This window comes from Alosa pseudoharengus, unplaced genomic scaffold, assembly GCF_046254945.1.
Source record: "Alosa pseudoharengus isolate Yale_2024_CS ecotype anadromous, Long Island Sound unplaced genomic scaffold, YU_APseudo_1.1 YU_APseudo_1.1_scf_16, whole genome shotgun sequence".
Taxonomy (NCBI): Eukaryota; Metazoa; Chordata; class Actinopteri; order Clupeiformes; family Clupeidae; genus Alosa; species Alosa pseudoharengus.
Window position 1 is genome coordinate 18,577,428 of NW_027468630.1, and position 202,784 is coordinate 18,780,211.

A 202,784-nucleotide genomic window follows, 5' to 3' on the forward strand; every position below is an offset into this window, starting at 1 on the left:
TCTCTCGCACAGACGCGCATTGAATGAATGCTCATACCACCACTTAATTGTAGGGCTCCATGTTTAATGACATCGATAGCAGAAACGTTTGTTTTCTTTTTTCGTCGGTCCGCGGTTTCTTGATCAACTGCGCAGCAAATTATCAGACTAAAAGGGGGAAAAAATAAATATTTGGGTCGGTTCTAAATTGACAGGGTCGGTCGGGTTACGGCAAATGAAAATATTTTTAAGGATGGCCTAATTGAGAGTGGTCTTAACTTCAACAGGCACGTACTGTAAAAGCCATCACTAAATCACAATCACCTCAAAACATTGCCAAACTTAGAGATATTATGTCACAGCATGACTTGGAAAAACTCATCCATGATTTTATTTCCAGCTTCAAGTCATACAGAACGCTGCTGCAAGGATCCGAGATATATGAACATCATACCCATATTAAAGTCCCTGCACTGGCTCCCTGTAACTTTTAGAATTGATTTTAAAGTATTGTTACTTGTTTTTAAATCACTTAATAGGGCGGTTCCAAAGTTCTTGTCAGACATGCTAGAACAATACATTCCCCCCCAGACCTCTTAGATCAAAAAAAAAAATTTGGTTATAAAACCCATTGTCAGAAAAAAACATGGTGAAGCAGCATTTGCCTACAGTTCACTTCAGGAACCAACTTCCAGAGGATATAAGAAACGCTCCAGCTGCTACCTGTTTTAAATTCAGACTCACTCTATTTTCCTTTACAGTATATATATATTTTTTTTTATTTATAAAATGTGTATGTGTCCCTTATGCTCCTACTCATATTTATATATTTGTAGGTCTTTTATATTTATATATATATACACACACAGGCCAAAAGTTTGCACACCTTCTCATTCAATGCGTTTCCTTTATTTTCATGACTATTTACATTGTATATTCATCAAAACTATTAATGAACACATGTGGAATTATGTACTTAAAAAAAGTGTGAAATAACTGAAAAAATGTCTTATATTCTAGTTTCTTCAAAACTATTGCTATTTTTTTAAATTGAATACCATATTCAGCAAGCCATAACTTGACAAATATTCATGTGGGCCAAATAACTTTGCATTCATTCATAGTTTTGATGCCTTCAGTGACAATCTACAATGTAAATAGTCATGAAAATAAAGAAAACGCATTGAAATTAGAAGGTGTGTCCAAACTTTTGGCCTGTACTGTATACATATATGCCGTCTCTGGTCTCAGATGATGTTAAGCACATTTACTTGCCTTGAGTATGAAGCTTTTTGTCTTTCCTTTGGCGAAAATTGTGCACAAATTCCAGTGTAAAAAACACTATTTTTAATTGGAGTTTTATACTGTCCTACAATTTATTCAGTCTCCTATCAATGCAAGCATGTTCATATTTAAAGATGAATTACAAATTAGTGATAAACAAAGACAGATCAAAATTAGTCAGAGACATTAATTGGGACTGGACATGGTTTAGGACAGTGGTATGAACCTGAAAACAGTGCCATAGTAATGGTGATAGAAGGGCATTGTTGTACAAAATGTAATGTAATAAGTAATATAAAATAAAAACTTTTTTGTAAATATAACAGATATCATTTATATTTTACTTCCAGTTAGCTGAATGACTGAGATGTTTGGCTCTTTAAAGCCACTGGTCTTCACATGATGAACATTATGTATGACATAATTTATTTAGGTAATAACACTGCATTGTAATTGTAGGTCTAAATGCATATAACATAATGTGTAATGTATACACAATGTATATTAACTTATGCCCGGTGCTTCACACGTCTGATCTAATTTCACTGTCAATGTGTCTCGTAGTGCTACATCTACTGGAGATCTTAATGTCTTACGATCGCGTTCCATTTAGAACATCTTATTTTGATCTTACAAACGGAGGCGTCAAGACACATTTGAGTTCTACATCTGAGAACTAAGATTTCCAGCATGTAGAACTCATATAGAGCGCTCATGCAATGTGTGTGTCCCTGCAGCAAGTGAAACTGTAACGTGGGCTAGAAGCAACAATAGTTTAAACAACAACGTGGCTTCCTGTAACTATTAATGGAAAAAGCATAGAAACTGCTAATAATAATCTTTAAGTTGACATTAATTAAGATGGCTATATGCAACACAATTTATTTATATTCCCTTTGCATATGTTTGGTTAGACTTCAAACGTTTTTGAATTTGAGCTTAGTTCTGTATTCTTTATTATTATATTTATTTAGGTATTAGTGATACCTCGAAATTAGGCTGCTGTCTGTTAGGGCAATTTATTGTAGCCTGCTAACCCATATGCACAAAACATAATTTCTGAAATGATTTCTTGATTTATAACATGAGATATGTCTCCATGTAGGGCAGTGTCAAATAGTGAAGTGATAGGTAGATCATGTAGGCCTACATGTCACATGAGCCACACATAGAGTATGAGGGGCGTTGCTTCTTCTGTCCCGCAAACTGCATTAAAATGGTGTGTTTTGCAATCAGAATTTCAATTTTTTTTCGGGGTAGAAACTGCCGGACACCAATATAGTCCGCACCCCTCTCAGAAAATACTTACAACGTCCCTGTAGGGAGTTATTTATAATTTGGCAAGATTGTTTCATTTTCCTATCCCACAACCCCCACACTTTTAAAAAGCTTGATACGCCCCTGCCATGATTGGTGACATATTGTGTGCCCTCTCTTAAGAACTGTGCCGCTCCATTTCTCCTAGAGATATCTATCAGTATCCAATTGTATTTTATGCATTGTTTAGTGTTATCTGTTGGGGGGAACTAAAATGGTGTAGGTGTTACACTCATTCATGTCTCCTCCTTTTTCTATTCTCCACTCCTATCTCATACTCCACCTCTACAAGAACACTCTTATCAGCTACCTGTGACTTGCTCACACACTCAATAGGTGGAAAGAATATTCAGATACAGGTTGATTGAACAGGTTAAAAGATACAACACATATAACAATGCAGTGGTACACAAAAGGACAAGTTAAGGTAATCACTAATCAGCAAGTTGATGCAATCAGAGAAATGTTTTTGATAAGTCTGCACACAGATATACACATTGCATAGACATTAGAAATTCAATGTGGAACGTGTTTATTTTGTATGTTTCTCTTCAATGGGTTTCATCATTTGTTCCTACCAAGTGTCATTGCCGCAACTTGTCCTTACCACAACAATTCATTCAATATTCCACCTACGTACAAACTGTTGCAAAAATTAAATTTTTGCTAATACTGCAGATAAATGGCATAACAAGGTCTGTTATGTTAGAGTTCAGAGAGTTCAGTTTTAAATATCTGGGAGTACACATATCTGAGGACCTGACCTGGGCTACTTACATCCAAGCTCTGGTTAAAAAGGCCAGACAACGAATGTACCACCTAAGACAACTCTGGAAATTCAGGTTCCCCCCAGTGCTTTTAAAAAACGTTCCACAGTGAGGTCATAGAGAGCATACTGACCCATGTATCACCGTGTGCTCAGAGAGTTCAGTTTCGAGGGACGCCAGGAGGAGTCCGTTGGGGGGGGTGGGGGTACTGTCAGGATCCTGCCTGGATGGATGACTGTGCCACCCTGGTGGCCATTTAGTGTAGTGTCCTGTGTGTGCTGTGTTTGCCTGTGTTTTGTGTTTACCTGCCTGTCACCTGCCTTTGTCTCCGCCCCATCTCCTTATTTAGTCTGTGCTTCCCGTCTCCATTTCTGCTTCCACACCTGTTACCCGTTATTCATTGTCTCATTGGTCTCGTCCAGTCCTCTGTCTCTCTGTTAATTGGTCTGTGTATTTCTACCCCCCTGTTTCTCTGTCCTTTGTCGGATCGTCTCTCTATTTTGTCTAGTCAAAAGTTATGTATGTGAGTAAGTCTGTAAATGTCAAGTTTATAGTTATAAATAAAGTGTGTTTGTCCGAAAGACGGCCTGTAAGAGTCTTGCGCGTGGGTGCAATCTTCAGTATCCTGACAAATTGATCGTCTAATATGCCTAATAGCACTCTCACTATAGGTATTACAGTTATTTTCAACTGCTTACACAATACATCTTAGCTTATCACACAATTTTCTAAACATGTCTTTCAAACACCACAACCCCACACCAAATCTGCAAAATTATACACTAATTCTCAGTGTTTGGCACAGTTTTCAATTTCCTAAAACACAATTTGCAAAACACCACACATGTCTACCTAACATACAAAAATCTAACAGAAAGTAACTTGATTTCGTTTTTCAAACACAACCTATCAAAATGCCACACTTATTCACCAGTGCTTGACTCTCTCTGCACACGTAAACACTCATGAATTTACTTAACACCATCCGATCATTGCCTTAGTATACACCTCTGAATAGATATACTCTCTATCAATCTGCTCCTATAGGATTCTCCCTTCTTCAGAAGAAATTTTGACCTCACAGAATACTAATTTCATAAGATTACTATTCCATGGATGTAAATATTATTTTATTATACTCTGTCAATGCTAACCATAAGCGATTATATTGTGCTGCACCCTTTCCTGAGGTAAAAACAGCTTTGATTTCTACACAGGACTAGTGTGTTATGGATAGTCATCTACTTGATGGTCTGTGTCAACGTAAATTACACAAAATTATAGCTAGTACCCTTTAAAGATGAACTGAACTGGAATTTGAAGTAAAGGTGATATAACAGATGTATTTCATTTCTTGTCATTGGTACAATGATTAAAATGGCTGAATTTATTAAAAGGGATAAAATTGTACGTTGAAAGTGGTGTTGTTGTTACACGGGCGCCGCCATGTTGGATTTCAACAATCGGCTGTCACTGGCATGGTAAGCTACTCTGCACTAGCACTAGCAGCCATAGCAGATAATGAGTCTGAGGCTAGCTGACATGGCTGAGGAAACTAACATTAGGCCTAGCTGAGTTACATACTGGCCATTAGTCATTTATCATAGGCTAGCCTACATCACAAAATCTCATACAAAATGAAACCAAACTAGTGAAACAAAGGCGAACACTTTAACAGAGGAAATTAATTGGGCATGAATCATACTGAACGCTATTTTGTCAATGAGCAGAAACACACGACATTCAGATGTGCACTATGGAAACTGGTCTGTAACTTTGGACGAATAAATGCCATTGACTTGCCATATCCTGACTTAAAAAACCCTTTTCTTGCTTACTTTATCGCAAACTCGGTGGGGCAGCTTGTAGTCTTTTTCAATTCATAGAAGGGCGAGCCTGCAGTCTATGTGCCATGGAGCCGAAGTTTCAACTTCGGCTTCGTTCACCCAATGCAGTCACTGGTCGCAATTACAAAGTCCGGGAAGGTTCGTTCAATCGTTTAAAGTGCAGTGCAGTAGCCTATCTGTCCCCTTTGGAATAATATCTCGAAGTAGCCTCAGATGAGGTCCAGTGTTAGGCAAGGCCGTAGTCATGATGTCAACATTGGGGGGGACCAAATCTGTGGTGGGGTCTGAGGGATCCCCAACCAGAATTTTAATACATTTCCTACCATGCAAAAATATTATTAAAAATCACAAACAAGTCGTTAGTTAGGTCAGTGAATTAGGTTATTCCAAACTTTTGACGGACATAGGCATGGCATGGATGGATTATGAACCCCTGGACACAGAGGCCCCCCCCCCCCCGCTGGTGAGTTTTGTGAAAAGAGAAGGGTGGAGACAGAGGCTTGGGCTTCAGGGCCCCCTGAGCTCTTGGACTCAGTAAGCCCATTCAGTAATCCATCCCTGGACCCGTGACTCCATTTGTGTTCAAAATGTATACTTTAAAAGAAATTACAAACTAGAGTATCTTATGATAACCTCTATATTACACAGAAGATTTTTTTAAACTAAGGCTTAGACTCATAGGTTTGGAGCCTAATACGATTTTGTCTTTTAATTTAGATTTTATTATGCTGGCGGCTAATCACACCATTTTAACGTAGTTTGAAAGGGACAGGATTCAGGAATAGGCTACTAAGACAGGCCCCTCTTCTGTCTGACTCACCTCATGTTACCCCTGTATGCATTATAGACTGGCTTCTGACAGAAATGACGTTTTGTGCCAACATGTAGAAACACTAGGCCTACTACAGCGTTTAATTGGTGAATGGAGGTGCAAATTCCTTTCTTTGGTTATTGTCCGCGATTCACATTAACTGTAGGCTATCACGTATTGTAAACGTTTTTTCCAACTTGTGTGCCGTCGCCACATTTGATCACGTTTTGCCTGCATGGTTGCGCGATTGAGTGCGCATCTAAATAATATGCAAGATGCAACAATCATTTCTAAGAGGCCTATACACGGTAATTTCTGGCACTACTACTAGCATATGAATGCATTGTTTATGTTGAAAGACGGGAAAGAAATGACACAGGCTTGCACAAATTCATCATTTAAAATAAAACGTTTCACTTTCGCTATCATTGCGTAAAAGTAAATGGAAGCTTTTGAATGCGCACACCACTAACGAAAAACGGAAAATCACCAGGACAAACCACTCAGGGGTGTAGGCTACTCTGGAACCAGAGGTCACTAATTTGTGCGTTATTTACGTTTGATTACATTTCAGATGCGTGTTGGTTTCCTGTAGGCCTAGTATAGCGCTTTATTCTTTCTTTATTTTTCTATGTCCGTATATTGGGGGGGACATTTTGGTCATATTTGAATATTGGGGGGGACACGTCCCCCTCAATGTCTATGGTGACTACGGCCCTGGTGTTAGGCTATACGATCCAACCTAGGAAAGGGCTAGCAGCTAGCTACCTTGGAAACACTCTTATGTCAAACTCCACAAGCTAGCACTCCGACCATAGAGAGTATAAACCATGACTCCGACGATATCACAGATCGATAATAATGCGTTTACTAGCTGGTAACTAAACCACAGCGGGTCTGTAAACAGAATCCAATGTCCCTTTCTACTCACCCTGAAGCCAGTTCACCGTCTCAGGGCAGATTGTTGATGCGAGGGAGTTTAACTCGCAGTGCTGCTATCCAAGAGACTCGTGCAATATCAACATCCACAAGGTAAAAATCTGCAAACTCTCCACTAACGTTAGCCTAAAATAAACGGCAAACTCGTGTATCCTCCGTGTATCTGGGGTCAAGTTGGGGTAACGAAGTTTTTAACAGTTTCAAGGGAGGGAGAGAGAGAGCCCGTGTGAGTTGCTCTTACGAGTAGTCCATACTGCGTTAGCCTACATTGCCGTGACTGCGTGTTATACTATAGATTATTTGTATATGCACCGTAGCCTCCGCATAGGCCTAATGTAGTGGTAGTGAGTGAGTATGCAGTTGTGTGGAGGATGTACAGTAGGCAATGTGCGTGTGTGAGGGATGGAGGCAGACAGAGACAGCGTGCGTGTTGCTGTCTCAGGCGCCCCTCGTCCAGTTTTCTACATGACCTGTAGGCTAGGTAGCCTATGTTGTGCCGCACAAAATGTATCTATGTTGTACATTGCACAAAATGTATACCCCCCGAAATAAACACATACATAAATAAACATATTTTCCCCGTCACTTTGGCTTCCTTGAACATTTTCCCTACGTTTCGCTACTGCTTTGTAACAGATAGATTCCAGTGTCCATGCTCCGGCAGCGCCCCTTTTCACCCAAATGATCCTACTGAAGGTTGAGCTGGAGCCTGAAACCCATCTAGTGGTAGTCAAGACACTACAGGCCTGTCCCTCACAGGCTCAAATTTGTAACCCATGCCATTAAAATTACTAATTTTCGTGTATACATAATATGCTGCAGCTGTTGCCTATTAGGGGTTTGCACGGCGTGTCATCAGATCTGGACATCGCCATATTGGAGATACTCGCCTCATTAGAAAGCGGCACTGAAGTAAATCCCTAACATCGTCAAGGAAAATGGTTAATTATTGCCGTGTTTTAGGTTGTACCAATAGGTTAGACTGAGAAAAACATCTGGTGTAGGTATCGACTTCCAAAAGTTATTAAAAAAAAACAGGGAGAAGGGACAATAATGCCAGAAGTTATCAGAGGAAGGGGGGCGCTTGTGGTTGAACTTGGTACTTCGTCTTGCTCACCCAACTCATGGATCTGCGCTGCCAATAATCCGTAATGTTTCGAAATATCGCACCTTTTCTTGTGGTCCAAGTCCTGCCCTATATGCCTTTGCATCTTAGACGCATTTTGAAGAGCTTTTCTGTTGTTTAGACACGGCTACAATCACGTAAGATATCCAAAGTGCATAATACTCCATTGTACTTCATTCACTGAGTACCGCCAATATGGCCGCGCGTGCTGGGTTACCATAGTTACCGGCCATAACGTGACGTCGGTGCAAACCCCAGGTCCTACCATGCCAGTGACGTCATTGAAACTGGCAGCGTTCTAATACTAACAAACGCAATTTTGGTGTTGCTTAAAAAAGGCTACGTATTGATTTTTTAATTAATTTTTTTAGTGTAATTATGACCGCCGCGCAGCGAAGCGGCGGTCATATAGGTTTAGTCAGAATTTTTTTTTTTTTCGCATGCCCAAATTTCCGTCACTGAGTCCCGGGACACTGAAAGACCGGGGTACACGAAACTTGGTGGGCATGTAAGCCCACATGGATAGCATGGAACCATCGTTTTTCGTTTTGATCTGTAGCCCCCCCCCCACCCCGCTTGACTGGACCCCCGAAAGGAGGGTAGGGCAGACACAGTTTTCTGTGAATATCTCGAAAACCGTAGGGTTTAGGAGGACCATTTTTTTTGTATGTTGATTAGGGCTGTAACGATATACGATTCGAACCGGAAATCGCGACATTCATATCCACGATACTGTGTCGCGGTGTGAAAAGGCAGAATCGCGACACACCTTTTCTAGTGTTTCACGCACTGCTTAGCTTTGCAGCTTACTCGGCCGCAAAAGCAACCCACATCTCCCGCTTTACTTATCGGTAGCCTACGTTGTCCAAAAACTAATAAATAAATAATAATGTCATACCTCTCCTTGCTTTCATTGTAGACTATGTGTGCAACTTTACCAAACAGTATAGAAGTAAACCCTCTCTCCTTGCCCCGCTCTCTCTCACTCTCCCTCCCTCTCCTGCTCAATGAAGACGCATGACTTAAAGGGGTGGTTCAGGATTTTGGACATAAGACCTCATTTCCAAGTAAGCAAGTGTGATATTTATCAGTGGAGACCGTTTTCAACACGTTTCATCCAGTCCTTCTAATTGCAGAGTTCGCAGGTGCTAGGCTAGCGCAAGTCAACGGTATGTGCTAGCCTGCCACTAAAGACAGTCTTACCCACTCTAAACTACACCTGTTTACAACCCATTTCATGTGCACACATGTGCACAAACAGATACACACACACACACATACATTCACAGTAATCATACGTATGACACATACTCACATAGTAGACATATGTACGCTTGCATGCACAGGCACATACGCAGGCACACACACAAGCACGCACACACACACTCACACACACACACACCCACACACATAACATAAACATAACACAAACAATCAAGAATTTCTCATAATTATGAACAGGCAAGATGGAGGTGGGGTTGTATAAAATGAATTTTACATGTGAAATCTATGAACTAATCATGTTTTGGTACTTGTTGTCTAGCAGATACCAGTGAGAATTGAGTGTGGATAATGCAATTTAGTGAGACAGTTAGAATCATATAGGCCTTTCAGCGTGATTTCTTTTTGTGGAAAAAATGTGCTGGACTGGGCGGCGGTCATATTTTGTACCGCTCTGCGGTACATCTAGTTTATTTTTAATTGTCATAATCAACACATTATCAATGTTGATTCTTTCAGTTCAGTTCATCTTTAATATTGTTACATTTCATATTGTATTTTTAGATTAGATTTTAGGAAGAATTAATAGCCTATATGATCACTTTAAGAAAATGAGAACAGGGGCTGTGGCAATCTAGGAAATGCAATGTGCTACAGTTGTCACCATTTGTGACAGTGAAGTTCAGGAAGTTAGGAAGGAATCTACCTTACAAAAATGTGAGCCATTCCTATGCAGAATCAAAGATCTCTGGATACCCCTTGTGCAATGAGTTGTTTTGTTTTGTAAAATGTACAGCTTTGGAAAAAAAATAAGAGACCACTGCACATTTTTCTGATGTCATCCTATGGTTGCTGAGTGACATTCGAATGACGGTCATATTCAATTTTGCAGTGGTCTCTTAACTTTGAATATGACCGTCAACTCATTCGAATGTCACTCAACTGTAAGATGACATCAGAAAAATGTGCAGTAGGTAGTCTTTTAATTTTTTCCAGAGCTGTTTGTGCTACTTGTAAAATGTTGTTGTTTGTTGAGAGCCTCCTTTTCCTTTATTTTTTTTCTCTTTTTGTGAAAAAATATTATTAATAACAATAATAATAATCATTAATTGTTAATATTATTATTAATAGTAATATTAATATTGATATTAAATTCCCCACTTTAGAGGTGGGGCATTTTCAAGCCCCACCTGACCCCACCACCCCAGCAAAATTGTTATGTCCCCTGGATCTGATGTTGTTTTCATTTATATGTAGGCCTGTTTTTGAAAAGGCAATCATAAAGATAGGCCCATTAGTGGGGCCAGGACCACATTGAGAACCATTGCTCTTTCTCTGTACATAACAGTATTAAAAGACAACAAGCAACTAGCAAGCTAAATATTTACCAGCTGGAATCTTTTGGAAAGTTTTGTGGCAGTATTCTCATCTGATTGACAAAATGAAGTCTTCCATGTGCATCTTAGCATTGAAGACTAATTAGACATTTGTGTTTAAATTAAAAATGGTGAGGATTTAAGAAACACTTTAGGTAAGATGGCTCGCCCCAGAGGTCTAAGGTACATTTTTATTACATGTGTCTTTACATAATATACAACTTAAACCACTAAAGCTGAAATCTAAATTCTAATTAAAGGGATACTTACAGTTCTTTGTTCATTTGTGTATGAAAACATTATGTAAGAAGTATGGGTGATTCAAAATCATGAATCAACTTTGGGAGTGAATGAACTGCTGTTCTATTCTGTCTCCACTCTTTGTCACTATTTTATCCAAATTATCATACTTTCCTTATGAGGATATGCAGGGCAGGTATGCAAGGCCCCTTATGTGAGTTATGACAAGTGAAATTCATAACCAGAGAACGTTGGGAAATCCCATTCAAGTCAATGGAGCGCTCTAGTAGCATTGTGAAGAGCCGTATAATGATCACCTTTATTACATAATTCTCAAAGACAAATGCCGTGGAAATTGTTATTGTGTCTACAAATAAAAAAGTCAATGAAACTGTAATTGACCTAAATGTGCTAATTAATTATTTAGAATGTCTCATTATCTGATCCCCGATCTATAAAATATAAGTTAATGTATTTAACTTGGAGGGGGCCCATAACCTACTGTAGCGCTTCGCCCGTGCCAAGAGTACCCAGACCTATCTGAACCTGAGATTGATAGCCAAGTAAGAAAGGCAGTACACAGGAAATGAATGTACTATGGTGTTGTATGCCCAAATCAGGGTAGAGTGTGGCGCTTCTTAAGTTTGGTTCATTGCCTTGGCAAATATTACACACGGACGCATTTGGGCGTCAGCTATTCAATATGTGTTCAACCCTCTCCTTTTCAAATATTTGGAGCGCATACTTGCAGCCACCAATTTAAACAGAAGGGCAACACAGAAAACAAAGCAGAACCTTCTGGTCGTTTCTTAACACTTCTAATTGAATTTGTTTTTTTGGCACTGTGATTAACAACAGCTAACTCACAGTCATTTACTATGGCATGTTCTGAAAGGCGAGACTTGTGCCTGTGAAATTATCAAAGTTGTCTAGACACTTTGAAGTCCATGTTAATGTGCATTTACTGTACTTCAGTTCATTTCTGGGTATGTGAACAATATGACGTTAGTGCAATTCCACACAAAACTACCACGTCCATTACGCCAACACAATACCATGGTATGGTATGATGTGAATGATGATTACTTGAAATTTGAGCATTCACTCTTCTTGGTTGTAGAACTTACATGAAAAACTTTTCACATCATCATTCGCATCATACAAATACCATGACATTTAGTTGCCATTATAGATGTGACTTTTTTGCATGGAATTGCCCGTTTAAGTTCATAAAGCAGGCTGGAAATAAACATACTGAACACAAGTGAAATTGTATGATTCACAATATAGGTCTCATAAGGTTACTCAAATTCAAATAAGGTTACTCAAATTCTTGTTGATGATATATGGTCCATTAGGACAGATAAACACACCTGGCTGACACTCTATAGAGGCTATGCAGACTATAGTGAAATGAAAATGTATGAAACACACACCATCTACTAAATTGTTAAGAGAGATGAATCAGCAGCAAGCTTTTATCAATGTTGCTGATGTTGTGTTTCTAGGAATACAGTGAGATGATGCATTGTAACTCCTTGACCGATAGCTCTAACTTGGCCTACTTTTTGTGATATCAGAAGGTGGGGTAAATGCTTTCTTATGTCTGTCTGATTTGTTTAATTGCTTCTTAATCAATCAGAATGACGATCAATGTTGTGTTTCACTAGGAGTCATAGCAACTCACTGGGCTATTGCTGAGACTGGAAAACAAGCGCGCATAGATTGAGTAAGAAATAAAACATCTGGAATGGATGTAAACTGATCGAAATTAAGCCTTAAAGGAGATTTTTCACAGATCTTTGTTTCTCAAGATCACTGTCGGTACGAAAACAATCGGTTCTACCTAGCTTGAATTGCTGCAGCCAACAGCTAGAGTAGCCAGGCAGCTACAGTGTTACACTCTGGAGGCATGTTCATGAGCCCCCATGATCATGCCCCCAGTGTAGCATTGTAGCAAGTTAACTTGAGAGAACAGATGGAACCATAAATGCTGTGTGCATTTGGTACAGTCATGATTCCTTAAAGGAGAAATCCGGCGAGTTCTCACATAGATCTCCGTTTCTCGAGGTCACCGAGTACTATCGGTAAGGAAAAACCCCGAAAACAATCGGCATTACCTAGCTCGAACTGCTAACGCAGCCAGGCAGCTACAGCGCTACACTCAGGAGGCATGTACATGGGAGCTCACAGACATGCCCCCAGACTGTAGTGCTGTAGCAGAAAAGACATTTTTCTAAATCATGTCCGGTTTCCTTATCAAGTTAACATTTAATGATCATAAACTTTATAATTTACTTTATGTTTTCTGTGGTTATGGATGTGGGAAAACACTCAAGATAATATCTGTTGAAGATATTTACTCACATGGAAGTGCTATGACACTGTTTTTCATCATCAGGTCACAAATGTGCCACCCTGCACCAAGTCATCTGTCGATACACTGCTAGTTGAAAAGGGGGACTGTACTTACTAGGCACACAAAGAGTAAAGAGTAAAGTAGAGAGATTTCACTCACAATGAATTAATCTGGTTATCTGCACAGTTTACAAGGAATGTTAAGTGTTGATATTCTCCTGATGGCCTTACAGTATTATAAACAAAACTATTATCTGCCATAGATTTAAGCTCGCTATAAGCCATTATATCCACCATACAGTATTCATTGATGCATCCAGTTGTACAAAAATAGGTGAAAATAGCTGGTTTGATTTTGTTTCCTGTTTCCTAGCTTTATCTCCTAAGAGTTTTTATCCACCTCTAGTCTTCTCTTTATTTTTTCCCTGACCTCAGGCAGATTGAAGTCCAAAATGCTACAGCATTCATAAACTGTGTATACTACATTTGCGGAGATATGAATCTGTACATAGAATTTCAGAACTTTTTGTGAGCATGGGGGATATTTTATTTCAGTTTAAACATGGGACAAAAACTGTTGCACTAAACATTTTAGTACAGTGTCATTACATCATGGAATTTGAGCCATGGACTGCGTCTAACATTTTCAAGTCTTGTTGTCTCAGAACCTTATATACTAGGTATACCTTACACTAAAGGGACACTGAAGATAACAAGACACTTGAAACATCTGTATCATGTTTGGAGCAATGCGAAGCAAACTAAAAAAAGCGTCCACTTGTTGTTCTTTCTGAATTGTAGGTTGCATCTTCAATCTTTTTTGAGTGTGCACCTCAACTGGAACACTAGACTACAGTAGATGGCATCAGCTAAATCAGGAAAGAAGAAAGTAAACATTCCCCTCAGGCACAGGTGTACATTTATCTGAGGATTCACTGCCAGGTCTATATTTGTCTGTGTCATTGTATTTGGTCTGATACCAAGATTTGCTGATTAAATAGTCAAATAGCCTTTATCGGGACATATCAAGAGTGCCCGATAATACACCCTTAAAGCCTTTGTGCCTTCCAGCAGGATTGTTTGGTAAACAGGAGGGGCAGATGCGAATATGGGAGAGGGAGTACCTGGGAGTACCGGGCGGTAACAGCAGGGTAGGGCAGTGAGTAAAGACTGGGAAAGGGACGTCACTCCAGGAAAAAAAAATATGATGGGGAATACGTCATATAGTAAAGGAAAACGCCGTAATGGACAATTAGGAATGAATATTGGAGATAAAAACCTTGTTGGTATCAAATAGGCGTAAATCAAGGTTTTGACAGGAAAACTAGAGTATAAATGCTGTTTTAAACCTCCCGCCTACCTAAAGTAAAACAGCATGCGATTTTTAGTTCTTGCATGAACATGTACATCACAGATTGTATCAGTGTTTGGAGTAGATTAGCACGCGTAGTTGAGTTTTTGTTTTAGAATAGAATAGAATAGAATAGAATAGAATAAATCTTTAATGTCCACCAAGGTGGATTTTTTTTCTTTGGCTCACCAGACATAAAAGACAATCAATTGTATCTCTGCATTTTTCAAACTTGATACTTCTCTTGTATTTGACATAAAACATCATCAATCTACTTTTTAAGTATATATGCTAAATAAATAATAAACCTGGAATAGATATACTATACAAAACATGTTAATCATTGTAATGCACCAAAGACATACAAATTGGGGTGAGGCGTAATCGCACCTATAGGCAGGGCTATTACTGGCCTCACCTTTACCCTAAGTCCAACGAGTGCTTAGTGGTGCTTGAGGCGGTGTCAAGGATTCAAGGATTTTAATTGTTATTCCAAAAACATGGGTATGAGTTGGGAACGAAACAGGTTATTGAGGTTCCAGTTAAGGCCAGCAATAACAGCCGTTCATAAAGAAATAAATAGCCCGCCCCCCATCCCTTCTCACTCACATACACACTTATGCACATCCCAGAATACACACACATCACAGCAGCATTAGTACTATACTTTTGAGCAAGTGCATATGCAAAAACTGTATAGACTGGATAAAGTGTCAAGTGCCCTGGTGGAAGGCGGGGCTGAGTCAGGCAAGGGGATTCCGTGCCAAAACAAGATAACTACTGACGTTATGCCACAGACTGCATTGCAATTCAGGTGTTGCCCATACGGTGATCCCATGTTCCTCTTAGTGGAGGACAACGCCCAGTTGTGGACTATATGATGTACTGCATGCAGCATTTTACAGGTTGTATAAATTTCACATTTGCGCAAAGCTCAATTTGCTTTACCAGTCACTTTGGATGGTCGCACAACAATCAGCTATCATTTTGTTTCATTATTTATTTTATTTCTACTTTTTTACCACTTCTCTTGAACTAGTTGTGTTATCTATTTAGGGTATTTCCTTAACCTCTGATAAAACATTTTATCTTATATTTATATTATTATCTTATATTTTCTATATCTTTTGTTTCTACTATTAATTTTACCATTGATATTTGTTCGTTTATGTTTGTTATATATAAAGGGTGTACAGTTTTCTCATAACCATACTTACTTATCCTAACTACTGTACTGGTCCCTCTATTTTTGTCATGTTTCCTTATATATTTTGTTTTTATGCTGTCTTTTGTTTGTTCTTGCTAAGCATCTTGCATAATGCCGGTGGTAGTGTAGCCTACTGGTAAAGGAGCTGGGCTAGCGTGCAGCAGCCTGAAAAGCTGTGGGTTAAATTCCCGGTTTCCACCGGGCACTTAACCCCAAGTTCCTCCAGGGACAATGTAATTCCTTGTGATATAGTTGACATATGTAAGTCACTTTGGATAACAGTGTCTGGTAAAGGAATAAATGTACATGTTCATATCTGCCGATATGTCGGTAATACAACTCTTCAGCTGTGCCCAATATGATATTGTTCATCCCTAACCAATATAATAATATAATATAATACAATATAATATACAAGTAGCCTAGACGTCAAAAATAATTAGCCAGATCATATATGTCACATGTAGGCCTAGGGAATGTCGAAACTCAGTATTTTCACTACAACATAAAAGCATATGCTATATGACCTTATTGGCCATAAAGCTCTTGGCTGTTTGGAGATGACTAGCCTGGCATCGCGCGCAAGGCAGCATGGGAACACCCAGGCTAGGAGATGACAGCTTTGGTGAATGCTTTGATATGTGAAAGGGAGATGGAGAAAGCCAAGATTTTAGTCTCTGGTCTCTTGGTGTCTACTAATGCTTACCACAAATGATGGCCTCCACCGGAAAATATCTAACTGTATGACCATTCTTATTGTACAGAACCGATTAATTTAATGAAGCTCTAAATTTCTTCGGCCTCAAAGTGGGCGGTCCACCACGACCCGCAAGGGGTCCGTAAAATAATTTGTTTTAAATTATGAAATGAAAAATTCATATACAGATGACGACCCTTCTCACTAATAAAATAAGGAAATTGTGTCTATTTGCCCCGACCCACATTAACATAGCATAACTTCACTCAGTCAGCTGCTACGAAAAAACATTCCTAACCTACTTGGCTTGGTTTTTTGCAAACTAGCAAGCAAGCTGATGAACGTGGACAAATGTTGAGTCTGTGCACGTCATTAAGTGACGCAAAATCCAAAGTTGACAAAATATCAAGTTACACACCTGCCATAAAACATGGGATAAAGAACTTTTCTTCCTCACATGGGGTCCTTGGAACCTAAAAAATTGAGAACCCAGGTCTAGCAACTACGCAAAATCCTAAATCTGGAAATAAGCAATCTAGGCCTATAACTATCCCAGAGCGGGATTACCTTGGCTGAACCTTGATTAAATGGTCCACCCCTGAATAGAATTACGACAATAGCCTACAACAAAACCTTTAAAATGTAATTATTAAAGTTTCACAGTGCCCACTCTTTCACTTACTTACAACATTAAATTGTCTTATGCTCGTCTTCTTGACAAGTAAAGTTTAGTCTGCAGGCTCAACATCTCGTAAACCAGCTAGATAACTTAGGAAATAATAGCCATAATATAATATTAGGCAAATAGGTTGGATACACCAGAGAAAATGTCTAATAAGACTTCCTCTGGATACACTTTCGTCTTTAAAAAATGCCGCCCAACACATGGGAATAGTTTGTTACCAACTTCCGTGGCTGTTGAGGTCACACACATGCTCGTTCTCGCCATGCTGTGTACCACTTTTTCACGCCCAAACAGATGTGCGCGTTCTCAGCACGTAGGAATTCGATTTTACTGACGCTGTAGGAACCGAAAGCTCCTCGAACGGTCACGAACTCCACGACCGTCCTCCTCCCAGGTTTCACCCTCATTTCAAACTAAGCAAGAAAATTGAAGAAAATATCATACTGATCACGCTTTGAACTAACGTTACGGTTTAATCGGCCCAAAAGCAACATGCCTGCTGTTTCCAAGGGTGATGGAATGCGTGGCCTTGCTGTTTTCATTTCTGATATAAGAAATTGTAAGTGAAAATCTTTCCTGCTTGTTTACTAGGAACGTGAACTGTTAGCTGACTAGCTAGCTGTGTCAAACTAGCCAGCTAACATTAGCCAGTAAGATCACAAGACAAACTTAGAAAGTAAGCTAATATATACTAGCACGTACGGTTAGCTAGCCGAGTCAACAACATGGGCTTGTTCCCCTCGGAGCACCTTTGGATCTGGCGGGACAAAAATGGATGAAAGACGCGAAATGTTTGGCATATTAGTTTTCTGGTGTTGCAAGCAGGGCATTAATACTGATTAGTTAGCTAACGTTAGCTGCTAGTTGGTTAACTTTTCACGTCTGCTAACATGGCTAATGTCAGGTAGCATTGTAGTTGGCTGACCTCAAATTGGGCAACTAACGTTAACCAGTTATCATAGCTAACTGGTATAACTTGTCCATATTATTATGGCATAGGCGGTGTGTCTCGTAATAGGTGTCAGGCTGCAGACAAACGTAGCGGCTTAATGTGTCGCTGTGTAGTTGTGGTACAGTTTAGGTTGATGTGTAGCGTTAGATAACATATCTTGTCTGACTCGGCTAATCAAGATGTGGGTGTGACGTGAGCCAGGAAGATGAGTAAAAGCTATCGGTAGTTAGCTACGAGCTACCTAGCTAATTTGAAATCTGATGGGTGACGTTGCCGATTCTTTTGAAGTGCTACAGAGATAATGCAACGTTAACAAAATGGTAAAGACCTGGCAGCGTTAGAAACACCTGGCGACGTTAGCAGCTATGTTTCCTCCGTGTTTGACAGTGAACCTGGAAGTCAGTTGTGCAGCAAGTTGATGACCTTAACTTAGCAAGAAGTTAAGTTAAGTAAACAAATGTCATTCAAAAGTGTCATACTAAGTTGTCGATGATCAGGGATCTTAACTGTTATGCTTTAACACCTCCACAGCCCACTGAGGTAGCTTTAACGTTAAAGTAATAGAGGCACGTCCTAGGCCAAGAGAGCAACATCTTTGAAGTATTCAGTGGGCGAAGGTTCGTTCCCGGAATCCAGACATTTCCTTGTAAAAATCCATGCTACAGATCTAGCCGACCTCAGACTGGTCAATAAGTTTTTCATGTCTGGTCTATGTCACTTGATGATGATATTATGGATACAGTCCAGTCGACTCGTGTGTTTGTATTTTAAGAGTAAGGCTTGTTGATGTTGTTTCCTTTGAACATAGGAAGTAGAATGCAGCCATTTTCAGTCTCACTACCTCTGTAATATCGTAGTAGGCTACTGCATACTGGATAGACTAGTGTTGATGTTTTAACACTGTCCGGTACATGTCAACAGCATTTTTGCACACAGCGAGCAGAACAAAGGAAGAGCTCTTGAATATTTGATGAACCCAGTAGTGCCCTAGATCAGCGGTCCCCAACCACCTGGCCGTAGCCTACGACAAGAGTTAAAAAAATGCATGCAAACTAAATAAACTCAATTTAATTCGCAATAATGTCACATTCGCAATAATACCCACTGACGATGGTGAGGCAGATACCTCAAAGAAAAAGAAGGGGTCATTCAATACGAAATATGACGAGTCATATTTAAAATATGGTTTCGCAGAGACCGGTGACTCGCATGCACCAAGTCCTTTATGTGTGGTATTTGGCGATAAGTTGTCAAACGAAGCAATGAAACCATCAAAGCTAATTCGACATCTAGAGTCCAAGCATCCTACATTTAAAGACAAACCCCTTGAGTTCTTTGAGCGTAAGAAACGCGAACAAGAAGGACAAAAAACTAGTGCGTAAAGCAACCACATCTGTGAACGTGGCTGCGCTAAAAGCCTCATAGTGGCTAGTCGGATTGCTAAATCTAAGAAGCCCTTTACTATTGGGGAAGAGTTAATTCTGCCTGCTGGTAAAGGCATGTGCAATGAACTCCTTGGGGAGGCTGCAGCTAAAAAAAAAATAGCTCAGGTACCGCTTTCTGCAAGCACTGTCCATAGGCGAATTGATGATATGTCAGAGGATATTGAGGCAGTTGTTAGAGAGGGTGAATGGGTCACCGTGGTACGCTATCCAAGTTGGTTGGTTGCAGGTCACTGGCCAGAGTGTTTGAGTTGCGAGAGCCGCTGCAGAGATTTCTTACAGAAAAAAAGTCACCGTTAGCTCCATATTTTAGTGATGAGGGCTGGGTGTCAAAACTCGCTTACCTGTGTGACATATTCGGGTTGCTTAATGACCTCAACCTGTCACTGCAGGGGAGAATGACGACTGTCTTTAAACTGGCAGATAAAGTCGCTGCATTTAAAGCCAAGCTTGATTTGTGGGTACGACGAGTGGATCGGGGTGTATTTGATGTGTTCCAAACAGTAGTGGGGGTTTTGGGAGAGACTGAGGCAGGGCCCTTTCTCTCGCAGCTGGTGCGCGATCACCTTGTTGCGCTTTCAAATGACTTTGAGCGTTCTTCCCATCCTCCAAAGATCCACGGCAAACCAATGAGTGGGTCCGCAACCCATTTGTCAATATCCCGAATAGTCCTAACTTGTCAGCGCAGGAGGAAGAGCAGTTGATCGAAATGGCAAATGACGGTGGTCTTAAGAGTGTGTAGGCCAGGGGTCTCCAACCTTTTTGGGAATGAGGGCTACCTGAAGACCCGAAATCATATGGAGGGCTACTCATTTGAAACAAACATACCCTTTTTTGCGAGGGTAGTCCTCCTAAATAATAGGCCTATGTGATTTTTGATTTTAAATTATCAATATTGTGTAGGCCTAAGTCTTTATATATTAAGCAGCTGTATTTTCAACTTTAATGTCAATAGCCTATGTAGGCTATGAGGAAACCTCTCTGGCGGGTTTTTGAATGAAAACCAAAGCAGAATATCGCGAGATAGCCGTTAAAGCGCTGAAAACGTTGCTACCATTTCCCACCACGTATCTATGCAAGGCCGGGTTTTCGGCAATGACTGCAACTAAGACCAAATTGCGCAATCGACTGGACATTTCAAACACACTGAGGGTGTCACTGTCTTCCATCACCCCCAGATGGAACCTTCTTGTTGCAGGGAAACAAGCACAGGGCTCCCACTGATTATATTCGTTGCCATATTTTGTTAAGCATGTTCACACATGATAGATGTAGCTTCAAGTTGTTCAATTTTCATAGTTTATATTGTTAAATTTTCACTTCTTCAAGTTCACGTTTTTCACATTTTTAAGAGTTTCGTTAACTTCACTGTTCATACATAACTGGTAGATGTGTATTGATGCCCTATGTGGTGAACTGGTAAACTAGTATGACTGACAGTTAGGCTCTGGTGAATTGTTTTCAGTTGTCATTATGAGAGAAAGCTATAAATCTGGCCTTCTCTTTAATGTTTGGTCAGTTCAGTTGTAAACATGTAGGCTATGATTGGTTCTTAGGGAGCTGTACTGGAGATTTGAGGTGATTCACTGAAAGTAATAACCTACATCTGCTTGGAGTACAGCCCCTGGGAAAGAACCACTCATGAACCAGTTTGCAATCAGTCACTTTTATATAACACTAATTGTGTTAACCTCAATCTGACCACTCAGACTAACCATTTTTCTTAGGAATTAGGATCTTATTTTGTTAAGATGGTTCCAGTTTGTTGGTTATTGACTACTTCCTCATTGAAAAGGAACAACATTTAATCTCACTTTCACAACATGAATTGAAGGAGAGGGGGTCACACATAGTAGTGTAGCCTTGTGTAGCATATGAAATGACACTCAAGTTTAAATTATTCAGTATCTTTCTTTAATTATTCAATTGTTAAAGCTTTAAATAATCATTGTCAAGTCATTGAGAAGCACTGCAAAATTTGCAGTAGAATTGCATTGCATACCAAGGATGACGGTTATGATATTATCATATTTCGCGCTTCTCCTGTTCATGTGTCTATTTAGGCTAAACTTGGCTGGCCCACATCTGTAGCCACCTTTCCCCCACAGTCCCCAGTGGCCCTTAGAACAGATGAGCTTCTATTTAGAGCCGTTATATCTCTGCCCTTGAAATGCTGCTGTCCAGCGTGGCTTCAGATGGCACAGGGTGGTGGTGTGGGTGGTGTGTTTCTTAGAGAAAAGAAACGCTTGGTGTGCTTGACAGTGTGACGGTAACACTGATGATTTGGCCTCTGCCCGTCAGTGTACGGCTTTTACAAAGAGTTTAATTTTATTGTGGTGTTTCAGGTCAAGAGGCCTGTGTTGTCTATATAGCATCCGTTCAATTTCATGGTGTTGTGTCAACATTTTCGTTTTCTGCTCTTTTTTTACATGAAATTAATATTAGCAGCATTATTTAGGCCTATCTGTATTTAACTAAATCAGTACCAGGAGACTATCTTGACATTGTTAGAAGGGGATTTTTGATTCTAGATGTGTGTGTGTGCTCATCATGTCCAAAGGAAAGCTATTGTCAAAACCCTATGTTCCTCTGATATCAATTTTTGTGACTGGTGTACCAACGAATAGAAGCACCTATGCACAGTATGAGTTTTGTCAGAATAGAAGCACCTATGCACAATATGAGTTTTGTCATAGAATAGAAGCACCTATGCACAATATGAGTTTGGTCATTGTAGTGTACAAACCTTGTAGTACAAACCATATTTTGTTAAATCAGCAGTTCTACTTAATGAATGTTTAGTTTAAAAATATCATGACATTGCTAATATATTAGCAATATTGCTATTCTGACATTAAGTTACCATTTGTTTTAACACTTAGCCCACATATTTAATTTCAAAAGAAACATTTAATTAGTTAAGTTAATTTAAAGTTTATATGCATTTGACATTTATATGTAAGCTATTTAACTGTTTTGTATAAAAAAAGGTGGCTTTATAAAATATAAAATAAAAAAAACATCTAGATGTAGGAGTTTCTGAAACTGTAAGTTTCAGAACACACTCCTCAATACATTGCCATCTCTTCACAGGTAAAAGCAAGGAAGCTGAGATCAAAAGGATAAACAAAGAGTTGGCCAATATACGCTCCAAGTTTAAAGGTAAGTTGACAAATCTCATAGAAGAATAGGCTAATATGAGATTTACATGAGAGATTAATTCCGGGTCCAGACAAATCCCGTGCTTTTAATGTGAAGTTGGGTGTTGATATCCTGCCATGGTCAGCAGTTTTCAAATAAATACTGAAAAGAAGCGTGTTTAAGGCCAACATGGGAATAGGTTAGAGCCAGGCTGGATGATTTGTTGAGTCATTAGCCCCAGCAGAGAACAAGGGTGCAGCTCGCCACGACTAGTCCTGAGAATCTCCCATGGAACAGCAAGCATGGACACAACACTAGCTACATTTGTAGAAAATACACACACACACACACACACAAAGACTGGGACTACCACCATATTCCTTCTTCCTTTTCCTGCCCTTTGAAAGTGGTCTAATCCTCGTCTCATTCCTTCACCTAATCCCAATCACGGGATGGTTCTGCCCCCCCCCCCCCACTCCACTCACTTTCCATTTTTTCTCTCAGCTTTGTGCTGCTTGCATAGGATGTTAATGTGTCCCCTTAAATTGCATAGTTTGGCCTCCTTTTACGTGAGCCCATAAATGCATAACCATCACCATTGTCTGCAGCAGATTTAGAGCCAAGACCAGGTTTTCCATGCACAGAAAGAAAGAAAAGAGCTGTTCCAGTTTTGGCCTTTTTTGAGTGTTGAAGCCATGTTTCGGTGTGGAGTGAGTGAATGAGCCGGGAGGACTGGGCTGCCACTTCCTCTCAGGGGAGAGAAAGTGCAACGGTCAGCTTCCTGTCCCATGCTGCTGACTCACCCCTCACTAGCCCTCCTCTGTCTCTCTCTCTCTCGGTCTCTCTCTCCCTCTCCCTCTCCCTCCCCACCTCACCATCAAACCACACTCCTTTCTCCCACTATCTTCGCTCCCTCTGCTTGTGTCCCTGGCTCACCCCCCCCCCCCCTTCCCCGGCAGAGCACAATCACTCCTGATGTTGCTATATCTGGTTGTTTTGAGCTTGACCTGTACATTCTCTGTGAACACGCTCATGTGTTTAGGAGTGTATTAGCCTTAGCAGACACTCAGTAACATGCAAGAGGCCCAAGACTTCTAATACTAGGCTACTTCGTGCAGCACTCGATGGTGGTAAAACGTACATGAAGTCTGTTTGCTCTGCAACAGTGCAGATTGTAAAGCATGGCTGAATGTGTTTTGCTCTTTAGCCGTAGCATCATTAACTTAAATTATTGGTTTGGTAAGGAGTTCAAACGTTTTCTTGGGAGCAAAAGGGAGTTTTGAGTTAGACCGTTGTTTGCATCAGCAACAAAATGACTTATAGGTTGTACTGTAGCAGCGGCCATACAGCCACGTCAATTTTCAAACCAATGAAGACCGTGTATTACCTTCCATCGTATTCCGGTAGCTTCAAAACGGGTGCGTTCGACTTCTTGCAGTGTTGTGCAGATCTGGCTGAACGTGACGCGTGTCTGTTGTAAACATGCATCACGTTCAGCCAGATATAGCCAGAAGTTAAACTCGCCCACTTATTTGAAGCTACCGGAATACAAAGGAAGGTAATACACTGACTTCATTAACAGTCCTTATTATAACCTCTCTGTACACTTTCAATGTGTTGATGTGATGTTCTCCACATTACCACTGAAGTATAAGGCTATTTTGAGCCTTGTCAGTGATTTGAAAATAGCTATTTATTTTGACATGACTCCACTGCTACCAAGCTATAAGCCATTGTGTTGCTAAGGCAAGCAAGAGCCTATCTCGAAACTGCTCAGATTAACATAATTTTGCTCACACATGAAAGTTGTGTCCACACCAAATCATTCCTTTAAATAAACCATTAACCTAATTGCTATTAGGCATGTTGGACATTTGAAGCATCAAACATTTCAACAATTGGACCTAATTTGTTCTGTGCATTAGGTGACAAGGCTCTGGATGGCTACAGCAAGAAGAAATATGTGTGCAAACTCCTTTTCATTTTCCTTCTGGGCCATGATATCGATTTTGGTCATATGGAGGCAGTTAACCTCCTGAGTTCCAACAAATACACAGAAAAACAAATCGTAAGTTTGTCCCTACAAATTAAGTTTGTCCATGTAATAAGAGCTTCTGGTCAATTTTTGTCCCTTCTGAATCCTAGTTGCTCTTAGCTTATCGCTTCTCATAGATGCATGTTTCTTCATGCTCAATGTGCGTGTCAGGTTGATCTAGTCTGTCCCTGTGTAGTATGCATGTTTGTAAGCCTCGCTCTTCTGTCCTTACAGGGCTACCTTTTCATCTCAGTGTTAGTCAACTCCAACAGCGATCTCATCAGGCTCATCAACAACGCCATTAAGAATGACTTGGCCAGCAGAAATCCCACCTTCATGAACCTGGCCCTCCACTGTATAGCCAATGTGGGAAGCAGAGAAATGGCAGAGGCGTTTGCAGCAGATGTGCCGCGCATCCTGGTAGCAGGGTGAGCTGGATTGTAGCGCTTCCAAGACGGAATGATGTCACCTGACATGAATATTGCTCTTGGAAATTCAGTGTGTGTGTGTGTGTGTGTGTGTGTGTGTGTGTGTGTGTGTGTGTGTGTGTGTGTGTGTGTGTGTGTGTGTGTGTGTGTGTGTGTGTGTGTGTGTGTGTGTGTGTGTGTGTGTGTGTGTGTGTGTGTGTGTGTGTTTATTGTATATTGTATAGGGACACGATGGACAGTGTGAAACAGAGTGCAGCTCTTTGCTTGCTGCGCCTCAACAGAACCTCACCAGACTTGGTCCCCATGGGTGAGTGGACTGCCCGCGTGGTCCACCTTCTCAATGACCAGCATTTGGTAAGTATGGGCATAGCCTCAACTCAAACAGAGTGGATGCACATTTGATCAAGTCAAGTGGGTTTTATTGTCATTTCAACCATATACACTGTATATAGTGAGACGAAATGTTTCACTATGGATCAAGTGGTGTTGACATTTAAATCATATAAAAAAATAATTTGAGACAGGCTACATTTAGTGCACACACATTCTACTGTAACATTCTACTGTAGATATACATAAAGTGCAGGTACTACTTAAAAGTAAGGGACAGGACAGACAACAGACAACAAAAGACAGGGCATAAGTAGACTTGTAACAGAGCACTGATTGTTATAAGTTAAGTTCACATTGAGGTGGGTAGAATATATAGAATTTAGCAGCAGAGAAAAGTGTAGGAGTGCATTTCAGTTCAGTCTAAAAATTTGCATCATGTTTTGTTGTTCAACAGGATTATAAAGGTTGTATTGATGTAGCGATAACCACATACTGACAGCCGGAGCTGCAGCGGGTGTGCAATTGAAGCGTTCCATTGGTATAGACCGGTCTACTTTTTTCAAATGTATGCGCCACCATCACGCTTGGCGTAGCCAGTTCCATTGATTATAGTGGAAGCTAAGTGTCACAGCATGCGCTCTACGAACGGAACACTTCAGTTACATGCCTGCTGTTGCCTGCCTGTGATTTTAAGGTTGCTTTTGTAATGGAATTAGTTGTCCTCTTGCACAGGGCGTAGTGACTGCTGCCACCAGCCTCATCACCACGCTGGCTCAGAAGAACCCAGACGACTTTAAGACCTCCGTTTCTCTGGCCGTGGCCCGACTCAGCAGGGTAAGATGGGCTCATGCTGTATCGAATTGCATTACATTGAATTGAATTTATTTATTGTCATTATACTGGTGTGGACAACAATTCAGGTGCACCATCTTGGTGGAGCTCCCATAATATAGGGAATACTGAGCCGTTGCACATATGCAAGGCGCTATCACCTGTAGAAGAAGTTATATGGCCTTTTAGAACATAGAGGCCTCAGGCCTGGCTAACAAGAAGTGTTGTTAGTTTCTCATGATTTGAGCAAGCATTTTCTGGTGTGAATTTGTCCTATATTGTGCCCCCTCAAGATTGTCACGTCAGCCTCCACAGATCTACAGGATTACACATACTACTTTGTCGCAGCACCCTGGCTGTCGGTGAAACTACTGCGACTCTTGCAATGTTACCCTCCACCAGGTATGTGCAGTGTGTCGGTTTTCTACATGACAGATGTAATTATGTACGATTTAAAAGGTGATTAGCTTGAACCCATCTCCGGTGTTTTCCTGCAGAGGATGCTGCTATCCGAGGGCGTCTGACCGAGTGTTTGGAAACCATCCTTAACAAGGCCCAGGAACCTCCCAAGTCCAAGAAGGTCCAGCACTCAAACGCTAAGAATGCTGTGCTGTTCGAGGCAATCAGCCTCATCATTCACCATGACAGGTCAGTGCTGGCCAGGGCAGACCTCACACCAGAGGCAGCAGAGTTGATGCAATCTCAAATGTTCTGTGTCTTAAAGTCACATACTGTAACTGTCTGAAACAGTTAGTTAGTTGGTTTGTTTGTTATTTAGTTTATTAGTCTGTTAATTAGTTAATTTAAATAGTTCATTCATTTGTTTATTGTCCCAGAGGGGGAAATGAGTTGAGTTAATAAAAAAGGTTTTTGGTGCATAACTGCAATGCTTCTGAATCCATACAGTGAGCCAACCCTGCTGGTGAGGGCATGCAACCAGCTGGGCCAGTTCCTACAGCACAGAGAAACCAACCTGCGCTATCTTGCCCTGGAAAGCATGTGCACGCTGGCCAGCTCCGAGTTCTCCCACGAGGCCGTCAAAACACACATTGAAACAGTCATCAATGCTCTCAAGGTAACCAGTGTGCAATCTACGCTGTGTACATTTTGTTCTACATTCTCTGTCTCAAGAGAAACATCTTGTTTTAATTTGAGAGCACAATAACATAATCTCTGTGTTTTGTGTTTGTTTGTCTGCCTCTGTCTCAATGCTGCAGACGGAGAGAGATGTGAGTGTGAGGCAGCGGGCTGTGGACCTCCTCTATGCCATGTGTGACCGGAGCAATGCCAAACAGATTGTAGCAGAGATGCTCAGTTACCTGGAGACAGCCGACTACTCCATTAGAGAGGAAATTGTATGTCCTGTTTCACAGCCATAATCTTTGCCTCAGAGTATGGTTGTAAGTAATATGGTAATATGTCGTAAACAGTCACCGCAAACTTTTTTGCATCTATGTGCACTATAGGTGCTGAAGGTGGCTATTTTGGCCGAGAAATATGCAGTGGACTACACTTGGTACGTGGACACCATCCTGAACCTCATCAGAATCGCAGGAGATTACGTCAGCGAGGAAGTTTGGTATCGGGTCATCCAGATTGTTATTAACAGAGACGATGTGCAAGGCTATGCTGCTAAGACTGTCTTTGAGGTACAGTGTCCGATGTTTCTGCTTTCAGTAACTTCCTGCTTCTGTGTTAATGTGGCATAGGAACTACTTTGACAATGGTGCAACTACTACATTAAGTTCTCATTTTAAGTTTGTTTTTAATGCACTTGGCATAACCAGTTCATATGCAATACATCATAGAAAGACATCTGCTTCTTACATATGATCTGCAGTTCTTCTTCTCATGTTTATTATCTGTGTGGAGTTTAAATAATCAGAAATAATGTAGTCATTAATTGACACCAATGAGTAGTAAGTATGTCTAACTGTCTGTGTTTAACTTGTCTGCTCACAACAGTCCTCTGTGCTCCCCCCGTCCCTCGTGCTCAGGGAAAGTCCGGCCACCCGCACGTCTGCTTGCCAGGGCTAGTGCACTTCACTTCTCTCACCATAGCAACTGCTCTCTCTCTCTCTCTCTTTCTCTCTCTCTCTTTCTCTCTCTCTCTTTCTCTCTCTCTCTCTCTCTCTCTCTCCTCTTTTCTCTCTCTTTCTTTCTCTCTCTCTCTCTCTCCTCTTTTCTCAATCTCTCTCTCTCTCTCTTTCTCTCTCTCTCTCTCCTCTTTTCTCTCTCCTCTTTTCTCTCTCTCTTTCTTTCTCTCTCTCTTTCTCTTTCTCTCTCTCTCTCTCTCTCTCTCTCTCTCTCTCTCTCTCTCTCTCTCTCTCTCTCTCTCTCTCTCTCTCTCTCCAGTCATGGCAGTGTAGGGGTGCCTCCTCTATGAAAGGGGCTTTTCACAAAAACCCATTTTGTTCTTGCTTCCCTCAGTCTCGGCTTGTGTCTGTCTCTACATAACTGTCTCACACTGGTAGGTCACTTCCAAGATCCAACAGCATTAATCCCCACCATACTGTCATAGGTTGTCTGGTCTCCGCAGCCGCTGTTTCATTCATGCTGGCATGAGGGATTAATTTTGCATCGGCTACTTTGCCCAGCCCTCCCTCCGTGGTCCTCAGTAAATAATGTAGATTTATGTGCCAGTCTGCATGAAGCACACGGGTGTAGTTGAAGCGCCCCCCCCCCCCCCCCCCCCTTTTCCCCCCACATCCTCATGCTCTGTGCTGTACCGACATGCATGAAAGTAATAATGATCGATATTATGAACAAAAGATGAATAGACATCAATTTCAGCTTTGTCTATGGTGGTTGAAATTGCAGTTATCATTTCTTTTGCCATTCTGTGACCAGGAACTGAAAGCAAATCATTTACTCAGATCTGCCTCGTCAGATTATCTTTGAGTTGTGAGGCTTCCTGTTCCTCTTTGCCACTGCACTTTCGAGCAACAAATCTCCCGCAAACACCAAGCTCCTCCCAGCCTTGTGTCGATTTGCCCACCTTATCTCTGTCTCTCTCTCCCCCTCTCCCCCTCTCTCTCTCCCCCAAAAATCTGAAAAAAAATCGGATTTTTGCCAACCCATTTTCTGTCTCCCTTTTAAACAACACTTGTCCTTTTTGAGCTTCACAGGAAATCCCTCCAATCTCACCAATCCCTCCTTATCCTCCTTCCGCAGGCTTTGCAAGCCCCAGCTTGCCATGAGAATCTAGTGAAGGTTGGAGGGTACATCCTGGGAGAATTTGGAAATCTTATTGCGGGGGATCCACGGTCTAGGTATGCTTTCACCAACGTACAGCATGATAGAGGTGCCTTTTTGGTGCGGTTTTAGTGGTTTAGTGGTAAAGCCTTCATGTAGCGAGTGTGAACCCACAGCATCATTATGACCGCTGCGCTAGCAAAGCGGCGGTCATATACAGTGTCTTGCAAAACATTGAAGGACACCAATTTTCTTTGTGAATGAATAATGTATTGTAAATAATTCATTAAAATACAGGGTGCATAAGTATTCACCCCGCTATGTTAAACCTACGTTAAATTCCCATAGAGGCAGGCAGATTTTCATTTTTAAAGGCCAGTTATTTCATGGATCCAGGATACTATGCATCCTGATAAAGTTTCCTTGGCCTTTGGAATTAAAATAGCCCCACATCATCACATAATAATAATGAAGAACATTATTATGCCTGCCTCTATGGGAATTTAACATAGGGGTGTCGAATCCTTATGACCCCTGTATTTTAAGGAAGAACATTTATTTATTTACGATACATTATTCATTCACAAAGAAAATTGGTGTCCTTAAAGTTTGGATTTTCCCTCAGTGTTTTTTTAATTAAGGGATTAAGATCAATTTCCAAAAGATTTTTTGGTAACACTTTATTTTAATGTGTCGCTGTTACAGTGTACCTACGTAATTAGGTACAGTGGTACAACCTGTGTAACAACATGTACTATCATTGTACTTGCATTATGTATTTGTGGGTACCTACATATAGTTGTTAAATTGTAATACTGAGTGCTTTTACAAAACTTTGCCAATTTGCCTACATTTTCATCAGAGGCAAAGAGCTGACCTGAGACCTGCTGGATGGGGTAAATCTGGTCATGATAGATTTGATATACAAACCATTCTTAGCTCCAGTCAAGGCCTCATTGTCTTCAGTGTACATGTAACAGCTGTGCTGCTACAACCTTGTTACTCTTTGATACAGTGGAATAAACCTATTAAGTGTACCAGTTAATTACTTACATGTACATATGACATGTATGTTGTGTCTTCGATGTCTTGAAACAGGTCTACTAATTCACTACATAGTACATATATCAACTGTGTTGGTACACACTTATTGCTCTTTGATACAGTGGCATAAACCCATTAAAATTAAGTGCACCAATTAAGTACTTACAATTACATATTACATGTATGTTGTGTCATTGGTGTCTTGGAACATGTCTGCCATTACCCTACATACTGTAGTACATGTATCAACTGTGTTGGTACACATGTATTACTCTTTTGATACAGTGGAATAAACCCATTAAAATAAAGTGTACCAGTTAAGTACTTACATGTACATATTATATACATCCTGTCAATGATGCCATGCATCCTGTAATTGATGTGTTGAAACGTGTCTGCTGTTACACCACACAGTACATGTGAATTATAGTAGACCTGTTCCAAGACATCGAAGACCCAACATACATATCATATGTACATGTAAGTAATTAACTGGTACACTTAATAGGTTTATTCCACTGTATCAAAGAGTAACAAGGGTGTAGCAGCACAGCTGTTACATGTACACTGAAGACAATGAGGCCTTGACTGGAGCTAAGAATGGTTTGTATATCAAATCTATCATGACCAGATTTACCCCATCCAGCAGGTCTCAGGTCAGCTCTTTGCCTCTGATGAAAATGTAGTCAAATTGGCAGTTTTGTAAAAGCACTTAGTATTACAATGTAACAACTATATGTAGGTACCCACAAATACATAATGCAAGTACAATGATAGTTATTTGTATTCCTCTTTTTAGTGAACTTTAGCATGGGGGTGAATACTTTGCAAGGCACTGTAGGTTTTAGTCAGAGTTTATTTTCTTCCGGATTTTGTGTCAACGATTCTCGGGACACTGAAAGACCGGGCTCCACAAAACTTGGTGGGCATGTAGCCCCACAAGGATGACCCGGAACCATTGTTTTTCATCGCCATCGCCCACCCACCGCACCGGGCCTCCCGAAAGGACGGTGGGCCGGACACAGTTTTATATTAATATCTTTTTTCTTATGTTTTTCGATTTCGTATGTGTTTTTGATTTGAAGTGTATCATTATAACACACCTTCCAAGTTTCGTGGAATTCTGTTCATGGGGGGGCCATACAATAAATTAACATATGAGTACATTTAGTGACTGTACACCAATCAGCCTGTAGATGGCCGGACACAGTTTTCTGCAATGTGGGGTTGTGGCGCCCTCTAGAGGCTGAATTCAGTGCCCTCTCTTGTGATGTTTTCTGAAAATATATTCACAATATAACTAGTTGACACATGGCCCATTATAATAACTTGGAGTAAGATTTTCCAGTTAATTTAACACATGCTGCTCGTGTCTAACTATTCAGTTCATTAGCTTTCTTATGTTTCTGTACTAGCAAAATCTACCATGTCTACAAGTTTTAGACAGACTGCATTGTCTTTCAATTAGGGCCAGATCTACTAGCATGCAATGAGCCATTTGGAAAGTGACTGTGTTTGGGGTTGTCTATGTTTTGTATTTGTCATCTTAAAAAAATATATAATCTATATATAATATAATGTAGGCCAATTTAAGACTTAGCTTAAAGGCTCCAAAGCTCTCAGGACCCCCGCCATTGTTCCATATATGTCCTATGCTCCAAAATGTGGATTTCATGTCATGCTGTGCTCGGCATAAGCCCCATTGAAACAGGCCCTCTTCCCCTCTGTCTCTGCAGCCCACTAGTTCAGTTCAACTTGCTGCACTCCAAGTTCCACCTGTGCTCGGTGCCCACCAGAGCTCTCCTGCTCTCGGCCTACATCAAGTTCATCAACCTGTTCCCCGAGGTGAAGGGCACCATCCAGGAAGTGCTGCGCTCTGACAGTCAGCTCCGCAACGCAGACGTGGAGCTGCAGCAGCGGGCGGTGGAGTACCTTCGCCTCAGCTGCGTCGCCAGCACAGACATACTGGTGAGGATTGGCTTCATGGACAATGAGTTGCAGAACTCTGTATATACCTTACGCGCGCGTGTGTGTGTGTGTGTGTGTGTGTGTGTGTGTGTGTGTGTGTGTGTGTGTGTGTGTGTGTGTGTGTGTGTGTGTGTGTGTGTGTGTGTGTGTGTGTGTGTGTGTGTGTGTGTGTGTGTGTGTGTGTGTGTGTGTGTGTGTGTGTGTGTGTGTGTGTGTGTGTGTGTGTGTGTGTGAAGAGTTAATAAGGTTAGGTGATGTATAAATATGTATCCTGTCTTGATCATTGCACTCTTCGGAGCTTATTGCCCAACCTCATTTAGGTCAAAAGAGGAAGTACAGCTGCTTTGTAATGTAATTATTTCCCCAGTGCATAGTTTGCAGGCCCATCTGTGAATGGAAAAATAGATTGTTTTTAAATAAATCAGGTACTTAGTCACGTTTGTGCTCTGTTTGCTGTCTTCGGCCATTTAGGCCACAGTATTGGAGGAGATGCCTCCTTTCCCAGAGCGCGAGTCGTCCATTTTGGCCAAGCTGAAGAGGAAGAAGGGGCCTGGAACAGTGCCAGATATTGAGGAGAACCGCAAGGAGCGCAATGCCAACGTCAACGGAGGCCCAAATCATACCAGTGCCACCTCAAATGCCAAGGTGAAAAGCTTTTTGAGATGTTTCACGCTTTGTTTATAAAGACGACTTTATCAACCCGCTGTGTTCGTTTGTCTGGATATGGCAGACAAAACAAACACTATTTTAGGGTGGTAAAAAGATATGAGTCTGCTAACTCTATGAAAGAAAATACATGAGGGAGAAGGTCGGCTTAGTGTAAAAAGCATGTTGGGACTTGCTGCTGTAAAAGAAATGTAGAAATTCTGGACAATGGCTGTCTCAAACCACCTACTTGCACACTTCAAATACTTAGTTTAAGTTTATAGTGCATATATTGGGACAATACTAACCATCGAAAAATGGGCACAACGCAAGTACCGATAAGCGCTCATGTGCACACTAGCAATGTCCTGACGGAAGTATGCGTTTTGAGAGACAACCATCGTCTTGTCAAGAGTTGCTGTATATCTACGGGTGCTTTTCCATATCAGTTCCCTGTTCCTCATATGACTTAATCCTCCCTCATTTCTCTTCTCTCCCTCTTTTTTATTTTGAAATCTCTTCACGCTTCTCTGCGCTCCACGCTCCACTCTACGGGCCTCTGCTCTTTCACTCCCCGGGGCTTCTCAGGCCTCCCCTCCATCCTTTGTTGGGGATCTGCTGGCTCCGGCCCCTCCCCCCACCAACCGGCCCCGCCCAGTGTCCTCCGCCTCCTTCCTGCAGAACCCCCTCACCCCTCTCCCCCCTCAGGCCTATGCTATCCCCTTAGCAGCCTCTGCTGGGACATTCTATCAGGTCTTCTGTGTGTGTGTGTGTGTGTCTGTGTCTGTGTCTGTGTGTGTGGAAGAGTGTGTGTTCTATGTGTGTGTGTGTGTGTGTGTGTGTGTGTGTGGAAGAGCATGTCCTTGAGTGCCTGCTTGTGTCACGCAGCATGCATTTGCAGTGCTTTCCTCCACACCTTCCTCACGCTCTCCATATTTTCTGGTAACCTAGTTCCGTTTGTCAAAAACAGTCAATTGAAACTGATGTAACGGGTCTAAAAATGTCCTGTGTTGCACTATCCTACTGATGATATTTGAACACATCTCACTAACATTTGAACACAGCAGAGTCCAGGTAAGTACTGGCAAAGTGCTATGCATTTGTGGATGGACTGGAGTAATCTGTTCATTGTATTGTAAGGTTGTTTGTTCGTTGCAAGTAAAAGATGTATTGCGCGTCATTGTAATGTATCATTTGCCCTAATCAATTGGTATATCAACAAGGCTGCATGCTAGTTCTTTTAGTTATTGAAATAGGAAACGGAATATGAGTGATGCCTGTTATGCTAATCATCATAGAGCTCCAGGAGCCTTCAAATACACCAGCGCTAACTGTTCTCTTCCTGTCTTCCTCACAGCAGGTAGCTGCCCCCGCCGCCGCCTCCTCCACAGATCTGCTGGGTCTGGGAAGCTCCACCTCCCTTAACTCCACCCCTCCTGCCGCTGCCCCTCCCACTGCAGCGAGCCTGCTTGTTGACGTGTTCTCAGAGAACAGCCCACCGGTGTCGGCGCCGGCGCACATCGCTGTCCCTGCCACTGCCGCCCCTGCAGCCGATGACAACTTCTCCAGGTGAGGAGGCGCGGATGTGAGACAGAGATGTCACAGAGACGAGGACATGCTTGTTTATTCGTGCTTGTCCGCGAGTCTGCAATTTTATATCGCTTTGTTATATTACAAAGAGATGTTATCTGTATTGTGTGTATTTAACATGGTCACACTGACAGTTAAAACTGCCGTACAAAAATGAGTGAGCCCAGTGGGGAGCTTGTATAGACAGGTTAGCCCATCATGTATATGAACTTTTCATATAGTATGAAACAAAAAGAACATCACCATGTGCATGTATTACATTTGGCTGCAGCATCACAACAAAGTCCTTCCATGTGGCTGATTCAATTCTGGCAGATGTACAGGAACCAACTGACAAGTAAGGTGCCTGAAGGAAGTGAACCCAAGTTTATAACACTGGGGTGTTGATTTTAGGGAATAGGGGACTTGAGAAGCACTTAATTGACTGAACTGAACTATTGTGGCTGCATGTGTTTTTCCCCTCCAATCAAAATGACAGGAAAGGTGGGAGAGGCTCTGGGGTTAATTCTTAATGTAGCCTATAACATTAACAACAAAATGACTCCATGTTGGCATATGTACTTCAAAGTGTTTTCTCTGAGGATGCCATCTTGTGGCATTGGATTAGAATCGCCTTTCTATTACACTACAGCTTACTACAAGCAACTCACAGGGCTGTCTGGGTCACAAAAGCAATCACCAAGGCTCTTACTGAAGATGCACAATGTTCTCTGCATAGGATGGCTGTTGTGTGATATGTGTACACATACAGGTGAATTAATTATCTGGGAAAGTTGTGCATCCTCTTACCGTCTCTTACCATCTCTTACTGTCTCTTGGTCAGGTTTGTCTGCAAGAACAATGGGGTGCTGTATGAGAACCAGCTGCTTCAGATTGGCTTGAAGTCAGAGTATCGACAGAACCTAGGTGAGTAGTACCCCCCAAAGCGTATTTCTGTAACCCTGTCTGTCATCCACAATTGAGACCACCAAAGCACCGGGTTAAAATGTCACCCAGGCTGCAAAACGCCTTTTGTTTTTCCCTTATAATCAGTACACTTAATGCTTCTCTTGTCACTTTGTAATTGTCATGTGGACATCGGCTTACTCCCACACTTTTGTTTCTCCTCCTGTAGGTCGGATGTATGTGTTTTTTGGGAACAAAACCTCAACACAATTCCTCAATTTTGCCTCCAATGTGGTCTGCCAGGAAACTCTTGCTTCTCATATTCTTCTCATATTTTTTAGCTCAAAATAGGAACTCACCAAGGAACTTGCCTATAAACAGTGTAGTATGTTTGCATACATGTACAGGATAATGCCGGTTTCCTACACATTGAAAGAACCAGAAAATTCCAAAATGTATAGGAATAAAATTCAAACAGTAGAAGTAGGTGTAATTCAGTAGAAGCTGTGGGAGTTGCTTGAGTTCTGATCCAGTTTGTGTGGAATATAAGGTATCACAGAATTGGCCAAATCTTTCTCTGTGGAGACCATCAGTAGATTAAAGACAGTGTAGATGTAATAGTTGTTCACAATACACCAGTGTTTTCCAGCCCCTTTGGCCCTGTCTGACTGAAACACAACAAAGGGGTTGTGTTTCAGTATGGACAAACAGTAATGTAAACTTCCGAGAATGACTGCTTCCGCCAGAGTCATGGTAACCATGCATTATTGTGTCAGAAATTCTCTATTTTTCCTTTAGTCAATCCCAATCCACATTTAGATGTGACCCTGACATTTGCAGATGTATGCACCTTGGAGAGCGTTTTTGAAAAGTATTGTTTTTTTGTGTGTCAGAATGCGCTGTTTTGGTATGGACAGATAGATGCAGAGAGATAACAATGCATTTTCAAATTCACATGGGTTGGTGTGGACAGGGCCTAATCTTGCCGATGAGTTGGCTACAACATACCAACAACACGCTAGCTAAAACGCAATGCTAATAGATGTAAAAGCTGTTCTGAGATTTTTGTAGTGCTTCCGACCCAGAGGTCAAGCTTACATGGTGAATAGCCAAGTCGCGGTCTCCTCACAACACCATCATCTGAGCTGTATAAGTAGATACTCTTAAAAGCAGACCTTAAAGAAATGCAAATGCAAAATGCTTATTTTCAGCAAAGAGATCAATTCTGTTAACACATAAACTAGTTAGTTGGCCCTGATGAATACAAGCTTACCAGGTGAACAGTCGGTCGGTTGGGTTGGGTTGGTGTGTTGTCTGTTGTAAACATTGAATAGTCTGTGAGGGCCTGTCTTTCCTCTATATCAGTCCATCCTTAACCAGCCTGCTCACAGCTCAACGTGCATCTGAAACCAGTTGATCCCACAGTGGATGGAGGAGCTCAGCTCCAACAGATCATCAATATTGAATGCGTGTCTGACTTTGTAGAAGCACCTGTTCTCAACATCCAGTTCAGGTACTGTGTTTTGTCTCTATTGTTTGACAGCATTTTGGTGCAGTCGAAATGTCTGTACACACACATATCTGAACAGACGCTTATATTTTTCACTTCGATGAAACAAGTGATGCCTAGACACAGAATGTTAGATACAACATAGTACACGTATTTGATGCTTGGAAACATTACAGGTATGGAGGCACTCTCCAGAACATCGCTGTTAAGCTGCCCATCACTTTGAACAAGTTTTTCCAGCCCACAGAGATGATGTCGCAAGACTTCTTCCAGCGATGGAAACAACTAAGCGCGTAGGACATTTTTGTTTGTTAAACTAAAATAGCTATATTAACTGATGTTTGCTTAGAAACATGTCAAATGTGTGTGTGTTGGTTCTTGTATTTAATGAAAACCTTTTAACTCCATGTTTCATTTATAATTGTGCATATCAGTCCACAGCAGGAGGTTCAGAAAATCTTCAAAGCCAAGCATTCCATGGACACTGAAGTCACCAAAGCAAAGGTAAGATTATCTAAATAGACCTCTGAAGTTCGCCTACAAAAAAAAACCAAAACGGGCATCTTTGCCCATATAAGGAGATCCGGTTGTTAATTGAAGCTAACTACCTATGGCAAGTAGCATTGCAAGTTAGCTCTGGGGTAGCAAAAATATAAGTGTGCCGCCTTTACGTACCGGAGATCACAGTATCCACTGGAAGGCAGAAGACAAAAGTGTGTTCAGGAAAACGTCTGCATATCAGACTTTTTCATCCCCGCGAGAGTTTAACAGGTGCGATAATTCAAAATCCCCATGTTATTTTCTCATAGGAAAAATCGCCAGCTTTTTTGTAGGCGAACTTCAGAGGTCTATGAGTAGTGACTGTCTCCTAATAGGTGGAATATGCATTTCAGTCGCTTATTGGACCATGGTAACCTTGACGGGGACAACAAGGAGGCGGACATCCCCCAGCCCCAGTTCGGTTGAATCTAATCTTATTGCTTGCTGCTGCTCAAGTTCTAGTGGCACGTGTTCTTTTCTCTAATGTTCTATCATTCATCTGCAATGTTCCTTCACAGATCATTGGTTTTGGAGTCGCTCTTTTGGATGGGGTCGACCCTAACCCCTCCAACTTTGTAGGCGCAGGAGTCATCCATACGAAAACCACTCAGGTGGGCTGCCTGCTTCGGCTGGAGCCAAACATGCAAGCACAGGTAGGCTGCCAACAGGTACTGCACCCACTGTGCTACAGCGTTCCCAAACACATACAATAAGACTATTCTGTCTGCATGACACTATGACTACTATTTTCTATACATAGATATTATGTATATTTATTTGTTTGTTTGTTTACAATGACATCAATAAACATTGCATTAACATTATGTAAATGGTCAGTTTATAGTAAAGTCATATAGCCTAATTAAAAAAAATGTACTTGTATATAGCACATTCCTAATGAAGGCTGAACATCGGCGAACCCTTTATGTTTTCCACAGCATGTTCATATATGAAATCTCCTTTGCTCTGTCTACTTTAGCAGTTAAAAAAAACAAGGCATTCTTTGTCTTTTTCTGCAGATGTATCGTCTAACTCTGAGAACGAGCCGGGATACTGTGTCTCAGAGGCTCTGTGATCTTCTGTCAGATCAGTTCTGAAGTGAACACTCTGTTCACTCAAGCCTGACAGATAGCCCATGCCATCTGATCCTAAAGCAGTCTTGAACATCATCCACCCCAACACACTTCATGTTTTGAGACCCACACAAGCTTGCCTCTCTGTATGGCACCCCCTCGAACCAACCAGTCGAGATTACCTAAATCAAAATGTGTTCGATGTACAGTGTAAATTCTCTTTTTATTTTTTACTTTACTAAAAAAAGTGTATATCTCTCACCACTTGGCTTTACTAACAACTCACGGCTAAAAGTCGCCTTGTCCTCTGATATGTCCATGTGCACACATATTAAAATCTTGCGCTTTTACAGTTGGGAGGTTAGTGTCTCAACCCTGATGCAGGGATTTGGGGTGGGTTTTTTTAACTGGAAGAATAGGAGTTTTTACAAGGCGATGGCTCCCCTCTTGCTGTGCAATGACTGCATCCAACTGTGCCTTCATTTTCGATTCTCCATAATCAAGAAACATTGTTAAATGGAAAGACTGTTTTTGTTGATGTTTGATGTTCACCTTTATAGAAAAGTACTTTGTCACCTGTAGATGCACTTATCATTGTAAGATTCACTCCACAAACGGTTTTATTCCCTCCAGTTACTGTGTTGCAAAATGTTGTGTCCTTTGGCGGCTTAACTCCAGTCCTCATATTATATAACGATTATCAGTATTGTGTACTGTCGCTGTTGCTGCTTGACCTGTAGCATTGTCTAGGCTGACTGTATTCTTAAATAGCATAGATTCTTTCAAATACATAAGAAACAGTGACAAACTCTTGCTGTTGAGAAGGCACTACTGATGAATCCTGTATTTAAATTCACCAAGGATTAAGTGCCTCATATTTGTATCTGCTCCAAAGCACACAAATGCTTCCCTTTGAAATAATTATTGTGAAGTTTCCTTGTTCCCATGTACCAATCAAGGACATTTACTTGAGTAAACCACTCAGGCAGTCTCAAAAGATAAAGGGATTTTTATTCCCAGTCTTCCCCCTTCTCTGCATCACTGTTATCACTCTACACATTGTTCTATAACTCCATTTTGGAAACTGGGAAACATGGCTCAACCAGAGACCGGAAACTCTTCAAAGAGATTGTGCATGAAAAGCTAACTACAGTATCCTCACCATCATGAAGGGTACGAAGCCCTCTTACCTGCGTTGTCACTGGCTAACTTTACCGTCTGGTCAGGTACCGGCTATGCCACTGCCTGTTCTCCCTGTGCCTTTAAGTTGTATGTTTTGGTTACTGATTTATTTTATCTTTGTGTTTTGTATGTGTGTATAAATGTGTATATACACCCAAACATTTGTTGTACTTCAAATCATATCACAGGTTTTCTCAATTAAACCAGTGTCTCACACAGTGGCCGTTTCTTGAAAACCACACCATTTTGAAAAATGGAGGCTCTGTTTTGGTGCTGCTCTATTGCGTATCGCCCAGGGTGCCTTGAATCTGTGCATCCTGGAGCTAAACATATAGCCCAGAGTCAGAGAACTCAGTCTCAGTTGCAGGTCATGGGTCCTCCGACAGGATAGTGACGCAAAACACAAAGCCAAAAGCACCCAAAATGGCTAGGAAGTTAGAACCCAACAGTGGACTATTCTGAAGTGTCATATGACTGCTGACAAGACACTGCATCTGCAGGCAATTGAGTTTCTATTGATCAAAAGAGGCTACTTTTATTTTATACCAAACAAGATTCATCATGTGCCACCCAGCAAAATTCATAAAACATGTTTGTTTCGTAAGAGAGCACCATTAAGATATCCATAAGTTTCCTGCAGACAACTATATGAATTTTCAGGGAAATTTCCTCTGAACACTGATGTAAATGTCATGGACAAAGACGTCCTTGTGTCATTCTCCCATTTGCACCCATTGGCAGGGTTGTCTGGTTGTTCCACTGAGAAAACATGATCAAAGTGACAATCATCATGTCATACTCTTAAGAGCATTCACACAACACCCTATTTTCTTCCCCTTTCTTTGAAGGGGAAGAAAAAACACCACAACCAGAAAAAACACCAAAATCAGATCAGCTGTGATGTGTGGTTTGCTTTGTAACATCTCGCTGTACTTTCTCATAAGGGTGACAAGCTCAACATAGTTGAATGTAGTCTCTCCCCCAAAAAGTGGTCGGTGATGGGTTAGAATGCCCCTGGAGCCAGTACCCTCCAAAATTATTTTTGGTGAAGTTGACTAAAAACAGGTATAAAACATAATATTTTGGTGATTTGTTGTAATCTCACAATGAGGACAAATCCCAATCTTCAAGGGAAGCAAATTTATTCTGCTAGGCATTGGCTAGGTTCACGGGCAGACGCATGCCCAACACAGTAAGCACAGGAGTGGTCAAGCCTGCTGACAAGGTAGCCGGGCATGTGTAAGTTCATGTTACGCTCACTCAAGAGTGTGGCAGGTTTAGCCAGGGGTCTTTTTTCCCTTTTTTTAATGATTCTTTTGGTACGTGACACAAGAGCCTATCCGAAGGCGGGCTTTGTTTTTATTCCCTTAGGGTCTTTGCCTCACCACAGTGCAATACCTCGTTCGTACACCAGACTAACACAGCCCCCCTCGGTTGACCAGAAGACAGGCACAGAGGTATACAGGGTGGAGCCTTTCCGACATTGTTGGATCTCTATGCAAACTACAGCGAAAACCCACTGAAACTGTTTTGATCGGAAACGTGTGGTCGACAGAAAGGATATCCCTGTCTTCTCTTTTAACTCTGCCTTTCCCACCCCAAATAAGGAAAAACTTTCTGAACGTCTCTGCAGCAGGTAGGATTGCTTTTCTTTCAACTCAGATAGGAATGTTACATTGTAACGTTAAGGCCAATAGTTACGTTAACAGGCCCTTGCGGTCGTTTGATAGGCAGTTTAGTCTAGTTTTTTTGGATTAATATAAATTAATTGTTCGCAATGTAAGTTAGTGTTCTGATACACGCGAACGTTATTTATCCGGGTCCCTCCATTCGATTCCACCGTAAATCTATCAACACTTCCTTTGTCTCGCGGCCGCTTAATCAACTCACCTTGCGGACCTGTGTAGCATAGCGTGCATGCCATTTGAGTTGATTGTTGATATTGAAATTACTGAAATGAATATTGCTATTGTTTGGATGGAATGTTACCCCATAACCGCCTAGGCTAGCGTATTCAATGTAGGAGTAAGACCCTACTGATCTGAGGGATATTGGTTTTGCAGTCTGGAACTGTTTTAGGCTACTTTGTTTAAACTTTAGGCTTGTATTTTTCTGTCATTTAGACTGCCATGCTAGACTGTTCTGTAGGCTAATGGTTTGGTTTGGGAAGGCCTGTCTGAGTTTTGTGAAGTGGCAGTGGGGTCATGTAACCTATAGGGAATTAAATTAACTATATTAAGGTAGGCTACATCCCGTTTGTGGTCACACATTTTGCTAAGAATTCAATATGGTTTTAGTTTTTTGCGTGTGTGTCAGCTGTTATGTGCCAAAGCTTATTCAGGTCAAGATCTTGACCTGACAGTGACTTTGTAAACACAAGTTTAATGAAGCATTCACACAATAAAACTGTTTGTTTTGAATTGACAGTCAAACAGCAGAGGAGGAGCATTTAACTAACACATAGGTGTGAGGCCTAGAGGCCAGATGGAAAAGACACTAAAAAGAGGTGAACAGCTTTAGAAAGGTCACTGAGTATAATCTGTACAGCCAAGAAAGCCTTTGCAGAATGTCTAGTTATTACCAAAAGCTCCGTATGGTTTATTATTGTGCCTCAGCTATGCTGTATGTAGGCTGTGGTTATGCTCATGCACCTGCATCTCCTACATGGACATATCTGAAGATACAATTACAAACATAATTGTTTATACAGTTAGAAAGGCATTGCTAAAAAACTGCTAATAAACGGCTAATAAATTGCATTTAATAAATGGAAGTGTAGGCATTTGAACTGCCACATCACTTATCATGTGTGACTATGACAGTGAGCTGAGGCCTAGTGATAAAATCTTAGAGAATGGCGCACGAGAGTTCAACCAGTATAGCTTTAATACCACCAATACTATAAAAATAAGGACATTAACAAATTAGTAGTCAGTTATAAAATAGCCTCTATGTCTAGGTTAAGGACCATACCAATCTTTCTGTTAGACAGTATCCACCTTGAAGGTACTACATTTGAATGAGCACCGATGTGAAAATGTGAACCCTGAAGGCTTTGTGGATCCACTGTCTGGCAACAGGGTGACTCATTCTGCCTGCCACTCCCCTGGTGCTCTGGGCATGAGTCAGGTAAATGGCAAACAGAGAAACCACACATGGACAAGTTCTTTATCTCATCTTAGAAAAGTAAACTGTCACTCACAAATTGAGTCAGGTCTAGACCATGGCTCTGATTTTTGTTAACGCGACACAATGGAAGAATTTATATCTATGCCCCAGTTAGTCAATAACTGACTAAAAATGTCATGATCTTACCCGATCAACAATAGTGCAACATTGAGCATTATGGGTGCATATTTTTCACATAGATCTCTGTTTCTCAAAGTCACCGAGTACTGTCTGTATGAAAAAAAATGAAAACAATTGGTTCTACCTAGCTTGAGTTGCTGCAGCTAACAGCTAGAGCAGCTAGACAGCTACAGTGTTACATTCTGGGGGCATGATTATGGCTGGAGTTCTCCTTTAATTTCCCATATTAAAAGTCAGTGTAGCATCAGAATGAGTTGCATTGATAATCTCAGATTTAGTTGCATTGTTGTATTCGTCAGGTTTCTAAAATTGATTTATTAGGAAGTTGCTTTCATCAAATTAAATTAATCTCTGGGTTTTATTTTGTCTTTTCTTTCAGCATGGGGGCTTATGATGAAAAGAAAGAAAAATGTGGCACAATCTGTCTAAAGTACTTGCTCTTCACCTTCAATTTCCTTTTTTGGGTGAGTGTGGTCACTTTATTTTCCAGTGAAGTTCTCAGCCCTTTGCATTCGCTCTACCTGAAAGCAAGGTTTTAGTATTCTAATCTTTGAATGAACTTCTGTGTTTGTGCCAGACTTCCAGTACATACAAGACATTTTTGTACAACATTCATGAAAAGATGGGAAATATGAGGCTTATTAAGACAGTATGTGAAATATGAGGCTTATTTAGACAGTACATGTGATGAATTTAGTTAATCTGATTTAACATTTATATTCAAATCTTTTACCATTAACTTGTGATATCTCTTTGAAATGGTAATTTATTTCATTCAGATGTATGATAAATCATGTTGTAAGAAAGTAATCCTTACGGTTATAGATAATATGCAGCTTTAGTTATGGGCAATGAGGATGTGATTTGTTGTCCACTACCAGCTGGCCGGGGGTGCGGTGATGGCAGTAGGGATATGGACAGTGGCAGAGAAGAGTGACTACATCAGCCTGCTCTCATCCAGGATCTATGCTGTCTCGGCCTACATTCTCATTGTGGCAGGGATCATTGTCATGATTACAGGCGTCCTGGGATGCTGTGCGACCTTCAAAGAACAGAAAGGGCTCCTGAGGATGGTGAGACAGACATACACACAGACACACACACACACACGTGTGCACGCTCGCATACACACACACACACACACACACACACACACACACATCCATATTATTGAATGACAGCTGGATGGGCTTGACCAATGATAAAGTTAGCTGATATTAAACTTAAATTCTGCAATGGAACTCAAGCACACAAGCTACCACAAGCACAACTTATGTAGTCATTCAGCACCTAGCCCTGATGATGACAGAATTTCTGATGACCCAGTTATTGTAAGACCACAATGTAACTTACATTCATTGTCCATCTACAGCTGAGAAGGTGGGTCAATGTTAGACCTTGTGTAACTGATAAATGCAGCTTTTTTGTGATCCAGATAACCTAACCAAGATGTCAGAGGGTAGTCTTTGACATGATGAATATATTGCTGACATCATAAATGTTGTTTGAAGTAATGTAGAATAATTAAAATACAGTGATAATGAATATACGCTGCTGTTGAGTTTGGAATCAGCAAAACACATTTTCCCAAAGAAGTCCTACAGTGTTTGCTTTCAATCCATCATCAAATGTGGTACAAAATAAATAGAAAATATTGTCAAGGCATTGGACAAACAAATATATGATTTCAGCATTAAATAAGTTTTTTTTTTTCATTTTGGAAGTCATGTGACTGTTTTGCCTCCATCAAAAGTGTTCATAATGCATTGATTAGTTATCACGTCTGTTCATTGTGATTTCTTGTTGGAATGTGTGAAGCACTTTTCAGCGTGCATTTGGACTGAGCATAGAGATTAGCTCCTTTAGGCATCCCTGATACTCCCTCTTGTCAGGGTCAGAGGGCAAATAAACTGGATCAGTCACTGACATTCTATCAGTCCTAGAATGTAAACTGATTAATGTGACTAAATTACTATGCCTAAATAATACATGTAATTACCAATATACAGCAATTCCACATGTTAACCATTCAGCAACCATTTCGAGACAACCCAAATCGAGGCTTTTGGTGATCTATGGAATGCATGTGGTAACGTGTGAATGGGACAGATATCTTGAATATCAAATTCCTTAGAGCTAAAACAATGGACTTGTGTGTGAATGTGTGAAAGAATGTGGAGAAAAATGCTGGAAGGCACCTCAGTGCTTGCGGAGAAAGTGAAAAATCCCAGAACAAACCACAGCTAGAATAATGACAAGCCCCTAAGAGAGAATCACTCAAATAAAGAGTGAAACATGAGATGATAGATCTGTTTAACTGTAGGCAGGCAATCAGTCTGTGCTGTCTTAGCTGCTGCCTGTAGTACATATTGTGGAAGGATTTGTTTAATTTCAATCTCCTTGAGAGGAGCTAGATTGTCCTAATCTTATCAGTCAACTGTGGTGTAGTCTTATGTCTGTGAAATTTGAACTGCTGTAGGCACAGTGGTAGGGAGGTCATGTAATCAAGGGCATGTCCATGCTCGTGGTGGTATGCGTCTGCAGTGTGTCTGAAGGCTTCCATTTTAATGCTGCTCAAACAGGTGTTGTGGCCGGCCAGAGTGAGAGCCCCGCTCAGATGTGATTTATTTGGGCTGGGCTGAGGCAGGGCCGTAATCCCATTAGAGGCACTGACTCATCTTTATGTTTCCTGTGCAGGATCTTGGCATGATGGCAACTGGCCAGTCTTGCATTAGCTCTGACTTGCTCAGTTATACTGAAGCAACATTGCTTTTTGATCAAAAAATCAGGATGTCTTATAGGAAGAGTCAAAGAATTGTTATTTTGTGCATTGTTTTATTTAAACATGGAGATGAGTGTTTTGAGTGTTTGTTCTAACATGATCATTCTTACTTCTTGTTGTCTTCCCAATTTAGTATTTTGTTTTGTTGCTGTTCATCTTCCTGCTGGAAGTCCTTGCTGGAGTTTTGGCATATGTCTACTACCAACAGGTATGTGCTTGTGTCTCGTGTACTATAATTAGTGAAACAAATCATTGTGCATTTTATGTCAGAAGGGAAGGGAGAATATAGAATTAGAGGCAAGCAGATAAATTCCTACATGCATCAGGATTAAACATACATCAGGCAAACTGGCATACCCTCAAATATGTAGCCTATATGGGATTGTGGACATTGGAGAGAGCCAGCTCTGTGTGTTAATAATGTTACTATTATAAGGATGAGCAGAACTATGAATCAGAAAATGGTATCAATGACAGATTCATTTACAGGCACATAATATGTATATGATGCATCATCAGCAGATTTTTTCTTTGAACTAATAAGTGAATATAATCATACTTTGCACTATTAAACAAAGCATTATGTTGCTACATTCATCCATTCACTTCCACCAGCAAACTATATTACTGAAGTGAATGGATTTCAGACAGATCAGTATTACTCAATCAAGACAAAACCATGATCACAGATATTAAAAATAAGTCAACTCTGTCCCTGCAGCCTGTCTCATGTATGTCAAGTATTTGAATGAATTGTAGAAAAACCCATTTAGACCTTGTCATGATGACACCCCCTGCTGGAGAAATACAGAAGTGCACTGTATTCTTGTGACACCCCTGTTCAACTGGTCTGTTGTGCATTTGCCTTGCCCACTAAAGCTGATGATGCGCAAGGCAACTTCTTCCATGCCATGTACTTCTGCAATGTTCTTGAGTGTTGTTGGGGCACATTCCCAAATTTTAATCATCAACATTAATCATCAGAAGGCAAATCTGAATCATCCAATCAGAGCACATGGAACCAATCATGTGGTTGCCCAGCAACATCGCTCAAAATGGTGCCCTACTGTCGATAGGTATTCAAAACCCAACTTATAATGTTAACGATAAAAGAAATCATATTGATGTCATGACAACTTGCTTTTGCTGTAATTCCATGGAGAACCACAAATTGCTTTACGGAAAATACATAAACCTTCTCAGTTGACATGGCTCTTTGGAGGTTGTCTTTGCTGGTTTGGAAACAAATCCACATGTACTGAGTCCAGGGTGAAGGGGGTGAGACATGAGTGGTATTTACGACAGTTTGTGTAAAATTCAAATTCTGCACAACTATAGGTGTACCCTGGAAATCCAGAGTTCTCGCAAGAGCTAAATTTGAATTTGCTCAGCGAGTAACTCTGGCGATGAGTAATGATGCTCATTAGCTATACCCATGAAACCGAGCTGCACCAATCACATTGGTGTATCTGATAGGCAGGCCAGAGGCGAGCTAAACAGATGATGACAGCGTTGCAGTGTCGAAGTCCGGAAACATTGGTTGTAGTATTATCCAATTGCGTGCAGTGATATTTTCAAATGCATGCTTGGTGCCGCCCCCTCGAGTTGGGCCATTTTTATTACTCGTAGCCAGACCCTTAATCTTTCTGATTGGGTCTGGTCCTCCAGGCTACTATAGGGGGAGCCAGTAGCCAAAAAAACTGCATTCAATACCTTTAAATCTGTGCAGTGAGTGAGTGAGTTGAAACTAGAGTGTGAATAAGTATCTGACTATAACCTCTAAACTTTTAACCTTTAACTATAACCTTTATTCCACAGTTGAATGCAGAGTTAAAGGAGAACCTGAGAGAGACCATGGTCCAGAAGTACCAACAAAAAAATGAGGAGCACATCACTAAAGCTGTGGATAAACTACAGCAGGAGGTGAGCAAGAGAGGGTAGCTAATGCAACTTTGAGAATTCTGTTAGCCAAGTAGAAATGGCATGACATTGGAGAAAATTTAATAAATGTCAGTGGATGCAGCATTATAGAATAAGGATGCGTAATGGCTGCTGTCACACAGGTGGGTGTGACACATTGGTGGTGGTTAGTGAGTTTCCCCCTTCACTGTAAAGCACTTTGGGTGCCATGAAAACATTATAGAAATGCATTTTGTTGTTGCTGTTGCTGTTGCATGGGTTGCATGAACACCCTCTCTGTGTGGTTACAGTTCAAATGCTGTGGCAGCAACAGTTCCTCAGACTGGAGTTCCAGTGCGTGGGTCCGCTCTGGTGAGGCAAATGGGCGATTGGTGCCTGACAGTTGCTGCAAAACCATGACCGTAGAGTGCGGGAAGAGAGACCATCCCTCAAATATTTATAAGGTCGAGGTAAGACTGAAATATGAAAGTCATTTGTGTGGGTTTAGTCTAGGCAAATCACTGAGACTGCAATAACACTGAGCACGGCATGGATAGAAACAGAAATAGTAATATAGTTGTTACACCAGTTCCATACTAAAAGACTGCCTGACATGCCATAGCATCTGCATTATCTGTCTGAAGGGCGGATGTATAACAAAGCTGGAGAACTTTATCCTGGACCACCTAAAGATCATAGGTGCTGTTGGAGTTGGCATCGCATGTGTACAAGTAAGTGTCACTGTGGTAGCCAGCAGTTCCCATGGAGATTACATCTCAAGTATAAAAAGCTTATGTTGTTATTACAGGGTTGGCTGACTATGAGTGTTTGCTTATTATTTATTATTCTTATTATGTTTGCTCAAATCATTGCAGCTATGTCTATTATAATTTAGTCTCTTGTCAGACATGACTATTGGCAATAACAGGTATAGGGCCCTGAGTTAAATGGTGGATAAAGTGCAAAGTTTAGAGTCTAACTAAAGCTAATTTAAAACGCCTAAATCTATTTCCTAGTTAAAAGGTTCTCTAAGCACGGTTGGGTAACATCACTTCTGTTAATGTTTCAAACAAAACAGAGAGCTAGCTCGCCCCTCCCTCCCCCTTCCTACCGTGCAATTGAAACTGACATGAACGTGCATCTCGTCAGCGATTGGCGGGAACAGTTATATATGTTATGTTTCACGGTCCAGGCTGTTTTTGTAGACGTTTTTGGAGCCTGGGTTGTCCACAGAGACCGGGTTTTTTTACAGTATTCAGGGGACAGGCAACTAGCAGATTGTGAGGAGATGTTTGCTGTATGAGACAGAAATATTTTATCTTAGAAACCATGTACCATGACTTAGCACCTTTAATATCATGAGCAAGATCCATCCTATGCACAAACATCAGCGGATCAGCTAAATGCTCCCACATGCCACAGCTTTATTTGATGCGCTAGACACTTTGCTCATTGAGTGACTTTGCACTTTGCTCATCATTTACATTAGGGCCCCAAGTGTTTAACATTGGATCACAAAGAGTTTTTTGAACATGTGCATTCTGGCTTACTCATTTCTTTCTTTTCTCTCTCTCTCTCTCTCTCTCTCTCTCTCTGACAGATAATAGGTATGATATTCACATGCTGTCTGTACCGAAGTCTGAAGGCAGAGCCATACTGAGGGTGATGAGGTACAGCATGTAGAGGGATATTTCACTGAGCAGCATTTCACATTAAATAATGTTAGCATTTTATTGACTACTATGCCTTATAGTTGGAGGTAAGGAAGAAGAATATTAACATGATATTGTTTTTAAAAGATTTTGTTATTGTAATTGTGATGCATATCCTATTAGAGCCCATTCTGCTAAATATTATGAGCTAAAAGCACTGCAGTTTATCATTTCACAGCATCCTAGGCCTATAGCAAACTGAAGATACTGCTTTGGAGCACTCTAACTTGTTAATGTACTGTATATGTTGTGTTGAGGTACTTGTGGCAACAAAACAGGTACTTGTTAGTTAATGTAGTGTAAAATCGCTCACAACTCACATATTCACAAACAATTCTGTGGTCAAATACAGCATGCTTTCACAGGACCTAAGCTGAACTGCCTTAAATTACTAGCTCCTTTAAACCATGACATGATCCAGACTATGCAAGCTTTTCAAACACTGATTTCAATGTTATTATTACTGGTGTTTTGGCACTGTTTGAACATTTCTGTAATCAAAATGAGCTTTTGTATATTCAGGATTTAACTGACTGAAGTGCCAACTCTGCTGTATTCTCACATTTTTTTAACGTTGTCAAGGGATACCTTCAAACCAAAGTTTTGAAAATGATTAAGCCTTTATCTGCCACCGTGGTCAATGTCAGTCTTTTTTCCTGTCCTCACTGTATATTTTATTTTTGTTATTTTATGTTACCATTTTAGCAGAAATGAAGTTTGATGTATGTATGTATTTATCATAATAATATGACCCAACATTAAACTTTCATAATACAAGGCTCATTCTCAATCACATGTCCCAGTCTTTTTATGTGTATAATGTATGGAACCAAAATAAATGTATTCTTTAAACTATTCAATTTGCACCAAGCGTGTTTGATATAACAAAGTACAGAGGACAATTTCACTCAGTTATTCCATATTATGTAATATAGGCCTACAAGAAATGTGGTAGCACAGTGGTTAGAGAAGTGAGCTCTGACCCCAAGGATCGTTGGTTCAAATCCAGGCTCAGCGCAACATTTCATATACAGTTCCAATTCTATGAGCCCACCTGAACAGCTGTTTTAACGTTGCCAGCTGTTGTTTTTTTTTTTTTTTACTCTGTAATGAACTGCAAGAACTGACAGTGTGAAAGGTTGCTAGGTAACTATAAACAAACTCAAAGATCATAATTCTTGATTTCGCTTGCAAACTGATGGTTTTATGCGTTTACTAAACAAAGATTATGGAAATTAAACACCACTTTTCCATCAAAAAGCTTGTTGTAAAAGGCATAACTTGTTAGATTTAAGAACTAGGTTCGCTAGCTCTGTGTGTTATGAGCAAAGAGTCTTTGGTTATGAGTCCCATAGAACAACACTGCCATCTACTGGATTAGAAAGTGTCAGCAGGCTACTTGTGGATCTGGGTGGCTTCTCTGCGCAAAGTTTGTCTCAAAAATATGTGATCCACAAATGCTGATCCACAAATGCAATCCGCCGAAAACGAAAACTGTGTGTGCTGGTGATCCACAAATGCAAAATTAGATTTCACAAAGGCAATTTTCAGTTTTACAAATGCCATTTCATTTACAAATATAGCTGCAAGCAGCAATGCGGGGGCCTAGCAGTGCGCTATAGCAGGAATGGCGTTGCCATGGCATGAGCAAGCACTCACAGCAAGAGGCTAAATTACACCAATGTCCTTGTGTGTTCTCACAATCAGCTACCATGTCCGTCTACCAAGTTTGGACTTCATACACCAAAGTGTTGCTGAGATGTGAGCTCACTTTCTTTATTACAGGACCCCTAGAGGCCAAATGAGACCACTTTTCTTTGCATGTCCTCACAATCAGCTATGTCCCTGTATCAAGTTTGGACTTCATACATCGAAGCGTTGCTGAGATATGAGCCCACTTCCTGTATTACAGCGCCCCCTATAGAGGCCAAATGATGCCAATTTCCTACTGTGTCCTCACAATCAGATACGAATTCCCTGTACCCAATTTGGACTTGATACATTAAAGCGTCTCCGAGATGTTAGCCCACTTCCTTTTTTGCGGCTTCATCGCCATATTTGATTGGCTGTCATGAGCCAAAAAAGTGGAATTTGAAAAATCTGACAAGTATCGTTTGTGCGGCTCAGTCTGAAGATCATCTCCGCCAAGTTCTGTGAAAATCAGATGAAATTTGTGACCACTGAAACTTTCTGTAGAGTTTGGACCAAATCCAATATGGCGGAAAGTGACGAGATAGGGGTCGATGAACTCGGGATGGTCCAAGGATTCAGACGCTACCTCAATTCTGAAAATCAGACAAAAGAGTCAAGGATCACGCGCATGAACGCATGTCCAGCATTGGACTGGTGGTGACGCTAGAGTGTTCAATGTATATGCATAAAAATTGCTGTGAGTGATTGGGACAGTGTCCTGACTAATGGTATCGAGTTTTGTTATGTTAACTCAAAGTGCCACGGAGATGTTAGTCCACTTCCTGTTTGGTGGCTTCATTGCCATATTTGATTGGCTGTCAAGGGCAAACAAAAATGAAATTGAAAAATCTGACAAGTATCTTTTGTGCGGCTCGGGCAGAAGATCATCTCCGCCAAGTTCCCTGAAAATCAGATGAAATTTGTGACCGCTGAAACTTTTTGTAGAGTTTGGACTAAATCCAATATGGCGGAGGTCCAATATGGCAAAAAGTGACGTAATAGGGGTCATTGAACTTAGGGCGGTCCAGGGATTCCAACGGTGCCTGATATGTGAAAATCGGACGCACCGTTCAATGGTCACATGCGTGAATGCAATCCAGGTTCGACCCATTGGTGGCGCTACAGTGTTGGGCATAGAGTTCTGTAAATTGGTGAGAGTGATCATGGGACAGTGCTAAATCAGTGTGCCAAATTTCATAACTTTAGACCCAGCGGTTCAATTTTCAGCCAGATTTTGACCTGTTGGTGGCGCTAGATGGCTGGGTTTAGAGGTCCGTAAATGAGTGTGAGCAGTCAGTGGAGTGTCCCGAAACTTTCTGCCAAAAAATCTGCACTTTTTAGCCAGGCGTTCTATGGGCTACCATAGACTCCAATGGCGGAAGTATAATAATAATAGGAAAAGCTAGTAACTCAATGGGTGCCTTCGCTGCTAGGCCCCCAAATACACATCTACAATTGTGAAAACCAATTTACAAGTTACAAATATGATTTTTTTAATTTGTGGATGTCAAAACACGAATGCAAGTCAAGAAATATTTGTGGATGTCGCCATCTACTGGATTGCGATTTCTGTGTGCCGGTGAATTGAAGTATTTACGTGTGGATTTGTGTGACTTTCATGTGAAGAACGTCTCAAAAACACGTAACTTTGGAAAGCGAAGAATGCATGTGCTGGTGATCCACAAATGCAGATTCACATTTCACAAATGAAATTTTCGGTTTTACAAATGGCATTTTATTTACAAATGCACATCTATATTTGTAAAAATCAATATACGAGTTACAAATATGATTTTTTTATTTGTACATATCAAAACACACATGCAAATAAAGAAATATTTGTGGATCCCCCTCTGCGCATATACAAATATTATTGAGACAAATTTAGCTCCATAGTTATTCATTCAAGAATTAGAGGTGTAAAGGTACACATTTTCACACACTGAACTATTTAGGTACAGGACATCAGGTTCAATACAGATGTGTACTGAATGCAGTCTTAAAAACAGTAATCAACAGTATAGGCTTTTTTGCGCGCAGACCATGTTTCAAATTCGAGTTCCCACACCTTTCGAGTTCCCACACCTTTAGTTAATTCATGCCAAAAAACATTTGGCATGAACACTACATGAACAACATTTTCAAAACACTATTTCTATATGTGCTGAGCATCAGTAATATTGTCAGTAAATGTTAGGCTAGGAGTACTTAGAGGATTACTGTACTGAAAATTAACTAAACCATGACTTCAACACAAGGTACGTACTTAATCGCGACTTTTGTGCACTGTTACACCCCTATCGTGATATACAGTCCTTGATCATAGTGAAAGGTTGTTGATATTTCAGTTCAAACAGCCAATCAAACACCAAGCTCCCCTTGCCCCTGAAGCAACATTGCTGGTTGCTGTTTGTTTCCTATTTACAGAGCAAGGACTATGAATGGGCAGTATTATTTTCTATATAATTACTTGATTTAAATACACACTGGATAAGTAAGAGAATAAGAGGTGTGAGTTCAGTAAGTGAATAAGTGAAGTGAGTCTGTTGTTTTGTCTGCAGGGGTGAATCTTGATTGCTCTTCTATCAGTGGAGAAGACACAGGAAGACCATGTGAAAGACCACTATGATCACTCCTGCAGCCAAGCTGGAAGTCCTTTTTGAAGCTGTGGCAGGAAAGAATCAGAGATACATGTGAGTGGCCAGTGTCAAATTATTGTCCCCTCTGTTCTGTATGGATGATGTCATAATAATGTATGGAACTCTGTTCTGTGCAGGACTTCACCTGAGGATGCTGTAGTGTTTGCTGCGGTTGTAGCAACAGTAGTAGTAGTAGGAGTAGTAGTGGGAGTAGTAGTGGTGGTGGTCAGTGGGGTGGTTGTTATAGGGACTGTGGTTGTTGCTGGTACTTCTCTATCCAGAAGGAGGACTGGCCCAGAGCGCACAGTATATTCACTGGACAGGATCGAGGTCACTAGAACATTCGGATCAACAGGATCACATGGCCCTGGGCACTTATCAGTAGCCTGCGTGGTTACGCAAAGGCTCACTGTACATTCGACATACATCTTTAGGAAGAGACACAAAAATATCAAGTCAACATCAGATATGCACAATGGTAGATTACAAAAACATAATCTGTACCAAGTATCTTTGACTATGCAGAGGTGTAAAAGTCCAGCTTCAGAAAGTAAAAGTCATGCTCCAACCATTCAACAAACCAGGTGATTCAAATTGGCACAACTCCTCAGCCAGGTAGATGACCTAATTAGTGAAATCACCTGTGTTAAGTGCACAGATAGAACCAATACATGGTAGGACTTTTACTTTCTGAAGCCGTACTTGACTGTGACTATGGGCCCTAGTTTAAAAGGCAGGCAAAGAACAGCTACTATACGATTTTATCCCTGAATCAATCAGAGCCGACAAACTTTTGACTCCGGCTGCATTCCTGTACGATATGTTATGAAGCAGGCTCAGGATGCCAGATTTCAGTAGAAGACATAATAATCAGCATTCCAGCTCCGATCTGATTGGATTTCTGGCATGTCAGATTTTTTTGTCAGATGTCTTGCAGAATGAGCAGTCGAATATACAGTTTGAACACCGCAAAAGCATCCATTTGAAGCATACTGTTTACCGTATGTGAGATCGCATTTTTCTACTTATGCATTACATATTTTAATACTCCATTCAGCTAAGGTGTGGTAAAGAAGGCTTTATTGGGTTACACTTTACTTGACAGTATCAACATAAGAGTGACATGACACTAAGTGAATTAAGTGACATTCGGTTTTTGTCATAAGTTAGGTTAGCAAAAATGACTGGCATTAATATAAAGAGATAATGTTGTTCACATACTTCAGTAAAAATGTTCTCTGTTTCAAAAAAATACTATGAAATCACCTGATAACAACCATACATCTACAGTATACTCCAGAATTAGCACCTTTCACCTCACTGTGTGTTCACTGTGTGCTGAGTGTGCTTCACTAATTCACGGATTGGGATAAATGCAAAGACCAAATTTCCCTCACAGGATCAAAAGGCTATATATACTTATACTTTGGTGAAGTTGACTAAAAACAGGCTAATAAGCACATGTTATTCTAAAGAGTTACGAAGAACTTTAATCTATCAGTACAGTAGGCAAATTTCCATGATCATCCAATCAGACAACATGGAACAAGTTATGCGGTTGCCCAGCAACATTGCTCAAAAAGTGCTCATCACCTTAATAGTACCTTGCTATGTACATGTAGACTTGTAGAATTTATCTTTATTATTTGTCTTTTGTGGTATTCATCCTCATAATCATTGACTGCTGTTAGTGTACTATAGCCGACTCTCCATAGGCTACCACAATGACATCACTATGGGAAGAGCTTTAGTCATGTTATCCCTAAGCTCTAGGATTCACTTCCATGCTACCTTGGTATCATGAAAGTTACTTTTTAAGTATTTTTTATCATTAGTTCTTCTTCTTCTTCTTCTTGTTCTTACTATTATTATCATTATAATATATACTGCTCAAAAAAACACTTACAGTTTTCCACAATTGTTAAAACACATTTTTTGAAACCTTCCACCCTTTTCTCCATTCTCAAACTACATTCACAGAATGTCTGACAGTTCTTGCAAAATAAAACACTCGCCTCAAAAGTTTTACTTGTGCTCAGAACCAAACAGTGTCAGAGTACCGATCCAGTGTTCCCTTCATTTTTTTGAGCAGTATATTATAGGCCTTTATTACACGGCTCTTCAGAGTGCTGCAGAAAGTTCCATTCACACGAATGGGCCTTCCCAATGTTCGGAGGTCTGTTAAGTAAGGGATATTGTCAAGATCGTCCACTGCACGTCGGGGTTCTGTTCTCCCTGTCGGGACTTATTTTCTGATAATTAGGGGAGACCGGAGCTGGTTGGAACACTTTCCACTCTCGGTTATATTTCTCCGTCTTACAATGCATTGAAATGGTCAAATTGTGATTAACTGAAAGCTTGGGATCTCAGCTACAAAATGTATACATTCAATGTCAACAAATGATCCCTTGTTTTGAGTTATTTATGATTAAAGTGGTGTTGTGCATGTGTGCCAACCTGCCCCATGCACGGGGTTGGTTGGCACATGTAGTCGGGGTTGGTTGGAACACCTATGTTATAGTCCTTTGCAGTACTCCTTTTGGTTTTGTTTGAAGTGCTCATCTATATCACTGCCTGTAGGGCTTTGCTGATGTCTTTCCTGTGTGTTTTTCTTCAGTAGGACCCACTGTCAAGACCAATTTGGTCCCTACCGATTTTTTTTAACTTCAAATGTTTAAAAATGTCTGAAATGCTTCCAAATGTAAAACTATGTTTAGTAATTACAATAACAATGTTAAAATAAAGATTGATGATGTTTTTATGCATAAAATACAAAGTTTATAGATTTGTCACAAAATGTGCCAACCAACCCCAAAATCAGTGTGCCAACCTGCCCCGCCAACATTAGGTCAAACTTTTTGGCACAAATGCTGTTAGCCTGGTAATATAAGTCACCTCAGGTTTTCAAACTTCATTTTAAATTATAGATGAGTCCCCTAGCAATCAATTATAATCCATCTTTTTTTATATCCCTAACTATTACCCTTCTAGGATGTATTTAGTAGGAGGTGCATATTCTAAGTTTTGACACTACAAAATTAAAAAGTTGTTCTCACCTAAAGGGTTAATAACCTGGAGACCAGTTACATACGTGAGTTTATGGCCGTCAGTTTAGTGTTGGAATTTTGTTGCAGCTCCCTCTAGTAGCCTGGATATTAACAGTGTTTCAACCTGTCCCTGTTCCAACCAGCCCCGGTCTCCCCCGGTGGACAATACAATCATTCCTTACATATTATATTATCTGACCTCCCTCAGAACATAATCAACTTCTTTGGAAGTTGCCATGTCAACTGCATGGAATGCAGCTATGCAACAGTAGCATAGCCAGGTATTGTCATTTGGGTGCGCCTATAAGGTATAAGGTGTGCAAAACAAATAGTTACCTGTTGATTAACCATAACAGCAAAGATTCTATAGTTAACTTTATCAACCGTCTCTGATAACAGCTTTGGCCCATTCCAGAATTGCGAATACATATCAAGTAAAGAAAAAATATATTTTCCCATTTGTTTCATTTAACTTTTTATTCTCATAGAACACTTTAAATGTAACACTTTCAGCATGTACTGTAAGCCACTAAGCTAGAGACTGTTTGTTTTGGAGTTATAAAACAAAGCTCACTCATTCCATCTGGATCACTTTTACTTAATGCTTCTTGAACAACTCTGTGCTAAGCATAAAGGTTCTGCTGGTATTGGGTATATCAATGCCCCATCAATAAATAAAATGAACCAAGGTTACTGATGGATGGTGGGTTTCTCCATGATCTAGCACAGGGGACAGATGTGTCCATATAGCAGGTGGAATTTTCTCTTTGCTGGGATGGTTGTGACGCACAAAGCTTGTCTGTCACCCATACACACACCCACAAGGATTCCTCTATGCAGAGTCACCTGCTGCTGAGAGGATACTCTCTGAACTGCTTGAATGTCTGCTGACAACTATTTGCATACATGCACAGCAAAATCAGTGTGAATCCAACACTCATGAGATGAATGCACACTCAAGTGCTGTCTAACAAGCTGACTCATACATGGGATTTAAATCAACAACCTAGAGAGGTGCAAGTGGTTGCAGCTTCCTTATCACATTTGGGTCCAAGTGCACATGAAGAGACCCTTGTTCGAATCTGACCCAGGGTCATTTCTGGATCCCAGCTCTCTCTCCCATTTGCTTCCTGCCACTCTTCACTTTCCTATCAATGAACTAAGGTGAAATGCCCAAAAATATACTGTAGAAAAAGAAATTAGCAGCCCAGCTTAGTGTCACTGACTAATCAAGTAGCCTAGTATGCACATTTCATTTTTGAGTGCTGAAGAGTGCTGAATCAGCACCTGTCAAATTATGAAAACAACACCTCCTGAAATAATTTTCGGCTAAGAAGTTGCATCCGTGGTTAATGGTTGTGCTGAGGTTCTATTGGACTACCCTTTCAGTTGTCCACTAAACAAATCTCTGCATCATAATCTGGTCGAGCTGATGGTCATTGCCTCTGCATTTGGCATGCATTCTCCATACTGATATGGAGACTCACTATAACTGATTAGTGGCTCCTATTTACATTAGATCTATAGATTAGAATAAGTTATATTGCCTTACGCCTATGTGATCCTTATGGACTGGCATATAGGCCAACATATTCAAAAGTGAGAAATTTACAATAAATACATCTCGCTACCTTAGAATAATAAGGTTCTATCTGACATTTTTGTCAAAATGGAGTTATTTACATATTTTTATTCTTTGAACGTTTCTTAAGTTCAGATGAAGTGTTTCTTAAAGTTCTGTACATATTTGGACTTTATATCAAAAAGAACTTGTTCAATTTACCATGTAACTCTATGGAATTCTAAAACTTTGAAGCTCAATATCTCAGAACTACTCAAAACACAGATAGAACCTTATTATTCTAGGGTAGCGATCTGTTAGCAAACAAAATAGAAGTTCATTAACCTACCGTGTTCCCCACAGTTTGGATTTGAGCCAGGTTAAGTCGGTAGACCTTAATCGTCGGAGTTTGTATGAGGATTTCGAGACTTTTGTTGTCACGTTTACACCTGAGAGAGAGAGAGATTTCTTAATTTGTGTCACAAACGTTTGTTTTTTTGGGGGGTGAAAGGGGATTGAAAAGCAGGATGAAAGCAGAGAAAACATGGAACCACCACAAGGCTACTGACCCATTCTCTACAATAGGAGAAGCATCAGCAAAGTCCTCCGTCTCAGATTTTTTGCATCCACCCATGAGAAGCTGGGCCTGTGTCTTTGAGCTGTTGGAGAACACGTACAAGTCCAGCTCCTCCAGTCTGTTGACCTTATTCATCGCCACTCTAGCCTCCCTTGGAAACCTCCTAAACTGACCGATGCGGGTTAAATTGCCCAATGGACCTTCCCCTGGACGATGGAACTCCAACCAGAAGGACACCTTCCCAAACACCTTCTCCTCTATGGGAATGATGACCTTGTAGTGGGGGCCCTGAGCTTCCCTCCCTGCGATCCGGCAGGCCAGGGGCAGAATCAGCATAGGCCGCCGGGTGATGGGAGACGACACACCAGTGCTCCTCAGTGTGTTTGTGTACACCAACTCTGAACCAGAGTGCTTGGGAAAAGAATGACATTACTCAGTAAGCAGACACTTTAAAGGTAGCCTACACCATTGGTTCTCAAAGTGGGGCCCGCAGCACATTGTCAGGGGGTCCCTGACCAAGTTACGTTTGCTACAAAATATGAAATTGTCTTATATGGTAAAAAATGCTACAGTATCAGTATTTGGCAGCGGACTGCCAAATCTCGCGAAAATCACAAATTGCTTTATGGCACAGCGTCACACACATCTACAAGAGTAACAGCAGGGAATGTCTAATAAGGGGAGAACCTCCACTCTCGGGAAACTTCCGGTTTCTGAACTGGTTGCAGTTCCTCTTCTGGTTCCACATGAGGGCGCTCACGAATAAGTGCAAAATGAATGGAGGTCTATGGAGCTGTACCCCTCAAATCCACTTTTCTCTGGATATAATTTTTTGCCCAGAAATTTAAATGTTGCATGCGAAAGAGGATGCAGAGAAAATACAGACCGCTGAGTATTATATTTTTTGAGTCACTTATTTGTTCTAAAAAGCCTTTCAAAAGTGTCAATGACGTCATTCATTAGCAGAAAGCTAGTGTGTTGTGGGCAACAACGACTAACCTGTAAGAAATCGAAAGGACGTAAGTACTCGTTCATTCAACTTTTGACCTATAATCCATATTGAGCTTGCAGAAACCACAATCCAATCTTCGATTTTTCAACGACAACCAGGTGAAAGAGACACATTTAGCCGTCTAGCTCCATAGACCCCCATTGTTTTTGCACTGAGGGCAGCCGTGGCCCACTGGTTAGCACTCTGGACTTGTAACCGGAGGGTTGCCGGTTCGAGCCCCGACCAGTGGGCCGCGGCTGAAGTGCCCTTGAGCAAGGCACCTAACCCCTCACTGCTCCCCGAGCGCCGCCGTTGAAGCAGGCAGCTCACTGCGCCGGGATTAGTGCTTCACCTCACTGTGTGTTCACTGTGTGCTGTTTGTGTTTCACTAATTCACCGATTGGGTTAAATGCAGAGACCAAATTTTGGATTACTTATACTTATTCGTGATCGCCCCTAGCGGAACTACAACAGATTGCAGGTACAATAATAGGGAGTGATCCGGCTCTCTGTAAACGGGCTCTGGTAACAGTCAAGGGGGTAATCGAACATCCGGAAAGCGTACCCCCTATGGACGGTTCTGAGGCTAATAAGCTATCACCAACTGCTAGCATTCCATTGACCCCCATTCATTTTAGCGTGACTTTGACAGCGAATAACTTTACATCTGAAGCGTTTAAAGACTCGATTTGTCCATTGTTTATTTCTAAAGAAACATAACAATGTATGTGGTCAGGAGAAGCTCACAGGTAATCGGGGGGAAGTATGTGGGTGGACATGGAGGCATACAATCAAGGGAGAAGCCCACAGAGTCCATAAAAGCATCAGAACACAATGGCCCCTATCTTGCACCTGGCGCAAGGTGGCGCAAAGCGCAACACAAAGCTTATTCTTATCTTACACCCAGTCAGTGGTGGATTTTTTTTTACCTTTATAAAACCTTGCACCCAGCGTTGTGGTAATAAGGTGTGGTCTGGCTGGCGCATGATCCAAAAATCACTATCTTACACCCTCTTAAAATCATTATGCCACTAACCAAGAAAAACCTGATCTATAGCAAAAGGCGCATATAAAGCACAGCTGAACATCCGGTAAGCGTAACCCCTATGGGAAGCTCTGAGGTTAATAAGCCATCACCTGCCGCTAGCATTCCATTGACCCCTATTCATTTTGGTGTCACTTTGACAGCAAATAACTTTACATCTGAAGCGTTTAAAGACTCTATTTGTCCATTGTTTATTTCTAAAGAACAATGTATGAAACACTCCATTACCTTGTATCTCACATTATGGCCCCGAAGCAGCCGTTTTTGTAAAAATAGGCTAACAAGGATGTCATGCATGCGACCTTCTGTCGCAGTAGAAAAATTATTTAGTCAGGAGAAGTTCGCAGAGAATCGGGGGAAGTATGTGGGGGATGTGGAGGCATACAGTCAAGGGAGAAGCCCATAAAGAGTCCATGAAAGCATCAGAACACAATACTTCAACGTTTTGATGGATTGGCAGTAGCCTACTACTGTAGTAGGGGTAACAAGGTACAACGGGGTCATCCCTATGTTCCCAGGATCCTATGTGTGGTAGATAATGGGAACATGAAAAAGGGTCCTATGTTTCCAGGGTCCTATGTTCCTAGGGCCCTGACTTTCTAATGGATTTGTGCTTATTTCGTCAGACAAATAAAGATGAACAAAACTCACGAGACTCACGAAAGATGACACATGACTCACAGGAGATATCACAGAATTTTGTCTGCATTGGATATTACTTACATTTCCTTCCTATTCATTAAAATGAACATGATGACTGATGTTTAATAAAACATTGTAGGCATACATTTACTAAGTCATCATTATATCACATCAATTAAGTGTTTTCTGTAGGTGTGACATTGGTTTACACTACAGTAAAAAAAATCAACAAGTTGGCAAGAGCTAAAAAGAAGCAAAGGTACCCCGGGTGGGAGTATTTAACAGTAAATACTACTATGCAGAGGAGACCTTACGTAACAATACTATCAGAGGATGGGAGTGCAGAAACATAAGTACTAATCAAGTCTATTGAAGGAGATGGTGGTAGAAGGAGAAGGAGGTGGAATTAGAAGGAATAAGGGAAGTGCATGGTAAGTGCATGTCAAGTGTTTTAGATTGTTAGAAGTGTTAGGAGAGGAAAGAAAGAAGAAACCAAGAATGAGTTTAACATCCAATATATACAGTATATACCGTATATATATATCAGGGTGCGATTTGTGTAAAAACCAGAGGGGGGGATGATTTTGAATAAGTTTGTAAACCCCCCCCAAAAAAAAAAAAATGAACGAACGATTCATAGCCTAGTTATGTCATGGCTAATAATACCCTATATTATTTTTGCCACCTTTGTAACATTTTAGTTTTAGTTTACCGTGGTGTATGACTTTAAACAGCGAGTGTGCTTGGTATGATGATCAGCTCCTCTAATGCAGGGTAGGACTACGTTTTGACAAGCATACAAATTCACCTTGTTCTTGCCCCATCTGAAATGACTTCTCTACTTTTGCTGCCTCCATCCTTTCTGTATTTGTTGTGTAAAAAAACGTTGTATATGATGGCACTGAAGTCTTAAGTTAGTGAATTGGCTTACAGTGTTAGTTGGTAACCAAATAGCCTACACATTGCGCTACACGCTGCGTAGGCTACGTGCATTCTCTCTCCTGCTGATTTGCGTTCAGTAGCCAAGTGCGTAATATTACAAAAGTTGAAAAAATAAATGTGTTTATTGTAGCCTACAGAAAATAAATAGCCTATCATACTGTCAGTTAATTGCCTAGAGTGCAGTGAAGAGTTTTGAGAGTAAAGTTATAGGGCAACTTGAAGTTTTATGAAAATAATTTACGAACCAGAACATAAAGACCATGAAGCTTCTATTTCTTGCAGCTGTTTAAACACCCGCTAGATAGTTTAAATACCCACCAACATTCGTTTTTGCAGTACAGATTATTTCTAAAAGTTATTTGTCTACTACTGGCTGATTTATCAAACGAGTGCTTTCTCGTTCGTCCTCCGCAAACTACAGGTGTTTCGGTAGAGAGCCATTGAATAAGCGATGTCAAGCAATTTCTGTAACACTTTTTCTGACATTCAGCAAATATCTCCTCATTTAATGTAAGTTCCTTCGGACAATTCACCATATTCACACGGCGGCCATCTTGTTTTGACGTCATGCTCAGGGTGGGAAGTTCGAGTTCTTTACGGTTGTGTGTGTTGTGGATTGTATCAGTTACGAATATGTCTGCTGTGTGTGCCTGGGTGTAATTCCTACTACAAAAGACGTGAAAAAGACAAAACACGTTCGTTCCACCGGTTCCTGACAGACACCAGATTGAAGAGACAGTGGATTTCAAAAATTAGAAGAGACATCGGTACATTTTTCCAGGTAAGTGCATAATTATCTAGCTAGCCAACCGGTTAGCTTAACCCCAGGTTAATGTTAGTTATAAAGATAGCAACTGTGTAACGTTATCATGCTACTTGTTAGATCAAATGCAAACATGATGTCGTTTTATTTAAGTATGGTAACGTTACGATGATGCCTTGATAGAAATGCCACGTCTCAAGCAGTAAGCTTGTCTTTTGCTGACTTCAGGGAAAGCCCTGGTCACTGTATGTAGGCTAACTGCAGCTAACGGGCAGGCTGTTTGTTGTTCGTGGAGATTAACGTTACGTCCAACACAAAATTTTGTGCCAAACATTTCACTGAGCAGTGTTTTGTGCACCATGATGAGGCTGGAAAAACGTGCCTCCTGCTAGGAAGTGTCCTGTTCGCTTGGACAAAAACGACTCATAAAAGACCAATGCGAAATAGAGGGAGAGAGGTCAGTTAGTGAAAATTGTTTCACACGTCTCCTAATGTCATGTTTAACCTAGGTCTGTCACAAAGAGTTGATTTATTCAGTTGTGCAAGAACTAATGTTTTATTATTACATACACAGCAATGAACCTGCTGGAGAGACAGAAGATGCCAGTGTAAGCTTAGACCTGGCTGGAGTTGACACTGGGTAAGACACTTATAAAGTATTTCCTATGTCCATCTTGCAAAATATCACACAGCTGCTGCATAAGACATAGGCTATGTGTAGCAGCAGGGTATAACATGTAATCTCCATTAATGAAACAAATTCACTGTAGTAGGTTACATGGTATACTATACAACTTACGTGATACACATGCAGTTGGAACTGAACGTTTTTGATTTGTTATTGTCTCCTATAGTGCAGACCAAGTTGTTAAGCCAGCACCCCACTCTGACCATGACTATGCTGAACTCTCGGTCACTGGAAGAGCAGCTAGAAGCAGCACGGAAGGAGATCGCCCGCCTTACGCAGGAGAATACCATCCTCAAGGCATCCCGTTTCAGCTTGAAGCAAAAATGATTCAAAGTTCTTGACATTCTACACTGGATTTCGGGTGAATAATTATCCAACATGAAGTCTTTTTCTACAGTGTTGTTACTATAGTACTTTCTACAGTATTAGCAATACTTTGGACACAAACTCATACAGTAATTTATTTTCCTTGTGCATTAACATTGTGCTGATCTCTGTATTGTACAGTAAAAAATAAAAGGCGTCGATTTTCTATTTTCTTCTATTCTATACTTATATATTTTTTATAGGACTATGAGACACAGATCATTGTTCTTGTCCCTTCAGCCAATGGCAGAGGGCATGTTTTTTGCATCTTTTAGGCATGGAGTTATGTCAGTCATGACATTTCACATTCTTAACTGGAAATTAAATAAACTGAATAGATTCTAAAGCAACACAATGTATTTATTTTACTCGTAATGCATTTAAACTTTGGCTTTAATGTTGATGCTACATTAGCTTACAACATGGACATCAATAAGGTGAACACAGTAGCTACAGATGAAGAAATACATTTTTAATGATAAAGTTTATGTACATAACAATGGGGCTGTGGCCACTTAAGACAGCATCAAAGTGCACTCTCTCCAGATAGTAATCCTCCTGGCACATTACAAAAAAAAATTAAACAATTTTGCTCCTGTAAGAGCCATCTGTCCCATGACTTGTGAGTGATATTCATGGTCATGCTTGAAGGAAAAGGTTCTATCCACTGTTCTTCTCAGGTATGAGCAGTTTGACTCTTGGTTTGGGCATTTGATTTCAAGTAGGCCATGGCCATAATCTTTTTTTACTTAAGTGTGACAACTGTAGGTCTTGTTGGATTTGACCTTGTTTATTTTTAAGAGTGACAGGTTTGGGCCCTAGGCCTAATTCTCAAGAAGGGATGTGCCAAGTTTGGGGTAAGGAGGTCTTACATTTGGTTAGGGGGACTGATTTGTATCCTAATTTAGAGTAATGAGCAAGAGTATACAGGAGGCAACAAGGTGTGAGCAGTGCCCGAGACGTGCTTCACAGGCACAGCTGGTTTGTTGAATCCGCTGATCAATTCAACCTGAAAAAAAAAAGAAAATATGTAAAACTAGTTCATGGCTAAGTATTTATGCAAAGCCTGTTGCTCAGACCACACACAAAGTGTTAAGTTCATCTTGGGAAAAAATATATAGTATGCTAATTTGACATCATTAGCCTGTACCCTGTAAGCTGGCTCATTTTTAAACATACTGGGGTATGCCTTCGCCCTGACCCTGACAATATTGGCATTAGTCCCACCCTCCTTAACCCTGACTGAAAGCAGAACATAACTTGCATTATTAGACAACTTTGCCTTTGTTAAATCTCCGCGAAAATAAGCCAATAAAATGAAAGGATAAGCAGGGAGATAAATAAGCTACGACGTGGGTTGCACACAAAAAAACAAACTATAGCCTAGTTTGGTTAGGAAGACAGCCTGACCGGCTAACAGAGTATTCTACTGTGATACAAGAAGTTTACATCTTGAATCTGTCGGCAGTTTAAGGCTAACGATAACACTAGAAGCTACGTTACCTAGAGCTCAAAATTCAATAGTAGGCTATACCCACGTGAAACGGTCTCATGGCTACTAAAATCAGGCTGGTTTAAATGCAAGCCTGAGTTGTTCTGAACAGAAATGATAGACAAGGCCGTGCCTTTATACAGGTTTATCGGTGCAACCCAGTTAATAAAGTGGTATTAAGTTAGCAGTTAGCCATATCGTCTTACCTTTAACATCGTGGATATAACGTTAAATCCAGTTGCTGTATCCTTTTTTCTTAATTCATTTAGAGGTGCTGACCTGTTCATCTGTCCATGTTTCGATTTCTTGGCATGTCAAGGCTGGTAGATAGGTTACGTTTTTGGACCATCTTGCCATACGTAATTGGGCTAATCACAAACACCGGACAGCTGACAGTTTTTGAGCTATTATGTTTGGACTTCCCCAGAGGATTCCCACCCTGAGCATGACGTCATAGAAAGATGGCCGCCGTGTGAATATGGTGAATAGGCCTATGTCCTACTCTACGTGCAGTTGTCCTCCATCTCAGTTGCATCAGTTTTCTAATTTTAAAGGTTCTAAAACATTATTATGCTTCACTGAATCCTTCTCGTTTTCTTTCATTCGTCCAGCTAACTTTTCCATTGAACCTAGCCATTTATGATGGATTACACACTCGACATTCTGAAATGTCCTGCACGATCAAGGCCAAATTAAGTTATCACGCAGCCACTGTGTCAGCAGCATGAGTGCTGACGGTGACGGTGCGTTTCTGATGTCAGATTATTATGTAGGCTAGCCTACTAGACTGTTCTCACGTTGTAGCGCTTTACTTATATGAAGTAGCATTAATCAATATGAGGGGCAGAGGGGGATAAATGTTGTCCCCCCCGACGATAAAAATAATTTAGCAGAAGTAGGGATAGGAAAACCAGAGGGGGGGAAATCCTCACCATCCCCCCCTACAAATCGCACCCTGTATATATATACAGTATGACCTTCAAGTATTTTCTAAGCTCCTTGTATAAACATTATATGCAGACATTTTTTTTACCACTGTCTTCGTGCCACAACTACTCAGTGAAAAGCTGGCAGTCACATGAGTAGTGTTGTGGAAGACGGCGCAGGAAGGATCGTTTAGCTGAAGGTCATCCAAGGGCAGATCAGACATGGTGGAGATGGGAAGCACCAGAGACATGGTGCTGTTGGTACAGTTAAGCTCTGGGATGGGCGACACAGAGGATGCAATTAGTGTCACTTTCTGTTTCAACATATTCAAGTCAAAGTTCATATCAATCAGACAATTGCGTCTGCAGCAATGATTTTCCCCCAACAGTCAGACCAAACTGACTGCAGACAGACAGATTTATAAGAGTATCAGAGTAGGATGACACAGAGCAATTGTGTGATATGTGTGATATGTTTGCATGCTACCATACCTGTGCCAGCGGGCAAGTCGCTCATAGGTCCTGAGAGGAATGGGAACAGATGGAGGAGTGGGAAGAGACTGTTAAAGCTGGGCTGCTTATTCACAGGGCACGTTATCAAATCTCAGTTTACAGAAAATGTTCCAAACTGAATTACAATGTGTATACCATATTGACTCTTTATTATATTGACTCGTTTATTATATTGCTGTAGCTGTAGTTCTGTTAAAATTCTTAAATGTTAATAGCTTAAATGTTATATTGCTGTAAATCACCTTGGATAAACGCGCCTGCCAAATTAATAAATACATGTAGCCTAACTGTAATGTAAATGTATACTATTCCAGAAGGGTCTTACTTTGCTGAAGCCAAATGCACCGAATCTCCGACTGCAAACTGCAAAGAAATCCATTAGTAAAAATGATTATTTTTTTCACCATAACTATGTTGTCTCAAGTGATGAGTTGAGAAATTACATTAATTTTATCAATGATATATATTCACTAATCAACTGACTAATGTGACAACTGACACACAAAATTACATTAATGATTACAGAGAAAACCTGTTTTAATGCATTTTAAGTTCAACAGATAATGTCAGCTAACACATATTTTGACTTAATTTTACGCAGTGATTCACCTGTCAGTATTTGCAGTGAAACAGATGGACAGCAAACGGCTGAGGTCATTAGGGCCTCTGACCCATGCCAGAGTGACTGATTTCTCAGATTCTTGTGTATTTTGAAGTGGGGATATGTACAGGCTGGGGGGACCAGCAATGGCCATCTCCAATACACTTTAAAAAGAAAAAGGAAGAAGATATTCAGGATGGTTTAAGATGGTTTAAGTAAACGTTTATGTAATTAGATGTTATGGAAAAAAATAGAACAGTTTCTCCATACTTTTCAGCCTCTGAACGAATGGTGACGTTGAATTTCACCTCCTCATATGGCAGGACAGAAATCATAGCATTCTCATCTGGGCTTTCATCAACAAATACAGGCAGCACAGAACAGTCCGATAATTTGTTCTCCACTAGAACAACAAAGCAGATTCACGTGACAGATATGTTTCCATCCAACCCATAATTAGCATCTGTATCTTTGTACATAACATGATTGGTGGGGGTAAATTGATTTAACTCCAATAACCAATAACAAAAATATTTTTTTCTATAGCTGTGTAATCAGATTAATGTCATGAAATCAATTCAGTTGTTTTTTAAGTAGTATCATCTAGTAACTGGACATATGACCCATACCACAAAACCATGTGCCTTAAGCATGAACACAAATCTCACCTGTGATGGAGAGGAAGATAGGATTTGAACTGAATGCCTTTTCTTCCATTTGGACAAAAGGTTTAGGAACGGGAAAATCCTCAACCATCAGCTTCACAGAGTATTGTCCCTCAGATGCTCCTCCTATGTACCTCAGAGTGCAAGACGCCTGTCGAAAAGGGAGAAAATATGGGAGTAGGCTATACATTGAGAGCAGCTTGTAAAAGTGAGGCAAAGCCACTTGCTGAGTGAGGTCTCCGATAAGCAGGTAGGACTGTCAGGCTTTTCAAACTCACCTCATCTAACAGAAAAAAAGCATGCTGCGGACAGTTCCCATAGCACTCTCCGAGATCATCACGGGCGTATCGACACCTAACTCTATCTCCATCGAGGTCGTACACACTCAGGGGGATGTCATGAGAGCAGTTTGTATTTACCCTAATTTGGGAGCATAAAGAAATGGCCGGTATGATGTTTTCTTTTGCACTCCTCAGTGTAATGTATAATAATAGACTCAAAGAGCTCAAGCTTTTACCTGATTGGAGGAATCAGAGCTGAGAATGGAGGCCGGTTCATCTTTCGTGTGTCCTTGCGGGTAGACAGGTCTGCTCTTGTGGAGAGCACAACACCATCGGACCTAAAGGGTAGTAGAGACATCTACTCCTTAGAAGTTTTGTAGTTTTGTCATCAACATAGTACAGCCACTAACACCATCATCATTAGTACTACTAGCCTACTACTACAACTACTACTAGTACTACTACTATTACTACCACTACTACTCAGGACCGGCTCTAGGCAGGGGCCAGGGTGGGCTAAGCCCTTGTCTATGTCTTGCCCACCCAAACAAAGTCAAACCCAGCTTGGATGTAGATGAGTTGGTGTTGAGTGTAATGGTAGCTAGCTGGTACATAGCTGTGCAGTGCTGCTGCTGCTACTACTACTACTACTAATACTACCACTACTAGGCTACTCTTACTACTGCTACTACTACTACCACTACTACTACTCATACTATCATACTACTGCTGCTACTGCAACTATTACTAAAACTACTACTAAATTATTTTCTTGACACAGGTTTAGATCACAAAACCATCCAGTGTTGAAATGTACTCACTTACCCCAGATTAATGTTGGAGGAATGCTGGCTGGGTACAGTGTTCTGCCATTGGCGGACACACCAACCAGGGGAAGGCTGACTTCCTTGCAGGGGGGAGGGAACAGTGTGTGCAATGCATGATGAATTGCCGTCATTGCACACACTGTCCAGGAGAGATGGACAAGGCAGAGGGGCGATCACACTAAAGTGGGCCCTCACCTGGACAGAGAGAAAAAGTGATCAATGTCCGCTGTTCTTCCAGGAAGGATGTTTATCACACTCCCATTTTCTTATTTTATATGTACGTCAATATATTGTATAGAATTTAATAGTTACATTTGAAAAACAATTCATGTAGTCCAAATAATTTACCGGTCCTTTTACAATGTCAAGAATATGAAGACACATAAAGCTAGTACCGTAATTTCCCGTTTATTAACTGAGAACTATTAACTGATTCATTGGGCTATTGGGCACTGTGGTTAATACAAGGGTGTCAATATATATATATTTTTTTTATTTATTTATTTGCATAAAACACCGTCCTGCAGTTTATAGCCTACATAATGCAGCTAATAAATGGAAAATTACTGTAGGCCTACTGCACTCTACCAATGAGTTCCAACAGGTAAACACCAAAATTAAAAAGAGAAATATTACCTCAGCACTGTTTCCATCCAAAGGTTCGGTGTTAATGATGGCCACTAAAAGGGAGGCTTTAAAGCGTGGTATCAATAAGAAAACACTCAGGATCAGTGCCTGCCTCCACCACAAAGTTTGGCTTGACATCGGGACCAGAAACAGTTCTGTACAAATAAAAAGACATTCTTTGAATTGCTTGTCTTTGATGGTGTTCTTCTAAATACAAATATATATATTATATATTAAAATATATTATCTAAATACAAAGTTATTTTTATTATAGTGTACTATTTGCTATTTTGTTTTTCATTTGTTGCATAGAATATTGCCACTTATGAAAAATACTGTATTTTCAGCAAAAGGCTGTTGTTTAATACTTGATACTTTTGGGCTACAATTGTTGTTACAGTAAAATAAAAGAACACTTGAGTGCGTTATGAAATATTACTGTAATTATGCAATGTAACACTGTTAGAGATAGCAAGTGTTTTGAAAAAAAACTACATCAACCATTATCAAGGGTTCAAAGGCATGTTTTCCTGATAAATCGAAGACAAACCCCTATCAAAGATCTTATCTTTCACTAATAGTGTTGCACAGTCTGTGAGATTAAGAGATATCAAATATCTTACTCTCTTTGTACAATTTAACTTCCTCAAAACATGACAGATGTTCATGAAGAAACAACTCAAAGTCACTTTTGGTACTCAAACAATAATTAAATGGACTATTATTTTAATTTCGGAAATTCAGAAATTAAGTGCCAAATTCACAAATCATAAATTGTAGAAATATTTTCAAGTGTCAAATACCAGGATTAAAAGATGATGGAGCATAAGTGTATGATCGCCAAAGTTCAACGTCAAATGTTCTGTGTAAAGCGCAATTTGCTTATGCTTGGAGTCATAAGAGCTGTTTGAAGTCATCTAAAGTGCAATTTTAGATTCAGAAAGATTTTTAGGCCTTAAAAGGTGTTACTAAGCCCTAAATAGAAATGTGAAATATCACAAATATGATCATATAAATAGCAATAAATTATGAGATTAATATGAAAAATCTGTCATTGAATGACGTAAAAATGAAAACTCCAAACAATGACAAGTCACTAAATCTAGATGTTAACTCAAGTGCATAGACTGCAACATAAGCAACCTATCAAGTACCAACCAATTTGGCCAAAATAAGAGTAAACTCTGATAAAGTGTGTTGTCAAATACCAGGATTAAAAGATGATGGAGCATAAGTGTATGATCACCAAAGTTGAACGTCACATGTTGTGCAAGTGTGAAGCGCAATTTGCTTATGCTTGCGAAGGGTCAGAATTTTTAACATTTTTCTGGTGTCAGAGCTGTTTGAACTCAGTCCAGCAGCACAGAGTTTCACAAATCCAAAGTGCAATTTTAGATTCAGAAAGATTTCTAGGCCTTAAAAGGTGTTACTAATCCCTAAATAGAAATGTGAAATATCACAAACATGATCATATAAAAAGCAATAAATTATGAGATTAATATGAAAAATCTGTCATTGAATGATGTAAAAATGAAAACTCCAAACAATGACAAGTCACTAAATCTAGATGTTAACTCGAGATCAAGTGGAAACATGTATGTTACAATTTAGCCTATGTTCGTATGCAATTTTATATAAAATCGAAGAAAAATGCTTTCATTTCATTTATCACTATCAGAAAACAATCAGATTAAAGTGCATAGACTGCAACATAAGCAACCTATCAAGTACCAACCAATTTGGCCAAAATAAGAGTAAACTCTGATAAAGTGTGTTGTCAAATACCAGGATTAAAAGATGATGGAGCATAAGTGTATGATCACCAAAGTTGAACGTCACATGTTGTGCAAGTGTGAAGCGCAATTTGCTTATGCTTGCGAAGGGTCAGAATTTTTTAACATTTTTCTGGTGTCAGAGCTGTTTGAACTCAGTCCAGCAGCACAGAGTTTCACAAATCCAAAGTGCAATTTTAGATTCAGAAAGATTTCTAGGCCTTAAAAGGTGTTACTAATCCCTAAATAGAAATGTGAAATATCACAAACATGATCATATAAAAAGCAATAAATTATGAGATTAATATGAAAAATCTGTCATTGAATGATGTAAAAATGAAAACTCCAAACAATGACAAGTCACTAAATCTAGATGTTAACTCGAGATCAAGTGGAAACATGTATGTTACAATTTAGCCTATGTTCGTATGCAATTTTATATAAAATCGAAGAAAAATGCTTTCATTTCATTTATCACTATCAGAAAACAATCAGATTAAAGTGCATAGACTGCAACATAAGCAACCTATCAAGTACCAACCAATTTGGCCAAAATAAGAGTAAACTCTGATAAAGTGTGTTGTCAAATACCAGGATTAAAAGATGATGGAGCATAAGTGTATGATCACCAAAGTTGAACGTCACATGTTGTGCAAGTGTGAAGCGCAATTTGCTTATGCTTGCGAAGGGTCAGAATTTTTAACATTTTTCTGGTGTCAGAGCTGTTTGAACTCAGTCCAGCACAGAGTTTCACAAATCCAAAGTGCAATTTTAGATTCAGAAAGATTTCTAGGCCTTAAAAGGTGTTACTAATCCCTAAATAGAAATGTGAAATATCACAAACATGATCATATAAAAAGCAATAAATTATGAGATTAATATGAAAAATCTGTCATTGAATGATGTAAAAATGAAAACTCCAAACAATGACAAGTCACTAAATCTAGATGTTAACTCGAGATCAAGTGGAAACATGTATGTTACAATTTAGCCTATGTTCGTATGCAATTTTATATAAAATCGAAGAAAAATGCTTTCATTTCATTTATCACTATCAGAAAACAATCAGATTAAAGTGCATAGACTGCAACATAAGCAACCTATCAAGTACCAACCAATTTGGCCAAAATAAGAGTAAACTCTGATAAAGTGTGTTGTCAAATACCAGGATTAAAAGATGATGGAGCATAAGTGTATGATCACCAAAGTTGAACGTCACATGTTGTGCAAGTGTGAAGCGCAATTTGCTTATGCTTGCGAAGGGTCAGAATTTTTAACATTTTTCTGGTGTCAGAGCTGTTTGAACTCAGTCCAGCAGCACAGAGTTTCACAAATCCAAAGTGCAATTTTAGATTCAGAAAGATTTCTAGGCCTTAAAAGGTGTTACTAATCCCTAAATAGAAATGTGAAATATCACAAACATGATCATATAAAAAGCAATAAATTATGAGATTAATATGAAAAATCTGTCATTGAATGATGTAAAAATGAAAACTCCAAACAATGACAAGTCACTAAATCTAGATGTTAACTCGAGATCAAGTGGAAACATGTATGTTACAATTTAGCCTATGTTCGTATGCAATTTTATATAAAATCGAAGAAAAATGCTTTCATTTCATTTATCACTATCAGAAAACAATCAGATTAAAGTGCATAGACTGCAACATAAGCAACCTATCAAGTACCAACCAATTTGGCCAAAATAAGAGTAAACTCTGATAAAGTGTGTTGTCAAATACCAGGATTAAAAGATGATGGAGCATAAGTGTATGATCACCAAAGTTGAACGTCACATGTTGTGCAAGTGTGAAGCGCAATTTGCTTATGCTTGCGAAGGGTCAGAATTTTTAACATTTTTCTGGTGTCAGAGCTGTTTGAACTCAGTCCAGCACAGAGTTTCACAAATCCAAAGTGCAATTTTAGATTCAGAAAGATTTCTAGGCCTTAAAAGGTGTTACTAATCCCTAAATAGAAATGTGAAATATCACAAACATGATCATATAAAAAGCAATAAATTATGAGATTAATATGAAAAATCTGTCATTGAATGATGTAAAAATGAAAACTCCAAACAATGACAAGTCACTAAATCTAGATGTTAACTCGAGATCAAGTGGAAACATGTATGTTACAATTTAGCCTATGTTCGTATGCAATTTTATATAAAATCGAAGAAAAATGCTTTCATTTCATTTATCACTATCAGAAAACAATCAGATTAAAGTGCATAGACTGCAACATAAGCAACCTATCAAGTACCAACCAATTTGGCCAAAATAAGAGTAAACTCTGATAAAGTGTGTTGTCAAATACCAGGATTAAAAGATGATGGAGCATAAGTGTATGATCACCAAAGTTGAACGTCACATGTTGTGCAAGTGTGAAGCGCAATTTGCTTATGCTTGCGAAGGGTCAGAATTTTTAACATTTTTCTGGTGTCAGAGCTGTTTGAACTCAGTCCAGCAGCACAGAGTTTCACAAATCCAAAGTGCAATTTTAGATTCAGAAAGATTTCTAGGCCTTAAAAGGTGTTACTAATCCCTAAATAGAAATGTGAAATATCACAAACATGATCATATAAAAAGCAATAAATTATGAGATTAATATGAAAAATCTGTCATTGAATGATGTAAAAATGAAAACTCCAAACAATGACAAGTCACTAAATCTAGATGTTAACTCGAGATCAAGTGGAAACATGTATGTTACAATTTAGCCTATGTTCGTATGCAATTTTATATAAAATCGAAGAAAAATGCTTTCATTTCATTTATCACTATCAGAAAACAATCAGATTAAAGTGCATAGACTGCAACATAAGCAACCTATCAAGTACCAACCAATTTGGCCAAAATAAGAGTAAACTCTGATAAAGTGTGTTGTCAAATACCAGGATTAAAAGATGATGGAGCATAAGTGTATGATCACCAAAGTTGAACGTCACATGTTGTGCAAGTGTGAAGCGCAATTTGCTTATGCTTGCGAAGGGTCAGAATTTTTAACATTTTTCTGGTGTCAGAGCTGTTTGAACTCAGTCCAGCAGCACAGAGTTTCACAAATCCAAAGTGCAATTTTAGATTCAGAAAGATTTCTAGGCCTTAAAAGGTGTTACTAATCCCTAAATAGAAATGTGAAATATCACAAACATGATCATATAAAAAGCAATAAATTATGAGATTAATATGAAAAATCTGTCATTGAATGATGTAAAAATGAAAACTCCAAACAATGACAAGTCACTAAATCTAGATGTTAACTCGAGATCAAGTGGAAACATGTATGTTACAATTTAGCCTATGTTCGTATGCAATTTTATATAAAATCGAAGAAAAATGCTTTCATTTCATTTATCACTATCAGAAAACAATCAGATTAAAGTGCATAGACTGCAACATAAGCAACCTATCAAGTACCAACCAATTTGGCCAAAATAAGAGTAAACTCTGATAAAGTGTGTTGTCAAATACCAGGATTAAAAGATGATGGAGCATAAGTGTATGATCACCAAAGTTGAACGTCACATGTTGTGCAAGTGTGAAGCGCAATTTGCTCATGCTTGCGAAGGGTCAGAATTTTTAACATTTTTCTGGTGTCAGAGCTGTTTGAACTCAGTCCAGCAGCACAGAGTTTCACAAATCCAAAGTGCAATTTTAGATTCAGAAAGATTTCTAGGCCTTAAAAGGTGTTACTAATCCCTAAATAGAAATGTGAAATATCACAAACATGATCATATAAAAAGCAATAAATTATGAGATTAATATGAAAAATCTGTCATTGAATGATGTAAAAATGAAAACTCCAAACAATGACAAGTCACTAAATCTAGATGTTAACTCGAGATCGATCAAGTGGAAACATGTATGTTACAATTTAGCCTATGTTCGTATGCAATTTTATATAAAATCGAAGAAAAATGCTTTCATTTCATTTATCACTATCAGAAAACAATCAGATTAAAGTGCATAGACTGCAACATAAGCAACCTATCAAGTACCAACCAATTTGGCCAAAATAAGAGAAACTCTGATAAAGTGTGTTGTCAAATACCAGGATTAAAAGATGATGGAGCATAAGTGTATGATCACCAAAGTTGAACGTCACATGTTGTGCAAGTGTGAAGCGCAATTTGCTTATGCTTGCGAAGGGTCAGAATTTTTAACATTTTTCTGGTGTCAGAGCTGTTTGAACTCAGTCCAGCAGCACAGAGTTTCACAAATCCAAAGTGCAATTTTAGATTCAGAAAGATTTCTAGGCCTTAAAAGGTGTTACTAATCCCTAAATAGAAATGTGAAATATCACAAACATGATCATATAAAAGCAATAAATTATGAGATTAATATGAAAAATCTGTCATTGAATGACGTAAAAATGAAAACTCCAAACAATGACAAGTCACTAAATCTAGATGTTAACTCGAGATCAAGTGGAAACATGTATGTTACAATTTAGCCTATGTTCGTATGCAATTTTATATAAAATCGAAGAAAAATGCTTTCATTTCATTTATCACTATCAGAAAACAATCAGATTAAAGTGCATAGACTGCAACATAAGCAACCTATCAAGTACCAACCAATTTGGCCAAAATAAGAGAAACTCTGATAAAGTGTGTTGTCAAATACCAGGATTAAAAGATGATGGAGCATAAGTGTATGATCACCAAAGTTGAACGTCACATGTTGTGCAAGTGTGAAGCGCAATTTGCTTATGCTTGCGAAGGGTCAGAATTTTTAACATTTTTCTGGTGTCAGAGCTGTTTGAACTCAGTCCAGCAGCACAGAGTTTCACAAATCCAAAGTGCAATTTTAGATTCAGAAAGATTTCTAGGCCTTAAAAGGTGTTACTTATCCCTAAATAGAAATGTGAAATATCACAAACATGATCATATAAAAAGCAATAAATTATGAGATTAATATGAAAAATCTGTCATTGAATGACGTAAAAATGAAAACTCCAAACAATGACAAGTCACTAAATCTAGATGTTAACTCGAGATCAAGTGGAAACATGTATGTTACAATTTAGCCTATGTTCGTATGCAATTTTATATAAAATCGAAGAAAAATGCTTTCATTTCATTTATCACTATCAGAAAACAATCAGATTAAAGTGCATAGACTGCAACATAAGCAACCTATCAAGTACCAACCAATTTGGCCAAAATAAGAGAAACTCTGATAAAGTGTGTTGTCAAATACCAGGATTAAAAGATGATGGAGCATAAGTGTATGATCACCAAAGTTGAACGTCACATGTTGTGCAAGTGTGAAGCGCAATTTGCTTATGCTTGCGAAGGGTCAGAATTTTTAACATTTTTCTGGTGTCAGAGCTGTTTGAACTCAGTCCAGCAGCACAGAGTTTCACAAATCCAAAGTGCAATTTTAGATTCAGAAAGATTTCTAGGCCTTAAAAGGTGTTACTAATCCCTAAATAGAAATGTGAAATATCACAAACATGATCATATAAAAAGCAATAAATTATGAGATTAATATGAAAAATCTGTCATTGAATGACGTAAAAATGAAAACTCCAAACAATGACAAGTCACTAAATCTAGATGTTAACTCGAGATCAAGTGGAAACATGTATGTTACAATTTAGCCTATGTTCGTATGCAATTTTATATAAAATCGAAGAAAAATGCTTTCATTTCATTTATCACTATCAGAAAACAATCAGATTAAAGTGCATAGACTGCAACATAAGCAACCTATCAAGTACCAACCAATTTGGCCAAAATAAGAGAAACTCTGATAAAGTGTGTTGTCAAATACCAGGATTAAAAGATGATGGAGCATAAGTGTATGATCACCAAAGTTGAACGTCACATGTTGTGCAAGTGTGAAGCGCAATTTGCTTATGCTTGCGAAGGGTCAGAATTTTTAACATTTTTCTGGTGTCAGAGCTGTTTGAACTCAGTCCAGCAGCACAGAGTTTCACAAATCCAAAGTGCAATTTTAGATTCAGAAAGATTTCTAGGCCTTAAAAGGTGTTACTAATCCCTAAATAGAAATGTGAAATATCACAAACATGATCATATAAAAAGCAATAAATTATGAGATTAATATGAAAAATCTGTCATTGAATGACGTAAAAATGAAAACTCCAAACAATGACAAGTCACTAAATCTAGATGTTAACTCGAGATCAAGTGGAAACATGTATGTTACAATTTAGCCTATGTTCGTATGCAATTTTATATAAAATCGAAGAAAAATGCTTTCATTTAATTTATCTCTATCAGAAAACAATCAGATTAAAGTGCATAGACTGCAGCATAAGCAACCTATCAAGTACCAACCAATTTGGCCAAAATAAGAGTAAACTCTGATAAAGTGTGTTGTCAAATACCAGGATTAAAAGATGATGGAGCATAAGTGTATGATCACCAAAGTTGAACGTCACATGTTGTGCAAGTGTGAAGCACAATTTGCTTATGCTTGCGAAGGGTCAGAATTTTTAACATTTTTCTGGTGTCAGAGCTGTTTGAACTCAGTCCAGCAGCACAGAGTTTCACAAATCCAAAGTGCAATTTTAGATTCAGAAAGATTTCTAGGCCTTAAAAGGTGTTACTAATCCATAAATAGAAATGTGAAATATCACAAACATGATCATATTAAAAGCAATAAATTATGAGATTAATATGAAAAATCTGTCATTGAATGACGTAAAAATGAAAACTCCAAACAATGACAAGTCACTAAATCTAGATGTTAACTCAAGTGCATAGACTGCAACATAAGCAACCTATCAAGTACCAACCAATTTGGCCAAAATAAGAGAAACTCTGATAAAGTGTGTTGTCAAATACCAGGATTAAAAGATGATGGAGCATAAGTGTATGATCACCAAAGTTGAACGTCACATGTTGTGCAAGTGTGAAGCGCAATTTGCTTATGCTTGCGAAGGGTCAGAATTTTTTAACATTTTTCTGGTGTCAGAGCTGTTTGAACTCAGTCCAGCAGCACAGAGTTTCACAAATCCAAAGTGCAATTTTAGATTCAGAAAGATTTCTAGGCCTTAAAAGGTGTTACTAATCCCTAAATAGAAATGTGAAATATCACAAACATGATCATATAAAAAGCAATAAATTATGAGATTAATATGAAAAATCTGTCATTGAATGACGTAAAAATGAAAACTCCAAACAATGACAAGTCACTAAATCTAGATGTTAACTCGAGATCAAGTGGAAACATGTATGTTACAATTTAGCCTATGTTCGTATGCAATTTTATATAAAATCGAAGAAAAATGCTTTCATTTCATTTATCACTATCAGAAAACAATCAGATTAAAGTGCATAGACTGCAACATAAGCAACCTATCAAGTACCAACCAATTTGGCCAAAATAAGAGAAACTCTGATAAAGTGTGTTGTCAAATACCAGGATTAAAAGATGATGGAGCATAAGTGTATGATCACCAAAGTTGAACGTCACATGTTGTGCAAGTGTGAAGCGCAATTTGCTTATGGTTGCGAAGGGTCAGAATTTTTAAAATTTTTCTGGTGTCAGAGCTGTTTGAACTCAGTCCAGCAGCACAGAGTTTCACAAATCCAAAGTGCAATTTTAGATTCAGAAAGATTTCTAGGCCTTAAAAGGTGTTACTAATCCATAAATAGAAATGTGAAATATCACAAACATGATCATATTAAAAGCAATAAATTATGAGATTAATATGAAAAATCTGTCATTGAATGACGTAAAAATGAAAACTCCAAACAATGACAAGTCACTAAATCTAGATGTTAACTCAAGTGCATAGACTGCAACATAAGCAACCTATCAAGTACCAACCAATTTGGCCAAAATAAGAGTAAACTCTGATAAAGTGTGTTGTCAAATACCAGGATTAAAAGATGATGGAGCATAAGTGTATGATCACCAAAGTTGAACGTCACATGTTGTGCAAGTGTGAAGCGCAATTTGCTTATGCTTGCGAAGGGTCAGAATTTTTAACATTTTTCTGGTGTCAGAGCTGTTTGAACTCAGTCCAGCAGCACAGAGTTTCACAAATCCAAAGTGCAATTTTAGATTCAGAAAGATTTCTAGGCCTTAAAAGGTGTTACTAATCCCTAAATAGAAATGTGAAATATCACAAACATGATCATATAAAAAGCAATAAATTATGAGATTAATATGAAAAATCTGTCATTGAATGATGTAAAAATGAAAACTCCAAACAATGACAAGTCACTAAATCTAGATGTTAACTCGAGATCAAGTGGAAACATGTATGTTACAATTTAGCCTATGTTCGTATGCAATTTTATATAAAATCGAAGAAAAATGCTTTCATTTCATTTATCACTATCAGAAAACAATCAGATTAAAGTGCATAGACTGCAACATAAGCAACCTATCAAGTACCAACCAATTTGGCCAAAATAAGAGTAAACTCTGATAAAGTGTGTTGTCAAATACCAGGATTAAAAGATGATGGAGCATAAGTGTATGATCACCAAAGTTGAACGTCACATGTTGTGCAAGTGTGAAGCGCAATTTGCTTATGCTTGCGAAGGGTCAGAATTTTTAACATTTTTCTGGTGTCAGAGCTGTTTGAACTCAGTCCAGCAGCACAGAGTTTCACAAATCCAAAGTGCAATTTTAGATTCAGAAAGATTTCTAGGCCTTAAAAGGTGTTACTAATCCCTAAATAGAAATGTGAAATATCACAAACATGATCATATAAAAAGCAATAAATTATGAGATTAATATGAAAAATCTGTCATTGAATGATGTAAAAATGAAAACTCCAAACAATGACAAGTCACTAAATCTAGATGTTAACTCGAGATCAAGTGGAAACATGTATGTTACAATTTAGCCTATGTTCGTATGCAATTTTATATAAAATCGAAGAAAAATGCTTTCATTTCATTTATCACTATCAGAAAACAATCAGATTAAAGTGCATAGACTGCAACATAAGCAACCTATCAAGTACCAACCAATTTGGCCAAAATAAGAGTAAACTCTGATAAAGTGTGTTGTCAAATACCAGGATTAAAAGATGATGGAGCATAAGTGTATGATCACCAAAGTTGAACGTCACATGTTGTGCAAGTGTGAAGCGCAATTTGCTTATGCTTGCGAAGGGTCAGAATTTTTAACATTTTTCTGGTGTCAGAGCTGTTTGAACTCAGTCCAGCAGCACAGAGTTTCACAAATCCAAAGTGCAATTTTAGATTCAGAAAGATTTCTAGGCCTTAAAAGGTGTTACTAATCCCTAAATAGAAATGTGAAATATCACAAACATGATCATATAAAAAGCAATAAATTATGAGATTAATATGAAAAATCTGTCATTGAATGATGTAAAAATGAAAACTCCAAACAATGACAAGTCACTAAATCTAGATGTTAACTCGAGATCAAGTGGAAACATGTATGTTACAATTTAGCCTATGTTCGTATGCAATTTTATATAAAATCGAAGAAAAATGCTTTCATTTCATTTATCACTATCAGAAAACAATCAGATTAAAGTGCATAGACTGCAACATAAGCAACCTATCAAGTACCAACCAATTTGGCCAAAATAAGAGAAACTCTGATAAAGTGTGTTGTCAAATACCAGGATTAAAAGATGATGGAGCATAAGTGTATGATCACCAAAGTTGAACGTCACATGTTGTGCAAGTGTGAAGCGCAATTTGCTTATGCTTGCGAAGGGTCAGAATTTTTAACATTTTTCTGGTGTCAGAGCTGTTTGAACTCAGTCCAGCAGCACAGAGTTTCACAAATCCAAAGTGCAATTTTAGATTCAGAAAGATTTCTAGGCCTTAAAAGGTGTTACTAATCCCTAAATAGAAATGTGAAATATCACAAACATGATCATATAAAAAGCAATAAATTATGAGATTAATATGAAAAATCTGTCATTGAATGACGTAAAAATGAAAACTCCAAACAATGACAAGTCACTAAATCTAGATGTTAACTCGAGATCAAGTGGAAACATGTATGTTACAATTTAGCCTATGTTCGTATGCAATTTTATATAAAATCGAAGAAAAATGCTTTCATTTCATTTATCACTATCAGAAAACAATCAGATTAAAGTGCATAGACTGCAACATAAGCAACCTATCAAGTACCAACCAATTTGGCCAAAATAAGAGAAACTCTGATAAAGTGTGTTGTCAAATACCAGGATTAAAAGATGATGGAGCATAAGTGTATGATCACCAAAGTTGAACGTCACATGTTGTGCAAGTGTGAAGCGCAATTTGCTTATGCTTGCGAAGGGTCAGAATTTTTAACATTTTTCTGGTGTCAGAGCTGTTTGAACTCAGTCCAGCAGCACAGAGTTTCACAAATCCAAAGTGCAATTTTAGATTCAGAAAGATTTCTAGGCCTTAAAAGGTGTTACTTATCCCTAAATAGAAATGTGAAATATCACAAACATGATCATATAAAAAGCAATAAATTATGAGATTAATATGAAAAATCTGTCATTGAATGACGTAAAAATGAAAACTCCAAACAATGACAAGTCACTAAATCTAGATGTTAACTCGAGATCAAGTGGAAACATGTATGTTACAATTTAGCCTATGTTCGTATGCAATTTTATATAAAATCGAAGAAAAATGCTTTCATTTCATTTATCACTATCAGAAAACAATCAGATTAAAGTGCATAGACTGCAACATAAGCAACCTATCAAGTACCAACCAATTTGGCCAAAATAAGAGAAACTCTGATAAAGTGTGTTGTCAAATACCAGGATTAAAAGATGATGGAGCATAAGTGTATGATCACCAAAGTTGAACGTCACATGTTGTGCAAGTGTGAAGCGCAATTTGCTTATGCTTGCGAAGGGTCAGAATTTTTAACATTTTTCTGGTGTCAGAGCTGTTTGAACTCAGTCCAGCAGCACAGAGTTTCACAAATCCAAAGTGCAATTTTAGATTCAGAAAGATTTCTAGGCCTTAAAAGGTGTTACTAATCCCTAAATAGAAATGTGAAATATCACAAACATGATCATATAAAAAGCAATAAATTATGAGATTAATATGAAAAATCTGTCATTGAATGACGTAAAAATGAAAACTCCAAACAATGACAAGTCACTAAATCTAGATGTTAACTCGAGATCAAGTGGAAACATGTATGTTACAATTTAGCCTATGTTCGTATGCAATTTTATATAAAATCGAAGAAAAATGCTTTCATTTCATTTATCACTATCAGAAAACAATCAGATTAAAGTGCATAGACTGCAACATAAGCAACCTATCAAGTACCAACCAATTTGGCCAAAATAAGAGAAACTCTGATAAAGTGTGTTGTCAAATACCAGGATTAAAAGATGATGGAGCATAAGTGTATGATCACCAAAGTTGAACGTCACATGTTGTGCAAGTGTGAAGCGCAATTTGCTTATGCTTGCGAAGGGTCAGAATTTTTAACATTTTTCTGGTGTCAGAGCTGTTTGAACTCAGTCCAGCAGCACAGAGTTTCACAAATCCAAAGTGCAATTTTAGATTCAGAAAGATTTCTAGGCCTTAAAAGGTGTTACTAATCCCTAAATAGAAATGTGAAATATCACAAACATGATCATATAAAAAGCAATAAATTATGAGATTAATATGAAAAATCTGTCATTGAATGACGTAAAAATGAAAACTCCAAACAATGACAAGTCACTAAATCTAGATGTTAACTCGAGATCAAGTGGAAACATGTATGTTACAATTTAGCCTATGTTCGTATGCAATTTTATATAAAATCGAAGAAAAATGCTTTCATTTAATTTATCTCTATCAGAAAACAATCAGATTAAAGTGCATAGACTGCAGCATAAGCAACCTATCAAGTACCAACCAATTTGGCCAAAATAAGAGTAAACTCTGATAAAGTGTGTTGTCAAATACCAGGATTAAAAGATGATGGAGCATAAGTGTATGATCACCAAAGTTGAACGTCACATGTTGTGCAAGTGTGAAGCACAATTTGCTTATGCTTGCGAAGGGTCAGAATTTTTAACATTTTTCTGGTGTCAGAGCTGTTTGAACTCAGTCCAGCAGCACAGAGTTTCACAAATCCAAAGTGCAATTTTAGATTCAGAAAGATTTCTAGGCCTTAAAAGGTGTTACTAATCCATAAATAGAAATGTGAAATATCACAAACATGATCATATTAAAAGCAATAAATTATGAGATTAATATGAAAAATCTGTCATTGAATGACGTAAAAATGAAAACTCCAAACAATGACAAGTCACTAAATCTAGATGTTAACTCAAGTGCATAGACTGCAACATAAGCAACCTATCAAGTACCAACCAATTTGGCCAAAATAAGAGAAACTCTGATAAAGTGTGTTGTCAAATACCAGGATTAAAAGATGATGGAGCATAAGTGTATGATCACCAAAGTTGAACGTCACATGTTGTGCAAGTGTGAAGCGCAATTTGCTTATGCTTGCGAAGGGTCAGAATTTTTTAAAATTTTTCTGGTGTCAGAGCTGTTTGAACTCAGTCCAGCAGCACAGAGTTTCACAAATCCAAAGTGCAATTTTAGATTCAGAAAGATTTCTAGGCCTTAAAAGGTGTTACTAATCCCTAAATAGAAATGTGAAATATCACAAACATGATCATATAAAAAGCAATAAATTATGAGATTAATATGAAAAATCTGTCATTGAATGACGTAAAAATGAAAACTCCAAACAATGACAAGTCACTAAATCTAGATGTTAACTCGAGATCAAGTGGAAACATGTATGTTACAATTTAGCCTATGTTCGTATGCAATTTTATATAAAATCGAAGAAAAATGCTTTCATTTCATTTATCACTATCAGAAAACAATCAGATTAAAGTGCATAGACTGCAACATAAGCAACCTATCAAGTACCAACCAATTTGGCCAAAATAAGAGAAACTCTGATAAAGTGTGTTGTCAAATACCAGGATTAAAAGATGATGGAGCATAAGTGTATGATCACCAAAGTTGAACGTCACATGTTGTGCAAGTGTGAAGCGCAATTTGCTTATGGTTGCGAAGGGTCAGAATTTTTAAAATTTTTCTGGTGTCAGAGCTGTTTGAACTCAGTCCAGCAGCACAGAGTTTCACAAATCCAAAGTGCAATTTTAGATTCAGAAAGATTTCTAGGCCTTAAAAGGTGTTACTAATCCATAAATAGAAATGTGAAATATCACAAACATGATCGATCATATAAAAAGCAATAAATTATGAGATTAATATGAAAAATCTGTCATTGAATGATGTAAAAATGAAAACTCCAAACAATGACAAGTCACTAAATCTAGATGTTAACTCGAGATCAAGTGGAAACATGTATGTTACAATTTAGCCTATGTTCGTATGCAATTTTATATAAAATCGAAGAAAAATGCTTTCATTTCATTTATCACTATCAGAAAACAATCAGATTAAAGTGCATAGACTGCAACATAAGCAACCTATCAAGTACCAACCAATTTGGCCAAAATAAGAGAAACTCTGATAAAGTGTGTTGTCAAATACCAGGATTAAAAGATGATGGAGCATAAGTGTATGATCACCAAAGTTGAACGTCACATGTTGTGCAAGTGTGAAGCGCAATTTGCTTATGCTTGCGAAGGGTCAGAATTTTTAACATTTTTCTGGTGTCAGAGCTGTTTGAACTCAGTCCAGCAGCACAGAGTTTCACAAATCCAAAGTGCAATTTTAGATTCAGAAAGATTTCTAGGCCTTAAAAGGTGTTACTAATCCCTAAATAGAAATGTGAAATATCACAAACATGATCATATAAAAAGCAATAAATTATGAGATTAATATGAAAAATCTGTCATTGAATGACGTAAAAATGAAAACTCCAAACAATGACAAGTCACTAAATCTAGATGTTAACTCGAGATCAAGTGGAAACATGTATGTTACAATTTAGCCTATGTTCGTATGCAATTTTATATAAAATCGAAGAAAAATGCTTTCATTTCATTTATCACTATCAGAAAACAATCAGATTAAAGTGCATAGACTGCAACATAAGCAACCTATCAAGTACCAACCAATTTGGCCAAAATAAGAGAAACTCTGATAAAGTGTGTTGTCAAATACCAGGATTAAAAGATGATGGAGCATAAGTGTATGATCACCAAAGTTGAACGTCACATGTTGTGCAAGTGTGAAGCGCAATTTGCTTATGCTTGCGAAGGGTCAGAATTTTTAACATTTTTCTGGTGTCAGAGCTGTTTGAACTCAGTCCAGCAGCACAGAGTTTCACAAATCCAAAGTGCAATTTTAGATTCAGAAAGATTTCTAGGCCTTAAAAGGTGTTACTTATCCCTAAATAGAAATGTGAAATATCACAAACATGATCATATAAAAAGCAATAAATTATGAGATTAATATGAAAAATCTGTCATTGAATGACGTAAAAATGAAAACTCCAAACAATGACAAGTCACTAAATCTAGATGTTAACTCGAGATCAAGTGGAAACATGTATGTTACAATTTAGCCTATGTTCGTATGCAATTTTATATAAAATCGAAGAAAAATGCTTTCATTTCATTTATCACTATCAGAAAACAATCAGATTAAAGTGCATAGACTGCAACATAAGCAACCTATCAAGTACCAACCAATTTGGCCAAAATAAGAGAAACTCTGATAAAGTGTGTTGTCAAATACCAGGATTAAAAGATGATGGAGCATAAGTGTATGATCACCAAAGTTGAACGTCACATGTTGTGCAAGTGTGAAGCGCAATTTGCTTATGCTTGCGAAGGGTCAGAATTTTTAACATTTTTCTGGTGTCAGAGCTGTTTGAACTCAGTCCAGCAGCACAGAGTTTCACAAATCCAAAGTGCAATTTTAGATTCAGAAAGATTTCTAGGCCTTAAAAGGTGTTACTAATCCCTAAATAGAAATGTGAAATATCACAAACATGATCATATAAAAAGCAATAAATTATGAGATTAATATGAAAAATCTGTCATTGAATGACGTAAAAATGAAAACTCCAAACAATGACAAGTCACTAAATCTAGATGTTAACTCGAGATCAAGTGGAAACATGTATGTTACAATTTAGCCTATGTTCGTATGCAATTTTATATAAAATCGAAGAAAAATGCTTTCATTTCATTTATCACTATCAGAAAACAATCAGATTAAAGTGCATAGACTGCAACATAAGCAACCTATCAAGTACCAACCAATTTGGCCAAAATAAGAGAAACTCTGATAAAGTGTGTTGTCAAATACCAGGATTAAAAGATGATGGAGCATAAGTGTATGATCACCAAAGTTGAACGTCACATGTTGTGCAAGTGTGAAGCGCAATTTGCTTATGCTTGCGAAGGGTCAGAATTTTTAACATTTTTCTGGTGTCAGAGCTGTTTGAACTCAGTCCAGCAGCACAGAGTTTCACAAATCCAAAGTGCAATTTTAGATTCAGAAAGATTTCTAGGCCTTAAAAGGTGTTACTAATCCCTAAATAGAAATGTGAAATATCACAAACATGATCATATAAAAAGCAATAAATTATGAGATTAATATGAAAAATCTGTCATTGAATGACGTAAAAATGAAAACTCCAAACAATGACAAGTCACTAAATCTAGATGTTAACTCGAGATCAAGTGGAAACATGTATGTTACAATTTAGCCTATGTTCGTATGCAATTTTATATAAAATCGAAGAAAAATGCTTTCATTTAATTTATCTCTATCAGAAAACAATCAGATTAAAGTGCATAGACTGCAGCATAAGCAACCTATCAAGTACCAACCAATTTGGCCAAAATAAGAGTAAACTCTGATAAAGTGTGTTGTCAAATACCAGGATTAAAAGATGATGGAGCATAAGTGTATGATCACCAAAGTTGAACGTCACATGTTGTGCAAGTGTGAAGCACAATTTGCTTATGCTTGCGAAGGGTCAGAATTTTTAACATTTTTCTGGTGTCAGAGCTGTTTGAACTCAGTCCAGCAGCACAGAGTTTCACAAATCCAAAGTGCAATTTTAGATTCAGAAAGATTTCTAGGCCTTAAAAGGTGTTACTAATCCATAAATAGAAATGTGAAATATCACAAACATGATCATATTAAAAGCAATAAATTATGAGATTAATATGAAAAATCTGTCATTGAATGACGTAAAAATGAAAACTCCAAACAATGACAAGTCACTAAATCTAGATGTTAACTCAAGTGCATAGACTGCAACATAAGCAACCTATCAAGTACCAACCAATTTGGCCAAAATAAGAGAAACTCTGATAAAGTGTGTTGTCAAATACCAGGATTAAAAGATGATGGAGCATAAGTGTATGATCACCAAAGTTGAACGTCACATGTTGTGCAAGTGTGAAGCGCAATTTGCTTATGCTTGCGAAGGGTCAGAATTTTTTAACATTTTTCTGGTGTCAGAGCTGTTTGAACTCAGTCCAGCAGCACAGAGTTTCACAAATCCAAAGTGCAATTTTAGATTCAGAAAGATTTCTAGGCCTTAAAAGGTGTTACTAATCCCTAAATAGAAATGTGAAATATCACAAACATGATCATATAAAAAGCAATAAATTATGAGATTAATATGAAAAATCTGTCATTGAATGACGTAAAAATGAAAACTCCAAACAATGACAAGTCACTAAATCTAGATGTTAACTCGAGATCGATCAAGTGGAAACATGTATGTTACAATTTAGCCTATGTTCGTATGCAATTTTATATAAAATCGAAGAAAAATGCTTTCATTTCATTTATCACTATCAGAAAACAATCAGATTAAAGTGCATAGACTGCAACATAAGCAACCTATCAAGTACCAACCAATTTGGCCAAAATAAGAGAAACTCTGATAAAGTGTGTTGTCAAATACCAGGATTAAAAGATGATGGAGCATAAGTGTATGATCACCAAAGTTGAACGTCACATGTTGTGCAAGTGTGAAGCGCAATTTGCTTATGGTTGCGAAGGGTCAGAATTTTTAAAATTTGTCTGGTGTCAGAGCTGTTTGAACTCAGTCCAGCAGCACAGAGTTTCACAAATCCAAAGTGCAATTTTAGATTCAGAAAGATTTCTAGGCCTTAAAAGGTGTTACTAATCCATAAATAGAAATGTGAAATATCACAAACATGATCATATAAAAAGCAATAAATTATGAGATTAATATGAAAAATCTGTCATTGAATGATGTAAAAATGAAAACTCCAAACAATGACAAGTCACTAAATCTAGATGTTAACTCGAGATCAAGTGGAAACATGTATGTTACAATTTAGCCTATGTTCGTATGCAATTTTATATAAAATCGAAGAAAAATGCTTTCATTTCATTTATCACTATCAGAAAACAATCAGATTAAAGTGCATAGACTGCAACATAAGCAACCTATCAAGTACCAACCAATTTGGCCAAAATAAGAGAAACTCTGATAAAGTGTGTTGTCAAATACCAGGATTAAAAGATGATGGAGCATAAGTGTATGATCACCAAAGTTGAACGTCACATGTTGTGCAAGTGTGAAGCGCAATTTGCTTATGCTTGCGAAGGGTCAGAATTTTTAACATTTTTCTGGTGTCAGAGCTGTTTGAACTCAGTCCAGCAGCACAGAGTTTCACAAATCCAAAGTGCAATTTTAGATTCAGAAAGATTTCTAGGCCTTAAAAGGTGTTACTTATCCCTAAATAGAAATGTGAAATATCACAAACATGATCATATAAAAAGCAATAAATTATGAGATTAATATGAAAAATCTGTCATTGAATGACGTAAAAATGAAAACTCCAAACAATGACAAGTCACTAAATCTAGATGTTAACTCGAGATCAAGTGGAAACATGTATGTTACAATTTAGCCTATGTTCGTATGCAATTTTATATAAAATCGAAGAAAAATGCTTTCATTTCATTTATCACTATCAGAAAACAATCAGATTAAAGTGCATAGACTGCAACATAAGCAACCTATCAAGTACCAACCAATTTGGCCAAAATAAGAGAAACTCTGATAAAGTGTGTTGTCAAATACCAGGATTAAAAGATGATGGAGCATAAGTGTATGATCACCAAAGTTGAACGTCACATGTTGTGCAAGTGTGAAGCGCAATTTGCTTATGCTTGCGAAGGGTCAGAATTTTTAACATTTTTCTGGTGTCAGAGCTGTTTGAACTCAGTCCAGCAGCACAGAGTTTCACAAATCCAAAGTGCAATTTTAGATTCAGAAAGATTTCTAGGCCTTAAAAGGTGTTACTAATCCCTAAATAGAAATGTGAAATATCACAAACATGATCATATAAAAAGCAATAAATTATGAGATTAATATGAAAAATCTGTCATTGAATGACGTAAAAATGAAAACTCCAAACAATGACAAGTCACTAAATCTAGATGTTAACTCGAGATCAAGTGGAAACATGTATGTTACAATTTAGCCTATGTTCGTATGCAATTTTATATAAAATCGAAGAAAAATGCTTTCATTTCATTTATCACTATCAGAAAACAATCAGATTAAAGTGCATAGACTGCAACATAAGCAACCTATCAAGTACCAACCAATTTGGCCAAAATAAGAGAAACTCTGATAAAGTGTGTTGTCAAATACCAGGATTAAAAGATGATGGAGCATAAGTGTATGATCACCAAAGTTGAACGTCACATGTTGTGCAAGTGTGAAGCGCAATTTGCTTATGCTTGCGAAGGGTCAGAATTTTTAACATTTTTCTGGTGTCAGAGCTGTTTGAACTCAGTCCAGCAGCACAGAGTTTCACAAATCCAAAGTGCAATTTTAGATTCAGAAAGATTTCTAGGCCTTAAAAGGTGTTACTAATCCCTAAATAGAAATGTGAAATATCACAAACATGATCATATAAAAAGCAATAAATTATGAGATTAATATGAAAAATCTGTCATTGAATGACGTAAAAATGAAAACTCCAAACAATGACAAGTCACTAAATCTAGATGTTAACTCGAGATCAAGTGGAAACATGTATGTTACAATTTAGCCTATGTTCGTATGCAATTTTATATAAAATCGAAGAAAAATGCTTTCATTTAATTTATCTCTATCAGAAAACAATCAGATTAAAGTGCATAGACTGCAGCATAAGCAACCTATCAAGTACCAACCAATTTGGCCAAAATAAGAGTAAACTCTGATAAAGTGTGTTGTCAAATACCAGGATTAAAAGATGATGGAGCATAAGTGTATGATCACCAAAGTTGAACGTCACATGTTGTGCAAGTGTGAAGCACAATTTGCTTATGCTTGCGAAGGGTCAGAATTTTTAACATTTTTCTGGTGTCAGAGCTGTTTGAACTCAGTCCAGCAGCACAGAGTTTCACAAATCCAAAGTGCAATTTTAGATTCAGAAAGATTTCTAGGCCTTAAAAGGTGTTACTAATCCATAAATAGAAATGTGAAATATCACAAACATGATCATATTAAAAGCAATAAATTATGAGATTAATATGAAAAATCTGTCATTGAATGACGTAAAAATGAAAACTCCAAACAATGACAAGTCACTAAATCTAGATGTTAACTCAAGTGCATAGACTGCAACATAAGCAACCTATCAAGTACCAACCAATTTGGCCAAAATAAGAGAAACTCTGATAAAGTGTGTTGTCAAATACCAGGATTAAAAGATGATGGAGCATAAGTGTATGATCACCAAAGTTGAACGTCACATGTTGTGCAAGTGTGAAGCGCAATTTGCTTATGCTTGCGAAGGGTCAGAATTTTTTAACATTTTTCTGGTGTCAGAGCTGTTTGAACTCAGTCCAGCAGCACAGAGTTTCACAAATCCAAAGTGCAATTTTAGATTCAGAAAGATTTCTAGGCCTTAAAAGGTGTTACTAATCCCTAAATAGAAATGTGAAATATCACAAACATGATCATATAAAAAGCAATAAATTATGAGATTAATATGAAAAATCTGTCATTGAATGACGTAAAAATGAAAACTCCAAACAATGACAAGTCACTAAATCTAGATGTTAACTCGAGATCAAGTGGAAACATGTATGTTACAATTTAGCCTATGTTCGTATGCAATTTTATATAAAATCGAAGAAAAATGCTTTCATTTCATTTATCACTATCAGAAAACAATCAGATTAAAGTGCATAGACTGCAACATAAGCAACCTATCAAGTACCAACCAATTTGGCCAAAATAAGAGAAACTCTGATAAAGTGTGTTGTCAAATACCAGGATTAAAAGATGATGGAGCATAAGTGTATGATCACCAAAGTTGAACGTCACATGTTGTGCAAGTGTGAAGCGCAATTTGCTTATGGTTGCGAAGGGTCAGAATTTTTAAAATTTTTCTGGTGTCAGAGCTGTTTGAACTCAGTCCAGCAGCACAGAGTTTCACAAATCCAAAGTGCAATTTTAGATTCAGAAAGATTTCTAGGCCTTAAAAGGTGTTACTAATCCATAAATAGAAATGTGAAATATCACAAACATGATCATATTAAAAGCAATAAATTATGAGATTAATATGAAAAATCTGTCATTGAATGACGTAAAAATGAAAACTCCAAACAATGACAAGTCACTAAATCTAGATGTTAACTCAAGTGCATAGACTGCAACATAAGCAACCTATCAAGTACCAACCAATTTGGCCAAAATAAGAGTAAACTCTGATAAAGTGTGTTGTCAAATACCAGGATTAAAAGATGATGGAGCATAAGTGTATGATCACCAAAGTTGAACGTCACATGTTGTGCAAGTGTGAAGCACAATTTGCTTATGCTTGCGAAGGGTCAGAATTTTTAAAATTTTTCTGGTGTCAGAGCTGTTTGAACTCAGTCCAGCAGCACAGAGTTTCACAAATCCAAAGTGCAATTTTAGATTCAGAAAGATTTGTAGGCCTTAAAAGGTGTTACTAATCCCTAAATAGAAATGTGAAATATCACAAACATGATCATATAAATAGCAATAAATAAATTGAAACATGTTACAATTTAGCCTATGTTCGTATGCAATGTTATATAAAATCTAAGAAAAATGCTTTAACACCCAGAGCTCATTTCATTTATCACTATCAGAAAACAATCAGATTAAAGTGCATAGATGGCAACACTAAGCAACCTATCAAGTACCAACCAATTTGGCCAAAATAAGAGTAAACTCTGATAACTCTGGTGAAAACAACTCAAATTCTAATCCCTCTGATTCTATGTCATTTTCAATAATAAACTAAAGTCACAAGGGTCACAATGTAAGTTAATCTTAATAAAACATATTGAATAACTTACTTGCTAGGGTGTTTAGGTTAGGTCCTTTACTCCTGAAAGTAAATCCAAAACTAGTGAAACTAACTTAGTGAGGAGGTGTGCAGTAAGGCTAGGATCTCCTGACTAAAACTATTGGTATGTACAGAAAGAAGGCAAACTGGTTTAACCAACACTCATAAAAGACCTGACATCTTACACTTTGATGTGGCCTATAAGGGTTCCAATCAGTGAGGATAAACTTATGGGTGGCCTTTATTCTGAGCCAATCTTGCAGCCAGAAAATGTATCAGAATCAAGATGCAACCCATGTATTAAAATCAATATAATATAGTAAAGGGAATATATCTTGGATGCAAATATTAATTCATTGTGGTTGACAACAGTGGTGGTAATAGTTCCAGGAAGGTCTATGGGTCCTCTACAATATTCCACAGTTCAGACTTTCTGACAAAATTTAGATTTCCAGTATACAAGGATACAAGGAAGTTTATTGTCACATACATATGGTTACTGGAAGTAAGAAATGCAGTGAAATTATGTCTGGTGTCAGCCTATTTGTGCATTTATGGGGGGGGGGGGGGAGTGCAGTAGAAGAGGGGTTTAGTAGATTGTGGCAAGGGCTGCATAAGAAAGGTGGGGGAGAATTGGGATTGGGGGGGGGGGCACCAACAAGGAGCACCCAAGAGCAACCCAAGAGCAACAGAGGCAAGGAAAAACTCCCTTACCAAGGAAGAAACCTTGGGCAGATCCACGGCTCAAGGGGCTAACCCAACTGCCAGGGGTCTTGGTGTGTGTGTTGGGGGGATGACAGGGGAGATGGGATAGTGTGCTGTGTATGTGGGGAGAGGGCAGTGTGCAATATGTGTGTTGGAGAAGCTTCCTTATGAGACAATGTGCTGTGTATTGGGGTGGGGGGCAGTGTGCTGTAAGTATGTTGGGGATGTGTGTTGGAGAAGCTTCCTGATGAAATAATGTGCTGTGTATGTAGGGGAGAGGGGGGGCAGTGTACTGCAAGTATGGTGAAGGGACTTACTATTGCAAGCAGAGTACTGTATGTATGATGTATGTGAGTGATGACGGTGAAGATGTGTGTGTGGGCGGGAGGGGAGAGGAGCAGTGACTGTGTGTGTGTGTGTGTAGGTGGGGGCAGTGTGCTGTAAGTATGTAGAGTATGTGTGCACCCCTGAATGATTGTGCTTATAGCTTGCTCCACCTGTTGAGCAACACGTCAGTGTTGACGACACTTTTGAGTGATAGGCCTGTAGCATTCAAGAGAATGACTGGAACCAGCTCTGCAAGACTTGGATAGCCTCTGGCCATCCTTGAAAGGTGTATGTCTGAATTAAGTGAATTTAGCACTAGGATGCCCAGATAATGTTTTTAATGGGTAGATTACATTAAGGCTGCATAAGGATTAGTGGGTGGCTAACTACATATTTTGCCCTAATCAACCTAAAATCAACAAGATAACATTTAGCATGTGGTTCCCCGTTGGGCTGGTTTTAAGAAATTAATGTTAGCCAAGAAAAAACCCAATATGGCCACCATTTCTAAAGATGGTTGCCAATTATCATCAGTCATACAGTCAGTTGTTATGGAGATTTGTAACATCTGTTTTTTGTACAGTAATCTGGGTCATGGATGACCTATTTTAAATGAAAAACAACTAATTCATCACCTTTAGTTAATTTGGAGTTATGCCTAGACTGCCTGACAACATCCTATGGAGCTAAGATCGCAAATTCATTCTTCTCATATCAGACTGCAAAAATGCAGAATAAAACTACATTAATCTTCCTGCCTTTTTTACTTCACGTTTGTCATAGACCAATAACTCTTGGATATCCCTTCTCATACTCACACTCTGGCCTTACAATCAGTCCCCCTTCAAACATATTGCCGAGTCATATGGTAGATACAATTCAATTGATGACTAATTCAAATCAAGCAAATAAAACCACACAAGACTACACAAAGCAGTGAGGGCAGGTTATTTTTAATGATAGGGCTACAAATTATTAACATGGTCATATATTTTTTCACAGGAATGGTCATAATTTTGATATATTCAAGAGTCAAAGATCCACTCAACCGTTGTAAGTATCAGTAGTACATCAGTCCTTATAAAGGGTCATCAGAGCCCAATTTCAAAGCAATTGGTCCACTATTTCAAATGTCACTGCTCAGCAGAGCTAGACCTTCAGTCCATCTTTGAGGTTTTTTTTTTTTTTGACCAGCTCGCCAGGAGGTGTCCATTTCTAGCGTGTCTTATTGGTGTCAAGTCTAAAGCTACAGAATTGCCTGCTTTGATAGAGACCAATCAGTTGTCAGAGTCAATCCCAACCAGTAGGTGGACGCCGCAGGTCTGGTAGGCAGTATGCTGAGGGAGTCGGGGGGAGTGGGGGATTGGTCCCGCAAGTGCTTGCCCCTGTCTTTGCCCGTTCACTGTCCATTCTTTACATTCTGGATCTTCTCCTACAAAAAAAAATATAAAGAAATCCATTTTTATTTCATGTTCAAAATTTTTGAGCTGATCAGAGGAAATTTAAATTTGAGAGGGAACTGAGGAATTCCCTGTGGGAAAGGGACTATAAATCATCATCGTCAATCATCCAATAAGAACACATGGAACTAGTTCTGTGGTTGCCCAGCAACATTGCTCAAAAGGTTGCCCCATGCATCATCACCTATACTACTTTTTGCTATGATAAAGAGAGATAAAAGACTTGCTGGTGCTAGGAGGTCAACAGGAGGACAACGAAAACACCTGTTTTAGTGGATGCAATTTTTTCATTGTCACATTCATATTGGATGCTGCACACAATTCTTCCACCATAAGGCAAAACATCAATTAATCATTGAGATTTCTTTTGAATTAAACAAACAAACAGACCACACATTTGTGCGTACCTTAATCATTGTCTCCAGCTTGATGGCATCTGCCGCAAACTTACGGATTCCGTCCGAAAGCTTCTCCACAGCCATGCGGTCCTCGTTGTGCTGCCAGCGGAAGTCCTTCTCATTCAGATGCACCTTCTCCAGGTCAGCAGCCTTGGCTGGAGGAACAGGGGCATATTAATGTATTTAAAATCAATCATAAAATCACTAGTAACATACTTATATAGTGTAAAGATAATTAGTAACATAGTTATATAGTATATAGTGTAGAGCCATTTTTACCCGTCTGTGGTGTGAGGCAGGGCGTCACCGTGTCGTGGTCCTGGCTAAGCTCTCCTAGCAGCCCTGGGGAGATGGTGAGCAGGTCACAGCCGGCCAGGGCCTTCACCTCGCCTGTGTTCCTGAAGGAGGCTCCCATCACCACTGTGCTGTAGCCATACTTCTTGTAGTAGTTGTAGATCTTTGTGACACTTACCACACCTGAAGTGAAAAGACTTTGCATTAAAGGATTTTGCGTTGGGACATAAAGTACACATAAGCAGGTGCAATTCAAAAGTCTCTGGGTCAGTGGGAGGTAAGCAATCTTTGGTACATCTTGGCATATGGAACTTAGTTCCCTATTAAGCAGGTGCTGTTTTCCTACACCGACTACTCAGCCAATTGGCCATCCCTTGTGAGTACCTGGGTCCTCGCTGGGCTCATAGCTCTTGCGGTCCGTGTTCTCCTTGTACCAGTCCAGGATGCGGCCCACGAAGGGCGAGATGAGGGTGACCTTGGCCTCAGCACAAGCCACCGCCTGGGCGAAGGAGAAGAGCAGCGTCATGTTGCAGTGGATCCCGTACTTGTCCTCCAACTCCCTGTGCAACACACACACAATGAAAACACTTATTTACACGCAACTCAAATGGAGGAAGCACTCGATTAATAAGACATAAATAAACAAACTAATAAATAAATATGCAAATAAAAAGTCAAGGACAAAAAGTACACCGTTTTTTGTGCATGTAAGGGATACAATCGGAAACAAGGTACATTTCCTGTGCAGGTATAAATGTGCACATATATATTTATTTGAGTGTAACAGGCAAGGTAAAATATACCAAATGGAAAAAAAAAACGTCATGCCTCACCGGCCAGCCTGAATCCCCTCCCAGGTCGAGGAGAGTTTGATCAGCACACGGTCCTTGCTTATACCAGCATCCTCATACAGGCCGATGAGCCGCCTTGCTCTCGCCACCATCTCATCTTGATCATAGGACAACCTGGCACAGAGGACCGGGCGGAGGCAGAATAAACGGCAAATTAGTAAACAACAACAACAAACTACTGGGCAATGGTCTTCATCCACCACAGCACACCAAGGTGGCAGTTTCTGCTCGTGGCTATATACTGTATGATCAGGTACAACCAAAGTGCATGGCAAGTGAATTACACTCTGAACACTACATTCTCGTCTCAAATAGAAAGTGTCCGACACGGTCATCTCATTGTGTTGGTGCCCTGACAATCTGCAACTTCAATTGAAGTGAAGTGAAAACATATTGAATATTGAATGAAGTGAAATTCAAATTCAATACTCATACCTGGCATCTACCTCAGTAGAGACTCGGCCTGGAATCTTCTTCAGGATCTCCACTCCGAAGCTGACAAAAAGCTTATCCATGATGTTGGTAACTTGCTCCTCCTCACTCCTGTTAAACATCATGTAAATATAATATAAAAATAAATGACTGCCGTGATTAAAACTGTACATTTAATTTTGCATGTATGGGTTCAGCATGTTATGTCTGAATTAGGGCTGCATGATTTGGGGAAAATATTTAATTGCCATATTTCTGATAGATATTGCGATTTGATTTGTGATATAATATTTGAAAGTCAAGCTTTGGTTCAATATCCCAAATTTCGCTTTAGGTTGGGCCACTTATGATTGGTGAGGATGCCTAGTGCATGAGAAGCACAGCATTTCTGTTAGGTGAGCTTCACTGTCTGTCACACAAGTAGGATGACATGAATATAAAAATCATAAATGTGACAACATTAACCACTGGGTTGACCACAGAGTTTCAACAAGCTGCATGATTCCGTTGAAGCCGTTGCGATTATCTATTTTCATCAGTTCAAATTGCAGCTTTGATTAAAAATCGGTTAATTGCGCAGCCCTAGCCAGAACTGTAACACTTGTGTCTGAGTGCATATTCGCTGGCCTCACCCGCCCTTGGCGATGCCGTATTTGATGGCCTGATCCACGAGGTGCTGATAGGCTGGCATTTTGGAAGCGGCCAGGATGAGGGACGGGTTGGTGGTGGCATCCTGAGGCTTGTACTCATCGATGGCTAAAGAGAATGACAAACAGATACACCATCAGCGCGCACACACACACACGTTTTGTTAATCAGCTGAAAAAACATTAAATACAAAAAAAGAACAGTTGGGGGAACAAAAAATAAATAAAAAAAGAAAAAACAAAAACAATTTAGGCACCAAATACCGTAATGGTCAAGCCAATGGCAGCTTCCCCCACTAGGCTATGTGTGTGCTTGGCTGTGGTCCAGGATGGCCCCATTGTTCAGTGCCCTGCACTTGGCTCCTTCCAGCAGTGAATTGAATTACTGGGATTCAATTGTTGCTTAGCAATACCACATCCCTCATAGTGACCTCAATGTCCTCTTTTTGCAGTTGGACACTGCTGCCACCAATAATTAGGAACTGAAGCACAGAGTAACCTACCTTCTATTTATGTCAAAGAAGCCGTGACCGCTTTCGATTTCAATTTTGTTTACCTACACTGATTCCACTACAAACTGGTTGAACAGCCTATTGTTCACTTACAAGAAATGGCTCAAGAATTCAGATTAACAGTCGGTGATGCCTTTGTTGGAGACTTTAATATTACATACATGTCCCTCACTCTTTCCAAAACATCTATCTATCCACCTTATTCGTGAAACTCTATTTCTGTCTGGTTGTCATCTTCCGTCCATTCTGTTTACATTGTAACTTAGTGCAGTCTCAGCAGGCTCACCAGAATATTCGGCTTTTCAAAATATTGACAATTCTGCACTCAATATGGATATTCTATATAATATATGACAATATGACTATAATCACATTAAAATTATAACAACACAAAACTAAATTAAAACAAACGGATTTCTGAATACTGAAGTGTCATGGCAAGGCCCATTGTTGGCTCATGAATATTGTGGATACCTTGGATTATAAATTACACAAGGACAAATAGCCTACCTTCCAGGCCAAAATTTTAGTTACCATTTTGCCAGTACATGAAATGGCCACAAGGTGGTAGGCTACTCCACCAGTTGTGATCTCAGCTCTTTCACAAGCCTGCAAATTCTTATGCATCTAGTTTCTTCCCACTCTCTCTAACAAATAAAAAGCTGTGTACCTAAATTATATTGACAAAAGATATGAACCAAACTATATGCCCCGGGTAAAGTTGCATTTAACCTGACTTATCAGCTGAATTTATCTGTGCAACAAACAAAAATAAACTACCATGACTAACAGAAGAACCAACATAGTTTTAAAAATCATAATTGCTGACAAAGTTTTCACAGGGCCAAGACCAGTGCGTGGCACACACATGCCCTGAGTGCAGACTTTCATTGTGTAATGAAGACACATGAAGCACGCCACAGGGCCTAGGAGTGGACAGATGACTGAGTACACACACAGACACAGAGACAGACACAGAGACAGACAGAGACAAACAGAGACAGACACACACACACACACACACCTCTGAACGTCAAATATTTAACTCGGCCCATAATCCTACTGCACATTAACAAACAAATTATATGAGCTCCAGGAATGTCTCACTCACTGACAAATTCTGTGTTATCAAAGTACTGTGAATAAGGCGGGAATCATATCTGGGAGTGGCTGAGCAAACATTACAAGCAAAGATGTTTACAACTGATACAGCCTTCGAGGTAGATAAGGTCATAATCATTCCCAAAGACAGAAGTATTTTTAGCGGAGCAAGATCTGAACAGATCAAACCAAATTCCAAAGAAAACAGTGTAGCTACGCTGTCTGATCGGAGTTGCTCAATGGCAATGCCAAACTGCAGTGAGACGGAGACAGAAATGTTGACAGAGGAAAGAGCTGGAATAGGCCATTGAGCTGCACTGAAAAACAAAGCAGACAACTACAGCATCTCAGCAACCTTGTCAGTGTCATCACACCATCTTCGTAGCCAAGTAGATCAAGTCTTGAGAAATCAAGGCATCTTAAAGAAGAAATCATTTAGAACTGGATTTCAATTCCATACACAAATTTGAAACTCTTTGTCCACTGTCTGTACAAATATTTGGTTGGAGGAAGTAACCAGTATTTCAGGAACAGATTTCAAAAGTATTCAGAAGAGATAAAAGGCTCGCCAACAAGGAAGGAGGAAATCCCCTCCAAAAAGCAACACAATAGGGATGTCCACTTACATAGACACCTGCATACTATACAAGCTTCAGGAAGCTGGCAATTTTAAAACATAGCACTTTATTTCAACAGCTGTATTATCTGCTGATGTTTCAAATCATTCCTGTATGTAACAAGTGGCAGTGACCGTGTTGGAGAAACGAGTAACGACTGTGGCTGGATGGTCAAACCAGCAGGAACGCACGGTTGTGACGTCACTTTCTGTCTCGTCACTGTGACTTTGTAAGCATGAGGAAATCTGAGTTTTGCACAGTTTGGAAATGTATCAATTTCACAACATACATTTCCTCATCGTGCCCACGAGAAGTTAGGACATGACTGAATATTGCACAGCAGAAAGCATGTTGTCTAGCTAAAATCATCTAAAAAAATGATAGTCAACAACACCTGATTCAAAGTTTCAAATAAATAATGCAATCTATACGCACCCCGTTAATTACGGAAAATGCCTGTGGTCTGGTGTGCATATATTCATTTTAAACCCATTAGGTACCGGTCACATGTTTTAACAAATCATGACCTTACTAATGACCAGTACGCGTGACTGCCGTGGTAGACTTTGTAAAGACTATTAAACGGCTAACCTTAAGTGCATAAGCAATTCAACACTGTTCGCTTAACCTTAACGAAGTAACTTTCCTTGGCCAAAAGTGTAACAGCATGACGTTACATGACCTGCATTAAACGTAATTAAACGTGAGTCTCACGATCAAGGCCATTTGTTTGCTTGGTTGTCCGGTGAATTTAATGTTAAACATTAACTTACAAGATGTAGCAGCTAACGTTAGGCTCCCCCTGTGCTGGCTTGCTACATTATTATGCTAACCTTATTTCTGCAAATGCTAAATGCAAGGTTAAACTTCCGAGTTGCGATAACATTAACTTTAGATGTAACTTAGTCTTCACTCAATACAGTAGTTTACAGTCAAGGCTGAGCAATAGTGTGGTTGATCATTTCGATCGGATTAACGTTACTGATGAGCACGTAGCAAGTGTCTAGCTGGCTAACTTGTTGCCTTGCGAACTGAGAGTAAGCTAGTTAGCAAGCTAATAAGCACCGTGGCGGCCTAGATCTAGCGAGCAGGCAGTGATGCACTGAAGCCAGATTCTACATGACTGGTTACCTCCCTTCAAGGCATCACTGATGCAAGCACTGCATTCTCAATTTTAAAAGACATTTCCAGCTAGAGTCTACGACTCTAAGTTAGCTTGCTAATGCAAGTAAACGTTTCAGAGCCCAATGAAGTTCGCTTGCCCAGTCTTACCATTGAAGTCTCCCGTGTCAGCAACGACCACGGTGTATTTTTTCAGCTGTTCTAGTGCTGACTCCATCTTTCGTCGTTTGTCAGGTGACACAGACATGATGAGAGAGAACAGGGGGGCTTTATATACCGAAGCGCGTGAAACGAATTTGGAATGTCGGGTCCACAGCAGCGACAGGAGGACGAGGAGGACGGGAGCGTGTACGTGCAGTGACAGGCAGAGCAGAGGAGGCGCGCGTGCAAGTGGGGCTGAATTGGAAGGCGGGACATAATGCTTAACCATACACTGCTTAACCAATGGACAGTAAAACTTTGTTACACACCTTATCTCAGCTCATTGACCATCCAATGGAGTTGTGGTGGATTGGAAGCAGTCGAATACAGTTCAAGTAATTCAACTCACTCCATCAAATGCATTTATTTAAGCTTTCAGTTAGAATTCCATGGATTAATTAAGGCAAACACTATCGATTAATCAAATAAAAATATCAATATCCTGATCCAGGCCTATGCAACAATGTTGCCTACTTGCAACAATATAAGTAAGGGATAATGGACGACACGGTGGTCTGTTCACAGAAATTAATGCACGGTCGAGGTTGTAAAACGGCCCCGACGCGAAGCGGAGGGCCGTTTAAACATCGTAGTGCATAAACTTCTGTGAACAGACCACCGTGGAGTCCATTATCCCGCTTATTCCACTGTTGCCACTTGCGTTGTGTTCATTTCCTGTTACAATTTAAACGTTTTAATCGCTAAAACTGTCTTGTTTGTAGAACTAATTTCTCAACTCACAGGACAAACTGCCGTTACTAGTTCTAAATGGATGGTTGCTACGGCCAAAGGCCAGTCGTTAGTTCTATCTCTCCCGTTGTCAAGCGGGCGTATCCCAAGATTCTGATGAACTTTAGCTTTGAAACATCGCTTTTACTTAGCCTGCTGTCATCCATCTAGCTAAAAGCCACCTCCGTCATATGCTACAATGTTGCAATGTTCTGAACGTCTGCATTTTACAGCTCGGATGCAACGTGACAGTTCATTTAAACTTCACAACGAGTTCGGCGAATTAATATACAAGTGTGATAAGGCCAAAAAAATGGATCTACTTCATAGGTGTGCAGATAACATACGGTTAATGGTCGTTCTAAATTACGTAGGACAATGGGAAATTCAACCAAGCAGTGGAATAACGCAGTGTAACGCCCACATTAAAAGTGACCGAACACATGGCTAAATTATTATTAATAGGTTTACATGCGACAATCAAACAAAATACACGAAGCAAATAACATGTGGAACAGGGAGGGGTAGCAGAGGGTAATTGGGGGAAAGCATGCCTACACTTCTCAAAACTGAAAGTTTGTCAGCTCCCACTAGAGGGTGATAGTGCTACATATAAAATATTGGAAACGTTTTAGACAGTGCTGCTGTTCAAACCAAAGTTTTAACATCAGTAGGCCTACGTCAGGAGAGAGAGATTCGTCTTTCATCAGGAGCTGCCTTTCCTGTCCGAGCAGGAGTAAAGTGTGAAACATTTGGGAGTCTTCGCAGTGTTTCTCTTGACGTGTCGTGCATACTGTAGCCTGCGGAGACAGTCGCCAACACAACATAGACCTAGCCTAAGGTAAGTGGTTATATTTTAAGTTATTTGGTGGATGCTAGCCTAGTCAAAGCACAATATAGCCTAGGCTACCACATCACTTATTTGTGACACATGCCAACAGGCTATGTGATAACGTGTGCAATGCGCTTTTGTGAGTTTTTTTTTAAATGAAAATTGTACCTTAGGCCTATGTAAGATTGTGGACTTTTATTTACTAAAATATTTTTCTTCTTTTTTTCTTTTTTTTTGTGTGAAGTGTGTCCTCTCTTACTACAGATTGATTGGGTAGCCTAGGCTTTGATTACAGAGATGAAAAGAAAAGCCTATCCAGATTGTTGGTGTCACTATTGGAGTGTCACTCCAATAAGGCTACAGTAGGCTAGATTATTTATTCTGTGTGGAAAATGAGTAGGCTACAGATGGAGAAGTCCAGTGTAGCCTATAACTGTGCTAACCCTGTGTGTAAATGAAACAAAGGACCTTTCTCTTGGTTTCTGATGGAACACAAAAATAAACTCTCCAAGAAAAATAACATTTCAACATTCCCGGCATTCCAGATGGTGGTCCCTCCCTGACTGCTTTTTTAGTATGAAGAGAGGGACACACTGGCCAGCCAAGAAACCGTAGGCCTACACGTGGGCTGGCTGTGTGGCAGGACACACAAACCCTAAAGTCCTCAGAGCTCCCGAGGAAGAAGTAAACATGAACTGGTTTCTGGCCTTATTCCTAACCTCACACTAAATGTTAAAGCATCTAGGCCTATTGAATAAAACGTTTGAATAAAAACGTCTTATAACAAAAGATGCTAGGTTAATAGTGACACACTGATTTTGTGCACTGGCTGGCTTGTGGGTAGTGACTCACATGTTGTTCTGAAAGACACATTCATCTGTCTTGCAAGATGATGTGTTCCTTTCCATAGTATAAGCTAGCTGATGCCATCATACAAAAATACCCTGCTCTCAAGGGAGATCTGACATAGTAGGAATAGAGTAGGCTGTGCCTTGATGCTGTTGAACAGGGACTTGAAAGATAATGTTCTGTGTATTCTAGTGGGATGTCGGGGATTGATTGGAAACTGCTGGATGGAGCTGCAAAACATCTAACCTCTCTCAGTTCAGCTCCCACGGTCAAAGTCTGAACCTCTGAACTCTAGCTGGGAACAGCTGCATCACATTCACGTTCACAGATAACAAAGTATCATTTTGTGATGCACTCTCTTCAAATTTCTGTACTTGAGAAGAACACATCTTTATGATGCTCTCTGTAATTTTAGGTTCAGAAAAAGTAATTTATAGTGAAGAGAGACGTGACACACCCCGCAAATAAATATATGCACACACATGCAAACATCCACTACTGTTTGGCCAGTCTAGTGGTTTTCTTGCATGGAGTTTTTTTAGTCTTGCCAAAGCTGTTGACAATTATCATAAACACTGACTCCATAAAGTAAAGACTGGCCAGGGCAAAAGCTCTCCTTGAATAAGGCAGTGTGTGTATGGGTGTGTGGGATAGTGAATGCTATATTTAGGAAGGGAGGTGTGGTGAAATGTGGAAAAGAATGAGCAAGAACCCAAGGTACAGTCACACAATATGGCTGTGTTTTGTCAGTAAGCGTTTGTGTGGGTGAGTCTTGATGCTGCTTTTCATAGAAGTGCTGCTTTTTATACAAAGGAGAAGGGGAAAGGAGAGGGTGCAAGTTTGTCATGAGGAGTCGTGACCAGAATAAACATTGCCTTATAAAGGAGGGTGAACAGAGAAAGGGTTTTAGGAGAACAGGAGGACTGTTGAATCTCTGTTTTTATTACAGAGATATAAAAGTATGGTGGACGTTTTTAAATCCCTTTTACTTTATATTTTATTTACTTTATATGTGGTGCTGAATCCTTAACTAGCCTGTCTCACCATGTCTGTAACTAATATCCACAATAAAATCCTACAGATTCTGCAAACACATGAGAAATCAAAGAGCCTGTGTTTCCTCCAGAAGGTGCACTGCTAAGGCCAATATGAATGAACAAAGTCCAGCCACTCTGTTCATGTCATTCATATAGTCTTTTTCCTCATTTCTATCTTGAAAATCCCATATATGATTAGGTGCAAACACGTCCTTTCAGGTGTACCATATTTCTTAATGTTTCCCTTTCATTTAATTTAATTACATGGTCAATTAGCTCTGTTCATTAGCCTTTGTTAATGGAAGTGTTCACTGTGTCATCATTACCTCCGAGGAAGAAATAATGACAGTAATCTCAGCCCCAACTAGGCCATAGGCACAGGTAATATATCGGACTAATACTGTAGATCATGCCTCTAGTCCATTTCAAGCTTTTAATCAAACATTGTCTTTGTATGTGATATAACATATTGAATGAGGTTTCATTATTGTGTGATTTGCATTTTTGGAATACATTTTTAGTGACATGAAAAGCTAACCTTATCCCAATTGCAGAATATGTAATATAGACAACAGTAAAACCTGTTTCAATTTGTGTTTGTTTTGTTTGTTTTATATACTCTTTTGATCCTTCTGTTTAACTTTTGTTAAAGCATTTGTCAACATCCTCTAATCTAGACTATTTTGATAGAATATCATATGAAGGGGGGCCTCTGCACAACACTATCAGTGTAGCCTGAATACATCACTCTGCAAGGAGAGCAGGAGTAAAAAGAAAAGTGAGACATTTTAGGGAGTTTGATGAGACAGCCCAAGCCTTCAGCTACTCCCTGGATTAGTATAATCAGGTGGTGATTTTGGGGTCACTTATTAGTTTATCTCATTTGGCCACCAAAATCATCACCTGATTATACTGATACTGATACTGTCACTTTTACAATTACACTTATACAATTTATATATCAGATTGTATACATATTGTACTGCAGAAAATGTTTTGTTGACTCAAATTAACACAGTGAAGTTATCTTTGAGTGATTGAGTTAATTTATGTTTTGGTTGGGGATGCTGTAGTTATGTTTTGGTTGGTGGTGCTGTAGTTACAGTATGGTTGGGGGGTGGGGGTGCTGTAATTATGTTTTGGTTGGGGGTGCTGTAGTTATGGTTTGGTTGGGGGTGCTGTAGTTATGTTTTGGTTGGTGGTGCTGTAGTTACAGTATGGTTGGGGGTGGGGGTGCTGTAGTTATGTTTTGGTTGGGGGTGCTGTAGTTATGTTTTGGTTGGTGGTACTGTAATGTTTTTGTTGGTGGTGCTGTAGTATATGGTTGGGGGGTGGGGGTGCTGTAGTTATGTTTTGGCTGGGGGTGCTGTAGTTATGTTTTGGTAAGTATAAGAATAAGTATATATACTCTTTTGATCCCGTGAGGGAAATTTGGTCTGCATTTATCCCAATCCGTGAATTAGTGAAACACACTCAGCACACAGTGAACACACAGTGAGGTAAAGCACACAACAGCGGCGCTCGGGAAGCAGTGAGGGGTTAGGTGCCTTGCTCAAGGGCACTTCAGCCCCTTTCTACTGGTCGGGGTTTGAACCCGGCAACCCTCCGGTTACAAGTCCGAAGCGCTAACCAGTAGGCCACGGCTGCCCCAGGCTGGTTGGGGTGGGGGTGCTGTAGTTATGTTTTGGTTGGGGGTTCTGTAGTTATGTTTTGGTTAGAGGTGCTATAATTATGTTGTGGTTGGGGGTGCTGTTGTTATTTTCTGGTTGGGGATGCTGTAGTGTAAGTCGAAATTCCCACGGGGACGCAACCTCTAATCTGACCTGCGATCATTTCTCGATCCCACCCCATCTCTCTTTCCCACTCACCTCCTGTCACTTTTCACTGTGCTATCTAAATAAAGGCAAAATTAATATGTCAGTTTATGTGTAATAAACTTGACGCTACACGTTGGTATAACTTAGATCAAAGCAACACGATGACTGGGTTAATCATTTTTACAGTGTATTATGAATATCAATTAAGAATAAAATGTCTAGATATACCACAAAGGACAATGGTTGGTACTTAACATCAAACCATTTTATGGGATATTATGTAACAGCATACACACCTCTCTCAGGACCTTTCAGGATGGTAAGAAGGCTGTACCGTCCCCACAAGCATAAATGTTGATGTTGAGGAAAAGGATATGTTGGGTGGAGACCCAGACACAGCTGAACAAATTTGCTGAAATCTGCTGATATTGAGTGGGAGATTAGGAGTTGGGCATTGACAAGAATAGCCGTTGAAAATTATCTTTCACATTTTATCTTGATTTCAAAATGATTTTCATAATCAAAATGTGTAGTATGACCATTATATATTATGCTAATAGAATTTAGATGGAAAATAAATAATAAAAGATAGCCAGTCATTTTAGTTGCATACATACACGTGTACGGCACGTTGAGTGATTTTATAGAATTGACATGTTTGCCCTATCCCTGACTTACCTATTGATAGAATGAGTGGCACCTTGTTTGTTTTCAGTCCCAACACACATTCCACCAGAGTGCAAATAGCATAAACACCTCTTTCCGTGTAGTTATGCAATTAGCATAATGACAGATTTTTGTTGCCAGTGTAGGAACGCTAAATAAGTGTGACCTGTATGATGGTAGGGAGGCAAAACATCTCAAGATGGATGAAAATCTGGTGAGTTGTTTGTTACTATAGTATCTTTTTCCTAATAGTTATTATGTCTCTGCCGTTGCGCTGCATATTTTTTTCTGAAAGTAACTTAATCTTACATGGTGTTCTTTTTTTCTGGATTCCTTTTTTACCTGCTCTGAGCTAATTAACTTTTGAGAGAGAGAATGCTTTGACAACTCCCCGGGCTCTGCAGGCTTTTCCATTAGAGTGAAAGACGAGAGAGAACAGTAGTTTATGCAGTGTCTGACTTCCATTGACTTAAACACAGAAATTCTCTGGCAAATTTGCATTTATCACAACCTTAGATGTCAATTAAAACAGTGCTCTGCGACTGGGAAATCCTTTTCATGATGAGCACTCAGGGGTTTAAATCTTGCTGATTATGGCTGGAGGTAGAAGTCAACGCCACAGACCTAAAGACTCAGTAAATGAGGTGTCTTTATTTTCTCCCTTACCGATTTGAAATTAGTCTGTTTTTCAAAGTAGCCAGTTGACAAATTCCAGACAGATATACTTCCAATAGCAGGGCCTGCAATTGTCAAGGCAACCTTGTGTAGTTTTTACAATTAAAGTAGCGTATAATGTAATTCATTCTGATGGCACAGGGCACTGACTGCAGGTGTTCATCTATCATTCAGATTAACAGCCCAGAGGGATTCTTTCACCATCCAGTCTTGACTCATTCTTAGTGCTTCAATAGCACTAAGAAAATGCACCATCATGTATTAAAAAAGCGATATCGAGCCAGATATCAGGTATCAGCATTAAGCTGAATTTTATATTTTATGATCAGAAAATACATAGTTTTTAAATTGATATTTTGGATATTATTATTGGATAAACGCATTGGCATGTAGCCAATTTTGATTAAAGGCTTTTTATATTTATGAGGAGTGGCTCAAACCATTCCTGAACCATTTTTGCTTTGTGGCAGGGCACATTATCCTGCTGAAAGAGGCCACTGGCATCAAGGAATGCTGTTTCAATGAAAGGGTCCACATGATCTGCAACAATGCTTAAGTAGGTGGTACGTGTCAAAGGAACATCCACATGAATGGCATCCTGGTGCCATATGTTCCCCAAGTAAGCGACGCGCACGTGATGTAAAAGAAAACGTGATTCATCACACCACTTCTTTCATTGCTCTGTGGTCCAGTTCAGATATTCACATTCCCATTGTGGGTGCTTTTGGCAGTGGACAGGGGACAGCATGGGCACCCTGACTGGTCCATGGCTACGCAGCCCCATACGCAACAAACTGCGATGCACTGTGTGTTCTGTCACCTTTCTATCAGGACCAACATTAACTTTGTCAGACATTTGAGCTACAGTGGCTCGTCTGTTGGGTTGGACCACACGAGCCAGCCTTCACTTCCTTCGTGCAGTTTTGGAGATACTCTGACCCAGTCGCCTAGCCATCACAATTTGGCCCTTGTCAAAGTCGCTCTGAAGGTTTTCCATTTTCCCTACTTCTAACACGTCAACTTTGAGGACAAAATGTTCACTTGCTGTCTTATACTGTATATCCCATCCACTGACAGGTGCCATAATAACGAGATAATCAGTGTTATTCACTTTACCTATCAGTGGTCATAATGTTATGGCTTATCATTATCCTATTTTACCAGCAAACACAAAAACAAAAATGTGCAAATATTAAGTTTATAATTAGAAGTTAATTTGCTGTAAGTAAAGTCTTAAATGTATGTCATTTTGCTCACAATATTATTGCTTTCTTTTTGCTTTACTTATACATTTCGGACACTACTCACAACCAACCATCACAACCATGATTTTATGCATGACTGCATTTTATGAATATGAATTTGTTTTCTAACAAACCATTCTCTTCAGCATTTCATCATTATAAGTCCAAATCATTGCAAATATTGCTGTTGTGGTTTTGGTGGTTTGGTTTGGTGGTTTACGGTTAGCTCCAGTGGCCCAAAATAGATACACATGTACACAATATATAGGAACTTCCACCTAAGTGATGTCTGACACAAGCTGATGAAGTAGAGGTGGAATCTATATAACATGTCATAAGACTTTGTTACAATATTACCCTCCACGCCCTGTAAAAGCTATCAATGGAGCCTGCCTAGTGAGGACTCTGTTACCTAATAGTCTTTGTTATTGTGTCTGTTATACATTCATAGAACAAATACTGTACGTAGTGACCGAGATAGACAGCTTTTAGACATAGACAACTTGATCTTGAAACACCTGAAGATATTGATATGCTACTGTATGTCTGCATTTGGAAAAAAGTTTTACGTTGGCTGTCACCTTAATTGGCTGTGGTATGTTCCTCAATTCATTCCCTTAATTTGAAACTTTGTCACGGACGACTTCAGAGTGCACATGGTGAATTGATATGCAAGTTTTATCTGGTCGACAAACCAGGGACTACTTCATAGGTGAGCAAATATACAAAATTAATTAACATTCTAATGAGTACACCACAACCGGGAACTCAACAAAGCCACGAATAAATAACACTCTGAAGCTCTATAGGCTTTGACCGAATCATATCACATTAAATCATCTTTCTGCTCTGTGGTGCTGATATTGGAGGAGATTGGTGACAGGTGAGTGCCCTCGACCTGTGGTCTGTCCGGCTCCCAGTATCCCACTACAGTGATAGGAACAGAATGTTGTGAAAAGTCTACAGAAGGCATGCACTAAACTTAGGGTGCAGGACTAAAGGAAAAGTCACAGCAATAACATCAAAAAGTCTGCACACCAGTAGCTCCCGAGCAAATATTTAATTATGTGACGTGAAGCAGACTTGCCCCAAAACGTCACATAATTAAATATTTGCTCAGAAACTACTGGTGTGTGGATTTTTCTGTTATTTAACAGAGTGCTGTGACTCTGGGCCTCCCAGATTAAAACCTAGGTTCTAGCCTTCTGTGACCATGAAAGATGTCAAAGCAGTTCTACCAGAACGACTCAGTAGACAGAATAGAATCAGTTAACAATTTAATTAGTAAAGGAACGGCTTGGATGCAAGCATGATAGAGTCCTGAATAGGTAACAGTCTTTGGCGTAGGCCCCGTCTCGGATCCGTCCAGCGATGAGCGGATCTCGTCTCCTGCCGATGGATGAAGGCAGGGGCTGGGAGCCTACCCCCCACGACGAGACGGGGACCAACTGGTGGCGGTGGCTGAAGGAAGATGATGTGGTAGGCAGACCGTGCCCGATGGACGTGGACTGCTGGCAGAGGTGGCTGGAGGGGAGGTGGAGGGGACGTCAAAGTCAGCGTACTGAGAAGCAGAAGCAGTGTTAGGTGGTACATATTTAAAGAGCCCACTGAATTCCTATAGGCTAGCGCTGATTGAATGAGTGAATGATCAGATTGCAGGGCTTTCCCGAAAGTAGGCAAAGCTAAGATTGGCTCCGTGTAAGCATGGGAGGAGTAAGCTACACTACGAGTCTTCCTAGTAGAACTTTCGCTGAAGCTATCATTTACCATAAATCCTTGGAGTGAGATTCTGGCTAAACAAAATACACTTTTGGGTGATTCTCAGTCAAGGCCTCTCAAACAGCCACATGGTAACTGTGTACTTCTCTATAACTGCTGAACTCCCCATCAGATAGATGGGACTATGACTATAATGAATACACTGCTGTTCCATGTATCCATCCATGTGCCTGCTTTGCACTGGTGGTGATGGGGTACTTTGACATATGTGAAGAGTTTTGGATGTTGATTGAGCACTTTTATGTTCCTTCCTCTCCTCTCCCTTCCCTCCCTCCTTCCTCCCCTCATCCAGTCATACATGCCCAACCTGTCAAAACAATCATGCTAGCAGTTATAAAAAGGCAGAAATACTTTCATTTTAGTATTTGTATAAATGTATAGCATTCATATTTTATTTGATTTGATTCAATTATGTATAGCACAGCCTCTGCAATATATATATCGAGTGAACTGCAATATATATACAGTTTCTAGTTTAAGAGTATCAAATATCATTAATCCATGTTTTCATCCTCTGCTCTTACAATAAATCCTAGCATTTTCAGTGACCCGAGAATTATGACCTTAATCTATGCAATGAGAACAGAACAAACCTAAAAAGCCTTAACCTTAATCACATCAGTAGCACTGCCTGCTCATCAATCAATACCTGCCCTGTGGACTCTTTATATGATGATGGAATCGTTGAGACAAAATTAATGCTGCACCTGTGAAACTTATGTCACCTAGTGGCCAACGGTTGAATAATCAATGGCACTGGCCCCAGCAGCAGAAACCCAACAGACAGCCAACTTATAGTTTTTCCTCTGAGCGTTTGAATAGCCAGAAGCTATATTTGTCACGCAGAACTTTCCCTCTTGTTTTATTCCGGGAAACGGAACCAAGGTCAGGTTTGGCGCAGCCTTAAAAAACAAAGATGACAGCAGATGTGGTTCAGGGTTGTATTTAAGTGAGTGCTGTCTAATCAGGGGATAATAGTATTAATCTAGCAGTGACAGACAACCCCTTTGCGTTGAGACAGGGATTTGGCTCATGTTGTATATACGGCACATCTTACTGTCTGCTTTTTAATCCTCATTTCTCCTCTTCCTGTAACCTTGCCAACCATTCTATCATAATGATTGCCTGGTTATCATAATTACCGCTCAGTCCTACTTGAAAGTCACTTAGTTGCCCGCCTCTACCTGTCACTGACTAGGAGATTATGTGTCTCAAGGCTAAGGCTCTGGAAGATTTGATGTATTACATCTGTGCTTATGATCACTGCACCATGTCCTTGCCTGTTGCAGACCTCAAGTACACGTCTGTGTTTTGTGAGTGTGTGTGTGTGTGTGTGAGTGCGTTGTTGTGTTTTGTCCAGTATTAAGTGAAAGTTTTGATTCCTGTTTTGACACATGGGTTTGTGAAGGCTGGATTATTTGTCTCAATCTTCAGGCACCACTGGTAGATCGGATTGTGGCCACTTAATCTTAATTCAGATGAAGACAATGGCACCAGGATTATGGTGATGTTAATGATGGGGGTTATCCTCCACCTCGCCCACCCAGCCTTTGTCTCCCATACCCTCCTCTCTCAAGACCCTCACCAAATCCTGCTCTGCTCTGCTCTAATTGAGGACAGCAGCTGTTGCACACTGATGACTTTTAGGATCCAGTAGAATCAAATGTTTTGATGAAAACATGTTCAGATAGTATGTTTATGGCATGAAGTTACCATGCCATTTGCTGAATCTTATCTGCACTAAGCTACATGATAATTGTAGGAAAATTGTTTCTATTTGTTTTTACGGGCTAGTTATGTTCTCCCTAAAGTCAGGCAGATTTTACTTTTGTGAAATTTGCAATGAACCAATGATAAATAAAATAAATAACAGTTTGAGGAAATAATAAAACTATGATAAACTGAGCTTGGTGGTACTTCAGTGATCATTACACCTCTGAGCACCACTGAATAATTAGACACAGTATGAGACTACGCTGGCATCTCTCATCATTAAATCCCCTGGAAGTAGTTTGAGACAGCATGGTCCACCTGAAGTTGCAAAATGATGATGTCATTTCGGCGATGATATATATTTTGAAAGAACTCTGAACTAATAAAACGAATAATGACCAACATATAAATGGTCTGAATGTCAACAATCTACAAAGAAACATTGAACAGACAGTGCTTGGTTAATTTGTTAGAACTCCAATTGCAGTGTGTCTTTGAATTTCAATAATATACCTCTCTGAGAGTGAGAGAGACATGCTGATTTTCCTTTCAAATAAGAATAATAAGAGCTATTTTTTGTAAGGAATGGAATGGATTGATGTGCTGAATGCTTTTCAAGGCTAATGGAAACCATTCAAACTAAAGGAAATCATTCTCTGGAGAAGAATAACAAGAATAATACCTTCTTTTCTTCTTAGGTAAATGTGTATTGAGCATGCAGTTTGAAAACTAAATAATGTTATCATCGACAACAAATAAGGTAATGGTGTCCACAATCACACACAACCGGACTGTGTATTATGTATTTCTGTCTGTCTTTCTTCTTTAACATGCAAAGGTTGCAATTTGTGGTGATGATTGAAATTCTAGTACATCTCAGTGAGTGATGCAGAAATTCAAATAATGATGTCTCTCTACTCAGAAATTCAAAGCCTATTACATCCCATCCCATCATTTGTTGTCTACACTCTGAAGGATCTGTGTATAGGCAATAGAATTTTCCATTGGTACTTGTGGTTTAGGTGTATGGCAGCTTTAGTGCTCCCTATAGCAGGTAACATGGCTGTTTAAAAAAAAAAAAAATAGAAAGTCAATTGTGACAAAACAAAATCAACGGCATATTGTGCTGTGAAGGTAGGCCACTTACGGATACAAGGTATTGTATGCTATGTGACGACACGTGTTGCAGCTGTCCCCTGTTCTGATTATATCTTGTGCCCAGTTGTGGTATATTGGTAAATCTAGCTTGTTGATTAGCAGAAAGCGCATGTTGTGCTGTGGAGGAATACCTATACCGATCCCGTGTACAGCATGCAGTGCATGTTGCAGCCATCTCCAGCCTACTGTGCATTGCTGTTGAATCCTGCATCATCATGTATTAATAAGGTTCGGTTTCCCATTGCCTGCCCTGGGAAGTCCTCAACCAATAGCAGAAGGACACTTTAGCATCTTACTGTGTAAAGCTGAAGTATACATATGCTTTCTATGCCAGAGTTGAAAGCTTCAAAATGTTGCTTGTTTTTTAACTTTAGTCTTGTTCATACGTTCCCATCCCATTAAGACCTAGGTACACCCACTCCAGTGCATGGGGGCAGCTGTGGCCTACTGGTTAGCGCTTCGGAATTTTTACCGGAGGGTTCCCGGTTCAAACCCCGACCAGTAGACATGGCTGAAGTGCCCTTGAGCAAGGCACCTAACCCCTCACTGCTCCCCGAGCACCGCTGTTGTTGCAGGCAGCTCACCAGGATTAGTATGTGCTTCACCTCACTGTGTGTTTCACTAATTCACGGATTGGGATAAATGCAGAGACCAAATTTCCCTCACGGGATCAAAAGAGTATATATACTTATACTTATACTTATACTTATACACTGTTTGGACCTTGGTAATAAATAGGAAAAACAAATATGGGTCATTCCACGTCAATTCAACCAGGGCTCACGCAGTTAGGTCTCAAAAAATTCTGAAAAAAATACCAGGTGTACCTATCATTTTGGTTTTCATTTGAGCACCCAAACACCTTGTGGGAATATGTGGCCACAAATGGCACTGTGGTAACTGTATATAAAACATATTGATCTCAATGGTGCATTTTGCCCATGTTCAGGGTGGAAAATAAAAAAGAAAGATTTGCATAAGACAAGTCAAATTGGTTTGCTTTTTGTGAGAATGTTTCTACTTATCTCAATAAGGAACATAAATAAAGAGCCTATGTTGAGTACAAATATGTCTTCTGAAGGCCTAAACAGAGCCCAGCCAAAAACTCCAATTAAATTTTGATCAACTTTGAGGGACAGCTATGACCATGCAGGATTATCCAGACCAAACGTGACGATTTTGCTACATACTATTCATGTACCAGCATGCAAAATTTGAGCCTCCTACATGGTTTAGTTCTTGCGCTATGGGCTTGTGAACTATGACAAAAAAAAAGAGGCCAAACAAAATTGACACCCCCCTCCCCCCGTAAAACTGGCTGTATCTTGGAAAGTATTGATCTTAAATAAAAGTAATTTTACAGTGTGTCTCCTGGGTAACATAGGTACATACTGTAGGTTTCAGAATATTTTGAGACCTATGTGCGTGGGCCCTGGTTGAATTGACGTGGAATGACCCATACGCATCATTAAAGCCACATTAGTAGCCTAACATTTGAACAAGTTAGTCCTTTCACTTGACAATACTATAATGATATAATGTTCTGATCTAAAATAAGATATTTTTAAATTATTTCAGATATTAAGGGATTTGGTGATGCTATGATTTTCATCTTTCTTTTCACAACTTTGGTATCACACCTCTTTCAGGTCCTGCCACTGGTGTACTAATAAATGAGATAGACAGCATGTATGCTCAGTGCCATGTCTTTTGAAAGTGCTTGACCCGCTGTGTTACTACAGTGACAAAAGGGCAACATTTTAATTCATATTAAGAGTAAACAACCCTCATGGATGCGATGAGATTTAGAGAGCTCCATTTTACATTCCTCTTTCAAAAAAAAAAAAAACCTGTGTGGCTCGATGAAACTACCAAACCTGGTAGGATATCTGCTGTTGTGCACTTCTTTTTTATGTATTTATATTCTTATTTATTTATTTTTTTGGCCTACAGCCCTTCTCCCATGTCATTTCACGCTTCTCTTTTCGCAACACACAGTGTTTTGCTCAGTTCAATTCTCTCATGTATTACTTATGTGTATAGATTCTTGGCAATTTTGCTATTGGGGATGAAGTGCTCAGTGTTTCTGCTCGTTGTGTTTGGAGAGATCCTTATTGGAGAGATCCTTAACCTAGTCTCTCCCTCAACCTGAAATGCTCCATCACTATAATAATGACTGTTAAGAGCAGTGTATTAGGAGTATATAGTATATATACTCTTTTGATCCTGTGAGGGAAATTTGGTCTCTTGGGTCTGCATTTATCCCAATCCGTGAATTAGTGAAACACACTCAGCACACAGTTATCACACAGTGAGGTGAAGCACACACTAATCCCGGCGCAGTGAGCTGCAACAACAGCAAACATGTGCCTACTGGTCGGGGTTCGAACCGGCAACCCTCCGGTTACAAGTCCGAAGCGCTAACCAGTAGGCCACGGCTGCCCCCACTGCACTCCTCACTGGGGATTTTTGATGTCTTGATGTGGCACATTAATCAAAACTTAGTCTGTATTTCTATGTAGCGGCACACATAGTTTTAATTATTCATTAAGCAGACACAAATATATTGGCCTACAAGTAACCCAACTGTCTAACCAGCTCATGTCAAACGCAATTCCAGTGTTATATACTGTACGAGGCACTTAAGGAATCATTGCTCATCCTCTTGGTGAACACAGCTCCACAAGTGGATGGATGGAACACCAAATCCTGCAAGGATGGGTATGGGGTATTAAGGGGTTGGATGGTGTATAAACATGTGGGTATGGGGTTCAAAGTAACTAAGTAAGTATTGTATTTATATAGCGCATATAAAGGGGTGGGGATGGGGTATAAAGTATTAAGGAGTAGGGTATTAAGGGATGGGTTAGAAAGGGATGGGGATGGGGTATTAAGGGATGGGGATGGGTTTGAAAAGGGATTGGGATGGTGTATTGAGGGATGGGGATGGGGAAGAAAAGGATGGGGATGGGGTATAAAGTATTAAGGAGTGGGGTATTAAGGGATGGGTTAGAAAGGGATGGGGATGGGGTATTAAGGGATGGGGATGGGTTAGAAAAGGGATTGGGATGGTGTATTGAGGGATGGGGATGGGGAAGAAAAGGATAGGGATGGGGTATTAACGGATTAACGGATGTGGATGGGGCATGAAGGAATAGGGGTGATGGGGGGGGGGGGAGAAGTTAATTGACCACGGGCCCTGTCACTCATACACGGCACTGTAGTGGTTGATTGAAATGGTATCTCAAAGGTCAGTTGCCTTCAGTCTAACAACAAATGATGTGAGTGAGGACATTGCTAATATAATGGATGTTCCTTTATTACTGCAATATCCTGCTAGCAGTACATTCCTATGTTAATTCCTAAGCCTTCTTTATCTCTCTGTATTGCTCTAACTTTCATTAATTTACTGTTTACCTCGATATTTGTCTACATTTTTCAAATTTCAAAACGATAAATGTTTTGTTTTATCTGTCCCTATGATGTATGATATTGGCTTGCCTTCAGTCAAAATAGTACTCAAAGTCAAAGTAACCACAGATGCCTAATTTAGTGTCAATAATACTGAATATAACATATAGGGTTATATATAGGGCGCTGAAACAGCAAAGCTGTATCCTGGTGCCTTAAACATATTTTACAGTCTACATCTCCTTTAGCAGTAAAAATTGTTCTTCAAACCCACACAAGGCAGAGAGAAACTTCAAAGACCTCCTCATAGCCTTTTTGTAAGTAGGCCAATCTTTAGTAAAGATTCCCACTGGTTCTAAATATCTGTCCTCAAAATAATTTCCCTCCATCCTCTCAAAACGGAGGCCAGTTGACTAAAATTACTAACGTGTCGATTAATGTATGTATTATTTATGGGATGTTTGAATGATAACCTACTTAAGATCCATCACACCATATATAATTCATTTATATATATTTTCCTACGGTGACGCTCATGATTCTTAGTTTCTATCCTTAAGTGCCCCCCCCCCTTTTTTTTTTACACTTTTTCGGCTAGGCAGAAGTACCCTCTTTCAAAACAGAGAGGCAATAGAAAATGCTCCAGGTCTTCCTTTCATTATGTGAAATACATTGCAATCCAGTGGCTGTCTGACACAAAAATGAGTAACACTTTTTCTGCATGGTTTGTTATGTTAGCGAATTAAACTGTTTTAAGGCAGTATTCACAAAGTAATGTTGTAAGGTGTAGCCCCAAATGGAAGGTTTCCATAGGTGATCTGTTTGAAAAGACAGGGCAAGATGGGTGGGGAAGATGAGTAGTGCAGAGGAGAGAGCATTAAGTGTGGTTAGGGAGAGAGTGTGAGAGGGAGGGAGTGCGAAAGGAAGGAAGTGGAGAGGGAGGGAGGGAGGGAGGGAAAAGCACAGGCAGTTCTCTTAATGATGCCTCTCGGATTAGTGTCCTAGGCTGTGAAAGGTTGCAGAGTGTCACTCTAAATGAGGACTGCTCTCTGAGAAAGGGAGGATGGGGAATTAGAGATAGAGAGGGCTGGCTGTGAGTCATTACATACCACTTGCAGTCTGCTTTTTCTGCAGCAGATTCTTAGTGCAGTGTGTTCCATCATTTCTGGCAATTACATTCAAGGGGTCCGTTTGTCTTTTTTTGGTTATGCACTCCTGCTCGTAATTGTCTACTGTCGGAATTGTGCTGTGCTTACTTGTCCGCACAGAGGCATTTGTAAGCGAGCCCGCATTGTTTGCCAACAGGACATGCTGTGAAATCTGATCACACGCTGACACATGCTTCACAGCCCGCACGGCTCAGTGGGCTACCTGTCTCTTTAAGCAACGCACGCCAGCATACGAATGGGGGGGGGGGCAAAAAAAGAAAAAAAAAAAGAAAACACGTCAGCCTTTGGACCACCACTTCAGATTGCACGGTCAAATCAAAACACTCGGTTTTTCAGACAGAGCCTCCTGATTACACATCCGCGTGCAAATGAGAGGCTTGCAATCGCAGTGATTGACGGCTCCCCTGACAGCAGTTCTCAGGCTGCCACATGTGATGAGCTGCGTGAAGTGAAATATTATTTTTTCTGTGTGTGTGTGTGTGTGTGTGTGTGTGTGTGTGTGTGTTATTAGAGTGTTTGGTTTAAAAAGAGTTTGTGCTGCAAGGACCGCTCCAGCATGGGGAGGGAAAGATGCACAGGGAGAGAAAGAGAAGGGGATGGAGAAAGAGAGAGAGAGAGAGGCAGAGTGAATGAGAGAGAGAGGAGAAAGAGTGAATGAGAGAGGGAGAAGAGAGAGAAAGACAGCATGAGACAAAGTGAGCGAGAGAGAGAGAGTGGCAGAGTGAACAATAAAGGGACAAAAGAGAGAGATTGAGAGAGAGGGAAGGAGAAGAGAGATTGAGAGGGAGAGAGAGGGAGCAAGAGGCAAAGTGAAGGAGGAATGAGAGAGAAAAGAGAGAGAGAGAGAGCAAGAGGCTGAGTGAGGAGAGAAAGTGAGTGCATGAGGCAGAGTGATGTAGAGAGAGAGAGTCTCTTGCGCAGGAGTAATGTGCTGCATGGAACTGGTGCGATAACGGAAGCACTGGTTTCCTTTGTGTGTGTGGTCACGGGAGAGGAAGAGTAAGAGACAGGACGAGGCAGATGAAAGGGATTGGCCGCTCGCTTTGGGGGCGTGTCTCCGGTCTAAGTGACTGCTAGGATACTCCTCCTTCTCAAGGTTTGGGGACAGTTACCGATGAAGAGGGGAGCCTCTTGTGCTGTGTGTGCGCGACAGAGGGGTTTGTGGGCGTCTATGCACGCGCGTGTGTGTGACACCGCATAGGGTGGAAGGGGAGGAGAAGGAGGAGGGGAAGCCAGAGAGGGAGGGAGGGGAGAGAGGGAGAGAGAGAGCTCCAGGCTTTAACTGGACTCCTATTATAATGCTGCAGTCTGTTTTTTCTCCACTGCAAGGAAAGCATCCACCTCTTCCACTCGGTGTCTCTGGGGTTGAATTTGACCCCTCAAGGCAACTACCTGTCCTCTACCTGGTGAGGAGACACAGGACGTACAGCTGAAGAAGGAAGAAAGGGACGACACTTGGAATTCCTGTCAGAAGAACGGTTGAGATCCGAGGCTGGGACCATTTGGAAATTAAATCAAGACTGAGTGTGTGAGAGAAAGAAGGAGTGCATGTGTGTGTGTGAGAGAGAGAGAGAGAGAGAGAGAGAGAGGGAGAGTAGCATAAAGATCAGAAGCAGGCAGCAAAGAACAAGATGAAGCACTGAGCTGAGGAGGAACGGAAGCAGGCAGCCTGCTGGGGTACCCACTGCATGCTGAGGACATCTCTGTGAAGAAGCAGCCACTGGAGCTACAGGAACTCTTTTTACCTGATTTCAGATGGATATACATGTTTTTTTCTCTCATGCTATATCTGTATTCAGTTCTTATACAACCTCACAACCTTTATTCCTGTAATTTGTTTTATTCATTCATTCTGTTCTTTTAACTCAAACTTTCTGGTAACTGTTTTAAATGTATTTGTGTTAGTCGACGTGTCTGTGTAGACTTGCATGGGAGAGTTGTTGTGAGTGAACAGGGGCGAGCTTCAACTATAAAGCCCAGCTGAAGCGTTTGAAAAAACTGCCAGAGCACCTGCCAGAGCCCAGCCCACGGGAGCATGTGCTTACTCTCAAAGTGAGAGGAAACTGGCTAGATTAGAAAGGCGCATGAGTGTCAGAAACGGATTTCAAGAGAAGCCTGAAGCTTTACGGACATTTTAATCTCATGGAATTATACGCTGGAACCAGACAATTACCACCATAGATCTGAAAGCTGTTGTTTTAATCTACGTGCCTGGTTGACTGGCAAAACACACCTTCCCCGGGGCACGACCAATGATGTAAACTTCATTGCTTTTTTTTTGAGTCAAGCTTTTCAGAGAAGGGGTATTTGTGGAGACGTTGAGCTGTTAGTGGAAAGGGGATTGGGGAAGGGTCCGTTTGCATTCTCCTCGCTTGTGACTTCACCTTTATCGATCTGGGGATCATCTGGCCTCTGGGGGCCACCGCGCCGGGCCCCAACCCCAAGATGCGGCGCTCGAGCACGGATGAGACGCCGTACCGGCGCAGTCCGTCGCTGGACAGCAAGGCAGGCTCGCCGCCGCTGCGCTACAGCGGGGAGTACGAGTACCGCAGCTCGCCGTTCACCTTCGGCTTCCGGACCACGCCGGGTCCGCAGGCGGCCAAGGGTCGCTACACGTCCACGCAGGGCAGGAAGTACGTGGTGTTTTACCTGGACCTCTCTTTCATCTTCCTCCTAGAGCTGCGGCGCTGCAGGATGGCAGAGGGCTGCATGCGAGCCCTGCGCTATGGCATGGTCTTCTTCAACCTGCTCTTCTGGGTGAGTGCCTGTGTTTACCACTTACTATCTCTCCACCTCTATTGGTGTGTGTATGTTGTGTGTGTGTGTGTGTGTGTGTGTGTGTGTGTGTGTGAGGAAATGGGCAGTGTGACGGAAAGGTAAGGACTGGTTCAGTTATTTATTTATGAGTGGATGAATGTATATCACAGATGATGTGAAGAAGTTTATCTGTGTTCTGTAAAAGTGCACAATACTCTCTCTCTCCATCTGTGTCTCCCTCTTTCTCCCCATCTTGCTCTCTCCTGTCTCTATCTCTCCCTCTGTATCCCCCCCTCTCTCCCCCCCTCTCTCTCTCTCTCCCACTGTCTCTCTCTCTCCCACTCTATCTCTCTTTCTCTCTCTCTGCATTTTCATGCAAGGCTGATGTAGATCGTTGTGCTTTAGTGATCGAAATTAATCAATGTGTGGATGTCCCCTAGTGATTCTTGTTTTTTTTAATTAAGTTAGATCTGAGATAGCTCTGTGAGGGGTTATGCTATTTCTCTTTTCCATTTCTCCTTTAAAATGCATGCATTGATAATACTCCTGCAATACCTCTCAGTGCCTTGGCCTTTGTCCTCACACATCCCATATCACATCCCCTATTATGCATTGGCACCTGCCTCCCTTGCCTCTGTCTGTCTGAGATATTTACATTGGTCACAGCCCTTGATAATATCTCTCTGCCCTTGGGAGGGGAGAGCGAGTGACTCAGTCAGTCAGATTAAATCAGACAGTCTGCCCCTCTCACTTCATCTCAGCCTCGGTGACACACAGTGGCCCGTGTTCCTCAAAACCAGATAGCCCCTTTACTCATCTCCTCCTCTCCCCTCAGTGCACCTGCCTTTCTCAGTGTGTGTGCCAAGCATGCATGCGTGGGTGGGTGGCTGTTTGCGAAGAGGCTGTGTGTGTAGGTGTGTGTGTGTGTGCGCATGTGTGTGTGTGCATGTCTGTGCGTGTGCGTGTGTGTGTGTGTGGTGTGTTTGTACGCATGTGTTTGAGATCGTGGACCAGTACATCAGTGTGTACATAATGTGATTCTGTGGAGTTGTAAATATAGTGCCCTTTTTGCTTAGTGTGCAGGTGTGCACCTTATTTGGTAATAAAACGCAGCCTTTGACAGTTCTTGAATTGCAATCTTGCCGCAATCTCCTCAGGTGAGAGCCAGTCACCCCAGAGCTCTTTAAATCAGAGACTGTCAGGAGCGGGTCAGCTCATTTATGTGATTTGGGGGGGTGGGGGGGGGTGTGGAGGTCAGCAGCTGGTGGAATTGGGTCGGCTCAAGCGGGATAAAGAAAGGGCTGGTTGGGTAAATCAGGGGAGTGGTGACTGTCCCCCCCAGATTAGTGTTGATGCATGTACCACCGCCTCGTAGCCTTCTGTGAGTCAGAGAAGCCCTTAATAAGCTGAATTGGGCCAAGAACACAAGCACACAGACGAGGCAGGGTGCCCCTTTCAAAACAGCAGGGCGTTTCTTTTGTATGAATGAGTCTTCTTATTCACATGTGAACACACGCACACACACACATACACACACATACACACACACACACACACACACCCGCATATACACACACACACACACCCGCATACACACACACACACACACACACACACACACACACACACACACACACATTCATACCTTGATGAAGCCATTAACAAACATGCTCATACACATCCACCACATTTATTTTCATCTACTAGGGAGCAATAGATAACAATGTGATCATTCTGTTGCCACAGCCCTGTAGACATGATACAGTATGTCAGAATCTGTGGGAACATCGCTAGGATTAACGCAACACTTTCTGCTTTTGTGTTTATCCACTTTCCTACATTAGACATTCAACTCCCCGGAGGTCTCAATACATTTTAAATATTTGAACATCCTCACAATCTGACCAGAGTGAGGCATATAACCCGGAGTGGTCGAACTCCCACTGAACTGGACACATGGGTATCAGTAATTTCCTGAAGAGCCGCTGAACAGGCAGCGAGAGAAAAGGAGATAAAGCCACCATTTCCCACAGCCAGTGGTGGCAGAGCTCCGATTTGGGGTATAAATGACTTAACTGTGGAATTACACCAACAATGCCCCCCAAAATATCTGCGGGTTCTTGGTGCTAATGCACTGCCCTAATCGCACAGCTTGCAGCCGACCCCCGTCGCGTCCCGGAGAGCTCCCAATCAGCCACTCAATTACTGTCACTCTGTAATTGGACTTGTTAATGTGGAGCTGGCATTTTCACACGGTGGAACCTGGGGCTGTGTGTGGGGAGAGATGGAGAGAGAGAGAGAAAAGGTGAGAGGTGGGAGAAAGGGGAAAGAGGGAATAAATAAACATAATAAACAAACATCCTAACAAAAGGGGAAAATTACAGGAGTGGTGGAAATAGATCAAGTCTGAAGTTCTATGAATGTTTGTGTTCACTTGTCTGCTTAAGTGGGCCAAAGCACAGCAGTCGACAGACTCCATAAGCACATATTGAGCAACCATAGGCAAGTTATGTCCCCCTTGATTTACGATGATCAATGCTGTTCTGGCATTTGTGTCGTGGTTCTGGTCGATCACTTCTGTCCCATGAAGGATTGCACTGCTCTGACAGGGTTGGGGACGGAGGCGGGGGTGAGGTTATCTGGCAATGTCTTGTTCAATATTTCCTCTTAACAATAATGCCACTGTTGCTCAGCATCCAAAGCAAAGGCTGCATTATGTTTTATGTTCCTGTGGTCTTGATGAATCGAACTAAGCCAATGCCAGATCCAAAGATTTTCTGGCATATTTAGAAGCTGCTACAAGCTTCTGGTACTGCTTACTTTTTAGTCCATAATGTTGGACTAATAGCATTTGTTACCATTTTAAAGAAAACAGCAGACGGTCACAGCACATGCTTCAAGGGCTGTTTTCTAAATGTCAACTTTCTCTTTCAAACATTATGCTGCACACGGCCGACATTGAAATCAAAATGACTGTTTCCCCTGGAGACCAATCCAAATCTTAACCTTAAGAAATCTTTCAGTTGTGTTCCCACTAAAAGCACCAAGAAACTCCTCCATAACACAGCTTTTTACATAATTGGACCCAAAGCACACCTAAATGCACCTTCCCCCATTTGGTCTGTCGCAATTCTTTTCTTACATTGACAAGGTTGAAGAATGGAGCCGAATATTTCGGAAAATCTAAACAGCATGCATTGGTATCAGACATCAATCGACTAGACGTCAGAACTCTATTGAAGGCATTTTGCCTAAATTGTATTTGTACGCAATTCCTCTACAGTCTAAAGTATGTACAAACTAACTATGCACCAGTCTCAAATGAAAGAATGAAAAAGAAAAACATGAAAGTGTTGTTGGATCACAGTCTCTTCAGAAAGTGAGTTTCATGGTCTGTGTCCTTGTAACCTTTGCTGGCTCAGTACTGGCATGCTGGGGGAAAGGAAGGCTTTCAGGGGCTTGACCAGATACTGTAATGATCAGATGAAACAGAGTGTGACTCCCCTGAATGGACGGCTCTTTGTGAACTTTGAGCTTTTGGGCGGCAAGGACAGGAGCTAATGTCAATACATATGAACAGGGCAACAAATCACAACGCAAAGTAACAGAAATGCCACAGGCAGGGACCTGGAATGGCAGATACATAAATCTAATTTGGTGAAACAATCCCGTAGAGCAGTGTTTCCCAAACTTTTTTTCTGGGGACCCACTTTTTAAAAATGACAGACCATCGCGACCCATTTCACTTCAAATACCCTGCAACCACCAATATTGTTTTAGGCCACAGGTTCTCCTACTTTTCTATGCCTTCCCCAACCATACATTGCTATAGGATCTAGATAGATAGATCCTGCTTTGAACACGGTTGTGTTGCATTTTGAGCACCATCAGCGTGAAAAGTTGGAAATAACTACTGAAAAGATATGATTTACATGTAGGCTACGTTGCGTTGCAGACAAATGGGTCCATAACACTGTGGACGTCAATTCCGATGTAAACAGCAAATAACTCAAGTCGTTATGTTGTATTGTTGTATTATATTATAGTCGTTATCAGAACAAAGAGGCTTTTACGCAATAGGTGGAAGAATGCACCTTTACTTTGGAGTTAGAGTAGAAAACGAGAGGAATAGTGTTTAAAATATCCATTTAAATTGTAGCCTAATATAATGCACTGTTGTGCATTTTAAATCAGAAATAAGAATGTGAGGAGGTTGCTATTAACTTTAAAGATTGCATCTACAATCGAAACTAGTATGTACATGCAAATTGAATGGCCTGCTTTAGTTGACAGCACGGTCACTAGATTTTAATCGGTAATGTTGAGGAGCTGGCATCTGTTAATGTTCGTGCAAATAGGCGGATTCATGTCCCTTAGTTTGCAACTGCGAGGTAGGCTACATGGCAGGCGCCCACATAACGGTTTCATTTTCAGAGGTAGATATCCATGCTCTGGCACCCCCTCTGCGATGCGTTCGTCCCCCAGTTTCATGAGCTTTTATGACAAAAGCGTGACTGTGGTAGTTAACAAACTACATCCTAATAGAAAACTGTTAGCTTTCCTGGTATCAAATGACAAATGGTATCACAACATAAATTGTGCTGGCGACCCAAATAAAAAAACACTGCCGTAGAGTATATGTCCGGCTGTGACTTTGATCTCGAGGACCTGTTGTCTGGACACATACTAAACCCATTTCATTAGATCTGGTTACACTGTATACATTGGTATCACTAAACGCAATGTCAGTAATGACATTAGTTGCATAGCATTGTGAGTGCTTGTTTCATTGAGTGTTGTGTCGTGTGTTTGTGTGTGTGCCTTGGGGGCTTGGTGGGCAGAAAGTCTGAAGCAGGCTTGATGTCTTGTTCTCAGATGGTTTGGTTGGTCATCACAGCGCAGGGAGTCACCGTTTGCCAGTGCAGGCTGCCAGAAAAAGACGAGCCGCCTGAAGCTATCCAGCACACTTTCATCCAGGCAACACATTGGCTGCCTCAGACTCCTGGATGCCTGAAATGTTGGCCATCACGCTCCAGATGGTGCATGAAGGAAACAAAACAAAATTGATCAACAATGTCTGAAGTGACAGTGTCCTCGAATCTTTGTGAATGAGCCCCCGCGCTAACGACAGAAGGGTTGAGATCCTGCACAAGATGCCGCTCAATCTCCCTGTGTTGTTGCAGATGTGTGCCTGGCATTTCTGGAGCATTTTTCAACAGCGGCTCATTGAGCCCAAACCTAAGATGCCTTCAGTCTTAATGTTGTGATGTGATTGGATTGGGAAGTGTTATACAGCACCATTAGCCTGTCGCTAATGGAGTAAATCAATCTTCAAGTAGATTTGGAATAGGTTTTTCAATATCTCATTGACTATAGTTGCGAAATCTGTCCTTGTTGGGTTAAGGATGTAAAATTGTTTTGTGGATACATCATGTTTATCCCAATGAAGAGAGCAAGGTCAGAGTTAAAAGCTCCAGTGAGAAAACACAAATCAAGCCATTTTCTCTCATCTCACTCTAGATTGTACATCATAGTTGACTTAAACTGAGAAGAGAAGAAGAACCATCTAGTCAGCCCCCATTGCTGAAAAGATTGTCCTTTGTTTCTTGATCGTTTCTTGGCTGTGGGCAGAAATCTATAGCATCGGTAATCCACGTGCATTGTGATGACGCCTCTGTGTCACACTGTTCCTGTGAAATTGGTGCAGCAGAAAGTCGCTCTGTCTCCGCACAGCGTTTAAATCCCCTCACAGCGTTTCTCCCTCACCTACAGTATCATGTCTCACATGAGAGAGGCAGAGACAGCCGTACACGCTGTGTACCCCTCTCTGTCTCTGCCCCCTCCATCTATCTAAAGAAATGAGTTAAATCTCTATAGGCCACACCATCTCCGTTGCAGTAGCAGAGTTGTGAGCGAGGCGAGCAGCCTTTTCTCCATGCTGGTGAATAAACAAGTGAGTGACATTGATTCCCTCAGCAGCTCTGGGCAGCTTGGGATATTATTTTTTTTTTCCCGGGGAGATCTGGATGCCCAAGCAGTCTCTTATCGCTGCAGTAATGAAAAGGAATCAATGTTGATTAAAAATAGCATCTAAGTCAGCAGAACAACTCTTAAGACACTGGGTGTACACGATTTGCTGTGCGCTAAGAGGCTGCGGAGTGTTTAATGTGTAAAACACCAAGGACTTTTGGCTTCAAAAGGAAACAGCTTTTTGAATTTTGAGGTAGGAAGGCAATTAAATGCTGGAATGGTGATGACTGCAAAGCAAAGCTAAAACCGGCAGGCTGTTGCCATATTTACATATGCATTACGGCGTTTTTTAAATCTCATTTACGGCGCTATTGCTGCATTCATTCTGTGTATTTGTAGCTGGTGGTTAACTGTGTGTAGATATGTTCAGCAATCAACTGTGACACACTGCTGATAACAATCACCGTTGCATCTTCAAATATACTGATTATCATAAAATTCATTTTCCATTCTGAATGACAATGCTCTGGCTTGTGTTTGAAACCCTGCATAAAGCTGACATCTAGGCTTTCAGTGGGGAGACAGGCATAATTAAAATCAATGGTCTAATTTGCTTCAACTTGGTAGCATTGGCTATAAGACAAGCATGGGTAGTTTTGCCCTCGTGTATCCTTCCCCCCCCCCCCCCCCCTCTCTCTCCCCCTATTCCCATCTGATTTATAAATTAGTCTTAAACAGGCCAGGGAGTCAGATACCCTCATGTGTGTATGAAGAGACACACTGGAGATAGATGAGTGTCTCATTGCCACTGATGCAGCCCAGGCAGGGGGGTAGGGTTGGGCTGACAACAAGAGACGAAACGGGGGCGGAGGGGGGAAAATAGGGAGAGAGAAAGATCGAGCAGGGTGTCAAAGAAGAAAGAGACTAAGCTGAAGGGCTTAAGCCAGTGAGAGGTAAAGAAATAGAGAAAGGGTTTAAAATGCAGCCACAGTCGGCTGGCACAGCGTGGAAGCATGCAGCCTTGCCTGGGCTCCGTGTGACTGAAAGCTTGGGACTGTCGCAGTCCACAGACAGCTGCCTGTGTTTTGGCTGCGGCACGGGGGTGGCCCAGGGGAGGAGAGGTGACCCGAATTGGAAAGACAAACACAAACACAAACGCAAACATTAACACATACTGACGCACACGCACGCACAATAAACATGCACACGGGGGTGCGTCGCACATCCAGCTAAATGAATTAGCAGGGCCTTAATGATAACGCAGGGCCCAGCGGTGTCCAAGCGTCGGCGGACAAGCCAGTAAACGCTCTGAGGTGTGAGCAGAATGCCAGAAGAGGAGACTGATTTGGATGAAGCAGGAGAGAGAGAGAGAGAGAGAGAGAGAGAGAGGAAGGGAGAGGAAGAGAGATAGTGGGGGGTTGGGGAAGAGGACCAGTGGAGCAGGTGTGGAGCAGCAGGGAGGAGAATCTACAGACGGAGCCAGATTGGCTGATTCATAAGGCCTATCTCTTAACGAGCATTCATTCATTAATCAAAAATTTCTTCCAGCGATGAGTTGAGGAAAAAAAGCTGCAGCAGCACCAGCGTGCGCGTTCCCCTCTCATCAAAAGGCTGAGCAGCATTTCGAGACAACAGCCCAGGGCAGCTTATTGAATTACGTCGATGATGAGTGGCTCTCAGCACATAGAGCTGATTATCGAGAAACAATCACTTCCCAATCTCATTCCATTAGGTGCAAAGAGCTCATCACTGATGCAGGAGTCAGTATCTGCTCACAGATGCCTCCACAGACCTGCTGCCTGGCCTCCGGTATTCATGGCCGAGCATGAGTCTTCAAAGCCATCCTCGTGCTGACACACGCTCTTCCGTCTTTAGATCCGTACTGGGAGACTCAGCAGTGTACTGTGCGCGCGTATCATTAGCGACGTGGACAATGCGGATGTCCGGATTACATTATCCGCGCTTCCCACTTGAATGAGAGCGTCCCATTCATCATGCAGATCCACTTTGTTCTGGTGTGCTGTCGAACACAGCTGAATTGATTCAGCACAAAGCAACAAAGGCGGACTCATTACCTGCAATGTGATGAAATGAGGAGTCTTCCGAACTCATCCCGCCGCGTGCGGCACCGCCTGGTACCCACTGGGATAATCCCCAACCCCAAGAGCACGCCACATCTCCAGCACCGCCGAGCCGTCGGGCAGAGTAATTCACCATTCAGCATTCAGGGTGTGTGGACAGATTTGGCATTCAGGGAAGGCAGCGAGGACCCCGAGATTATTGAGGTTGGAAAATGATGGACTGAAAGTGTATGAGGAGAGATATGCAACGGAGTGGAGGGATGAGGGTTGGGGGGTGGGGGAGGATGAAGTTGGCGAGAAAAAGGTGGCAGCTACAGTCACAGTCGGTGGGAAGCATTTGTGATTGGCTTGGCTACCAACACAAAACCCCCTCGCTGAACACCAGGGCCTGACGTAACCGTGTGTGCGCTGCGTGTAGCCGCTAATCGTGTGGATTTAGGGAGAAGTTGGAGGCAGCCGTTCAGTGAGCTGGAACCAATCTTTGGTCTGGAGTTGTGTTGTGGCGGTGCCCAGAGCCGGAGCTCCAGCGCGCATCCTGCCAGAGGCCTTGTGGGGTTATATCATTTAACAGAGAATTTTGAATTTTGCTGCCAGGGTATACCGCATTAAAAAGCTCATATTTAAGATTGCATGAGTCCCTGCATAAGATTTATTTTTAAAATGCTTTTACATTAACGCCGTACAGTACAACTCACATAGGAAACACACACACACACACACACACACACACAAACACTTACAGGCAAACACACCCACACACCCTTATACAGTCACACTCCTCCCACTCTATCTGGGTGACCATGAGTTTGTGTCTTTAGTGTTTTGAGAGCTTAAATAATTGTTGGTTCTTTTGTCGCTTAAACACACAGTGCTGTCAAAGGAACTCTAAGTGTGCAGAGCTCATGCCCCAGGACTGACAATCCGTCTACAGGAATGTAATTCAGCGGAGACTCATTGTCCCCTAATATTAACGAGATCTCCTTTCCTCCCACATCGCATTCCAGCATAATCAGCTCTTGGATTCTCAGGCGTTTCAATATGACAGTATTATAACTGTCAGCCAGGTTTAGTTATATGCTCTTTTTCACTCAAATGTAAGTCAGCGCTTAAGAATGATTAGAGGGGAATTGTGTGTGTGTGTGTGTGTGTGTATTAACCCAGCTTCCTTGGGTCCAAGAAAAAAAAAACAATGGAAAGCTTGACACCAACACACCTTTTTTTCGCGACCTTTATAACTCTGCAAGTGTACAACTGCGCTGAAAGACCGTGTGTGGGGATTAACAACAACATGGTCATAGCTGTCATGGTGGAGGCAACCATCACACTAGGCGACGACATACAACACTTCAATACACAAAACTTAAGACATGCATGATTCAGCACTGGACAGGGCTGCGCCTGAAAGTAAAATGGCTGGCTTGCCTGCCTGCCTTGTGCTAATCATAGCGTGTCGGATTCTGCTCTACAAAATACAACCTTACATGACGAGATGCAGTCACAATAAAAGCTCGACTTCAGGTACTGGCAACGAAGGCCAACTTGTCAATGTGGCATCCATCCAAACATGAGGCATTCTGTCTGCTGCACCAGAATGGGGAGAGGGAGATGGTGAGGCACATATTAAATGGATTCTTTCCTTATAGACCCTTTCAACTGCTTGTGTGTTCTTAAGGCATATCTGGTGGCTCAGAAAACAAAATTGAGTTTTAAAGTCGACATTTTGTAGAGCATGACTAATTCATTTTCATTTCAAAGTATCTTCTTTGGTTTTCAATGTTTTTACCAGAAACCCTCTAGGAACAGATTAAAAGGGTCTATAAGGGACTGTACATCGAGCGTCTTGACGACATTGTAGCGCTAACCTTATACAGTAGGAGCTCTGAAATGGGGTTTTCTGATAGGAAGCAGTAGGCGCTGCGCTTGCTATTAGGTTTAGCGCACCACAGTCAAACTTTGACCACGGTGTGCATCAGTGCTAACTGACCGGCAAGCTACCATGGCAAACCCTTATTGCATCGCACATGCCATTGAAAATAATGGATTTCAGAGCGCAGTGGTGCCATTGTCAAATCTTATAGGCGCATAAGTCCCATACCAATTTCGCAACAATCCATAGCAATGAAGCTTAAAACGGACTGTTTTTTTCTTCTGTATGAAATTTGTGCTTTGTTCTTCTGTATGAAATATCATAAACTATAGCCTAACACACCTGATTTAGTATCAATTAATGAATCCAACAAATCAGCTTGCTCTTTCAATGCTTGCATGGACACTTGTTATGCTGCAAAACTGTTAAAATATCAACCCCTGAGTAATGCCCTAAAAGTAATGTAAATGTAAAGAAATGTCCTTAATCTTTGGTAGTGTGGGCCTTGTACATAATGTGCGTTTGGATGGCCTACACATAGTGGACTCTCTAAGAAAAGGAGAGTTGGAAAGGGTCAAATCGCCTATGATTCCTTGCTGAAGATCAAATGTTTATCGATTACATGTGAAGTATACTTCTCTCCCTGCTCTCTGTTGGTTTACCATCCCCCCCCCCCCTCTATACTAACTTCACTCCCTCTTCTCTGTTTCCCTCCCTCAATTCCCTCTTTCACAGGCTAGGGTTATTTATAGCATTCAATGCTTGCAGCTCCTTGCAGTGGTTCCGATTACAGAGCCTCTGTATGTATATGAAAGGTGGTAACTGGGACATGCAGAATGCTACAGCTCTGCAGCATGTTTGAAATGTGTTTTTCTCAATACAGTAGCTTGTGTACCCTCAAAGAAAAGTAAAAGAAAAGAGAGAGAGAGGGAGAAGGAATAAATAGCGGACACAAGCAGGAACACTGGGCTTCCCTTCTATTCTGCGTTCTACTTAAAAGCCTGTCACTGTACATGCCTGTTTATGGTTGTTCTTGCTGCTGTGCTGCTGACAGGTCCTCGTGATCACCCTTGGAGGCGGGAACCCCGTACAGTGATCATTTATTTATGAGACATACACATGGCCATATGAATTAAACACAGCAGGGGGAGAGAGGAGTGCAGAGACTTAGCAGACATACATTAGGACCTCTTTTCCAGTCAACCAGACCTCCTTGGGTGCTCACTTATGTATGTCTCAATTAATGATGAGGATCAAACCTTGCAGCTGCAGAGCTTCTGATTCACTGTAATTGTGACACCTAACAGCCCTTACATTGTGAAAAACTGAACACTTAAAGCAACACCAAAGAACTTTTCCTCTGTCACACGCACCATTTGTTTATCCAGCACCGGCTTTGCAAATAACAATGTCCACAGACAAGGTAGAACATGTTGCATGATTTTATGAAAGTATGATGTATTGCGACATCAGATCAATCAGTCAAATTTTAGTTTCTTATGTCTCATTCCATCGAACTACAGATCCGCTACCCGATCCGGCAAACGTACATAGTGCGGTTATAGTCGATAGAGGGCTGCGAAGCGAATTCAAAAAGTGCCGTTCACCCTGTTATGAGTTGATGAACCACTGAAACGATTTTCGAAACATTATTTTAAGGTACAAAAAACTCTTTGGTGTTGCTTTAATGCACTTTTGTAATGGACTTAATTAATTTCTGTGCTGGTACCCTGACAACTGTTTCTATTGTCTTTGGGATTTAGCTCATCAAATTGGCTTGCGGTGTCATGTATGATGTCAGAATTATCCAAGAGGAAGAGATTTAATTGTGTGTATGAGTCCCTTTTAAAACATGCTGCACTGCTTCGTGTAGAGAGCTGTGTGATGAGTTTGTTATGGAAGGGCAAGTAGAGAATGCTATAGCTGGTCTCTACCCATTATCAGCAGTGTCGTAGAGGCTTGGTGGCTCCAGTGGATTTGGAGACTGATAGGACACAGATGAGTGTCATCAGTGATTTCTCTATACCAACTGCTTGAGGTACTGTTCGTACTCCTACACAGCAACTAGTGTCAGCTGTCATAAAAACTGCTTTTATGTCAACATGAATGCTATTTTGACATATCACCCTTGTTAACCTGAGTGTGTTTTGTTGACATACGGTTATATAAGGACATTTCCTAGTTCGGAAATACCATGGCACCTTAAGACAACTGAGCTGAGTAGCTCCATGTGGCTAAGTGGTTGTGACTGTGTCAATGACCCTGCACATGCTAGCCTACTGTACCTGATGGCTTTTTCAACTGGCTGGAGCATTGTGAGTTGGATATGCCATTCAGTGGTGAAATTGAAATGAGAAACTGATGAACAGGGAAGCAGTGGGAAGACAGATTAAAGCAATTTCTGCTGTGGCTCGAGAGATACAGATTTCACCATTCGTGTGGATGATATATTCACAAACATATGGGGGAGGATGACAGAGTGTGTAACTGAGAGTTGTGACATTTTGTTGGTGCTACCGTGAAATGAAAGTTTTTGCAACTTCTAACATTTATTTGACTACTTGAAGACAGACATCACAGTTAGATAAATTATGGTAATAATTGCTTTACTTTAATTCGTTAACTTATTGTGTTGAAACGATGGGGAGTATGACAACTATGACAGACATTGTAGATATTCTTTTGAACATGTGTACAGTATGTGTCATAGCATACTGAAACCGATAACACTTTCTTAAAGGACAGTTAATTAAGGAAGGAAGCATGCTTTATACAATTCCTAACAACATAACACATTTAACAACATTTTTAAGTAGGCCATCCTGGTTTGACAGAAGTCTACATTAAATATAGCCTGGTTAGCACCAGACCTTATCTCAATTGAAATTGAGATTGGGGACAAGGTTTATTCTACTCCCATTTCCAAGGGGCGTCACTATCGAAAGCCAATCAAAATGCCCCTGGACGCAATTGAATAGACCTAAAGCCAATCAGAGCAATGAAGGAGATGACATATGCATAACAGAAAAAACATCTCAACAAACGAGCTTTTTTCAAAAACTGCTTCGGCCCTTAAATTTGCCAAAGGGTCGTCTGGGTTCTCCCAGGCTACCTTAAATACTGGTATTCAGTATGATGTTAAAGACACACTATGCAATATTTTCACCTTTATGAAGCCAATTTGATGGTAAACGAACTTGTAATAGGTGAATCGTTCTTCTAGCATAGCTATACAGCATAGATGTAGCGAGTCCCTACCGAGAAAACCAGAGTGGCGCCCCACCAAAACTCGCGAGAATCTGAAACATTACCTTGTCAGTAGATATAGTTCTTTGGAGATAGTTTTTGCCTGTTGTTAATCCTTCACCTCACATCCACAACAAAAGCATTTGCATTGTGTACAGGGGGGATAAGTTGCGAGAAGTTTGCTATTTATGATAGCAGAGTAACATATAAATACATCGCGACTTAAATTTGCCAAAGAGAGCTCTAAACTCACCAAAAATACCTAAACCTGCATAGTACCTTAATATGACCTAGGCTTACCAGAAATTCAGTAATCCAGTATTAAGTAACTCAAGTCAAATTAAGTCAAGCCGGTAACATATGAAACCATTATCCATAAAGAATTATGAACACATTCATAAAGAATTACCATTTATAAAGCCTCATAACAATTGATATAAGTATAGCTACTTCATGCATATTCATGACTGTGCTCATAATGCTTTGATTATTATTGTATTAGCCCTAGTTTCTGTTAGCCCAGTAATATGGTCATTGTTGTTAACATTTGTAATATTAAGAGATAAAAGAAGTGTTATATATAATACATTATGTATCAAGCTGCAAGGGTTTATTCTGCAACATATGCCACACTGTATGAATGCAGCTATAACTATTGTTTTACTGTTAAATAGACTTCCTTATGATGTATTACTAATAATGTATAACCCTAATTAAGAATGTGTTTTGTGTTTTTGTGTAATGTTAATATTGAATTTAGTGAAAGTTCTTCCCTGAAGGGATATTTCTGTAATGGGCTGTGTTATGTCCACCCAATAAGTGTCAGAGCATAGATGTTATGTAACCAAAAGTAAATATCTCAATTTGACAACTACGGTATAGTTGGCTAAAAGTGCCTTAATGGAAACTGACAGCAGCTGCAGTAAGCTTTGTGAATGTTTAATAATGCTTTTGTCCTAGAGATATTATGTAAGTGTCATGTAGCTGCAGTTACACTATTGGTCTTTCTTTGTAAAAGGGGGGCAATAACATCTGAAAGGATGTAGGCCTATACAACAACATGTGGCACAGTTAAATTGGGCTTTGTTCTTTAATATCACAAGAGCCGTGGTGCAGCAACATAGCGAGTTCAAGGTTACAGTTGCGCGCACCATCCCGCTTCGGTTGCATTTAAATTGAAATGGAACAATGCTGCTGTATGAAACATGAAATGCACGTGCCTTATGGGCATTCCCAGATACAGTGCATCAAAACTGCATCAAAGCATTTATACATGGTTTAATGTAATCATGCGAGCAGGCTTCCAAGATCCCTCACCACCTGTAATGCATATGGCTGTGTTTCCTCTATCATTTCTCTGATTAGCCTATAGTGAAATGCAGCCTCCTACACTCAGTGTGTGCCCTAGTTATTGTTCGGAGGCTCCGGATGGCAAAGCAACAGAGCACATGTATCCTGATTAAACCCTCCTGGGATTGAATTAGCAACAAATGTGAAACTTGCATCTTTGAATTCACGTTTTTATGTCTTAATAAGCTGCCTCTACTGTTGCGTCTCAATACCTGCTTGCTATGCGGAGGCAGCAGGGTCTGTGTGTTGACTTTCCACCGCTCGCTGTTCACCTGAGCAGATTCCTGTCGTTTGGTGAGGAGGTGAGGCGGCTGTGCCGCCGTGCCGCTAAGTGGGAAATGGGTTTCTTCCACTCATAAAGTGCTGGGTTTGTCTTCAGGAAGATAATGAGCTCTATGACTTCGCCGCAGTATCTTCCAGAAGGAGGCTGCCGTAGCCGGAGGCTTTTCCTATCATTGATTCTTTCTCTATCCAGCGCAACGGTTTGCAAATGAGTTCTGTGAAAAAGAGAGTGAAGCCTCAAAAATGTCTCACTGACACGGTTCACCGTCCTGAGGGAATTATACACACGCCCGAGAATGAAGAACAGGTTGCAAATAATGAAAAGTGACGTCACATAGGCAGAGAGTGTGATGTTTTTGACAGATTTTGGTGTAACCTAAGGCTCTGCATGATTCATCATTCCACATGCCATCCATCCCTTCTTTCCACTTGTCTCTTCCACTCATCCCCCTCTCCACTCTACCAGTCATCTGGCCAGACTCTCAAAACAGATGAGGACAGAAGAACTGTACTTGCTACCTCCTGCAGGCTTGAGTTTTTAGGGGCCTGTTTTTCTTAGTTGCATTATATATAATCCTTCCTCCACACTGCCAGATACAAACACACACACAGACACACACACACACACACACACACACACACACACAGACACACACGCACACACACACACACACACACACACTCATACATGTGGCTTTTTTTTAAAGAACACATCAATATTTGAACATCCTGCAAAAAAAAACAAAGCACATAGTGGGAATATGAGCACACAACTCGAGACGTCACGACTTGAGTGCATTAAGCATTCCTGTGAAGGACTCGTTTTAAGTACTTAGATTCATTTCATCACATTTACACCATGTCTTTCATTCTGAACTTCCTCTACAGGGAGTATTTGTGTGTTATGCATGACAATGTTTAATTTAGTTTATCTGACTATGAATGTCTGGAGATTGAAGCTGTTGACATACTCCTACTCCTTCCCCTCCTTCTGTCTCTCTCATGCTTTCTCTTTCTCTCTTACACACACACACACACATACACACACACACACACACACATACACACAACACACACACATACACACAACACACACACACACACACACACACTCCCTTTCTCTGTCTCTGTCTGTGCAGCTCGGGGGCTGTGGAATCCTGGGTGTGGGGGTGTGGCTGTCGGTGACCCAAGGCAACTTTGCCACCCTCTCTTCCTCGCTGCCCTCCCTGTCTGCCGCCAACCTCCTCATCGCCGTGGGGACCATCATCATGGTGATTGGCTGCCTGGGGTGCATCGGTGCTGTGAAAGAGAGCCGGCCACTGTTGTTGAGTGTAAGTGCCCGCCTCAAACGGAATGATGTGTTCCCTAAGTAAGCTTATCAGTTCAACGATATGTGTAAGCTTATCAGTTCAACGAGTTCTGCCCAAAATTAACCAGGGAGTGTCAACTAATAAATAGCATCATCTAATCATCCAGTCAACAAACAATAATTCTAAAGCTAACAGAGCATGCTTTTAAGAGAGGATGCTGTCATCAGACTCCACAGTTATCTCTGCGTAACCGCTACAGTTCTATTTAGATTTAATATGTGGACACAAGAATAGCTGACACAAAGCCCGCTGGGGCTGTAAATATAGGGTTTTCAGTAAACCATTTTGGCATATGAAAATGACTGTAAATTAATAACCAAGAACACCTATCCAGTATACAGAAGTGCCTGATGTATGGTACTGACTTGCTGATATTCTTTCTGACTTGCTGATATTCTTTCTGACACCTTTGTCACTTAGAAAATTCACCCCACTGTATGAGCGAAATGAACAGCAGGTCTTCTCGTTATAACCTCCTGAGGCAGCAACCAGCAAATGAGGGCTTTTGACAGGTTTGATCATTAGTATGAGATGTGACATTTTCATTCTGCTCCTTGCCACTTCAGGAAAGTGTCATAATTATTACTTGAGCCCTGTAAAGACTGGCTTAATTAGGGCACTCATAGATTTTAAACAGATTATTTGAGTATCAAATTTTTTTTTTAAAAAGGTTCTGGGAATGATCCTCATCTAATCAGAGAAATTTGCCTGATGACAGGTTTTCACACTGTGTCTACAGATGGAAGTAAATGCCTTTCACCTCATATTCCCCTTCCCCTTGCATTCCATTAATTTCAACCTATAATAAATAACTATAAATGTTTTTTTTTACATCTTTAATGTTGTTTTTGATCTCTGGCGACTTTTCACACGTCTTACACCCCCTCGAGAGCTAGATTACATTGATTGAAGGAGTACCCAGTTTGACCGCTAGCTTTAGCTTTAGCACTAATTCTGGTACACTTTCAAGTTCTTGATGCTTCGTTTTATGTGTAGGGACCCTATACTACTGAAGGGGTAAAATGCTATTTTGAGAATTATTAGTGGTTAAAAAATGGCGGTTTGGTATACGTTTGGCGCACTGCCCTTAACACTTGCCCTTTTAGCCTTTTGGGCAGTGAATGCTAAAGCCGGTCAAACTCGGTACTCCTTCAATCAACGTAATCTAGCTCTTGTTCGACTCGTTGTCATGGTGAAATAGACCCTGGGTTCAAATTACTCTGGAATTATACTTTGAGTGAGCTTCTGGGTCAATGGATGTGCAAAAATTGGCCTCTAGGGGTCAAAGGTAATGCCTAATAACTTGCAGAATGATTAACTTAGTGAGCTAAGCCAATCCACAGTTGTCCTGCTGCAATCACATATTGACCCAACCTCTGTCCAGCTTCTGAAATGGACTGTTTACCCTGACGGAGATCAGCGAGCCTTGAAATTACACTCACGCTTAATCTGGGTGGACTGACATGTGAGGTCGGAGGTTGTTGAACCTCACTGACATGAGACACATTATCTGTGAAGGCAGACATGCCAGACATGGCTGGAATATCAGTGATTTTAACTCATCACAACCTAAAACGTTATGGCACAAGAGCACAGATTTGTGCGTCATGTAGTCCCAAAGGGTATTGATATCGTTACTACAAGTTGATCTTGTTGCATCCTCTCACACAATGTGGCATCCATCTTTTTTTTGAGGGGAACAGAAGTCATACTGAAGAGATAAATTCCTTGCGATTGATTCGTCCAAGACTTTAATTATATTCATTCCTGTTGTGGTCTCCCCTGCCAAGGCATCGATCCATGCTAAAGGCAGATTGGAGCGGAGCCATGCTGGCGAGCATGGTAGCGTAAACGATGAATCTCATCACACCTCTCAAAGATTTCATGAATCTTTCATCACTACCTAGACTAGAGTCTGAATTAAGCTATGTGTGGGTGCACACACATTTCGGTTTCACTCAGGATTAAGGCAAAACGCTTATAGCAGCGAGATCTTAAAATTATTCCCAGCATGCATTGCAGGTTTACACTCTATGCTGGTTATGTATGGCATCAGATAAATTGGCTGAAGACACACACCATGTGTGTGGTTTTATCCATTTATGCACTTAAGTCATGTGAAATACTGGAAAAGGAAAACAGCATGAAGTCTGTGTTTGTGCATTGCATATTCATGCAATTCAAATCTTTGATGAGCAATGATTACTGTGCTGTTTGTTAAGAAAGAGATAGGCAATGGGCAAATGCATTTTAGTGTAACGGACTCAAATACAAGAGAGGGAAATGCTGCTTAATACTTGAGCATAGACAAGGAGAAAGGCACCACTGAGCTCTTCCATTTAATCCACACCAAGTGGATTCTAAATTCATAAGCATGGTCATATTCCTGTAGGTGCATGTTTAATCATCGCAAACTCATTATCTCCGAGAAAAAAAGCCCCTGTGATTACAATGAAGCCATAAATCATATTTATTGGTGGAGCAATTGACCATGATGTAGCCCCCCTCCAAAATCAATCTAAATCTTCGCTTGCTTCCTGAGCACTCTCTCAGCCAGTGGTCTGGTGTGGAGAGCAGGTGAAATCACCTTGCAGGAAGAGGTTATCACCTGCAGCGAGTCCAGGCGGCGCGGCCAGATTTATGGTAAAATATTCGGTCAGCCCACAGGGGGAAGCCATGTTTACTTGTTAAGGAGGGTATTTACGTCACTCCCTCAGTTTTAATGATTGGGCCAGCTCTCCTGAGTGTTTTTACTGCATGCAGACTCTGCCACGGTGATTGTGGGGAGGCCCCGGGAACATGAAACTTTAGCATCTCCAACAGAGAGTGATGAGTGGTGAGGGAGGGAAAGAAGCAAATAGAGAGAGAGAGAGTGTGTGTGTGGGGGGGGGAAGAGAACGGAAGAGAAAGAGAGAGTGTGGGGGAGAGTAAGAGAGAGAGAGTAGGGGAGAGAGGGAGAGAGACAGAGAGATAGAGAAAGAGAATGGGGGGGAGGGAGAGAGAGAGAGGGAAAGTGGGGGAGAGAGAGAGTGAAGGGGTGAGCAGAAGCCAGAGAGGTGGTGTAATCAAAAGCATGGTATGAAAGGAGAGCAGGGAGATTCTCATGAGTGCAACATCTTCAGACGGAGAGCGAGTGTGCCAGAGCCAGCACCCACAGACTCACTAATGCAGACTGGGGAGAGGCGCTGGAACAGTGCTCGCGTTTACTCACTTCTCGCTCCTCACCCAGGCTGTTTGTTTGCCATAACACGGCTGCGATAACGCAGACATAGAGCATTCATGGAATACAATCAAAGCAATATACGATGTGTGGTGAATGACAGAGCCATACAGCGCTGTACATGAAAGACAGGAATGCTGTATGTTGGCTTAAGTCAGTAAGCAGCCTGGCGCTTTGTGACTTTATCATCAGAAATTCCTCTTCTTTTGTCTCTGCCTTTAATGGTTACTGTCAAAGGCCCTGGGAGAGGACTTTCATCAGACCCTGGCAACCCCTGGCTTTTGAAAGTATCGTGAGAGGTTCACTGGCATGAAGCTAAATCCAGACTACAGCAGAAATTTTTGACAAGTTTTCAAATGATCTTTGCGATCTCTGCAGTATAACATGGCCGTTACCCCCCTACTCTTCACGCGTGTTTTCACACAGTGTTTCTCAATCTGCTTTCCTTTCGATTTGTGTTTGTATCCTCTGTCAGCTTCTCTGAAGCTCCCTCTCAGGGTCTCTGTGTCTGAGATACGCGCGTGATGCAAGAGACAGATGTTATGGTAGGAGAGAGCAAAGATGATTCATCTCCCCAGAGTGGCTGGCAAAAAAAAGTGAAATAGTTGTCAGCCGCGCTTATGAGAAGTGCAAAGGTAAAGATGAATGACACCAAGCTGTTGTCATCCAATACGAGAGAGAGAGAGAGAAAAAAAGAGAGGGTGATAGAGAGAGACAGAGAGAGAGTATGACAGAGCGAGAGAGAGAGAAAGACAAGGCTGGAGGACAGGCTGAAATAGTGGGCCAGAGAGAGGCTAGTTGGAAGTGCAGCCGGGCCATTCATCACTTACCACTTGCCCCTCTACTCCTGCCACTGATTTGCACTGCCAGTCATAAATATCGGTGTTGACTGATGGAAAAGAATTCAGCCCCTCACTCCCCCATATATAGGCCCTTTACTTTATTATCCACTCACTATCTCTCTCTCTCTCTTTCTTTCTCTCTCTGCAGTTCTTCATTTTGCTTCTCCTGATCTTCTTTTTGGAGATTCTGTTCATCATCCTCTTCTTTGCCTACCAAGACGAGGTGAGTTCATTACTTATTTACTCCTGTTATTGCTCCCCTGTTGTAATTGCTTGGCCTACCTGAGGCCCTCATTCAAGAGCAGCAGTCATGTTACAGTGCCGTTATATCCTTCTTCACTCTGCTGCGTTATTCTGCCCTGTGCTGTATTCAGATTCTCTCAGAGATTAGGGTTGTGAGACCCGACCTTAGTGTGGGTATCCTACTGCATGACTGACCTTGGACTGCTGGACTCATTTAATGTGTCTCATCCTGAATTTATGAGTCTTGCTCAAAGCTGATTCATAGCAGGGTCTTTTGAGGCTACAGCGGACTAGCTGACATGATTTCAGTGTTCTTAATAGACCTTTTTTTTCCGCATAATGAGATTTAGAAAATTGAAGCCAATGTGTCTTTGATTGATTAGGAGGAGCCCAGACTGTGCTTCCCCATATGGAACACTTAATATTAATATATGACAATCCTATTTATAAAGCTGCGTTTTTCTGTTTCACAACATTTTATGGAGGCCTCCTACAACCGTTGACAGGTACTCTATATTACTCCTTGACATACTTGCAAAAGCCTGCAAGTCGCTGAAAGCGTCTCCCCCACCCATAGCTGAATTCTGTTTGTGTCTGTTCTCACAAAATATAAGCTCTGTGCTTCACCACCAAATACAGCGCCGCACAAACGAAAGAAAAACAACTGTGCACAAAAGCAAGAAAAACAACACCTCGAGCTGAAGATGTCACATTCTCAAAAACATTTTATTTGTTCATCGACACTCACGTGTGTTTACTCAGGGTTTGTCAGCCGAAAGAAGATGTCTTGTGCTGTGTTTTGAGCCCCTTCTGAAAGACTGCAGATGCATTCACAGTCATGCAGTGCCAAATTGGCTGTCTGTGTTTATCAAAGGCATGTCAAACTTTAAATACCTCTGATAAACTCTGTATCAATCAGAGGGTCTCTACTGTATCTGAAGCATGACTCGCTCCTCGCTCAATCCCACGCGCTCATACACCATGTTTAATGCATCTCACCCATCCTGCTCTCTCATGTCTCCATACTGTAAGATCAAGGTCAGAGTGTCGTTGTGGGTTGTATCACACGTGTGACTTTCAGGTTCTCACACCTCTACAGCCTTACAGCCAACACTACAGACAGTCCTTTGCATATACACTCGCACACCTCTGAAAATCTCCCTCCGAGGCCCTGTCTGTCGGCGCCAAAATTAATACCATCACCATCGTGGCCATTTTGAGCTTCTTCCACTCAAATCCGGCTCTTAAAGAAGTGAATGCACTTGCCATCTGTTTTAGCTGCAGGCTGAGCACGTGAGCTCATTAGCAGCCTCCTTGCCACCAGAGGGATGGATAGGGAATTCCTGTGGGGTATGCCCTGACTGCGGTAAATACGGAGAGCCTCGGTGAGCTGCTCTGCCGTCCCAGCGACAGCCTCCGAACAGCAGGCAGACGGAGGCTTGGAGGAGGGTTGCACTCCCAAGCAGGGAGCAGGGGAATCAGGCAGGGATCTCCCTAGTGCAAGGCTGGTCTTGTTTTGCAATGTTCCAATTTCAGGAAAGAAAAAGATTTGTGTATACATGCCACGCAGTGCACTGTTCTGATGCTGTTCTTGGCCAATCGTGCCAGTAAGTAGTGGTAGATGTGTTTGTAGCTGTAAGAGACTACTTTGTTGTTCCATGGAGACTCAAAGACCTGCTGTGTTAATTTAGAACCTGCAGAGGCAGTATGTCCAATAATTTTCTATCATTTTGTCAAAACAGGGCCGTTTACTCCGATTACTGACACTGATACGGAGTAGTATGTTTTTCCTCTAGACATGAGAAACAGGGAATGAGACCTTTAATGGTATGAGACTGTGATATGGTAATGGTATTATCATCAAGCAAAATGAGATGGCACCAGCTCATTGATATCCATTGCTACTGGGCCTTGTATTTCATAGAACATCACCTGAGTTGATAGTGTGAGGTAGGTATGAGCATCAGATTGTTTTCTTTGCTTTAGGACATCTCTGCTCACAGAAGCACTTTCCCCTCTTAATGAATGTGAGCACACTAGTAGGACACCTATCCTCTGTCCTAGGTAGTTGTGTAGTATTTAAATATTTCATGTCAAGTAAAACAAATGGAGGATTCAGAATGAAGCTGTTAGAACAGAGGCCATGCTATGAAACCCACTTCTTTTTAACCTAGAGCCAATCTTTTGTTTCTACAACCGGTCCCTGTCATGACGTGATGTCTGTTTTAGACCTATCTGTGGGGGTTGAGAACTAGCTTATGCTACTCTGATATGTGTGAAATCTTTTTAGTAGCATCAGCAGAACTTGGCATATTTGAGTGCACTCTAATTTGCCTTCAAAGATCAGACAAACTGAAGGGGGAGGGGGCACTCATCCATCCAACCCTCCAGTAGCCATGTGAGTCGCCAAGCCTGGTAAGGCATATCGTGTAGGTGGATCTTCATTGGTTCTTCTTGAGAAAATATGGATCTATACAACCACCTGAGGAAGCAAGAACATCTACTTTTTTCCAGTGTCAATTAAGTATCCATTTGCTATGGCCCTTCTAAGAGGTGAAATCACTGCCTATTTCCTATCAGAAAATGAATTCAGTTATTTTTGTTTCTTCAAAACAGTATCACACACAAGCATGACAGACTCAGCCAGTTTTGCATTGCTGTTTCTTTTGAAAGTGCAGTAAGAAGAGCATGGCCCTCTGGGTTTTAGAATCGAGAATTTAAGTGGAATGTTTCAAGAATAGCAGTTCAACAGTAATCAAAGCATATTGAGATGCTAAACTCACAAAAGACACAGTAAATACATTCATCTACAGTCTCTCTCTCTCTCTTTCTCTCCTCTCTACTCGTGTTCCTCTCTTTCTTCCCTAGGGAGGGAGGGAGGACATGTTTACTCTGACGGTATGAATCAGCTCAAGGTCAGAGCCGTAGAGAGAGAGAGAGAGAGAGAGAGAAAGAGAAATAAAGAGTGAGAGGTGTTGGTGTGTGTGGGAAATGCTGCCTCATTCTTTCGGCACTCTGCAATCCCTACTCAACCTGTGGTTGCATCATACTGCCATCCTTGAGAGCGGTGTGATGGTAGACATGGTGAAACAGGCATTCACGTCTGCACTCTTGCCTTTCTCTGCTAGCTCTGCTATTCACAGATGTGGCATGCCTCTCTGTTCCTCTCCCTAAGCTCACATTCTTCTCTATAGGTGCCTTTCAAGCTTAGCTAGGAACTTGTCAGTTACCTAGAACTTGTCAGTTCTTCCAACTCCACACACCAGCTTTATATAGATGTGGACCATACAATGTTGCAAGCCAGCCGGTAGTGGGTGAGATTATAATAGAGATGTGCCCACGATTTTGTGATGCTTTCTTTGTGATGTGGGACTACAGGGCGCATTGCTGAAATAGAGGTGGGAGAGAGGCAATGATTAATTTTAAATAGCGCTTCATTCCATGGGCATCAAAGCGGGAAAGAGAACAGCCTGCTCTAATAATAATTGATTGGAGATATGCAGGGTCCTGACGTGTTGTTTTATTTAATGCAGATGTTTGTATGATTTCCCTAATCAGCCCTTCATGAGCAATGACTGCTTTACCGTCAAGTGCAGCCTGCCGGCAGTTCTATCACACAAGAATGGAGGAAAATGCTCTCATTCGAGCTCTGATTTGTTGGTTTAAAACGTCTACTTGTTGAATTTCCCCTCTATCTTCATCCTTCTCTTTTCATCACCATCATCGTTTCTCTCTCATGCCTCCCTACCCTTCACCTTGCCTGCTCTTCCTCCGTCGCTTGGCCATCGTTTACATTAGCCTTACTGTATTCGTCTCCTTGCTGTCTCTCTGCTGCGTTGAATAATTAATGTCTTTGCCTCATAGACTAGGAGACACAGCCGTCTTGCCTTGACTTGAATTTAACACCACACTCTCTCTCTCTCTCCCTCTCTCTTCCTCTCTCTCTCTCTCTTACTTTCTCCCTCTCCACACACTCCATTGAAGTCACCAGTGTGTTCTCCAAAAGCAGGTCAATCTTTAACGATCTATCATCCCTGGCCCCTGTGAGCGCTTCACAGGGAGAAGGGGTAAAATTAAAGAGCCGAAACACACTGCAATATGTACGCAGCATGATTAATGGTTTAACGGCTGCAGCTTTAATTTCCAGGGGCCTTGGCTCAATCTCATTACTTTCATAAGCATAAGCTAATAGCCGGACTGTTCTTTTGTATGACTGCCGGAGTGTCAAACATCAGGCCTCAGTTAAATGGACACGTATGAGGGGACAGTCACGGTGAAGAGCACTGGGGGTGTGGGGTGGGTACTCAACCCATCCCCATCTCCTTAAAGAAGGACACAGCCTCAGTGCAGGAGATAGAGGCTAATGTATAATTCAGCTCACACTTGAGCGCTGTTTGAGTGGGTTGCAGACAGTAGTGATTTAGTGGAGAGGGTGATCCGTCTTGGCAGGACTCTGCTGGGGTCACGGAGGAGGGGCGGTGTCACTGGCACAGTCCTCCCCTGACACCACACGGAAACGATCAATCGCCAGTCCCTCTGTAAGTGCAGGGGAGCCAGGTCAATGATGAGGATCAATCGGATTGATGAGTTGATTACATAGGCAGCTACATGTGGTCCCTTTTACCCTTGATTAAAAGTTAGGGGGCATTGTTTTGTCCACATGTTATTGTAACTTTGGCCAATGAACAAGGGGTTAAGTATTGGAATCAATATGTTTGTAGTGGTTTAGAAAAAGCCAATGTTATTCTAGGTGTATCCTACTGTATGTGACCCTACTAATGAATGAGTCTCCATTTGCAGTTCATTCATTTAGAACCAAAACAGAAGTTCACAGGAATTTTGTCACTGCAAATCAACTAGATTAACTCAACCATGATAAGGAAAGGCCATAAGTCGCAACATTTTTATTAAAATAAAAGGTGATTATCTTGAAATGTATTTTTTTTTAACTCACAAAAAGATTGCAAACAAGATGGAAGATCGAGGGCGACAGATACACTCACCCATTTCTTTTGGGTAGAAATCTGCTATGTTAATTATTGAAGTCAGTTAGTGTGAACAGGACTAATAAGCTAATAACTTCTGCTCCATTAAACTGCCTTTGTGCAGACTGAATGCAGTCACCTTCACTTTGGCAGATTCCTTTTGTTGCATGCTGGACACATAAAACAGAAAAACAGATGATTATTCAAAAGCCTGAGCCTAGAAAAGCAAATTTGTGATATTAAAAGAGTTCCTGTTTGTACGTATTGATGCTCAATGATATGCTGATACAATGGGACAAAATAATATAAACAGAGTTTTATTGACTGTCAGGAACATGAAAACTATCTTCAGTGGCAAGACTGCATTTTCTAAATACTTTACTTTTATGGTGGAAAACTGAATGTGAGTAGGCTAATTGTTGCAGCTCATATCTGTAGTTCGTTGGATAAATCTTCACTGTGTTGTCTGTGAGACTATCTGTGTACTTTCTCTCCAAAAAGACAATAACGCACAACTGAGTCTGACTGAAATGGCCTTTAAATAAAATGCTGTATAATAAAGCTTAATTGGAACATCAGTACATGTGCTTTAACTGTAAACAGAAAACTTAGACTAGGTAATTAGGAGTGTTGACATGGCAGCCTTCCATGCTTATTTCACAAATCCATAATAGCATGAAACCTTGAATATCCAGTGTGAATGGCATATCAGCAGGCGGCGAGGGAAATGAATGTAGAATCAGTTATCAGTAAAGAACAACTATGACAAAGAGGAACAAACAATATACAATACAATAGATCTGTACAGTAGATCTGTTTTTTAATTATTTTTTTTTATTAGTTTACAGAAATAAGACATGCATGAAACATATCCATGCTGTATATCATGATCATATTTCCTGTAACCTGAGAAGAACCTGCAACGAGTTTTATGGTAGTGGCTGAAAAAATAATGACATGGTATTCAAAACAGAAGGCAGTGGACCAGTCTCAACATCAGAGATATGCAAGTGCATGGATCATGAGTCTATTTAGGGCTCATTTATGCATCGTGAGTAAATCAAAAGATGCAGGATATTTGATTGAATGCTCCAATAGCCTATCTCTTTCATGCCAGTCAAGATGCGTTTCTTTCACACAGCTTCCTAAAGCTAAACTGCTCCAAAAGTTCAAAGCAGGATATGACAACATCAAAGTGCTTCCCAAACCACCTGACTATCCCCAATGTTCACCTAGATTTAAACCTTTGACCTCAGAGAGAAGACATGGAATTTACAGAGTGAGCGTCCTATCAATAAAGTAATCCCCTTATATAGTCAAGCCTTTTAACTCGTACGTTATCATACTGTCGTCGAGCTGGCAGACTCTTCAAACAGCTTGTGATTTTCAAGGTAGACCATGGCAAACCTGTATTCCAGGCTCATCAAAACACTATGCTCAAGCGAGAAATAGGATTGCTGCACCAAACGCTACTCCTACCTGGGCCTCTCCTCCCCCTCCCCTCCCCTCCATCCCCTTCTGTGATCAAGAGTGCACATTTCACTCACAGCAAGGATGCTGTCTCAGAGAGAAATTCAGAATAAGAGAGAGAGAGAGAGAGAGAGAGAGAGTGTATACGGCAGTAATGACTGGACAGTTTGGCACATCAGGGGAGGGGGGAGGGGTCAATGCAGAACCTCTCCGCCTCTCTCCCCACGTTAGTAAATTGACAGGCTGACAAATCGCTCTGCTCGGCGTTGCCGCCCATTGTAGCGTGCGCCCATCTGTTTATCTGCATCCCCACTTACAGTAATGATTTGTTTCCCTCTCCTGCTCATCTCCCACAGATTGATCACCACGCCCAGAAGGACCTGAAGAGAGGTCTCCAGCTCTTTGGCACGGAGGGGAACATTGGCCTGACCAACGCTTGGAGTATTGTGCAAACTGATGTGAGTCCTATTTTTACACCCGGCCACCTGCATTGGGGAGGGATTAACGGCAGGGAAAAACAAATGGGTGAGGAAGTAGCAAAAGCTGAATCGCAGCTCTGTGTGCCAAGAGACAGTGGCTGAGGCAGACCGGGGGAGCAGTCCAACAAATCATTTGGCTTACAGGAAAGAAAACTGAGTGGCAACAGCCATTTCTTCAGCTCGGTACCATAGTAACTGAATAGTTGCTACAAGCCTTAAAACATTCTCTAATTTTCAACACTTCAAATATAGATTGTGGTTTAAATGTATATATTTTCCCTCCCAGCGATATGAATACTATCCGCGTTAAAGAATATTAAATCATTTTTGCTCATTAGATCATTCTTGTTGTTGTGTATCTAGTGCTTCAAAAGCACAGATAATGAGCTCTCAGTCACTTTGGCCAGTTCTGCACAATTTCAGTTAACAAATGATCTAGAATCTATGAGCTTTTGGAGCTTTTTCAGGCGTAGGTATTAAAGCTCCAGTGTTCCATCTTGCTCGTCGCATGTCTATTGATTTTTCCACGCGTGCCAAGTACAGTACAACTGCAAGTGCATTACATCATTACTTTCACATGGCGCACATAGGTTAGGTTACACAACCTGGTTTAGACAAACATGTATGGCCTTGTGGAGACAATTGAGCAAGAAGGCAAATGGAAGCACACTTCTTGGGGTCCCTGGTGAAATCTTGTTTGTTCTGGCTCTTCTTTGATGTACTGTTCTTTGTATTATTCATGTCATACCCACTGCCTTCCTAGCTCTACTTCAAGCCAAGGAAAGTAAAAAAACTGAGAATAATGATAAAAGTTGGTGTGTATTCGTTTGTTTGGTGTGTGTTCGGGAATAAAATAGTAAATCTTCTCTAGCCGGAAGGATGGAGTGGCTGGAATAAATAGATCTTGGCAAAAGGAGCCTGGTTATTCTCTCCAGGAAGTCAGCATGTAACAAAACAACAGATTCCATGCAGGGCCATACCGAGCCATCTCTGCGATGGAAAGCATGATGTTTGAGTGTGGAGAGAATTATCCAGGGTATAGAAACGATAGAGATACACTCAATAAATAAATAATTGGATGGAGGATATGTATATAGACATATGAGAGTAGTTTGTGTCCATAAAGCAATAATAAACATAGCTTTTAGCATGTGAGGGGCACTTCGCCATATGTGGCTACAATGCATTTGATGTAGTTCCACCAAGAAAACAGGATTGGGTGTATTTACAAAAAGCCCTGAATATTCTATTCCAGGCTGAGGAAAACTTGTAAATCCAGCATCCCAGACAAGGATTAGCAGGGATTGTGTTTGAATGCATGGCTGAATGCGCTCTCCCAAGGATATTTCTCTTACAACCACTTTTCATTCATGTTCTTGTATTTCAGCATTGAGGTTACAAAATGCATTTTCAAATGTGATTGGAGATGGACTTAACTCAGCACTAAACTAATTAGTAGGCTTGCTTTTTAAAAAAAACTAATTCTGCAAGAAAAGCTCGATATCTGGGTGGTATGTTTATTTATTTTCATGCAAGCCAGCTTCCTGAGTAACCTGCAACAAAATCACCCCATTTTCTGCAATCCTCTCTGGGTGTTACAGTTCCGTTGCTGTGGCGTGACCAACCACACCGACTGGTTCGAGGTCTACAACGCGACCCGAGTGCCGGACTCCTGCTGCTTAGAGTACAGCGATGCCTGCGGACTGGAGAACCCTGGCACATGGTGGACCGCGGTGAGACCAACCTGCTTTGCTTCTCCCCTCTGACAGATATTACTCCTCCACTCATACAATCTACTCTTCACTGTGCAGAGTGCTGTTTACCCTGCTGTTTACCCAAATCTACTGCTCTGGCAAAATCTGCTGTTACACTATGGAGAGTTAGGGATTCTCCAGGAATATATTACCCTCAGACAGCCCGCTGACAGCTATAGGGCACTGTCCCTGAGGCATCTGCATTATTCAGCATTCTGAGAAAAGCCCTAAATGCCTGTTTTGGCCCATAGCGCCTGGTCAAATCATGTCATGTCATATCATCTTGTCCACCTCATGCGGGGCCATCCTGCAGTGTGTTTTGAGAGCTCATCTGCCCTCCCCACAAATCATGGAATCCATTTTGTATCACATGAAAGATTTAAGAGGACCTCGCATCTGGCCTGTCGCCGGAGGAGCCAAAACATCCTCCGACGGACTTGAAATGCCGGAGCAGGCTCCGCTGCCGAGCCGAGGTCAGGTGGCCCCTGGCGCCACCGCCACAAGCATTCCGAGACATCCAGCGCTATTCCGCGCATGGAGCCCTGCGCCGCTGCAAGTCTGCCTGAGAGAGAGAGAGAGGGGAGAGAGAGAAAAAGAGGGAGGGAGAGAGAGATGGGGAGAGAGAGGAAGAGGGAGAGAGAGAGAAAAAGGGAGGGAGAGAGAGATGGGGAGAGAGAGGAAGAGGGAGAGAGAGAGAAAGAGGGAGGGAGAGAAAGGGGGAGGGGGGCCGGGATGAGGCAGAGCCTCGGCCACAATAACCTTTTCTCTCTAACCGTCATCTATTGGTCTGTGGGTAATGAAAACATCCATCTTCCCTGCCCCGGACCACCCTCTCCCCCCATTTTCAAAGGGAAATTAAGGACGAGGGTGGTCTGATAAATAACACAGCAAACATGAAGTTGCATGAAGAGCAACTAAGAAGTCATAGGAAATAGGTTTGTTGTGTTTTTAGATAGTCTTATCCACACGTCTCAGCTGTGAAATCTCTAGTTTATGGGGTGGGAGTGGGGAGACAGGCATTAAATATTTCTGTATCCAAACTGATACACACAGTGAGAAGTCAGAGAGGATTGTAGAGTAGTGAAACTCACAGAGGAATTATACTGTTCATACCAACAGGCATACTATACATATATCTGTGTGTGTGTGTGTGTGTTTACATTACATTTTCAACATTTCTGAAAAGTCTGTGCTATCTAAAAATCTAAGCAATAACTCTCTCTCTCTCTGTGTGTGTGTGTGTGTGTGTGCTTGCATTTATATCCACAGCCTTGTTATGAGCGCGTGAAGGGCTGGCTGCAGGAGAACTTGGTGGCTCTGTGGATTTTCGCTCTGTGCACTGCGCTCACTCAGGTACAGTACGCACACCACAGTCAGACGGCGAGACAATCAATGGACTCTATTGATCAGTCAGTGAGTGATGACAGCTGATTGACTGATAAAACCTTCTGGCTTCCCATGAAACTCACCGTGCACTGTCTTTGTGTCTGCAGATCCTGGGACTGGTTTTCTCAATGACGATGTTCTGCCAAACAGTTAAAGTGGAAACGTTCTACGCCTAGAACAGGGCGGTTCCATCCGTTGGCAATGAGCTGCAACAGACACCCCCTAGAGCCAGGAGACGTCAGACATTGATTCATTCTAACCTTGTTTTCTCACAGACTTTTCCCACATCCATTTTTTTATGTATTTCTCCGCACAAACACCATGCTTTTGCAACATTTCTATGATCTCAGTAGCTCCATTTCACAGCAAATGGAAAATGCCGGAATCAGTCATACAACCGTGGGCAACAGTCAGTCTTGTGCAAAATGTTCAATATGTGATGGAATACATATCTTTTAATCGTGTCTCTAGTTGTAAGACGTAAGAGCTTTTTTTTTATATCAAATCACCAACAAACCCTATGAATGCGAGCTCAGGGGTTTGAAGTGGCTGTCAGTGGGAAAACAACAGTACACAGTATATAGATGTACCTGAAAATGATAAGGTCTGTAATCTTTTCACCATTTGTAAATCTATCAATATATGTACCTTGTATCTTTTCTGCTGAAGCACAACAGTAATTTATTGTTTTGAGATTGAGGGGACCTAGCAGGTGGAACGTGGGTGAACAGAAGCCCCCCTGACTCCAGGCTCCCTTTGGAAATGAGGCTCCAGCACAAACCGTGGTTGCTATGTTTTCAAACACACGGCTTACAATCAGACCAGGGTGTTTTATTCCCTGACAACAGAGCACAATTGTTACCACGTTTGAAATGACAGTGGCATCACACATGGAGCGAATCGCACGGGAACTATCAGCAAAGTAATGATGAACGGTAACCAAAAATGATCTTTGAGTCCACAGTGCGTGGAGCAGATTCTGAATTTAGTCAATCAAAAAGGGGTCAGTAAGAATAACAAGGCTCTTGAGTTGTAGTGCTTTCAGCTTTGAATGAGTACAATGTGATATTCCTCTTTGTTTAGACAAGGTGTTCAGTCAGCCCAAACCCCGACATTAGGAGCATGCATCCGTGAATGTAAAACAAGAAGACAGACAGACATGCAGGTGTGTGTAGAGGGAATGGGTTGTGTTTGCGATGAATAGCTGAGTACAGAGACCTGAGAACGCTGGGGCGCTGTGGATCTGCGTTGCGTAGCTCAGAGCTCGCCCTTACAATCGGAACTGGCAGATGCCTGTGACATCAAAGGGAACGGCAACAAGCTTTTGGGCTGAATCCAGTCAGGTTGGTGGGGTGACCGAGGGAATAGCAGGGGGGAGAGAGGAGAGGAGAGAGACTGTAGGGCAGGGAGATAGAGGGAGTGTGTGTGTGTGTGTGTGAAAAGAGTTGTGAGGTAGGGCAGTTGCGTGGTCTTGATCTCTGTATGTGTGTGTGTGTGTGGATGTTTGTGTGTGTGTACCACAGCGTTTTGTGCCGATGCTGCAAGTGAGAATGCACTGTGGAGCCCTGTGGAGTCAAACTTCCACACCGCGTCTGAATTCATGACCTCTGGGGAATCACGCTAACAGGCAGCATGAATGCCAGTGCAGGCTCTGCAAAGGCATTTCAGTGAACCAGAACAGACCCATTCAGATGCTACCACTCTGGCAGACAGAGACAAGGGAATTTGTACAGACAAGTGAATATCAGTATGTTTCCAACTGACAATGTACCCATCTTCTTAATGATGACCAAGACTTATAAAAAAAAGATATAGCCACAAATAAAGGTTTTCTAATAAAGTCTGCTATGCCCGCCGTGATTTTGTTTGAAATTAATTGTTATGAGAAATGGGAGGCTCACGCATGATGCCTAATGGCATCAAAAGCCTTAACATCTCATTTTTTTTAGAATTATAGGCTGTTCTTTGTGAATCAGAAGAGAGAGGGGGAAATAACGGTAAGAAGTTCACCACTGGTTTTCTCTTCTCCGCAAAATGTGGTTATCATATCAGCAATTCATGCGGATTGTGTGATTGCCAGTGAACATGCATACATAATGGATTTATACACGTGCCATATCGTATTTTGTCACTGAAAAAAGTCTGTGACATTTTCCTGGAAAAAAAACCTGCTTGATTCTGAAACCTTGAATTTCTCTTTAGAAAGACCTTCTGAGAGCTAAACAACCTTGTGCCGTTTTGCACTTATAATGTAGTTCTATTTTATACAGTACGTACACCACCTCAAAGACAATAAGAAAATAAAACTTCAAATGCATATGTAAGAGGGCATGCAACAGTGGCGAAGGAATAATAGATTCTAATGGCCTTGCACTGAAGGGCGAGATTACTCCCTGCAGTGGCACTAAAACAGGTGATAAAAATGATACGGCATCAGGCTGTGATCACCATGGTGTTTACAGTGGGCTGTCTGGCACCATAAGATCCTTCTGTTCTTTGAGAGAGTGGAAGCTCATGAAAGAGCCTATACACTCAGGTCAAGGAGAGGATTAAAAGCTCTGGGATGCCCCGGAACATAAGTTCAGCTATGGATTTCTCTGTAAAATCAGACTATCACAGCAATGGCTTGTGGCAGTAGGCTTCTCACTGGGTGTTTCAAAGAGAAGCAAGGAAGGGAAAAGAAAAAGGATGATACAGGTGATAAGTTAGCTCTGTGTTAATATTCATTCTTGGCATTTAGATCCACTACCTTGGTTATACAGTCGCAATATTATTACTATTCGCAGTTGGCAGCCTAGGCACAGGTGTGTTTTGAAGAGTATCTCAATTGCCTGCGGCCTAGACTGGATAATAAAGTAAAGAATCCCATGGAGCCAACTAATAGTCAGTCATATGGGGATAGGTGGGCACAGTTATGCTTCCTCAATTATCTGGTCTACAAAATGGGGTTCTTCAAAATGGTGGGATTTGCATAAATACAAGGGGACCTTTGTGCCTTCTCTGCATTTCACAAGCCAGTCTTCCTGACACTGAGCCCTAGGTGGCAAATGAAAATATTGATGGCTTTGTATCAAAGAGGAGTGACATTTCAATTTGAAAAATTCATGACTGCTGCTGAGGCTAGCTTTGTGCAAATACATCACCTGAATACTGATTCCAAATGAGAAGTGATCTTGCTCGGTCCTCCCTCTATCACTCCCTTGCTCCCCTCTATTCCTCTCTTAATATGTCATCATTCCCCCCTCGCTCTCTCACCCTTCCGTTCCACCAGTCGCGCGATCAATAATGCATTCCATCCATCGCTCTTGCGCGCTCTCACTCTCCTTGTTCGTTCAATAAAACATACTTATATTTCCTATGTCACTCGCCCAATATGCGTCTGTGTGTGGAGGTGTCCCCAATGCATGCTACAGGTCAGTTCTTTCTTTCCATCAAACCAACACTCGACTAATGACACTGCACTCCAGGGTGACTACTGATCCATAGTGAGCACAGCCACATCGACCAAGTCCCTCAACCTGATGTGTGTTTGGGCAGGATGCGTGATTGATGATGTGTTGTGAAGTTAGGCAGTCAATCAGAGCATATATTTGGGTGTGCTCAAGTGGGGCCAAGGGTGGGTTGGAAGCCAGAGTAGGGCCTGACGATCACAGGCGCAGAGCTTGCATGCATTTCATATAGTAGGGGGAGACCGGGTATGGTTGTAACACATTTTTCTTCAGCACCTAAAACTACCATTTCTTTTAAAGCTACAGTTCTGGAACTTTTTGGCAAAGTACCCACATTTGTCTACTACAATAGTGGCAACCATTTAAATCTCTTCAACTATATTACAGAATTTGTGAGATTATGACAAATACAGTGTGTACCTTTGTTATACCTTGTACCTTTGTAACACCTATTGGGGTAGATTGCAACAGGTTAAAAAAAATGCAGAATACAATCAGTTCTTCACATAGAGAATGGAGATCATATTAACGTTTTAAACTAAATATAAAAACCACAACGTTTATACTTTTGTGTGTGTATGTATTTGTGTCTCTCATGGAAAGAGAGAGAGGGCTGAACAGTCACACACACAAAGATGAAATTAAACAGACATTAAATGGGTCTACTAGCCCCATTCCACAGGTTGTAACATTTTCAAAAAATGTGTTACAACCTACCCCACCACTGTCATCCATTGTTTAGCTAGCTGTATTAGCATGGTGCTTTGACATTAGCAAGAGAGAGCTACACCATTCTTTACTAGAGAAACTATAGTTTGACCTGATGTAACTCATACAACTGTATCTACAATGGTAAAAGCACTAGAAAAAAATAAATCTAAAAAAAAAAGTTACTTTCTTACCTCAGATGTTGAATTTTTCTCCTTACTCCGGGAGAAATGGCGCTAACAACTTGAAAATGTCCATGTGTGATCGTTAAGGAAGTCTGAGGAGTCAGAAACTGTCACATGGCTCATATCTTATCCCTGATTGGTGGAATTGGTGATGTTACAACTCCCCACATGTTACGACCATACCCGGTCTCCCCTGTCTCACCGACCTCTAACAGTGACCCATAAAATAAGTTATTTCAGTGCTCTTAGGGGTGTTCAAGCATAACGTCTGATTCATTCACACAAACTGTGATTCATGATTGAATCTGAATTCTAATTTAACACTAACGAATTAAAGAAAATTACACTATTATTTAATTATTTTCCAAATAACAAGAAAAATCTCATCTATTAGGTCTGGGATTAGCAAATTATTACTGAAAAGACAATTACAGTGAGTTCTTACATTTGGTTCTTTCAATGCTCCAATGGCAATTACCCATGTTTGTAGACCTAATTACTTGAGTTACTGCGGCACTCCTGCATCACAAGGGGAACTTAAATGACTTTAACATGCACATAACCACACACACCGGACAGTACGCCATAAAAGATGGCATGTAATAAGCAGTAGATGTCTCTTTACATTGACAAAGCCTCTTAAAAAATAACTTACTGAATGAATAAATAAATAACAGAATTGCCACTATACTAGGCTATTGCCATCTAGTGGTGAAAACATCTTATGGAGCACTCAGAGAATACAAACAAAATCCCTTAATTCTAAACTATGGGTTATTAGAATTGATCAAATAAATAACTGGCTATTCGCATTTGTGAAGAACCCCTTAATTCCGTGGGTCTTCATGGTTTTCCAACCAAGATTCATTAAGATTAATTCATCAGGCTTTATTGACAGTCTAACTACTATATGAGAATTCCTTGAGTATGTAGGGGCAGCAGAGCAGTGAGAATCCATTAATAGCCACTCTGACCTTCATGACAACTGAATATTGTCAATCAACGCTGCGTTGAGCTAAATCGCTTTAATGAAGTTTCCTTCTATGAAGAGCAGGATTAGAGTGGATGCAAAGCTGTGTAGCTGGAGGTTTTTAAGTGCCTTGGTCTAACTCATCTCTTTCCTGCTAGGGTAAAACTGGTTCTTATCATGTCCCCAATTACCCCTTGTGTGTGTGTGTGCCCAGGGGCCTTCCTAAAGGAATGCCGAGCTACCTCAATTCTGTTTAATTGCTCCACAATAGGCAATTTTACACATACATTGGAGTGTGCAATTCAACAGTCAATAGCTTGTAATTAAAAAAAAAAGAATAGAAAGGAGATAGTGGCACAGGGCCCCCAAGTGCAGCCAAAACACCCAAGGTGGTGCAGTTCACATCTGCCAGTAGGCACATTATGCTGACTGGAGGGTCTGCTTACTGGCGTGAAGCTGTGCTTGGGTCCCTTCTATCCCCCACGGGCAGCTCACGATCAAAATGGTAATCTGAGCTACTCATCACTCCCTCTACAATTACCAAAACTTTTGGAAATCATCTCCACTTCTGAGATCTGCGATAAGAGTACAAAGCATAACTTATCTCTTACAAGTCAGTGACATAGTAGAATGAATTACAACGACACTCTTTAGAGGAAATACTGATGCAAATTTTATTAAAAGAAATATCACAGACAAAAAAAACAGACTGAGGGAAAAAAAAAAAAACACTAAAAATTTATCTCAACGCCCTTTCCGTTCGGCACCACTCAAAGAACGCTCCTGTGATGCGCACTTGTTTCCCATAATGCACTTCCTCGCCAGGGCCATCAGACTGATGATCAGGTGCCATTAAAGCTCAAAGCCACCGCGGCGAAACCTTTTTCTCCACCGTCCTGACGTCCGGTCTGCGGCCAGAGTCTGGTCCACTCAATGCTGCAGTTCACACACTCTTTTCCCAGTCAGTGTCCTACTGGAGCGTACAACCCACCCGGGGTCGAGGTTTTCCTTTTTTTTTGAGAGCATGTGTGTATGTATGCATGTGTGTGTGTGTGTGTGTGTGTGTGTGTGTGTGTGTGTGTGTGTGTGTGTGTGTGTGTGTATGTATGTATGTATGTATGTATGTATGTATGTATGTATGTATGTATGTATGTATATGTGTGTGTGTGTGTATGTGTGTGTATGCTCACACACACGTACCTGTGTACAGTACGTGCACAAGGTCCTGCATGAATGTGTTACAGGAAAGCTTCAAGGAGGTTCATCTCAACAATGGTGTGGGGACACACATGCACACGCACACAGAAACACATACGCACAAACGCGCACACACACACACACACACACACACAAACACGCACATAAGCACGCGCGCGCACACACACACGGTGGTTGTTTTTATTTATATACATGTACAGAGCTATCGGGGAGCAGCACTAATGGATGCGGGTGAGCTCTTCCACAATCTTAATGACCTCATCCACTGTCGCCTCACGTTTCATCCCACTCCCGTCATCAATCTAGAGGAGTGGACACCCCGAGAGAGAGAGAGGGAGAGAGAGAGAGAAAGAGAGAGAGAGAGAGAGAGAGAGAGAGAAAGAGAGAGAGAGAGAGAGAGAGAGAGAGAGAGAGAGAGAGAGACCACAATTACATGTGTCCATTTGGCAGACGCTTTTAATCTGAAGCAACTAATTCAAGCTTGCAATAGCCAGACATAAGAAACTGTCAGATATAAATTCAAGCTGTTGGAAGTAGATGTGATTCCAATTACCATCCATGGAGGAATATTTGATGTACACAGATCTTATTAAGCAAATTTATTTTTGTATTGTGTGCATGGTTTGGACTAAACCAGAGCAATATTTTGTCCTCTTAAATGCATCTTGGTTGCCCCACATTAGGTTTAACTGGAACAGTATGAATAAAATGCTCCACTTAGAGAACACAAGGGCATGGAAAGCACACAAATGTCAACAGCAAACTTGCACAATGACATTGAGAACATCAATGCCGCAGACAAGCCGGGGGTCATTTTAAACTCCGCCAGGACATTCTACCCACACCGCCGACCAGGGGAGCTCTGGGGCCTCACCTGTAATCCGCTGACCACCTCCTGCATCTTGGCTCGACCCAGGTCCAGGAAGCTCTCGATCAGGTCGCCGTCAATGAAGCCTGTGGCCTGCTCTGTCTTGCGCTCCGTGTGGAAAGACCTCCAAGTGCAAGGCGTTAAGGGAAAGGCACAAGACACACGTGGACACACACACACAGACAAACAGAGAACATCTCGACTGAGAAACACATAGACAGACAGCGGACATCTAGAGAGAGGAACACACAAAGACGGACAGAGGGCATCTTGACTGAGGAACACACAGAGACAAACCAAGGACATCGTGCTATAAAGGAGGTGAAAAAACAAGAGAAAGGCGCTTGGCCACAGCAGGTTGTTTTTAGATTAATGGAAAGGATATAAGCTGTGCTCAATCTTGCCCACGCTCTTGATGACCTTGTTGAGTCTGTTCTGCAGATCTAACAGCAGGCTGTACCAGCCCTCAGACAAAGATGTCACCAGCCCTGAAACACACACACACACACACACACACACACAGAGAGACAGAGAGAGAGAGAGAGAGAGAGAGACAGAGAGAGAGAGACAGAGAGAGAGAGAGAGAAATGAGGTTCCCGCCACACTGCAGGTAGATTACAGCAAACAAATTGCTTTTGCCCTCTACATGTCCAAAGACTTTTTTTTAAAAAAAGCCCAAGATGTCTGCCTGAGAAGGGCCACTAGGGGAAACACGGCCGCCTGCCTGCATGCTGGCGGAGCCTCACCAATCATGCCGTTGACAGTGCCAAAGAGCACGGAGCCTTGCGTGGGCGTGGAGCTCTCGCCCAGGTTCTGCAGCACCAGGGAGCCGTGGGAGAACACGTTGACGAACTCGCCCAGGTGGAAGACACCCACCTCCTGGAGGTGCTGCCGCTCCTCATCTGTGGTGGCAGCACTGCAGAGAGACGGAGCCAAGAGACCAGCATGACGGGGTGAAAAGAAGAACAGAGATAGAAAGAAAGAAAGAAAGAAAGAAAGAAAGAAAGAAAGAGAAAAACAGATACCACAGCTCACATGAGTCTCTCTCATAGTGTAACGCAGTTGCAATAATTCAGTAGGATGTCACAAAGGCATGTGATCAAACGCTAAACGCACCTGTCTTTCTGACAAACAAAGAGGTTAAAGGCATTCTCTGCCCCCAAGAAGTTGTCATCGTCGAGGATCTCAACAGCACTCATCCAGTTGGGGTTGAAATCCCGTGCAATCTTCAAAGACAAACGACAAACACACACATTTTAACTAGAGTTCCAGTAAACAAAGACATCACACCTTATTCTGCTGTATTTATTTGATCCTACATGATCCTATTCCTCTGCTTCGGAGTCCCTCTTATATCCCCAATCAATATTAAAACCCCTCCAGAGCTCCACGTGGCAACTACAATGTCATTTTAAGACCATTACATTCCTTGTCAGTTCCTTAGATCACATTTCCTTCGGGCAGCTGATATACTAATGACGTGACTGGTAGGGCTGCAATTTAAGATTATTTTTTTTTAATTGCTGCATCTGTCAATTATTTTCTTGATTAATCAATTAGTTGTTTAGTCTGTAAAACATCAGACAATTGTGAAAAAATGTCAACGTGTTTCCCAAAGCCCAAGATGGCATCCTAAAATTAAGCAACAAGCCCTGAGAGGCCGTAAATTCCAGTGATTTTATAACAGCTTATGGGCTATGTTGTAAGAATCTAATTATACATTTGTAAAATGTATGTCACCCGATATAACCGGGTCCCATGATTTGCTACAGAACTCTAGTGGGAAGTGTGATAGGCACAAAGGAAGCACAGACCAAAATATATTAAACACAGGAAGAGTGACGGGACATTTATTTATCCTTCACGCTGGAGACTGGCACCTAAGGATACAGACACAGGACACAGTGTGTCTGAAGCCCCACCCTCTCCTTCCTGCCCCCTCCTCAAAGTTGCTCTCCTTCCTTGCCCCAGCTCCCCCTCACCTCCTCAAAGTTGCTCTCCTTCCTTGCCCCAGCTCCCCCTCACCTCCTCAAAGTTGCCCTCCTTCCTTGCCCCAGCTCCCCCTCACCTCCTCAAAGTTGCCCTCCATGGGCTTGTAGGCCAGCAGCAGCACTGATCTCATGAGATCTCCCACCAGGATGAAGTCTCCTTTGGTCTTCAGGTACAGAGCCATGATGTTGTTGTAATGGTTGCACTCAGTCCTCAGCTCCTTCTCAGCCGTCCACTCGTACAGACGGACCTGAAGGGAGTAGAGTGGTGTGGGGGTGTGTGTGTGTGTGAGTGTGTGTGTGGGAGTGCGTGTGTGTGTGTGTGTATGGGAGTGAGTGCATGTGTGTGTGTGTGTGTGTGTGTGTGTGTGTGTGTGGGGGAGTGCGTGTGTGTAAGAAAAACCCATGAGACAAGCAAAGCTAACAAGCCTAGAGAGCAGCAGATGGTCACACTCTTCATCAAGTCAGGATGTTTCTCCTACTCACTGGCTGTAATACATCAGGCTCTACGCCCAGCGATTTGTTGATGAAAAAAACGTGGACAAACTCATTAAAATACCCCCCCCCCCCCCCCCCCCAAGTCTCTCCCTCTACCTCTGTATACGCACACGCATGTGCACAGAGGGAGAGTTGAGTTCCACTCACGGTGCTGTTGATGCTGGCGAGCAGTTTGCCGTTGAATTCCACCATGGAGTACACCGCTCCCTTCACCTCCTTCTCAGCGACTGTCTGGAGTTTGCCTTCGCACCGGAACATGCAACACAGATGGACACACACACACACACGGACACATACACAGACAGTTATCTCTTCACACTCAAGATTTTGGAGAAAACCAGCCTGTGGCATGCTTGTCACGTACACAGATGGCATCACTACGATGGGCGGCCATCCACACGCCTCCTCTGCGCTATACTTCTATGACAACTGGAACCGACCGATAATTAACGGCATGTGGGGTCAGGTGCCATCGGTTCTTTGTTCTAACAAGCAGCCCACGCAGCCCCTGTGGGTGCAGCTCACCGTCGGTGTAGTGGAACACGATGATGCGTCCCTGCTTGGGCTCCGCCTCCTCGGGGTAGACCATGGCTGTGCCCACGACGAAGTAGACGGCGGGGTCGCGGCCCAGCTTGCACGACACCATGCTGAGGGCGTACTCGTTCTGCAGCAGCTGGTGGGCGTGCAGCACTGGCATGGAGAGACGGTCAGTCACGGTCAGTCACACCAGAGAAAATCACAGCAGCGACACACACACACACACACACACACCGCTGCCAGGCTACATTAAATATTAATGCAATTTCTGAGTGCAGTTAGTGAGTGTGTGTGAGAGTGTGTGCGCCTACCTTCAAAGGTGTGCTGGTCCACTACAAGCAGGCTGTGGACTTCCACCTCGTCCCCAAAGGAGGTCTCATGTGGTGAAGTGCTGCTAGGAAAGAGCTTACTGGAGCTTACACTGCTGGAGAGAGCCTACGGGGAGAAACACACACGGTGTAAATTAAGTATTTCAGGTCACTTACATTTTTCATCTTCAATTATTCATTTAATACAATTAATGAACAACAACTATACAAATGAATCATTTGCATGGCCTCAGAGCTATTTACAGAGCCTAAGGCCTACACCTGAAACTAAGTAAGATGAGGACAAACGACCCGGCGCTAAGAGCTCACCTGAGTGCTGGCGCTGGGGCGGACTGGGTTGGTGGTGCCGCTGGCATCTTGCATCTCCACCCTGCTGGACAGAACCCCGAAGCACTGGGATACTTCCTGGTAGCAGATCCTCCTGAGAAGGTGTGGGACACACACAGAGCCTACGTTAATATTATTATTATTAATATATTTTATTACACGGCTCTTCACAAGACAAGTAGAACGCTCCATTGGCTTGAATGGGATTTCCCAAAGTTCTACGGTATAATATATTCATGTAATTACCGCTGCAAACTAGTGTTGCACGGTGTATCGATACTAAAAAGGTATCGCGATGCCTTCACGCAAAAAACGATACGATTTCAGACGTTTTTAGAAACGATACTTTATTAAAATAATAACGTTCTGTGTCTGTGTGAACTGCTGCTCTCACTGCTCCTTGCACACATCTAGGCAAGTGGGTGTGTCAAGCAGGCAGCTCTGAGTGAGTGAGTGCGCAGCCAACATCAACATAGTTCTTTGCCGACAGTTGTTCTAGGCCTTGTGGATAAAACAAAAGGTGCAGTGAAATTTGCAACTATACATCGCGAATTAAGGCAAGGTACACAATGTCATTTAAAAGCAGTAGGCTACGCATGGAACTTGGCTAAACACCTCGCAGACATATCCCAACATTGATTAACGACAGGTTAACGAATATGCTATAAAAAAAACGACTACATGGTTAGTGCTAAGTTCTTCTCTTATGTTTTAGTATAGCCTAAGTGAAATGAGTATGGTTCTCTGGGATAAAGCGAACCTTCCTTCATCAATGAATCTTGACGAGACATAACGAGCTGTAATCATTTTGACGAGACATAACGAGCTGTAATCATATGGTGCTAACGTGATGAAAGCGCAATGTTCACGCCAGAATAACATTACCATAACTTGTAAACGATCTATTTCATGTTCGGTCAGTAGCCTACTACTGGTAATATTTGTCATGGCATGTCTCTACTGCTGCAACAGAAAAAAAGGCAGAAGACAAACACAGGCTCTCTCAATAAAAAGGGACTATTATTCCTAGTCACAGCGGATTGCATTGTTATCGGATTCATAGTGATCCTGCTGTCAAGTGAATTGACGAGTCAGTGACGGATGAAGCATCACCCACGCACACCCACCTTGGTGATTCATAGAGGGGCACTGTGCGTATGTGCAACTTCTGGATCTCATCGATGGTGCCGATGGTGAGAGTGCTGTTGTTGGCCAGGGCAAGGCTGCCATGAGGGAAAACAGAGAAAGAGAGAGGGAGGGAGAGGGAGAGAGAGAGGGAGACGGAAAGAGAGAGAGAGAGAGAGAGAGAGACAAACAGACAGAGAAAGAACAAAAGTTTTCTTAACATGCTCAGAACATAAACCGCACATGGATCAGGCCAGATGGTAGCATATGCTGAGGCCAACACAAACTTGCCACTGGTGGTCCTCTGACAATCACAATCCGCCTGAAGTCCACACACACACACACACACACACACACACACACACACACACACACACACACACACACACACACACACACACACACACACACACACACACACACACACACACACACACACACACACACACACACACACACACACACACACACACACACACACACACACACACACACACACACACACACACACACACACACACACACACACACACACGCGCGCGCATGCGTGCACGCACACGCGCACACACCTGTCAGGGTAGCACGCACACACACACACACACCTGTCAGGGTAGCCTTCGGAGTTGAGGGGGCACATGTAGTTGACCTCCTTGAGGTTTACGTTGGAGAAGACCAGCTTGTGGTTGCTGGAGTAGATGACTGTGGGCCGGTCGGAGCAGGCGAACACGTTGGAGGTGGAGAGCGAGCGGAATGTGCGCAGAACCGTGGGCTGCGTCCCCAAGGTCACCTTCTTGCGTTCGCTCAGAGCGCCTGCACAGGCCCAAGGAACACAGAACACAGTTGTAATAGAGCAGAAACCGATGTATGTAGCTTTAGTGCAATCACTGGGGGTGCATCATCTTGAAAGGTGCAGACTGCTGTGTGTCGGATATTCTTTCTTGTTCTACATGCTTTTCCCATTTCTCTATAATTATAATAATTACAAATATATTATTAATATCTTTCCTCTATGATCAAATGCTCCTTTGTTTATGGTATTTACTACACATGTGTGCATGATAATAACTGATAAATACAACCTTACCATTAAACAAAAAAAATAAAATGAATAACATTAACTATCAATAGCATTCAGATATAAACTAACAATTGGGGTAAGTGCACAGGTAGGTGGACATAGTGGGACAGGCAGGTACACTGACCTGATTGTAGGTCCAGGCCAAAGTAAAAGAGGGCTCCGTCTCCAAGTGCACACAGAAGATAATGACTCCCCTCAAACGTTGTCATCAGAATGGAACGAGGGATGATCTCTGAGGAGAGAGAGTGAGAGAGAGAGAGAAAGAAAGAGAGAGAGAGAAAAAGAGTGAGTGTTTGTGTGTGAGAGAGGGAGTGTGAGTCATTTCTCCCACCTGGCCAGACATTCTGCCACCTGCTAAACATGACAGTGTCACGCCATAATTAACCACCTTAGAATCACACCCTCTGCCCTGCCGCCACCCACACACATCTGGCTGCTGGAGAGCTCCTTGTCTGTCTCACCTCCTCCCAGCATCTCCTTGTGCAGCGGGCTGAAGCAGGGCAGCTTGAGCACGCGGGCCGAGATGTCCGTCCAGAGCCCCACGGCACACAGGGAGGACTCGCCGCCGCTCTCCCCCAGAGGGGTGATGTCCAGGCAGGCCACCTCGTGCTCCATCTCCGTGGTGCTGCACAGCCAATGGGAGAGGAGGAGGAGGAGGAGGATAAGGAAGAGGAGGATGAGAGGAAGAAGGGGGAGGAGAAAGAAGAGAAGAGGATCGTTTCATTACACCAGGAAGGTGACTTGCTGTGTGACTGCTCCTGTGTGTGTGTGTGTGTACCCGTAGGTGATTTCAGAGTAATTCAGTGAGTGTGTGTGTGGAGAGGAATGGTGCAGTGTTGTATACGAGAGTGTATGCGTCCATCACTGGACTGTCACTTCTCAGATATCACTTCAATTCCTCCATTTGAAATTCTTTCAAAAGCTACAATTAGACCTATTGTGAAATTACTTCTTATTCAGAAGATGAAGAGACTAACTAAATGTAGCTACTCTACATTCAAATGGCTGAAGTATGCTAGGTAGTGAGTGTGACTTTATTTCTGCTTTGGGGTAGAAAGCATGGGGAGGTAAAAGTGGTGCAAGTGTGAAGTTGTTGTCTAGCCAACTATCACCCACAGCACTGATGCTGAGAAGTACCAGTGTCAACACCATTAACGTACATACACACATCTATAACACCATCCATTCATTCACACTTTATTAAAAGATTTCAGTCCCATCATGTGCAAGTTTTATCATTTTGTGTATGTGTGTGTGTGTGCCTGATCTGTTTGAGCTCACTGGTGAGGAGTTTGTGTGTGTGTGTGTGTGTGTGTGTGTGTGTGTGTGTGTGTGTGTGTTTACCTGATCTGTTTGAGCTCCCTGCTGATGTCTGTGTCTGAGCTCCCCTGTGTGTGTGTGTGTGTGTGTGTGTGTGTGTGTGTGTGTGTGTACCTGATCTGTTTGAGCTCCCCTGTGAGGATCTGCAGGTAGTAGAGCACGCGACCCACGGCCAGCACCACCTGTGTGGAGTTGCAGGCCGCCACGCTGATGTTGCGCCCCTGCGGCTCCTTCCACTCGCTCACCAAAGACTTGCTGTCCTGGGTCACCAGCCGCACAGAGCCAGACGTAATCTGCACGGCAAAAGACGACAAGAAACATGTCCGTCAACACACAGTGTCACAACCACACACTTTTAATACTACCAGCTATGGACAGGCAGGATAGTCCTCTGTCCAAGATGACACACGTTTTCTAGAGTTTTATATGGAATATAAAAAAAATGTTGAGTGGAGAGAGAGAGAGAGAGAGAGAGATGAATTCCAGCCGCGTTGCTTTATAATGGCCCCAACTGATTCTTAGTTAAAATATTTAAATGCATTAAAGTCTGATGTGGAAGAGAATGAAATATTTATAATGAGCAGACTTTTGCTGACACTTTTCTTTTTGTTGTGGGCAAATGAGCCTTTTATAAGAGAGCTGGGTAGCAGAAAGTCTTGCCCCCTAGAGTGTGAATGAAACACACTCCGCTATGATAATGCAATCCCACAGATATACTTTCTGGCCATTTCAAATAAGCATTTTGAGCCTAGAGAGTTTCAAACTGGAATCTATGATTATACTTAGTTTAGTATTGTGCTCTCTGGCATGGTAAAGTGAATATGGTATTTATCAAACTTTATATTATATACTTAGGCTAAAAACAAACTTTACACACAAAGTGTCTGTCTGTCTGTCTGTCTGTCTGTCTGAAGCATTTGGGTCAAATACATCAAATGGGGAGGGGAAGAGGGGGAAACACACAAATAAAACAGAATAATGATAATTGTACACAAATATGAATTATGAACTATGGCAATGGAGAAGGGTGTGTGTGTGTCTGCATGTTTGTGTGGGCATGTGTTTGTTTGTGTGTGTGTGTGTGTGTGTGTGTGTGTTTTTGTGTGTGTGTGTGTGTGAGTGTATGTTCATATTTAGGTAGTGTAAGTTTCACATCAACAGGTCCTTTCATTATGGCAGGAATATACGTATTGAGCGGCAAGGAGGAAGCATTTCTCTTTCTCTCCAGTGAGGAATGAAAGCCTCTCCTCATCGCTCGCTTGCAGGAATTCAGGGAAGACATTTGTCATCTTTTCAAAATAAGTTCCCCTAATGTTAACATATTTTGTGCACTGTGTCAGGAAGTGTACCTCTGTCTCTACTGTGTTTAGGTCACAGTGGTGGCACAGTCTAGTGTCTTTCGGCAGCCATGTTTGTCTGTGCCTTCCCACTTCTATTGCCAGGCTATGTTCACTGAGTCTGTACTTTGTCAGTGTGGTTCTCAGGTTTTTGTCTTGAATGTGTGTCAGATAGGGTGCTGTCTGTGTCTGTCTGTCTCTCTCTCTCTGTCTGTCTGTCTGTCTGTCTGTCTCTCTCTCTCTGTGTCTATCTGTCTCTCTCTCTCTGTCTGTCTCTCTCCCTCTCTCTGTCTGTGTCTGTCTGTCTCTCTCGTTCTGTCTGTCTCTTTCCCTCTCTCTGTCTGTGTCTATCTCTGTCTGTCTCTAAATACTTCAAAACAGGCATTTGTAAGTGATAATCCAGGCAAATTATATCCACAAACGAGTCTATACCGCTTTATAGCACATCTCAGCAGAATAGCAGTCCAACTTCCACATCCTCTAACCTACAGAAATTGTATTAATGCACTACATTGAAATTCCACAAATGTTGAGCTGTCGACTTGAGAATAAGTTGTCTTTAATTATTAACAGTTTTGGAGCTGCTTACACGGCATATTCAGGGTATGAGCCTAATTGCTGCCTGACACTGGAGAGCAGCTGCCTGATGTCGACCACCTCTGCTCCTAGCAGAACATGCTGTATAGGCAGATTTGAAGTCACAACTTTTAAACACTGCATTCGCACCATGCCATTCTGATGCTAATTTAGGAGACAACTTGTTGAGTGGATGTCTACATTATGCACGCAGACTAGTCACCTTTTGAACCGTATAAAAAGCTGTTGTTGGGTGGTGTTTGAGTTTGTGTCTAGACGCCTTAGAAAGAAACAGGTAATCGCAGCCTGTAGTGGGCTATATGTTTCATAAAAGCCTGGGAAATTAAAACATTTTAACTATGCTATTTTTAAACTTCCTTGAACAACCACAACTTTTTTAACATCACTTTTCAGAACTTTTTAAAGGCTTCTTAGGCTGAATTCAAGGGGCCAAAACACCACAGTTTGAGATACTAGAGAGAGAATTTTTATAATGAGAACTATGAGTACTATCTGGCTTTACAGAAACTCATGACTGACAGACAATTAAAAAGAGAGAGAGAGGCTGGAAGGCATGAACACACGCTCAACATTTCTCAATTGTGCTTTGTTATAGTGAAGGCAGATTACGCAATCGCTTGCCTTTTCTGACAAAAACATACCAATTCTCTCAAGTACTGCCAATGACCCCTCTCTATTTGTGACATTTATTTTCCAAAACACTCTAAAAGTCCTTGATTTCTTCAATAAAATTATAAAATGTAAAAAAAAATGTTCACTGCCAGTAATGTTCATCACACAATGACCAGTTAAGAGTGCGTCTGTCTGGGTGTTGTAGAAGAGTGCTATACACTGCCGTTCAAAAGTTTGGGGTCACTTAGAAATGTCCATTCCACTCCATTATAGACAGCATACCAGCTGAGATCAGTTGCACTGTTATTTAATCAGGGCAGCAGTTTTCAGATTACATTATGTGCTTACATAATTGCAAAAGGGTTCTGCAATGTTTTTTTTTTCTGTTAGCCTTTTAAAATGATATCAGATTAGTAAACAGAAAGTGCCTTTGGAACATTGGATGAATTGTTGCTGATAATGGGCATCTGTATGTATAAGATCAGCCATTTCTTTCTACAACAGTCATTTACAACATTAATGATGAAAACAAGGACATTTCTAACAGTAGTGTAGGTGTTCACCTACATGGGTGTTTACCTGTATGGGTGCTCTATAAGAGTGCTATGGGTGTTCTATAAGGCAAGGATCACATTGGCCAGCGGCAGGTTTCCTATTGTCCTCTATGGTTCGGCAGCGGAACGCTTGCAACGCTGGCGTAACGCTAGCATTGAGCAAGCTGAGCGTTGAACTTGTTTCAACTTTCAAAGTGCAACGCAAGAGTATTCAATTGTCAGTTAATGCAAACCGTTACCATAGGAACGAGATAGAATTTATTATGGTCTGAGCGTTGCGTTACGCTTACCGCTGGCTAATGTGATCCTATGGGTGTTTACCTGTATGGGTGTTCTATAAGAGTCCTATGGGTATTCACCTGTATGGGTGTTCTATAAGAGTGCTATGGGTGTTCACCTGTATGGGTGTTCTATAAGAGTCCTATGGGTATTCACCTGTATGGGTGTTCTATAAGAGTGCTATGGGTGTTCACCTGTATGGGTGTTCTATAAGAGTGCTATGGGTGTTCACCTGTATGGGTATTCACCTGTATGGTTGTTCTATAAGAGTCCTATGGGTGTTTACCTGTATGAGCTGCTGGTGGGCCACATTCCCACAGAAGAAGGTCTGCTGGTTGTCCACAAAGCCTGGCAGCTCTGTCTCCTCTACTTCCTCTCCACTCAGCATCAGCACTCTGGACAAGACATACGCCTTAATTAGACACAACTGAACCATAAAAACAACACAACCATCAGCTCTCCTCTCCTATTCTCTCCTCTCTCAGACACAACTAAAGGTCAACTGAGAAACCAACACTTTCCACAGCTGCACTTAAACAAGAATGAATACCATCACCATCCGATGACCCATTTTTACTGCAGACATCAGGTGCCAATGACACAATAGGTGTTCCCAGAAGGGGGAACAAGGGAGCGCCCTCCAGCATGCTAATTAGGACACAAAGGCCCGTAAGAGGCATGCGGAAGTGACCCTCACCTGGTCTGACCCACGAAGGAGAGCACCAACATGTCATCGGTCTCTCTGCCAGCCTCGGAGCGCAGGGGCCACAGTCCTGCGGAGAGGTAAGGGGAGGGTGGGGTGTGAGAGCTGCCAGAGTGCATTACACAACACATAAAAAGGACTCCCTGGCTGGAATTTAATCAGGGCAATTCATCAGGCCCCCGTGGTATTTTGGTGCAGTGCCTGATTAGATTGTGTTCCTAGACTGGGTTTAATATTAAATGGCTACTGCTGTCTGATGTCCTTCCTTCAGGATCACTGATCTGGGATCATTAGCAAACCGGCGGCTACCTATTTAGTCAAGTGAGGGGAATCCTGAAGAAGACCGGCGACCACTAAAAAAAACAGAGGGGGGTATTATTCTCCACTCTTCTCTCCTGAGGGAAACTGATGACTTGTTAGGACACCAGGTGCCAGAGCTGGGACAGCAACTCTAGTGGCTTATTTCCCAAGGGAGGGAAGTCTACTGACTGAACAAAAACGCCATGTCTTGAAACAAAAGTGGAGTAAAAGCTTTGCCAAAGAAAGAAAGAAAGAAAGAAAGAAAGAAAGAAAGAAAGAAAGAAAGAAAGAAAGAAAGAAAGAAAGAAAGAAAGAAAGAAAGAAAGAAAGAAAGAAAGAAAGAAAGAAAGAAAGAAAGAAAGAAAGAAAGAAAGAAAGAAAGAAAGAAAGAAAGAGAAAAAAATGAGTGTGCCACAGTGGCAGGAGAAGAAGAAGCGCTCCTGAGGGTACTGAAGGCTCACCTTTGATTCCTGGCAGGTCGATGCTGGCGTGCTCGTGGATGCCAATGCCATTGCGGATGATCCTCAGGGAGCCCTCTTTGAAGGCGCCAGAGCAGGTGACAAGCTGATAAAGGAGCCGAGGGTTAAGTACTTACACACACACTCAAGCTGGCTGGCCTGCCAGCTCCGCATGCACACTTACAACACGGTGAAAAGCTGCCAACAGACAATGAATTTTTGAGGGTCTAGAATTAAAAAAACTTCTGAAACACTTTTCCAAAACCTTGCTTCAGACAAGGTCAGATGAAATTCCGACGTATTCCGTTTAACAAATTGCATTTACAAACTGGGTTTACAAAGGGTCAGAGCAGCTGCTTCCCTGAAGTGGCCGAAATCTTTGTTGGGTCTGAGCATGCTGTTGCTCTTACCTGACCTTGTCCCTGTCTCTCAAGGTCCACCACACACATGTCCACAATAGGACCCAGATTAGTGAACGTCTCCATCACCGCCACATAGGAGCCCTGGTCATTACTGTCCACATTTAGCTGGAACAACAGTTAGACAATAGAGAAAATGTTAGGCATTGTGTTATATCATTACCATTTGCTGGACTGCAGTCATACAGCAGCTTTGTGTGAGATTAGCAGCACTGCGGGATGGTGGCACTGACCTTAACCAACTGGGAGTCACCAAGTCTGGAGCCCACAAAGACGACTCCATTGTCAAGGTATGTGAGACACTCAGCAATGGAGGTCTGCAGGTTGAACAGGAAATAACATCAATAAAAAAAAAAAATAAGCCCTGGGCGGTTCATACAGAATCAGGCACCCAAGCAGATCTACACGTGTATGTATACACATCCCCACATAGAACAGACACACAGTTCTTTTGTGAATTGTTGTCCTTCCACAAAGTCTCATTCAAGCTCCCACACAAACTCACACAAAAAGGTTCACAAAACATACAAAAAAAACAGCTGCTTCCTTGACACACATCATGAATCTGCTTCCTCAAACCAGCATATTTCAAGTGCCATGATATACATTCTTCTTGGGCCCCCTTTTGTATCTGCTTCACTTGTACAACACACACACACACACACACACACACACACACACACACACACACACACACACACACACACACACACACACACACACACACACACCTCTCCAAGTAGTTCCACGCGCAAGTCCTTGAGCACCACGCCACCGTCCATGAGCTCCTCCTTCTCCAGGAGCAGCATAAAGAGCCGGCCCTCCATGTCTCCTAGCAGGTAGCGCGAGCCGTTGGGGTCCACGCGGTTGTGACACACGATGGTGCTTTGCTGGCGGTGGGGGAAAAAGCCCAACCAATAAACACACAGAACACAGGCCACTTCCAAAGCCTTATTGTCTTATAATTCTTTCATGGACATTATCTATTAATTCATAACCTTAATAATTGGACTTTGTGGGAACAAAATAAGGGAAATGCAGTGAGAACCATTTGACTACATTGTTTCAGACCATTTTGCTATAACTTAAAGTTTTAATGGATTCGAAGCTGTGATAGCTACAAGAAAAAGGAAAAAGTCTCTGGCATGTTGATGTAGATACTCAGCATCACTGCCACATGAAACACACAGTATACTAACCTTGATGATGGGGGGAGCAATGGCCAAATATTTATCTCCATTGTGATATGTAATAGACTCCTGACCAATGATTATAGCACCACCAAATGGCTCTGGTACTGCACAGCAAAAATACATAAACAACACATTACTTCTTGGTCAAAAAAAGATGTTAAGATACTCAACATACAAAGGCAGTTTAACATGTCAAAAATGAAACCTTCTCTTCCCTCTTCTCTTCTATACTCTTCCCTCAGATATAACTTTATGTTTTTATTCATTCTGCTTTTTTCTGCCTTTCACTCAAATATCTATTTTTATTCATCCTGTCTCATATTCAGCCTGCCTCTGTACCTGGTATAACCATTGAGGCCTCTGCCTCCACATTCTCTTGCTTCCAGGGCCCCTTGTTGAACTCCTTCTCCCTCAGAGATACTTCATAGGTCTTCACATGTCGGCCCTGGGGGTCCTGCAGGAGCACATAAAAGCACAGACATGGAATATGAAGGAAGACCGTTTTCACTCATGGCTACCTTCTGTGCCAAAAAGACAAGAGGAAGAGGAAGCATAGGCTACGTGCAACTTCCTGACACATTTAGTTCACTGTTAAGGTCTTTACATAGTATTTTTCAAAATCTATGGAGAAAAAAGGATGGGGAATTTTATTTTATAAACTGTGGTGGGTGGTGGGTTTTATTTTGCAAGACAAGAAAGAGAAATGTAATTTTGGAGCCTTTGGAAATGTCTGAAGCTACTGACATCCAGACATTGTATTTTACAGCCGCATCCATCTGTATGCAAGTGGAATGAATCTTAATCTTCGCACACCTCTCCCCAGTCCTTTCCAATTACTCTGTAATATTTAGAATATGCAGTCACTGTGTGTGTACACAGATACAACAAGCAACACACTAACTGTGTAATCTGCAGCACAGAAGCTAGTTTTTTCTAGACTGCAGAGCTGCTGCTTACAGATTAACAGTGTGCATTGTCTCTTAACAGGACTCAGACAAAATGCACACCGTCTACTCTACCAGAGAGTGTGACTGTGTGGAAAGAATACTAATATTGCATGAGGAGCTATTGTCTATGGGTTGGCCAACAGTAAGACAATGGAGGGTGTAGACGTCAATCAACGATGTAGACATCAAATCGATTCATGATTTTTTAAAAGCTTTTTGCTCTCATTTCAGCCAGGGATTCTTTTGCCATCCAGGAAATACCTGTTTGACATGATGAAAAAAGTCTTTGGTAGAGAGTCTTAGAGAAATTGGAAAAAAAAAATCTTCACAAGGGTACCTGAATACACATGCATTACTCGGATCTAATCTTGAAGTACAATTCATCGTCTTAATACCACAATGAACAACAGATTGTGTCAATGAACAACAAAGTCAAGCATTAGGACATAACATGCAGTAACTGCTATTACGCTCTCCTCTGCCTCTCAGACCAGCCCACACACCTGGTAGATGAAGCAGACGGTAGGTGCCTGGCAACCATACAGGAAATGCACGTCGATGACCTGCAGCTCCTCCAGGCGGATGTTAAAGGCCTTGAGCTCGCGGTTGTCGCGGTCCAGGGGGATGACCTTGAACAGGCCATCGTACAGCCGCAGCCCGATCATCCTGCACTCCGGGTCCACTATGCCAATGATGCCCGTCTCGGAGGGGCGACCAATGCGGTCCTGACAGGCAAAGATGTCAGCAATACCCAGTCAATGTCAAAGCATGCATACTTTGCATATTTTTGCATAAATGCAATTGCAATGACATTTCCAACAAAGAAGGAACAACTATGCAACACTTTCAATGAAGGCCTTGCCCTATCTGTTTGGATCAAGGCAAAGAACTTAGTACCAGAGTATGTACATACAAAATGCAAATGTGAAAAATAATGCTGCTGACAACCAGACTCTGCATCTTTATTGTGACATCCAAATGCATTCTTCGACTGCTTATAATGTACCTGAACATTCCCATGAGCACGAGTGATGATGTCAATACTCTCTCCATTCTGTTTGTACTCCAGGATGCATGCGTTGTATTTGGCCGTGAGAATGAAGAGGAGATCCTTGCTCTCACCCTGAAGGACAAAGAACACTCATTGCAGTGTGAAGAAAAAAATCCATTACCGAACACAACGGCTAGCACCCATGCAGATACACCTATACATATCTTCAGTGGGAGTGGAGAGGTAGTAGGCAGTACCACAGACTAACCAAAGGAACGATAGTCAAACAACAGCGTGAGTATAAAGGTGCACTGACCTTTGGCCTGAAGAGCTCCATAACTGCAATCTTGCCATACATGCCCACTTCCTTGACGGGCCGAAGCCCCTCTGCAGTGACCACATAGATCTCCAGTCGTGTGTTCTTAGCGATTAGCAAGTTCAGGTCCTCCGCGGAGGTAAAGTGGCCTGATGTATATATGGGTATAATTGCAACATTTCAGTATTAAGATGTATTACACGGAATATGACTGACCTACTTCTGTCAATTTGTGTTACGCCTCTGACAGAACCTGCACAACAACAATATTTAAACATTCCCGATAAAGAGGGGAAAGCGATTTAAAAAAAATCAACATAACATTAGCAGTATCTACTTGTTATTGAAGTACACTTATGAGTGTCAGGGGTTTGTTGACATCATTATTAACGCAAGACTACGCCATAAAAATAATATTTTTTATGTACTATCCAACCGATAGTGTTGGACCTACAAGGGAAGAAATGGGCAACTCGCAAACCTTGCTAAATTAGCTAACTGGCATCCGCAATTTTAATTTGCCTGTCCAATCTAGTAAACACACTGCGGGCTCATGCAGTTGGCCTTGTCTGTTGCCTACCCGTTTGTAAAATTGGCTAAAGTTAGCCAATATGCTGTCGACTTAGCCAACCGCTAGGTAGCATATAGTTGAATAACACTAAAACAATCAGGGAGGTTAACACATGTAACATTTGCTAAATGTCACGCAACAAGGTGTCATTACCATGTGTTGGTGAAATGAATGTGTCTAGATACAGACAATGCTACGTATTTAATTCCTTTGCTAATTAGTCTACCTTTCTGGGTCAGTGATGTTGAGCCAAATCTATAATCGCATGTTTAACTAGCTAGCTAGTTTGCTATGCAAGCTATCAACACCGTCAAGCCAGCGATTGCCACACAGTTTGGGTTAAGGCTGTTATTTCCTAGTGTAAACGATTTGACGTAAATCAGTCTCTTACAATGATGAACACAAACATTCAAAATTGAATAGACGAGACAGACAAATTACGGACATTGGTAGCAAACAGTGAACGTTTCATGCGTTAGAATGACAACAGCTAGCTAGAAGCGCTAGGCCTTTGCGACTTGCGTTAAGCGCGGGAGCTGTGCACACAGATGACAGGCTTCAGGGCCACCTATGCCAATCAGATTAACAATTCCGTTCAGGACATTCACTCACCAGTAATGCAAGCATTTACTGCCGTTGGTTTCTGCGCTGTGACAACGTAGTTGTAGGACATGGCGTTCAAAAATCAAAACACGAACACCTGCAAAATAATTTTAGCTCCCTTTACATGAGCTACCATCGATTTAGCTACATCACAGTTAGCAATAATGGACACATACCGTTCATTTTGTATAGCGCCCCATGTGGTATGGTGTACTGTTCGATTTGAGACCTTTAGATTATGCTACGTATGCTAAATGTCAGATTATGAAATGTTTTCGCCATTAAATTGCCTTATATTAAATGGGCCAAAAATCGGGACACGAGAATTACGGTCCGATTTTACACTCAAACATGTTGCTCTCATACATCCCTGTGTTGTGTAGGCTGCTATGTCTGCCAAAGAAACTCTTCAGTTGGTCGCACGATGGCAGTAGAACCACACCGAGTTTCAGCACAGTGCTTTCAAGTAGGCCTAGGCCTAGGCTATTTCACAATACAGGAGTTAAGTCTATTGTTGTGACAGAATTTAATTTGCCTACCATTGAAAAGTCTTAGCCTTTAGTGTGACAACGTCATGGGTACACTAGAGCAATTATGCTGAGAATGTCTGAGCTATCAATTTTGCTGAAATCTGTTCCACCAATTTGAGGGTTTCAAGGAGAAATTACCAAATCAAGGGGTTTTTGATCTCGTTTTAGTCTTGGGATCATGTTAGGCATAGGCCTACATAATTCAGAACCCCCCTATATCAATCTTTCATATTGAAATGCACAAGGAAATAATACTTTAACACACTGCGTGTTTGCAATGATTTCCCATTGTATCTTCTAAATGACAGTTTACTGTAGCCTACACATATTAAAAGTCCATAGGTGGCAAACAAAACTAAACATTAGAGGGAATTAACTAGGCCGTCTGTACACACCTTCACAAGGGCACCCTTTCTCTGGAAAACAGGAGTAGGGGAAATTATGCAGTAGGAGCCTAATTTCCCCTAATGACACATTGTACTAATTTCAAACACTGAAGAGGAATGACAAAAGGTGAAGTGCTGCATATCTATGCTGTAACATTAGCAAGGCTGTGGGGTGAGAGTGTCAACCCTCATTTTCATAAACAGGCAGCCCCGGCGATGTCAAAGCTGTAGCAATTTACCATCGAACATCCCACACAGATGCCAAAGGTGCCGTCTGTGCAGGCCCATAAATAAGGCATAAGCGTTTGTGATTTGAATGAATATATACATACAGAGCAGTCCTGCAAAGTGGGCCTGCTGGCAAGGTGTTATATGTGAAGTGCTGACACGACTGGGAGGCCGAACAGCCAGGGGGACACCAGGCTGCTGATGGATGGTGGAGGAGTGCAGCTTGAGCTGCTCTTTGATTTATGGACCCTGAGTTGATTTCCAAGCGTTGATGTGGACCTTTCCGTATGAGCCCCCCCAAAGAGATGAAGAGGAGTGTACGCGCATGCATTTGTGAGGGTTTCTTTTGTGAGTGTGCGTGTGTGTGCATGAGTGTGAGTCTCTGTGTGTGTGTGTGTGTGTGTAGTGTGTGTGAGAGGGTGCATGAGTTAGTGAGTGTGTGTGTGTGTGTGTGTGTGTGTGTGTGTGTGTGTGTGTGTGTGTCTGTGTGTGTGTGTGTGCACGCGCGCGCTGCATGCCTGTGTGTGTGTGAGTGTATGTGAGTGAGAAGATGAGTGAATGTGTGTGTGTGTTCGTGCGTGCGTGTGTATGAAAGACAGACAGAAAGGGTAAACGTGAGAAAGAGAGTTACCTCATGCAATCAGCATGTTTTATTCATTAGCAACCTCACATTTCATTCCTCTCAGTTCAATGCTATGAATAAAAGCAGGAGATAAGTGAATCTCTATATCCAGTGTATCAGCATGGCCCTGACTGGCACTGGCTGTGTGAATGTTACAAAATACCGAGATATGTGACAACAAAGTGCTGTTCTCTATCTCCCTGCATGTCAACTGAGAAACAGCAGATATCATTTGTTTACAGGGATAAAGTGTACTGAGTCACTCAGGACAGTTATGTCAAATTCAGGTTGTAAAAACAGCATGATAGATTTTAGTCAACATTTTAGGCTTGCTGTATTGGATTTGCAAAGCTGAGGAGGTTTACTGAGTCAGCCCCCCACTATGTTCAAAAATATCTCCAATCCGTTACCACCTAATCATCTCAGAATCATGTCATGAATTTTGCAGTCATCATCACCTTGACTCCATGAATGTATTGGTTAATAAGCACAGTAGAATCTGGTGATGGCTATTGAGGCTGGTGAAGGGCTCCTATAGGATGCACACAGGGAGGAGGGGGGCTTGCATGGGCTTGTACCAGTCCACTACACTATCCATCACCATCAGATCAAGATAATGATCCTTCTGTGAAGACTATAGCACCTCTTTGATCTGCAGATGCCTGGTCCCAAAGGCTTTGCCTCTGCTCTGCTCCCCTCCACTGATGTCTGGCTCCAACCAGTGAACATGTCTTAGCCACAGGAACAGGCCATTGCAGAAACTAACTGACTGTTGCATGACTCACATCCCCAAAGACCTTAGCACTACCTGTTGTTTCTGTTCTAAGATTTCCTGTGTTGACATATTGGTTCATATAGAGCGATTTTGGCATTGATTGCAATAGGTATTATTTGATAAGTTATGTATTTAATAAATGTTTTTCTTAGGGTATTTCTTTCTTTAAGCAGTGAAGCAGTTGGCACCCTATCGTATTTGTTTTTCCTCTTTTTATTTACTTGGAAAATATGCAATGGGTAGCAAAAAAATGTAAGTTGTGTAGGCACCAAATCTTGACCATAGATTCTAAATGGATTAAATGACATAGTTTAAGGGACACTATGATAATTGCTACATTTCCACTGCTGGGAATTAGAACAAAAATATCTGGAATGCTCCCACATTTAAATCACCCATTCGTGCCAATTATGGCAGCCAAATTTTCGGCTGAAAAGTGAAAGTAAGATTAACCGGTCTGATGAACTAATCAGATTCTCACAAAAGTTGGCATAGGCTACATCATCCACAAACAAATGCAAAAGTTATTCAGGGATGTTTCCCCTTGATTTACATAATCACTACAATATCATGGTTGTGGTTGCATGCTAACACATTGCAATCAATCAAGCAAACAATCTGAAATGTGATGTACTTATAGAGAACCTATTCCACAGCTGTTGATTTCATCCTCCATTTCCACATCCCCTTGGATAAGCATTTAGAGCCTCTCCACAAACCTGTCTACCATGGGTGACTGTGCCAGAATTGAAGACTTCGGGTGACTTAGCTATGGGGTTTATCAGCATTCGCAAACCTCTCCACCATGATCTCCCCAACACTTTTCCTTGTTTTTATCAAGGACATCACCCACCAAAAAAGCATTCAAGGTGCTATCTATGCTGATGATCTTGCACTCTGATACAGCGAAGCACACATCTCAACTGCAAAAACCCAAGCACCCCCCCCCCCCCCCCCAGGAGATAGAGGCATGGAACAAATTATAACTAGTGAAGTTGAATGAAAGTAAGACATCATTCACCCTCCACTCAAATCCAGAAGGTGAAGGTTAAAGTTGAAGATCATCAGGTTGATAAAAATCCAACATACATTGGGGTCTCTCCAGACTGCAGACTTGGGAACACACTGGAACTACAAGAACCAGATCAGAGCAGAATGGCCCTGATGAAGACACTTGCAGGCACTGACTGGGGCGCAGGGATGTGCTGAAAACTGAAAACATCGCCAAAACATTCAGGCGTAGGCGTGGCGGAGGGGCGGGCTTCTACCTGAATGGGATTTACTGTGCTATACTGACTGGCGGACTATATGATATCCCACTTATTAAGACTACTCGCCAATGAGAAAAGACGGTTCACACAATTATGTCTTTTTATATAAGGTTATTTCTGTTTTGTGGCTGAGAGGGAAAATAGTTCTTCACGCAAATAAATTTTAGTTCCAGGTGTTCCATAGCAACATATTTACTTTATGACAAAGAAGCCCCGTTACAATACGTGGGGGTGCTTGGGGTGTACGGTTCCAAGTGCCCACGGGGACCCAGATTCGAATGCTATCTGCAGTCATTTCCTGATCCCACCCCATTTCTTTCTCCCACTCACTTCCTGTTATTCTTCACTTTCCTATCTGAATAAAGGCAAAAGCCCCAAAAATATACTTTAAAAGGAATGCTTGGGTCCTGATAATCAGCATTTAAGGCTATATTTTTTCTGCACTGTGCTGCTGCATTTATCTATATCTTTCTCCTGTTTCTTTCTCATGCATATCTTTTATGGTAGTATTTCTCAGCATTCCTCTTATGTATGCAGTCCTCTATTTCATCAGTCCTTTTTATGAAAAAGAAAGGCTATTGTTTTGATAAAGATGCGTTTTGCAGATTAAAAGGTTCCACACTGAAGAATGTGAAACTTTATTAAATACAGTTAACCAAAATTATTATAACTCTCCCTTTTATTATTATTTGATTTAATCCAGTAATTCATATTATGATATTTACTGTTTACTGAAGGGAATATCTAAACTAAAAATGTCAGTGATCCAAAGGGCATTAACCCACCATGGGACACTAAATTCACCCTTTTATTCTTAATATCACATTCAGAAGTTGGTTAAATTCAAACTAAAATCTAAAAAACTGAAACTTCTCTATCTGAATGGAATCATGAGTTTTAGAAAACTCGCCTCCATTATATTAAGACATAGACATGAACATCCAGTGGAAGTTAGTTTATTTCCCATTGTTGTGATTCAGAGCATGAACTCTCTCCCCCTCTTTTCTGAGGCAATATGCTGTGTTGTTTCAAATTCTTTTGACAGCTTGTAATGCTTAGTTGTTACGCTGTCACTCCAAGCCATGCTCCCAGGAAAAAAAAAATGACAGCAGTGACCATCACTGTTTTTCCCCCATGGCTGATTTGAGCCCTCTGTGAACTCCCATTATCCCTCGCCCGTGAGCTCTCTTAGTCAGCACACTGGCCTGGCTGTTCTTACCCCGAGGCAAAGTGAAGTTCAGCCCATGGTACATTACACAGGGCACAGGACCCACCGACAAAGCACCACATGAGATGGTTCTCCAAAGCACCGTAATCAAACACAGCGAGCAGAGCAGAGCAATGTTGAGGCAGGAGTGTGTTTTTTAGAGTCCACACCTCAGGGAAAATAGATGGCTGTGCAGAGCAAGTCAGACTGTTCCGAAACGGGGCAGACTTCATGAGGGCAGAACTGTTTCCTTTTTATTCTAATAGTTGTCAGGCAGGCAGGCTTCAACACAGCCTTGCTGTGTGTTTCTGGCTCTCCTGCTGACGATTAACTGAGGAAAACTTGGATCCCCAGCTTGTGCACATGTAGCCTATTAAACAGCACAGTTAGTGCTATATAAAATTTTATGTTTGCAGTTGGTGTTGTTAAGGGGGAAATTGTCTAATTTGCTGTTTAGCGATGCCTAATTCAGGCATATCAGCTTATCTTGCTTTGTGGAGTACACTGAACATATTTAGCAGATGCCACAAATCCCCACAGCAGGTGTCAAGTATAATCATGATGCCGCTTGCAAAATAAATTATGTTACAAGTTACATTTTTGCACAGCCTTTAGTTTGACTGAACATTTTGTTGCCAGCTATACTGTAGGGTCAACCTAGCCATATGCTGGAGGACCAGATATTGGAATATAATGATAGTGAAGGGATTGGTTGCACCAAATGACTACCACACACCCAGTATGATAATTTCAAGGAACCTATCTGTTCATGAAGCTAAATAGAAAACCTGTCAACTCCAACATCCTTTCAGTAGAATTATATGAGGCTGGTGCTGTCTGGAAGTGCTTCAGGGAGAAATTCATCATTCTGCAGCTACATATTTCTCACAAGAGAATGGTGAAATTGAACAGTTCAACTGCATAAATTATTTCCAAGATGCCGCTTTTGTATAAAGAAGTAGCTTGTACTCAATTTACATCTCAACTACTTTGCAAAATGTAATTATGCATTAATAATGAAAACTTGAGACTTTTACTGACATTGAATTTGAACTTGTATTCAGTATAAGTCTTGTACACCTTGCAGTTCCTGTCATACACCTGTACACGCCCCCCCCCCTGCATCTTTGTTGTGGAGGCAAGGACAGCAATACCCTTATGTATCCAGTAAATACTTTGTCATGGGTAATATTGTCATGGGTAGAATATTCTCCATAATGAGCCAAACTGTCTGAAGAATTCCATGCATTCTCTCTCACCATCTGTTTAAAAAAGTTCTGGGGATCATCAGGTTTCTAGGGTAGGCTAACTCAAAACTCTAAGGGGACAACTGCTCTACGAAAATATTGACAGTACAGCTATGCTGTGTTACCTAGAGGGGATTTGCTTTGAGCTTTTGATATAGTGAACCGAAAGCTTCTTTGTTCTTCTGTTCTCAACAGACTCAGAGGAAGCTCTTCAAGAAGGAAAAAAAGTAGCATTCAGCAATAACAAAGGAAATCTCTTAATTAAAAGTCTGAAATTATGAATGCTGTCCAGCTGTGAAGGTAAGGCTCCTCTAAGGAGCATTAGCTCCCAGTTGTCTCCAGTGCTATTTATTATAGAGGGCTGAGTTATCACATTAATGGCAATTACCAGTAAAAGGCTTGCAAAAAGAGCCAAAGCTTTATAACTGTGCATACAATGTCTATTAAGCAGAGAAAATAATGAGGAAAAATATGGGGTTTTATAAGACAGACCTTTAATGTCAGTTTGGAAGGACAACGTATGCTATTCTGGATAACTGTGAGACCTGGTTTAAACATTCAAGGACTGAGAAAATTAACAGATTTTCAAGAGCATTTGGGTTGTATAGATTTTTCCCTGAGACGCCTGAACTGACAACAGCTATTTGCGTCATCCTGTTTCCTTGTGCAATGTCAAATAAGGCACAAACAAAAGCTGAGGAGCGCCATGGTGTTTTATTGAGGAATTCCCCACTGCATCCTTTGAAGTACAGTATAAGTCTCAATAATGGGTTGAAAATAGCTTATTGTATAAACAGAACAATCGGAAGAGACCGTGACCTCAATGTGAAATAAGTCAACTACATACTGAACTCACAAAACTTTGTCACTGCACACTCCTCTGTAACGTAGCGAGGTACATGGCATAGTCGCTAGTCTTTTGAAGAACAGAGACAGCGACAGGGCCTTTGATAAGTGGCAGCTTCACGTCTAGGTGCCACCAACACTTGAGTTGTGGGCTGTTTGATTAGTAGTGCCAGGGAATTCTCTTAGATCTTCCTCCCTCGTCTAAACAAAGTTTTTTAAACTAATGCGGGGGAGTCAGCTGACAAGGTGTGAATGCAGAGAGCTTGAAATCAGAGCAACGTGAGAGTATGCGAGTTTGGCTCAAATAATATCTGTTTGTCAAGAAGGTATTATTCACACTTAATGATCTCAAGTAAATATGATTTTTATTACCATTTACACCCTAAATCATTCTCAGACAATTAGGATCTCATAATACACATGGGAGAAAAAAATGGTCTCAGCTACACATAGCCTGTTGAAGATGAAAACTTGCTCTTTTTTTAGAAAACAACAGTGTCTGTTTTTAAGAAAGAAAATCCTTTGATAAAGCCTGGATAAATCACACCAGTATGCATGGATCAATTATTAAAAGGTTTTTTAAGGATGAGAAGTGTGATATCTTCATAAAATTCAAAGTATGCCCTCACTGCTTAAGGGGAGTATTCCTTGAAAGTAATTTGTCTGACAAAAAACTCTCTGAGCGCATGCGACACGCTGACAGTGCCTCCCTATTTTACATTAGCCTAGACAAGTCATAATGCATAAGGAACCTTTCCTAGGTTGTGCTGATTTTGCATGGTAAGGACCCTTTATCTAGTTTGGCAGAATAAGATCAGTCGAACACAGGGAGCAGTCCTGCTGTTCACCCGCATTGTGAAAGTGGCTGCCGGCGTTCCTTGGGGAGGTAATTAAACCGCCCCTCAAAGCTGACACCGCACAAACAATTCAGCAGGCACCCAACACGTCACGTTTTTGTACAGCAAGACCTTGACTATTTAAAAAAAGCACTCCATACTGTAATGCAGTCTTCAAATCTTGTGACCTTGGAGGTCTTCCCAGAGTATTTCTGCTGCATTGCTTGCTATTCACAATGGATAACCCTCATCATTGATACTCCCAGTGATGAGACTGCATTAGTACGCAAAAATATGTGATAAGCTGTGCTAATGAGAAATGTGAAACATATGCATGGACTGAAGTATGTGGATTTGATTGAATAATTCATAATTGCAAGTGATTCATTTTAATAAACGTATTCAGCAAATTTCTATCACCACAAGTCGCTAATTCAAATGCTCCTGGGTACATTAACTATGCATATTACCACAGTGTGGGTTCGCAACCCAGTCTTAAGTAAGTGGGATGCTTAGACATGGCTTGTAAAGTTCTGTAAAAAACATAGAACTTTTGGGGGCGCTGTAGTGCAACTGGTTACAGTGTCTGTACCACATTTGGGTCCACGTGCCCTCGGGGACACAGGTTCGAGTCCGACCCGGGTCATTTTCTGGTCCCACCCATCTCTCCCTCCCATTTGCTTCCTGTCACTCTCTTCACTATCCTATCAGCTTAAAGGCATAAAAGCAAAAAAAAAAAACATAAAAAAAACTAAGAACTTTTGAAAAAAATTGTCAGGGAATTCACCATTTCGTGTCAGAACCCGTCAGACATAATGATAGCTTAATAGCAATTTTTGTTTATCATTTCTCTAGACTATTTACATTTAATAATGGCATGTGACACCAACATGTCATCTGTCAGTGACTGAACACACATTTCCTGTCGGTCTGAATTGCCAGATCCTTTTCCTTCATCACTCATTCCCACAAACTCTCTGACCTTGAAAATAGTCTTTTCAGAAAGCCAGAATAGTGACTGAAAATGTTTTTGCTGTGCTGTTCCCTGTCTAAAATAAACCGGTTAGGTCTCCTATGCAGGACATGCAGGCACCTAATCTTAAACCTTACACTGCCAGATTTTATATGCAACATGCATTTTGACCCTTCATGTCAGCTTAGGTCAGGTCAAACCAAGCATCAGGTAAACCAGTGGATCCTGGACCCAGTGCTCTTGGGCTCATGACTCACCTACGCCTCATCAACACCATTCATGAGGCAATCAGTCTCTCCCCTCTGCTCTTAAAGCCCACGGCCCTGCATCACCCCCCCCCCCCCCCTCCCGGCCCTGTCATCAGCAGCCTGCTGCTTGACCCCTTTCTTACTCCCCTTTCTGCTCAGCACAGCTCTCGTATCCTTCCTAACTATCTTTAACGTAAATATTATTTGATATATTGAAGGAAAAAAAGCTTTATTTGTGTGCTGGTAATTTTTAATGATCCCACGTCATTCGAATGCTGTCCCCTCGGCCTTGCCATCAGCTGCCTTCTCCTTGATTCTCCTGCTCCCCTCTCTGCTCTGTACAGCTCTGTGTCCTATCCTCCACAGCCACTTAAGGGGCTCACCCTCTCTCAGCTGCCCAACACCCCCCCCCACCGCTCCTGTTACGAATTCATGCTCACCCATCCTCTCCAGCTAGCAGTTATGTCCCTGGCTTTCCTTGACCCCCCCACCCCAACCCCACCGCCTCTCATTCCCTTTCAAAAGGAGCCATGCCTCATGCAGTGTCTCTCCATCACATCTAGTGCCTATTCATGCCAACATCCAGCTTGCCGCACCTGTTTCTAATCCTCCAGGGGGGGCTGCGCCCTCCATTCGACCCAAGAGGAGCACGGCCAAGGCTAGCGCCCTCCCTCCGCCACCGCGGCCACAGCGACTTATCTCCCTCCGTCATCTTCTATGCTCCTGCCAACGAGCCTCCAGCGCTGATTCCTGCCTTCAAGAGGTTCATCCTCACGAGTGCAGATGCTGATCTCCCCCTGCTCCGCTGCCTGCGCACATCCACACTTCATCTGCACACGTCTTCGCACAGACGAGCGGCACAATCCCTGGGAGGTGTGTCAGGACCCTGATCAGAGACTGTGGAACTGTGAGCGCTTTGCAACACCAGTAGCCAAGTGGCCAAGAGCTGATACGAATGGCATTTGTGGAATCTTGTGCCATAGAAATCCTACCGATTCAGAGGAATGGGAGGGGAGCAGTGTGTTTGAAGAGCATGGTATGTTTACGTATACTCTCTCATCCTAAAGCACAGAGGAAAGAATCTATGGGGGCATTGGTGCAATTGTTGCATTATCTCTAGATTTTCTTATTTGTACAATCCCAGTGAAACATTATTGAAACACTGGTCAAAGACCTGGCCAAACATGATTTGTCTAAAGCTTTCACGGAATAAATGATTGGCACCATAACACCATGGCAAATAATCCTGGAGAACATCGCATATATACATTTATATGAGAAATTGTTTCTGAAGCAAGAGAATGCACATTCTTTGGATTCGTAGCTGCTGGCAACGCCATGGCAAGCTCATCTTAACATTTTTCATGTTGTCTGCAGTACACTGACTCAATCTGGAGTACAGTACCACTGGAGTGTTTACCTTGGGTACAATCACCATGGTTCCCTCATGGAGACATTTCAGGTCAGCACTGTGAATGATACAATTACGCACATCCCCCATGCAGTTGAATGACGTCAAGGTGTCGGTGTTGATGGCATTAGCCGCTTCTGATCATTCTGGTGTCCAGACCAAAGTGAAACATCGGTGTCCTACTGTATGTTCATTGCAGCAATCATGCACTAAATTTGATTATGCAAGAAGCAGCCAAGGATGTGCACTTGGCAGCAAAGGCACATAATTACATTCAGGCATTTCCAGTCTGCAGCCAAGCAGAGGTGGGCTGTGAGCACAAAAGCTCCCAAACTGATTTTTTCTCAACACACACACAGTCCTTTTGGAGACACTGAATGTGTTAGCTGACTACAAACCTTGCTTGGTGATATTTGCAGCTCTCTTGCCAGCAAAGGGTGCATCAAGGGGTCCCCCATAAAACTCCAACATAAACATGTAAATGCCAAGGGCACACAGGATTACATGATCACATGACATGTGAAGAAATTGACAATAAAGCAGACTTTGACTTTGATTATAGTGGTGCCCTCAGAGGACATATGCAACTCTCTGGAAGAAGGCACGTTCATGATAGAAGCTCCATGAGGGGGTCGACAGATACCTGAGCTATCAGGAACCAGCAGAATTCAAAGTTCCCTCTCGAGAACTGCCTACAGAACCTGCACTGAGGACATGTATTTATTCAGACTGTGAAGTTAGAAGACTAACCATTTATTCAATAAAAACAAACAAGAAAGACACTCAGAGAGTGATACCTTCGACAAGGCCAAATTTCTATCTTGCAAGTGAAAATACATTTTTGTGTCTGTCCTTTGATTTGGATTCGCTCTAACATTTAATGGGTTCTTCTTTGGCCTATGCTATAACCTTCCACCAAGTATAATGGAAATTGGGTCAGTAGTTTTTTCTGTAATCCTGCTGACAAACAGACAGGCAGACAACCCACACCAAAAACACCTGGTAAAAATAATGAACAGTCTAGGGTGGTAAACAGCCACTCTGTCAGCCTGACCCAGACTCACATGTGTAGGAAACCTATACACTTTTGGATGACATTGCCAGAAATAAAGGATTCAACTTAATCACAAATATTGCAAGTTTCATTGGAAGCCTGAGTGCATCCACAAACGGGGAGACGTTGTCTACACTTTATCGACAAATGGCTTGGCCATGGGGTGCCTTGCAGCACATCTCAATACAAGGCCATGTTCAAGATCTTCAATTAAGGTAGGACATAATGCTAAGCTATTGCCACTGGGATCTTATTGAGTCAGTGAGAGTGATTACACAGAGAGTTCACAGCTCAGGCTTCGGGGTCTGTGTATTAATAAATAAGCATAAGTTCAAGATTGGTTATGATTACATCCTGTAGATAAAATGAAGAGCAAGGATAAACAACCATTGCATCCGATTAAATGAAACCTGAATGCAGTCTGAATGTAGAGATGTTCAGTAACATTTCATGAGATATTTAATACTTACATATAGATCATAGTGTTAAATGATTAGAGGAAACAAATATAGAAGACTATATTCATTTGATGGTTATGGGTATACAAGCTCTCTAGCTCTAAAAACCACATTCACACACTATCTGATCAGAGGGTAAAACAATCATTATTCCCAAACCTCAGACTAAGCACAGGATAATCACTTTTAAGACCATACTGACGTCATGACAGGTGATTGTCAGAGCTAGGGGAGAATCAGCCCGCAAATCAGGCATATTATGCTGACAACCAAGCTTTAATCATTACTCTAGCCAAGCTTTAATCATTACTCACTAGAGCAGAGCTGAGAAACTGGAAATATCAGGTTATGCAAAACTGCCTCGTCATTACAATTACAATGGCATTGGTCAGTAAATCAGTCATTCATGCATTCATTACCCCTAACAAATGGATGACTTACTTCCATCTTTGGTAAAATATGTGAAAACATTTTTGTTTTTGTTGCTTTTCAGTGCTTTCCTCCTCTACCCTGGAGCTCTGTCCTGATGTTTGGGCTTCTCACCAGTCTCCTCCATCCAGTAGGATCTGAGAGAGAGAAACCTCGAATCTCAGTCCTCAACAGGCCCCTGCCAGAGAGTTATAAGATTCCTCCTTTAGCAATCTGATGGCTTATGCATTGTAATGCACAATGCTTGTAACATTGCTTTCTTGGGTTAAATTGTTAATGCCATTGCTGTCTCCTGGGTCTTTCCTTGGATCTGCATTACCTCTGACTCCATCCCCAAGGCCAGGTACTTTCAACCCTTCAGCCATGCAAAAGCCTTTGTCGAATTTTTTTTTTCCACAGTGTTCCTGACATACGGCTTGCTTTGGAACAGCTCACACCATTGTTGATAACACCAGTTGTTCAGAAATGACCACCTCAGAGAGGAGAGATGTGTGTGAATTACTGGAAAGAATTGGATCCGATACACTTGCATGACTTTATAAGGCTGCTGATATGGACAAGATGAAACCGGCTGCTGGAAAAGAAATGTGAATATACACATGACATGACATGTCCATCAAGGATTGTGTAAAATGTAAAAAAAATAAAATGTAAAAAAATAAAATGCCACAACAGAGTAGAGTGAAATCTGACCCAAAAATCTTTTTAAAAAGACATTTATTGTGATTAATTGCATCTCGTATGTATTGTATTTCCATTTGTAATTGTAAAGTGATAGCCTGACGAGCCAGACCCACATTAAAATGTAGGGTCTGGGCACTCACCGTTCGCAGTGCTCAGTCCGAGGGGCAGGATAATCGGTTGTCTTTCAAATTCCCTCTGCACGCAATAGGACAGCGCTGAGTCCCATGCGTTTTCCCACCAGCGGAGCTAGTTGGCTAGTTCAAACTTTTGCCAACTTAAAACAAGCTTAACTTGTGTCACACTGTTGGCCAACAGCAACATCCATCTTCTTTGTTTTCAAGTAGCAGGGAATTCAAGCCAAACCGTTGCAACTCTGCCATCAATCATTATTTTAAGCCCGCCTAACGACTCTATACACGATTTGATTGGCCTGATAGAAGTATAATTTTTCGAGCTCACAAGCCAACGGAGAGTTGGTAGACTAGCCCTGGAAGCAAATGTAATTTGCTGCCGCTAGGGTGCGTCTAGATTTCTAGGCTAGTAAAGTGATGGAAATAGTGGAATATAGTGGAAACAGTGAGATATGGATATCACTGACGAGACAAATAATGGCTTCAGCAATATTTCAGATTTTCACTTATTGCAGTATGCAGTGTTGCAGGAAATTCCTAGAGTTTTCCAAAGGAAAGCAGTAATTATCCACTTCATTATGGTGCTCATAATGCTGAAAAAACAGACATTTTCTAATTATTTACAAGCATTTACCATCAGTGAATGTGCTAATGCATAATGACAAGGCTTCCGTTCTCAAGGGCCTGTTTGCCTGACTGTGCACCAGTCATTCAGCAAAAGGTCAGTGAAGAGGTTAAATTAGACCCTTCAGCCATCTATGGTACAATAACATATCACATATCACTAATTAAGAACAGTGGGTGAAAGCGACATTTACTATACTTCATAATCACAGGACGAAATACATAGAAAATGCATGCATTTTAAGGAAAACAGCCTAAGCAATATTATCTTATATGTTTGCATGCAAACACAAACTCTCTCCACTTGGGGCACAGCAACAGACAATGACCTCTTGAATTAGAAGAAGAAAAAAGAAATCACTTATAATATATTATACACTTTTAATCAATAATCATTTTGGACATTAAACCAACATTTTACAAAGTACAATATTAGATCAAATTAACATCTGGATATCTTAAAGATCTCCATTACAGGTAATTTGAACAAGGTAACTTAATTGCCAGCTTTTGAAATCTTCACCTAATAAACAATACACAACAGTAAACAAAAATGACTCCGTAGAAATGCATCTAATTAGTGACTAGCTTGTTCAGTATAATCACCACAACATTCATCATACAGGCCTATGTAGATACACTGTAATTATTGTGTAATCACTCGTAGGATAATTTTCCTCTCAAAAAAAACAAGCCTGCTTTTGCTTTTTGTTGGCCACATCTCTTGATATGACTAACATTTAGGCGTCTAGGTGATACATTAGCCTTGTTTTTCATTCAGGTGAAATTTTTGTGAAAAAATGTGTTTTGGTAGAATATATTTTAAAGAAATAAAACCTGAAATGTAAGCCATGGGAAACAAAAAAAGGAAATTAATAAAACACATTTATAAGGTAATTAAATATTGTTATAACAACACACATAACAACCACCCACCCTAAGGCCACCCAGATCCACTTTTTGTACAATCACACTAACTAACAACATGATTCAGAGCTCTCAACAGCAGCAAGAGGGAACGCTAATGTTATAAAATTACTCTTCAATGAATAACATGGCTGGAACTAATTGTTTGTTTTCACACGTCGTCTAGGTCAGAGGGATTGCAAATGAACTAAACCATGCTGTGAGACCCCAGGAGCAACACGTGCCAGCCTGCATGTGCCTTCACCATGTCTTTCACCCGTGGGGCTTAAAGAGCAGCCATTACGCTGTTTCATGCCTCCTGAGCAGATCAGGAGAGCTCTGATAGCAGCAGCACTGGCAGGGTCCCTGGGAAACGGCGTGTGTGTTTGTAACCTCTCATTCCCCAGTGGTCTATAAGTAATTTAATCCACAAAATAAACGTTAGCATTTGCAAGCATGGCTGAATCCAGTTACAGTGTGTTGTTTTTGTCAGATTTGAGCATAATCTTTAGGCTGAGGAACAGTTGCTTTACATTCATTATGTAAAGGAGTCTGGTTTTGAGTAATCAGTTCTGCCACTGTGGTAACAGCAGCCTATTGGGGTGGATTAAGTCAGGAAGTATATCCCTGACTTTTCATCTTATCCCCTCTTTTTTCATCAGTGTCTATAGATGTTTTTTAAAGGCTGCATTGCTAGTGTGTGGAGGTCCAATTTAAAGCTCTGTAAATTCTTTGTATTTCAATTAGACAGAAAGGTAGAACCCCCAATGGCTAGTCAACATTTTAGTTCATGTGTTTATGTTCAATGAACACTCTCAAGGGCACCCAGTAATGCTGATTGCATTTCCTGTGTGTCAGGGAGCGAAGCGGTGAAGTGATGGCTCCAGATTAAAGCGTCCCTCCTGAGGAGGTGGGGAGAGGACTTCATTAAATCATTGACGCACCCCTCCCTCAACAAAACTGCATTAGACTTGAGGATGCCAAGCTCCAAACCCTCCCAAGCACCATCTGCTTTCAAAGCCAATCTGGTGAGCCTTTTTCATACTTTCTTTGGCAAAATGTTCCCCTTCCTTCCAAACCAGTCAAGAGTGAATTCCTTCATGATCAGATACAGGGCAATACAATTCATGGTATGTCAGTCTCTTCTCCGCAGTTGCTCACATAGGCTAATAATGACAGAACTGGTAGCATTCTGCTGCTGTAAAGAACACTCTTTTTTATTACATGCCTAGAAGAACAGAATGCCATGTTAGACACAGGATGAGAGATATTGATATATGTATTTATGAGTTTTGGTTGCCAGAGCCAAGACACCGATTGACACTAATTCAAGGATGTTACTAAAATGCTGAAGCTTAGCATTGTTTTGAGGGTTTGTTCAATTTTACCTTGAAAAATGTTGTGTTACATACACAAAGTATCACCTGAGGTTGGGGCCTTATTCTGATGGAAGAGGCTTTCAAATTGATTTGATTAGAAACATTTTTATGTATTCAGCTCTTCAGGGAGATGTGAAAGCTTTTTGCAAACTCAATTTTCTGTTCAAAATTCTCCCCTTTGCATGGAAGCAGTTGCCCAGGAGAATGATGGCTCTAGCCATTTTAGGATAATTCATTTTTAAAAAAGCTGTAGGCCAGAGTAAAATGATATTAGTAACATATAGTAAAATCAAAATAGCAGAGAATGATTGCAATTCTCGAAAGTACTGTTGACACCAAATATGATGGGACTCTCTTTTGTAAAATGAAAGCTTTTTTTGTCTTGTTTGGATTGTTGGTCTAACCATGAGTTATACTGCTTTCAATATTGGAAAAAATGTGGAGCTAATTCAAATTTTATAATGGATGACAAACCAAGGAGAATGTGTTGAAGAATCAGTTTTGGCAAACGTATTGGTCACATAGTTAACATTCTCTATACCATCATGTAATTAAGTAAAAATATGTTGTCATACATATGTTTACACATGGTGAAATGCTTGGTTCTGTACTATTAACTGTCCAGTAAATAGGAATGAGGTATCTGAAACTGTCAAATAATATTTGCGATTCAGCTCATTCAAATTTGGCCAAATTCAGCGTGCAAAGAAGCATTAAGCATGGCTTAGGGCACTAAAAGCCCTGTAAGCATTGCTTCCGATTGTAACTCTGTTGAATCTTGTTGTAGAGCTAAAACAGTAGCATGCTTTTAAAGGGAACCAAAGTTCCCATTTCCCCAGTGACAAGAAGAAAATGTTGCAAGATTGTTTTGCTATAATTATCCTACTTCTAGGATTAATTGCCCAGGGATTAATGTGAGGGATAATAATATAGAACACCGGTCATTATCGGGAAAATAAGTCCCGACAGGGCGAACCTGTTGATCAACCATCTGCTTTCACTTTTGAATGAAGTTCCATTGCAAGAAGTGAACGGACTACTCGCGGAGTCATATGAAAGACGTGAATAAGAAGCACAAAACTAATTTTCCTCGACATCGGTCTGTTATACCTACATATCAATGGTCTGTTATACAAAATTATTACACTGCTCTTCATAATGCTGCAGAATGCTCCATTCACTTGAATGGGCCTTCCCAAAGTTCGGTGATCTGATAGTTCTCGATAACAGACCGTTGCTAAGTATATCAGACCGCCGTCAAGGAAAGTGGCTTTTGTGCTTCTAATTCACGTCTTTCATATCACTCTGCAATTAGTCCAGTCACTTCTTGCATTGGAACTTCATTCAAAAGTGAAAGTAAACGGTTGATCAGCTGTGTTCTACAGAGTGTTTGATTCAAATGCAGCGTGTGTTGCAAACTATTTGTTTCTCAGCAAAAGCAACAATGAGTTTATTTTTTTTTTCATTTTGGCAAGTAGTCGTCTAATAAGCGGGATAATGTATAGAATGCTGGTCATTATCCGAAAATAAGTCCCTTCAGGAGGAAGCAATTAAGACCCCTCGGCTGAGCGTTGGGGTCCTGTTCGTCCTGTTGGGACTTATTTTCTGATAATGACCGGCGTTCTATACATTATCTCTTACTTATCAGACCTCCGAACGGCCAATTCAAGTGAATGGAGCATTCTGCATTATGAAGAGCCGTTATTAAATTTAAGATCAGCCATTTCTTAGGAATTAGTAAATGAAAGACATGTTTGAAAAAAAAAAAACTTATTGGTTACACTATTGGTATTCGTTCAGCACAGATGTAATTATCAGTCGTTAACAAAAGTAGCTTGATGGAAATGTCCATTTGATGGAAAAGTGAAGCTGCATATTGGAGCCCTATCATTTAACACAATTAGAGTGCTCTCCTGCTGTTAATGAATAAATACAGCGTGTGTAAGTATGTGCCTCACTGCTGGGAGGCCAGTGACTCTTTTCCTTTGTTAATGGATTGCCTGGCAGATACGGCTGTTTTTGGAACTGTAACAGGTGTTCAAATCCCCACAGGACATAAACACAGGCTCCAATTTGTCCCCTTGCTGGGTCTTTCAGCTTGAAGGTTCATTCATGTCAGATAATTTTAATGCAATACTGTTATTTCAAGGTGATAACATTTAACCCATTTCACCCCATCGGTCACAATTGTGACCGAAAGAAAATATGTACTCATAAGCCTCTAAAACTGTAACTGGGGAATATCCCAATACTCTTTCAGTAAATATTGAAACAATACAGTGTTTCAATGAAATGTGTGCAGTGTCAAATGTTTTCAGTAAATTGTCACATGACCAGAGCTGTTTACTTCCTGGTTGCACCTTGAGAAGAGGATGACGGCCTCCCAGCTCCCAAATAAAAGGTTTTTATGATGAGTTATGATATATACATTTATAATTATTCAAATGTCTTTTGTGTGTTTGCAGAATGAGTAAACATGTTAACGGTCACAATAGTGACCGGTGGGATAGAATGTTGTATCTAGATGCACACATACTTCCACACCTACAAACACAGAGACATACACATACTCATACATACACACATACAGAGACATACACACTCTCACACACAGATACACACACACATACATACTCACACACACATACACACAGATATACACACTCACACACACACACGCACACACATACACAGACATACACTCACACACATACACATATTCACATATTCACACACACAGACACACACACTCACAGACATACACACACACACATACACATGTTCACACACACACACTCACATACACACTCACACACACAGATACACACACACACACACACATACACACACACAGATATACACTCACATACACAGATATACACACTCAGACACACACACAGACATACACACTCACACACATACAGACAAGGGGACTTCACATTGCACGCGACATGCACTTTGCCTGCTGCTCTCACACACCCACCTACAGATACACACACACACACTCACACACACACACACACATACAGTACATATATATATGTGTGTGTATGTGTGAGTGTGTATGTCTGTGTGTGTGTCTGAGTGTGTATATCTGTGTGTGTGAGTGTATATCTATGTGTGTGTGTGTGTGTGTGTGTGTGTGTGTATTTGTGTGTGTGTGAGTGTGTGTCTGTGTGTGTGAGTGTGTATATCTGTGTGTGTGTGTGAGTGTGTATGTCTGTGTGTGTTTGTGTCTGTGTGTTGTTTATTTACCAGGAGCTTCGGCTCGTTAAAATAGAACCCTGAATGTGTATGTCTGTGCGTGCGTGTGTGTCTGCATGTAGTTGTGAGAGTTAGTGTACAGTATATGGTCTGTGTGTGTATCTGCATGGGGTGTGAGAGTTAGTGTGCATATTGTGTGTGTGCGTAATATGCACACTAACTCTCACACCCCATGCAGATACACACACACAGACCATATACACTAACTCTACATGCAGACACGCACGCATGCACAGACATACACATTCAGGGTTCTATTTTAACGAGCCGAAGCTCCTGGTAAATAAACAATGTTTACATATTTTTCATTTTTATTATTGCCATTGGTCTCAGTGTTCATATCAGTTTGAAAAGTCCTGTCAGAATACCTTTATTTTAACAAAAAAGCAATTTGAGCAACCTTTAATTGAGTAAACGTACTTTTTCATCTACTTTTCTAAATTAAAAATATATATATATATTGATTACTTCAAAGGGTTGATAATAACACATGATTTGCATATTTGCATGTCTGGGAAAAATTTGGGCTCAAATGGGTTAATTGATGAAATTCCCTGTCTGTTTGTGGCTAGAGTTAGGGCACAATTATGAGTCTTTTTGTCAAGTCTCAGGTCAAAACTACCATCTTCAGAATAATAAATCAATTCAAGAACGGAAAACATGCAAATAGCTTGGTGTCATGAGGAAGTGATGAGCTGTGGGGATGGCCTCTGGTCATGGCACCATTTTGCCACTAGTGCAGAGTGTTTGTGTGGCTTAAGTGCTTTAGTTTAGCCTCAATCTCGGCTTGACCTTGAATGAGGACATGGCAGTGACGACTTCGGTGTTGTTTGAGGACCCCTTAACTGCCCACAGATGGCGGATCGTCTTAGAGATTGCGCAGTGGGTCCTGGCACTATACTGCATGATTCGGAGGTGATATTTTCTGAAACCACCTAATCCCCCATCCTCCAATTGAAAGGTCTCCAAGGTCAGTGACTTGTGCCTGTGGTTGGTGATGAACGTCTCTGCAGCTTACCAGACTTTCGCTCACATGGAAATCTATAGTTAATAGGAATTATTTTTTAACGTGTTTATTGTTTTGAATTAATGACTCTGATGCTTTAATCTTGTAAGAGCTCTGAGGCGCCCAAACACAAGACACGTCAGGGACACTTGGTCCTCCTTGCTCTTTCCTCACTGCAGTGCTAATGCAGTGATTTCAGCGAGATATTAAAAGGGCGCATCTCGAAGGACACATGGAAAGGTCACGAGATTGCACACCTTTTCAGACTCACCAGATTACTGTCTGTACTGGATGCTTAAACCTGTTAGAGCTGCCCTAAGCATTTGACTTTCCTTTTTACATTATGAATTGGCAGCCTTGGAGTTAAAGTGATTAAATTATACACATCTTTTTTTGATAAGAAAATCGAATAAAATGAATGATGCAATTGTCTTGATAAACTAATAAAGCTGAAAATACAAATTATTTTCACAAATTATCCTTTCAGATTTCATGGTATATTCCCCTAGGCTTGAGGCCAGTAACATATGCTTTACTGAAATGATGCCTTCATGGAACTCATCTCTATGCAGGAAACATATTCATGGCTTGGTTGTGAGCAAGAGGCCTCCCATTGGCATACATAGCTAAATTTATAGTCCTTGTTTTCTCCTGTAGAACTAATGGTCGCTGTCTCCCCTCTTCCTTCGAGGGTTGTGAGAAGAGCGTGAGTAATTGTAGAGAGAGGAAGAGGCCCAGTCCCGGTCCTCCACTTCACCCACAGACATGCTATTGGTTGGACCTGCAGCCTTAGGCTCAATCGCACAGCCATGCCATCCATATTAGAGAGGGAGGTCATGCACTTGCGAGCAGGAGGGAGGCTTCATTTCGTGTAATGCCATGATTTATATGTCCAGAGGTACCATCATTTCTAATCTTGGCATTTATTCAACCAATCTGTAATATTTTCATTACTGGTAATGGATAATCGGTTAATTATCGGCTGAATTGTGGTGGAAAGCAGAGGATGAATTCGCCATAGAACCATAAAGTGTCTGATTTGGATCTATATAAATACACGAGTGTTCCAAGTCTAATAAACAGGCTCTGTGTGGGAGAGGATATTGTACATAATTACCGACAACTCCAGCTGATGTTATTTGATATAGCCTGGAAATTAATGCATGTAAAATGTGAAAGCCTAATATAACACCTCTTTGTCACCCCTGTGAGCATGTAAGATCATATATAATTGTTATAATGTATTTACACAGGATAATGTATTGCAAAGGTGAACATTTTTCATTACTGTAATTCAATTTCTGCCATCTGAATTTTAATAAGACGTTAAGGACTCAACTTGAATAGGTTTCATGCTGTTTGAAGTACGTTTTTCATCTGTTACCCAAGGGGGCTTTCATCCATATTTTTGCTTTTCAAGCATGTTTTTCCCCTTGCAGGGTCAGCATCATATCCAATTCTTGTCAGAGCTTTTGACCTGGTAGACTCAAGTCTGACATTTTTACAAAAGAAAGGTCATTTCAAAAGGAAAGGTCAGGAGCCTTTGACCAAAAAGCCGGTAGTGTCAAATAGTGCTGTGCAAGTTGCTTGTCACTTCTCAAAGTTTATGGTATTTTCTTGCTGACACTAGGCAAGCCAACTGGAGAAGACAGAAACAAAAACATATTTTACAGTTTATGACTCAAATGTGATAGAAATTGCTAATCTTCTCATAACACCATCTAGAGTTGTTCAATACCATGTACAGATTTTTGACATTGACACCAACATGGCATGTACAGTAGTCTTAACACCAGAAACCCCAGAGAATAATTATTTTAACCTTGCAATTTCTCTACTAATATAACATTTGTACAGTTCTATTTAATTCTTTGGCCATGAACTTCATAGAAATAGAATGAAAGAGATTTTTTGAACCTACGCTATAATTAAGCAATATAGCACGAGTGAGAGTGGGGTTGGTCATGGATATTCCCACGGGTGTTGTTCGGCCGTAGCCACGAGTGGCGCAGGCAACAACAGCCGTGGGAATATCCATGACCAATCCCACGATCACGAGTGCTATATTGCTTTTATACAACAATTCTACCACAAACTAAATAATCTGAAAACATCCCGTTATTGTTTAAAAATGTTAATTTCGACATCGTTCTTACGCATCAAAAAATAGTTCAATTTTCAATAGACAGCGTCTTGGTTGCTAGGTAACCAACATTCCAGATCCCTCGTTACGGGTCTTGTGTATCTAGGTAGGTTTGCTGCCATAGATATATATACTGACTAGATGTCGCCTTGACTACTGCTGTTCATTGGAACGAATGCGTCAATCGAGACGCCATCTTGCCGCGGTGATCCACTCCTCTATAATGCATTAGCGTCAATCTAGGCAAAGATCTAACGAAAATAAAATCACCATAAATCGTCAAAATCTCAAGGAACTATCTAGTTTTTTGGGTTGTTCCAACTGACAGGCATATGTTTATGGTCGAGTCTAGAGAAAACAAAGCTTTTGACTATAATAAAGATACATTTTACCCGTCTAGCCCCATAGACTTAGCCTAGAAATCTAGACGCACCCTAGCGGCGGCAAATTAATTTGCTCAGTCTAGTATCGAACCATAGGAATTTCTATTGGCTTAACACTGTGGATGTTCTCCAATCACAGCACTCTATTTCGTTAGAGAGTCTTAAGGCGGGCTTAACAGGATAACGACAGTCCTGTGACGGTGAACAACAAGGAAGGTGGCTATGGCGAACGAAGAGCGGTTGTTTGAATCGGCGTTGGCGTCAACTTTGGAGGAGTTGGACTTGTGCTTTTCTTTGAAAGTTGAGCAACACAATGCACTTAAGTCATTCCTTTCTAAGAAGGATGTGTTTGCCGTTTTGCCTACCGGATACGGATATGGTCGTAGCGCTGGCCTATTGCATGCCTAGGCGGTTTGAAAGACAATTCTCTGCCCGCCCCTTGGATTAAGCGAGGTGAATGATTCGATGCCAGACTATACATCTCAATGATATAGGATACACAAATCCGGCGAAACACGGAAGTAAAGCAGCGCCGCCATTACTGCGTTGCCTTGCTGCTAAGGAAGTAGCAAAATAATGTGTTGGTCCCGTAGGCGGCTGTAGCAGACGTTAGCTGTAGATGCGAAATCTTCTTTTTCTTAATTTTTATTTAGTACGTATGCTGTTCAGTGATGCCGGGAAAAGCGTGTTGTGTGGTCGGCTGTTTTAACAACAGTAGGAATATACAGACCTAGAATTAAACCGTTTGTGAAATTCACAAACCTTTGTTGCACATTGAGTGCCCATGTTTACAGGCTTACGGATTACACAGAGTTCCTTGTCCAGTGGAGGACCAAGATGTGCGTTAAAAGTGGATGAAATACATACGATTAATAAAATAATCCTGAATACCTGTAAGAACATGTATTTTACTGCTACAAGTGGTCGTGGCTAATAGTTATTTGCAACTTCTGAAGCTTGTGAACATATTAGCAACACAGCTACTAATGATAGCATTCGGTTTATTGTTGTCATTAATTAATACACGTCTTAATACATTATGTTGTCAATAAATTACCTTAATCGGTAAGTTTTGGCCACTGCCTGACATCATCTACCCAATGTTCCCTTTCACCTGACATTTTTTCATGAGCAGGATCTCCTATTTGATATTCTCTGACAGGATGCTTTCATTGAAAAGCCATTAGCAAGTGTCACACCGTCACACTCCGCAGGCACGCATTAATGGCGGCAGGCAAGATGGCAGCGCCCATAAAGTTCGCGGCGGATTGGTGTATAGGATGGCCCCGCCAGGCTACCATAGACTCCCATTCATTCTGCATTAGCTATCGGCGGCCCCTAGAGGACCAATGAGTGAACTGCAACCAGGTTCGATACAATGAAAGTATACAGGATCTCTGTAGACAGGCTCTGGTTGAGGCCACATACCTCTCGTCCCGTTGACTCATGTAAGTTGTAATCTCACCAGAAGTTGCTGTAGATCTGTAGAACATTTACTTCCGTGCTTTAACATGGTCTGCTACTACATAGGCCAGTCGTTACTTTTAAAATCATTCAATGCTTTGGGCGAACGAGATGTAGCTTAATTCACAAATGAAAAAGCCATGAGAAAGGTGATTTTCTGACGTTTCAACAATGAAACCGAGTTTGCCATCATTGTGAGAAGTTCTCAAATTTGTCGCTAATCGCTAAAAAGGTTTTCTATCGCTGGGGATGGCCAAGCGTCGCTAAATAGGTAACACTGACAATACGGGAGAACTAGTTTAGAGCTTCAGATCCCCGCTCCAAGATGGCGGCGGTGTTGACGCATGCTGAGAAGCAGAAGGCGACGTCAGTATATATATGGGTTTGCTGCATGCATGTTACAAGGACACTGGGCCATGTCATGTAAGGGACATGGTACTGCAAAAAACGGAAACATAGTCTACATTGCAGAACCACTCAACTTTATTAATTTATGGTGAATAAATGTTACACTACTGTGCACAGCCTGACGTGACAATGCTAGCTCGTTAGCAGCGGTTAGCTAACTATGCTAACGTTAGTTATCTACAAGTCTACAATCTATCTCACTCATCAAGGTTGCTAGGTTACGGGGACGCTGGCGAGACACGCCGCTCTGTCTGGCATCATGTTTTTGTTTGTTTTTATGTAGTTCTAGCCTAATGTTCGTAATTTTATGTAATGTCATGTTTATTTTTTGTATTGGTTTGTCTAGTTAAATGTTTTCCCTATTTATTTACGCTATTTTTGATAGTTTTCGTGTTATTCTTAGTCCTTTTTACTCCTAAGTCAGCTGATGTCGTTGACATTTGTCCATTGGGAGCTTGCTATGGCTAGCTTTTGCCCTAGCTGGGCATCGGACATCCTTCCATCTATCCGTGAGCGGTGCAGCACTTCACTGTCTGGTCGAGGGGATCTCTCGGGACAGCTGGACCTAGGCTACTCTGCGGAAGATCTGCCGTGGCCGCCGCCGAGCTGTTGCTGACCTGCGAGCTGCCATGCCAACTGCAAACTAACGTTAACGGTGAAGAGCTGCATTCTCACGGAGCAACAAAGTCGCTGTTAAATCCACCGAATTGCGGATCTACACGATCGCTCAGTACTTTGGACTGTGCTT

At 41.0% G+C, this 202,784-nt stretch overlaps 6 protein-coding genes across 9 annotated transcripts; 3 read left to right on the forward strand and 3 right to left on the reverse strand.

Moving 5' to 3' along the window:
* The first annotated feature begins 17,476 nt into the window (after nt 1-17,476).
* On the forward strand, nt 17,477-40,215 carry LOC143125655 (AP-2 complex subunit alpha-2). 3 transcript variants are annotated; one of them, XM_076287325.1, is made up of 22 exons: nt 17,480-17,764; nt 22,693-22,761; nt 24,666-24,808; nt 25,010-25,203; nt 25,428-25,557; nt 26,269-26,370; nt 26,661-26,769; nt 26,865-27,015; nt 27,274-27,442; nt 27,585-27,722; nt 27,834-28,016; nt 29,542-29,639; nt 32,343-32,574; nt 33,046-33,219; nt 34,577-34,788; nt 35,633-35,715; nt 35,924-36,013; nt 37,084-37,207; nt 37,381-37,497; nt 37,639-37,708; nt 38,263-38,397; nt 38,764-40,215. In XM_076287325.1, exons 1-22 carry the CDS (start codon nt 17,698-17,700, stop codon nt 38,839-38,841), a joined length of 2,868 nt encoding a protein of 955 aa, XP_076143440.1. In that variant the 5' UTR covers nt 17,480-17,697; the 3' UTR covers nt 38,842-40,215. The 3 variants fall into 3 exon arrangements, with proteins under 3 accessions (XP_076143438.1, XP_076143439.1, XP_076143440.1); XM_076287323.1 differs by lacking the exons at nt 37,381-37,497; nt 37,639-37,708; nt 38,263-38,397; nt 38,764-40,215 and adding an exon at nt 35,081-35,146 and having other exon boundaries at nt 17,477-17,764; nt 35,924-37,195; XM_076287324.1 differs by lacking the exons at nt 37,381-37,497; nt 37,639-37,708; nt 38,263-38,397; nt 38,764-40,215 and adding an exon at nt 35,081-35,146 and having other exon boundaries at nt 17,477-17,764; nt 34,580-34,788; nt 35,924-37,195.
* A 1,212-nt stretch (nt 40,216-41,427) lies between these two features.
* LOC143125656 (CD151 antigen-like) lies at nt 41,428-50,556 on the forward strand. Its single transcript, XM_076287327.1, has 8 exons — nt 41,428-41,635; nt 43,688-43,772; nt 44,190-44,381; nt 46,224-46,298; nt 47,909-48,013; nt 48,301-48,459; nt 48,634-48,720; nt 49,590-50,556. Exons 2-8 carry the CDS (start codon nt 43,689-43,691, stop codon nt 49,647-49,649), a joined length of 762 nt encoding a protein of 253 aa, XP_076143442.1. The 5' UTR covers nt 41,428-41,635; nt 43,688; the 3' UTR covers nt 49,650-50,556.
* Nucleotides 50,557-53,167: 2,611 nt separating this feature from the next.
* Nucleotides 53,168-93,708, reverse strand: LOC143125657 (uncharacterized). Its single transcript, XM_076287328.1, has 15 exons — nt 93,606-93,708; nt 70,596-70,741; nt 69,958-70,154; nt 69,369-69,470; nt 69,130-69,271; nt 68,855-69,002; nt 68,457-68,589; nt 68,195-68,350; nt 67,911-67,948; nt 67,565-67,594; nt 67,180-67,346; nt 59,210-59,628; nt 58,990-59,089; nt 54,178-54,460; nt 53,168-54,058 (listed from the first exon to the last, which is right to left on the reverse strand). Exons 2-15 carry the CDS (start codon nt 70,722-70,724, stop codon nt 53,979-53,981), a joined length of 2,124 nt encoding a protein of 707 aa, XP_076143443.1. The 5' UTR covers nt 70,725-70,741; nt 93,606-93,708; the 3' UTR covers nt 53,168-53,978.
* Nucleotides 93,709-95,561: 1,853 nt separating this feature from the next.
* taldo1 (transaldolase 1) lies at nt 95,562-102,430 on the reverse strand. The gene is made up of 8 exons (XM_076287329.1): nt 102,212-102,430; nt 98,695-98,818; nt 98,066-98,173; nt 97,613-97,744; nt 97,164-97,339; nt 96,765-96,962; nt 96,495-96,640; nt 95,562-96,059 (listed from the first exon to the last, which is right to left on the reverse strand). The coding sequence occupies exons 1-8, from the start codon at nt 102,306-102,308 to the stop codon at nt 96,027-96,029; spliced, it is 1,014 nt and encodes a 337-aa protein (XP_076143444.1). The 5' UTR covers nt 102,309-102,430; the 3' UTR covers nt 95,562-96,026.
* Nucleotides 102,431-103,686: 1,256 nt separating this feature from the next.
* tspan4a (tetraspanin 4a) lies at nt 103,687-153,107 on the forward strand. 2 transcript variants are annotated; one of them, XM_076287331.1, is made up of 8 exons: nt 103,687-103,832; nt 122,019-122,098; nt 138,034-138,225; nt 142,475-142,549; nt 149,381-149,482; nt 151,105-151,236; nt 152,527-152,610; nt 152,751-153,107. In XM_076287331.1, the coding sequence occupies exons 2-8, from the start codon at nt 122,036-122,038 to the stop codon at nt 152,817-152,819; spliced, it is 717 nt and encodes a 238-aa protein (XP_076143446.1). In that variant the 5' UTR covers nt 103,687-103,832; nt 122,019-122,035; the 3' UTR covers nt 152,820-153,107. The 2 variants fall into 2 exon arrangements, with proteins under 2 accessions (XP_076143446.1, XP_076143445.1); XM_076287330.1 differs by lacking the exon at nt 103,687-103,832 and having other exon boundaries at nt 120,622-122,098.
* Nucleotides 153,108-158,604: 5,497 nt separating this feature from the next.
* On the reverse strand, nt 158,605-177,262 carry ddb1 (damage-specific DNA binding protein 1). Its single transcript, XM_076287332.1, has 27 exons — nt 177,133-177,262; nt 175,950-176,098; nt 175,649-175,765; nt 175,146-175,367; nt 174,035-174,149; nt 173,702-173,799; nt 173,234-173,392; nt 172,736-172,819; nt 172,494-172,610; nt 172,087-172,189; nt 171,320-171,395; nt 170,909-171,017; nt 167,358-167,536; nt 166,385-166,548; nt 166,048-166,155; nt 165,448-165,655; nt 164,848-164,943; nt 163,703-163,814; nt 163,376-163,499; nt 163,053-163,217; nt 162,675-162,769; nt 162,110-162,280; nt 161,158-161,267; nt 160,788-160,957; nt 160,427-160,529; nt 160,048-160,171; nt 158,605-159,475 (listed from the first exon to the last, which is right to left on the reverse strand). Exons 1-27 carry the CDS (start codon nt 177,191-177,193, stop codon nt 159,392-159,394), a joined length of 3,423 nt encoding a protein of 1,140 aa, XP_076143447.1. The 5' UTR covers nt 177,194-177,262; the 3' UTR covers nt 158,605-159,391.
* Nucleotides 177,263-202,784: the final 25,522 nt, after the last annotated feature.

What these genes read in the sequence shown, in the direction of transcription:
- ddb1 (XM_076287332.1), bottom strand. Translation starts at nt 177,193, where the DNA reads ATGTCCTACAACTACGTTGTCACAGCGCAGAAACCAACGGCAGTAAAT. An exon ending in GCGTGGAACTACTTGGAGAG is followed by an intron (nt 172,820 to 173,233) that starts GTGTGTGTGTGT and finishes TTCAACCTGCAG; the next exon opens with ACCTCCATTGCTGAGTGTCT. An exon ending in GCCCCAGCGCCAGCACTCAG is followed by an intron (nt 163,500 to 163,702) that starts GTGAGCTCTTAG and finishes TTCTCCCCGTAG; the next exon opens with GCTCTCTCCAGCAGTGTAAG.
- LOC143125655 (XM_076287325.1), top strand. Translation starts at nt 17,698, where the DNA reads ATGCCTGCTGTTTCCAAGGGTGATGGAATGCGTGGCCTTGCTGTTTTC. An exon ending in CCGCGCATCCTGGTAGCAGG is followed by an intron (nt 25,204 to 25,427) that starts GTGAGCTGGATT and finishes TATATTGTATAG; the next exon opens with GGACACGATGGACAGTGTGA. An exon ending in AGAGTATCGACAGAACCTAG is followed by an intron (nt 35,716 to 35,923) that starts GTGAGTAGTACC and finishes CTCCTCCTGTAG; the next exon opens with GTCGGATGTATGTGTTTTTT.
- LOC143125656 (XM_076287327.1), top strand. Translation starts at nt 43,689, where the DNA reads ATGGGGGCTTATGATGAAAAGAAAGAAAAATGTGGCACAATCTGTCTA. An exon ending in AGAAAGGGCTCCTGAGGATG is followed by an intron (nt 44,382 to 46,223) that starts GTGAGACAGACA and finishes TTCCCAATTTAG; the next exon opens with TATTTTGTTTTGTTGCTGTT. An exon ending in TGGATAAACTACAGCAGGAG is followed by an intron (nt 48,014 to 48,300) that starts GTGAGCAAGAGA and finishes GTGTGGTTACAG; the next exon opens with TTCAAATGCTGTGGCAGCAA.
- taldo1 (XM_076287329.1), bottom strand. Translation starts at nt 102,308, where the DNA reads ATGTCTGTGTCACCTGACAAACGACGAAAGATGGAGTCAGCACTAGAA. An exon ending in TCTACTGAGGTAGATGCCAG is followed by an intron (nt 97,745 to 98,065) that starts GTATGAGTATTG and finishes CCTCTGTGCCAG; the next exon opens with GTTGTCCTATGATCAAGATG. An exon ending in CTGCCTCACACCACAGACGG is followed by an intron (nt 96,641 to 96,764) that starts GTAAAAATGGCT and finishes CTGTTCCTCCAG; the next exon opens with CCAAGGCTGCTGACCTGGAG.
- LOC143125657 (XM_076287328.1), bottom strand. Translation starts at nt 70,724, where the DNA reads ATGTCAAGCCAAACTTTGTGGTGGAGGCAGGCACTGATCCTGAGTGTT. An exon ending in GCTCTGATTCCTCCAATCAG is followed by an intron (nt 69,272 to 69,368) that starts GTAAAAGCTTGA and finishes CTCCCAAATTAG; the next exon opens with GGTAAATACAAACTGCTCTC. An exon ending in ATTCGTTCAGAGGCTGAAAA is followed by an intron (nt 68,351 to 68,456) that starts GTATGGAGAAAC and finishes TTCTTTTTAAAG; the next exon opens with TGTATTGGAGATGGCCATTG.
- tspan4a (XM_076287330.1), top strand. Translation starts at nt 121,787, where the DNA reads ATGCGGCGCTCGAGCACGGATGAGACGCCGTACCGGCGCAGTCCGTCG. An exon ending in TCTTCAACCTGCTCTTCTGG is followed by an intron (nt 122,099 to 138,033) that starts GTGAGTGCCTGT and finishes CTGTCTGTGCAG; the next exon opens with CTCGGGGGCTGTGGAATCCT. An exon ending in TCTTTGCCTACCAAGACGAG is followed by an intron (nt 142,550 to 149,380) that starts GTGAGTTCATTA and finishes CATCTCCCACAG; the next exon opens with ATTGATCACCACGCCCAGAA.